At 37.7% G+C, this 288,358-nt stretch overlaps 5 protein-coding genes across 8 annotated transcripts; 2 read left to right on the top strand and 3 right to left on the bottom strand.

Moving 5' to 3' along the window:
* Positions 1–72,986: 72,986 nt before the first annotated feature.
* Positions 72,987–89,675, bottom strand: KLF5 (KLF transcription factor 5). The gene is made up of 4 exons (XM_066571478.1): positions 89,457–89,675; positions 86,722–87,598; positions 85,533–85,592; positions 72,987–73,165 (listed from the first exon to the last, which is right to left on the bottom strand). The coding sequence occupies exons 1-4, from the start codon at positions 89,673–89,675 to the stop codon at positions 72,987–72,989; spliced, it is 1,335 nt and encodes a 444-aa protein (XP_066427575.1).
* A 19,573-nt stretch (positions 89,676–109,248) lies between these two features.
* PIBF1 (progesterone immunomodulatory binding factor 1) lies at positions 109,249–216,205 on the bottom strand. 4 transcript variants are annotated; one of them, XM_066545069.1, is made up of 18 exons: positions 216,105–216,205; positions 214,327–214,642; positions 213,401–213,501; positions 211,460–211,658; positions 206,200–206,319; positions 197,977–198,110; positions 195,859–195,967; positions 192,421–192,602; positions 190,492–190,617; positions 186,475–186,573; positions 152,793–152,958; positions 149,368–149,518; positions 145,237–145,327; positions 141,870–141,972; positions 139,971–140,101; positions 130,882–130,966; positions 112,141–112,317; positions 109,249–109,875 (listed from the first exon to the last, which is right to left on the bottom strand). In XM_066545069.1, exons 2-18 carry the CDS (start codon positions 214,576–214,578, stop codon positions 109,819–109,821), a joined length of 2,283 nt encoding a protein of 760 aa, XP_066401166.1. In that variant the 5' UTR covers positions 214,579–214,642; positions 216,105–216,205; the 3' UTR covers positions 109,249–109,818. The 4 variants fall into 4 exon arrangements, with proteins under 4 accessions (XP_066401166.1, XP_066401165.1, XP_066401167.1 ...); XM_066545068.1 differs by lacking the exon at positions 216,105–216,205 and adding an exon at positions 215,454–215,712; XM_066545070.1 differs by lacking the exons at positions 186,475–186,573; positions 216,105–216,205 and adding an exon at positions 215,454–215,712.
* DIS3 (DIS3 homolog, exosome endoribonuclease and 3'-5' exoribonuclease) lies at positions 215,874–235,466 on the top strand. Its single transcript, XM_066545067.1, has 21 exons — positions 215,874–216,119; positions 218,227–218,384; positions 219,107–219,300; positions 219,414–219,487; positions 220,530–220,697; positions 221,586–221,750; positions 222,686–222,799; positions 222,889–223,026; positions 224,072–224,218; positions 224,972–225,088; positions 225,938–226,039; positions 226,619–226,683; positions 226,784–226,868; positions 227,555–227,682; positions 228,163–228,249; positions 228,904–229,060; positions 230,639–230,853; positions 231,903–232,071; positions 232,471–232,629; positions 233,049–233,171; positions 235,146–235,466. The coding sequence occupies exons 1-21, from the start codon at positions 215,874–215,876 to the stop codon at positions 235,233–235,235; spliced, it is 2,901 nt and encodes a 966-aa protein (XP_066401164.1). The 3' UTR covers positions 235,236–235,466.
* A 126-nt stretch (positions 235,467–235,592) lies between these two features.
* On the bottom strand, positions 235,593–252,743 carry BORA (BORA aurora kinase A activator). The gene is made up of 12 exons (XM_066571468.1): positions 252,577–252,743; positions 251,374–251,480; positions 249,012–249,057; positions 247,506–247,587; positions 246,219–246,284; positions 245,409–245,465; positions 243,639–243,856; positions 242,207–242,360; positions 240,522–241,120; positions 240,015–240,146; positions 238,385–238,562; positions 235,593–237,043 (listed from the first exon to the last, which is right to left on the bottom strand). The coding sequence occupies exons 1-12, from the start codon at positions 252,730–252,732 to the stop codon at positions 236,967–236,969; spliced, it is 1,872 nt and encodes a 623-aa protein (XP_066427565.1). The 5' UTR covers positions 252,733–252,743; the 3' UTR covers positions 235,593–236,966.
* Positions 252,744–253,642: 899 nt separating this feature from the next.
* MZT1 (mitotic spindle organizing protein 1) lies at positions 253,643–257,705 on the top strand. The gene is made up of 3 exons (XM_066571465.1): positions 253,643–253,764; positions 255,611–255,756; positions 257,159–257,705. The coding sequence occupies exons 1-3, from the start codon at positions 253,716–253,718 to the stop codon at positions 257,180–257,182; spliced, it is 219 nt and encodes a 72-aa protein (XP_066427562.1). The 5' UTR covers positions 253,643–253,715; the 3' UTR covers positions 257,183–257,705.
* The last annotated feature ends 30,653 nt before the right edge of the window (positions 257,706–288,358 follow it).

Below are 288,358 nucleotides of genomic sequence, written 5' to 3'. Positions count from 1 at the left end.
TTAAATAACCAAAAGCATGGCAAAGTTAAAATACACCCCTTACCGTAAAATCAAGTACAACAGAGGGCTAGATTTGATCTAGCAACACTAATTATCATACAGCTATAGGAAAGATTAAAAAAAAAGGTTAGTCACATTTTCAGATGACTTCAATTCAGAAAGCAGTGACACTAAAAAGAACTCAGAGGTCAATGTCCAGAACCACCTGAACATGATTCCCAATGCATGTTGTTGCAAAAGCAAACTAAGACATTTTTCACTCACACAAGTAGTTTTTTTTTTTTTAAGCTAGAGTTGGGCAGTGGTGTTTTTGGTGTTTGTGACATTGAAAAGCCATGTTTCATGTATCCATTTCTGCTGTCCTAACTGAAGTGGATGTTGTAAACCTGGTGAGGACACACACAACAGGGATCTGTGATTTAGAAAATATGCCTTGTGAAATCAGATGGAAGTCATGCCCGTACTGCTCAGTCTTTGCTGCACGGCCTTTGGGGCTGCTCTATCAAGCAGCAATATCCATCTGCCTATCACAGGCTTCCATTAGGTCACTAATTTAAAAGCCAGAGCTCATTATGAGATATTGTAGAAGCAGCTGATTTTAAAATTTAAGTTCCTTGCAGCAGCAATCAATGGTTGCTTGGGCCTTGTGGTGGGTAGCTCCCAGCTCCTCTCCCACTCTCCAAGATCGTGCCTCAGGAATGACTGGAGGCTTCAGTTCTCTTCCAGCAGGGAAGAGACATCAACTTCACTCTCCCACAAGCTAGGTACATCCCATATTTGGGGGATACTTTGTGAGAAAGCTCTGCATCTCATTAAACCTGTTAATTTGGCCAAGGGGCCCTGCTGCTGCCTCACTCTGGAGCATTGACATGCCACTGGTCAGGGGAACACTGTGGTGCTGAACCTGAGTAAATCCTAAAAATATCTCATAGGGTGAAATTCCTCTCTGTTTCAGAGGGTTTTAATGAGGATTAAGACCTCAAAAGTTGCCAGACATAAATAGAGGACCATATAGTGCCTTGCAGAAGCAGGTGGGTAATAACAGTCACAAGAAAGAGAAATTAAGAGAAGGTAGATTTTGAAGCTGAAAGAGGCCATGGCTGATAGTGTGACCGTCTTAAATTCATAGGCCCTAAGGCACAGTGACAATTTTTTATAACATTACTAAAGTGGAGATATCCTTTGGAAAGATTTCCCACCTTGCTTTATACTTGGGGGTCTGGATAACTTGTCGTGTGTATAGTCTAACAAGGGTTAATTAGCCTTGTGAAAAACTTCATCTTATTTTATGCTTAAGCTGTGTTGACTTAACTTAGAGCTATTAGTTCATGTAACAGCTTTGATAGATTACAGAATCATTGCAACACTGACTGGAGCAATGCCTAAATACCTTTGAAAAACAGGCTTAAGCTGTGTGCCCAAGGAAGCCTGCTGAAAGAGTAATATCTTGACTTCTCAGCTCTTGGATTGGCACTGAAATAATGTGTGCATTTTTTCACAGAGCACTTAACTACCAATTGGTATGTAAAAAAAAGTATTCAAAATAATATAGAATAATAAAAAAGTAGCATATCTATGAACAAACAAGAGCTACTAAAATTGTTTTTTATCAACTCTCAGTAATCAAAAAGCCCTTTGAACTCAGAATTTTCCTTCACTTGTGATAAGTGATGAAGAAGAGGAAGTCTTTTCTAAGAGAAGATGACTTACTTTCTTAGAAACTCACAAAATTCAATATAACTGGCCATGAATTAAAAAGCCATTTTTAGAATTATTTTATTTTAGATCTTCCTTGTTCCAATAGTCACAAAGCACATCACACTAGTCAGTTATTTTCACAGCATCCTTTAGCACATTAAATTATTATTTCCATCAGGCTATTCTGATTAGCAAATTCGTATTTGTAATGCTAGGTATCAAAAGGCTAATTTCATAGGATAAACTAAATTCCACTGAATTCCATTTTACCTTAGTTACAAATGTCTGGCATTTGAGATAGCTTAGAAATACATTGCAATGTAGAGGCATCAGATAGGATTGATCTGAGTGAACTTGTGACATTTCTGTTTAAGTCAATCATTGTCATCTCTTAATATAAGATAAGAAACATAAGGCAATATAAGTAAAAGGTTAATTTCATACTTCTGTAGATACAGAAGAAGGAATATGAAGTAAGTTCCTGCTTGTCACCACTCTTCCTGTTTGTCACCACAAACTGGTGACTGGCTTGGATGTTGCTGTAATCTTCAGTACCTAAAGGGCAAAGGTGAGGCAAAGTTTGTAGGTAGAGGTAAAATCTTCCATTTGAACAACCATTACTGTTGGTAAAAGTAGCAAAAACTTCTGGGCTTTTCAGTCTTCTGATTTGGAAAAGGGCATGTAGGTTTGAAGCCTGGTTTCCCTTTCCAAGTTATAACAATTGATCTAATAAAATTTCAACCTCTACCAGTAAGTCTGTCCTTAACTCAGGTGGAAACCTCTAACTCAAAAATGTCTCTCTTTGGTCAAATCCACCTTGACACTGATGAATGTGTCAGTCAAGATCAATCTTCTTCAGTATCCAGATGAGCAATAATTACTGTTTCAGTTGCAAATTAGAATTCTGAATTAAATACAGCCCACTGGAAACAGTCTTTTTCAAAGTTCTTGTTTACACTTCTCTTACAGTCCTGTACCTTGCTCACCTAGTTTAACTACCTAATAAATATCTTACTCTCATAAAAGTTAGATATTCAGCACTGACATAGCACTTTATGGATAGGGAAGCATTATCGAAACAAAACAAAACAGAAAAAAAAAAAGAAAAAGGAATAAAAAGGAAAAATAAAAGGACAACTGTGCTGGAAAGGCAGATTGACTCATGGCTTCTGAAAGTATTGATTTCAGAGTGAAATTATTCAATCCAGAGAGACATGGCATTGTCCAGTGTGTATTCTGGGAAAGCTATCAAAATGCAACCTTTACTCATATAGGAAATTATTCCTAAATCAGTAAGCATAACAATATCTCCGGGCATAGTTTTCAGCTGCATTTTTCACTCTTAGTACATAATGTTCTCAAATTTGTATCTTCCCTAACTTGAACTTGGAAGTTGTTAACTTCTATGCTTTTATCAAATATCAGGCCTTTCACTTTATCCAGGATTATGGAAATATTAGTGAAATAGTTTTACTCTGAAAAACTTGAAATGCTGTCAGTCATCGCTATGGCCCTGATTAATTAATGGACTTCTTACTGCAAGATGTACATTCCTCACTGGTATCTCCTGCTGTACTTTCACTAGCCATGTTAAGGAAAATCGTGCAGGGGACACAGGAGTTGTTGTCTCTGATGGGAAGAAAAATAGAGATAAATAACAAAGCATGGTCTTCCTGTTTTAATTTTTCACAGTTTCCAGAATGAAAAGATGTGACATTTTTTAATTTAGGATCTAAGCGAAGAAGCCATTAATCTCTGTGATATCACCTCAGTCTCCTGTCAAAACAGGGCCAGACGAGCTCTTTCTGCAAAGCATGCATTTGTGTGATACCGACACGGAGGCTGACAGCAGATACTGACAATATTCTGCCAAGTGGTGCAGAATGATTGCATCTGCCCTGCTCAGGTGGAGCCTCTTTCAGGGAAAGCTCGACACTTGTGATCTGATGTAGCATAGAGCATCTCATGGCACTGCCACAGCTTTCAAATACAGATTGCATTTTATATCTATCCATCTACCCATCTGTAGTCAATATTACAATACAATTTGAGATCTCTTAGAATAATAGTTTAGCAGCGATTGAATATTTACGCAACATGTATTGTGAGGGAACAGAGACCCAGGAATCAACTGGGAACCTAAGTTGTTTGATAGTGTAAATGTAGCCAGAGAGATATCAAACATGGTTGATGCAGGTTTGATAAATAAGAGTATATACCTTACACAGAAAACAACTTCTTTTTCTACCTACCACCTTGAAAATTCTTCAGCTAAAATAATGTGCAATGATGCGCCGTGTAGGACTCCAAACCTAGATTTAAAATATTGCTTCAATCTCATTCTTCATCTGAGTCAAAGTGAGTTTTTGCAATGGACAATGCTATTTAGTCTATCATTTATGCATGTGGAGAAATGGATTTGAATGGAACTATGAATGCAATATTTTCAAGATATAAATTTCATGCACTCCTTTCAAATGTTGTGAGTCTCAAGTACTGCACATACTCTATTATGCTGAGCTAATGCAAAGATTGGAGTTGGCACCTACATAATTTTACAGCCTCGTTGTCCTAGCTGAGAAAAAAATCAGGCATCATTTTCCTCATTTCAAAATTCCCTTCAACATTACATCTGGTCAAAAGGTTAAAGCACTTCTCTTTGCGTTTTTACATTCCAAAATAGGGGACTAGATTCAAAAAACTTGCTGAATATAACAGAGATGTCTTTTTAAAAGACAGTAGTTCTGAATTCCCCTGGATTTCTCAGGGTTTTTATCACACAGGGAGAAGTTTGCAAGCCTGATTTTAAAGCTTGTAAGCTGACTTCTACGTAGATATCTGTTAAACAGTAGGTTTTGAAAATTCTCTGGAAAATGTCAAATGCCTATTTCTAGACATGATATCAAGTGCAATTGCATGAAGTTAGCCCACATTATAAAAGTGTTGGCAAAATAACTCCTCCACGTTGTTGTAACAAACAAAAAGCTGTGTGGCTGATCTCATGTCCTACAGATAATTGTGCTGTCTCCATAACACTGGAATTGATTTTCAGTGGACATACAAATTGAATATTGTACTAAATCCAAATCTTTGTATGATTGTATTGTGCAGCAAGTAATTGCACACTGGGATAGGTTAGAGAACTGCCGAATAATGTAACTCAACTTCATCTCCTCTTTATGCAGACCAGACTGCAAATTATGCTAATTGCAATAAGTCAAGTGGCTATATGTAGAGAGGGAGTGAGGTCCACTCAGTGAACAAGAAATTGATCATGTATCTGAACATTACATACTCTACAGAGTTTGAATTTAAAATTCAGCTCAGCGCACAACACAAATGCCTATGTCTATGCCCATCCACCATACAGTCAATGCTTATCAGTGTATATGATCATTCTTAACTCACAGGTTTGGTTCTATGAGTCAAACCAACATGGAAGTTATTTTTTATTATTGCCATTCATTTTCAATTCCATAGGACTTTGTTTCTCCTTTTCTCTTTTTATTTTATCTTTTTTTGTTTGCTTGTTTTTTTGTGTTGTTTCCTAATTTCACAGTTGATCACAATCTTCATCCAAATTCAGGCTTGTTGGCAAAAAATTTCCTGCATTTTGGAACAGTTAGCAGTTATCATTCCTTTAGTAGTTTTTGATTGAACTTCTATCACTTAAGACAGTACCTCATTTCAGTTTAATGAGATACACCCTCAATCTGCTTATAAACGCATTTCCATAAAGACTAGGAATTCTACAAGAACAGAACATTTCTCAGTAATCACTTTACCAGTTATTCTGCTGGGGCATTTCAGCCCATGTTTAGTCACAATAGGGAGAACTTTATTCTGTAATGCAATGAGAAGACTGGAAGGTCTGTCCATCACAATTTCACTTAGCGGCTGAATGTTGAGACTCATTAGCAACCTGGAAGGCAAGAGCTGACAGATTCAAGTTATCAACGCTCCTCTCCTCTGGTGACAGCAAATATTCTGTTGGGGGTGGCTTGCAGGGTTGGGAAGGGACAAATAGTTTGGTTTCATTTTTTTTCCCCCAAATTTCTTTTTTTAAAGCTCAATGAGCTCTGTCTCATTTTAGTGTGCCTAACTCAGCATAAAGGAAATCACAGCTGGCATTATCATGAAACATGAATTTACCTGTTATTCTGCTCCTAAAGGCCTGGGCCAAAGGGGAGTCCTTCATAAACTTTGTCCATTGAAATTTTCTTCACATTTATTCACACTTACAAAAAAAAAATCTCACTAGGGATGAGGAGAAAGATCTCAAATTTCATCATATTTTTGAAAGAAAACAAAAGAACACTGAGCTCATATACTTTGATGTTTTCAGTTTGATAATAAGGAAATATTTGCTTTAAAATCCCATGTGAACCACATAATTGTTATGGTGGTCAATATTTCTAAATAACAAATGAAGAGAAGAGGAAAAACAGCTTTTTTTTTTTTTACATTTCAATCCAAATGATTTTCAAGACTCTGAATATACCAAAAAATAGCTATTACTTATGAAAATGAGAAATTTTGGCTTTGAAGAACTCTTCCTTTTTTTTTTTTTTCTAATTAAAACCATTTCATAATAATTTAATTCTACTTCAAAATCCATTGAAGTCATTACAAACTTCCTTTGATTTCAGAAAATTTTGGATAAGGTCCATAGGTGGGATTTATGTGGGCAGGGTAGAAGAAAAAACCCAACCATTCCACTCTTTCAGACCTACAGACATAGTTTCCCTTGACTCCAGAGACAAATACAGGTAAGGGCAGCATTTGGCCCTAAGATGTATTTCCAGTAGTAAATTAAATAGAATGCAAGAGCTACAGCTGGGAAAAGAGCTAATTTAGTTTTCAAATTAGTGATATTTATGACTTGCACATTAAGAATTACCTACATTATTACATGAAAAGAAGTTAAGTGATTACAGTGCACAGATCTCTGTAACTCATTGATTTCTTGTTCTTGACATCAGCTCATTAGTCACAACAGAGTGTCTGCATAAAATAAACATTATAGCAAGGAATGTTTTAAATCTACAAAATTTAGGCACATATTCCAAATAAACTATTTTATGGCTAGCACACTCTTACTTTACTTCTCTTTTTCTTTTGCTTCTCATTGATGAGGCCTATCCCCAGCTGTGCTTAGTGTGTTTGAAGTGGCATTGAAGTGACTGTTCCAGTCCTGGGATGGGATGGTCACACTGCTGAGCACCTGGGCTGGTTTTAAGCTCACATCTCTGTGGGGATGGGGGCTTGTTCTCTGGCAATGTAATAGAGCAGCTTCACCACCTCTCCTGCCCTCTTGTAAACACCATCAACAAAGTAAACAGAAGGGGGTTTAGAGCTCCTTATAGTGCCTTTCACCATCTTAGGCCAAGTGAAATTTTGAAGGCTGTTTTCCAGTTGCAAAGTATCCTGATGGAGTGCTGAAGTGTGGAGCAAGCCCAACAGGTTTGACATACCAGTGCTGAAATTGCAGGTAGGTGTGTGGACAATCAGCCACAGCCACACACAGGTGTACATCTCCCTGTTTATCTCTGCTATGTCAGGCAGCTAATATGCCAAATTAAACTTGACTCAGAACTACTATTACAGATACCAGAGTAGATGCAAGTACATCTATTCAATTGTTTTTTTCAAAAACAGGGAAATTTTGAAGGGATTGCATGTAATGTTATGGCATGTCATTAAAGAACATAAAGTTTGTACTTGGACTTTAGATGTTTTTATGTATATATATATATAAACGTACAAAAAACTAGAAGTTTTTGTGTGCCCGGAATTTTTTCACATTTATTCAGCTAAAACAGGTAGTTTCACAACACACCTTAATTTTTTGTGTGCATGAACATATGCAACAGGTGCACATAAAAACCTTCTGTTCACTTTTTGCTAGCAGGATATATTGCACACATATGAGAACAAAACTCAACAGAAAAGCCATTTTAGTGTGTAACTGGAATTTATTTCTTCTAGTAACACTTGTTCCACTTTGTGATCTGTAATCAAATAGCTCACAAGTGAGCACCTAGGTATGGATTAATCTCTTTTAACATTATACCTCTAAAAGTTCAGAAGTTAGCTGATCAGGCACTGTCTTCAGTGAATGGAAGGAGACAGGCAAATCACCCCAGTGTAGGACAGGAATTTAGAAAAGGCAGTTGAATCACCTGCTGAACATGCTTGTTTCTCTGCACTGAAGCACGAAACAAGTAGATTGCCTTTAGACAAACAAATACTGGACACCTAAAGCCAGCAGCTCTGAGTCACATACCATGAGGCCACCAGGAAGTATGCATGGAGAAGCAGAGCAGCTCAGTGCCTGAGCCTGAATGGCACTAACATGTTGGTCTCCTTGTAGGCACCTGCAGCTGGGCACAGGCTGTTCTTCCACTCATGGAGTGGTGGGGGCAGTGATATCCACTGGGTTTAGAGTGTGGCAAATGTATTTGGTCAGGCAACTTAAACATTCATTAACTCTGCCCTTTCAAAACAATGGGCTACGTGCAGACCATCATGCTACAGGCAGCAGCCAAGGGCTGCTCCAAGGGCTCAGTTGTGGTTTGCCACGGGCTCCCTGCATGGAGCAGCCTCAGGCACATGCCACAGAGCTGCTTGGTGGTGGGATGATCCACAAGACCAAAACATGCATCTTTTCACTACCCTTATTGTGGATGATGATGATGATGATGATGATGATGAACCTTGCTGTGACCCTGCACCCAGTGTAATGCATGCTTCCTGGTTAGAGGCTCTCTCTCATTTTCTTTCCTACTCACTTCTTACCCAGAGGAAGTCAGAGAGGGAGCAGTGTTTCTATGTGTTTTTCTATCACACTTTAAATACTACCTGATTCCTCCTTTGAAAATCACATGGAATGACAACATTTGCAGGCAAGGCAGATTTTCTTCTTTCTGAAAAGAGTTCCAGATAATATAGAGGTGAACAAAGTGCATATGAACTGACTGGACTGTGGCACAAGGAATATGAAGCCATTCACTTCATGTGTACTATGTACTATATAATGATATTGCTGCCTGGGAACCCTGTTTCATTCTTTCCTGTTATGCAAACTAATTTCTCTGAAATGTGTGAAGCCCAGTTACAAAGTATTGCTTTAGTTCCTGAAATTGTACTTGGAATACAAGAATACAAAAGCTTCTCACTTATATGATTTGCACCATCTTTCTTTTTACAAGAGAAAGCTGTAATTCACTCTTTAAGATTGAGGAATGCCATACACCTCCAGAGCTAACGTAATTAATCACCAGAACCACAATATTAATTTCTTTTTATTATCATGATCTTTGTCCATTGTTTTATCATACACATTTAAAATATTTTTACCTTGAGATGCTCTCTAAGACATGTTATCTTAATGATAACTGAGTTTATTTAATGTCAGTCATAGATTACACTTTCTCTCAAAACTAAACAGCCATTACAGGGCTGGAGTAAAAATTTTTGTGACCATGTAAACTATGGGTGAAATGGTGCACCTAAATATTTAGGAGCCAAGCACCTGACACCACATTTCCAGGCTACCACATCAGATACCCTTCTCTGTTTCTACTCCTACCTGTCTAGAGTAATGTAGCTCAGCTTCAAAGGTAAGTGCAGGTGCAGTAGAACATTGTTTCCTAACTGGTAAACAACATTCCATACAAAATTACATGTGTCTTGATCTCATCTAATTTTAGTAAATAAAACATGCAAGGTAATAATGTTTTCTCCTCCACAACTCAATGGAAAGAGAGAAAATATTTTTCTTTGGGATAATTATTCCATGTAATTGCTTTTAACGAAAGACTCTCATTTCTGATATCCAATCCCTTGCAAATCAAGACCCTCAACTAAACATTCCAACAGTTCTGCCACTCTTTCAGGTAGAGATTGTATCATTCACACATTTTGGCAAAAGGTTGGGGAAAAACCAGCTTAGGTGAGCAGGTGGGAGGTTGATGCTGTGCCCCTTGGTCTCCAAAAGGATCCGTTGCCTGATTTTTCTCTGTGTAGGGAGTAGGGCATTTTGGCTTGCTCCATTTATCCAAAATACTGTGTTTGCTAGTTCCCAGCTGTAGGCAAATGGGGTAGCTGTGCTGGCAGCGAGCCGCCTCTATTCCAGGCTGTGCCGAGAGGCAAAGGAGAGCAGGCTGCCTTTGCCCTCAGCCCCCACTTCCCTCATGTAGGTTTAGGCATCATCTGGCCAGGGTGAAGACTTCATAGTGGACTTCTCTTTGGAGAGAGAACTTGACTCACACAGTGTGTGGAAGCCTCATTTTTCATCATTATGAGAATGCTTCCAAGTGCCAGGGTATCCCAGTGTTTATTCACTCTTCTGGCATAGCCATGTAGGGGGTGGATGCCAACACAAAGCAGTCTGTGAGAGGCAGACAAACACTGTGGGTGAGACTGGTTGGGAGATACAGACTAGACACCTCCCTCAGGAAGGCCAGTCTGCTGCCAGTATGACTGGGAGCCCTTGGAGGCTTCAGAAATGTGCCCTTCGGTGTCTTGGCTCGTGAGTCAGTTGCATGGGGAAAACAATACATGGTTTTATTGTGCCCAGCAACACATCTCCTGCCTTGAGCAGAACTATCTGGGCTTGCTTTTTGAAAATAATGGGGGAAAGCTCTTTGAACTGAGAGATTGATTCATGCATTTGCAGCTATAGAAAATGTATGATTTTGCTGGAGCATCTCATTATGCAGCCACCATTTTGGCGTGCCAGTGTGATGAGCATGTCAGCTACCCACATAATTATGAAGGAGATGCAAACAGGACTGTCTCTTGTACCTTGGCCTTTCCTTGGAGGAGCAAGTAATATCCCACCTCCATGTTAGTAAATGTAACTTTTGGAATTAAATCAGGATTTCATGCATAACTTCTTGCAGCTACTGTCAAGTTACATCTGTTAATAAACTATGTCCCTGGCTGGCAATAAATCATTGTATATGTCAGTTATTACTAATTGTCTGCCTGAAATTAGGATTTCAGTAACTTTTTAATGCAAATACCTCCATCAAGCTATTATATTGTCAAAATCTTACACTGAAATAAATTCTTACTTTCTCTCTCTGTGTCAGAACTACACAAGGCTGTTGAAACATTGAATGACATATTTTAATGGTGGTGAAAATTCCCTTTTACTAGATCAGCCACATTTGAGTTACATAGTGTTCACATTTTCAAGCATCTCTGCAATCTTACTTTATTTGAAACAAAAGCTGAGACTGCTTTGTAAGTACAATACTTCAAGGACCAGAAGTTTGAAGAAAGATACTGATTATCAGAAGGGTTCATAATAAAATCTTGAGATATAGCAACAAATAGCCATTTTCAGAACAGAGGCGAGCAAATATTCTTTAATTTAAGAGAATACTGACCTCAATTTCTGCTTAGTTGCACTATTTTTAGATGATAAAATGCCCAAGTTACTGCAAATTTTAATTTATGACTGATACTAAAAGTTTAGCTACATGATGTAAGGGAGTATTATACAAAGAGTCCCTCATCCTCTCCAAGATAACTTTAGAGCTGGGAAATATCCATGATTATAATAATGGAAAGCCACTTTGCACATATGCTAATAATATCTGTTTAGGGGTAAACTGAATAAGTATGACTGCCTGTTCCTATTCTGACTGCTAGTTCACTGGGGTGGCTATTAGGTCTGAAGAGTACCTGTTCACAGGATTTAAAGGCATGACATTTACTGGCAACTGCATCTCAGAAATGCAGTCATTGAGCTTTAGAGATACACCTGAAAAGTAACTAGAATAGATTCTTGAACAATATACATTTTCTTAATGTATATTGCTCAAGAATAGAAATAAATAGAAAGAAATAGAAAGAAATAAATATGTAAACACATAATGATTTGAGGGCTAGAAACATATAAATTGTGTTATTTTAAAAATAAGATTTAGAAAATACTATCATTAAGGACTATGTTGTGTTCTGTTGTGTTTTGTGTTGCTACAGAAATAATCATAGCTATATTAATATAGCAAAATTTCCACAGTGATGATCTTTCTTAAAGCTTTTGAACTGAGAAAATGCCAAAAATAAGAATTAAATGCAGTAGACATTAATATCGTCAGGTTTGAAAGTATAAGTAAATTTTATACTTTTTTTTGGAAAAAAACAGATTTACTTGAAGCAATGTTTTTGTCTTGTGGAGGTTCAAAAGCAGTTCAGGTACAGGCTCCATTGGTGTCCTGTGAGCATCCTTATTGTTCTCTGCTTTAAGATACACCCTGGGTTGGTTTTGGTGCGGGCTGGTCGCCTGTCAGAAGGTGCATGGACACAGTTTAGAGGATAACATGGGCCAAGGAATGTTCCCTTAAGGAAATTATGGATGCAATTACTTTGTTTTGAGGATGGAGGACCTTTGAGGTGCTTGTGAGCCACATGTTGACATAAGCCCTCAGGTGCAGAGTACAGTCCTGTCTCACCTACCTGTACACAGGCAGAGTCACTAGGCCTCTAACAATACCAGATGCCCTGGGGAGTTCAAGATATCTGCACGTGATGCCCCACCTGTGAGCAGCCAGACTGAGCTACCTTGGCTTAACCACCAGGCTTCCATGTAAATACCTGTGAGAAGACACCTGCCTTCAGTGACCTGAGCCTGTGAGGGAAATCCTGACCCCGGAACTCACGTTAGCTGCCTAAACATTGCTATTTAGCACCATTTGAACACAGTATGCCATCCTGCCTGGTCAGCAGGGTACTGCAGGGGTATCTGCTAGTGCCATGCAGGTGCTTGGATATCCTTGGATGCATTACACATCTGAGTCTGCCTCAGGGAGCATAAGGCAGCTATGTTTGGGCAACTGAATCCTTTGCACAGTAATAAAATTCTGAGTCAATTTCTGTAAGGAATTAACTTTATATGATTGCTGGCTCAAAGTGCCAGAGTAAAACAATTTAGCTGCAGATCCACAGAGAGTTTGTTCATGATGCAAAGAATATGCAAACTTCTGAGATAGCAGAGTTTTTTACCATAAATGACACTGCTATCTCCCCCCCAGAATGATGGTTGCACTGGGGTTAAAGAAAGACCTTTCATTGTTTCTCTTTAGTGATAAAACCCATATTGACTGTGGTTTAAAAGAACTAAAAGGCCCAGTCAAAGCTTACCATCTGTGTGGCTCAAACTGTTTAAATATGATGGCAATATTGATATTGTTCTAACCTCTGTTATGCCTCTCTCTGCCATCTGCAGAGCTGGGAGAACAGGTTTTCTTTATACTCACCATGAGGAACTGTGTGATAGATTGAAGGAAATCATGTTTATATAAATACATAGTGTGTATACAATACATATAAAATAATTTGAACAACTTGTCTGAACACCTAGTATCCAGGAAAGGACAGTAAGTCACCTCTGCTATCAAAATGCAAACAGAATTTTGTCCAGCCATAACCTTTCTGAAACAGGTGGCATGCAATTGTATGTTTGAAGGTAATGTGCTTTGTTAAGCTTACCAAATAACTGGTAAGAATGGAAAAGTCAATGTAATCTATGCTACCCAGAAGTCCAAGTAACAATGTTGAATTTCATTTTGATGCAGTAAGAAATTGTCAAGAAAAGGAGAGGTAACAATTTTATGACTGATGCTGAAACTGAGAAGTAATATTGTCTGTGTTGCCATAAAATGTGCCTTTATGAGTGGAATGGTAATGAAGAAGTTCATACATTCACTTCAGTGACTGTCAAGCATATAAACACGTAGGCAGATATAAATAAATGAGAGAATCTCACTGGCTTTGGAAAGTGTGTCACAGTGAGAGATGCTGAGAGAAGCTAATCAGTGTCTGAACACAAACCTTTGTCAGCAGGGCTGCATGGAGCATGAGGGGCAGCCTTTTGCCTAGGTAGCACGATTTTGGAGTTAAAGTGTTATTTTAAGGTACTTGCTGCTGGTCATTCTTTTCAAAGATGGCACTGTAGGGTGAAGAAGGAATCAGAACTAAAGTGTTTTCTTTTGTCATTTGGCAAATTTTTTCAGACCCATGTCACAAGCTGCTGAGGTCATTACAGACTTTTGATTGACTCCAGAAGTCTCTGAATCATAGATGCCATGTAAGAACAGTGAGAAAGAGGGCAATTAGTGCTAGGCACGGAATGGCATGACATGATAAAAGAGGAAAGGAATTGAGGAGATGTTGACAATGTTCACTTCAAACAGCAGGAGAATTTTAAGGAGGAAAAGCTAAATGTACTCCTCAGACTGGGAGTTCACAGAAAACACTAGGACATGGGCTATTCACCCAAAATGTGGCAACTCAACAGCAAATGCACCATGATGAGCTTGCCAAGCACCAGCCTGGTTCTGACTCAGAACAAAAAGTACAATCCAGTGATTAATCAGCATCACTTCCTTCTGCACAATTCATTTCCTGAAGAGTTTCCCATCCACTCCTGCTTTCCCTTAAGACCTAGCAATGGCATGGCTGAAGATCTACATATGAAATTTCACACTGACAGAATAGAAAGAGGAAGAATAGCTCGTCTCAGAAGATGTAACACACATTCTATTTACCTGTATTTTATGGGAGTGGCAGCAGAAAAGCCAAGTCAATTTATAAATTAGGCCTGGTTTCACGGTGTTGCTTTCCAAGTGAATCATCACACTGAGTTGATCACATTTTCTAATTAAAAAAGTTTAAACATGCAGAAAAATGTACTTTTTCACTCTTTATCTTATCAGGTACATCATCAGCACACTACCACCCTCTTCCACTAAAAATATTATCCACTATGCCAACTATGAACATGCCTCAGGCTTATTTATTAAGAAACATTAAGCATTACCTCATCCAGTGCATGAAAATATGTCCAATAACAACACAACATCTAAGAAAAATGCAGAAACCATTATTTGCTGTCAGTAGGGTTAGCAACTAATTTTCATCTTAGTCTGGGAAAGAAAAAAGGGGACCATTTTCACTTTACCATTTGATTTCCTGATGCTGATTGCATAATTTAAACTTCATGTTCCTTTCAGCAGGCTTACAAGTGAGACCAGACTGGTCAAGTCAGTTGATTTTATTGTATGTCATTGTCAACACCTAGGTTTCAAATTCCTATGGCAAACAACAGATAATAAAATCAAGGGTTCACCATGCAATTGTTATTCCTTAGAGCAGCTGGCACAGCTCTCACCAAGTCATGAAATTATGAAGACTATGGAAAATTGCAGTGAGTAGGATTTCCCTTTGGCAAGTAGGACTCATTACTTACCCTGTACCAGCCATGGCTGTTTCAAATGCATAGTCCATCTGCACTTCTCTCTTGGCATGTCTGAATTTCTCACATCTGTGCCTGCCCAGCTCATGCACCAAGCCTGTACCTGCACACTAAAGCTCCCTCACCTACTTCACCAAGACTGAATTTTCTTATGCCACTACAGAATTCAGGCATTATAAAACTCCCCAGCAGTAAGGAGAGCTGGTTGGGCAACATCTCAGAGAATCTTCATGGTTAATGCAAACATTCTATTATGCCAAAGGGAAACCCTAATAATGGAAATTTCCATAGCTGACATCCTTCCTTGACATCCTTATGCTTTCTGCTGCCATGACTCACAAGCAATGACCTGATGTGTAGGAGGTGGGACTACTGGAGACTACCTTAAATAATGGCTATGGGACAGCTCAGTGAACACAAACTTCAGATTTTAATTTTTTGACTAAAGAAAAATGATGTGTAAATCTATGGCCTGATCCTCAATCTTCTCGATTTCAGAGATAGGCACACTTCTCAGGGAAACCACAAAGGCTGCCAGTACTCTGGTGGTGGCATGATCTTTAGCCTGAATTGGTAGATCTAATCTGGTTAGCTCACAACAAACTTAATGCAATTAGACACCCACTTAAAATAGCCTCTGGCTAATTGTCTGACTTTCTGTCCTATCTGTGAAACTGGAAAACAACATTGGGGTAGCTGAAAACATTGGTCTATCCTGATTTTAAAAACACTTCTGTGTATATCCAGAGTATACAATCTGGCTTCACTGTGTTAGAGTCAGGTTTTGAAAAAGAATAATCAAATAACTAATCTGGTACAAAGGTAAGGATGAGACCATGGTATGTAGAAGCTCTAACATGAGACATAAACATGACTCTGTCTTTATGGAATTTAGTGTTACCGTGGTGTTACCATGCCAGCATTTCCTTGTTTCATGGACAAAGGAAAAGATAAAAACTCAAGAGTTTCATAATGGTTTCTTAACAGTATCTGGTTTAGAGATTATTATTACATTTGTCAGCATCCAATACACATTTCTCACCAGCTTCCTTTGCTAACCAATGAGCTATCTGTAGTATGGGAAAATATCCAAGAGTATGTGAGATGTGGTTCTCTCTGCGTTGTCTCTAGGAATTTCTTAGTATGTCTGTCTGAAGAAAGGAGTCCTGAGATATTTGCTACTTGTCTTGTCAAAATGAGAGGTTTAGGAATTTACTACTTTTGAAGCTAACAAAAGGATATTAGGGGTTCATGGAACACATCTGCCAAAGCCTTTCTCTCAAAAGAGAGATCTGTGGCCCACCAGTCCAAGTACTGCAGGGTGACTTATGGCCATGTTGGATCTCTTTTGCATGAAGTGGGAGCCCCACAGCTCCCTTGAAGCTCTAAGGCATAATGTCATGATTTAACCTCCAGATGTCAACTCAGCCCCACACAGTTCTTCACTCACTTTTCCCCACTGGGATGAAGGAAAGTATTGGAAGAGTAAAAGTGATAAAACTCGTGGGTTGAGATAAAAACAGTTCAGTAGGTAAAGGAGAAACCACGCATGAAAGCAAGTCTAACCAAGGAATTAGTTCACCTCTTCCTAGAGGCAGGCAGGTGTTCAGCCATCTCAAGGAAAGCAGGGGTCCATCATGCCTAATGGTGACTTGGGATGACAAATGACATCACTCAGAATGTCCTCCCCTTCCTTCTTCTTCCCCCAGCTATACATGCTGAGAATGATGCCATATTGTGTGGGTTATCCCATTAGTCACTTGGGGTCAACTGTCCCAGCTGTGTCCTCTCCCAGCTTCTTGTGCAGCCCCAGCCTCCCCTCTGCTGGGGTGGGATAAGGAACAGAAAAGGCCTTGGCTGTGTAAGCAGCGCTCAGCAGTAACTAAAATACCCCTGTGTTATCAACACTGCTTACAGCACATAGCCCTAGTTTTCAACGTGGCCCCTACTACCTACTTTGAAGTAAACTGTGTCCCAGCCAAAACCAGTGCACATAGTGATTATTTTTGTGTGTATTTTTTAAGTTCAATGTGTCTGATAGGAAGATTGCCCTACAGCCAGTGGAACAGTGCTTTCTGAGGGTACATGCTATGTGTCTTGCAAGGTGACACATATTCACTTGGGGAAGATTGGAGCATATTTTTGGAGAGCTGAGGAAGGAACTAAATTTGATGGGGATGTGTCTATATTGACATCAATGAACTACCCCCTGAGGTGAATATCATCTGAGAATAAGTTAGTTCAGTCCAGAAGATTTCAGCAGGATGAATGAGGTGCTTCTTTCAGCACTTAGAAAAGGTTTATTATTTTAGTTGGATCTCAGAGGCTGCAGGCGATAGAAGAGGCAAGTTGGGCTCTGCCAGGGCAGCTTTATGAACCAGCACTGCAGGGGATACAAGTGTGAAAGTCCACTCAGGGTCAAACTCCTCTGTTAGCTGTCCAAAGTGATGTGTTATCAATGGTCCTCTACCAAAAACCTGTTCCAGGGAAAAGCTGCTACTGCTGCTGCCACTATTTTTGCCTCCAGCTGTTCTTCCAAGTGTGAGCCATGAGCTACTTTTTGAGAATTACATGAAGCCCTTCCCTTCCACAGGCCAAGGAATGCAATCCACCCTTTCAATACCTTGAGGAAAAATGTTTTTTCCAACCACAGTCAGGACATTGTGTGAAGGAGGACTTGGCTGCTTTTCTGGTGCCCTGAAACCTTCTTAGTAGAAGATACACAGGAGCCTTGTCTGAGCCACATCTCACATCAGGACTCCTAAAAAGGGCTGAGTCTCTAACAAACTTTTGAGTGGAACAAGGATTCCAGCACTCCTAAACTGAAAGGAAATGTTTGCAGCAATAGTCTTCAGCTTCCTGTGATCTTTGGGGGAAGGAATGGGAAACAACATCCTTCTGGAATATGCCTCTTCTGAAGGCCAGAAAGAGCTTCTGTGGACCATTGTTTTAGCAACACTAAAGGTGAAAGAGGTAGTTCTAGAAATGAAATACTCTGTTCAGTTATAGAACAGTCATCAATACTGGAAAAAACATTTCCCTGACCTAACATTAAAAAACTGCTTTTGCTGTTCTTGAAGTGATTAACAGAATGCTACACACTATCTCTAGCTAAAGAAACACATAACTAAGTATTTACTGGAAGAAAAAAAAAATTCCTGCTATAAAGTGGAGGATGCTATTTTATCTGGCAAGCACAGAGGGGATTTTATCTGGCAAGCACAGAGTCACAGGCAAGACTCTAGGGAAATTTGCTCCTGCTCCATCTCTTGTAAGTGTCAGTGAGGTATAAGGATAGCCACAGTGCAGATGTAATTTCAAAGGCCAATACTGAAAATGGGGGCCAAGCTCCCTCTTTTTCGGGACAGTCCCACCACAATTAGAACAAATAAATCAGTGGAGATCTTCCCCATCAACACTGAGGCTGCTAGCATGTTTGTGAGGCAATATATTTAAATGTTTACTTTTTTTAAGAAAGTATATAATGTAGTTTTGTCATTGGTGAAGAAATAGCTTGCCATGACTGCAAATACAGTTAAATAAGCAAATTTAGCTTTACAATGGATTGAGTCCTGATGGATCTATTGGCACAGGCTTCGTACAGAGTACTAATGCTTTCTTGGAAATAAAATTACATGGAAACAAAATGAAAAAATACTTGATATTTAAGTGATCTAAATAATTCATTGTTTCTGGTTCTTGGAGCAGAAGTTATACATTTCTATGTGTCTTACATGATGTGTGCAGAAGTTAGACACTAATAATTGCACATGCAGTGGCCACTAATACGACAAACAATACCTTAAACATTAAAAAAAGTATGAAGACATGACTAACCTAACCTAAGTTGGACATTCCTTTGAAATTCTGTTCCACAGCCACTGACTCCATTGGCATCTGACAGTATAAGAAACTGAAGTCCTTACTTTGGATTAAGGTCCAGGGTTCAGGTTTAGCTGGACAAGACCACAAGAAAGAAACCTTGTAGAATCCTCTCTGAATCTGGTTCTCATCTGAAAAAATAGGACCAAGGCATCAAATTTATCTGTTTGGGACTTAAGAGTTGGCTGGTTTTAATTTTAATGAATGACTAATAGTAGCAATGTGCACAACACTTGGAGCATGCATCATACTTCCAGTTCCTACATCTGCATTTATTATATATTCTTCTTTGTGTTCCTTACCCCTTACTGCAACTACAGAACAAAGGATTCTTCCCTTTAAAAAACAGTTAGTGAAGAACAGAATTTATACAGATCTCCATAACTGTTAGAGAAGCACAATTCTCACAAAATCCATAACATGGAGATTGCTTAATGAAGGGACTAGTAGAGGGGTCAGAGAATTTTTTCATACAATCACTACATAATCCCTGTATATAATGCAAAGGGACAAAAGTATGAATGGATTCAAAGTGGAAATCAGTCAAACATGGCAGAAGAGTTTATCAGTGGCTGTTATGTACAATGACTTGGATACAGCTCCAAACTCTTTTGATCATGAAAGTCCAGAAAATTATTTTAAAAATAGATACCCTACTCATTTCTAGAAATGCATTCTAAGCAACTGTTCCTGAGTGGTATCAAAGACAGAGCTGTGGGGATATTTGTCATATTTGGCCCTGCATTTCTTATGCTCTTATTCCCCTGAAACTACTGACAAAGGTGGATGTGGAAGGATGTTTACATCATAAGTATATTATATTACCACATAAAAAAATTATTTAAGAAGGTTCACTGTGTTACATCTTCCCTGTGCTCTTTTTGCACCCTACATTTCTCCCTGATGACCTACAGAACTTCAAACTGTTGAATACTTTTGATTAGGATTCAGTGGTTTTTTTGCAGTTGTCTCTCATTCTGTCACTTTGCCAGAGCTGTGGAGATGAATTTGCCTTGTCACTACCTATACCTGGGCCACTATTGTGCCAGGGGTGTGTGTGTGCTACTACAAAGCCCTTCCCATAGAGTTGCTCCCTGATGTCCCCATTCTGGTTGTTTCTACAGCTGTGTTTCTGCCAGCTGGAGCTTCTGGTTGTTGTTTCTGTTCTTCTCCAGCAAGTTTTCTATCAAGGATCCCACTGCTAACTGAAATAATTATGCTAGCATCTTAGGAAATGGAAAAGTCTTCAAAGGGCAGAGGCATAAACAAGACACTTAGCAGACCTCAGGGTTCTAGCTCTATGCTCTTTCTATTGGAATAATCAATGGTGCTTTTTTTTCCACAGAAAGAGTGATAAAGTACTGGACTGGTCTGCCCAGGGAGGTGGTGGAGGCACCATCCCTGGATGTGTTTATAAAAAGACTGGATGTGGCACTCCATGGTTTAGTTGAGGTGTTAAGGCATGGGTGGGACTTGATGATCTTGAAGGTCTCTTCCAACCCAGTCATTCTGTGATTCTGTGGTTGCATGGGGCTCCCCCAGACACAGGCAAGCACAAACTTTTCACTCACTACTCATCTGCTTGCTGGGTTCTGGAAGAGATGTGAAAAGGTGAACTTCACATTTTGTCTTTCAGCGGTATAGGAAATACCAAGCTCTGAGAAATTGTGAGAGCTGTTTGGGAAGGATTACTTTGTAATGAAAGTGTGAAACCTTACCTACTGCCAAATGTGCTACAAACATGGAAGAGAAAATGAAAGTTTTGAAAAAAATACAGTATGAAATCTCTAACATGGAGAATTAAAATGATCAGAAAATCCTGTGGGAATTTCCTGAGGGAATGTGGAGACATTACTTCTGTGGAAGAAGCGTTTCTCACAGTGAGTGATGAAAGAAACAGTTGATTATAGTACTATATTGGGGGTACAGTAATATTTACTGTTTGGCTAACTACAGACAATAGGCTCTACCTATTCATACACTTTCTTGTCTTCAGTTTTCTCTCTTGTATTGACTGAGTGCAGCTGACAAAAAATATTGTTTGGCAGAAATACTGTAATTAATTATTTTCTGTAGCTCTTAGTTCTTATACATTTTCTTTTTAACATTATTTGAATATAAATATTTGAAATGTGTTTTATTTTGTTATAAAAACTGTTGAGAGGAAACACATTTTTCCTGGCCTCATGTGAAGTGAAAACAATAGAGAGAAAAGGGTCTATATATTATAAATATATCTTATCTTGAACATATACAATATATATATTATATTGAATATGTATATAAGCTCTGCAAAGCTTAAAACTTTCATTTGTAGTGAACACCACCAGCCATGTGTTTTGAAGTGAGCTCATGTTTATGGAATTATACAACCAATAATAATAACCAATAGTAAAATAAGTTAAAATATTTATGTGGAGGCATAGGCACAAAAGCATCAGAGCAGGGCGTGTTGTATTTTGGTTATGGAGACAAGGATGGAGTTCAAGAGTTTCTTCTTCAGTGTCCCCTGCCCCTACACAATTATTTGTTAGTGGTAGCATGGAGATATCATGCAGAATTAATTTCCCTGATGCTAATAAAAATCTCAGTGATACTTTAAATGATGAGGTAAATGATATCGTATCTGTGTTGCTAATTGAGGGCCAAATTGAGACCTGAGAGAAAATGAATGTATTGGGAAATAAGGGACTGTTTGATGACAGCAAGAGTGGCAGAATTTGCACCTTGGAGCAGGCTTCCTCAAGTGAAGACCTGGAGGCCAAATGCAGATCATAATGCCCAGCCAAAGCTCCTGACAAATTTTCCTGCCTGGGGAGTGGCCTCAAATCCAGATGGGGTGAGTGATAAGAGCCCTGTGATTTTACTCACACGTATGCATGAGGCAGGGAGATGTAGCTGCAAGCAGCATCCGCAAGGCAAAAGCACATCCCACTCTCCCACTCCTCCCATTCACATGTGCTTCTGAGCATACTCCCACTTGGGTGTAGATTTGTCTACTCTTCATGATGTTTTGATCCTTTCAAAAAGGAGTATACTTCTTTGTTTGTTGTTCCAAACTACTCTTTTCTTTGTGAAAACTTAAAACCAAATTCCTTGAAGTTTCAATAGTACTTCACCTAATTTTTTTTAAAAGACGTCAAAATTGGATGTCCCATGAAGATTATGCTCCATGCATCTGGTATTTCTGCTTCCTTATTTCTTTAGCTGGTCCATCCAAAGAAGAGCTTTGGCTTTAATTCAAAAAATGCCATAACATTTTTTATATAAATGCTTCAAGCATAGTTTCATATTTGTCAGTTGGTGAACATGTTTAAATGATTGTTATATAAGGATAAGCACAAGACTACAACAGTCAATGGAGCATATGCATATGATACATTTACATAATTTTAATATCTAGAATAGGATTACCTGCAATGACTGTTTCCCTGAGATAAACCATAATGGGTACATTTATAGAGACAATCTGCTGGAGATCTTATTCACCAGACACTTGATGGTCACACTGCTGGAGTCTTAGCTCACTTCTTGGCCTTGTCCCAAAGGTTGTCCCTCCATGCAGTCCCTGGGATGAGTCATGTGTGGAAAGGACTGATGCAAGGCAGCCAGTGTCACTTGGCCTCCAGGTCAGGGCAGGGTCCCTGCCCTTCAGCCAGCACCATTTCATACATACGCGGTGATGGCATGGGATTAGCACACTCTTATTTTTACCTGGCATTACACATGTCTTTATTTCAACCTGGTAATTATGGCATTAGCTTGATAGGAAGACAGATGGAGTGTCAGCATAGCAATCAAATTTTGCATGCCTTTCCTTGAAGTCGTCCTGTAAGTGTTGAGACACCAGAGGGATAAAGGCTAAAGAAACCTGCCTGCTTGCCATCCTCTGCTGCACTAACCTGTGGGGTATTATTTTGGCATTTATCATTAATATAGAAGATACTGAAATAAATGAAGTTATATCCCACTATATGCCCCTTAATATTGGAACTTATAGGGCACAGGATATCCTGTGACTCTTGAGTTTCCATAGAGAATGTCTTGGATGATGGGACTTCTCAGTTCAGATCTCAAAGTTGTGAATGAAGACCAAAACCCTACTGCTCTCCTTACAATCAAAGTCTGTCCTGCATAACATGCTCTCCAATATTATTTCAGCAACATGTTTACGTTGCATATACTTGTAAGGCCCACAGTTTTATTATTCTAGCTGTCATCTTGTTTTTTCTTTAAAAAAAATAGATCTAGTATGTTTTTTATGCTACAGTTTCATGATTCATTCCAGCTTGGCTTCAGCACAACATTTTTCCACCCACATAGAAAAGCATGCCAAGCCTCCAAGGTTTTGCAATATTCTTCTGTAGTATTACTTTTATCAGGCAATCAAGTAAATATTAATATAACTCCTTTTTTTAAGGAAAAGCAAGTTTTGCTGCCAACCGCACAACTTTCCATGTGATAATTTGAAGTATCAACATGTATCTACTTTGAAAAATTCAACTCATATATTCCTAAATATATGTAGTGTTAAACTGCTCATGGGTATCAACTTAATATCACAGATATTTTAACTTTTTTTTTTAAATATAGGTTGTTTTTGTTGATCAGGATTCAAAGTCTGTTCATTTTATTCACCTGAGAATTCCCAGTTGAGTAGGTAAAATCTAGCAGCTTTACAAACACAGGTATATGCTGTCTTGCAAACAGTCATGTTGGGATGTACGTTTTAATGCCGTTATAATTTATTTTAGATTCTGAGTGAGCATAACCTGCAGCAGTTTCAGTAATTCCAAAACTGTAATAGCATCATTTAAACTGACACATTTTACCAGTTTAACAATATAATTAAACCAGAAAAACTTTCAGGTCTAAATCTGATGTCAGAGCACAAGAATCTGGCTCATATATCCCCCAAATGATGGGTTTTGCATGATTATTTTAGAGACGGGTGAAAACATAGGATAATACATAAGATATACTGCCTGGTTTCACAATCTTTTTGTGAGATGAGTCACTTTTGCTCACTTATATAGGTGAATAAGTATTGTGGCACTTCCAATGAACACAATCCAAAGCAAAAGTTGCTGAGTAGAACCCATAAAATACGTAATATGGCAGATAAGCTTTCCAGTCATGCTGCGAAAAAAGATTATTTATTCTTTCATGTCATATCACTGGGTGGCAATTTTTAGTTAATGAGCCAGTAGTTCCTACCTAGAATCCTTTCTAATCCACTGCCACAGGCTACCATGCCTAACCCAGGGCTGCAGCTACATAGAAGCTTAGTTCCTTGTCATTAACAAAGCAAATGAGACACGTTTCTTATATGAGTTAAAAACACACACAGAGAGGCAAAAAAAAATTATTTCAGGTTAACTAAAAGGAATTTACTGTATAACTTTCAGTCCAACCACCAAACCCAAAAATCCATTATTTGCACAGTTCTATTTCCAGCACACATAAATATGCCACTTGTGTTCATTAATAGTACCACAACATACCTCTGCCTTTTCTTCCCTGTGAACAGGGCCATTCTTCCCACTCCCAGCACTTTTTTACCACTTCCATTGCATTCATTATGAAATACTGAGAAGAATTTATCTCGCCTGAATTTAAGCTATATATCACAGGTGTCTATATCTGGGCTTGAACAAGTTCCCTTCAGAGTTAAGGGAAAGTTCATATCCAAGCCAGTTTCCTAGACACAGAAGTCTTATTGAAGTGTTAGATGCTATGTGTTGTCACCCTTAGGCTGCTCCAAAAGAGAATGGGTCACCCCTAGGTCTTGGGTGCTATCTTTAGGCTTTATGCAGATATCTTTTATTCTTGATGGCATCTCAAATGACACTAGAAGGCTATGCTTGGGCAACCTTCAAACTCTCCATTAATTTTAATAGGAGCTTAACACCTAATTGAGGTGCAGATATCTACACTGCAGACACCATAAATTAGGCTGAGCTGAATCCTGCACACTCAGACCTGAGGAAAACACTCATCCATTTAGGGGCTTGAGAGGATTTCTCTGACCTATCTTGTCTAATCTGGAACGTTTCTGAATTCAGACATCCTTCTCATTAGGTGCTTTTTCCTTTGCAATTATACCTAAAATTCTTACACATAGAGTGAAAAACTCCCTACTACCTGTAGACAGAAAGTGGAAGTAATTTATATCTTTAATGCAGCCATTTACATCAATGTAATCCATGACTACGTCAATGTAATCCATTGCTATCTGGCATAATAAAACAACCAACAAAGTCAAGAGGATTATCTGCACACAGAGTGTGAACTCTGCCCCAGGAAAATCAACCAATACTCAACTATCCATAAGAACTTCCTCTAAAAAGAAACACACTTTTTCAGACCATAATCAGCCCCATCTGTAGCCTAGTTACATTCAACAGCACACAGGAGAATACTCAGAAGTGACCAAAAAAAGTTGGTCATTCCTAAAGGCTCTCAGGACACTGAGAATAAAGGATCTATGAGAGCAGACAAAATTTTAAATGGCACTCATATTCCAGACAAATGGAATACCTGCAAATTGCAGTGAGGTGTTCTGGATCATTTATTGACTGGCCTCAGAGCTCAAAACCTGAGCTATCTAAGCCTCCAGCTGCCCTAGCAAATCCAGACTAGTGGGAAGAGGCAATGAGGAATGCTGGATACTCTGCACACATTTCTGGGCTTTGACATCAGACTAGTTCAAGGTTGGTCCTGTTGACTGAATTCCCATTAGCAATGGAAGGGTGTTAGGTAGTTTTTTGGAGCACATTATTTAGTTAGTGTCATCCAAAAGGAATCTATCTTCCATGTTTTAAGAGGTTCCATGATGCAAACCAAAGCTTCATTGACGAGGGAGGTGATTCTGCCCCTTCACTTTGTCCTGGTGAGACTCCACCTGGAGTGCTGCATCCAGCACTGGGGTCCTCAGTACGGGAAGAGCATGGACTCTGTTGGAATAGAGCCAGAGGAGGGCCATAAAAATGATCAGAGGTCTGGAACAGCTCTCCTGTGAAGAAAAGCTAAGAGGATTGGGATCGCCCAGTCTAGAGAAGAGAAGGCTCCATGGAGACCATATTGTGATCTTTCACTACTTAAAGGGGGATTATAAGAAAGACAAAGACACTCTTTTTTGTAGGACCTTTTGTGATAAGACAATGGATAGTGGTTTTAAACTAAAAGGGCAGATATGAGGAAGAAATATTTTATGAAAAGAGGGGTGAAACACTGGAACAAGTTGCCCAGGGGGTGGTGGACACTCCAACCCTGGAAAAAATCAAGGCCATGTTGGATGAGTCCTAAGCAACCTGATCTAGTTGACGATGTCCCTGTTTGCTGCAGGGGTTTGGACTAGATGACTTTCAAAAGTCCCCTCCAACCCAAACCAGTCTATGATTCTATGATTCTACACTAGCTAGGGATGGTCAGGAGATTCCCCTCAAAGCAGCACTCCCAACCTAAACTAAAACACTAATAGAGGCTTGTCCTTAAACATCTCCTTCTCCTATGTTCTGATTTTGGTAGTATGTTCTGCTTGTGATTCACTGTATATATTCATTAATCTCCAGAGAGATTTCTGTCCTCTGACAGGAGTATTCATTGGGATAGAAAAAAATTAGAGGTCTGAGCAGATGTGGATATCAGTGTACTTTGTAAGATACGTTTGTGGTTGCCCAAGTCCATTACCCAAATTAGAGATTTACATCAAAGAAGTTGTAAGCAACAGTCTTCAGGCGAAGTTCAGCCCAATCTCCAGAAAATGAGTTGTCAGCACTCGTATGACTCTTCGAATGGCTCCTCTTGCCACATTGAGTGCCTGCCACCTTTTGCCATTTCTCTGCATCAAGGAGTGCGTATGCGCTTTACCGATTTCACAAGTCACTGTGTTCCCAACACGCTTCGTTCGCAGCGTCTTTGTTTTACGTGTGGTGGTGATAAAGGGAGGATGAAGGGTTAAGCAGTTTCCAAAGGCTGCTGTTTAACAATGGTTGTCCTTCTGAATCATGGATTAGCAAATAATCATTTGTTCTGATGATGTAATATTCATAACTTACAGTAATGTAACTGAAGGGAGGAGTTCTGTGGAAATTCGTTTGAACTGGTCTCTCTGGTTTATGATCCTTCCTGTTCCCCTGCTCATGCACTGGCTTAATCTTACTCAGTAAACACATTTGTTTCCTAATTCTCCTTCAGACTTCAATTTGCAAGCATCTTGGAGAAATCCTGCTTTCAAACCCAAAATCATAAAAATAAGGAAAAAAAGAGCTGCTTTAGCACTAAAAGCAAAAAAAATCACCGATTTACTTTGTCATTCTGTTCTAACTCAGCATAAAATTAACTCCCTGGAGATTGCTGATAAATACATTCATCTGTCTAAGCTTTTGTTTGGCTAGGAATCTCTGGTATACCAAGGGTTTCTTTTTAAGGCAGTTCCTGAAAGGCTGTACGAAATGCTACAAATTGTTACTAGAGGTAAAAAAAAGCCAAAAAATAGATTATATTAATATACTTTACTGAGAACTTATAATATTTAAAACAGTTCTAGACAGCAGGTAAAATTTTTCTGATGCAAGTTACGAATGAAAGTTACTATTTCATTAGGGCTGTAGACTTTCTCAGGAATAACGTGAATACTTACTGAGAAATTCATAAATGGAATTCTACATTTTTTCCTGATTTTTCAGGCCTTGCCTACCACAGAGAAGTGAGTAGGAGTAAGGATTATCTCATCACCTTGTACTTATTCACCCTATTGGTGACTATTGTTGAAAAATCAACCATTGTTGTCTGTTGTCATACCATAACACGTAAAACAGATGGTTACTTTCAAGTATCATATACCAATTCAGAGAGCATTTCTGCTAATGAAGATTAATAAATATTTACTTTCTAAGGATAACATAGTGTGCCTCTGATTGTGTGCAATAAAATAAAGCATATGTGAAAGACTGGTTGCATTCAAGATGAATAATCATACTTAGACCGTGGAGTGGACAGGAAGGAGGAAACCATTATTCTGCATGATGGATTGTGTTTGTGGATTTGACAGTTGCAGGATGGATATTCCTGGCAAATGCCAAGCCACCTCCTCTGCATCCGGCTGGAACATGTCTCAACTTACAAACCACCTTGATTACATAGTCCTGACCACAGTCCACTGCTGACTCGAATATGTTATCTGTAATAGCACCATGACATCTTTTCCTACCATCACATAAGAGATTTCTTGCTAGGCAGATAAAGTGGACTTTAAAAGAAATTTGGTGAAATCAGTACCAGCCCCATGCCACCAACAAGAAGCATCAGAGCTGCTTTTTTTACTATCACAGTTTATAAATTGTTTTCCTAGCTGAACCTTGAGGATTATGTGTACTATTCAAAAGAAGGGTGAGTTAATTCCAAAAACAAGTGCAGTGAGCATATATGTAGGATTATGTGAGAGTGTTTCCAAACTGTGAAACAACTCAAATAGATTGGCATGCAATGATGCATAGGTCAATCAAGTCACAGCATGCTTCTGTTTAGTTTAATGGTAGATGCTCTAACATTTTTAGTTGCACAGTGCATAGTCAAACAGTATCGCAAATGGATTTTGTGTGTGCGTGTTCTTCAGCTCACATTCTATTCAAAGAAATCTAAGGAGGGGTTTTGTTTTTATTTTTGCTAAGGTTTTTTTGGTTTTTTGTTTTTTGGTGGTTTTTTTTTTGGTTAGTTGGGTATTTTTTAAGGTTGAATAAGTCTCTGGTTATTTTCTTACTATTGTTAGAAAACGCTTTGGTAAGGAGCTATACTTAATATCCATTCAGATTTTGTGGACGTTGAACTTTTTTGAAAAGTATTCATTATATCCTTAAACACTTAGCTTATTTTTGCATCTTAAAGCCAAGTTATTTGAGTAGTATCCAGTAGTTAGTGATAATGCACAACCCCACTGACCCACTACCAACAAAGATCACTGGAATTTCTCATTGCTTTCCAACTCTTCCCTCAGTCTTTAAGATGAGAACTAGTACCCCAATGCCCTCTTGTTGCTGAAACAGAAAAGCTGGTTAAAGTTAGGAACATGGTTCATGTTAAATATAATTTCAGAATTTGTTTCAGTGCTGATTCACAACTGAACCAAATATTAAAAAAAAACTGCCACAGAGTAAAAAGTATTATATTTTTTTTAAAAAGTTGACTTGGAGGACAATTTGCATTTCAACCCAAAATTTCTCATTTTTAGTAACAGTTAGAGATATTTGTTTATTTTTATGGCTTCACTGTGGAAGTCCATAATAAACCACATGTCATAACATATTATTTGAACCAGAATTGCAGGATAATGGAAAGATACAGTAAACAGCTGGCTTCTCTAATTTGTATGTTGAATGTTTACATGGTCCTCTTGTTAACTACCAAACTGTTTCATCAGAACAAAAACACGAAATACTTTGATCTGGAAAATAAGGTAAGATGTTTCAATGATACACTGCAGTCACAATTCATCCTACCTAACGTTAATCACCCATGTAAGGCACGTAAATTAGGGGCTTAGTCATCTCAGACTCCCTCTAATGTCGCAGGAGGATGATGGGCACTTTCTCAGGGTGGCAGGGAGACTTGGTGGCTCCATAAGAGTGGAGAGAGTCAGGGTGGCTGGGATGTAACTCTGGTACCTCAGCAGTGGATCCAAGTTCAGGTTCAGGCACTGCCTCACACCTCCTGCTTTCCAAAACACATCAATGAAATAGTATAATGATGCCTACTTCATAATTTATTCTGGGGAGAGGTTTTCTTTAGTAGGAAAAATAAGTAAAATCTTTCTGGTTCCACAAAAACTTCTCCATCATTAGAAAGCAAAGTGAATTTGCTTCAATTCCTCCCATCAGCTTTAGCTGTGAGCTACAAAAAAGAGCTGTATTACCAATTCATGGAAGAAAAGTAGTGCTTTCATTCTTCAGCAAACTATTTATGACTTCAGAAATAGACTTTAAGAGAATCTGGAAAGATCCAAGTCAACTTGCTCTTTGGCCCACAGGCAGGTCAAGCAGAAGTTGTGATTTTGAGGGCTAAAATGGGGAGATTAGAAAGACACCTGAACTGCAAGATGAATTTAGCAAGAGGCACATAAATCCCTCAGATGGTCTTCTTTATTTTCTCTGAATTAAGTTGTTTTTTGTTACAGAAATGAGAACTCAGAATATAGTATTGCAAGCCTATTAGCACACCAACATGATGAGATACTGCAGATACACATATCTGTCATCTTGAGCAAAAATTAAGGGCAATGGAACAAGGATATAACATAAGGTGCCAAAGATAAGGAAGTCTCTATGCCTAAAAGTTTTCTAGATTCTTAGAACCATGGGCCAGGGGAAAACCTGTAGGAAAAGAACTCTGGAGGTCATCTACAGCAACTCCCAGGTCAAAATGGAACTATTGCAAATATGGAAGTATTTCAGCTGGGCCTTCTCCAACTGAGAGATTGTTGAAGTCCTCCAGGGATGGAGAACTCACAGCTGCTGTAGTTTTTCTAGAGTAAATCACCCAGAGGCATTAAAGGTTATCATATCAAACATATCTGTAATTTCAAAATCAAAGATTGATGCAGGATGGAGAAAGAGGTTGTTGTTGCATCACTGCTTCCATGCAAGAATTTTGAGGACCCTGGAGGTAGAAGCAGGAAGGTGGGAAAGATGAAAGATTGCCCCCATTCCCTTAGTTTCTCTCACTTTGATCTCAGAATCTATTTTCCTCCAGACCTTTCGGATGTACGTAGTTGTATTTCCTCAGAGGACTCCACCAAATCCCAGTTAATCTGATGTGTCTTTTTCCTGAGGGAATGTTTCCTCCCCTGGTAAAATTCCCAGATCTTACACTTGTCTCTTCTAAATGTTGCTTATGTCTGGACTTCTCCTAACTCCTGCATTCTAAAATGGGCTGGTGGTGGAAATGTTTCTGTCTATTTAGTTTATTTAGCTTATTTAGTAGAAGTAAAATCATGGAGGACAAAGTGGGAGACTAGAATTTAATTTCCTTTGGTCTTTCAGGTATCAAATGTCCTACTTGTCAGAGTTGAATTGAAAGGATTTTTGACCATAAAGTGTATAATCGGGTTTCTCCCCAAAACTTTGTGCAGTCTGCAGAATGAGGTACCTCTGTGGAGGTGCCTGTCTATTGACTTTTGAGGTTTTTTGCTATACATTAATATAACTTGAAGAGAAAAAGTAGGCTGTGAATGAAACAATGCAGTCCCTGAGAAGAGGACATTTTCCTTGGAAAAATGTTGGTTTCAACCCCTTCAGACAGACCAAAGTGTTGAATCTGCGCCTAACTTCCTAAGCAAATGACTTAACCAAAGAATTTTGTATGAAAGGTGGGTGGCAGATCCTCCTCCACTGTCTGTTCTAAAAATCACCCACAAATCATTTTCCAAGGAGATTTCTGGGTGTGTGTTGGGTGTTTTTTTGAGAATGTCTGCAGGTTTGAGCTCCCCAGGAGACTTCAGCAGAGGAATGCCTTGATTCATAGGTGGGAGATATCTATCAAGCTCCTTAAACTGTTCTGGGCATGTGCCAAAGCCATGCTCTGGACACCCAGAAGAGCTGAAGCTCAGACAGGCAGGTGCCTTCAGCAAGATTCAAATAAAACACCTAAGCACTTATGGTGCAAACAAGGAGAATTTCATCAAAGAAAGAGAAAAGTGGTTTTCCCTATAATGTTTGCCCCACTAAAGTATTCAAAACTTCCATTATAAAATTTACTTTCATGCTTAAAATTACACCACTGACACCTTGCTGAACTAAATACATAGACTGCCATTTCCCGGAGTGCATTTGGGATTTGCAGAGTAGGTATTTCACTGTCTGAGGCCCCCAAGGATGCTCCATTTCTGAGCATGCTTAGACCATGTCTAATGCGTATCAGCAGCACTAGGTTCAACACAGGGCAGAGCTGCCACTGTCACTTTAATTCAAAATTTCTGGTGTAGGAGAAGCAGTGCTGGTGGTGGTGGTGGAATCCAATTTTTACATACTAGCCTACAGGACTGAGTGCCTACACAACCACGGATGACCCAGGTTCATTGAATTCTGGCATCAGACTGCAAGCACAAAAGCAGATAAATCCTTCCTTGTGAGGCCGTGGCATTATCTGGCAAAACTTTTATAATAAGGTAATTACTGAGTTTTTTCATGGTTTTCCTAATGAAGTATATTTTGAATAAGTTATGGACATTTTTCCTGCCCCAGTTTGGCCTGCAGTTAGTTTAACTAACCTTTTCTGTTCAATAAGCTTTCCTGCTCTGTGAAAGAATAACTCAATCCAGAGTGTCATATTCCAAATGGATGGCGACTGCACCACAGCCACCTACCCCCGTCTGTGACTAGGATGAATTTAGCCCACTGCCACTGAAAAGGGCAAACAGTGACAGCAGCTGTCTGTGGGACAGGATGATAACAAAGTGTGAATAACAAGCCTCCTTTTCACGTAGATATTATGCAGATTATTCTTATTTGGTAACACTTGGAGTATACTGAGAAACTTAAACACATGCTGTTTGGTTAAGTAAACTATGAAAGAATATGGGAACCCAAAAGAACTGCAAAAAAGAAAAAAAAAAGCTCAACCTCATTGCCAGATTGGATTCAAAATTCTGCAAAGCTGGTGAAGGTAGGCTGGAGAAAACAAAAGGCAGCAATGCTATCTATGACACAAGAAGAAAAATAGGAAACTCAGCACAGGGTTTAAAGATGTCTGTGGAGGTGGGTGAGTCATTGTTGCTCACACTTTGAAGTGAAGGAGACAAGCCTGTGCGTCATATATTATTTCCTCTTAATCTGCAGAGAACAGGCCATCCCAAGCCATTGATGGAAGCCAAACACTTGGAGCACAAACGAAACGTGACTGGACATGGGTTTCTCTTAGTCAGGCATCCTGGGAGCCCAGAACCACAAGTCAGACTCTGTCAGCAGTTGAAATACCTTTGGTTCACCGGTTAACAACCTGGCGATAAAATGAACTGTGGCTGAAACTAAGTCTACGTGGGCCTGGTGTAATTAGGAGCCAAGTTTCATACCGCTATAGGGCTGATACTACACCCACTGAAGTCAATGATAATCTTTCCATGAATAACAGAGGCAGATCTTCTCATCTCTTGATGCCTGTACTTATAAAACAGGAATAACGGTACTTTCTTTCTCCTTTATTTCCAGCCTCACAAACATTTTACAATGAGGACTGTCTCTTTCCAGGCACTCCATGTGGCATTTAACGCCTCCAGATTTTTTTGCTTATTTGGAATTTGAAGCTAGAAAAACACATTACAACTGGCAGGACGTATCCAACCGATAGGATGTTTGCTGTATGCAGACTACCACAGAGTTGTGGAGATCTGAATATCTAAGTCTATTGCTACCAATAGAAACACTGGCTACTGGCAGGTTTTGAAATCCCTATTTAAAAACTCTAGGTCTTTTATTTCTTCTTCTTTGAACTACTGCAGTAGTACAAAGCTTGTGAAGGCAGCATAGAACTTTGTAGGACTCTACAAGTGCAAGGCTGGCTCCACCAGGAAAGATAACTACTAAGTTGAGTAAGTTGGATATGTATCTTTTATTCATACAGTGCTGTTTAAATGTGCAACTCAATGTGTTACACTAAGATCAATCTCTAGCATGGACAGGACAGACAGCAGTAGAAAACCTTGCAAGATCTGTATCATATTGATTCATGTTGACAATTGAGCTGGATTCTTTGTTTCATCTTTAGGTCACTTGCATGAATTTATGCTTGGTTTGGGTTTTTTCCCTTCATGGGAAGCAACTCAGACTATTACTCACTGCTTTGGAAGAGATTCTGGCAGACCGCTTAGTTTACATCCTCTGTAGGGCTTGGGTCTTCTTTTCTTTTTTCTTTTTTCTTTTTTCTTTTTTTTTTTCTTTTTTCTTTTTTCTTTTTTCTTTTTTCTTTTTTCTTTTTTCTTTTTTCTTTTTTCTTTTTTCTTCTCTTCTCTTTTCTTTTCTTGCACATATATGTATACTTGGATATGATATGCTGACAAAGCATTTTGTTACCCTTTTGTAGCAAAGCCCCACACCATCAAATTCCACACAAATATAAACACTACGCAAAAGGATTTAAGTCTTACTAAGTCTTGAATTGACAGTCATGCTCTTTCTAGATTCTAAGCACCTTATTAATTAATATGATCCAATAAAATCATGTTAACACTGCAGATGAATATTTCCTCAGAGTCCTGAAATGTCCTCACTTAGACCTCTAGACCCCGAGAAACTGTTGTTATGTCACAGTATACTTGAAAGGTCACAATTTTAGTAGAAAAGCCGGAGGGATCAGCCCTCCAGCCTTTGTAATTTGCTGAGCCATTCCATCTTGAAAACCTGATGTCTTTCCTAGCAGAACTGCACATTTTAAGGCTAGAAAATTCTCTCAAAATTATAGACTCTTTCAAAACTTTTGTAAGCTAAATACTTTGTTGTTGCTCTTGGAAGAAAACAAATCCTTGGGCAACCGAGCATAGAAAATAGGGCTGAACAACCTGTTCAAAAATCCCAACCTGCCTAAACACAGCAAGTTTCAGCTTGAAGAGGACTGATTGTGCTGAGGATGGCCTGAAGCCCACATAATGCAGCTAACTTCCGTGTCAGTTAGTTAGGAGTTTCAATGAGCTGGGTACACTCTTTCCTCTAAAGAGAAGGCTCCACTCATCTCATTGAGTCTGCTTTAGTTTTGTTCACAAAATATAAACAAGAAAAAAAAAAAAGTACTGAAATAACCTGGATGGCATTTTTTTCAGTATTGTAGACATCATAATCTCTTGAGATGTGTATGAGGATTTTGTGGATGCCAATATCTTCTGCTCCTTATTCAGAAAGGTCCCAGATGTGGAAAGTTTCCTTGAATCCCTCATGGTGGCAGTGGAAAAATGTGGAAAGGAGCAAAGGGTACTGATGCACTAGAGTGTTTTATTCCAAAATGACACATGGATGTAATATTGCTGGGATAGATTAAGTCACATAAACATAAAATTGGGTCAAAGAGGTAGGATGGATTTGGCTCAAAAAAGATCTATTAATGTTTTGAGGAAGGGGACGCTGCCTCCTACTACTTCAAAATAACATGCAATGTTTTTTTACATTAAATAACAGTGGTTGCAATAAGACAGCAGCCTGGTTGAAAACACTTTCACATGACTGCAGGTAACCATGTGTTATAAACTAGCTGAGACCTGGGAAAACACTCTAGGCAGTGGTAGGCAGACAGGTAAACTTAGCCCCATGCTTTGCTTTTAGAAGTTCCAGTATGTACCGCCGCAACCAGTTTTTGTTTTGTTTTTTTTCCCAGAGAGCCAGTCTGTAACCACAGACAAATGTTTTTCTCTGTTGAAACTCATCCTTATGGCACGACAGCCTGGCTAATTCTTGGTTATACTACGTACATAATAAGAATGCTTAAACATAAAAGGGATGAAAGACCAAAGCAGGAGAAATTTCTCTCAATTTTACATTCCAGAAAAGCAAAATCTGCCATACCCAGGTCTTTTTGCTGCTTCTAGATGCTGAAAAAGGGAATGTGAATGGCAGCCATTGCTGCCACTTAGGTTTCCGTATTTATTAAAGAAAGCTTCCTCTTAGGCTTCCCTTTTGTCTGGTTTCTTTTACATACTCTCTCATACTGTGGATTGAACTCTGTGCAATAGCCCACAATATGCAGACTTTGTCTTCTAGTTTCTGTTGTCTACAATCTGTCATCTAGTTTCTGTCTTGTTCACCTTTTGTGACTAACCTTCTAAATCCTCCTTTATCTCACTTGTGTAATTGTGCCAATAAAAATTTCAGCAAAATAACATTGTGTTCATGTCTTATGACTGTCTCAAAATACTCAAGTTAACAGTTTAAGGTGTAAAAAAATTTTTTGTTCTTTGATGCTTGCCCTAAAAATCCATCCTTGACATCTGAAAGTCAAAGTGCTCTTTCTCCATACATTTAAACAGCTATGAAAATTCAGCTTTGGAAATCTCAGGCCCAGTTCAGTAAAGTACAACTATTTGCTTAATAATGGATGAGACAAGGCTGATCCAGCTCACTTTTCCATGTATAGGCTATGCAAGGCCAGCCAGAGCTAGGGAAGTAAGAAAATTTATTTCATAAGCAGCACAGGTGAGCACAACTGTAGGAAAACTTAGTCATTTCATTCTTGTGCGTGTTTGTGTTCCCACTTTCCATTTGGTCAAGGATCCTCTGGCTTACGCAGGTGCTTACCGCATTCCAGAGGGGGTTTGGAGCTGCCATTGTGGACTGAGCTGGGTATCGCTGGCAGGATCATGCTTACACAGAGATGTTGTTCAGCTACACAGCTGTGCCAGAGGAGCCAGTGCTCTGTTGTTTTGTCGTATTCCAAGTATCTTTACTCATAGTGAGTAATTCTTTTGAAGTCAGTGTGTCTACGCATGTGAGTAATGGCCTCAGGATCCGGCCCTTCAACACTGTATGACGTGTTGTGTTTCAAATGCTCCTGCACTGTTGTTTTTAAAACTTCATTGCGATTCACCTACTGGAATTATCTTCTGAATAGCTTCTTTCCATGGATTCCATTATGTATATTCTTTTATTTATTACATTTTCGCTTTGATCTGCATGCCAATCTAGATAAACTCAATAAAGATAGAATTTTGATGAACACAAGGAACTATGTGTAGCTGCAACAGCCAGTTTTACTAGTTTTATGGGTGTGTGCATTTATTTTTACTTGTGTAATATCCAGCTTGCAAGGTTACAGTGTGTGAAACACTTCATATTCATTTGATTGTTGTAAAGAATGAGATATCTCTATAATTTTCATGACTGTCGTTGGTACTTCATTTTATCTGTTTGAATATTTTTCTTCAATTGTACAGAATTAAAGAAGACTCTTAAGAAAAACAAATACTAATCAGAATCATGACAAAGATCAATATTTCTCAGAGACAATACCTAGGAGTCTTTCAGAACGGGGACTTTTAACAGTGAAATGTCTACCATCTGGCTCCAGGTAGGTTGTAGATGGATGTTTCCAAGATCACGATCAAAGAAACTTAAAACTTGTTAAAAGGCAGCCTGAAGTAGAAAGGGTTGGAAACAAGCTGCAGTTTCTGGGTATCTGTGTCTTCTAGTAGAAGAGAAGGGTGACAAGACTAAGGCTTGTGGAAAAAAACTTGTGTGGAAAGCACACAAGGACTAAGGCTTAGATGTAGATGGACAACACTTTTGGCATCTTTTTTTACTGTTACTTATCTTTTCATAAGTAGTGCATGGGTTACTCAAATAAAGCAGTCAACACAACCTCTTGGAGAGATGTTTCTGTACATGTGTCATAGCCAGGCAAGTACTGATCAGGAGACAGAGGCAGCCATCCCCAGTCTAACATCCAGCCATAGAGCTGTTAGAGCTCTTTCACAATAGACAGGGGACAAGAAGAGAAGCAGGTTCCAAATGTGAGAGATGTTTAAAAGAACAAAGAAAAGGAAAAAGAGAAAGAAGGGAAGTCTAGGGTAGAAGAGGTCTTGCAAGAGGATCTAAAACAAAGCATCTCTGGCAACAACAGAATGTGCTTTAACAGATAACAACAACCAGAACTGTGTAGGTACATGAAATTATTCATAAGAATTAGACTTCGTTGTCTGTAGTGTAGTAACATTAATAAATGGGATCACTGCTTCATAATAAAAATGGCTGTTACTAAAGGGATGATGTCTTAACTACAGTCAAACAGGCAGTTTGTGTTCCTTTTCATTTTTCTGGAAACACTGGATTACCCAACCATTGAAGCCACTTGTGGAAGTTTGGACTGCGGCACATGGACAGCAACCACGTTGGACCAAAAATAATTTCTCAGGAGCAATTAACTATACTACTAGCATCCATAGTGACTACCACAGAGGCCCTCCCAAATAAAGGAACAACCAGGGCTCGACTTGGTTCAGTTCATTATAGTGAAGTCATAATATGGTGCAATTCTCTATAGTAGAGCTATAATGTGGATCTACTTCACAGCACATTGATTCTGGAAATGAAGTTGATGCCAGCTGTCTATCCAGGGTGAACATACCCACTTACTTGTCCGGGGGAAAGCTGGCATGAACCAAACTCATTCCCCTTCCAGATTCCAGTGGTAAACACCACTATTGGAAGATATTTATGCTTTTCTTTACCAGAGACTTGCTACAGTTTAGCAGTTGACAGCAAAGAGGAATCAGCATAAGGTGTCTAACCAGCCCTCAGTGAAACACCAGTGGAGTATAGAGAATCGCCTCAGACTCACCGTCATAATTTTTTGCTGTATACTAAAAGTGTTATGATGAACAAAGTAGATGCAGCTGGCATTCAAATCAGGAGGTTCATATTTTGTCAGTGTGTTGTCCTAGAAATTGTTTATGCTTGATTCTGAATGCATATGTGAGAGTTTTTGGTCCTTATTTTAATATTTTGCTCAACCCTCCCATTCCTCATGTTAAGCTCATTCTCCTTTTTTCAGAGCTGATCTTTTCCTCAACATGTCTCTTTCCTCAACACAATTCAACACTGGAGTTGTGTGGACAACAAGCAATTGGTCTGTGTTCTGCATTTCTTCTGGGACAGCGCTGTCACTACATACAGGATTTCCAGGTTTTCAAAAATAGGGACACGCCAGTAGGAAGCCTGTCTATACTGGCCATCGGCCTGGAAGTGGACCACTTTTACACCAGTGAGGTATTCCAGAAGGATTTTAGTGTGGTTTGTGCTGGAAGGGATCTTAAAGATCACCTAGTTTCAACCCTCCAGCCTGGACTTGAGCACCTCCAGGAATGGGCATCCACAACCTCTCTGTGCAACCTGCTCCAGTGCTTCACCATCCTTATAGCAAAGAATTTCTATGTCCTAGAATAGGTTTCTATACTCTGTGCTTGAAGCTGTGTAGACAGCTGCAAGCACAGATTTACATATCTCTGTATTTTTTTCAGATCTGATCATAGTTTTCTGACTTGTTTCAGGAAACTATTAGTCTGATTTGAAAGTAGTGGAGAATCTCTGCTAATTTTCAAGCAGAAATGATCAAGTAAGAATCATTTATTTCCCTTTACTCAGCTCCATGGTATGGCAAGGCTTGACTTCAAATCATTAACAGAAATATGTTGCTAAAATTTGGGATTAACAACTAGATAAAAATCCATGCAATAAAAAAAAAATCTTGCTGCTTTTAGAATTGAGAGAAGTGAGTTAATGTCTATGTTGGTCCTGATGCAACCTTTGACATAACCTGGACGGTTATGGCACAGCACAGTGTAAATATGGGTTGTATCCCAGCCTCTGCACTTCCAAAAGCCAGTCCTGCTTCATTGGCTTCAAGGAAACCTGAAGAATGAAACTAGAATATGGTGCCCTACAGGCTGGGTAAATACATAGCAAAGATGTTTAGCTTTGCAGGTTCAATCAAGGGAAGCCAAAAGCAAGAAAAAAGTGTTTGCCCATTACCACAAAGAAATATATACCGGGCAAATAATTTCACCTCCCTCAGCCTCGCCTCAAAGGGAAAATAACCACAGAAGGTGCATCCTTGGTGTACACACCTGCCCAGGTGAACGGGCTGGAATAGCGAGCAGGTCTCCTGAGATCCCTGCAGCTGTGTGGCACTGACCGTGAACACTGACCAAGAAAGAGTCAGCTTTAGGTGCTGGGGAGGAAATTTCCATGGAATACATGGTGGTCTTGCTGGGCATCCTATGGGGGCCTGCTAGTGACATGAGGCAGCAGAGAATCCATCAGCGGCTGGGACAGCTGTGGTGGGGGCTTCAGTGACTTCATGCCTCAGACACTTGACAGCTTTCCTGCCAGGCACCTGCCTCACTCATGCCCCAGGGCTGCAAAACTATCTCCACTGCCACATCCCCACAGGAAAACATTTTCCTTTTCAGTTGGGCTGGGCATCCATGGCCTATGGGCTGGGCTGGGGCTGGAGCTCTGTTCCAGACAACCTGCAGCCACCCCTGTGGGAGGAAGGAGGACACAGACATCTCACTACTGCACAGAAGGTGAGCACTAATTGCATTGTAGTTATCCTAGGAGAAGCCATTTGTGCGCATTAATGTGCAGCCCACAAAGAATGTGCTAAACCCCCAAGTAAATCCTAGGTTGAAAAAAATTCCCATCCTGTGACTACAGAATCTGTGCTGTTCATGAATCTGTGACAGATGATACATCCCTTGCATTGGCTGCAGCAATGTCTGATTCTTAAGGTGCCTAGAAAATGATGGTCTGTCACCTCACTCTCCACACAGCACAGCCTCTTTTATTGCTACAGTGAGCACAACCTTGTGCTCTGTCAGCCATTGGTTTATGTGTGTCTCTGCTAACAAATGGATCTCGTGATGAATGCTATTGACAGGACACAAGTACTTTCATTGAAAGAAATGTGGATTTAAGACAAAATATTCTTAAAATTGCTGTCACATTCACAACTTTTCTTCTAAAGGAAAACTGCCTCTCCATTTTCTCTGATGTGGAAATAAATGAAGCATTTTGGCTTTCTTTTAAGCAGAATGCTAAATTCAACTCTAAATCTGTGCTGCACATTTTCTTCTCCATCAATTCAAGATATTCACGGTAACAAAATTTTACCAAGATAAAAAAAAAGGCAATTCTTCTCACAAACTTTTCTCATTGAATATACTGAGGGCAACATCCAGAGGTCACTACTTCTTGGTAGGTATATTTCTAAAGGACAAGTGCTCTGAAACAAAAAACAATGCAAAGTGATGCAAATGAAACAAATGTGATGCAAATGCACATCACATCACCCTAGTGCCAGTGAAAACTACTGAGATATACTGAGATAGGGCTTGGAAACAAGAATCTAGACAAATAAAAAGCAAGTGGAAACATGTATTTTACAACTAAATGCCAGTATGTACATTAAATATAAATGTTACAATTGTTCTGAGGGAGAGATTAAAATTTTACTCCTTGGGATTAACTCTTTGGGAAGAAACAGATTAAAGGAGTATATTTGCCATCTAACAAATTTCCACAACACTACAGCAAAACCCTTTGAAACATAATTCCGATTTAGAAAATTAGAGCTTCAATTTGAATGCTCATGATTATACATGAAAGTCATCAAGTAATAGGAAAACACTGACATCAGAATTACAAGATTTTCTTTCTGCAGACAAAAAGTAGTAGGGTGTCATGGTAAAAATATACTAAACCAAGAAGTCTCCTAACAATCAATTTTAAAATAGATGTTTGATTTCAGAAACAGTTTTATGTGGTGGGTCAATGAGTCAAAGGAATAAGACTGGAAATTAACTTAAGAGGTTGCTGTGTTCCCAAATCACCCCTACAGACATTTTTCTAGTGCATCTAAAAAAGGAGATTTTCAATTCCCTCAAGTGAATCTATCTTTTTGTGGTAATCTCCTTACTGTAGCAGACTTTTGCATCCCCTCTTCAGTCCTTTTAGACCAAGTAATTCTCTTTCTATGGCTCTTCTTTAGTGTCCTGTTTTCTAAACCACTTCCTCTGCCTGTTACCCCCTCCTGGACTTTGCCTATATCCTTGCTCAAGTGCAGCACCCAAAAGCAGGCAGAGTCTTCCAGCTGAGGTTTCATCAATGCTGGAGAGAGCTAAGCAGTCAGTTCCTGTCTCTTACCGATGATGTTTTTGATCACATCATGATGAATTTTTCTTGTTTGCAACAGCCTCGGATTGCTGACTTGACATGTGCTTCAGAGTAATCCTTTCCTGTTGTGCTGCTGTAACTATCATTATTCTTTACTTCACTTATGTGCTTGACTTCTCCTTCTAAACTGCAGTTCTCTGCATTTCCCCCTGCTTAGTTTCTCTTTGTGAATTGCAGGCCATTCCCCTCCTTTGCCCTTTTGATCTGTGAAGATCTCCAAAGAGCTTGGAATACCATCCTCTCTGTGCCAGCTGCAAATTAACTCTGTGTGTGTGTGTGCGTGTGTGTGTGTGTGTGTGTGTGTGTGTGTGTGTGTGTGTGTGTGTACTCTAGCCTGCTGTCTTGACCCTTCATGAAAAACCAGATTAAGGCTGGGATAGAGATGAAAGTCTGCAAGAACCCTACTCAAGGATTTCATAATTTTTCAGTGAATGCTTACTCTTTAAGAAAGGTGTTTCAGGCTGTCCTTCTGCCCAATTATTTCCTCTAGGCTGTTTTGCCTTGCTTTTCTCACAATATCATGAAATACAGTGTCAGAAAATTCCCACTAAATATTTATCCACTGTTCACTCACCCTTTAGTAGGTTAGTTATCCACTCCAAGAAGGAAAAGGGCAAATTACTGTAATATTTTCATGCTGAAACATGAAGTTATCCCTATTCTAAACAAAATTCTAAAGTAAAACAGTTTTTAAAATAAATACCTGCACTTTTCTATCAGTGATTTAACAAATTTTGCATGCTAAAAAAGAAAAGTACACTAAACACACTCATACTACAGGCATTTAAAGATACTTCTGATCAGACAGCAAATGAGTAAAAATCAAGCTTCACTTAGAAACTGTTTGCTTTGGCATCTGCCCTATAATGTGTCTGTACAAAGAAAAGGTTAGTCATGCAACAGAATTATTTTCCCACCTATTCTTGTCACAAAGTTTTCTGAAAGTGCAGTTTCTTTCTTCACTCCCTCTATGTAACCTCAGAATAGAATCTCATGGCCACAAAACTCTTATGTTGTGTAAATATCTGTTAGGGCATTTGATCTTTTCTCTCTTCTTTCCTCCTCTTCCATTAGCAGTTTTTATTGCAGTAGCTTGAATACAAGATAATGAAAGCTCATGTTTCTGTTTACATTAGGTCCATATTGGTACACAGAACAAGGAGGAAACAAAAACCTTGGGCATCATTATAGAGGTTGTCATCTAACAGCCACTATTTTGTAGTTTTTACTTTAATCAGTGTCAGGAATGACATTTCAGGGCCTGGCAATTCATGCATTAAAAGGATTTTTTTCAGGGATTCTTTGAAAATACTCTTTTATTTCTGTTTGCAGTGAAAGGCAGTACATTTTAACCTGATAAATAATTTAAATTTGATAAAAACTGATGCTTGTGTATGGTGCATGACCAGTTAGTGATTTGTGATTACATCATGATTTCTATTCTTCAGACAGGGTGTGCAGCTCCACTCAGTGTTACATGGGGACAGGAGGTGAATCAGTGTTACTTATGTACCCTGGGAGTCCTGTGGGCTTTTGCAGGAGAGCAGCGGAAAGTCTCCAACAGTGGCAATGGTGCTGTTGTATCACACAAGGGACAAGGACGATACAAAAACCAGGTGGAGTGCATTCTTCTGGCGGCTGAGAAGAGCTGCATCTTTCTCCATTGGTATAGTAGGGCACATGACAAGGAAGAAAATGACCAGAAAAAAAAAAATCTCCCTCAAGCCTTCAATTTCCTGCTGAATTTTCTCTGCACAGTGACACGGGAGGTACTAAAACTCCAGTGGCTCTTTCATCCTCTGGCCCTGTAAGGTCTGCAGGCAGCTTTACAGCAGAGAAAAGGAGACATAGTGAATTACAGTTTCAGCTGTCACAAACCTGAAGGATCAAATGGACTATCAATGATATTGATATTGATATATATACAGATCAATGACAGAATGTGTACAACAAAAATTTTATTTGAGACAATTCTCATAATATGCATTAATAATTGGATATGGCAGGTTTAACATGAATAGATAGATACATAGATGGATAGATACAGATAGATAGAGGGACAGTTCTGGAATGAGGAACTGTCTACCCTGTACAATGATAAGTGGTTGGGGAAATGTTCTCTTTGTATTCAATCAGTACATAAATATTACAGTTTCCATGGTGTTGGTATTTGTTAAACTACTTTCTAAGGAGAAGCTCAAATACTGAATAGTTGAACAACTAAGAATGTCTTTTGAATGTTAGTTACTTCAAAAACTTAGTATGTAACAATATCCACCCAAAGCATTTACAAATTCCAAGCTACCACAATTATTTTTGAAATTATAACCCCTCCCATGAAATATGTATAAGCAGAACTCTCCCTAGTGAGTACTTGAAAATCTGTCCCTTTGGCCCCAGTCTTTCGTTCCTTGGTTAGTTAATTAATAGACTTTTCCCAGAAAATAAATTTCATACAAATCCAAACAATGGACAAATTCATGGAAAACGTGAACAGCTCATAGGCAAATCATGAAGAGAAGAAACAGTTGGAGTTCTTCAAACAATATGATAGATCATAAGAGTTCTTATTTTGCTTAGTACCAGAAAGAGTGGGAGCCTACTACATCTGAGAGGTGGTGTGGTAATAAACCTGTAGATGGTTAATATAACTCCAGAGAGGAAATTACATTCATGTATTGCAACCATTTTCTCTCTCTTTATTTCTTGCATTCCTGTTAAATTTAACCTGTTTTTCCTAATTCTCCATTATACAGAAACTGCAAATTGTTGAAATACATTACTGTACAAGTGAGTTCTGCAATTGTTATTCTCTAATCACTACATGGAGTACTAAAGAAATCATTACAGAGCAAGTGATGAACATGTTTAAGCACCCTTAAAAACCCCATTGCCCTGTATCTATATTTTTAGTCACTATTTTCAAGCCCACTGATAGTTAATTGCCTTTGGAGGTGTGCGCCATTCACACACTTTAAGTTATAAATGTTCCCGAGTGCTTTGCAAAATAAGGGTCTACTTTATCTACCAAGTGGAACTACAGACAGCTGGAAACTCTTTATTAAGCAGCCGGAAGGGAGTGAAATAAAATGAGAATTTAATAAAACATAAAAATGTTCCTATGACTGGCTTTGCACGAAAAATTCAAGCAAACTCCAAACACTTTAGAATGGAAGTCTCAAAGGCACATCAATGTATTTTGAGCAACAAAAACCCACCCTTGTGCTCACATATTTCATTATCCATTTGCTGGCTTCATCAGGCACTTTTGAATAAGACAAACTCTCATTAAAACTAATGGTAGTTTTGCCTAAACATGCACCTGCAGGATCAGGCTTCACTTGCTGAAACTCACATTTACTCCCTGAAACCAGCATCAGATCAGCATGTTGATAAGCACTGAATACATTACCACAGGAGAACATACAAAGCTGCATTTGAACAGGTGACATTTCCTTTTCAAGGCAGACCTGTTCAAAAGTTTAGCATTAATCATTTCCAAACAGGCATAACAGAATTATCTACTATATCTGTCAACTTTCTGCTTCTTATAAAGGTACAGTTTTTCAACCTGTAGAAAGTGATGTCAAAAACAATAAAGTAGGGCCACTGATTAATGACTCAGCACAATTTAACTGAAGCATCAGAACTTGCTCTATCAACAATTGCTACAAGTCAGCAATATCTCTGTATATATGTATATACTGCTTGAAGTAAGAGACAATATTTGGTTTGGTTACCTCAGGCTCAGTTTTGCAGAATGCTATGGTCACAACTGACTTTTCACAGAGGAGTGAGCACACTGAACACACCAGACTGGGCTAGCAGTCAATATCCATGTAAACTACAAGAGGGTGCCACAGATGCACCTGTGTCCTTTTTTGAAGGACCTCCGTGGGTGTTGTTTCAAGTACCTCTATAATCCATTGTTTGCAACAAACAAAAAAAGAAAAGTGCTTGCATGCAACTAGCAGCAGCTGTAGCACTCCAGAACCACCTACTATAACCCACAGGGATGCCCATGTGTCTGGGGAAGGGGGTTGCCCTTGATGCCCCAGGTTCCTGTTTGTACTGGTGTGCCTGGCAGAGCTGTCTTTGGGATGGGGGCCTGTGGGGTGCACCACAGGATTGTGAACTGAGCATGAGTCTCTGGGACTTTGCAAAGATTGATTTCAGCCACAGTTGGGACTGTGCTTGCAGATTTTGCTTTTTGTGCAGTCCAGCTGCACTTACAGTAATGAATGACACTTGCATGGGACCATTCTCCAGCATCAAAATTGGCCAACTCACAGTGTACCATGTCATTAGTATTAAATTCTCTTACTTCCCAAACCAGGGTGGCCAGACTAGTGTGACCACCAGGGAACAGTCTCTGGCCTCTGCTGAGTCCCCAGTCATGCCAGGGAATTGTTTCGGGAAGTTCTCAGTGGCCCAGGCCAAAATCATGTCAGCAACTGCTCTGTTGACTTAAGTTCCAGTGCCCTGGCACCAATTAATTTACTGGTGGAGAGTAAGACTCAGTGCATGTGGTCTTGGGAGCAGCCTCAGGGAGCATCTCAGAATGAATGTAGAAATTTTCCCTGGGGCTACTGATGGAACAAGCAACTCCTTGAGCTGAGCAAGATTATCAACATCTGGCCTATAATTAACAGCACTGTCCAAGCTGACAATAGTCTGATAGAGCAATACTTAGCACTGTTGGAGCTTGCTCTGCTTTGATTAATAAGTGTACATTTAACTAAAGAGTATACGTTAACTATTATTAACAGCACATTCGTTGTTAGCAACACATTACCTAAATGCTTTATTAGATTATTGCCTTTCCATTAATACATTAATCAATATGCCTGTAGATGAAATGGTTTGAAAAAAATCGCTCATCTTTATCTCAGAAATAAATGTACTAATTTATTATTCCATGAGGATACTGATTAAAGAATTGTGAGCATTTAAATTCCTTCCCTACTGGGATATTATAACTAATCTGGTTGTGGAAATATCACTCTACTTATAGGATCACCAAAGAGCCTAGCACATTCCTATAACCTCAGATCTTATCATCACCTCTACAACCTTTGCAAAACCAATTATCAAAGTTTACTCATCCAGAAGCTCCCATCCCACAATAAAAAAATTGCTGGTGCCAGAGTAATACCTGAATAAGTCCTCCTGATAACCCTCAATCTAAGAGCTTTTATTTGGAGGTTTCCATCTGTATTTGTCTTCAACAGAAGGATAAGCAAAAGTATGTACCCAGATGTGACTGCCAAAGGCACTAACTTGAAAGACCTAGATAGACAAAAGAGTGTCTCATACCACATTTTGTAAAACCTAGACAATGGAAAAGCTGACAACAACTGCTTTGTATACAACAACTTAGCAGTTAGGGCATTCCTGAAGAACATGAGAGATATGGAGCCTATGGTTCTTTCCTATCTGGAGAGGTTCAGCTTCCAAGTCCCCAGGGAGTGCTCCAGCCACCACCATGTTGAAGTTGCCAGACTGCAGCAAAAACAAACACTGAGATCCAGAGAGAAAGAAAGCAAGAAAGGATTTGACTCTGCATCCATCACAAAGGAGAAGAGTCCTAGGTGCTGGTCCTTGTTCCAAGAGTTGTTTGTATATCTTAGCTAATGATTATTTCATGTAAACAGTCATCATATGAGGCATGAGAAACTCTGGGACTTTTCCAAAGTCCACTGAAGTCAATGGAAATCTAAGTTAACTGAAGTCAATAGAAAGTTTTCCACAGATTTCAGTAGGCTTTGGATCACTTTGGGAATACTTCTTGGGTGGTAAGGGCTCCATGCCAATGCACTGGAGGCATGCACCGATTTCATACTAACACACACGTTGTTGTGGCTTATTGCTATATTGGAACCAGCCTTTGAAAAGTATCATAATATCCTGAGGCAAACTAGAGAGTCAATTATTCAAAATGTTGGTCTTGAATGTTTAAAGGCCCAGTCATGGGCTCCTTGGGCTAAGTTCCCACTGCCTGCAATAAGAACTTGCTCTGAGGAAGATGGGAGAGCCAAGCTCAGAGACTCACATTTGCAGGGATTTTGATGTGCTTGGCACTGCCAAGCTGCAGTTGAATGTACAGATAGACAACCTGACCTGAAATCTTGTAATGTGGGTAACGAACACAATTTAGCTGTATTAGCATAGCACTTCATATGGGCTAACCAGCCCTGCCAAGAGGCAGAGTTCACTAGCCTGAGGAGAAAACTGCACGAAGATAGACTATTTCCGACTCATTTAGAGGCAGCTTTGCAGAGCAGTGCTTTGTGCCACGTAGACGTTCTAGCTGTCCTCCTATCCCAAACAATGCACGCCCTCCGACTCTGCAACAGCTGTGGCAATTGTGCACTTACAGTGCATCTCTCTGCCCTCCCCATGGAAGGGTCTGTCATGCAGTTTGATATTTCCATTATCTGAGGGCACGTACTGCGTCTCCCCTCTGACCACACAAATCAGTCCCAGGTTGAAGTTTGGCATACAAAATTTTAGCAGAGATTTTAATAGCCTTATTTTTTTTTTTCAGGGGAAAAAACCATCTAAACAAACCAAAAGCTGAGATCAGTTGTCTTAGTGATTTCAGCATTACAAAGCTTAGATTCCTAGACACAATTGCCAGCACAGCCAGTGCAGTCTCACCATCAAGCCTTAACCATGGGCCTCACTCCTGCTTGCAGTTTGATGAGCTGTTGTTTCACATCCAAGGATTCCAGTTCAGATTCCTTTTTCTAGGGACACACCTTCCGTTAAAACTCTTTTCCTGGCAACTAAACAAGTCTAATTTGCTCACTGCAATTTAAACTTTAATAATTTGCACAGTGTTTCAGTTAACATACAAGCCACTACAGTATCCTGATTGTAATAGCACCTAACATTCTAGTCCAGGAATAAATTCAGATACACTACATGATTCTGTAATCCACTTTATGCATTATTTATACTTTGGTGTTTTGGTGAATATGGTGCTGGATCTGCCCATGTTTTTGACTTGGGATCTCCTCCTGGCAAGTGTCAACGTCTCAGTCCAGTAAAATGTGTAATTTGTGAGATAATGAGAACTGAAGTTGCTCAACTGAGAACCCCACAGTATTTTCTCCATAGAGGGAGATAAGATCTTTGCCCCACAGAGTTAAAGAGATAAATTAAACAGTGGCAGACAGGTAGACCAGCCACATGCTGTATTTCTCAAGTGAATTACCACAGTGTGGGCATTCATATTGCCAGCTGGTGAGGTGCAAGAAAAAGGAGGAGCAGTGTTTGATTTGATGTGAACCACCTTGGTTCTACGAGCATCTGTACCCAGTAGGCAATGCAATGCAAAGTATCTTTCTGCACAGCCCCTGCAGACTGTCTGGAGGCTGCTGGAATAATCCTGCTGCAGGACACAGGGAAGATATGCTTTCCCCCTTTTGCAGGTACCCTGCACCCACACTGCCAGCAGCTAAAGTAAACAGACCCACGCAGTACAACGAGCACCTCCTTTTGCAGGCTGTCATGGGCTACCAAGGAGGCAACTGCAAGGACACAAAGCCCCTTGCAGGTTCTGTCTGTACATTTGATTTTGTGTCTGGTAAGGAAAAAATCATCCATTGCTATGGCAAGATACCAATGCAAAGGCAGTTCTTAACTACTTTGGCTGAAAGTTATGTTTCAAAATCCTCTCAGCCAGCTGTATTTAGAAAAATAGCTTCTCAAAACAACAAAGAGCTGAAGTCTGAACTCAGAGAGGGGATAAAGAATGGAGCTGTCACCATAACACAGATGCAGCTCTGTACTCAGGAGGGAACTGTGCACTAGTTTTTTGTGAAAAATCTGAATGTTTAGAACCATGAAAGCAAACAAGGGTTTCAACCATCATTTACAGCACTTGGAATTTTCATAATTTAAAACTTTCCAAGAGTCCTCAATGGGCAAACATCCCGCGTGCTTGTTGCACTTTCATATGCCCAATAGGCTGTAAAACTTCAAAGAAATTAATTTTGCTGCTTGCTAAAAAACCTTTTTAACATTATACACCTTCAAAAATGTTATGGTACCTGGTGCCAAGAGTCTGTATTTTTAAAATTCCCTACTTCAGTCTGAGTTCTAAACCCATTAAACTCAGTAAGAGTTTTGACATTGACTTAAAAGAGTGGAAGATCAAACAACTATCTGACAGACTATAACAAGACTAAGGAATAATTAGAGAGTTTTGAAGCCTATCCATACAGGGGCTTTTTCTTTACTTTAAATAAGAAATATATTCAGAAATGTATTTTGGAAATATTAATTTAAATTTAGAAGTGGGGAGGTTTAGCATAAAGGCAGATTTTTGACTCTAACTTCATGCATTTTGCACATTTTTCACATCTCTCTTTATCTAAATAAGACTGAGGGAAGCCAGGATAACAGTTATGTTGGTTATAATGCAGCTCTTTTCACTGAACTGTGTGGGCTGCTGTAAGATTTTTGGTACATCTGCAATTAAAGCCTGAGAGAAAATTGTTTCCAAAATTGATCTTATCAAAAGAAAGATGTGTGGATTCATACACAGATCCCAAGTAATTGATTTCTGCTGGGACATTTTGTCAAAACACAGTGTTCATTAATAGAGAACCTGCAGCTGTAGACCACAAAGCAACAGAAAAAATTGAGAATAACAGCCATAACCTGTCCTAAGCCATTACTCCAGAAAAGCCAATCTGTCATTAGATGCTACTGCTGATGTGCCACCCATACTCATCAGTCTCCTAGAGCAGAGGAGTAGCTGGCCCCAGTGGTGGATATGCCACAGCCTCCTGAGCAATCAGCTGCCTAAACAAGGTCTTCTGCAGCTCATGCAGATGTGGGGGTGTTTCTGTTCCTTGGGACCAATATGACCAGAATGTATGGAAACTATTGTGTTATTGAGAGAATTTAGTGTCTTTGCAGGGATACACACACGCACACTTTATTCTTAAAGCAGAGGATGTCAGCACTTCTTTAAAAAATCAGGAAACCCTTGGGTACTCCTTGAGCATATCCATATTCTTTATGTAGGATAAAATTATTAGTACCTTCTTCTAACAACACAGAGTGCCTGGGTTTTACTAGAATATGCTGGTATTCCTGTCAAATCTACATATAAAATTTTACATATAATCTTTTTTACATTGAATTTGCTTAGGATCTACATAACAGCACAAGCCCTTTTTCTACCTCTGTGTGCAACCACAAACCTAGAAAAAGTAAAAAGATAGTAGGAAAATGTTAGTTTGTGTTTCATGGTTTGTAAAAGACAAACTGTCATCTCCTTATTGTAATCGGACAAGCAGTTTCCTATTTTATAAATATTTTAAGGAGCCTGTCACCACAGTAACACAATGCTGTATAAGACTATAAACTTCTAGTCCTTAAAGTGAAACTAAAATATGAAATTGGTCAAGGTGTTGCATTTATTGTGCTCATTCCTGAAAAGGGTTCAGACACATCTTCATCAAGCACAGAGATGTAAAAAACTAGACATCAGTTTTCTGGTATTTGAAATCATAGGAAAACTTGGCTTTGCACATGCCGTTGATATCTGTGCCCTGCAGATTCACTGTTTATTAATTAAGTAATAATATGGTTTGAAAGCTTTCCTTTTTTCTTTCTTTTCCAAGGATAAAGACAATTTTTGTTACCAAAATAAAAATTCTACTAACTGCATGGCCTCCTGCATAGGAAGACTGGCTTTCAACAAGGGGGAAAGTATCAATAAGGCCCAAGATTCTGAAGACAGAAGTTAAAGGCTTTTTGTTTTTCCATTTGATTTCAACTGTCAGACCAATCCATTACCTGGCAAACCGAACTATTTCCTTTCATATAAGGAAAGGGACCAGCAAAAAGATGTGTTTTTCTGTTCCACAGAGATTTTGGGCAACCAGCAGAGAAACAGAAGACCAGGACTTGGACATTTCTTTCCCTCCCCAATAAATCAGTGCTACTGTCCAGCAGTGAGAACTTGGGCTGGATGCACACCATGGTGAGTCCTGTGGAGGAAAACAAGGGGATAGGACTCCCAGCTGCTATGCAGGACTTGCATGCTGAATGGGTCCTTACTATGAGATTTTAGTTAAAAAGAAAAAAAAGGAGATACTTTCTTCAGGTGCCATCTACATTTCACAAAAACATGAAATTAATAGTTTAGTTTCAGCTCATTAAAAAACAGAGATTGCCTCAGATTTGCTCAGTTCCCTGCACAGATAATTGTAGGTAAGTCTTGGCTCTTTACATTTTTTTTCCTTATATTCAGTGTCATCCCAGGCAGTTCATTCAAAACTGTATAACCACTCATCTATAAAAACTGGAGTGTACAGTCTGTTGGCTGGGGTTTAGAAAGCTATTCAGCTCAAAGCAAGAATGACCTATCTGTCACATTGGAAAACCTACCACAAAGCTCTGGACCCCACTTACTGTGTTGGCTAGAACTCCACTGACCCTGCTGGGTTCTCAGGCACTTGGTTGCCATATTGTGCCTGCAATGAGACCTAAGCTTTGGTGTCTACAACGTGGAGATGAATCCCACCCCTGTAGACTGTAGGCCTCAGTTCAGTTGCCTGGATTCTGGTCTTTGCACTTCACACAAGATACTTCCAGAGTATCTCACATGGTCTCCAAAATATCTGCCCTACCCCTGTCCCAGCAGCCAGCCCTGTCTGTCCCAAGAGATCTTATGTCACCAAATATGAAATGCTCATCAAACACCTAAGCTCACACACCTGACTTGAGCTCTCAGTTTCCATTGACACAGCCTACAACAGTGAAGCACTCTCTTAGCTGGAGGAGATGTTTGAAAGGGGAAATAACCAGTCAGACTGCATAATCTTCTTCATTAGCTGATACTGTCTCAGTTTTGTGGTCTTTGCTCAGAAGATGACTTCAAAACCACCCACTTTTTCACCTTCAAAATATTTTTTAAAATTAGTTTAACTGTAGTTTGATTTCTTGAATTGTCCCCCCATGTTTTCAGCCAGTGGTGCAGAAGGTCTCCATGCCCCAGCCGTGTGCCTCCCCAGCAGCACAGCACCACTCCCCAGGCAGCCACACTCTGTTCTCTGGTGGGGAACTCACTCCCGAGGGTGAAAATGATAGGAAGGGGATTTCTCCCTCCTTCTTATTCCATGCTTTCTTTGATTGAATCACAGACTTGTAAAGGCAATGGGATGAGAGAGTGAGGAATGAACAAAAGCAGCAGAAACCCATCACAGAGTGCAGGCACTGAAGGATCTTGTTTTAAGTCACAGGGGTTGTTTTCAAGAGAGTTGTCAGTGGCCCTTTAAGTAACCCAATCTTGTTCTAGCTGATGTTGAGATGGCTGCTTTAAAACAAAAGGCTTTCTCGGGTATAATCCTTACCGTTTAAAATAGATACAAGTTCAACGAGTTCTATTTTTTTTTTCTTTAATCCATTTCCTTATGGCCAGGATTTATGAGAAAGCTTTTAACTTTTAAACTTGCAATTGATACTATTGCAAACATCACAGATGCTTGTCACACTAAAATAAGAACTGTTGCTCTACAGCCATTGCTGGCACCACAAATAAGCCCTTACTGCAGTCTCAGTAACAAATAAAAAAGAATTTTTATCAAGTCAGAATAATGCAGGATTTCTCATTAGGCCATTTACTTGTGGGAAGACATTTTTTAGAATTCTGTTACTGGGGACCTGAGTGACTTACATAAGTTTGCTCAGCACAGTTTCCAAAGGTATCATTATTTAAAGCCAATGACTCACAGATATAGATGTCCTCAGTAGATTATTCATTATTTCCCACTCAATTTACTTATAGGTCTAATTAAGTTTATGAAATAAACCCAAAGTGTACAGTGCTAGACTTGGGCTTAAATCAAACACACATCCATAGACTCCCCCAAAAACTTCAAAAATTCATCTAAATATCTGGTTTGGACCCTTTGAAGGAACACATTTGCACTAACCCCTGTATTCAGAGAATAGACACACCAGTGGAACAATCTACAAAGGGGTCAAAAGAATTCTCCACCTGAGACCCCTAAATAAAAATTAGATCTTTCTTTGAAAAGACACATGGGAGCTAAACTCTCTGCAATGCTGGAGATTTGCTCATCTCTTTGTTATAGTCTGTTTTCTTTAATCAAGTCCTGAAGAGGCTGCTATTACTGTATTCTTATGTTGTGTTCAAATTAAAAGAGATGACTCAAAAGAGATCAAAGTAGCTGAAGGATAAGCAGTCACAGCATCTCATTTAGAACATCTTTTTTCCTCAAATAAAACCGATTCAGATCTCATATGCTACATTGAGTTCCACACCATCAGGTGTTCCAGAAAGGTGTTTTTTTTCAGAATAACTCCATGGTATTTGAAGCTTCTTCCTCCTAGACATCAGTGAATCTCATCCTTTCTGTGGTCTTTAAACAAATTTTCCTTTAGAATGCTCCTTTGTAGTTTCTTCCCTCCTGACTGGTTTTTCCTTTTGAATACCAAAATAACCAAATTGCCAACACTCTTGCTGTATTTTACAGAGTACTGACTGCTGGGAGGTGTTAGACATACAGAAGTTTTGAGTGCTCATTGCCTTTCAAAATAAGGGCAAACTTTGTGTTCTAGAAAAGGCTGACATGACTTTACTGTGTAAGATCCCAGAGAGCGTGCTGTCTGTCACTCCTTTCATGATTGAATGAATAAGTTTAGAAGTAACACACTGATAGAACAGCTATGCTGTGGTTTCTTGACAACACAGGTATTTTCATCCGTAATTTAATTCCACTTGAAGCCCTCGTATGGTGAGGAGGGGGGTGGGCTGTTCAGCCTGGAGAAGAGGCAGCTGCTCAGGCACCCAACAGCAGCCCCCAGAACCCACAGGGAGGCCAGCAAGGAGATGGAGCCAGGTCCTTCACAGTGCAACGTGGCAGGAAAACAAGAGGTAGTGATCTTAAATTGAAAAGGGGGGAGGTTCAGAGTGGCTATAAATTTAAAAAAAAAAAATCACTATGAAGATAACAGCTCCTTGGATGTTTTCAAGACATAACCAGATTAAAGCCCTAACAACTTGGTTTGAGTTTTTGTCATACCCTGCCTTGAGCAGGAGGTAGGATGAGAGGCCTCCCGAGGTCTCTTCCTGTCTGAGTGATTCTGTGATTTGTATCTTTTCAGAGGACACATTTCCACCCTGTCTGCACATACCAGTACAGTCTATGAGCTGCAGAGTTATCTACCTTTGTCTGAACTCACTGCAATGATTACCCCAGGGTAGAGACGAAGGTTGTATTTTTGTACAGGCAATGTGAGGACAGAAGAAAGCTATATCCACGTCTTCTACATTTACATTTTAGGTATGCACCACAGGTGCAATTTGAAATAAAGAGAGGGGTTTGTGATCTTTGAATAATCTTGACAAAGATAGGTGCCTCCAGAAGGTGATCAGAACATCTATTTTGGATTCATATAACTGTGATCAATGTCCCATCAGTCTCCAGGTTGTAAATGGCATTGATTTGGATGCGCATACAGATACAGACACAGCTCTTTGACTCCTTTCACACAACTAGTAGCTATATATGGACACTGTTATTTTGATCAGCAACTGGTACTGAGATGTAATATGTTCCTGTTGGCTGCTATATTTTCAGCTGTGTTGAAGAGATGTGAGTAATATGTTTATTTTGTATGTCAGTAATTTATAGTTTGCATTCCACGGTACTTTTTGTGTGCTACTAGGTTTGCGTTTTTTATCCAAGATGCTTTGTACAGTGGCCAGTTGAGAATTTAACTTTAGGACAAAGATACTTTTTAAAATTAAAAAGAAAAAAAAAAAAACTTCACATGAACAAATAGCTTTAGAAAACAACTGGTATGTGCATACATTTGTTTAACCCCCTAATGTAAATACATACATTCTGAAATGTATTTTAGTCCTCTAAAGAGCTAAGAGCAGCTCTCAAGATCACATGACAAGCAAAACATTTGTTAATCAGAAAAATTACAGCCTATTCATACTTACTGTTTGATTATTTCCACTCTGACCTCAAAGATCCCATTGTTGATTGAACTAGTTATAGTAACTTCTGTTTATTTTTACAACTAGCTATTATGAGTGCAAACTATCCTTATCTCCAAATGATTGATAGGCACATTAAGAAGCTGTTCAACAGGTTGCTAGTTTTGAAGAAATGCTTAAATCATGATTAGTTATTCCTTATCAGCCAAGAATGGGAACTAAGCTCTGATAAATACATGGTGACGAAAATTAGATTTTCAACATCAAATGCTCTCTCACTGTTTTCTGTTTGCTATTGTTAAGCAGGGGTGCCACAGCTTCCTTTCAGTTTTATTTAAGGAGCATTTGGGCTTTCTTAGCAAATGCAGTTGTCATGTTAGTGTGCTTAGGAGAGCAAAAAATCTTGTTCATTGATAACTTGCATCAGTGTAGATTTAGAAAGTGGAGAACTGTGAGTTATACTCAAGCATATTCTTACTTTCATCTATCAAAAAACTCGAAATTACTCTAAATGGGTGAATATTTTTAAGTGTGTAAATGTCAGGCTCAAATTCTCATGTGGGGATTTGGGGATTTGTAGATTTATTTGTGCTATTGAGAAGAGGGTTTCTATCAGCGAAGGCCAGCTGTGCAACCTGAGGACCTTAAAAAAAAAATAAAGGAAAGGCAGGTGTTGGAGATATAGCTTCCTATAGTTTTACCAACATCATGAGGTCTCCTGTATCAATAGTCTGAAGAAAACTCACATGCTTTGAGTAGCTTAGAAATGTAACAATGTTATTCTCCACCCCTTATTACTCCAGGTGATGGGCAGTGTGATCTGGTATGATTTGTGAAGTCAGTATATGGGAAGAAGTACAACTTACCCAGAAAATAAAAAAGAACTGAGCTCATAAGTTCTTGGTTTTGGAAAAGGGCTCTGGAAAATTCCAAATCAGCTCTCTCAAAGGGGGGTTGGTTAACGTATTTGTCAAACTGTGCACTACTCAGTTTCTACTCCTTGAGCTGTATTTGCAAATAAAGTCACAAAACATAATCTGACAACCAAGTTGCAGGAGACTTTCTGCTGCAAGGTTTGCCAAAGCAGACTATTTCCTTCTCCAGTATTAAACCACAACTACTCCAAACAAACCTTTGTCACAACCAAAGGGCAGATGAGAGCAGGGACAGAGAACTTAAGTGAAAATACCAATCTGAAAGTTAAAATTTTTCTGCTTTTTCTATCAACATCCTACAAAGAGTGAAAGGGCTGAGCTTCCACTCCAGTTCACACTGAGAGTACCTGAAAGGGAGAAGGAAAAGATAGTTTTCAGGTGGTTTTGGAGGTATGAGATGCTCATGAGACAGAACCTGTAAGTGATGTGTTTGCACCCCAGGTGGTGATGGCCTCAGGCAGGACTGTGTGAAGCAACTTGGCAGTAAAGCCCTTGCAGGAAGTACACACGCTATCCATGGTTTACCTGCAGTGCTCTGGGCACACAAAGGAGGTAAGACCAAGAACACCTGACTTGCTGAGAAAGGACACAGTAGCAAATCCTTCCATACCCAGCACCTCACATTTAAAGCCCTTGCTCAAGATCAAAGAGGCTGCTTCCATCCCTTTGTGAGACAGAGGAAGAGGAGGGAGGATATAGATCTTACACCTTCTCCCTGGCATCCCTGCCATCAGCCAGGGATACCCATGGTATGCAGATGGGCTCTCTGATCCTTCCCTCAGAAATGGCCCCATGTTGAACAGAATAAATAAATATTCCCTAACCCAGGGACAGAAAGACAAACAGAAACAAAACACAGAGCTATGGCAACCAAGGGCTGCCAAGCAGGAGAGAGAAATGGGTGCCCCAAAATTTCATGTATCAGCGAATCTGTCATAAAAGAGCAGTGACAAACTTATCAGAGGCTATGATCACCTCCAGTTATCACAGAACCATAGTTTCCAGATTTTCCTATGGAGACATAGAGTAACAGTATGCTGGAAGTTCTTCTGTGTGTCAGGCACCGTTCACTACATCACGACAGAGATGCTGCAGCACACTTACAGTGATATTAGAGATGTCTCTGTGTGTGGCTGGCCTGTGAGGTTTATACAATTCAGCTATTTTGGTAGTCAGCCTCAATCTCGGAGTTTCCAGCCCAAATGGCTGGGTCTCCATACACAGCAAGATGCCTCAACCACTCTGCCATTTAACTGTAAAGAAAAACCAAATTATGTTAACAAATTTCCAAATTATAATCTCCTTACTGTTTTGTTTTTATCTTATGTTTCTCCTTGTTTACAAATGCCAAGCATATGTGGGACTGCAAGATCAAGGCAATGCTGGATTCTCCACTGTGTCCTTAGTTTGCAATTGCTTACCACATTAGCACAAATTAAAGCTGTCTCTCACACAGTCTCTGCACTTTTTATCCCTTGATGTAACAGAAGAAACATATTTGACCCCTGGACTGTAAAAGTCTATTCTACACTGTCGGTCTGCCCACCTTAGAGATGTGCTACCTTAAAGAAAGGAAACTTCATATAGAAATCACAGATGCAAAATCTGCCTTAAGGAAATAAGTGGGTGGCAGCATATAATTAATAGAAGAAACCCTCCAGAAAATACTTGCTACAAACAGAATCAGTCTTGCAGGAGACAGCTGTGACAAAATCCAAACCGTAATCTAATTTTTGTGGTATGCACATTTGAAAATAAATAAACAAAAGCAGTTTTTAGAATACCTCTCCCATTCAAGTCAGACTAGAACCTGACACAGCTGTGGAACAAAGAGGCTGCAAATTGCTTGAGTTTGGTATGACAGGTCTACCCGAAAGTCACAGCTCTTCTTGGCTGTAGTAGATAAAGGAGTATGAAGGATTGTGGATTGTTAGGGTTAGGCTGACTTGGATGTGGTATGTGACCTGGGCTCTTTCATGGTGTTTTGTGTCAGTCAGCTGGGAGACTTCAACGCCTCCTTCAACTCCCATGCATGCCTCAAAGGAGGCGAGGAACCGTCAAGGGAATATGAAGTGTAAGAAGACTGAATGAAGGACCTAGTGAAGCGGTGGGTTGGGGGAAAGGAAAACACTGCACAGGGAACAGTAACACTGCACCAAGGGAATGAGACAGCAGCTGACCCTCAGAAAACATCAGCCATTTGGCAGGTCCCTGAGAGGTGTGGATGTGAGGAGGCCCTCTAAGCTCCTAGGTCTGGGTATACGTCATGATTCCAGAAAGGGGTAAAATAGGGATGCACACTGGTTTCTTTCTGGCTGCTTGGGCAGCCCCAGCAGTGCCCCAGCAGAGCTCAGTGTGAGACATCACAGCCCAAGACTGCCCAAGCAGGCAGAGTTAAATGTTGAGACTCCAGTGACCTTACTAATGCTCCATCCCTGGAAGTGTTCAAGGCCAGGCCGGAAAGTGCCCTGGGCACCCTGCACTTGGGGAAGGTGCCCTTGCCCATGGCAGGGGGGGTGGTTGGAACTAGATGACTTTTCATACCCTTTCCAACTCCAACCATTCAATGATTTTATGAACTGGCCTCCAGTTGGAGTGCAGGACAGTACAAGTCCCACAGAGCACTGCCCTTTTGGGATCTCTGGACTTCACACACCCTGTTCTTTGCCTCTGGTCTTCTTCTCCCACCCATCTAGAGCCCTTTAGAGTACAAATGTAGGCACTTCCCAGCTGAGGTAAGATTGCATGTCATCTGTCAAATTGTAACAATATAGCCCAAAATTTTGCAGGTATCTGTCTATCTCCTGAAGGGTTTTCTTTTTGTTTCCGTGCTATTTCTGAAATAATTTTTGGCATTTTGGCCTGCAAAGTAATTCTTGGGCTTTTCTGTTAAACAGCCCTGGGTTCCCATGTTTTCTGGTCAGATCTCAGAAGTCCAACAATAGTGGCAGATCTAGTTCTGTGTCTTTTCCCACCCCTATGAAAATCTACACAAACTCAGGAAGTTGAAAAATTTTAAAATTTGAGGTCTGCACCTGCTCAGCCTTCATCTGGACAGGTGTTTTAACCAGCTCAGGTTAAATTGCTTCAGCATCACTGAACTCTACATTTCTCACAAGTTCCTACATGTGACCTCACTGCACAAACATGGTCCCAGGCAGGGCACGCAAGTCTGGGCAGGTATCTCTCTCTAAATCTCCCATGCAGGACTCTGGTCTCACTGTGCATGAAGAACCAAGGTCTTTGCTCACACTGTGGTCAGCACTATGTCCAAGGCAATAGGCATCAAACCTTTAATGACTACAGGATCCCTTACAGGCCAGAGGGGGAAGCATTGACCCCTGTGGAACCATGCCCTGAGTGCCCCCACCAAGCAGCTGGGCTGAAGCAAAGCAGCCTTTCCTCATGGCTTAGTGGCTGTTGACAATGGTTGGGAGTGGGAAGGGATCATGCTCAAGAACCAAGAGCAAGAAACAAGGCAGTGGGAGGAGGAAGCAGAGATGTGGTTTGAAGGGTGAGACATCAAAGTCAGACATGGGGATCAGAGTTGGATCCACTGGGAGGATAAGTTTTGAGAGTTTGTCCCAAAGCAGGGAACAGAAATCTATGCTGGCTGGGTGTGGAGATGGGAGTGATGACTGAGTATGGAAAATTGGACTGAGACCTGGGACTGAAGAGCCAGATAGCTGAGAAACAGTGGCTGCATCTGTACTTACTTGCTCTGCAGCATGTCTTGGGGCCCTCATTTCCTGGTCATCCGAATGGCTCGGCCTGTTGAGACACGCTGCAGCTCCCATCCAGCACACATGTCCAGGTTTCCATCTCAACACAGAGCTGGGGCATGACTAACCACACATCCAGACATGGGAACTGGGAAGCACTCTTGGGTCCAATGGTGTAAACACAGACAGCAAGTCCAGATAAGAATCTTGAGAAAGAGGAAGACAACAACTACGTGACCATGGTTTACTAATGGAAACGAGCATTTTGGCCATGAGGAAAGACTGGTCAGGATATGAAAAGACAATTGTGTTGGAACAGAGGACTGTTCAGACAAAACCCTGGCAATGAGAAGCAGGGCTGGGGAAGCACAGGAATGGAGTGCACATGGTGTAGTGGCACGAAAAAAACAAGTGGACTTGGCCTGACAAAGCTAAGACGCTACCATAGTGTGACCAGGCTGACTTGTAGCAAGTCCTCACAGTGGGCTGGTACCAGCTCTGCAGGGAATCAGACACCAGGAGAGAGGCTGGATGCAACTGGTGCCTACTTCAGACACTATCTGCTGCCCATTTCATCCTGTTACTTAGCTCTTGCCTGACTTGTGACACACAATCGGACTATGATGCACCCTGTCCAGCAAAAAGATACTTGACATGCTCTGTCTGATTGTGGACTTGCAAGTAGAACTTTTTTGCTAAATAAAAATGAATTCTTTGTCACCTATCAAAAACACAGGTCAAGCCTTTACAGATTTCTCTGTTTGCCTAAAGCCAGTCTCTGGTCTTAGATTGCTTTTGTGCTACTCACATTATTCTTTAAAACACTCATCTTTATTATAACACTTAGAGGCTCTTTCTCCTGACCACTTAAATGAAAATCCTACTAGTCTTAAGAGCTTCTTTTAACACTGATGATAGAAACTGAAAATAGGCCTTCCCAGAAACATGCTGAAAGTTTCATCTCCTTTTTTGGGGATTACATCCTTATAGATGACAGCCACACTGCGTATTTTGTCTCAGACAGGATTTTTAATAAAACTCCAACATAAATAACCCACCTCTGGACATAATTCTGTGGCATTTTTTTTCTAAGGTGCTCAAAAGAGTCTATTTGATTCACAAATCTTGCTCAGGATTGCATTCAGTTTGCAACCCATATTTGTAACCGAAAAAAAAATTGTTTCCCAGCAACATGCTTGCCAGGCCTCTTTTAGCAATGGCAATAAGTAGTTTATGATCAGTTTCAACTGGCAAAAATTCCATCAAAGCTTTTTTACACCTCATGGCCTGGGACCAAGTCTTCCTTCCCTCTGTGAGTGCTGTGACATTTCATTTCTATAAGTACCCATGACATATGATCCACTGTATTGCTATTTGGCTGGTCTCCAACCAGTTAGGCCAGTTTTTCTGTGGCTTATAGCTGTGGTGGAACAATTTAATCCCAGGTTTTCCTTATGTGAGGGGATTGGGGTACTGGTGTGGCAGGGGAAAGCAGGGGGAATGCAATGAGCCTGCTGTGGTAAGGAATAAGATAAGTCACTCTCTTGCAATCTTGGAAGAGGAATGATCTTCCTGGTAGCAACATGGTGAGATGATCTCAGCTGGGGTGGACATCCAGCCATGCCACCAGCCAGAGTGACCACAGCTCCAACGGGGAGGAGAAAGGAAGGAAGAAAAGACAGGCCATGAATGGTCATGATAACCTGGTGCTAGGAGTGGGAGATAACAAGGGAAGATGAAGGAAAGAGGATGATTCAGAGCAAGGGACATGAGGTGATGTTTTTTGGGTCACTAAAGAGGAGGTGATGAGACTGAATAAAGACATCTTGAGAGGTTGAAGACTCAGGAAAGCTGCAGTTCTCAGTCACTTCAGTGCTAATGTGTGGATGGTTTGGAATCTAGTCTTCATGTAGGGAAACAGGCTTTCATCTCCAGATTGCTGATTTTTCTTTTGGATTGGGTTGGGTTTGTTTTGTTGTCATTTTCCTTTGTTGTTGTAGTTTGTTTTTATTTTATTTCAAAGATTGCAACCTTATCTGCAAGTTTAATCACGCTGTTGGAAGAGGTCTGAGCCAGTCCTGTCATAGGGCTGTCTGTAGACAATTTTGCATTTAAAATAATAACTTCTAGATTGTATATATCTACTTTACTTCTACGTACCATAGCAATCCCTGGCTTAGAAATTGACACAAATGCAGTCTTCCTTTTCAAGGAGTTCCTCACCTTTCCTTGTCTGCCACAACTAGGCTACCAGAGATGCCATGCTAGTGACACCACAACAGGAGGATAATGTAAAATATTTGCAGACCTCTCAGTCCTTGGAAAAGTAGTCCTGTAATAAGTCTTTGATGCAAAAGCTGGCTATCACCATCATTACTCCTAGTAAGCAAAAGGACCACAGTTCTTAAGCTGATCATAGAGATACCTTTAGAAGTATTATCAAGCTTGCCATCTTGACAGTTGTCCAGGATTAGGCACCTAGAGACCACTGGAATCTCAATTTAAAATCAGTATCTAGGAAACTATTTGGAAATGGTTACAAGGGCCAATATTTGTTTCAGAACGCACACCCACAGGTTCTTCTCTCAACTGGCCTCAGCCAAGGTAGCTCATAATGCTTCTGTTTCCTCAGACAGGACATTGCAGAAGTTACTTCACTAACTTTGAAATGTACAGATTAACAGTTTTACAGAGGATCGACGTGTGTACTGTTAAAATGCTGTTACTGTGTTCTCTTAAAACAATAGACATCTCAGTCTAATGCAAATATTAGTAAAACTATTCTGGTCATTTACAAGCACAGCTGCAGGCAAGAACATTCCCACAAGTGCGTGCTAGGGTGCAATGCAAGCAGAGTGGGATGCCAAAGGTCTGTGTGGCAATTGCTCATTTAAAAGGGACATTAAAAGCACCTATTGGGGGTGAACAGAAGAATAACAGAAAATACTGGAAGGGAAGGTGGGAAGCGCCAGGCAGGCCTGTCTCTAGGGGAAGAGTTTCAAAGCATGGAAAAGAGAAGGTTGAAAATGAGAAAGAACCAAGGCAGTAGAAGAGGTGACCAACTTGGCAGCACCACCAAGAATGAAAGGAAGGAGTCACCTGTGCCTCTAAGATGACAAGATGTTGAAATGCTCTGGCTCAAGTAAAGCCAGCCAGCAGTAGATTTAGGAGGAAGAACCAAGGTTTGAAAAACACATGGGTGTTCCTGGACAAGAGTGGCTTTATCACAGCGTCTTTCACTACCATTTTGATTGCTGAATCTGCCCCTCCTTTAAGGTATTCTAATTTCAAGTTTTTTCAGTAAAGGGGCACTGCTTGGCAAGGCTCACTGCTTGGCAAGGCTCCTAAAGCAAGCACTACATTCCCTAACATCCTCCAAGGTACGTGTACTGTCAAAGCCAGGCAGGTTGGGAGCTGGTCAATGGATAGCTACCACTACAACCACACTCAGGCATTAGAAATATGCTCTCATTCCTAAAGGAGCCAGGTTGAGTTTTCTTCACCTCTCACCTGTCCAATAGTTCATGGATTCCCAAGGTCAGGAGCAATAAAGTATTAACATCTAATCTGTCATCCCACCAATGAAAACTATAATCTGGCTCATGACCTCACGTGAGTATCAGGTTGTTAACTAAAGAAAGGAATCAAATCTTCCTCTAATAAATACTCCAGACTGTGACAGGTAAAATTCAGGTCATACCTCTCCTTTGAAGTTTTAATGGCCACTCCAATTTTATGATAAAGCCACTTACCTTATGTTTGTAGTAATTTTGCAAAGCCTGAAGCGGCTCTAGTCATCTTTGGTGCACAGTTCCCAAGGACATAGCTCTCATAAAACTGCAAGCTTCAAAGGGATTAGACCTCTTCTTTTCTCTCCTCTCTGTCTCTGTCTCCCTTTTTAAAAGGCACATTTCTGAATATTTCCTCCCCGTTTTTCTACATAGCGCTCTGCACAGCCTCTCCATTGAACCCTGAAACTAGGCTTCTTGCTCAAGCTCTGTCACCCACCAAACGAAACCAAACTAACATAAAATAAAATAAAATAAAATAAAATAAAATAAAATCATAAACTTCTTTTCTCCCTTTCCATTTTATTGAGGCAATTTTCTGGGTAATTTCTGCTTTTTGTCTTTATTCTATTGTCAATGCAGAGCAATTTGAAGCAAATCAATAAAGCCTGTGTATTTGCATATTTCTCAGGCTCTAAGAAGGACCACATGCAGCAGAACTGCTCCCCTGAATGCCGTGAGGTTTTGTTTGTTTGCTTCCCTCCTTTTAAAGTCGGGGGAAGCCAAGCTGGATCTGCCAAAGCTTGAATCCAAAGCTAATGCCCATAGTGGTAAATGAAGCAGCTCTGGGGAGTGTTTCCAGGCACTGGAAGGCAATTGTCTGTGCTGCTTAATTGTTAGCGCAGTGCCTGGCACTGCAGAGCCAGGGCCAACTTTCCCAAACAATTCCCAAGCGCATGCCAACAGCTGGCATGGGCTGGGGCCACTCTCAACAGGCAGCTTGTGTGCAGAGCAAGGAGGAGAGAGGAGGTCAGGAATGTGGATGCACTGCTTCCATCTCCCCTGGCCTCAGCACCAGGGAACGGTCCCAGCCATGTTTGATTTAGGAGTACAGACACAGCTCTGGTTGCTCAAACAAGGCTTGTACAATTGTGCTGTTGCAAGGAGAAGGCTGCTTACCCATCTTGCGGGCACAAACATACACATTTGCTTGTAGACCGACTGTATGCATTGCCTTGGCTGTAAGACTGATTTGTTTCCATTAATTGCTAAGTGTGGGGTTTTTCAGATGTTCAGGCTTAAATGCAAGGATGAGACACTCAGGGAAAATAAATCCCAAAAATATCTGCTCATTTTGCCAAATCTCCGATGGCATTAAGGATTAGAAGTCTGAGATGGAGCAGATAGAAACTTTCTGCACTTACATGGAGTGCTGGAAAACAATTCAAATCAGGTGTCTGTCAGGCACAGGCCAAACCATCCCCAACCACAGTTGTGCAAATAGCGTACAGTTCAAAGTAATTTGGTTTTATCTCCAAATGTGGCAGTCCCAGATGTTTCTCCAGGCATGGTAAGGTGCACCAACCACACACCTTATGGCAGCAGTGGCTGGTGGTATTTGCATGGGAAGAATACTTGCTTGGAAACAAGTTGAAAATGGATCAGGTGATCATCTTCTTTTGAGTCACCAGACCCCAGATAAAAAACCCTGTTCCCCACTTTGGGGCGACAAAGGGAACAACAGGCAGAAGAAACAGCAGAAGTTTTCTCTAAGGGACCATCACAAAACAGCAATCCCAGACACAAGCAAATGAAGGATCATCTACCAGCCTACTATATGCAAGCTACACAATATAAATACACAAAATAATCTCCTGAAGATGATTAAACAGGAATATGTGGGTTCCCTGAGACTAATTTGTCTGCAGATGGTACATGTCAGAAATAGCTGGCATTCAGGGCTGTCTTTTCAGGGCACGCTTCTTTAAGGTTACTGAAAAGTTCCTTTATTCAAGAAATTATCTTAAATGTCCTAAGGCACAGAATGTACTCTGAAAATACTCACATTTCATTTGATTGCTGTTGTTAATGTTTCAGAAATGAAGTAAGTTTTCCCCCGGGGACATTGAGCCTGGCTTACCCACTTGTCTGAGCTTCTTCAAAGGAGGAATGACTCTTAGTTCTGGCCTGATAACAGCGCAGGAGAAAAACCAAACACAGTATTAGGAAAACAGCGATTTATTAATTTTTTGGGATGGAGGGGAAACCACAGGTAAATTTTGTAATAGCATATAAATATTTGTATAAGAAAACTACTGGTATTTCATTACTTACATGAGAACACAGAGAACAAAAAAACAAGCCAAACCAATTTCGACTTCAAGTGTATCTGAACATGTTTCTATTGCTTTTTCATACCCACACTTTATGAATTTGAGTGTTCATTCAAGGGATTCATCACAGATGGGCTAAGGGGAAAGGTTTGGATCATGTAAGGCTCTTACTGACTGATAATCGGCAGCAGAGGAAATGGTGTTGATCAGGCAAGAATTCTTGCCATCTTCCACAGCAGAAATCTCGCTGTATTCAAATGAAACTGGAAGACAAATATCTTTTAAAGGATCAAATCTGTATCCGGCCCCAGGAGACACAGCAGATTAAAAGACTGGCATCCAGAAATTTGTTGTGAAAACTCCCCAAGAGCAATACACTAAGACTTTAGGTCTTCTTTTCTGTCATACTTAAATACAGCCGATTTTTCAAATGGAACCTATTTCAGCATATTATTTCAATCAGTGATGGTGGTTGCCCAGCCAGGCCCAAAGTGTGCAAGGTGCCCAGAGTACAAGGTGGTGGCAGTGGTGCCAGCTCTGCACCAACACACCAAGGAAAAAGGCTGCTCCCACAGACCCAGACCTCAGAGCCGTCTCTGGTGCCAACGCAGCCTGCAGAAACAGATTTCTCAAGCCTGCTCCAGTCATGTGAGTTACTGAAGCTGCACATTTCTTCTCACAGAAGCAAAACATCTGATCCACCTAAAAGGGATTTAGCACCTATGGTGGGGTGTAATGTAAGCACACAATCCAGAAAATGTTCATACTGCTAATGTCTGGCCCTACAGCTTAAATACTGATAAAATTATTAGTTTGAAGTTCCTTATGGGGTCCTAGAGCTGTGCTTTTGTAGATTTGTAGCAGAGCCTCAGGCTTCACACTGTTAAGGACTAAATGTTCATCCCCATTCAGGATCCAGAACACCTTTCAGCAAGGTGTTACCCTGCCAAAATCCTCCTGAGATCTTAATGTCAAAGGCACACTTCTGACTCACTTTCTACATGTCCACAGCATGAAGTTTCTCACAAGCTGCTGCTGTTTTTCTTTGCTAAGCCACTGGCTTGAAGGAATTTGGTGATGGTTCCCTTCTCTGATGGAGTAAGCTATGAAGCAGGATAGTGCTCCAGTGGCTGGAGACGCAGTACTGGCTCCTCCTGGCCCTGAGAAAGCCAAAAGCACATGTCCACAACTTCCCAGGATGTCCAGCAGGCCATGGACTACTCAGGGGCACAGTGAGAGCTCACTGCATTTGCATTCACCCTCCTCAAGCAGCCAGGAGGATTCATGGGACTGAAAAGAGAATGATGAGTCTGCATCCTCTCAGCGTGGGTACTGACCTGGGAGACTGGGACTCTGGTCCCTCTGAGGGGTCTATGTCCTTTTTTTGGTCTAGTGATCCACCCCAATGGGTTGGAAATAATGACAAACCACAATAACAATAGCCAGCTAAACAAAACAAGTATAAACAGAAACAACAACTGAGGCTGGGAAGAGAAATGGCCTTTGGGGATATTATTTTGAAGAGACTTGAGTCTTTGATTTCCCAGGCAGAGGAGATGGCAAATCAGCCAGTGTGACTCCTTGTTTCTTGAGAAAGAGACAAACCACATTTTTCAAAATCTTCCTGTAGCCAAAGCTGTTGAACTGACTCTGCTACAGTAAAAAAGAGTGAAATGGGAAAATGGGGAGGTCAGTACAAAAACAAAGGTTGGATATCCCATGACTCCACTCTGAAGCCTTTCTAAGGTGCTGCCTCAAAAGCAGAGAATCTCCTTTGGCACCACATATCTTTGCTTGATCCCATGGGAAGGAGAAGGGTCTAATCAGGTTCCTGAGCCCTGTGTGGGATAAAGATCACACTAAGTGTAAAAGTCCTGTGTATTGGCACAAGCACCGCACATACAGGAGAAAGTTTTCCCCTGTTTTACAGCACAGGGAGACTGGCAGAACACAAACAAGGCATATTATTATTGTTTATGCCATGAATTCAAACCTGAGGCAGGTGAGAAGGGTGCCCCAGCCAGCACCAGTGCAGCACTGGGCCACAGGCAGGCAGAGCAGGGGTGGGGCAGCACTGGCCCAAGACCCTCACCACAGCTCCCCAGTTGGGTGGGAACGAACAACAACAGGAGCGGGAGCTATAGGAGCAATTGGAAATACAAATTAAGCCCAAGACTGATGGGCAGCAGAAACAGAATAGGGCAGAGACTGAAAAGGAAAAGTGGAGAAAGGAAGCCTATTTTAACAAGACATCCTTGAGACCTCATTTCAGAATGCTGTCTACTGCCACAGTAGACCTGTCTCCTCGTGCAGAAATAACTCACATTTCTAACCTGCCTATCTGAAGTTACTTTCTTTTTCAGTGTGAATTCACTTTGTGTCTGTAATATAACCACCCTTCCCTCTCCCTATATCTCCCTCCCTTCCCCCCCTTCCCCCCCTCATTTAGGAGACTCCAAAATAAAGAAATTATCTACTCCTTGGAAACAGAAATTCATAATTACATTTCTTTCTCAATGCAGTACACATAACAGGGAACACAGAGTTTTAAATTTCCCCAGCTGCTTGGATATTTGGAGTGGACACGGAGAACCCATTTTGTCCTCAGCTAACCTGTGGAGCTTGCTGCTGTGACAAGTCACCAAAAGCAAGTACTTTCCAGGATTCAGAACTGAAATGAATGTGCAAATGAACATGCACACACACACCCCAATATATATTTATATTCATATTTATATGTAAACAGCAAGTACTTTTAGCAAGGACAGTAACAACATCAAAGGAATCTGGTGAACAAAGGTGCTCTCCATTTGCCACGGACTGGCCTTTGTTGTAGACAGACTGGGCTCTGCCTGGTCTCCATGGGTTTTCCAGCGGCCTGAGTCTGCTCAAATCCCAAATCCCAAACAAGCAGCATTGGTGAGGGTGCTGGATACATTTAGATGACAACAACAACCTTACAGTTAGCAGTGCAGGAGAAGAGGAGTAAGTAAACACAAGCAAAGTATGCCAGTCGCTTTATTAAAAGCATATCCATTGGGCTGCTTCTGCTACTTACAGTGGCCAATAAATTCCCTCTGTCCTAACCCACTCAAAGTGCCAGGATACATTATTCAATACATGAGTAATCAACCACATTCTTTTGGCTAATAGTAAGTTGTTGAGCTGGACTCTTCATGAAGGTCAATAGCAACACCACTATGGTAGCTGCAGAGCGTGACAGAGCCTCATTACCCACCAGATTAAAACAAGGATCCGTGGAAGGATCCTGGGTGATGAAGGTAACGAGGTTCCTGAGTGGGCAGAGGCACTTCTGATCAGGCTGTCAAGTCACATGGAAAACCATGGGAAGGGACTCAGCACCCAGTCAGGTGGAGGACGAGTTTGTTCATGTGGCCACCAGAAAAACCAGTAGGCCCACTGAATTTTCTCTCTTCGCATGGAATGATAATTTGGGTTCTGAAGGGCAACTGGAGATTGAACTTGAGGGTGCCCTCTGTACCTTGGGGGACTCTGTGCCAACTGCTGCAAAGGAACCGAGCAGGCGCTATGGTAACAGTGCTTTTCCTTGCAGGTTTTCAGACCAGGCAGCTGTTGAACTCTTGTATTAATACTGTGCTCTGCAGCTGTAGTGCTTGCCAGAAAAGAAAGCCCCTCTACTTTAGGTTTTGTAACATTCTTGTTCATGGGTCTGTTCTCTCTCTCTGTTTGCATTAGGTTAAATGCTGCTGAAGTAGACAGGCCTAATTATGGCCTTTCATTCAAGATTAATATGAAGCCATTAGGCTGGTTTATGCAACCAGGTAGCTGAGCAATAGAAACATCTAAAAGAAGTATGAGGCAATGTTGGAGGCTGAAACCATGCAATCAGCGGGCTTTCATTGTGAAAAGGCTTGGGAAACAGAGGAGTGAGTGCTGCCTTCATCCACTGACTTGAGACAAAACTCAGCAAAGAGGAGACAGGGGCTACCAAACCCACCAGCAGTCCAGCTCAGACCAGGGGCTGAGCCAAACAGGAGAGCTTGCCAATCCCAATGCCCCCATCTCCGCTGGCACTCAGCAAAACAAGCTCTAGAAGCTCTTTCCCAGTGACGTGGACAATTGCCCAATTCATTCCCAGCTTCTTCTCCAAGCAGAAATGCCTCAAAGAAACTTGGGTGTTTTTTTAATGGCTGGACCAGGAAAGGGTAATGGCACAGCAACACTTTTGGGAGCTCTCTCTCCCTATGCTCCAAAACATTGTTCTGCTTACTGTTGTAGTTGTGCAGTTAGGTGAGATGCAAGGAGAATTTCTTAGCAGTTAACTGGGTCTTCACTAACTTGGTTAATGCCATCCTAACTATTTTGTAAAAGGAGGGATTAGATGACATGTGAAAGACAATAATTAAGAGAGAAAAATCAATTGAAGAAAAATCAAAGTTTGATTGTAAGGAAAGAGCATAGAATTTCAAGAAAGGTTTTAGGAATCAGAGCTTATGAGATAATAATGGTATTTTGAATAAAGGATTGGTTTGAATATTGACATTTGCTAAAAACCTATATTTAAACTTACTCTTTCTTTGGTTTTAAGATAAATTTATTTTAAAAAGCCCAGCATGCCTTCTCCCTTGAGGCCTGGAGGAAACAAGAGAGATGTACCCCCAGAGATGAACAAACACAATCACTTGAATTTTTCATGTGAACTGTACTTCCACTTCCAAGGGAGAAATACCGAAAAGAAGACACTGATATGGCAGGCATAGTGCTGATATTGCATAGTGCTGCTGTGGGATCTTCCTGCCTTTCTAGGGCATGAAAGGACCTTTTGGAGAGAAATTTCTTTTGGGCAACACTGTCAATGAGTATGAATAGATTTTAACCATTTTGAAAATGTGAAGGAATTTGTATACTTCTATACACCCAACAGGCACCTTTCATTTCCAATCACGCTTCTGTGGATGCACAACTACAACCGTTTTCAGGCAACCAGTCACTTCCTTTTAAGCTCAGATAGCAGAAAAGCACCAACCCTTATCCCTTCACATGTATAATTTTCATCAGGGCAGGGTGTAGAAGTGCCAGGTACTTTCCAAAGAGGCAGTCTCTATGTAGAATAGACATTCTTTGCTTAATACTGTCATGATTTCCAGCTTCTACTGCAAAACACAGAACTTTCCTTGTCAGGAGCTAGAGAAAGCACATGCACGCACACACACATTAGGCACTTTGTTTTATTTTGCAAAAAAAAAAAAAAAAGTCTTTATATATAAACGATTTCATTCTCTCTCAAAACATTCTACAACTATACAGCTGTTTGCTCCATCATTTGCATATGAAATACCACAATACAAAAATAAGGTAGGGGGGAGGCAAAAGAAGCAAAACAGCAACCAATTTCTGCATGTGTTTCCACGTATAAACATTTGAAGCCTTACAAAATTATTTACATCGTTTGTCAACTATTTACATTGAGAGCAACATTTCTAACTATAACAAACAAAACTATAATTTATCAAGTATAGGTAAAATTGTCTTGAAAAAAGAAGAGTCTATCATATACCACAAATAAATAAAGACAAACAACAGTTTTAACAAAGCTAGGTTTTCCTGCAAGACCCTTTTTTTTTTTGGTATTTTGATTGTCTATTTTAGCCTTTGGTTGACAGCTTAATATTACGGCTTGTGAAGTTCAGACACTTCTTAGGTTTGTTTGGTTTTCTCCTGTTGTCTGGCCAAATCCTACCTGGTCTAACCTCATCTTTGGCCCTCCATCTATGATTTCAAGGCTGAGCACGGTGGATCAAAGTCATTGTTAGCATAAAAGGGCAGCATTTCATTGACTTCCGTGGAGTTTCAGCTACTTCGGTAAGCAGTAAATTTTTCCCTGCGTGTGTCAGTCTGAACAGTGGATTAACTAAACTGCACTGTAATTTAAAAAAAATTACTGTATCCTTTACCTTCTAGTAAATTACATCCAATATCCACATGAAACTAGATCATACTGGTGCTGAACCAGCTTAATATGTCTATGTATGAAAACTGCATCCTAAATCCTTCTTTTTAAAGTGATACTAAGTTTAGCTTATGGTAAGAGGTTTAACATTCTGTGTTCATTTTAACTATCCCCGCTATTTCAGCTTCCAACATTGACTTTATAGTTCATTCTCCATGTTTTGCCCTTTTACGCAATTTGAAAACAAACTCCTGCTTTGAATATTCAGTGCACACCATTGAGTTAACAGGTACAGAACATCTGACTAAATTGGTACTATTTTGAGAGGTATTTAAGTATTTTTTTTAATAAATGTGCCAAGTTATCAAATGTAAAACAACTGCTTATTTCAGATGTTTCTTAGAAAACTTTTGTATTAAACCTAAAAAGCTGATTTGCATATTTACAAAATCTTTGTCATAGCAAACATGCAACACACAGAACAAAATGCTTTGTTCTATGGCTGTTTATGAATTTTCCTATGTATTTTATATCCACAGAACGGCTTAACATTAAAAAAAACCCCCACATGTACTTAAGTATGTCCAGTAAAAACCTGACAGATTACAGTTCATGGCTTTTCCACTGTGTGCATTCATCTGCATCCTCTCGTTAATTTGTTTACTAAACATTGTCACAATAATGACAGTGCTTTGGTCAAAACACTGCAAGAGGAAAAAAAAAGTATAAAGCTGCAATGTGTTGAGATATAATACTTGTAAAGAGATGAAACCTGCTGACTAAAGCCATATACATCATGAAAGCAAACAAATGACTGAACACTCCGATCATTGTGATACAGTGTCTTCCTTTTTTCAGCATAAATATACAAAATATACATTTCCAGTTCCTTTTGAGATCTCTTTTGAAGTGGATACACTCAAAAATTCAACTAATTTCAGTTGTACATCGAGAGTCAATAGGAAATTGCATAGATACAGAAGAGCCTCCGTGACCAGTCCAGCTCCTAGTTCTGATGCCTCTTCATGTGGAGCGCCAGGTGGTCGGAGCGGGAGAAGCTGCGGTTGCAGACGGCGCACTGGAAGGGCTTTGCCCCCGTGTGCTTCCTGTAGTGGCGCGTCAGCTCGTCGGAGCGCGCGAACCTCCAGTCGCAGCCTTCCCATGTGCACTTGTAGGGCTTCTCACCTGGAACAGAGCAGGCAAAAATGGAACCGTCAGCTGCCACTCCTCAGCAGACAACTGACATAAGTCTGCACTGAATGGCACTGCTCTTCCATTACATATCCTCATTATTCACAGCTCTATGCATCAGGCCCCAAACTAACAGCCTCTTTGCTTTTTCAGCTCTTGAAAATGGGATTTAATTCCTCACAAAAACGTACAAAACTTTCAAACATGCAAATTGGAGAGAGCTATGGTACAGGAATGCAGAGTTAAAAAGCCTGCATGAGACCAAAACCTGCTCCTTTACACTCACCACAGTATGGGAGGGAGTAGGGGGAAAAAAAAGCAGTCTCGTGTGACAATCAAGACTGGTTTGTAACTTAACTTGCACCTTTCAAAAATGGGCAAGTTACACAGTGCCTTTTTAAGAGGTCTGAAATGGCAAAAAAGATTTCTATAAGGATTCTTTGCAGTGTGCAGATCTGTTCAAGAGCTTCTGATGTGTGAAGAAAGGGGCACAGTGTGCTACAAACACAACGGGGATAGTATTTCCTAAAATGTCACAAGCAATAAAAACTTGTGGTATCCTGCCTGGGGCTAGCTATAAATAGGAGAAAGCACCTCCAAGTTCAAAGCACCCATTTTCAGAATAAAATGTCTTTAATCAGGTGCTTAAATAGCCATATTTTAAGATGGCAAGTTCTTGCTGTCTTCAGCAGTCTATACTGACACAGGAGGAACATGGCACCTCAAAACTTGCTGTGTTACAGCAGCAACCGGCCCAGGCACCTGAAATGTTCATGTTCACCCATTTTAGAACTGGAAAAACAGTGTTTTAAGCATTCCTACAATTTACAGGTGTTTGTTGAAATGGGGGAAATATGGAGTCACAAAGCCATGATGACTTCTGTGTGAAATCAGAATTTTACACGGGTATGTACACCTGCCTAGGAGCTTGTGTGGGCATGATGTCACCGCACAAGCAAGCTTCATATAAATAAAGAGGTTAATGTTCTTCATATAAATAAAGAGGTTAATGTTTGATGTTGTTTGACAAAAACACCTTGGAGTTGGGAGAGTGAATTGCTATCTATATTATTTTGTATTAATTTGACTTGTTTGTCATGAAGATAAAGAAAACCGAGCATATCAAAGCACTTGGCAGTAGCTTCATTTGGAACAGAAACTGACCAAAGCTGAGCTTTTCAAACATTTCTTTCTAATCCCTCTTACAGATCTTCTACACCCCCACTGGTCCCAAACCTTTGCACTGACAGCTCAATCCTACTGCAGAGTGAAGTGCCTCCTACTTTTCCCTGTTTCACTATCACACACGCACATGGAAGAAAGAGAGGGGTCAGTATCCTGCAATCAGAGTGCTTATTCTGCATCAGTTATGTAGGTAACACCACCTGAGAAGCTCCAAACCATTACTTCAAAGGCACTTATTTATCATGCAGATGAAATTATGAAACTGCTTTTGTCTGGGAGTTTCTACTGCTTTGTCTGATCAGCTAAAAAGTTTTCATCTACTACTGAGTGCAAAACTAGCCCTTTGCTCATAATGGGGATGTAACTTTGTACTGCCAGGTGTTGTCACAACCAGAACTAGACCTTTTCAGGAAAAACTAACCACTCACCCACCCAACAATCTCTTTGCATCAACAGCAACTGGGATTTATTGAAGTCATGGTGGAAACCTAACATTCCTTAGGAAAGACGAGGGCCCGGCCTCACCTCTCACAGAATTTGTAATTATCTGGTGGGTCACAAATCAGAACAGAAATCAACACAGATTTCTGTCACAGCTGAATTAACTGTGAGTAAACTCTGAATTTACTCAGAGTAAATTCTGACGCTGATTGAAGATAGGAATGATCTATCATATAGGGTTCCTTTTTGCTCCATGAAACACATACTGTAGGCTAAAATACAAATTTCATTCAAACATGGTGTGTAAGCTTTTCTAACACCAATGAATCCTGCTGAGAACACATTTGATCTTCACAGTAGAATGACAGGAAAGGTCCCTATTCAGTGAGGGATCTTTTGCACTATACAGATGATCCTCAATGTATTTTAATTGGGTTAACAATAGAGGCTGTAAAAGCCTGTGTTGCTGATCCAAAGGCACAGCACCAGGGAGATAATCACTGAACACTTTGTGTTAAGGCACATGTGCACACACAGAAGTTACACAAAATAATTATTCCTGTATTTGAAATGTCTTAATTTAGGGACAGTGTATTTATTTATTTTCCTCCTTTCTTTCTCCTTTTCTCCCTGTTTCCCTTAAATTTTTCCTTAAAAGTTTTCACTCAAAGCTGCCACATTATACTTGACGCTCACAGTGCTGTGAGCCTGACACCCCCTCGCTGGCCAGGAAGAGCATATACAGTCAGGCCTCCATCTACTCCAAATGCTTTTTGTGTTTTGCAGGATTATACAAGGAATGACAGAGAAGGTAAAGAGGGCAGGAAAACAGCACTAGTTAACAAAAGCCTAGGAGTATCCAGACCAGACTGGAATGGGGACCCGGAGATTAAGATCTGTTTCCAAGTCTGGCACTGAGGAGGTATGAAATACACAACTTTCACTGAGTGTGAGGCTATGCTGCACTGTAAAAGCAGCCTCAAAGCTGTCCTGTGTAGGTGACACCTGACCCTGTCAGAGTCCAAACAGCAACAAAAAAAGCTGTCCCCTGTTAAAACCTTTCCTAACACGCGAGCAGTGTCAGCAGGTGTCGTGAGGGCTCCTGGCAGAGGAAGTGCCGGCGTGCCGGCAGTCTGGGCAGCAGTGATCCCTGTGCCCTGCTGGGTGCCACAGCCTCCCAGGCAGTGCTGAGTCCCACGGCCAGGACCCCCATCAAAGCCCAGGGCACTCAACTTTGCAGAGACACTGTTTAGCAGCTCACCACACTGTCATGGTCACACCACTGCCTGCCACAGCCACAAATCATCCTGGACAACAGCGTTGCTCCAGGAAAAGCTCAGGCAGTGCCATGCAGAACAGCACCACTCCTCCTTGCTGGCAGACTGCTGCAGACCTGAGCTAAACCAAGCACTGCTAAGGGGATGAGCACAGGAACAAGCTGGTGCCTTACTCAGATTGTTTTAATAGTGTTACTTTTATGTACTGGAAATTAAAGCCAGAACGCTGCTTTTAACCCCTGCTTTGGCCAACAGTGAGAACTGGAAAATATATTTTTAGTGCCAGTGTAGAGGCCCGGATTATTTTGAATAAATCCTAGGGGTAAAATACTGAATATCTATGTTTGTATTGCTAGTTTCCGTTGGAAAGTTTTATTTAAGAACTGAATCAATTTCAAATGTTTTCCTTTTGGGCAAGGAGGAAGGGGGGGTAAAAAAAAAGTAGGTGGAGATTAATTTTCACTCATTTAGAGCAAGCAGAGAACAACTAGCTGGTACTGTTTTCTCTCTCTCAACCTATACACATGCTTTTTGTCATTTAGCAGAAATAAGAATTTGGTTTTAAGTTCCTGCAAGCAAGGGGAAAAGAGTCTCACATATTTTTCTGAAGTGATCCTACTTCTTTACTGTGCTGACTTTGAAGGTCAGAGAAATCTCGGTTGAAGACTTATTTTTAAAAAACGCAGGTATACACAACAAGGGACACTGAACTCTTTATCCACTGTTTTCGTTGGCTACATAGTAATGTAAGATTTGTTTACTTTAATGATTGTGCAAAATACAGGAGCTGTAAAGTTTCAGAAGTATTTGGTTTTCCTCCAGCAATTTAGGGCTTCTATAGGGTGTTAAACCAAGAATGCCACTGGTCATCAAACATGAGAGCAGTACAGCTCAGTAACTGGAACACAACCATGGTATCAAACAGGTATTTCACTGTAAAAGCAAGAAAACAGCTAACTCCTCCACTTCAGGGGAGCTTCCACGGGATTTGTTAGAATGTCAACACTGTTCAACTAAAACACCATGGAGGAAGCTGGTACCGATTTCCAGCCAAATAGCACACTCCAACCCTTTCTTCCCAAGCCAGAAATATTATACACAGCACTTCTGGGAAACAGAACTGCTTTCCTTTAAATTATACTTCAACAGGATAGGGATTTCATAAGTTTAATTGGATTTCTGCACAACCTCCTTCCAGTATCAATGGTTTAAAATATTTTGCTAGGCTTATACATCACAAAATATATTTTTAAGTTCTTGAGCTCTTAATATGCATCCATTCTCCTGTTTTAAAGAAATACATTTGTGGAGCATGAGAATGAGACTTGTATTTGAGCACAGAAATTCTAAGCCCTAATGTTTAGATTGGAAGGTCTTTTAAAGAAAGCACGCACCAAGAGATAAGGGAGTTTAATCTGAAAGGAGACTATTTTGCTTCCAAAGTGTCTATTTGTTATAAAAAAATTATTCATAATGCTGTGAGATTACCAGGACGTCAAAAAGACGTTTAGATGTCCACATATAACGTGCTACACTAGCCAGCCACCTCAACAGATAAAATCTCCCCCAGCAGATCCCATGGTTCGGGTTTCTTATCAATACCACAGGAGAGCGGTCTGGATCAGTAAAGTACACACACTGTGTTGCCTCTTCTCCCTTTAATTTATCTTCTGATTCAGTTGTGTCAAAACGCACCAATGGCTTTCCTAACATTTAATTCTAGTCACTGGCAGTGACCCTTGTGGCCATGCTCACTTGGGTAAGGCACAGTGCCACCCGTGTCGGGGGAGACGGTCATTTTGAAGACACCCTCTATCTTCAACACACAGCCTCTGCTCAAGAACATGTTTCTGTTTAAAACTGTTTGGAAAAAACAAGTCACTGACAGACTCCGTTTTTGATGAATCTCCCCATTAATAAGAAAATAAGCTTCCTTATTTCATCAAAGAGTCGTATGACTTTACTTCTTTTATTTCTGCAATTCACTGCCAGGACGGCTTTCTTTAAAAAAAAAAGTTGTAAACAGCAAGGGCTGGATTTTCAAACCTAAAGTTAGGTAACTCTATTGGTATGCAGAAATCCAAATACAGATATTACACCAGCCAATGCCTGCAACTTCACTTGTTTCCTATCAGAGATTTCTGTCAGAACAGCGAGTTTGGAGCTCCCTTAAGGAATAACAAATAGTACACTTTTCAGAGACTCCAAAATCACAACACCTGATTACAGCTCATAAGGGTATAAAGTATAAAGACAGCCACGCCGCACCCCCCCTCCTGCCTCCAGTCTTGCAATCATTTTAATATTACTTGTGCTTATTACGGAACTATTTCTAGCAGCAAGTAGTTGGCCTTAAAAAATATTTGGGCAGGTGTGATAAAATTGTGGCAAAGCAGAAGTTTCTGTACCAAAACTGCACCAGTTATGTGCATAACCTTTATCATGTTCAGCTTTAAAATAGATTATTAGAAAGATTTATATTGTCTCAAAGATTTCTGGCACATTTGTTTTCAAATTTTTCACGTTAACATCAGTTCTCATAATTTCCTGAGATGCTATAGCCTCAAATTTTAAAAATATTAAGAACAAATGAAATGTTTTTTCTGTTTTGGTTTGCTTGAAATAGTGTTTCCCTAGCTAACAGCACCATAGTTTTAAATTCTGACTGGGTTACTGGGGTGTATGTCTGCGAGCAGTCAGAAGTTTTTTGCTCTACACACTTTCCTAAAATCAGATCTTCTTTCTTTTATTGACTAAGTGCTAAGTGCTGTAGTCATCATTAAAAGCAGCTTCTAGGTTTGGTTTTGGGTTTTTTTTTTTGAAAAAGAACAAAAAGCTGGATTTTCAAAATAAGTAATCCCTCAGATGTTTAAAAGATCTTTAGTGCACTAAAATTCTTAGTTGTCCAAGATGGAGATGGATGAGAGGACTGATAGCAAGCGAAGTACATCCAGCTTATTCTGTGTGTGACAAAACAAACATAGTCCTTGAAACAACCATCCACAAATGGTATGAATGAGCAGCATATGCAGCACACTTCTAAATGCAATAAGGTCTGTGCCTACTATAGCAGTGGCTAAAGGGGTACTATTAAATACTCCTTCACCATGAAACAGCATTTTATGGAATTTTGTAACAGAGAGCTTTGAGCTCAGCACAAAGTCCGGTCACTGATAAATGAAGCATGAACAGGAATAAAAGATAACTCACTGGTGATCAAAGAGGACAGCCAAAGGAATTCACTGTCTGACTGCAGAGGTGCAGAAGGCATTACCTTCTCAGCACTCCCACCAGTGCTAGAAGCACACTTATTTTGTTAAGTGTTGTCTTATGCTGTTCAAGGATTAGTGGGGAATCTTGACTGCTCTGTGCAATGGTTTATTTTCTTTCTGGTTTAACATTCTGTCTTAACAGAGGTGGTCTCTCTTCAAGGAGATATGCAAACAGAGAAAAGGAATTTTTTTAAGTAGGTTTATAAGAAATCCATGCCATTTAGGGTGCATGGCTGTGTCTACACATCCTGTGCTGAAGAACACATTTCCACACCTATGCCTGTGGTACAAGAACTGCTCTTTCACCAATAACACTGGCTTTTGTACAGTCAGATAAGACGCGCTCTTAAAATGGAATTTATTAAATGCATACTCTAAACTTCCAGATCTCCATCTACTATATGCACACATACAGCAAAAGAAAAAAAAGGCAACACATTAAAGGTATTTTAACTCAAAGCAAAGCACTGTACACTCACCAAAATCAAAGGTTTTAATATGTCCCTAATCAGAGTTGTTAAGAGATCTCTGAATATAAATAATGCACCCTGACAGGACAGGAATGCTGCTACCAAGATACTCAGACTAAACTAGGACATTACTTAAATGTTTCTAATCTTTCACCAATGGGAGGTGCAGGTCATCTAACAAACAACAAGCAACACACCACCCTGCCTGGAACTGGGAGTCAGTCGTCCCAGTAAGCCTCAGAAATTAATTACAATAAGGAATGTCTGATCAAATAATGGAAAGTTTTAATCACTGGCAATTGCTGTGAATCTTGGGACTATTAGCCTATGTAGGGCGGTCTCAAACTGAACTATATTTAAAGCTGGTCTCTTAGGTCAACAGTTTCCTTATCAAGAATCAAATATCCTGGAACTGAAGTTTAATCCTCTCAGGGAGCAATTGACAGAAACAACAGTTTTTTTAAGCTGTCATGCTTAGAGGGACTTTCTAGGCTTTTAATCAAAAAGAAAATATTAGGCTTTTCTTTCCAGTATCTAAAATCTAATTGGAATACCCTCACCTGACACCTCAGAATTTAATTCCTACTTCATAGAAGTTTTATGGTGGATACTGGTGAGAATGATCAGTAATGTTTAAATAAAATTCAGGTTTATGCTGCTAACATTTCAACCTCTTTTGAGCAACACATTCAAACACTTCCCATTCTGCTTATGACTGCAGATAAAGAACCAGATCAATTATTCCCAAGGCCTGCGATCATTCATGAAGTGTTTGAAAAAAATGCATTATTTTCCCTTAAACTGTGGTTTGCACAGGAAAATAATGTACTTCCATTTCTCACACAGGCAACTAATGGATTTAGCAGAATTCATAAATAAAAGATACTAACATAGCCTTCAGCAGTGTCTAGCAACACTGCACTTTACTGCACTTTGTCAACAGTTTTCTTTAACTCTCTTCCACTTATCCTTATGGTCTCTATCAATGATGGCATTTACTGACAGCTCCTTAAAACGTAATCTATGCAACTCACCCATTTAACAGGTCAAAGAAGCTGGATCTGCACAGAAGTATTACTTAATTGCTGTTTTCACGATTTCAGGGTAAGAATTGCTATGGCTGCAACCATGCACAAGGCAGAGTCTTTTGGGGCCTCCATTCCTCATTTGCACACCATGAGCAAAATCCCGCACCCAAGTCTCAGTATTATTTAAATTCATTTGTGCTTTTCTTCCAGCAGGAGCCCAACTACTACTTGTCTTCCCTTCCAAACCAGGCTTCCTTCCTGAATTCCTGGGCTAATGACAGCACCCGGAACAAGTGTCCCTCTACAGGTATGGTGAGCTGAGAGCATCAAGTCCCAGGGACTGCTGAAGTCTACTGCTTACAACTGGTTCTAATCCTGATGCACCATCGGTCTAATTCTGGATCTATTGAGGCAGAGATCTAAAATAAAATAAAATGTTTAACACCTTGACAAACCGCACAAGTCAGCAGCTGTTCTGTGCCTATATAAACATTTGAAATAACCAGGGACAGTGGAAGTATTTTGAGTGCATCTCATTAGGGAAATGCCATTTCTCTTGAGTTATCTCGGCTTCCACTTCCCATCACCAAATACAAGCTAGATCTATAGATAGAGATGAAATAGTTCTGCAGTTAATGCTAGAAACTATTAATGGCAAGCCCACCATGTGACCAGAGAACATGCCTGTACAAAGACTCTGTATACGGAAAACCAGTATGCAGCTGGAAAATGTCCTCAATGCGCGTGCCTTGATGTGTTCAAAACAATCACAGATTTTCCTCTTAAAAACATACACAATTCTGAAGTGTGCAGCTGCTCACAGAAATAATTAACCTCCCCACTAACTCCCCGTAGCCAGCTGTTCTGCAGCACTACAGGTAGTGTACAGGCATGGTACTCCAGGTGCCTGCACAGCCAACAGTCAACACATCCACAATCCAAACGTTTGGCATATAAAGAAATCTAAAAGGATACGTTATAGGACCACTGTTTCCAAATGATTATGTGATATGGATATGTGTATATACTTGGATGGCAGAAGAACTGAATGAAGTTTATCTGCAATACGCAAATAACTACTTTTCCCAGAGATTTGCACGCGTTTCAGTTTGGACATAGAGCTGTTATGCCAGAGCTTTCAGGTGCCTTTGCTGCTGAACAGCCTGTGATAAATGCACAACCCCCTCACACATTAGATACCGCAGTTGCACAACGCCGGGTACGAAACAAAACTTGTTGCATGACGAACAGGTAACATTATTTTAAAAGAAACCATCTGCCTCAAAAGGTCAAAAAATTCCACCTGTTTTGAAAGCTGTTCTAATAAGTACTTTAAAATACCAAGTACCATTTAACCTGTTTCAGAAGTAACAAACATCAAATTTAGGTATCATATTGAAGTTTTTTAAAGTATTAAAATGTACCACACACCTGCTCCATTCATGGAAATGGACGAACAATGTTCTGTATCTTTTCAACACTCAAACTTTTGTTCATATTCTGTTTTGGGGTTGCCAGTTTACCAACTAAAATTTATTTCATCGTGAACAAATGGTAAAGCATTACATTGGGAAAGAAAAATGTGTGTCTGCTTCAGCAACCAGTACAAATACATAACCCTATCTCAGCTCTCAGCAGGAATATTGGATTCCTGATCAACAGCAAGAGTCCAGTGTAACTACACTAAATCAGCATAACTATATCACTTTATACCACCTGACTTGGTCTAAGGTAAACAGCTTGGGAACACCTAAGAAGAAAAAGATATGGGATTTTCCTCTTGCCCATTCCCTATAGTTTTTTTAGCTGTAATTTATAAAATCTGACAGTATGCTCATTTCTGAACTAAGAAAAAATATACTACAGCCTACATTCCATCTATCAAAAGTAACATTTCCCTTAGGTTTGCTCTCAAAGATCATCTACTAAACCCAGGGAAAGCCTTTCAGAAGAGAAATGCTGCTAAATAAATACTGTGAAAAGGCTGAGATTTTCCAATACAAAAGGAAAACCATGAGGTCTGTCTTGACTTTTAATGGCAGACAAACTTTGCTGCAGGCTCTTTTATTTTAAGATGACAGATTGCTGAGAAGGGCGGGGACTGGTTGGGATGAGAGAGAGACTGCAGCCAATTTTAAAAGGTATTGTTAAGAAACTAAGAATAAGGAGAGAACAACTTCAGTGGTCCATGATTACTAAAGAACGGGTTTAGCCAGATAAACAGGTCTGCTATCCCTGAAGGGATTTGAAAGAATATCACACACAACTTTATTAAAACGGCTTACGTGACATTTGCTTTAGACTTTGAAGGTAAAAGCTTCACACAAAGTCCTTTAAAAATGTTTTAAAACTGAAAACTCAAAACTTATTAGTACTGTATGAATTCACAGTTCCAGGGGGATGGGATACACATCCCCTAATTTAGCCCTCGGCATCGATCCCTGCGGAGATCAATAGCAAGATTCCCCTGCAGTCTTGGGGAAGGCTGAGCAACTCCACAGATTTCCCTGAGTTTGCACCCCTTTACTTTAACATTCCTTAATCGATCAAACATTAAGTCAGAGATCTGGCTCTTGAAACACACTTCAATCGTATGTTAAGGCAGAGATCAGAATCGCTGCTGGAAATCTTCAAGTATGAAGTGAATATTCAGGAGAGTTAAACTAATCCAAACTCTGAAATACTGCAGGTAACAGGATACGGACTCACATTCTTGCATGTAATGCACGCTTTAGACAGTTTATCCCTTCATTCACCTCCCCAGAAGACCCTTTGTATTACAGACCTGCTTAAGTTCACTAGATTTTTATCTAAAACAACATTCTTGTTTCCATGAATACATCAGCTCCTCTGACCTTTGCACGTTTTATCCACATTTCTAGGTAAAAAAGTGAAGGCAACAATAAACATTAGTGACCCTAGGCAATATATGCTAGCCATGAGGTATGTATTTCTATGCATACAAGAACTAACTTTGTAAACCCTGAAGTCATTACCACTCAAGGCACAGAAAAAGATAGAAATGGATTAAAAAAGGAAAAGCATTCATTTCAAATGCTGACTATGTATTGTTAATGTTTAGACTAAAGCTTTGCTTTTATCTCTCTTCCTAGTTATTTTATAATAGCAATCAAGATATTTTAAACTGGTATTTAGTTCCTGGCTGAAGTGCGCAAGTGGAAATCATACACTTAAATTTACAGATTATTTATTAAACTGGGATTCTATGATACTACTCAGATTTACAGCCTCATGAAAATATTCCTTTCCTACTAAACTTACTACTAGCAAGTGATTATATATTAAGAATACTTTTAACAGCGTTGGTGCTTAGCCTGTCACTAATGCAAAACAATAATTTTCTACACTCGCTTTTAATCTTTCACTGTACAACACAGGTAACTTTCATTTCTGAAAACAAGATTTCCTTAGTAACACTTAGCATGGACATACTCAACTTCTTTACAACAATCTAACAATCCATTTATAATACCTGCTGAACAGAAGGCCTTGTTTCCATAGAGATAGTGAAACATTTTGTTAGACGATAGCTCTGGACAAGTTTTGATTTAAGCTTAGGTGAAAACTCACTCCTTGAATGGCACAGTCCGCTTCAATAACAAAGTTGCTTGAACTGTGACTTGTGTTTTGCTCTGATTCTAAACCCATGCATAAAAGAACCAAGGTTCACACTCACTTCTAAAAACAGGAGTCACAGTCCTTTCATTTAATTTTTTTACAAAATCAGTCATGTGCTTTTCACCAATTTAGCATGAGTGGTTCTGTATCAAGATCCCAGCAAAGAACTGTCCTTAACAGTGTCAAGCCTGCTGGTGGTGAGCTATGTGTTTTTCCTTCCCTCCCTCTCTCCTTCTCCCCCCTGCCTCAGCAGGTGAACACTTGGGAAGAGCATCTGGGACAGTTCCACCTCCCAGCCACTGTCCTCAGCATTCTCAGCTCCTGTGCCCACACAACCAACACCATCCCCAGCTCCGCTCCTCGCGGGTCCAGGAACAGGGGCGGCCTCTGTAGCTGCAAGCAGAGTTTGATCAGGGTACAAAAAAACAACTGTGACACACTGACACTCTTAATTTTCTTCATTTTGATGTCTTTTCCTGACAAAATAAAAAATTTAAAAAATCGAAGTTATGTCCTTTTTAAAAAAAATAAACATGGAGAACCACTTGTCTTTCATAAAAATAATAAAGCCCACTTAATGCCAAGTAGAAAGTAAATAGACATATCTTGGGAGTTTTCATGACATTTGTGAAAAATTCTAAGATTAAATAATCCTAAAAGTTCAGAAAGAAAGCCGAAGCCAGAAAATTCTATCTACTCAGATACATCTTCAAAAGTAGAACGTCTTTACTATGTTTAATTCACTAGTCGGGGAGGAAAAAAAGATTTTTTTTTTTAACACTTCAATGGCATTTTAGACTGAAAAGGAAAGTTTCCATCTACCTCGTTGTCAGCTATTTTGAATTCCACTGAGGTTTAACAAAAGGGCATTAATAAAACAAATTTTACTTCTCACTGACCAATCCTCAAGTATTTTGTAGCTGACCTGCCAGTCTGTCCACACCACCCTAGAGAAAACAGGGAGAAGCTGGCAGACCCAGCGTTCCTGCTTTGTCAGATACCGCGTCAGCCACGGACGAGAGACAGCGAGAGAGCGAGTGCATACATACCTGTGTGAGTTCTCAGGTGCGCTTTTAAGTGAGAAGACTTTGTATAAACTTTTGTGCAGCCTAAACAAAAAAAAACAAAACCAAAAAAAGCAAAGAGGCTTCAGTAGGGAGAATAGAAAACACTCCACACTATGTTTAAACTTCCTCATTCAGTGCTGGACTACTATCTGGACACATTTAAGTTTACTACTTTTTGGCATAATTTTTGCCATTTAGAAGCAAAATTCTCTATAGAATGCTCCTAGAGATATGTTGCTTGACAAAGAAAAAACATGTATGTTTCTGGTCGACTTACTGCTTTGTAATGTAGTATATAGGCCAATGGCTGCTACAATCTATGTACAGTAACACCTGCTACATAAGTCAACAACTTGGGGGGGGTGGAGGGGGTTATGTGATTGGTTTTTTTAAATTTCCAAGAGGACCTAATCAATCCAGACTCGGGTCATTGTCACCCAGGGCTCAACACAACTCTTTCACTGGGCATTTACTGTAAGGCACACCGAATGGGTGACATGGCACCCAGAGCTGGCAAAGGGGGAGCTGCAATTTCCCTCTGCGCTTACAGCGGGTGTGCACGCCCTGTGTCTGGGATCACGTACATGGCAGCACACTTTCCAGTCAGATCCCTCTTCCCCTCCAGCGCAGAAGGCAATCCATCTGCAGACAATTTTCAGAGATAGTTTTAATGGATTTATGAGGGCAGTTGAATCTCCTGTTCATAACAGGGAAGAATGGCTGTGGCCTTGGCTACTGGGAGCTGAAATTACTCTTGCAGTGCCAGAAAATTCAAACAGAGCTGTACTACACTGGACAAACTGAGCCTCTGCTCTATCATGAATACTGGACAGTCACAATGATTGACACTAGCAAAGCCCAAATTTTTTATTTTTTTATTTTCTACAGAGTCTCTAATTTTGTAACATAGTAAAATGAGCTCAAGAGAATGACAAATGACATGAAGAATACCAATTATTTAATGAATGTGAGAGTCTTCCACTCAAAACAATGACAAAGACAAATTCTACTTGGACAAAGAACTATTTGGTTCTCCTTAGGTGTAGACCACAGCTAAAGAAAACCACTTATACTTCATCCATTATTATTCACACTTGTTTTTGGTTTTTGTTTTTGTTTTTTTTTTTTTTTTTATTGCAAGAGCTGGGATTTTCTGGCACAGATTGCTTACCTGGGTAGTCACAGTAGTGGATACGTCTTTTCTCCAAATCTGGGTTACTTCTCCTGTTGTATCTGACGGGTTGGATGTTCTGGGGGGTTATGGGCAGAGTTGCTGGTAGATTCGGGTTGTGAATCGCCAGTTTGGAAGCTATAGTTGCAGCGTATGATGGAGGAGGGGTTAAATTCTGCAGCATCTCTGCTTGTCTGTCTGGACTTCCAGGCTCTGAGCTTGGGGGTGAAGGAGGGAAGTAAGTGGCCTGCTGCTGCAGAAACTGGCTTGGCATGGTGTAGGTGCAGGGGGGGATGCCCTGGAACTGTTTCATTGCAGTCTGTGGAACAGCCGAGGAGAGCGTGTTAAGGCCCGCCATGGCTGAGGGCATGGAGACATTGCTGAGGGAGTCCATCACGGCCGCCTGGGGAGTGGTGCTGGGCATGTCTAAATCCGGCGAGCTCAAGAGCTGATACAACTGGCCTTGCTGGGGTGTGATGGAAAGATGGACATCTGGAGTAGGAAGCTCCTGCTTGATGAAAATGTTGTTCACGTCAGGGGTTTGGTGGGAGCTGAAGATGCTGGTAAATTCTGGGAGGGCCTGAGTGGGAGCAGGGGCAGGGGCAGTAGTTTCGTTCTGGTGACTGAAGATGGTGACTGAAGATGGTTCTGTCTTGATGTGGGTTACACAGGGTCGCTGAGATTTGTACAAGCCAGTTCTCAGGTGGCTGATGTCAGGCAGGAAGACGTTCATGTTGATGCTATAAGGCAACCCTTCGCTGTCGGTGAAAAACTGGTCTACAACCGAGGCACTGTCTCTTCTGTATTTCTTATGTTCAGGAATGACGGGAACGGGCGGGAGCTGAGGTGCCAGGTATTTCTCCATTTCACATCTCGTCTACAAAGACAAAACAGACCATAATCCACATGATTTGTTACCAGCTAAGAAAGATGGTGGCATCCAAGTCATGTGAGGCTTTACAAATAAAAGGCAATACTGTTCATCCAGCTGCAAGACACCTACAGAGGAAGTTATGAATGCTCACACTAATGAAAACCTGCTTGATTTTACAATCAGCACGCTGATCAACATCATCAAGGACAAGGAGATAAAGTCACAGTACAAAGCGTTCACACATTAAGACAGATCTGAAATTTCAGCATACACAAACTTTTCATCTTTTATGCCTAAAAGACAGTGCAAGGCACAGAAGTGACAGGCGCTGTGCCTAATCTGCAGATCTCCTGCTCTGGAATTCACTGCTGGAGCAGGGTGACTGCCTATCTCTTTCACCCGCTTCTCTTTGAAATGCTAACTGTAAAAGCCACATCCTCAGCTGACTATCTGAATACTAATACTTCAAATAATGTTTATATATATATATAACATACTTCCATGATTTTTCATCCCTAGAAGAACGGGATTTAATTAGAAATAGAACACCGAAGTGTAAAGTTACTAATAATATCGAATAAAAAGGAGACGGGTTGACTACATCAGAGTATTCTTTGTGTAAAGTGTCTCCAGGACTACACTTGAGCCAATAATAATCTATGCAGTGTGTAATTGTCTAATAGCGTGATAACCATGTCCCTATCCATGCCTCGGTTCCCGGAGAGCTCTTTAATTACTGGAAAATCACCCTCTTAGCACGGTAGTGCGAGGGAATCCGTGGGTGGCTGGAGCCCTATACATTACTGCTGTACAGTCATCGGCAAAACATTTACCATGCAGTCTTCAGTGGGCAAATGCTACATTCCCCCCTGCCCTGTCAAGAGAGTGCTCATACCAGACCCGTTTAGCACCCCGCAAGCGAAAGCAGCTGACAAACAGCAACTCCGCCCGAAAGTGGATTTTAGGACCTTTCTTCAAAGACCCCCGGTAAACACCACAAACAAACACAGCCGCCTTCCCGTCTCCCTTTGATCTGGATCTGCCCCGACATGCCAGGCTACTTTTTCCAGCTCTTGTTTACGAGTCGAGGGCAGCTCGCTTTGAAGACAGGGACTTATTTACTCCTTAGGGAAGACACCACCGAAAGGCAGCGCCCGACAGAGCGCTGCCCGGCACCGGGGTTCCCTCTCCGCCGACCCGGGCAACGCCGGTGCCTCGTAGGGCGCGGGGAACCGCCCCTGGAGCGGGCACCGTCCGCGGGCTGGAGCCCGGCTGCGGTCAGCACCTTCCCGCTTTTAGCTCCTCCAGCTGTTTGCCTGCGGATCCGCTCCCAAACAGCCTCTTGGGACAGGCACAAAGTCCTGGGAAGTCCCCCGTTACCAGCGAGTCGTGTGCTCTCCCCCCCCGCCCCCCGAACATGACTCCTTGCGTGGGCGAGGAGGACAGGCGGCCGCTCTAATTCTGCCGCCGGGCAAGTGCGAAGGCAGCAGCTGTAGCTTTCAACACACTAGCGGGGGCAGCCCGGCTCCCCCCGCCTCGCCGGGACGGCCCCGGCTGCCTCTCCGCGCTCCGCCGGCGGGAACACGGGAGCGCTCCCGCTCCGCACGGGCAGGATGGGCGGCGTGGCCGCTCCCCCGCACATACACACGAACCCATACACATACATACATACACACACGCACCCTGCCGCTGCTGCCACAGCCCCGCAGTTCGGTGTCCGCCGCCCTCGCCCCGCAGCCCGGCCCCACCCAGTCCCGCCCGCCCCGCAGCGGCCGCTCCGGCCGGGGCGAGGCGCGGCTCCGGCGCTGCGCGGGCAGCACCGAGTGCCCACCGGCGGCTGTGAGCGCTGCTCGCTGCCTACCTGCACCATCTCCTCCGCCGGCAGGTTCGCGCCGCCGCCCCCCGGGTGCTGCTGCTGCTGCGGCGGCGGCGGCGGCTGCTGCTGCTGCTTCAGGTCCTCTCCAGGGAAGATCGCTGCCTCCCGGGCCCCCAGCACGGGCTTCAGCTGCGCGAACACCGGCTCCTCGGGCTGCTGCACGGGCCCCAGGCGGGCGGTCATGGTCAGCACCCTGGTGGCCATGGGGCTGGCGGCGGGCGCGGCGCGGACGGGCTGCCCGCCCCGGCGCAGGGCGAGTGACCCGCGGGCGGCTCCGGGCGGGCGGGCGGGCGGTGGCTGCTCGTGCGCTCACTGCCCAGGAGCACCAGCCCAGAGCGCATCCACTCCGCTATCGTCAGTGCCTCCGCCTGTACCTGGCCGCGGGTATCTACCCGGTAACACACGCCCGCCTCTATTTCACCCTACTCCACCCCCGGCCCCCCCTATACCCCACCCAGCCCGGAGAGGGGGCCGGCCCTGCCGCCCGCCCTGCCTACGGGGAGCGCGGGCAGCTCCTCCCCGCCGCCCGGTCCGGCTCGGCTCGGCTCGGCCTGGCCCGGCCCGGCCCGGCCCGGCCCGGCCCGCCTCGCCTCGCCTCGGCCCTGCCCTGCCCTGCTGCGGCGGTGATGGCGGAGCGGTGCCGATCCCGGTGCCGGAGCCGATCCCGGTGCCGGCTCCGGCAGGGCGGTACCGCCCGGGCAGCAGCCGGGGAGCGGTGCCCGGCGCAGTCCCTGGAAAGGAGCGGCCGGCGCGGCGCTCGTCCCGGAGTGGAAGCGGATTTTCAGCAAGTGCGGCGCTCCGCCGGGGCTTTTCTCGTGCTTGTACTATTATTTATAGTCTTGTAAAGAAGCACTGCTAATGTGGGCACTTTAAAACAACTGTCTTGTCCTACCTTTCATCTTCAAAAGGGTTTTAAAGGCAGTCGTTCAGATTTATTATTTTTTGTCCTGAAGGCAACTCGTACTCGAAACCTGCTGCTAATAATTATCAGCCCGGCAGTACACATCCACCCGCCCCCTCCCCACCCCGTACACTGTGAAAATGAAGCTTTCCAGCATTTTAGAGAAATAGCGCAGAGGACAAGGAAGGCGGGTAGAGGAAAAGAGGTAGAGGCGATTGAACCTTCTCTTTCCCCCCTCCTCCCCCCCACCGAAATGAGGCAAGTTTCTATTTACTTGTTTTGAGGTGTGGTTTCGGCGCAAAGCATATTTCCCCGTAGACACAGGACGGTGAGCTAAGCTGCCGTATGTTTCGCTGAAGCAGAAAAAGGAGGGACGCTGTCCTTTCGTGCGACACCGACCGGCTCACGTCGTATGGGAAAAGTACAGCATGTAGTGGAGCTTTGGAAAAAAGCACAAACTTTCCACCTTTCTCCCAGCCCTGTCAGCTCTGCGCCTTCGGTTTGCAGGGAGAGAGTCTGAGAATCCACAGAAATGTTGGCAACCTCCCCCTCCCCGTATTTATCCCCCATCATTTACCGACAAAGTTCTTTTTTAAAACGTAAAAAAAGCATTTTCTTTCTGGTCAGCCTGGCACTCCTCCCCTTTGCCGCCCAGTCCACAGCGAGTAGGATGTCTCAGAGCCTGCATGCAGAGAGCTAATTACAGAACCAGGGAAGAGCTCAGCATAACATTTCTTTTCACGAACTGTCTGTTTAGCAATATGTAGCCTCTTGATGCTTGTTATTACTAACGTAGATCCGGCTACTCCCGTCAGCGCCGCATTTAAAGCCGTGCAGGCTCATTTCCATCCGACACCAACACGTATTCCCGTTTAGGCAATATGCAACTTCAGTGTCCTTTACTGAAGACTCATGGCTGGCATTTCGTTCCCCACTCAAGCCTGGGAACACGTGTTTCAACCATCAGATTTTAAAATCATGTCTTGTTTTTTGTGAATGCCCTTCACATAACCCTAGTTTAAGGTTAAACTTCAAACTATGCTTTTTGAATACCTGACATGTCCCTTATGCCAACCCTGTTAGGCTTCAAACTATGTTTTTGTCTGAAAGGACAAGTTTAATATAAACTGCTCTCTAACAGCTTTAAGAGTGCAAAACTAGCAATACTACACTTTGCTGTCTGGAAACAAATTCTTACAGATCAGGCACAGTGTAGGACTAGGCAGCGTCTGACGTTGTGCATGTCCTGGTAACTTTCAGACATTTATATTAATCCTGTGGTTGTAGTAAATGAAGTGTTTCTAAGACTTGCATACCTAATTTGCATGTTTTCTCTCGGTCTGATTAAGTGAATGATAAACAGGTAATTTCAAAAGTTTTGTTTGTTTGTATTATTTTTGTTTGTTTTGCTTTGTTTTATATGTATGCATTTATAAAGGCCCTGCCCTGGCAGAAGATGTGGCAGGTTAATTAGAATGGTATCACAGAGTAAAGCTCTGTGTATAAACATTTTCAGAAGCATCTCTGAATGTGTTTTAAATTTTTTAGAAAGGATGTAATTAGGTCTGAACTGCAGATGAATAAATCCAATCTCATCACCATGTTTTTTGTGCTACTGATGGTCTATGTCCTACAGTCTTTTGTCAAGCAACAATCAGTGGAAGATGACTAAAGACTATATAATTTTAAAGAGCAATTTTTTATTTTGACTTTTCTACTAAAACTAACAATTAAACAGGAAAGTCTGATAGGCTCTTGTTCCTGCTCAGATTCACTGCTCATCTGACCTACATATTGCTGCACTACTTATTTTACAGATTGTATAAATGCACTTTTAGATCCAGACAGAAAAATTATTTGATAGGTCATTTCAAGAATTCCCGTTGTTATTAGATTTTAAACTTCTTTATACAAATAATTTTTATTTAGAAATTTAAAGTCAATAATAAGCTGCCAACTAATGTGATCTCCTAAATGAAATTGAAATAAGAATTTGTTTTTAATTTAATCATAATGAAAAAATTCATAATGAAATAATTCATAATCATAATAAAAAGGAGTTTACAGCTGTAATAATTTTGGAACGTTTCTAATTCTTCACTGATTTTTCAGACTGAGTTAGAAGTCAGCTTACACCTTAACAGATGAATTTGCAGCAGAAAACCGAGTAAGCTGTTTTCAACCCAGCACAGCCCTGTTTGTGTAAGTAAGACTTCAGGCAGATATGTTTAGTAGTTTTGCTAAATGATCATTCCTCTGCAACACAAGTTGCATCTTCTAAAAATGACAGTTCAAGGTCTGTAGTTATTGTCCCGCAGAGCAAAGAAAAGGAAGAATAAAGCATTGATTGGTAAACTCCTAGAGCTAGGTATGTGAAAGACACTTTTCAGTGTCCACAGTCAGGGGCAAGAGAAGAGCAACACTCTGCACTCGAGAGAGCGTTGCCGGGTTCAGGGGAAAAGGGTTAAACCTTCTGAAACTATGTCGATGCTGCAGGTTCTGAGCGGGCAAGGATCCAGGCTTTCTGAATGAATGTAGACTCAATTACTTTGAACTCTCTTGTTCTGTACATTCCTATTCGCTTAGTAGTGCTATGCCCATTAGGGGAGACAGGAGAAAACAAGAACAAATGTCAAGTCCCAGGCAGTTGGGAGCTTGGCAGTGGAGGAGCAGAGCACTGCCTTCTGGGAGTGGGGCTGGGAGCAAGGGAGTTCAGCAGGGGGGCCAGGATGGAAACAGACTCTCTGGTTTCCTAACTCATTGCTCCATAAAACATACCTCTTAGGAAGGGTACTTGTGTCCCACTGTCCCACTGGGAGGAGTAGGGCCAGAGTTACAGGGACCTGCACGTGTTGTTTGGAGGCATAGGGAAGGACTGGAAAGACGTGGACAAGTTGTTTCATAATGGTGAGGTGAGGGAAAACCAAGGACCTCAGCTGAACTAAGATAGGCTTGAAAGCCACAGGAAGATGTCTGATTATAATTTCAGGAGCTTTAAACACATCGAGAGGCCTGTTCTGATTCAGCAAATACCCACCTCATTTTTTCACGTAAATTTACTAGAGAAGTGGGCATGAATTTTGCTACTTACAAAACAGTAGCTGTCTGTACTTTTGGCCACTCATTAGACTCCATCTCCCCAAGGGAAGAAATGGTTTCTCTTTTTACTTCTAAGTTTCCAAAGAGCCTGCACAATCCTTTTACTTTAAGAAAGTCATTATTTTTCTTGTGCTAACTTTCCTCTGAAGACAGGATTGCACCAGCTATGAGGTGCCATCTTAACTCATGACAGGCTTTGCGAATGCCACTCGCGCTATATAATCCAGCAGCACCACACCAAGGAATGCAGCAGGGTGACTTTCTGTTGAAGCCAATGTGGGAAATCATGAAATGACAGTCTATTCCTGTGCACCTTTATCTCCTGCTGGTTCAGGATTCACTTACGGAGGTGTTCCCTTGGCTTATGAAAGGCAAGCCCTGTTCCCGTTTTTCATTTCACTGTACCAGAAATACTGTGATGGAGCATATGGAGAGAGGGATATTCCTGCTGAAATAACAAATGGCACTCCTCAATTATTTCAGCCTGGCACTTGAGTAAAACCACATTTCATCTTGACTTCTTTCCCCTCTTGACATTTCAGTAGTCATCTCATTCCACCCCTGCTCTAGTGTGCAAAGACTTACAATCAGGAAAATACCTCTAGTTCCCTTTGGAGAAGGCTTTGTTTTTAAGGATGTTCAGCAAGTGAGATTTTGTTTTTCCAACCTCCCTGTATACTCCAGAGGACAGTTGTGTCAAACCTTCCCATTTCCAGTGGAGTTCTTCAGGCTTTCTTTGCTGTTCTGCTGGGAGTGAAGTGTGTACCTTCCTGAACTAGCTTGGCATTTTGTTAATGGAATTGAATTGGCGCACCACATCAGGTAGAAACCTGCTCAACAGAGTGACTCCAGAACTGGATTTGACAGTTTTTTAGGATATAAAGACTATAACAAACCTGCAAAAAGAAAATATTCCCTTATTCTGCAAGCTCACGGAGAGTCACCATTGCAAATCTTGGTACAGACTTCATGAAATGAGAGGTGTATGCAAGGTTTTATTTTGCACAGTTAAAAATTAAGCAAACTTTTATAGTTGTTTAAAGTTTGCTGAGATTACTAAAAGCACGCAGATGCAGTTGTACTCATGGTTTGTTTTCATCCTTTAGCTAAACATATTTTTCTTCCACTGCAAGATGAGTAAATTAAAATAGCAGTGAAGGTTTGTGACAACTAAATAAAGGTATGTAAACTTACCCACAAACAACCTTTGAAAAAACTTTTTGCAGCAACAGGTAAAGATCCTAACATGTCTGCATTTTCTGTGTTTTGACCTGAGTCAGTCTGCATTGTACAAAGCCTAATTACTGATTAATTATATAAATCTGTCTATGCAGAGGTTTGTTCAAGTATTTTCCCTCAAGTTTAACTTGAGCATGTGTGTATACACTTGCATGCATCAGTCTGATTTGCTATTTATCAAGGCCAGTGCTGACTTGGCGGAACAGATGTTTCAAGATGGAAACTTCAACTGCTCATTACTTGAATTCTTGGATTAAGAATCATCAACCTGTCTGGAGGGAACAAGACATCTTACTCAGTAGCTGAACCCAATCTTTAGTCGGATTTTAAGAAGCCTTAACTTCAGGTAAACTACCTCATATTACTTAGGTTTCAGGTACAGTTCAAATATTTTCAGCCCATCTGATGAGAAAAAATACAGAAAAATAATTTACTGTTACGAGTTTTGGTGGTTTTTTTACCTCTGTATGTTCAGTGTATGTCTGAACTGGAATCTGTTTATTACAACAGGTCTTTTTGAGAACAACAGGTCACTGACTCAGCTTTAGGAGATGAGTCTTTCCTGTATTTTCATCCATTGTCATACAGCTGCTTGGCTCTGACTTGTTGCACAGAAGGGCTCGAAATGACAACGACACGCTCCTTCAGCATGTCATTTAATTATTTATGCACTATTAGAGCAGATGGAAATCTGTACATGCCGGGTAATGAGACAAGATTAATTGAAATGCTAATGTACTTCAAAAATAACATTCACAGTTTTTGGCAAGGTGGTTTGTCCATTACTTGGAAGTTTAGTGGGAGCCGTCACCATTCTTTACTTCCACCTCCCCTGTCCAATGCAGAGGCTGCCTGCTTTGAAAGAGCAAATGGTGTTGGCAATGCTTGTTAGCAATAGGTGGTCTTATGTGGTGTTTTAACTGCTTGAATATGCGAGACAAACCCACATTTTTTACTGCTAAAAAAAGCACTTTTTGGCTTCAGAATGTTTATGCTGAGGATCTGTTAACAAACGCTAACTGTAAAGCTGCTGTAATTGCGTATTTTGGCTGAAATCTCCTGATTAGAGAAATAACATAGTAGAGAGTGGTTTGGGTCTTGTGAAATCCTGGTCTGCCAGGTGGGAGATGGAGACTATACAGGCTTGGACATGGCAGAGGGGATGGGCTGGCTGGACAAGCTAGGAGGGCATTAAAGCAATGAGCTGCTAGGCTAACAATCCCTAGGAGCATAATGAGTCGGGCAATGAATGCTCATTTGGAACTAAATCATGATGTTGAGAGAAAAAAATAATTAAGGGATATGGTCAGAAAAAAATTCCTTCACTTCTTATGCATTGTCCTTTCAAGTAAGGGAAGAAAGGATAAGCTCCTTAATCAACTGCCTGTGAGGTGCTCAAAGAAGATTCTGGAGCCCTTAGAGACCAGTATCTGCAGGGTGCTGCTGACTGTGGTCCTGGAGAAGCACAGAGGCCCTCAGAGAGAGCTTTGGCTATCCAGAGCCTGTGTGGTTATGTTCCCTGTGGGAACCTGAACTGCCCCATTCAGAGAAGAGTAGAAACCTAAATTTCAGTGTGCCATGGAGCTCTACCCTTAGGCGTGTGGCAGGAGAGTTCATGCTATTAGTGCCAATGTCTGCATAATTCCTGAAACTAAACCATATCTGTACTCAAACAGTCCTGCATCTAGGGTGGGCAAATTTTTCATTAGACAAAGCTGAAATAAACAGTAGACTGAGTGAGTTGAGTGCAGTCCTGAAAGTCTACAATCCCATGGCAGTCAAAACACCTCTTCCTCAAAAGAACAACCCCTTGCCTTCTGCCTCTTTAGAGGGCATTTTGTAAAGCAGTTATAATTATAGACACAACAGCTGGGAGAAGAACTAGTAACAGCAAATATAACTTTGATGGCAGTTATTATGGAAAAATAACATGGAGAAAGAAAGATGCCTAAGAAGTCAATGACCTGCATTGAAAAAAAAAAAACAAACAACATTTAAAAAAGGTCCATGAAATGTATTAAGAAGTCTAACAATTGTCTGTTTTTAGATAAATGATACAGAATTGTTGATAAGCAAAGAGAAAAAAAACATGCTAGATATTTCTGTGCTGCATTTGGAGAAAGAGAAGGAAAGATATTTGTATCATATAATGACAAAATACTTTACATTTCAACAGTAATTCAAGAGCATATTAAACCAGCTACTCTTAATGGTCTTAGATGAGCATGTCTGGAAAACTTCACACCAGGAATTTTAAAAGAGATGGTCAGCAAGCTTTCAGGATTGATATTCAGTAATTGTTTGATTAGACATGTTCCAGAATTCTGTTAAGAAAGCTAGAGTTAGAACCAATACCTAGAAAATGTAAATTAAATGATAGAGCTAATTATGAACTTGCACCGCTGTGAAATTAATTTGAGCAGCTTAATGTGAACAGTCAGTATGTGAATCTATTAAAATAAATAGTATTATTTATGCCACTCAGAATACACTAATGAAAAAGAAGATTTTTCCGAATTGCCTTTGGATAAAGTTGGTCACAAAATATAACAGAGTTTATGAAGAACACATTTTGCAAAACATATTACCAGATTCATCTCAACACTTTTTGACTAAAATTCCTAACTGACAAGTCTCAACTTTTTTTCAAATGAAATATGGCCAGGTTGGTGTATAAGGTCTCATGTGGGCGCACTGATTGGTTTTTAACAACAAGCTGTTTGCCTTTCTAAAAGAAAACATAATAGTTGATCAATTTTATTAAGTGTGAGGGAGAAATAAATAATGAAGGTGGGAAATCTGTCTACTGAAACAACAATTCTCTAGATTCCTTGGTATGTGGGATGCTTCTGAACTATACATCTTTCAGTAGAGATCCAAATGAAGAAGTTCATGAAAAGGTTCATGGCTTAATTATGTCCAGTTAGCTAGATTCCTCTGATGGCCAAGAAAGATGTGAATCTTAGGTGTCCAAACATCTAAGGTGAACCTTGCAGAGCTGTTATACTCACAGGGTTCTTTCACTGAAGTGCTCTGTCTTTTTCAGCATCCACAGCTCAAGTTGGGGTGCAGTCAGACCCTCACAGTTCAGCTGTGAGCCTGCATGCACTTGCAGTGTCTATTGGAATATTGATTGTGTAGCCAGAGGAGAGAGCTGCACCTCAAGATGGAGGCAGACACTGCCTCCTTTGGAACACCTGAATTCTGCATAGACCATTCAGCAAACTGAGGTGCTCATTTTAAGAATGCAGTTTTCAGTCTTTCCAACTTATGACCCTCTTCCTTATGCCTCCTTTTATTTTTGTTAAAAAAAATCCCAAAAAACAAAACAGACAAAAGCTTGTATAATTAATTTAAACTTGGCACCAGCGAATTTGGTTTTTTTGGTTACATTTTGAGGAGTCCTAGTAGTTCAAGAGCACAAGCTCACAGACTGACAGCTGTTTAAAAGGACTTTTACAGCACACACTTCTGTGCAGTATGGATGCCTACACAGAGCAGAAACTGAAAATGGATTCTTTGAGCTATCATATAAAGATCTGCTGAGGCTGGAGGTTGAGTGACTGGAGTTAAATCTAGACAATTTCAATTTTGATCAGACTCCCATGGTGAAGTTGCTTCACTATCATTGTTTGTGGTCTGATGGATCTTTCTTGTTAGTATTTGTGAATCATTCAGATGCAGCTTACAGAGCACTGATGGCATGTGCAGCACAGCTCAGGAATTCCCAATTAAAGTAACCAGGTAATGCAGTTTTGTTGCTTCATTTCCATGATCTGTGCAAAGAAGCCACCCAAGCTCAAAGGAGCAGAAAGAATTAGGTGGTATCTCCTGTCTATCCAAACAGTCTGCCCTTGGGGAGGAAAACCTCCAACAATTGGAAGGAACCAGCCTTTCTGCAATCAGAAACAGCTGCTTCAGCAGCAAAAGCTGGATTTTCAGCCAGTCAGAGGATATTAATATTACCACAGGATTCTCACCTGCTCAATAATAAGGGTAATAACTCAGGTGACCATTACCGTTTTTCAAAATACCCTGGTAACTCAATTGACATGTTTTGAATAGAAGTTTAGGAACAAACAAGTAATTTCAAAAACTGTCAATAGCAAGTACTGATTGATTTTCTATGCATCTGCCTCAGTAAGTGAGTTTGACCTGACTTAATGTGTGAAGACACATGAAACATCTTTCCATAACTGAGCTGGCTAACTGGATGTCACTTTTCAGGAGGGATAATAGCAAAATAGAGATTACAAAAATATACCTCAGGCTGCAGTACAAGGGTGAGTCAGGAGTTGGAAAGGTGCTTCCCAAGAAAACTTACAAAGGTGTGCTTGATTTTTCATCCCACTCACTCCATAGAAGAGGATTTACAGTACACACTTAACATTTTGTGATGAAAATGTTTAAAATTGTGATCATCAAAACTCTGGAAATCAGAGAATGTATCTGAACTTACTACTGAATCTAAAAACTCATCAGAATATATGTTTTGTTTAGTGGCCATCACAAGCTGACCAATAAGAAATATTAATGAATCAAAGGCTGCCAACCTGAGACACTTCCGTCCTCCCGTATGAGGAAGCTGATCAGCCTTGATAAAATGTGGCTGCGCATGAGTTCTGTCTCCTGTTCACTTGGGAGTTTACAGAATTAGTGACAACGCTCATCCTGCTGGATGAGGAAATGTCTGTATTTCTAACTGCACAGTGTAATGAAAGGCACAGCTGTGTCCTCTTTCAAGGTTTCCATTTGCCTCATGAGGAACTCACTCCATCAAGGAAGCAACTGCCTCCACACAGTTTTGTTTAGTTTCATTTACTCTAGGTAAGGCATAGCCAGAAAATGACAGATTTGCCAACACTGCAACAATCTAGAAATAAGATGATAGGTGAAAAATGACAGTGGCTATCGGTGATAGCTTAAATGTCTGCTCACAATAGGGACTTAGAAGTGACATACATCTATCAGAATGCTGGCATACAGAAATATCTGTCTTCTCAAATAAGTCACATAAGATGTCCATTAAAAAAGTCAAATCAAATGTTACAGAAGAGGAAATACCAAAGACACAGGAGAGTATTACCTATCTTACTCTAGTTTTGCTACCTATACTATTCCCAGGAGCTGCAGATGCATTCAAAGTCCTTTAGAATGTTTTTAATTTCTCAGACATATATTAAGTAATAGATTATGGTAAATACTATTCAACATACTTAAACAGTTAGTTAATACAATGTTACTTTCCCCCCCTCATTATTTCTTGTCTTTTTGAAAATATTTAGAACCTGATTAACAGAAATAAATAATTTTTTAGGGTGAAAAACATGAAACAGTTTGTTAACGTATTGGTACTCATAGCTTCAGCTTCAAGTGTCAGATTATTTTCTACATGCTGGAAAAGCATGCAAACAAAATATACAATATTCAATACAGATTTATTCTGCACCTAGAATAAGGATATGAATTTATTTAGGTGATAAAGGATGTTTTTCAAAATGAGTCATTTAATTAACTTTATTTAATCATATGTTAAAACCACCTTAGCTAATTTCCACTAATATCTCTCTAAAAGTTTTTTTCATAATTTGTTTTTGAAAATGCTTTTTGAATTATTAGAAAATAAATAAAAAAGAAATGTTTTCAGAACAAGAGACCAATATAAAAACCTTTCTCAATTTTAATGATGCTTTGTTAATTTTTCTTTTTTTAACTAGAACAGCTCTAGATTTAAAAAAAAAAAAAAGTTTTCGGATGTTCACATTTGACCCGTAAGTAGTACTCTCACTGGGTGACTTAATGGAAGTTTGGTGTATGCCTGTTGTGTTGTGGTGTGGAAAGCTGCTGTTCATGGAGGTACAGCTCATCTCGGACGCGTTTACCTGACCGGTTCCCAACATGCTTAGTTAGGCTACAGAGCCTGCTTACGCACGAGCTCGGGCTAATGGGGCAAGTGGGATGAGGCAAGACTTTAACAAGATGTCCTAATCCCTGTGCTGCCTGCAAGATATAAATACGGTAAAGGAGAGGAAAAGTTGATTCAATCTTTTGACAAAACAAGGCTTCTTTCTCTCTAGATTGCATATTGATAACTCCGTAGAGTAACAAAGCTTCTTCTAGTGATTAGAAAAACTTTGTTTCTGTGCCCTTCAAGGTAGAGCTTAATGATTCATAAATCTGGCACATGGTATTGGGTACAAATCACCGTAAGATATGACATAACTACATCTAATGTGGAAAAAATATCTGTATTTTAGTGGATAGGAGAAACAAACTAGTATTAAAACAAGCATTTTGTCAGGATCAGGATAAACATCTTGTTCTGTGTGTTTTAAAGTGTTTTCCCATGCAGTATTACAGTTTTTCAAATTCTAAGTTATCCATTCAGACTTCACTGACAAATGAAAGAAGTAAAAGTGGAAGGGACAAAGTAATTACCTCTTTTCCTTTTGCTTCATGTTCATGGTTTCCTTTTGCTTCACAAGCCAGACCATGTGAATAGAGCAGGTTGCAAATGCACAAACTTTCTTTCATCAATACCATCTGCATCCATCACAGCTGTTTTAAATCTTAGGTTAAAACAACTATTTGAAGATAGTGAAATTCACCTATGAGATAATTAATCATAGTAGTTAGACCAGCTTGGTCCACTATGTTCTATCAACAGAAGCATTTAGCAATGATCCATTGCAGCACTTCCAATCCAGGTGATGTTATTTATAGTATGTAGCAGTGGCAATAAACTTTCCTGGTTTCTAATTTAGGAATATCAAAACCAGCTCTATGTTCTTTATCCCAAGGACATTGTGGTACTATTAAACCAGTCTCATGTTAGTGTTTTCTCAAAAATATCACACTGAGACACAAGGTGATGCAATGCCCACTTCCCTCTGCTCTGAATACAGGAGTGAAAACAGTGCTCACAGTACTAAAGCTAAGTAATATCCAAACAGCCAAAGAAGCCACACTGAATTATACAACTTAAGGAATTCCCCTTTACAATTAGTTGAACATTAAAACATTGTCTTTTTTAAATATCCACCCTCCATCAAATGCTATGGCCCTTATTTGTGTTATTGGACTAAATGCACCTAACTGGCAGCATACAGCTGAAAAGTTCTATGCTTGGCAAAGTCAAGTGTTCAAGTAGTCACAGTATTCATACTCTATTTGCCAAAAGTTTCTTACTATTTCACAGAGTCAGGTGCTAAAGAACGGGATAAATAAAAACTAGAAAACTTGTATTTTTAAAGTAGACATCAGAAAATGAAGAAGGAAGAGGTGTATATTAAGTTCAGTATTGTAACTGTACTGAGGAGCTTTATGCAGTCTGTAGAAGGTGTCTCAAGCCAAGAGACTGGAAACTCTGAATGTTGTCTCAGCAGTTTCTTTCCAAAGCTGAAGGTCACTCCTTTCTTCAGAAATGCCCCTATTATCATCTTACCCAAAAGGAACTTCTGTGAACACTCAGCAGGGATGAACACATTAAATCCTATCCATCACCTGAGGAAAATGGTACATACTCAGTTTCCTATGGAAGCAGTATATCAGTTATAAAGCTATAAAGCTGTTAAGCCAATAACCTTCCCAGGTTTATTCAGATGCAGTTCCAATTTTTGCTCCAATAAATCCATGTTCAGGATCACACTTGCTCCTATTCCAAACCCAACAACTGGTATTTCTTAAGAGTGAAGCAATGTTAGAGCTGTCATCCTTTTGTGTAGAGCAGGTCTTTGTGGTGTCATGACTAGGACAAGACAAGGTGATTCCTGAGAATCCCAGCACATCCCTGCTTTTGGTACCTCCATGGCTCAAGGGTACCCAAGCAGGAAAAACTTATAGTTACAGCTTTATATTTTCAGAAATTACATAGAACTGATAAGAACACAGAAAACTTCTTACATGAAAGAATAACAGCAAACAAAGCTGAGAAGGTGGATCAGGTAACCCTGTTTCCAGAAACATCCAGTGCTTATCAGAGATACTGTATATTTTTATGAAAATCAGGACTGTCGTTTAAATAAGTAAATGTGGTGCCTGTCATGAATCTGACAATTCTTGGAGCCGGTACAGTAGATTAGACAAGTCCATGAAGATGATGTAATAAAGTATATATATTTAAAATATAAAGAAATATAATAAAATTTAAGTAAAACATATTATATTATTATAATTATATTAGATTACATTACATTATATTATATAAATTATAAAGAAATATATTTTAAAATAAAATTAATTTCAATATACTTTATTGGAATGTAACTCATTACCAGAAGCACCTTAAAACATGGATGTTCACAGAAAAATATTTTGCTTTGTATTAAAAATAATCAAACCCAAAACATTTAATGTTAAAAATGTATATGTATTTATATACAATATTTCAGTTTACAGTTACAAAATAATAATAGTGTATTATGTAAATTTCTTGATATTGCTGCAGCTGGAAACATAACTTTATATAGTTTGTTTCTTTGTAATTTCACATAGTTTAATGGATTGAAAATACTCTTTACTTGTTTTTAAATCACTCAGCTATCTCAGAGTTACTATCATGGTGTAAATCTATTTGACAAAGGTTTCAGCCTGCCCAGATGTGGAATGGTGCGTCAGAATGAAAACCACTATATTTCATAGGATTGGGTATTTGGCTTTCTTGGACAAGAGATCTAATCAGCTCGCTCAGGTTTCCCTAAGGGAGGTTTCAGTCTCCATTGTGTAGGAGGGCACCCTGGCTGTGCACTGAGATTAGCCTGCAGAGATTTCATGGGGTTGAGAAAGAAAGGTAAGCTCCCTCCTGCTGCTGGTAAACACTGTTATTGTTCTCCATTCCTTGCTGAATGGCACAAATGCAATTCTGCAACCTTAATTACTGCAATAATGAAAGAAATGACACAAAATGACAAGGAATGTGCTAATTCAGTAAGACTCAAGTCATTGACATATTAGTCCTTTTATTGCTTGTTGTTACTTTCTGGCACGTACTCTTTTACTCATAAATACTGAGTGGATTCTGGGGACTTAGTATTTAAATAATAAATTAGTAAAACAAAGATTAATGTGAAAAAAGTGGTGCCCAATAGTCTTTTAGAAGCTCTCTGGTCAGTACCTGAGCACAGAACATGTCTGATGAAGTTAGCCATCCTTGCAGTTAGCCATCCTGGCATCATTTCCAATGTTCAAAAATGGAGACTTGCTAAATGTTATTTATATGCTAACCAGGAAGGAAAAGGTGGCAAGTGAATAGGCTCCACCAAAATATTGTATTTTTCCTCTGCTGAGACTTCCCACAGTACCATGAAGGAGATGAGTGATATTGATTTCTTTGTGAACATCTTACATGTAGCTGCGGATGACAACGTGTGAATCTGTGTTTACACTGCTTGGAAACCAGAGTCCTGTGAAACAGAGTGACAGGTCTCCTCTATCTGCAGCCCTGTACCGGCAGTGGGGAGCGCGAGAAAGCTTGAGCACAGAATCAACCCTCTCTCAAGGTCTCAGAGAGAACTCAGTGGCAATATTTTCAACTCTTTTTTCTAAAAAGGACCACTGCACTTAGGTAACAACCTCATTTAAAACCCACATATACAGTGCATATGTAAATTCCCTTGTAGAAGTCAAGCATTACCTAACAATAATGCACAAAGAAACAAATTCTTCCAAAGAACTGAATAAGAAAGCAAGACTTGCATGCCACAATATGAATCTCTAAAATCACAAAAAACAGGACCACTGGGAATTGCTAACAGTTCCAGCTGCAACACTGAATAATCTAAGTAATCCTTTTTCTATTGAACCAAAAGGAAAAATGAAAAGACTTTCATTGAAATACAGTCATAAATTCCATCCATAAGACTTTTCCTGCAATTAAGTTACATTTACTGATCCACTACTCCCTTAAAAGGAGCATTAACACAAAGACTTCAATTATTCATGGTCAAACAAAGTTGATTCTATTGCTACAGTCAAAGCGGCATTCTCTTTTACTGTGGTTATTTCTGTAGTATCTTCAAAAAGGGCACATAGTCTGTGAAAACATGTAAGTTTTTGAGTAAAAGCTATTTTCATGATCAATCCTAACTTCTTGCATTTAATACTTCTGCCTTTTGCTCCTTTCATGAGGATGAAATTTGCTGGGAGTTTTTGTCCTCTTCATCCTTTAAAGGGTAAGCTGATTGAAATATTAATTTTTTTTAAACCTAGGTCAAACATCCTGAGAAAAAAAAGTCTTTCTCTCTTTTAAAAGAAAAACCAAGAAACAAAAACCACAGGTATTTTCTGTTATGGAAAACTTATCAGTGAGGAAAGAAACCCAGGGAACTCCACAAAATGACCTCTGTGGAAGAAAGTTTGTGGTTCTTGTGTTGTCAGCAGAGGGCTTAAAAGAGCTGCAGAGGGTCTAACACCTATGAAGAGCCATACCTACTTCTTCTGCTGCTAAAAGCTTCTCACTCACTGTTCCACAATTCCCAAGTGTGTCCATTTCCGCTCATGATGCCATCCCCCGGGAGCTGGCACCCTCTGCTGCTGCTGCTTGCTGCCCAGCCCCAGTCTGAAATACCCAAAGCATAACTGCCTTAATGAAGCTGCGGAAGTATGTGCTTTAAAGGTCAAGAGTTCCCAATCAATCCTAGGAATTTAAGAAGGGGATAATATTGCCCAAAGACACTAAGCAAAACTTGATCTTCTAGAGATACTTGTTTCATTTTCAAAGGTCGAGAATGAATACAGATTCTCGATATTCTTTGGTATAAGAAAATACCAGGGATACATTTCTTTGACTCAGTAAGAAGTCTGCCATATGATCTATTAAATGTAATGTTAACAGGGAGAGAAATGCTTTCCTCAGTAGACCTCCCTAATAAGCATAACCCTGAAAGATGACAGGATGTTACAGACACAAACTGTTGTGTATAAATCTGTTTTCATGTAAATGTGCTACAGACTGACAATTGATTGAGACACATATACATAATAACATAAATACTTCTTCAAAAGGTAGTAATTTGTTTCTACAATGTCATGCTCTCTGAGTCACGTCTTTCAAAGACATGGAAGTTAATGAATGCCTACCAGGAGTAAAAGAATTCTGCCTGACCATCTTGCAGATGTCAGAGGTTTAATAGATTTAAGTGTTCCTCTTTTTTTTGCTGGAACTAGATATCATAAAAAAGTGTAACTGAAGAAAAAAAAAATAACAGGTAATGTGTAAGAGATAGGAAATTGTGTAGTAGTGATACTGGCAAATTCTCAATTGATTTCTGAATTCATAGATGTTCCTCTTTTAAAAGGTTTCATTGCTGTTTTGTGCAGAAAATCTTGAAGGGAATGAAGACTATTAATGCAGAAGGTATATTATCTCTTTGTACAGGAAATATTTAGAAATTACAATGCCAGTGAATTAATACCACAGGACTCAGCAGTAAGCCTTAAAAGTTTAGGCCTTATTTTAAAAAGCAATTATGTTTTAAATTTTTTCCCCAAACAAATTTATTTTGATTGATTACCTTGATTACCTTGATTGCCTTGATGCACTTCAGCTTCTTGGCTTCAGACAAGGACAGAAAGGTGAAAAAGCAATTACAGTGTTAAAGAACCCTGAAAATCCTAACCTGTTCTAAAGCATTGTCTTTCTTTCCTGTTCAACCCAGGTATTTACGAAACTTATCACTTAAGTAACACCTACTTAATGTACCAAGAAATGTAATAGCAGATAGAGATTTTTTTGGCTTTGCTCCCTTTGGTTTGAAAAAGAAGAACTGAAGATGATTATGTGGGTTGGGCACTTCAGTCACAAGTTGCTTACATGCATGACTACCCTTCAAAATTTCTCTTTACTTCATTCTTTTTGACTCACACATCATTGACACAAGGCCTGTGACAATAGGAGACTGCAAAGACCATGAAGAAGAATTATGGAATAATTCATTTGACAACTATGTTTGTGGGAAAGAACATCAGTAAAAGTGCTGTACAGGTACTGCAACTGAGCCTTTTCATTACATGGCGAGCAAAAAGCTTTATTAATTTTTGCTGTGGGGCATCTCACGTTTGAATAGTTATATTTAAGCGACATTCTAGCTTTCTCATGAGAAGCTTAGGTCTCCTCCTAGATAATTAATTACAGCCTTGCAGTCTAGTGAAGAATCACAGGAAAAATACAGTCTTCAACTAAAAAACCCCAACGTATTGAGGAGATTTACACAAGGACCACATGTATTACAAGAACCTACCAACAGCATTGTGTGTTATCAGTATATTCTAATGAACTACTTTTATTTTTGCACATTTAAAGATGGACCTTGTTAATAATTACATAAAAACCCTAAAAATTGCAACCCTTTGACAGAGTAAGTCACTTTGTCATCAGAAGAACTGGTTAAATATCAATAAAATTTAACCACAAAATCAGCCTAATTTTCTGTCAGCCTTCTTAGAAAATCAGGCTGCCTGGAGGACACAGAAATTTACAATGCGCAGTTACTCTCTAAGAGTAAAAATGTTCCTGGGTATTGCACTTCCATGGAAGAATGAAACAGAATTTTGCCTTTTGGATGGTATTAAGTAAATTAATGTCACTATCTGATATCAGATAATTGAGGAATAATAGCACAGAGTAATTTAATTGGAATTCTCATAATCAGTCATCTAGTCCATCTCAAAGTCAAGTCCAATTATACCAGTTTGCTCAGGAGTTTACTGGGTTCTGAACATCTCCAAGGATGAAGATTCCACCACCTCTCTAGGCAACTGTTTCAGTATTTGACCATTCTCACAGTAAAAGCATTTTTCATAATAGCTAATTGAGTTTTCTAGTGCTCCATCTGGTGTCCATTGTCTCTCGCTCTATTGCTGTGCATCTCTGAGCTCAGAGTCAGGCTCTCTGTGCCATCCCATTTGGTAGCTGGAGACTACAAGTTCCTCCTGTAAGCCCTCTAATATTAACGCCGTACAAGTCCAGTTCTTTCCACCTCTTCTTCTACATCAGGTGCTTCAGCCCCTGGCCATCCTGGTGCACCTCTGCTGGACTCACTGCAATATGTCAATGCCTTTCTTGAACAAGCCCAAAACTGGATGCAAGACTCCAGATGTGACCTCCCATGTGCCAAACTGAAGGGAAGGATCACTTCCCTGCCTCTGCTGACTATCCTGTTGGTAATAACCACCTGGGATGTGGCTGGCTGGCACATTACTGACTCACATTCCATTTGTTGTCCACTGGGACCTGCAGGTCTGTTTCTGTCAAGCTGCTTTGCAGCAGTGTTGGCATATGGGGTTATTACATCCTGGATGTGGGGCTGCAACTGCTTTTGTTGAACTTCATACATTTCTTGTTGACCCAAATTCCAGCCTCTTGAGATGCTCTGAGAGCTTTCCTTCTACTACTCCCTCAAATCTGGTATTGCCTGTGAACTTGCCAAGGGATGACACTATTCCAGCAGGACATGGCATTGTTGATCATGTTTTCTTTAGGTAGGTGTGTCACCCATCTTACAATCTGTATCTCACCAATTTGTCTATAAACACACCATAGGAAAACAAATTGGAAATACTTAAGATTCCAACTAGTATCTTGCCTAAAATAGCTCACAGTCCTTCTAGATAATACAATTTATTAATTATTCATTGATGACAGACAAACAGAATAGTATGGGAAGTTCATTTAGGGACTGAATCATATAAAGTATCTATTACAATCTACAAAGTTAGTATCTGCATATGGGAACTGTTTTATAGGAAATAAAAGTTAAGGATTCTAGTCACATAAAAATATATGTTAGATAAAACCTAGACTTCGGGAAACTTTATTCAGAAATGACTGTACTGAATGTTTGTGAGCCCAAAAGTTTTTGTGATTTTTCCCCAGGGAGCAGCAGTTAGTCTAATAAAAGATTATCTCCTCTCTCTACACACTTGGCCTACCCTCACTCACAGAATGATAATTTTAAACCTGTGATGTGCAATTGCCAGCATTTTTACCTTGGTCTCTCAGAACAAGAAAATGAAAAAAAAAGGAAACTGAAGCTTTCCTGGAGCAGAGGAAGTATTACTGTGCTTCAACTGTTTGGAAAATGAAGGAAAGTGTATCTGGGAATCATAACTTGATATAGCTCAGTATTATATAGTAAATAATTATTGTTCATGTCCAGGTTAGAAAACATTAACAATTTAAGAGATATTGTCAAGGAAAAAGGCACTAAGAAGAAGGAGCTTTCTCTTAAATTAAATCTGAGCAATATTTTCAGTATGCAGTACTTAAAAGATCTGTATTTATGTTATGCATAGAAATGTACCATATGCAGTTAAGAATGCTTTGAAAAATTAGAGAACTTTTGTATAATTAGAATAGATGGTGGAGTGGAATAAACAAGTAGAATGTGTTCTTGGACCTTAGAGCTTATTTTCATACAATTAAATATGGTAAGTTATCTATTTCCCTACTGTACACTACAGTCCTCACACATCATGGTTCTATTTTTATTATTACATTGATGTAACTGCAGTACTGTCTAGCCCATTAAGTATCAGTGCTGATAATTAGGATGTATTTTATTGCTTCTTTAAAGTATTTTTAATGCCTGTTTAGTTATACAAATGACGTCAAGTGATGAACTACAAATTAAGGCCAGTAAGAAATTTTGTTTCCAGCTGACATGAATTTCCTTTATAGAAAATACAATACTAATGAATGTATATTTTGAAAATTTCCATTAGTCAGAATAGTCAGAATGTGGCATGAAACACAGGGTCCAGGAAAAACAATATAAAAAGGCTGAAACATGCATTAATTTGAACACCCTGAATAACACATCCTTTAACTGCCCAGATTATAACTTGTAGAACACACTAGTGTTTATTTATCTTTTAAAATTCAAATAAATGTTAGCAAAATTATTGCATGTATCATTTTCACACATTTTATTCACATGAGAGATCTAGAAATTATTTTATGAAGCATAAGAGTATTTGACAGTCAAAAAAGAAACAGTTAAAACCAAACCAGTTGTTTGCTTTTACAGTAAAATGAGCATTCACTATGGTGAAAATAACTTTCTTTAAAGAAAAGCTCCCCAAAGGATTATTTTGAATAATTTTTGAAAAATGCTATGCTGATGTTTTCTTCTTCAGTTTCTTGTACCACACAGGTACCTCTTTATTCGTCTGTAAAGAAAGAACATTTATTTGTGAGACAGTGAACAGAAGAAAAACATGCAATCTACACAATTTAAACAATCTACACAAGTCTCTGTCCTTCCTATGTAGTTCAAAGTTGAGTTCTTTGCTTAAATGCAAATATCAAAACCAAAACTACATATTTAAAGTTACTCTTACAACATACCAGTATTAAAACCTCCCCATTTCCAGGTTATAAAAAGCAGATTTTATGGTGAAAACAAACTAATTTTTAAAAAAATACCTGTCACAAATTGTGACAGCATCAACTGTGCCATAAATAGGTTTCATTTGAAATAACATCATCTGTGTTTTCCAGCTAAGAAAGGAATAGATCTTAGAAAAGAGATCTTAGGTGTGCTAAAACTGACCAACATTTTATGCAGAAATATAGTTCTTAAAAATATTTAATTGAAAATAAAAGAATACAGAAGTTTTCCAACTCTGTACAAGGTATTTTAGTTGCAGAGAATTATCTGTGAGCAACTTTTCCTTGCCTTCATAATCCTATGGGTTACTGTTACACAGTCAGGATTGCTTGTGGCAAATTCAGTGGTGGTTTGTATAAAATAAAATAGTTTAAGTTTTAATAGAAATAGAACAAATCAATCGGAGGTGGAACAAGGTAAGGACTATTCTGCTTCCAGGGTTGGGTATAATTTCTTTAGTTAGTGAGCACTGTCTCAGTCTGTTGTCCCTAAACTTATTCCTTTCTAGTTCCCTTTTCTGACTGCTCTCTATTCATTCTTTCTTCCTTCCAAAACATAAACATAATTTAATTTAAAAGTCTGCTTTATTATTTTTGAAGACTCCAGTTACAAAAACAAATCTGGTCTATTTGTGCAAGCTTTTAGAATTCTGGAAATTGACCTAAACTGGCAGGATTTTCACAGGACTATTGATTTCTTTTCCTCTCTAAGAAGAAAACCTGTGACATCTGCCCATTTTCAGTTCTCTACTCCTAAGTCTGCAAAGGCTAGAGTTTTTCACAGAGAAATTGGTTACAATTTCTTAATGTAATGTTTTCCTGTATTCCTACACAATTTCTATATCCCTAAGTAAGACAGGACAGATTATGCAAGGAAGCCCCAGATCATTTTCACAAACTGTTTGCTTATGTTTCAGATCACTGAATAACTCCATCAAAAACAAAGTTTGGGCAGTATGATTTAGCACTACCAAAAGGACTATGGATGAAACAGCACTGGATAAGCCTGTGTTTAGTCTAATAATGCTATTCAAGCAAAATTTGAACTCCTAAATGTCCTCATGTCATGTCTCAGAGATGCTACTGTTTCCTACTTTTTGTATTATACACCCAATACATGGGTGTGCTACACTACAAATCTCATATTATTTAAGACACTGTATGTTAAAGTCTCTACCAGGAAAAAAAGAAACAACAACAAAAAACTAACAAAATAAGAAAAAAAAAAAAAGAAAAACGAAAAAAGAAAAAAAGAGTTCTCTTTGGACCAAATCAGCACATATGTTATGCAGTGTGGATACACCCAGTTCACCCCAGAGAAAGGTAGCATTATGAAGTTTGTAAATAAGAGTAATGACTTGCTTTGTGATTCAGCATTTCAACTTGGCTGTCTTGAATCTATTAGTTCAGACACAGTCATAGGCAGAAACTTCTAAACTATTTTCAGGACACTTTCCAATACCAGAGGCACTAAATCTGAAGTGGGCCAATTCAAATATTAAAAGCCAAGTTTTTAGTTTGTGAAGGAATAAAACAGGGTTTTATACTGATTTTATAACATCAGGCTTCCATAGCAACAGAAGTGATATCAATACTGGTGTTCTGCTTTTTATATATATTTAGATACATAAGCACATACATATTAATATATATCAATTTAAGCATGCAGAAATACACCTATTTCCTCACACCTGCTTCTTAATATAGATATGTACAAACTCCACTTACACACAATCATAGTAGATTTAAATTAGTATACATGGTCTGTGAATCCCTACAACTATTAAAATCTTGCTAGCCCCTCAGTGTTGTAATATAACAATGGTACTTTTTTTAAAAAAGACCTGGTTTGCTGTGAACTTAAGATATAAAAGTAACCAAATCATTAAAAAACATCAAAAACTCTAATTTTCTCCTTGACACTGACTGTTTCCATAAAGAGCTGAATTAATTACACATCTCCCTGAAGGATGAATCCACTTTTTTTTTTTAAAGTGAGGAGAACCATCAGAAGTTTTGGCACTTACTCTTATCACAGTACTTACAAATAATGTTGGCTTAGGTGTAAATATATTTTCTTCTTCATGTTCTGGCAGCAGTTTTACCAAAGGGATTGATTGTTTTCCAGTTGCACTTTTTACACCAATATGAGACTGAGGTAGATTTTGTTCACAGCCTTTACCATGTAGAGTAAAAATAATCTGCTTCATTGTGGCTAATTCCTATAAAACCACAAAAGAACAATGTTAAGTTATTAAGTTAAATTCCATTTGAACCTCAAAATATTTATTTGTTAAGAATAAATTTATATTCACCAAACATAGATTCGTAAATGTAAAAAAGAATATATACTTGCTATAATTAATAAGATTACTACTTAAACCCTAGCGAAGTAAGAAAATAAAATAGGCACAGAGGATTTATACAACTCAAATTTTGTCTTGCTTAAAGGCTGTAAAAGAGAACATTTACTGTGTAGTAAGAAGCACATTATCTCTTTTAACTTCGACTTCCATTCCACTTAAAATAATTCTTTTGCATTTATTTTTTCAGGCTGAGGGACTGTACAAATCTAATTTGAATGACTGTGGCAACTTGTACTTTTGAGCACTAGGTCTTGCACAGAAAATTATAAATACATCACTATTTCTTTATAATCTGGATATATTTCTTTATATCGAGATTAGAAAAGAAAAATCAATGAAGAACCTTTAGAGGATGTACAGTAAAAATAGGATCGGAATGGAAAATAAGTTTTGTGAAAAAATTAAAGTTCCAGTGTGGAAAAAGGAATGAGGATATATAGAAATGCAGCCTTTTTTTTGGATATCCTATAAAAACAATTTGAATTAAAAATGTAATTTTTCCTTAATATTTAATCTGAACAAACTAGATTATTCAAAATGTACAGTAGAGTGATAAAGGAAAAAACATAGCATTTTCTGACTTTAACTGCACATCTTCTTTTGTCATGTTTCACCACATCTACATCCTAATGTTCCCTCTCCCCCCCATCTAATGGTTATGATTACTATAAAATAAGCTACAGAATGTAAAGAGAAGGAGAAATAATTAATGTGAATTAATTATTATTATTATTACTATTAGTAGTATTATTTAGAGCATTCATTAGTGTAGAATTAGAACAGCAAGATCAGTAGAAAAGCCTTTCAATGTAAATTTTAAGACAATTGTACATGTTTTAAAACATTAATGTTTTTGTCTGGTTGCTTTTTACAAATGGTGTTGTTTTCAATACGCAACACTGTTACTGTATTAGCTTTATATATAATTAACATTCTGTCTCATCTCTCAATCAGAAAAGGGTAATTTGTGTTTATAGCTGAATGACAAATATTTGTTAAATCTTACCTATTTAATACCTGCTAGAAAATGACATTGATGTACATTCTATTTTCATTGAATTATTTGTAATGAGTTAAAAAAAAAAATCAGCCTTTTAAAATACTCCTGCCATATACCTTCTCCCTGTCCACTGCTGCCTTTAATACAAGAAACAAAGTCAAAAGAAACATGCTGAAGCCTTTAAATTGTCGAATACTAACTGAGTTACATGAATGAAAGTTACACTCCACAGACCAGCTTTATTGAGTGTACAAATTGTTCTTGTATCTCAGTCATTTAATATTAACTATTTGCATAATTCAGCCATGTGTGGTGGCATGTTGAAACAGCATGACTGCAGAGCAGCTGTTTAAAAGGACTGCATAGCTGATGCCAACATGTTTTTCAAAGTTGTAAACTCTGCAAAGATGTTGCCAAAGCAACACATAGACAGAATTTCTCGATGAAAATAACTCAAGCAAGTACACAGCAAATAAATACACCATCACAGGAGATTAAATTGTTCATAAACAATGTTTTGACATTAGCAAATGGTGTTCCTATACTTAAACTGTGTTATTCTGTGGACCAAATAGTTGCACGTTTGAACAAGGCAAAACACAAAAACTGTCACACAGATTTATTTCAGAAACAGAGTTGCAACTTGAATGTGTAGGGTCAAATTCTCTTGTGTCAAGATCCACTTGGCAGTTTAAAGTCTTCTCTACTTAATAGAATCTGTCCTGCACTTGACAGCACTGTCTGTTTTCAGACTTGGAAAAGGCTCTGGAGAGTCAGCTCTCACACAAGCTTCCCTTGTGCCAGGAGGATTCTCTAATGTGAAGCTATAGGAAAGAATGACAGGGAGTGGGGATGAAAAATTAGTCTAGAACGAAGAAGCTATTTTGGCATCACAGCCAAATTTATCATAAGCATTTAGCTAAGGTTGTCTTAATATTTGTTCTAAACCCCCTCCTCATTTAGTAAGAAAGACCTTAAGACACTTGGCAAAATAAATAGCACAAGAAACACTGAATCCAACAGAATTACTGGTATGTGTACTGCTAAAGAAGAAAAGAAAATTGCCACAACATATTTGCAAGAGATTTGCTGTAGTCAACAAAGGAAAAACTGAAAACAAAACTCTGTCTTGAACTGCAGTAATTTTAACCATCTCTTCAGATTTCTGTGCTCCTGAACACAATCTTAATTCTTACCTTCACTTTTAAGTTTCAAACAGTCATGAGTACCTGCTACTGCTGGCATGCTATCTTGATTCTATAAGTATTATTTTCCAATCCTAAAATCTAGCAAGTTGATCTAGAAAGCTAGCAAGGAAAAAGCAGCTCTGGAGATTGTACTTAGCAGAAATGTGTGAACTTGTTCCAGTGGGAACAAGACCTTCTGAAAGAAGGGAAAAACAGGTAGAGGGTTCAAAGGAGAAGGTAAGAATCTTTTGTGGAGAAGGACATGTACTAGCTTCAGGATAAGCTAAGTAAAAGAAGATGTGAAGAGAAATGGATGATTAAAATTCTTTTACTTTTAATGTGTGAAGTCCATGTTTCTATGCCCAGGCAGAGCTGTGCAAATTTACTTACAATATCCCCTTCAGTTACTCAGTGCACTGTAGAAAACAGTGTTGCTAAAGCTCTGCATTTCCCAATTTCTCTGGGGAAGTATCTGGTCTTTGCCACGCTGGCTCCTGGACATATAAGCCATGCTACGCAAGATACGTGTCACTGTTTTGAGGCTTCCAGGGTTGAGGGCTTTGGCTTTGGACAGCCAGACAGAAATCCTTCTTGGGAGGATTATGAGTACCAACACCTCTGAGTGGATTCACCCAGCTCCTCCCTGGGTTAGCTTTACACCTCTGGCCTCACTGTCACAAACCACGGGAACACAAGCACCCACTCAGCGCTTACGCAACATTCTGTGGGGACGTGGCAGTGCAGACACATGGAAAACAATGCAGTTGGCAAAAACCAGTGGGTTAAGATGACACAAGGAAAAAAGTAACCTGTGCAGCTGGCACAAAAACAGTGCTTACATACAATTAGTGTCACCCATATAAACAAGTATCAGGACTATATTATTAAATATTTTGAAAGTCTGCCCACAGCTACCTGGTGAATTTTTGTTAAGGATGTTGTTCTGTGTACCAGCACAAGTCCAAAAAATCAAAGTAATGAGCCATGTGACACATTAATTGGGATTTCACTTGAACTCGGAACACCTAAACTGCTGTATCTAAACATAAGTATCTAACCACGAGATAAGAATCTAATTTTCTATTACAGACAATGCAGATTGGAAAGTGACTCCATTCAGAAGTGGGACATTATTGGTGTTGTAACATTAGTCTTGCTGATTAGGCTGCTGTTAACTATAAAGCACAGAAAGATACCTCACCACAGACACCTTCATTTTGATACCTAAATTTAGTTGTGATAAGCTGGATCCATTTCTCACCTCACTCTCCTTATCATTTACTTTTCTCAGGCTTCTACTTTGCCTAAAACAACTTTCATCCTGAATAGCCAGTGTGCAATCATATTTCCCCTTGCACACAGATTTGAAGTATCAAATTATTTTCTTAAAAGGAACTAACTGTGTTTTTAGAACAAGTTTTCACACCACAGATTATCTACTTGGTAGGTTTTCTAAAACATACATAGATTTATACTTTAGGACAATCTAACATCCTGTATTCTACTTATTGATATTAATTCATATTTAGTAAAGATTACTTGAACTATAAAAGAATACTTGAAAATTCTGCATACATAACCAGAAAAGGAGTTGGAATTCAAAGTAACTGATTAGAATGAATGGACTGAGAATACTGGGAGTGATGTAGCAGGAGGTGAAGTAAGGTAACATGTATTGCATTGTAAATAGTATCAGAAGAAACTACTTGCTCATTTCCATTTATTTTTGGTAAGTTATGTCCAACAACCTTAGTTAAAAATAGTAAAAGCAATTTTGTGTGCCAATATACAAGCGGAGAAGGAGATATAAAGGTTGGACTCGATCTTAGAGGTCTTGTCCAACTTAAGTGTTTCTATGACTCTTTATTAAGGTACAGAAAAGGGATAGACAGCAGTCTTTTCCACAGTGTCCATTAATTAAAATGTCTTCTAGTTTGGAATATTTCCCAAATTCTACCTTGCTAATTTATTAGGCTAAATAGTGGTGTTGAGGAACTAACTGGAAATCATCAGCCTTTAAAACAGTGTTAAAAGAACCAAACTGAAGAAGTGTAAGTAATTTTTAAAAGGTAAAGTAAAAAAGGGTATTACCTACTCATACTTCAGAAAATTCAGGGACTTTCTAATGATGTTTGAGCTTAAATTAAAAGTAAAAATAAGCTGTAGTTTATTTAAAATAGATTTTACCTGTCTATTGTGGATAATTAAAATAGGACCTAGAAAAATGGATCAGTTTTGGAATACAAAGGATAAAATTTGATTCCTTCAACTAGCAATGCAACTATAAGATAAGGAAGTGCAAAAATAAGGCATGGAGCCATATAAAATATAAGTGTATTTTGAGTTACAGATACTATAAAGGGAATTCTATTAACATTGGTTTTGATGTCCTTGATACAGGCTCAAACATACATGTACCAAAAGAGCAGCTTATGTCTTCCTAATTCAAAATTAACAGAATATTAGGTATTGTAACAAAATCACGACTTACATCATCAAAGCAAAATGAAAAAGAACTGTTTTGTGGGAAATGACTGAGGCATAAAAAGGTGCTCATTTATCATGTAACTGATGAAGTATGTGAAAGAAATACCTACATTAAACATTGTAATCAAGTATAGTATCAAGATAGTAATTTAATTTTTTTCAGTGAATGTCAACAGCATAATTTTTTTTCTTCCTGTATCTGTCATGTAACTATAATCAAAGGAAGAAAGAATCCTCTGTGTGCACTCAAAAGGTTGCAATAGCACTTAACATTATATATGTGTATATATAGTTATAATAACTATGTAAATTTATATAAGCAGTTAATGAGACATATCTATCTGTCTATCTATCTATCTATTTATCTATCTATGATACTCTGGAAGCAGATACAAAATAACAGTCTCAAGAAAAAATAACTGGCTAACAGGAATCAATGTCATATATGTCAATTCTTAGGTTCTTACGGCAGGGAAGTCTTGCACCTCAAATAATCTCCATACAATGATCCTGAAAAGAAGTGTTACGTAGATCAAACCAAACAGTTGGAACTCCTCAGTAGGAAGAGATATATACGGTGTGGTCTCAAGGTAGCTCATTCTAATGGTAAATTGAATGGCTTTTTCATATGCCTAAAATCATAGCAGCAACCAGTGGGTGTAAGATCCATCTGACTCTTTCCTCATGCAGTAAAGCTCATGGTTACTGCACTCAGGTAAACGTCCTCTAAAGCAAAAGTGGCCCTGATAATAGAATGTCCAGTTAACTGAACATTTATCATGGCAAGTGGCATTCTACTTTTAGCTCTGCATATTTAAGCTCCTGAATTTAGGAATTCTATATGCAATTTACAATTGCATATATTTAAGAATTTACAATTGCAAACTTCACCTTAGATTATAACTTCATTTTGAAGCAGAGAACTTGTACTGTGGAAGCTGAACAAGAGATTTCTGCCCTACAAAATGTATCAGGTTCTGGCAGAACCACTGAATTTTGATGACTGACAAGTGTTCCCAGAGAAGAACACAGCATAAAAGAATAGCACAGAAAACCAATTTCACTGTCAAAATCAGAAAAATCAGATGAAAAAGGGATAAAACTTGAGGTCTCCTCCCTCAGGGATGCTGATCAAAAGTAAAGGTCTTTCAAAATTTGTGAGCCAAGCACTAACGTGACAATTTTAGATGTGTATTCTCACTCCCAATCCTTAAGTCTCCTGTACTGTGAGAGCAATGTATGTATGGTCAGGACCTCCTTTGGAAAGCCGATATTTTTCAGTTTAACTGCCATATGGTCCCCATGTGGTTAAACTATAACTCAAAATAAAATATGTATCGTCTGGAGTTTGACTGTACACCCCCCATGCATGGAAGGGATTGAACAAAAAACTGCTTCACAAAAAGACTTTTAGTGCACTACAACTTGAGACCAGAGACTGGACTCTTCTCAATGTGGAAGCCAAATAGTAGCTTAGAATGTAGCAGCCTGGTGACTATTATGGCTTCATTAACTTCTAAAATAATATTAACAATAAAAACAATAAATATATTAGAACATACAAGTGAGGGAAGATAGCCATACTGGCATGAAAAACATGTTCATGGCAAGTCAGCACAATCTGTCTTCACCTGCATGTTTCCTCTTAGTTACTCAGCTATTGTAGTCTTCAAACAAGTCTGCACAGGGAAAAACAGAGTTCAGAAATTGAAGCTACAGGTTTGTTAAAGAACCTTGATTTGAGAAACTTAAACCAGCATTTAAGAATGTTATAGTCATTTGGTAGTGTTCTGTAAAGAGCATATTCTGGATGATTACTCAATCTCTGAAGAATGAAAAGTTCATGTTCAGTATACAAATGTTCAAGAGAGGATTCAGAGAAAAAATGAAAGTTTTATACTTCCTCTATCTTCTTCTTGAGGGAAAATTATCCTAATCTGGAAAAAGTCAGGGCAGGGTGGTTCAGAAGGAACCATCTTCACAGTTGACTGTCTCAAGGTGTTCACTAGGATCAAGATTAATGGGCACATCAGGTGATGGTAGAGAAAATACTAAGGATATTTCCCTTACTAAGGATATTTCCCTCTATGAAGTCCTGTGCAGTTCCTCACTTGGATCCCTCTTAGACTTCTACTGAAACTTTTGTGAAAGTAAAGGTACATTGAAATAAAGTTGTATCATTTAATTGCTAATACTAAGGTGGACAGGGATCTTGTGAGAACTCTGATTGCAATGTGGCTTTGGAACATGTGAAAACTCTGACTAAAGTTTGGCTTTGGAACATGTGATTGGATACATGGTTGGATTTCACACAGAATTCACACAGAAATTCTAGGTTGGAAGAGACCTTTAAGATCATCGAGTCCAACCCATGTTCTAATACCTCAACTAGATCATGGCACCAAGTGCCACATCCAGTCTTTTTTTAAACTCTTCGAGGGATGGTGACTCCACGACCTCCCTGGGTAGATGATTCCAGTATTTGACTACTCTTTCTGTAAAATACTTCCTCCTTATTTCTAGCTTGCATCTCCCTTGGCGCAGCTTGAGACTGTGTCCTCTTGTTCTGTCGGTTGTTGCCCGGAGAAAGAGACCGACCCCCAGCTCACCACAGTCACCCTTCAGGAAGCTGAAGAGAGTGATAAGGTCACCCCTGAGTCTCCTTTTCTCCAGGCTGAACAACCCCAGCTCCCTCAGTCGCTCTTCATATGGCTTGTGTTCCAAGCCCCTCACCAGCCTCATTGCTCTCCTTTGGACACGCTCAAGCATCTCAACGTCCCTCCTAAAGTGAGGGGCCCAGAATTGGACGCAATACTCAAGGTGTGGCCTCACCAGTGCTGAGTACAGGGGAAGAATGACCTCCCTGCTCACATGCATCTTTAGATATCTTCAGTAATAATGTTTAAACCTAGGCAAACTAGCTTGTCTGATCCCTTTATATTGCTGTTGGTGAGAAATTCAAAAATAATATTAATTTTGCATATTTTAAGTGAGATTATGGTAAATAACGCCACAAGAGTATCTGTTTCTTTTTCCTAACTGCAAATCCCTAGATTTTCAGGTGTAGATACCTACATGATATATTTTTTATATTAGGCAAGATCCATTTCTGTCACTGTCACTTGACCAATAACTTCTCAAGTCATCTTTACAGTGGCAGTACCTTTGACAGCACTGGAATTCACCAGTTAAAATGGAGGTAAACAAACAAAGCTCATTGTATGGATTCTTGGCATAAACATATTTCTGCACAACAACAAAACCTGAAACAAAACTCGCTTAAACCTTTCAACATATGCAATGACTTGCATATCGCACTTTGAAGTTTGAGTACGGTACTCAAACTTTGGAGTGCACTAGAGAAAGGAGACGTGTGTGTCATTATCAAGGAATGAGACTCTCAAACACAAGTAGTACCTACAACATCTCCTCTTCAGAAGTGCTGACAATTCACACAAAGAACTATTTTTTAACTGTCCTTCAGGGGTTTTATTTCTGCTAGAGACATACTACAGAAGACAGGCTATAGCCTGGAATGAATTATCAGTTTCCTTTTTTGGCTGGAAGTGGGAAAAAAACCAACACCATTAGCACAAATTCACAACACTGGACAGTAACATTAATAATGACAAGTTGTATAACAGGAGAAAGACATTGCAGAAGTGCCATTTTGACATGACAGTAAAATGAAGCAAATGGTCAGCCAGTCCATTCCCTTACTTAAGACTGCAGATGGATAGGAAGCAGTGGCACAACTGGTGCAAACTCAGCTTCAACAGTGAAGCTTGTGCCTATCAGGAGTAGAACCTACATCCATAAAACAGCTCAAAGAAAATTTTAACAAACCACCTATGAAATCAAGAAAACATCACAAGTCATTGTTCAATCCTTCAAGTAAGGCAGAGTGTATTTGACATAGTTGCATCCTAATTGCAGCTGTACTGGAAATACAAGAAGTCAGCAAGAATTTCAGTGTGAGAATTGCACATATGGTCATCTAAGGCATATGGATACACACTGTAAAGCTGGAAACTGGAAGACAGTATGAAATGTCCTGATCAAACAAATGAAGCTGATAACTGGGTGGTGGAAAGATGCCAGACCATATGCAGGATGTTGATAACTTCTCTGCAATACACTTAATTCACTAGTTCTCTATATCCCAGTGCATATAAAAACCTTAAAATGAACTGACAGATCTGTGACTATATGGTTCTACAAACTACTTCCAGTTTTATAAGGTGAACGCATTAGAGCTGTGGCAACAGTAAAATGTCCCAGTCACTGCAGAGAACAGCTTCTGTCTTTTTAGGTACATAAAAATCTTTGCCTATTTCAGCTGTATCTTAAATTTGTTCTAAACAGTTTAATATTTCTAACTTATTAACAAAAATAGGAAATAATTTGTCTCATAATTCAGAACTAACGTCAAATTGTAAAGTTTTTTTCACTTTTGCATTGTGGATCAGAAATATATTTGTAATTGTAACTAGAACTAGTTCTCCAAGTACTTTTTTTTTTAGCTGATCCATTGTGACATTCATTTACTCAATATTTAATAAAAAGCATGCTTTCTTAAGTTCACCTAACAGGAAAGGGATGCGAACATGCTAATGTGCTAAAACAGCCTTATTTTCATACATTATTATGTAGAAGCTACTGTATTTTCTGAAATGGTAATATTCTAGCTTAATTCTCCCTGTCTTTGCTATTTCTTACAGTATTTAAATTCACTTTCCACTTGGTAATAGTCAAATGCTACCATGAAATGTACAAAAGTAAAATTTTTACACAACTGGACATGCAGTAGAATGAGACAGAAATATACATTGTCAATCCAGGGAAAAAAAAAATATAACATGGGATACATGTTGAGAAAATCTGACCAATTTCAGATTAATCAACAATCAAACAATTTCTTGTTTAAAAGTTTATCCCTTTAATTGATTCTAGCTCTCTCAAAACCATATAATTAAAAATACACATGCCGATTCCGTCCCATAATCCTTATATATGTTGCATTTTTCCTATGAAACCTCCTATTTAGTACACAACTGCTAACTGTATACCACTGTGAATAGAAAGACAATTCTTGCAAGAATATATATTAAAGATAGTAACACATTCTGAATAATACAGCTCAAAGAAAAGAATCGGTGCTGTTAAGTCCTTCCTCTTCCTAAATTCACTGCTATTTGGAATTCACTGTTTAATAAAGCTTGACAGCAACAAAATAGATAACAAAAAGATGAGAACTACTGCTTAGGAGCATATTTTTCTTTGTAAAAAATGAGCCAGAAGCTTCTCTACACTCGTTTAGCTATGTAAATGTCACTTTGTTTCTCCAAGCTTAAAGCTGAGAATAGCTCCGGGGCTTACTTGTGATGCAGAAATGTTCCTGTAATCTACTTAGAAAACATGCAGAACATTAATAGAAACTAGAATCTTGGAACATAAACGTAGCATAAGAAAAATGATAATTACTCTGTGGCTTAACATTTAAAAAGAGAGCTAAGCATTGTACATCAGCATTTTTTTTAATATAAAACAAGTTGCAGCACATAGATGAGCAGGAAGTCGCTCACTTTAGAAACACAAATAATTTTGACATTATCGTGTACAATCTTTTTACACAGAAAAAAGGGGGAAGAGGCAGAGATTGAGATTGTTTGAAGGCACCTGTTACCAATCACATCTTTTCATTCGTGTCTTCCCAACCCCTGCAGATACCCCTTCCTTCCCCTCTCCCCAACAAAGCAGTTTTCTCCTTTTATCCACTAAGCTTCCATCCCTGATTAAACACGTACTGCCCTCCCCCTTATGACTCCAAAGCTTTTTATGAGCGTCTGAACTTCTCTCTACCTCTGTTTTTTTTGCAGATGGCAGCTGTTGCTACTCTCCAGGTTCCTAAATCCAACATATTGGCTTCCTATCCTAGGTTATTCCTAGTCAATCTTCTTCAGCATAACTTAATTACAGCTAAGGATAGTATTAGCCAGACTTTAAAGTATGACTAATAATGAAATGCTGAAAACTCATCTGGAATTCTCAAGGTCACTGCTGAGATGGAATTAAAATCTGGGCACAGAGAATTTAGCAGTGAGGGGTAGTCTGCAAAGGCAACACAAAAGTAAGAAGGACAAACTGGTAATATAGAGTGGAATGGTCAAAGTGAGGTAAAGCAGAGATACTTCAGGACCCCTCGCATTTCCACAAAAGAGGAAAAAAAAAAATCTGACTTTTCTTTTACTCTTGTGGGCAAAAACCCAGGATAACTATTGAGAAGTACCAGGATTTTGTGCAGGATACTGAGATAAGATGAATGCAAGAACAGGGGCTACTGGATTCTCAAACACTGTCAACATTAACATTTTGGAACAATGTAATGGAATTCTGAATTCATCTGGCCATGTTTCAAATCTAACATTCGTAAGCATTTATGTAAATCCTTGGAAACCTTAGCCTGATCATTTATAGATGCTCTTAAAAAACACTTGGAGCCCTTCACAAACTATGCATATCCTAATAGAACTAATTAGTAACTGTTTCTCCTCTTGGTCACATGGACTCTCTCCAACCTTAAACAAACTTGGAAAATGCATTTGGCAACCATTTATCAAAAACTAAAAAAAAAATCAGATTTTAACATTTTAAAGATAATGAAATAACTATTTTCTGTTCTTAACTTATGCTACATAATATTGCCTTATGCTTATCTCCTTTTCTTGCATCCCACCACATCCTCTGTTTCCTAGAACAAAATAAGCTAGACCTTTAATCTCACTCACATAAGATCTCTGGCCTGTTGTGAAATTTATCTTTTTTTTTCCTCCCAGAAAATATTATATAAAAAATACAAAATATCCATCCTACAGATTAAATAAAAACTTTTTTAATTCACATTTTTAGTTTTCAAGATTTAATCTTTAAGAGACTGGCAGGACATTGGAAAGTGGCCTTTTTCAGGAGACATTGATTAAAAAATGAATGTAAATTCTCAGAATGATATGAAGAGAAAATGTAATTGTTTGTGAAACTGCTTCCAAAATGCAATCAGTTCCTATATAAGAAGATGACTTAGTGAAAAGAGTTAATTTGTGTCTAGTTAGGAAAAATAAACGCTAAGGAGATTTTCTTTTCAGGCTTTTGAACTGAGACATGTAAGAAACAAAAGCTGGCTGTGAGTAAGATACTACATTAGGACACATGAACTCTTAACCTCTTCCACAAATGGGGGAGTTTTGGACAAAACACCATTTCTTTTATTTCAATTATTGCTTCTGCAAAACAGGGATAGTAATAGTTTTCTGCTTAACTTGGGGGTATAATATTTGTGAGACAGGTTTTCAGCTACAGTGGTGAAGGCCACAGAAATATTCAGTTAATAAATGGGATTATTCTGACATATTGATAAGAAACCGTGAAAGCCTGGGAAGGAGAAAGAGTAACATGTTTTTAAAGGAAAAGCATTAGGTTTACTCATAAATGGCGAGTTACACATCACACATGGAATGCTCCTCACCTGCCAATTGGAAAGTAAGTTCAACATAACAGGCGCTCAGGCAATTAGCATTTTAATATTAACCTGGTAGACTATTTTCAGCAAGAACAGCTCACTAAGATTTTTTTTTATTTTTTAATATGTTTTAAATAGAATAAGAACTTGCAATGGTTAGCCAATACAAATTTTAACCCAGTCTAGCTGAAGATTCCTACCAATTCAGGTACACATATTTAGACAGATTTAACACTCAATTTGAGTGACACAACAATTTCCTGACATAAGCTAAATGGATTTAAGTAAACAAATAGCAATCAAACTCCATGTGTCTGTAGCCATTTAACTGATTGATATCAACCAGGTTTATTTAAACTACTATATGTTTCCTACTTTGTCCCCTAGCAGCCAGCCAGAGCCTGGTTTTTGGTTGCTAACTTCACTTGAAGAGCTCTGACACAGTAACACATGAATGTGTCAATAAGGCAGGTGACTAGTTCAGCAAGTTTACATTCTATCACTTGTATGCACAGCTGCTAATGTAGGGTGAGTGCACAGATGTGTAAAGCAGACAAAATATCTGCAGGTTGTCATATGTTCTTACCTGGTGTATAATATTCATGGGCTGATAATGAATCATGTCTGCATAAACAATTGCATTGCAGGAAATAAATGGTTATTGTGAATAGCCTGAATTTGCAGCATTTATGTAATAAATGTTACCCTTCTATTTCTTTTGACAATGATTTCATAGTATTAGTTTTACTTTTTTAGGTTAAAAATTACTGCATTGCCAGACTGAGTCATATACTGGTGATTTCAAACAGCTAAAAAAATAGTGTAAATGAAGTCCTTTATATTCATACAAACAAAAACTGATCTTAGGACTTGAAGGAACACCTATTAAAGTCTTCTATTGGTGTATCTTATACCACTGTCTCTTTTTTTGTTTTAAGATCTCCTACAGTATTTCTATTTGAAACCTAAAAAGAACTCCATTCATTCTACTTGCTCTGCTTTTTTCCCCCCACCAAACCCCAGTGGATTATGAACTTCACATTAAAAATATAAACCCCAGCTAGTTAATTTTCAAGATTTTAGAACTCAGTTTCTACACTGTTTGAATTGGAAAAGCTAAAATAGATTTAATTGTGCACATTATTAGTTTTCTTTATTATGACACATCTGCATCTTAAATTTCTGAAGAAATAGTACAATGCTATACATCAAAGCACAGCAAATTTATAACCTCTTAAATGTAACCTCAGGAAATTATTACTAAAACTTCTTGCCAAACATCTGAGTGCTGACAGACTGCCCTTCCAAGTTTTCATCTGAAGTTTGAAAGCCAATGGATAAAGTCTAGAATTGCACTTCTGATGTTACAAAATGCTAACAACTGCATCAAGCATGGAATTGCCAGGATCACAGAGATCATGGTAAATATTTCTTTTAGTCAAAGGCCGACTGTTGGAAAGAAAAAAAAACCAAACCAACAAACTAGATAAAAGGAATCATGCATCAAGAGCTTCACTGAAAAGATTTAGGGGATTCATCCCACTTTAGCACCTAACAGAGAACTGCATTTTCAGTGCCTTTAAGTTATGGATGCCCATTATATGCACAAAGGAATAATGTTTGGATGCAGATAAAGGATGGCACAGAAGCTGGCATTCTACACAATTTTGGACACAAAATGCGCTCTTTATCATAGGTAAGTAATACTAACATATAAATATTTTTACTTGTTTTTTTTCTTTGCTGGACTCTTTCCAAAGATCATTCAAACTGCTAACTTAACAGACAGCAATAGACCTTTGTAGGTTTTTTTTTTTCTTTAAATCTGCAAATCTCTTTAGTGATTTGCAGTAGTGTCCTACTGCAGCATTAGAAGTGTGTCAGCTGGTGGAACAGGAGGAGGGAGGAGGAGAATCAGGAGCAAAGGGGTAAGGTAATGTTATAGCTATTGGGTCAACTCAGGCATGATGTATAATTTTACCTGGATTTATTCTTTGAAGGAACACCTTTCTTACTCATTCTTCCCTGACTATACAAAGACACATGGGCAATAAGTTCCAAAGATGGGGCCAGGTCACGCAGTTCATTAGTTAGTGGGAAGAATTAAAACTACAAGTTGGTGTTGGTGTGGTTCGGTTATTCGAGTTAAGAGTGTCAACGGTGTGAAGTTCAGCTGATTAAAATGAGAACAGACTCTACAAATAATAATGCCAAAAAAAATTAAACTGGAGATCTGAAATATCCCTTTTAAAAAAAAATCCCACACTATTTACTGGAAGATTATTAATGGGAGACCACATTGTTCCTCCAATGTTTTATGTTTTCTGATGGATCTAGAAAAACAATTAAATAATAATACATTGACAAAACATAGAACATATCTTATTTAAAAACAACTGAAAATTCTGGCTGCATTAATTTGCTGTCTTGCACTAAGGGGTGTACAAATGGCATCAGAATACATGCACCCCAGACCCTTCTGAAAGCTCAGAGAAGACAAGGGGCACTGGGAAGGCTTTATTATGAATCTCTAACATGATCTAAACATCATCCTAGATATTGCTCATTCATGATAATGCCATTGAACTCCCTCTAATAGGGAAGTTTGCATTTAACAACATGAAGAATGCAAAAAATTTTATCTTACCAGCTGATTCTCAGTGATCTAAATGAAAAACTAGATTAAACTGTTTTCCACATTAATTTACTAATTAATTCAGACAGAAAAGGAAGAAGCGGACCAAGAAACAATTCAGAATTTAGGCCAAGAACAGAGTCTGAATAAAACCCCAACCTTCCTTTTGTCTCCTTCATTGCTGTACAGAAGCTTTTAAGGCTTTACATAATCAAATAACTATTTTTCACTTTGATGTCCCACAGCAAAATATAAGATTCATCATCAAATTAGATGTCTATATAATTTGAAATAATGAACTATTTTATGACATTAACATTTAGTGTAATTTTTCCTGTAATAAAAGAGCTCATGTAAGAATCCTACAGAAATTCTTCCAAGATTCAAAGTATAACTTTCAACTTTCTTCTTCTAAAATTAAAATCTGTGAAAAGAGAAGATTATTCATGAATGGAAGTTCTTTATTTAAAAAGTGTATAAAATGCTATAATAGTCTCCAAAGCAGCATTATGAATGTAGCTGATATCACAAAGAGATAAAAATTAAACAACCTTCCAACCCTTGAAAGTATAACATTCCATTAAAAAGAGTTAATACAGTCTGAGACCACACAGGCTGGAATACCTGAAGTCAAAGCTGTGCACCTATTGAAACACGTTGCTGGAAGACAGCATGAACATTGTTTTGGCATTTTGCTTGTACTTTTAGCAGTTACTTTTAATATACCTAAACTTCATTTTATCTTAACTATGAATATCTTAGGTTTATCTATTCAAGAATTCTAATGTTTCTACTTGCAAACATGAGAGCAACAAGGTAATTCCTAACAAGACATGACAGTTTAGTATGTGCAATGACTGAACAAGGCTGATAGTAACCCTGTTACATGATAGCACGTACCAAACACATAAACCCATAATTCATCTTTTTTTTTTTCAAAGTGTATGGATCTGTATTTACAGGTTGCCTGTCAGTTTTATTTAAAATTGCAATCTGTTTAAATGCAGTTAACCCTTTACTAACCTGATGAGAGAAAATTTGTATTCTTTATTTCTGTCAGCAAGGATAATTACTGGAAAATTGTGATGTTACTGCAAATTTAAATCTTTTATTAAGATGGCAAAGAAGTATAGTCAAAGACTAACTCACTATCCCGTACAAAGATTTCAATACATGAGATAACTGCCTTTTAGAGAAATTCATGAAGTGTAAAACTACTGGAAGAAGTTTGCATTAGAAGTAAAAAACAAAAGGCTGCATTAGGAATAAACAGAATTGACAAAAGTTTAAGTTACATATAAACACAAAAGCTACCTGTTCTTTTCAAACATTTTCATGAAACAATTTTAGCTAATATTTTGTTTCTCAGAAGACTTTTTTTGTGCATTGTACTGGCATTTCATAGTTTTCTTCCCTCAAACATGCAACTTCTAATGTTTCTTTTTCATATTTTTTATTCATATCCTTTTCTGCAGAGGTATCTTTAAAAAACATTATCACTGTTTGACTAATATGTCCTATTTTTAACAGATGTAAAAAGAAATTTCAGAAAACAGTACTAATTTTGGAAATATTTGATCAATTTCTTAACATTCAGGGTATGAGAAACATCAAACAAGTCTGTTTTAGACTCAAGTATTTGCCTTTCTTTTCCAATCAAGCCTTCCTCTGCCAGCCTCCCTTGATTGTTTGACAGAGTTTAAAATTTGGAATGGTGAAATGACACAAAGAAGCAAACTGCTGCATATCAGGAATAGTTTATGAGGGTACTTACAGGGGCTAATGTAGTTTGGATGTAAAAATGTTGCATAGCTTTAAGTTAGAAATGTTATAGTTTTCTTAGAAAACATGGCAAAATTTTTGTTTTATCACTTTCTACTGCTTTTAATCAGCTGCAATGCATGCTCATTGATATGACACTACTAAAACTAGGCACTCAAGTGTGATTGCTTTGTGAGCATAACTAGTTGGCAGCACCCTTGGTTGGGAAAGAAAGAGTAGGAACAGGAAATTTTGAAAGAAATTAATTTGAAATTAGGCCAAGGGCCTATAATATTGGAAAAAACACTACATGTTTATACAATTACATCATGTTTCCTCAGAGTATTTTTCATATCATTAATGTAAGGATATGATAAAGCATGAATATGTTTGGTAAGGTTTATAAACTATCTAGAAATGCTTAAATCATAGATTAGTTTGGTTTGGAACTCAGCAAACAGAATTAGTAGTTTTAATTTAAGTTGAGGTTCACTTGGACTCAGCTGCCAGTGAAACTCTTTTGTTTTGGTTCTAACAAAAAGGAGTTTTTAAAGTGCTTGGGAGAGACAAACTAGTTTGGACCAATTAATGACATGGATTTTGGTTTAGTGATCTAAGAAGGGAATGTGATGAATAGTACGAAAAGGAGATGAAGGAAAACAATTTTGGAGGTGGAATGAAACTTCAGGAGTTGGATAGTCAGCTTTCCATGAAAATAATATTTTAAAATGAGTGATAATCCAAACTCTGACAGGATAACTTAGGGGAGTTGTAGCTTTGAAAGGAATCTCTTCATCTTTTCTCTTACCAGTAAGAGAAAAGAAAGATGTTGTCAGAGAACTATTGATATGCCTCTACAACAAGTTTCTGAACAGGTAAGTGGGTAATGAGGTCGCATCACTCTGTATCTATAATTTACACTGTTTTTCCTCATTCCTGATTTGTTAATGTTGTATTTTTTTCTGCAAATCCTTGCCAAATTATTCAGCACCTCTGGGAGAAGATTTAATAGTTGCTTAGGTCAGCTTTTGGTTTTATATCTTTAGTACTCTTTAGCTTCAGAAAATTCTGTGGTATTATTCACATTCTCAGATCCCTGCAGTAAACTTCATTTATTTTCCTCCTTTGTTTCAGACATTTAATCTGCAGATTTTCTCTCCTATGCCATATATTAATCTCTTAAGATTGTTCAGATAAAAATCTTGACAAGAGCCTTTAGGGTTCCCTAAAGGGCACAATTTTGCAGACTTTTAGATCTGAGAGTATAATCCAGTCCAGTAGCACCCTGATTCTTGCTCAGATCAAACTCAGGTAAGTATACAAAAAAGTACCTCGACTCTTCTTGGAAACCTGTGTAACTATGGTTTTGTTTTCTCTCCCTAACCCCTATTTTGGAGTTGAAAAGGGATTCAAGAGAGTGTATGGGAAATGAATTGAACAGTGCTCTGGTCCAATGCTTGGCTGCAAGGACTGGGGAGCACAGAGGGATCCCTGAGGTATACTGTGGCAAAAGCAGACCTTGCAGAATACGTGTGTATCAATTTCACTGTGTTTATCTAGATTCTTGTTAAATGCTTGCAATCACCATACACTGTTCAAGGCAAAAAAAAATGAAAGAACAGACACAATAAATCATCAGAGAGAATTTAACAACTGAGAGTACAACTGAGACCCTCCCCAGTAGCCAACAGACACGGTCACCTGTGCTGCTGATAACAACAGACAAGAAAACCCCAACAAATCAAATCCAAGGAAACCATTTTTTTCTCCACGGTTTAAGACCCAGTAGCAAAAAAGTGCACTTACAGTAGTAATGCTAAAAAAGGAAGATTACCTCACGGTCATTTAGAAGTCTCTCCAAATCTGCTGCCATTTGATTCTTGACACGCAGCAAAGCTGTCTTTTCTTTATTTAAAAGACTGGTAAAAAGAGGATAGGAAATGCAGTAATAGCAACAGATAATCTCTTTTAATCTTGTGTTCTGGCTGAAACATGCATTTTCTAAAGCTAAATACTGGCAACAATAAAAATCTGCTCAAGTAATTGTATCAAATGATCCTTCTCTATATTCAAGCACTGAAATTTTTATAAATATGCCCAAATGTATGCACAACTTCTTATTTTAGTCAAATGGAAACACTATTCAGAGCCTTCATAAAATGCCTTTTTTTTTCCCTCTGAAGGGTAATTTAAATGATTAGAATCTTCTATTATCATTTCTTGGTTTCTTCTAGGCAAAAGTAGATTATTTTATAAGCAAAGTAAGTCTCCTCATACCTACACTTCTGTATCAAAATGTGGATTTCTTTGTTGTATTAGTCACTAGTAGTAGCACACCGTATGAACTCTTTATACTACTGAATTTAGAATTCTGAAAATAGCAAATACAAGGAAGAAAAACATACAGCTCTTCTCCCTTTAGCTGTGTAGTTTCTGCAAAAATTGTAAAGGTATTTTTGTTATGTTTAATATTTTTATTCCAGGATAATGTATGAGATCAAGTTTGTCCTATGAAGCAAGTATGAAAACTGATTTAGCATGAAGGCATACCTTTATAGCAGAATGTAATGTTTAACTTTAATCATTCTTTGTCTTCATAGTTATAGCACATGAACATTTGAAATGTTTAGCATACACATTGTGATTCCAGGCAGCAGTTCTATAATAAGTAAATGTATTTCCTATTTAGCCCCAGAATCAGTTTCTAACATTAAATTTTAGACTAATGCATGCATAATACCAGTATATAATCTATTTTGTTAAAACAGCCACAGAGATTTTCTTGGAAGACATGTTATATATGCCATTAACATGACTTAACAAAATACGCTGTACAATATAAACTGTAACATAAATCAAGAACTATGAAAAATGCAATTCTGCATATGGAATGCAAATATGTAATACTGCAAACAGGTCAGGAGTTCAAAAGCAAATATATTAAAATTTTATAAATGGAGCAATTACATATGTTGCAAACACCAATTATTTAATATCTCCAATATTTGATCCAGAAATGATCAACAAAATAAATCAATCTTTAATTGGCTGTGTATCATCCGCTCATTTCAAATAAGCAACATCATCCTTTGCCCCAGAGATTTTCTGGCAGTTCCTTACAAGCTCTGTATTGTAAATTATGACTGTCAATTCCTTCTAGACATTCATTAATTCTCAGAAAAAAAAAAGTATCCTTTTGCCAAATTGCTCAGTTGTTTCAACTGTTTAAAAGAAAAGTAATAACATTTTAAAAAATTATAAAAATATTTTAATATTTTCAAAAGTTTTATTTTCTGTCACATTTTTAATCACGATGAAATTGCTATACCTTCTTTTTCTTGGGTTCATGTGTTGTTACTTTCATATCACTTTTTCTTGGATTTCTGTATTTCCTAAGAACATAAACTAATCCTTCTAGAAGCTCAAAAACTTATTAGAGAAGCAATAATACAAGTTTCTCTAAGACTTTAGTGTACTGAATAAGCATAATCATTGGTGTTCAGACTGAACCAGAAGTTCATGTTTGAGGTTCAGTTTCATTTACAGAATAGAACCTATTCTACTTATACTGCTTATACCTTCTGAAATAATATGACATAAGTGATCAATGTAGAGCAGTTCTAATTTTCTTTGTTTATAGTAAAATATAGGACATAAACTACTATATCATTCAGTAGCACTTCATGTGTTTTCTGTCATACACATTGATATAGAACTACCAAAGCATATGCAGACTTTGAATTTTGTAGTTTTGCAATACTTGTGCTTTTTCATCATTGCAGATAGAAGGGAGTAATTCATGTGCTCATGAAAGAATACTGCAAGAGGCATATACACATTAAACAGAGTGGGAAAATAGTTAACAGACAGAATGATAACATATGACAAGGTTAAACAGAAATACCTTCAAAAAAGGCATCTTGGGAAGAAGACTGACCATTTCAGTTTCTGGTTTAAAAAGCTCTGAACCAACATCTTGGATAGCAGCAAAGAGATTCTAGGTTTAACATACCTTACACTCCCAGTGAAGAGTAGTTTAACCTAGTCCACGTTTAACTGGCAGTATTACAAATCAGAGAGCAGCTTTATAATTTGTTTTAGCTGACCTAAGTGAGAACTGTTGAAGGATCATCCTTCCCTTGCCACATCCTGGTAACCTACTCTTTCTGTTGGTACTAGACACTTTGTCATCACATAAGAAGGTCCTTCATTGATCTGGATGGACACTGGTGTCTTTTTAAAGGTTATCTTTCACATGGATCACCAAAATAACTTGATTTGCCATGTACAGTGGAGACCTACAGCTGAAGGCAAGGATGAGCTGCTCCATTTGGTGATGGAGTGCCTCAAGTGTCTTGCTATGATTCTGAAGCCACCATCTATGAGTCTAGGCAAACCAGCTTCCAACACTAGAGCTCAAGGGTTGCAACTTCCATCTAAAAAGATGGGACCATGATGTGCTCCACAGTGCTCTTCACTGATGGCCTCATCCTCAATGTGGAGAAGGTGCCTGTTGTGAGATATGATAGAACTATGGCCTGAAAAGTCCAGGTTAGAGAACTAACTGAAAAGCATTGCAAATCCTGCTTTTTCTGTGTACTTTCCAGAAGAAACCAAATTGTCTGGGAGGACATCTAGTTTCATTCCATCATGCTTTTAAAGCCTAGCCAGGTATGAATCCAGGTACCAGGGATGCAGGCTCACCATAAAATACACTTGTCATATGCATACACATTGCTCATAGCAACCACTGGCTTGTTTTGTCTTGCTTCACTCAGAATCTAAAGCCATGGTAGCCTGGATATCGTATGTAAGACATTTTTAGGCAACGTGATTTTTCTGGAGAATAGATACTAACATTTCCCAGTTTCAGCCTTATAAACTCTTTTCAATTTGGGCAACTAAACCATTTTTAATGCTGAAGTATAAATATATTATTTACTATCCTGTTCAGAGGGTTCTATAATTAGATATTCTGAATAATATGTTTATGCTGGACACACAAAATAAACATAGGTTTTATATAGTAGTGGATTTTTTATTACTTCTACTCATATTGGAAAAAAAAAATTATGTTTCTTTTTCAGTGAACTGTGTACTCCAGATGCTGTAAGAAATAGATTGTGCCTTTCTGTTAATTTCCCCTTACAGCATGAAGTTGAATAGTCCAATATTGATTTTTTTTTCATTTTATATTCAGATATAGTATTGCCATTGAAAAAAATGAAATGCAAATAGTATATGTAAAGGTTTTGTACATATAACTGAATATATAATATAGCCATGTAGTGAAGCTATCCCTTGTCTGCAAATTACAGATGAATAGCTCAAAGTAAGCAGCTAATTATTAGTTAAGGTCAAATGCTGTTCTTAAGTCACATAGTTAGAAAGGGAGGTATAAGACGTTTTCCAAACAAAAGTTCCTTACAAGAGAGAATGCATGACAATTCAGTGATCTCTCATTGTGCAGCTAAATAATCACAGCTCAGATTTTTAAACAGATTTAGGAGAGTATTGCTTAATGATTTTAATTGAAATGTTTCAGGAGGCTTAAAAACCTATCCATGAAGTGTCCAAATTAAAATTAATTTTTCAAACTGTAAAAAAAACAACCAACCCAAACAACTTGTTAAAAGTTGTATTACAGCTCAGAAAATGTATAAAAAAAGGACATATTTCTACAAATTTTGCTTGGAGCATTTCTCTGGTAAGCTGCAGTACTATTGGAATAGATGATGCATATTTCACGGAATGGTAATGTTCTCATAAAAAGCTCATTGCCCATTCTTTGATGGGAAAAACTCATCTAACACTCTATGTTGAGCTTTATGTTTGGATGGCAATTAGAGAACCCAAAATGTTTAGGTAAGGAACATTTCAGTACAAAGCTTCTTAGTGAGCAAAATCCTTATACGGCTTCTGGATTTTCCACACAGTTAAGGCTTTTGAGTATTGCTTTTGCGTAAGTGAACCTCTTTTAAAACCAGCCATTGGTACTGAGAAATTTGAGTAACTGCATTTAAAATAAATACCCTCTCTTTATGAATGAAGTCCTTTTAACATCTCCAGTTATTTATAAACCTAGATGTTTTTAGCAGAAAATTATGTACTAAAACTACAATTACTTCACTACATACATAAGAATGAAACTCAGAGATTTGTTTTCCCACAGCATGACATAGTTACAAGCATTTCTTTTCAAAAGGAGTGCTAAATGTGATGTTTTAATTTCTGGCTAAAGAACTGTATGCTAGAGACATTTCTTTATAGCAGCAAGGAGTCATCCTCACACACAGCACTGCTCTTATTAAGCATCACTATTTACTTTTATTAACGAGAGTGCTATGTGGTCTAATATAAATAAGAAGTTACTTAACAGAGTATTTTGAGATATGCAGACCACCTATAAATGCATCCTGCAGATGCCCTGTCACTCAAGCCCAAGGTTTTGTATCTGGAATATATCTGCAGGTGCATGGCTCAGTTCAGAAGGACATGAAGTGCTCTCTGCTCCCAGAGCCAAGTTCTGTTTGAGGCCAAGTGCCAGCACAGCCCATGGCCTGCCTGGAAGAATCCTAAATGGACGGGAATGAGAGTGAGAGTGAACACCGTATGTGGGCAACACCTGACAGAGCCTCATTATCCTAAACAACCTCTCCTTCTCCTTGAGTGGTAATATGCTTGTGCCTTCACTCCTGAACCTCAGCAGTGGTATCACACACCTTTAATAACCTGGCAGTGGGTCCCTAAGTTGTTCATGCAAATCCCAGCAATGGCAGCAGCCCAGCTGAGCATTTACCCCAACCACAACAGCTCTTGCAGCTCTTAGGAAGGTACGGCTTAAGATCTACATGTCCAGAACAGACACACTTCTCAGCGAACCATCAAAGTATCCCAGGTCTGCTGGATATACTACTTTAATTCTGTCTGATAAGTATTCTGGTTATTTCTCTCCTTCCAGTGAGAAGTTGAATGGTGCTTTGAGCAACCTGATCTAGTGGAAGACATCCTTACCCATGGCAAGAAGGTAGAACTAGATGATCTTTAAAGGTTCCTTCCAATCCAAACCACTTTGTGATTCAGTCTGACAGCTACTGACACAGGGAACCTTGAGCACCACTTGAACAGTCCTTCCAAGTGAGGAAGATATTTTGATATGTAGGATCTGAAAGACAGCCTTGGCTCTACAGGTGTGACAATTAGGGATGAAGGCAGGTTAGCTGCTCTAGTTGAAGTGAGCTTTGAAGACCATGCTGAAAAGAGACTTAGATGGGTCTGCAGAACTTGTCAAAAATACTATATCGAAATGATCTGCCTTTTCCCATCTTTCCCATTCCTCTTGCAGAAATAACTGCTGTAAAAAATGACACTTTAATAGAATTATGAGTGTGGAGAATACTGAACACATCTGTTGCCTGTTAAGGGACCATTATATAAGTGAATTTAGGTTATTTTGTGAAAAATTGATAAAGATATGGCCCAAGAACATCCAAAATGAGATTTCTGTCATAGATAGCCTTCCTTGTGCTTGTCTTCCTCTTGTGCTGATTCAACAACATCTGCTGTTGAACAACATTCTGTTTCATCACAGAATCAAACCCACATCCAGTACAACCAACAAACTTCTCAATAGACATGGAAGTACAAAGTGCTGCAGGTTGCAAAACATTTATAGGTTGCAATAAAGTACTGACTCATCATCCTGGGAAATCTGCTGGAACCTAATCACCCCAGGAGTATGTTCTAAAAGGACTATTGGCCATGATCACTGCGTATAGGAGGCAATTATGGATTAAGACTAAAAAAGTAAATTCACTTGCAAATAAGTCCTTCTTATTTCCAAAGCTGATCCCTCCACACTCAAGTTAAGTGGGAAGTGATAGAGAACACTGGCACTGATAACACAGATGTGTCTGTTCTGCTTGGGGAATCCATGATTTACAGAATGTTTTCTTTTGATAAGCAGATGAGATAAAAACACAACATGAAAGAACACCCCTCCACCATTGAATCTGCACACTAAATAAGAAGGAAGGAAAGTTATGATCAAGCATGGAGCAACTGTAAGGATAAATTAGGTCTTGATTCTCAGGGTGCAGGCATTATCAACACAACATTAATTTGTCTCCAACCTGGTACTCAAATATGAGATTAAATATTATGCACCCAGAAAGTCACTAGTATTTTTGAAGGTCCGTCTGAAAACAAGAATTCAAGCACTATTTTTCCTTTAGCTGGTTCTTGTGAAATTGCTGTTTAGAAAAAAAAAGAATGCATTATTGTACTTAAAATTTTAAAAAATAATGTACCTGTGTACCTGTAGCACAAATTAAACCTCAGATTAGAGGTTGCTGCAGAATTGCAGTATTATTAACTATTAATCATAGGTAATGGTTGAAAGAATAATTTCATTTTGAAATGGTTTTACAAATATTAAAATTTTCCTTCAGCTCTGAGATACAGAGAGACCAGGCTTCATAAACCATGTTTAGTGTTTGCACTAATACTTTTCTAATAGCACCAATATTATCTGCAGAATTTAGGGCTCTCCTTGAGGAGCATTAATTCTCTGAACTCATCCTCTCAAAAATATTCCATGCACAAACCAACAAAATGCTGTTTAACAAACTAAGAGGGATAGGAATAGTGGGCTAAATCTTTTGATCCAGCAGAGCTTCACTTGGTATATATTTGGTAGGATTATCATTAATTTACTTAAATCCCATTCTGATTCACTTCTGGAATAGCTGAGAGTAATCTGAAATCACCTAAGGGATATTTTAATTTAAAACTGTCATCAGCAGATTCCAAAAGGTTATCCTCATGACAAGAAATTTCTTGAATGTAATGGTTCTCTAGAAATCCCTACCTCTAACATTCCTCTCACTTATCGGAAAGCAAAGGACCAACATTATCAATTTCATCCCAGATGATGATTTCTCATGTATGCCAGGGAATACCAGGTAACAATGTAGGATCTTTGTTTTAAATACAGAGTTATGAATAGCCAAATTAAGGACTACACCACTAATATGCACCAAAAGCCCTAAAACATTAGGCTGTTCCCAAGAATTTCTCTGGCCTATGAAATTGGGCAAACTTGTGATAGTGGAGTAAAAGCTATTTTCAGTTTACAAGGAATACTGGAAACTACCAGAAAAAAAAATTACCAAAATAACTGATGGGCAAAATATGTGTTACTTTTTTTTGCTATGATATTTTTTTTGTCAGGTCACACTTTCATTTGCAGAAGCATAGACTAATGCTGAACACACCCCAGCTCCCCACAGTGGAGTACTGCTGGTATGTTTACCATGAATGCTCACACTCTAGGGCAGATCCATTTTCTTTCTTAACCTGAGTCCCTTTAAAATGAAAAAAATTTCCTTTACAGTTAAAGGAGAGTAATAGGCAGCTCTAAGAAATAACTCACTCCACCCAAAATCTGAATTACTTTTTGGAGATGTCACTTCCTCCATGAACTATTAAGGAAAGTTGACCTAAGTCTTTAATTTAAGTACCTTAGTTTGTAGGGTAAATTTAAGAAGAACATCTAAGCATACAGATTATTGGCAATGAGCCATTTAACTCAAGAAAATCAATGTTAACAACACATTTAAGTTCTTTTAGATTTTAAAGCATGAAACATATACTTTCAGAAATGACCTCACCTATGTATTCCCCTTCTATCTTCCTTTTGAGAGACTTTTAAACTACTTTGTGAATAACAAAACCATTCCATTATTATTTCCATAATCTAAAAATTTGTGACCAATTCTTTGATAATTTTCACAAATGGAAAGTAATACACTGTATATAGAGAACACTGGAAGTTTTCATTTTCTGGAAAAATATAATTTATCTTTGAGGTGTTTCTTATAATGTAACAAGTCTAGGAAAATATTAAAAATACTTGATTCTGGAATTAAAAAAAGGTCTATTCTTATTGAATCAAAATTAAGCTCAGTGAAAAATATGTTGTCAGGAACTATGAATTAATATTTCAGTTTATTTATAAACTTATTGATTCATATATAGATTTGCTTGGATAATAAGCATTTTTAGGCATTTTTTAGCATTTTTTAGCATTTTTTGTTATCCTAAAGGGATAACAAATACCATCCTAAACCATCAAAACACTCTGAATAGATACATATGTATGACAGTATGTAAGATTAAGTATTAGCTAGGGTGAATCCTGTTTTATTTTAATTGCTTCAGTAGATTAGTGGAAAATCCTGTATTTTTCATGTAATTGCTTCATAACAGAATCACATTAATGTCTCTTAATAGTTACTGTTTGCTTTTCCTAAACCAAGACACCACATAAACACCTAATATTTAAAATTCTAATTCTTCTGTAGAGCAGTGGGACTCAGCTATCAATTTCCTTGAAAGGAATACTATTTTGTAACAGCTTACCTGGGAATCAGATGTTAGGGAAGTCGCTCAGTGGTTAGAGAGCTCTGACAGATCAATACAGCAGCAAATCAGAGTCTCCATGAGAGCATATGCTCTAATTTTGGCTGAAATACCCTTTACTGGTGGACCACTCTATTATAATTTTTCTCCAACTTTTTTCCTGATTTTTACTGTTGTACAACGGGTGTGTCATTCTTTCTTTTTAGTTTTCTGAACTCTTCTCTACTTCATGTGAGCTCTTCTCAACTCCAAACTCACTTTAAAACTGTCACAGCTACTTTTCCAAAACTAAAGTACCCTTTTCTGACAGGGTGAGGCAAATATTGTGAGGCAAATAAGAAGTGCTACAATTCCAGCATGAGGACTAGAGCTGGTCAGTCATGGAGTGTTAACATCTCAACTTTGTGGACAATAGCACAATTTTTTTCTAATGATAAAAATATAAGTGCTTTTACCTTCAGTTTAAGAGAAAGTAAAACAAGAATCAGTCATTTTAATTACCTGAAATCTTTTTCAAGTTGTGTAATATGTTCTTTCTGTAGACTTATTTGAGAATCTCTCTGTTGCACAGTTTCAATGAGGTATTTGTATGGCTGTTGTGCTTGGTTCAACAAAGAATTTGCTCTGTCAAGCTGCAAAAAAAAGGTATAACTACCATAAATTTTTTTAACTTATAAAGCACAATTACTTGATTATTACTGAATTATTATTGGATATTATTGTTTTTTACCAATTGCATATTAATATAAACTCCTAACCTTTTATTACATATACAAATAAGGAAATATACCTCCTTCAAATTGATTACTAGTACACTATCTTCACACTCTTCTGTTCTAATTGTGTGCTATTTTCAATGCAATAATGATACCACTCTCTACCCTCCCCTAATCTGCATTTTCAAGGGTTTTAATGTAACAGCTTCCATTGATTAAAAAAAAAGTAGAGTCAATACCTCTGTTTATGGTCTTATTGACTTACTGTGGTCTTTTCTTCCCTACTTTAAAAAGCTGAAGAGGTTGTACAATAAATACTGCACTTAAGTAGCAGTATTTGAGGCAAGCTCAAACCAAAAGCTGAAAAAATCACTTTTGCATCAGCTTTTTATCCATGTTCTAGACTTCATCTAGGTGACTGAACAAACTGTCAGTGGAAAGAAAAATAATGGGCTACTTAAGCATGCTGTAGTCTACAGGATCCCTGGTTTGTTCTAAAAAAAAATCAAGAAAAACAATAGCTGGGAGTAAAAATCATGTAAAGACAGCAAAGAGATGTTTTAGAACTTTACACAAAAAAAACAATGTTTAACTTTGTACTGGATTGTATTATGATTTAATCTATACAATTATATGGTAAAAGATCAAAAACATAATGACAGGATAAAAATGAGCTGAAGATGCTCCTGTGGAAAGCTGCAGGAATTTGAACTAAGGTCAGTGATAGTGAATCTTTCATCAGTGAAGCAAGTAAAAAACTACTGTGGGTAAAGAAATGTATTGAAGTGAAACACAGAACAATTTAAGACAAAGAACAGTGATATGGAGGAATACCAAGGATAACAATGGATTCACCAATTTCCTTTCTTCCAAGTAAGAACCTGAAAGAATATGTTTTAGTCAAATAGAAATTACCATGATATACCTAAGAATACATAACAAATTAAAGTATTGGTTAAAAAATCCCCAAACTTCACTGTTCATGTATCTTTCACTGAAATAATCTATATAAACATATATATACACATACAATTTATAAAATTCAAGTAATTTAAAAATATGCAGAAATTTCAGTATTTTCACTCTGTGAAGTACTTGGGTGTAGTAATTCTAATTTGTAAATACTGTAGTTTTAAAAATCAAACTGTTAAGCTGTTACTACTCCTGAAATAGTAAGCCTACAAATTACATATGGTGGCATCATCTAATAGAAAACCTAGTTGTCCTTTCGTTCCTATGAGAAACATTAAAAGATGATTTAAAGATTTTTTAAAAAAATTACTTTGCCCTAATTCTGGGACCTTTCAAGCTGAGGTTTGGTACATATCTTCAAAAGTGATTTAACAGAAGAGCTGCGTAAGAAGTAGTGATGCATTCATTGAACAATTAAGTATCAAACAGAACAAACTAGCTTGGCTGGCTGTTCTTCTGTTCAGAAATCAAAACATTGTCTGTCTGGCTTACATTCTTGTTTAGCCTGTAAAGTAATTCTCCTTTCAATATTAGTTGCAAAACACAATATAAACTTCTTTGAAAACTTCTATCATGGAGTTTTGGTTAATTATGAGGCCATTTTTTTTAACATCAAATAGATAAAAAACACTATTTAGAAAAGATTTCATTTTATGAACTGCTGTTCTGCAATGTTTCTACATATTTGAATTTTTGTGTAATAATGATTTACCTCTTGTGAAATCTGTATTACTTGTTCCTTCTGATGTTCCAGATCTTTCACAAGCAACGAGTTTTGCTTTTCTAGCTGCAGCAATCTTCTTGCCAAGTGAACACTGTGCCAGTAAAAAGCAAGCTCAACTTGAATTTTTTCCAAGATAGGCAAAAGAAATTCTAACATTTATACTTCAGGATTTGATTGCCTTAATTTTTCACCAATGCTTAAATATTAACATATATAAACTATATAGTTAAACATGCTGCATAGTCAAAGTTAGAAGAACAGTGAAAATATTACAAAATGTAACAGCACTAAAATAACATTCCCAAAGTTATGCTATTGTAATATTTTATGCATAGTAATTACAATTTGTCCAATACTACACAACTGTAGAAATACTGTCAAAATCCTTCATCTAATTATGATTATTTACTTTTTAGCAATTTTACAAACTCATTTTAATTCTAACTTAAATAATGGTTTAAAGATGCTCATTAATATATGTTTTGCAGCAAAACACTTAAAATGTAGTATTTTATCACTTTCAAAGGAGAGGCAAAATTGTTTTGTCTGACATTTAATATGCTAAATAATTTAATATTATTGCCAATTTTGTTTTAAATAAACTCTTATGTGGAGTCCCAGATTAACTTTGAAGACAAAGGATTATTGACCTACTTAAACAACCTAGTTAAAAAATTAAATCCTCAACCTCTTGCAAGCTTTATGTCCAGAATCAAAGAGTTTTGAATCTATTCAAGAGCACAGGTCCATGGTCAGGAAAGGGAAGATTCAATATGCACTGCAGAGCCTACTAGCAGACATCTAACCTAGTCCTCCAAACTCTTATGAATCACAGAATGGGCAAATTTGGAAGGGACCACAGTGGTCATCCGGTCCAACCTCCAAAGCCCGTTGTGCAGGACTGCATCCAGGTGGTTCTTGAGTAACACCACAACCATTTCCTGACTATGATACAGAATCTATGAGAGGGTAGAGTGGTCTAAAGCAGATTGACTGACTTGAAGCTCAGGCTTAAGTGTGCATAAATCTAGATGAGTGTACGAAGTTTATCTGAAAATTTGACCAGTCATAACATCCATCTCTTCCTCAGTAAAATGGAATAGACTTCTGGATTTGGCAGAAGTCTTAATAATCTTTATCTGTGTTATAAACATACTCTTTCATGCACTAATCTCATCTAGTACAAAAGAGAAAGGAACCACTTCTTTGACTAGTAGCTATTAGAGTGTAAGTGAAAACTTGGATACCTTCCCATGGCAAATTTAGGAATGCAGCCCATTGTAATTTTCCAGGCTTCAACTACTCAGTGAACTTCACCTGAATTTGCAAATATTTAAGGATAACACAAGTACACCTTTCAGGCATACTTTTCAGTATGTTTTTTAACTAGTTTGAATTGAAAGCAAAGAGACAAAGGGACTGATGTGCAAGGGCATCTTATGCTGGAAAGATTTGATTCCAACTATACAAGAAAATTATGCAGTGCTCAAAAATGTGGTAATTCCTTGTTAGCAAACCACCAAAGTCATCCTGGTAGTGATTTGTATTCTTTCATTAACACTTCCCAAGCAGTTCCTAGACATAGCTGAGAAGTCAGCATGGGCAAGCAAATTACTGCCAATATGTTGTTCACATGTAGTTTATCCTACACTGAGAACTGTTTTATGGCAACAGGTTTCTACAGGCCATTTGGTCTTGATGCTTCAGAGCGCTCCCAGGCAGGCTCAATTTAGTACTAAGGATGTACAATGCCTATGTTTGAAGTAATGAAGGAGCTGTTTCTGGCAAGTGGCCAAAGAAGTATAGATCCCACACTACCTGAAAAGGTCCATTTTGTACAAACTTTGAGAGACTGAAGTGCATGATGTGAACTTGAAGGAGCTTTTCATTTAGGATCCCATATGTCTGGGATTAAAGAGCAGGTAGTGGACTCCAGAAAGAAGATTATTCCCATTTGTAATAGATTGTCTTTCCTTAAGCAATCCTAGAGAGCAGAAAATTTATCTGTGTTTCTTTAATGGTGCTAAATAGAGAATGGTGTCAGAGTCTTTGCTTTTAAAAACTTTGGCAGCTAAAGGCATCACACACATTATCGGCCTGGCAGTTTTCCTTGAATCAAAACAACAGGTAAACCATACACAGTCTTTTATGACTTTTTAAATCTTTTTAATTCTAAAAGATAAAGAAATTCTATGAAGTCTCCAACACTATTATGAAGGATTAAGTCAGTTTATTAGTCAATGCCTTTTGGAACAAAAGTGGAGTATATGAGTCATTCCAATAGAGCTGCTTCTAAGCTCAGAAAGTGTCTTCCAAGCATATCTGAAATCCTGGCCTGATCATCAGATTCAGCATTCAAAGGAAATTCAACAGAGTCATCATATGTGTAAATAATCTAAACTCAATCTAATAAAGTGAGGAAAAAGAAGGATCAAAGTGGAAACTCAGAGAAGTGCCCAAACTATTGACAAAAGAGGAATAAACTGAAGCTTTAGGAAATGGTGCTATAGAGCTCTCAACAGTTTTCTAAACCAGATGTGCAACAGGGTCATGGAAGTTTTTTGCACACTCTTCACCTTCCAGGGATGGTGACTCCACCACCTTCCTGGGTAGCCTATTCCAATGCTTGACAACCACTTCTGTGAAGAACTTGTCCAACCTGAACCTCCCCTGGCAAGCCTGAGGTCATTTCCTTTTACCCCGTTGATAGTTGTGTGGGAGAAGTGAGTCACAGCCACTACACACAAGCTCACAATGAGCCATTCAAATGTCACTATTATTTCTTAAAGACAATGCATAATATAAATTTATTAGTTCAAAATGACTATGATCAAGAGGCATGTTTTTCACCTATGCATCATTTTAGTCTATTGATCAAATTTTCAAATTGACCAAATCAGAGTAAACTAAAAAAAAATGCAAGTGGAATACGATCTTGTATCAGTGAAGATAAAATAGTTATGCTCTGAACCACTGTCCTTCTTAATATCCTGACAGATATGTTTTTCTTACTATTAAATACAATGATTTTAGGGTATTAATAATGCATATGCTATTATATAAATGTAAACAATGGAACTAATCTGTTTTTACAGCTGCTTAATTTTATACAATTACAATAATCTTTCTAAAAGTCAATGAGAAGAGATTTTAAAATGACCTACAAAATATGCTCATTCATATGTATCAACTACATTAACAGGTCCTAGTCCTCAATCTATTCCTGTAAATTTAAGCCATTAAAAAACCTCTTCATGTTAATCAAACTGGCTGGATTCTAATAAAAAACATAATGCACATAATCTTCATTTAGTTTATCTCGAACAAGTGAATTCATGAGGTACTCTTTTTTTACCTTTGCTTTAGTCGTCTTTTGGCTGTTGTAGGAACATTAGCACCATATCCATATGAGAAGAGAACCCTTTCAGCTTCAACTTCATCTTCCACTGCAAAAAAATGCAGAAAGGTGCTGTTGAAGAACAGTGCCAGAACTTATAAACTTCTAAGCAATTCTGTTTACAACTCAACATGCAAAAACATTTTTCTAGAAGCTAAATTTTCAGTGGGTGTAACCTTCTGGGCTTGAGTGGAACCGTTTTTTTCACCATTAACATCAAATTCAGTGCCACACTTTAATTACTTACAACACTTCTCATTTTTATGATTAACGTAAGACTTTTGGAATACAAAAGTAAAGGAAAATAGTTCAGTTATCTTGAATATTCATACTGCTGGTATGGTCACAAAATACATACTACTTGCATAAGTTTACTTCAGCAGTAGAAAGTTAGGTTGCTTAAGTTTTTAACCTAAATAATTAATTTTCAGTGCATACATGAGAAGGTAGAGGAAGACAAAATTTGAAGTGTTAAAGGTGACAGGACATAACAAAGTCCATGGGACCAGAAGGGACACATCTGATGTTGCAAAGGGAGCTGATGTCACAGCGAAGCTGCTCACTATGGTTTTTGAAAGGCTGTGGTGATCAGAAATTTCAGCACACTTGATGAAAACAAATGCCATCCATTTCTTCAGAGAAGGGCAAAAGAGAGATTCTTAAGTACATGCAAAATAAAAAAATTTAAAAAAATCTCTGCTTCCATAGGTGATTGATTTCTGAAAACACATTTCTAAGGGTTTTAAACAGATTATAATTGCTTTGAAATGAAATCCCAATAGCAGCAAGATTAAAATGTCTATGTTCATATTTCAAGTTCTGGAATTCAGGTTTCCACTCTCCTGTAAGATGAAGTGGGCCAGGGAAAGAAAAAAAGAAAAAGAGTAAGTGTATGTGTGAAATAGAAAGAAGCAGAGAGAGTGGGACAGAGAGGAGGTGTAAAGGGGGACAATGAGAAAAATGGGAGCGGCAGGGGTGTGAGAGAAGGAGGGAGAACAATAAACACCAGCCCAGGCACCACACAAAAGCTCTGATGAATCAAATAGTTGGGCACAGGAGAAACAAATGTAGGAAATTATGTGAGTCCTATCTGACTCATCTTTCTTAATGCTCAAGTGCCTCAAAATCAGAAATACCTCAATTTCTCAACAACTTGCAAAATGCTGTAACTTCTTTTCTCGCTTGTCTAATACCCTTGTAATGCTATTTTAAACAAGGATTCTTAAAACATTTAGGAAGAGAAAAGCCTCTAGAAGAGCACCTGTGGTAAGTCACATATCTAGTACATTAAAAACAATATAGAAATTTCAGTAAGTATGACAGACAATGTTTACTAATTTGGCACTACAAAGACACCAGCACTTCAGAGCTGTCTTAAATATGACAGAGATTTCTTAGGTGCTGTAAACACCTCTGGTTCAGAAAAACATAAAGAATAATTTATCCTGCCTTTGTTAATACCCTTCTTTTTGGTTACATACTCAGTGTCAAATGTCTCAGGAAAACGTCAGTAAGATCCTGTCCTGTAAATTCAGATCTGTCTCTAGTGCCCGGTGAATGTCACATCAGGAAGACAAACACAAAAGAAATTGGAAATGTAGTAGGTATCAAAATAATATTCTGTATCAGTGTGTGCTTCTCTTCTCTTACAACATTCCAGACTCTTCACCTGACTTTGTGGTGTAAATTTACATTTTATAAGCTAGGGGACACTTCTTAATGACAGTTTCTTATGCTACTCAGCAAGGATGTGCCACTGTGAGGATATAGATGGGTTCAGTCTTTTTCTTAGAAAGATACTAAGCAATGGAAACAAGAAAAAGCAAACAACTAGTCTGCAACAAAAATACCCTAGCATGAAGATTGTACCCTGGAAAGGAAGAATAGACAAATGCCAAGGAAATTTACTACTGCTATTCATCTGGAAACCTCTTAGGCACTGTAAGAAGTGGCTATATAAATTGTTGATAGCTTCCTGATTAAGCTGTTTCATGTAATTTCAATATTAATAAAGTGAGGCATAATGATCAGGGAGTAACAGTAAAAATTCAGTGATCTCTTCCACATGCATATTTTCCAAAGGGAAAAAAAAGGTCATATATATATATATATATATATATATATATATATATATATATATATATATATATATATATATATATATATATATATATATATATATATATATATATATATATGACAAAAGCCATCTCACATGTGTAAATAAATACACAGTTCATTAAAAAGTCCAGAGAACCCAACCCTCACTGACATCCCCAAATAGTGTAAAACAGCAGAGGCTTCATGACTCAGGATGAAGTAAAAAGCATTATATGCTATTTAAATATAAAGAGGTGACCACAGGAATGAAGAATAATCCTTATTATCACTAAAGTCTGTAGAAAACTCTAATTGTCTTCCACACAATACTTCAGTCTAAATTATGTTCCAAGAAAGATGGACTGAAGTATTTCCATAAAACACTTGATTTGAAAAATAGTTATACTTCCTTTCAGTTATTTTTCTACCTTTACCTATTGATGACTATCAGGGCATAATTTGAGACACAGGAGGAAGTATATCTATCTTCTCCTTCAAAGTGTTTATTTAAAAAAATTACTTTTTTTTCTTCTGTTTTCCCTAATATACTAGACATAACTAGTATTAGTCTTAACTTCCTATATCAAATACACCAAAATAGCAAGTTGAGTATTAAAGAGAAAGTATATTGAAATAATATTAAGCTATGACTCCTTTTTTTTCTCCAAGGAAATCAGAAAATAAAGTCACTATGTTTTAAAATAACAGTTCATTTGGAAACTTTCCTTTCTTTAGCATTCTGCAGCATAGAATGTAAATTGTAATTTAAATAGATATTTAAGAAGAAGTTAAGAATGATCTGGCAAAAAACTTAACTGCTGTCCCAAGATGCGTAAGAAAACGTAAACCAATGTAAACAAAAACCAGTGTTCTGAACTCTACTTTCTCCTTGAAGAAAATGAAGGTAAGGTCCAAAAATTCTGTGTTAATACATAAATACTCCTTAGGCAGGTATATATATATATATGAACACACACACTTCAAAAAATGTATTACTGACTAAAACAGAAGCGTGTATACAGCAAACATGCTTATGGTCAGACTGGAACTTTTGGGTACTCAGGCCATTCTAAGTACAGGCTGCAGTGCACAAAATGAATAAAGCATGGGCAGTCTGGTCACTAACATTACTACATCTTGATAATGCACACTTTACCAGACACTACTGTTTATATATAAAGCTTATGCAATAATCTTCTATACTTTATAAATTGTGACTATTTTTTGAAGGAGGAAGAAGGAGAAAAGGAGAAGATGACAGCTGAATTAGTCTGAAATTTTAGAATATCCTACTCTGTCTACACACTGGCTAAAAGATTTCAAGATTAGAGTCAGAGTTTCAAATTAGAAATTAATTGCTTTGTGGATTGATTTAGGCTAAGAACCAAAAAGAGATTTTACACAAATTTTGCTGTGTTTGGGAAAATTTTAATTTTTGCAAAGGAGAGCCAAAATATTCAAGAGTAATCAGGTAAGAATTTAATCCATGGTTTAGTACTTGGAACAGACTGAGCTGCCACAAGCAACTACTTAATGTCTAATTGTTATTAATTCAACAGAAGGAAGAGGTTTTTTCCTCCTTCCAATTAGTTAAAAAATTCACATTAATCACTGTAATGCAATATAAAACCTGTATTTGCCTGTCAACAAAGAGGGCTCTCTGACATTTAAAATATACTAAAATAATGGACAAATGCTAAAGAATGTATCTAACTATAATGGATAATTAGAATAAAGAAAAGAGAAATGACTGAATATTGAGCTGATATTCAATAAGCACAAACTTAAACATATGGATGTTTGATACATATTTACAGGTACACTTAGAAACCTGCCATTAATATTTTCTATCAAAATAATTACTGCATTTTACTTGTCAGGCATAACAAAGAAGAATGACAGGCACTGCAATTCTTTCCAAGTCATGAGAAAAATGATATTGTAATGCCAGAAACACCTACAGATAAAACAACTTGTAACAGAACTTACTTTCTGCTGTCTGCAGTATTATCTCATCAAGCTCTTTTTCAAGTTTTTCGTAAGTATCTAGTCTCGCTTGAAACTCAGAATTCTGTGTTTGAAGTTCAATAATGCGGGTTTCACTAGAAGACTGAAGACTGTAAAACTCCTTTGTAAGCACCTGTGAGAATGAATAATGGAAAGATCAGGGATTCAGCATTACAGTGATTTTTGAAATAGGCAAAATACATGTAAAATGTGTACTGGTATGATAGTAAATATTTGATGCAAGTTTTGCACAGCAAAGATTTAAGTAATTTAAAAAGCAGTTATTCTTTCAATAATATTATCCTGCAAAGATTAAACTCTCAGATCTCAGGCCTATCTGCTGAGGCTTTATTAATTCTAAGAAGCTGTCTGAAAAAGCTACAAGAATTTTAAAGGAAACTTAGGAAAAGCCAGGTAACATCTAAAAAAATTTACACACAGCAGTCAAAATAGCATAAATGCAATAATTTTTGTTGCTTTAATTGGATTCTGATTTCAGTCATCAATTTATGAAGATTCCTTTGCATAATACAAATTCAAAACTTTGCCATTAAAGCCATACCAGTCTTATCACTTACTTATTAATAAAAGGTAATATGCTATCAACATTCAAGACTTATGTAAATACTTAATCCAGTAAGCTTAAACAAAAGACTCTCATATTCAAAATTAAAAGCTATGAAGGCCAGTATAATAATTTAAGTTTAATAAAGTGCTTGAAAATAGGAAAAAACATGGACCAAATAAACACACCAAACTGGAATAAGAAAGTCCTTGATATGTAAAGTAGCAATCTACATACTTTGCAGAAAAAATCCCACCAAAACAGGCAAAGTAATAACCAAGTGGTACTGCTGTGAAATTTCATACTAACTTCCAAGTAAAAATCACAAACATTCAGAATGACAAATGAATATAGGTTTGCAGGTACAGAAATATATGCACAGTGTGCAGAGCAGTAATACCAGAGTCACTGTCGAAACCACGAAAGAATTCACAGTGCTTAGAGACACAAGCCACTTGAATATGAAAAGTTCAGTCCAGTGTCACAGAAGAAATAAATGTGTATGTTAAAACTGGACAACATAAAAACCATCTGTTTCCTAGGTTAGCAAGAGAAACTACTCTATGCCCTAAATAAAAGCAAAAGTTAGTCCAGAAAGCTGTAGTTGAGCCACAAGATACCAGTGCCTACGCTATTAATAAAGACTAATGTCCTGTAATGGTAAGGAAAAAACCTTAGTACATTAATGCTGTATATAAGAGAGAAAATTTAAAAAACCCAAGAATTCAGTCAAAAGGAACAAAAAATAAAAGCTTCAGACATCAAATATTTAAATTCTGCAAGAATATTTCTTAATGAAAGAGCCCTTAAGTGCATATTTCTAAATGAAAGAATTTAAAAGTGTCTCTCTAAAAAGAAAAACAAGTGCCAAAAGCGTCAGTAGAATTGAATACCAAATATTTGAGTTATTGTCAGATCAAAAAATTTCCACAAAGAAAATGAAAATATAACTCAAATTGAACTACATTCTCCAAGTTTAGACATGTCTGTGCAATTAAGAATTTATTTAGCAACCTCTAAGTTTAGCAAAACTGGCACTCCCAGTGCTTGTGACCACAACTAACCCCATCAGCCAGGATCTGAATGTCCCAATATGGACAAAACAAGAAATTACCGTCTATCTGAAGCTCTCTAATTCTGTTGCCACTCTATAGTTCCTTTTCATAAACAACTTAGCCAGGTTTAGCACTAGAAATGTGGGGATCTGAAGATTGGCATCCTTTCCCCAAAAAACAAAGGCTGCCATACAAATAATTTTCTTCTGTCCTTTCCAGTTTGTATCCTGACATTTGTTTGAAACATACACTACCAATCTCATTTAATCTCATAAATAGGACTCTGTGATATTTTTTGGGACTAAATTTGGACAGGTGAAGAAATGTGGTTTTAAAGTAATTGTTCTCTGTGGAATACTCACATTTCCAAGATTAAAATAAGTGAACAGTATGTTTTAAAGATGATAAATTCTAAGCTTGTAGAGATGAAGAGGCCCAAGTGGTTAAAGCCCACATAAACAGGTGCATTGGCTGCAGGTGCCCAGGCTGTGTCCCTCAGCCAAAGGTGCTGCACCTCAAGGAAACTGTATTTAATAAAGCACAAAAATGGTGCATGGCAGTGAGGAGTGAGGGGAAAAAAGTGAGAGAGCGCCATGTTGCTGACACTGAGGTGACATGAGGAGGGGAGGAGGTGCTCCAGCTGCCACAGCATGGAGCTCTGCAGCCCATGGTGGAGCAGGTTGCTTGCCTGCAGACCATGAAAGACCATACCAAAGCAGATGGCCACACTGCAGCCCATAGAAGACCCCATACTGGAGCAGGTGGACATCCCCAGAAGGCACTGCAACCTGCGGAGAGCCCAGATAGGAGGGAGAGTTTCTCCTGAAGGAAGCTGCAGGACATAGAGGATCCACAGGAGCAGGATAAAAAAGTGTAAGGAAGAAACTCCTCCTGAGAGGAGCTGTTATGGACTGACTTGAGCCCCTATTTCCCATCCCTCCCTGCACTGCACTGGAAGGGGGAGGTACAAGAGTCAGAAATGAGGGAGGGAAATAAAAATAAAAGAGAACAGGGTGGGCAAAGATGTTTTACTTTTTGTCTTTGTTTCTCACCATCCAACCTGTGTCAATGGGTAATAAGTGAAATTAGTTTTCCCCAGGTCAAGTGTGTTTTGCCCATGATGATAATTGGCAAGTGATGTCCCAATCTTTATATCAACCCATGCTCTTTATAAGCTTATTCACCCCACCTCCATCCTCTTCAGGAGGAGGAAAGAGTGACTGGGTGGGTGTCTGGCATCCCACCAAGGTAACCCATCATGCTAGGACTAGCAAGGTTAGGTCTTTTTAATGTTGTATACACCATGCTCACCTTGACTTTTTTAGCTGTGAAAAATTTATTCCAGAAATTGTAGATCAATAAAAAAATATTATTTTATTACATAACAATTCTATTACAGATCCTAGTTGCAAATAATGACACTGAATTCACCATACTTTTTTTTGGTGAAACAGTCTTCTCTCCCTACAATTCTTACACAGACTGACATAAGCAGCTCTGTGATACAAGCAGATAAATAAACCCCACATGAATGAGGTTCTGTCTTTAATATCTTTCCATGAGAGATTGTTTTGCTTCCTCTCCCTGTGATCTTGTGTTCCATTAAACTGATCAAACATAGTAAGCTTTGTCATTTGACTCTGCTTCTGTGTCATTTGACCACTATTTGGTGGAGATACTAATTCAGCCATGCCATGTTGTTACTTTTTCTCCAAGTTTTTCCACTTTACATTCAAATTGAAAACAACTATGTAATAACCTGTAAAGTGTCTCTTTATATAACATACCTCCAACTTTCTCTGGTATTTCTCACATTCCATTTGGCACTGTGAAAGATTCTTAGCTGTTTCTTGTTGCATGAGTTGAACATGTTCAGTTTCAAAGGACTTTAACTTACTTTGGTGAAGAAGTTCAGCAACTTTGCTTTCTGTGCCAAGCTGCATTTGTCTATACCTAAAAGAAAAATTAAAAAAAAAAGCTTTGAAAATTCAAAAATAAGCAAAGTTGGAATATGTCCTAGTTCTGTTCACCACAAATATAAATTTCAAAAACTAATACAGTATTTTGTAGACCTTAATAAGTATTAGTATGTAACTACTGTAACCTGTATTTGACACAGCATTAGGAAAATTCATTATTATAATGGCAATACAACACAGTAGGTGGAAAACTCTGTCAATGGCTTTTCTAAATACGTTGTTAATGCAGAATCAAATGACAATGACTTTACAGCATATCTTATTTTCCTTATTCTTAAGGAGTTAGATCAATGTGAATCTACTTGGTAGACAAATGCATGCACTGAAGTGTTTTCATTGGAGAGACACTAATGAAATTTTGTCCTCCCTCTTTACCACTATGTGTTACATGTGATAGGGAGAAGTGGCATTAGACATCAGTGATATCAGTGGTGCACCCTTTGAGACATATGGGTATCAGCTACACTGCTTTTTCCATACCCAAAGATATAAAGAAAAGTCAGAACACAATGGTGTAATTATTTCCACAGTCACTCAGAATCAGAGATCCTTCTCAAAAAACAGAAATGAAGTATAATTTTTAGAAAATCACTATAAGGTATTTAAAAGGAAAAATAGTATTCCACTTAGAAGCACACTTCATCTATTTTTCTTCATTCATTCTACTTAACAGGCAATCTCAAAAATAAGATTTCTCAAAAGTTTGCTGATAGAATACTATAACATTAGATAGATGAAAATATAGGTGATGTGAACAACAGGAGAAAATCTAATGAATCTTTGCATTAAATAACATATGAAATTCAAAAGAGATATATGCAAAGTAAATCACAGGTTTTAAAAAAGCTCCTTACCATATACATAAAATGATGAACACCTAGCTGACTGTTTTCATTCATAAGTGAGATCTTGGGATTTATTGTACTTGAAAAAACCATTAAAACTTTGGTTCAGTTTTAAATAATGGTAAAAACAAACATTTTGGAAACTGCTGTGGAAGAAATAAATAATACAGAACTCACTGTGTAGCTTGGCAATTCCATGTTGTTGCCTGCATTACTGAATGCTGACAACCATTCTAGCACTTCACCTCACAAGGAACAGAAGGGTCAAAGCATCAGAGAAGGGTAGGAAGGGTTACCTCTGACATGCAGCAACATCACACACCACACAATTGCACTGTGTGGAATAAAGCACCTAAGCAAGCTAGGACCCTACAGCTTGGAAAAGAGATGGTATAAGGAAAAGGAAGGAATAAGGGGCTTGTCACATCAGGAGAATGGAGATAGGAATCAACTGTACTTTCCAACAGATGAATGAGAAGTCATCTAATGATGCAGAATGAGAACAAATATAAATTGCTTGTCATGCATGAAAGCTGTGGAATTCCTTACCATAAGATGCTGTGGATGCTCAAAAATAACACTTATTTGAGAGAATACTGAACAACTTGCAGCAGAGAAGTCCTTTGAGAACCATTAAATGCAAGATGGTACTTCTCACCCTGAAGCCACTTCCCAACAAACTGCAGGATTGCCAGATAAACCTTTACTCTAACCCAGCATGGCTGTTGTGTTAGCTGTCATCTGTCAAATAACAGTTGCAACACAATTCCACCCTATTTAGCACCTAACCTTTAGGTGGGATGGAGAGCGTTTAACAAAACCAAGGGGATTACTTCAAATATTTTCCCTGAGGATTTCAGATGTAGGAATGTTTCTAAGGCACAAAGAGGGAACAATTTTCACTGGAAATAATTTGAACAGAACAAACAGGTGCCACTATGATGTCCCTGATAATCGCTCTGTAGACAGCCATCTATGTATAAATAGTCCAATGCATGAATAAGATTGTTTCCTCACTGCATGAGCAGAGCTTGGAAGTTCTGCATACTGAGCTCATCTAAAGTTTTTCTTTTAAAAACAATTTTTTTTTTTAATAGCATGACATTTGTTCTCAAACAGAGTTACGGCACTCTAGCTGCTAAATGCCAGTTACCTATCGACTACTTCAGTCATTTTTGCTTAGGGATGCTTTTCCAGTGCTGATACTTTCATCACTGTTTTCTAACTACATTTTCCTGTTTCCATTTTACCACACAAAAAAATTTCAGCACTCTAGAATTCTCCACACTTTGCACACAAGTGGCTGCAGACATGACACTAAATCTGTCCCAGTGTACACATTGTTTATAATCCTGGGAAGAACGCTTTGGTCCAAAATAGTTAAGTCTTAATGAAGATACATGTAATTCAGCCAACAATGCAATGAAACACACAAATTTAATTTAATTATTAGTTAAATTTATTGACTTCCAACAACAAATTCACACCTTCAACACAAAACAAACAGCAATGCCTTCCTGTACACAGCCTCAGACCTTCAACCACTGAGCTTCAATGACCTGTACTGTACTGAGCTGGCACACTGGAAATACGCATGAACAGAGGCAATCCATGCTGCTCTGGATTAGTACTTGCTGGAGAAGTCTGTAGTTCTCTGATGATTCAATCAACTGAGTGCTTTCAGAGCATGCTTCTCTACCCAATTATGAGCAGTAACTTCAGAAAGAAGTTTTATCCTTTGTTTTGGAAATTTGAAGTAGCTTACATGAGCATGATCTTACCAGTTTTGCACTGACAAGGTTATGATGGGTCAGTTTTCCTTTAACCTTACTACACTGTTGATCTCACCAGTAACTCCTTCACCACAGCACCATTCAGAGTTTCTTTGTCATATCTGCTTTTACTTGGCCAGATAATATCTCTGCTTTCTTGGCTACTATTTCAGCCCAAGTGTGTGTGCATGTGTGTACAGAGTCATGTAACACAATGTGCTGAAATACATTCCTTTATCTGCCTAGATGGTCTCTGAGGGAAAACAGAAAAAAAAAAAAAAAACAAACCAAAACCACCCTATGCTTTAATACTACTATTATGGAAAAAAACAAACAGTGGAATGCGGGTCTGCAGGATTTTTCTCCACCAAGAAATTTTAGCAAACTTGATATAATGAAAGAGTAGAGTTTTTAGTCTCACAGAAGAATGAGGGCTGGGAATCAAAGAGAAATAACAGATTGAGCCAATGAAAAAAATTTCACATGTAAGAATCATCTAGAATGAGTTCTCCATTCCTTTATGTCTCTCTGACATTAGGTTGACCAGTCGATGCCTGAAGCTTGCTAATGCAGTGATATAATGTTTATAAAAAAAATTATTACTAGAGTAAAGGAGAAGAGGGAATACTCAGAGAGGGACTTGAAGTCTCTTTTGTTAGGTTTGAAAGATTTTTTAATCAGATAAGCTTGTTTTTCAAGTAGTGGATAATGATATAATAATATGTCAAAATATGCATACCAGAGAGCAAACAGAAAGATTTAATGGTAAAATCATGTAGTTCAGATACTGAAGAAAATATGGCAACCAAGTCTTTTTGAATGGAGGAACTATAAACTGCCCACCTACAGAACCTGAGATGTACAGCGGTACTCCTTAAAAAGGTAATTGAACAATTGTACATTAGAAGACAATAAATTTGTAAAATTACTCTTTTAAGAAATGACAAATCCTAGTACTAAACTTGTTGATAAGAAAGAATGCCAAGCAAGTAAATAAAAATAATGCATCTTACAAAGAAAGTCCTACCAAAATGATATAACATGAAAATCTAATTTTACAATTTTATAATTTTGTAAACCAGATTATACCAACCTAAAGCTTTGTGGGATATATTTCAGAATTATTTTCAAGTTTAAAAATGGAAAAAAACTCCTGTATGTTGTGAAATCACCCTGAGTCCACAGCTGGGTCAGTTCCAGATCTAAGATCTTTAAGGCAATTAGAATATACTCTCATATTTGTACAAATGTCTGTGCTTTGGTTCAGTGCCAAATTTGCAAAGAAACTTAAAGACATTTCCTCCCTAACCTGTCCTCTTGCAAACCTCCTACTTCCAGCCCCAACATGCCCCCTCATGCTCCTCACCTTCTCCTTCTCTGTCCCAGCACCAGCCCAGATATCTCTTGAATTCCAACTCTATTTTCATTCTTTATTCCCAGGACATCTGTTTTTTTTCTTTTCTATGTTCATAGCCTCTTCAGCCTCCATTCCTATCTTATAGCCCTACTCTCTGCATTCTGGATTTCTCTCTACTCCTCTATCACTCTTGTAGTTTGGCATCCTTTCACAAATCCTACCCATTAATGCATTAATTGGCATCCTTCCTCAAATCCTACCCATCCATACCTCTTGCAATTTGAGGTTCAAATCCCAGTTTAACTTTCTCACCTTCTGCAACTGAGTCTGCCTGTTCAGGCCTCCTCACTTCCAAAGTGCCCCAACCTAAGTATAAAAGTACACAAATTAATTTTCCTTACTCTCCTTTGTGCTAACTGGAGTCACAGAAGGAATAACAGTGGTCTAGAAAGACCTCAATTAAATTCAGTGTGTCACAGACTGCACAAATCCTGTCCATACATGCAGCAAACTGCCAGACCCCAGTTCAAACAAGGCTACACAAAGGATCTTGATTCCACTGGCTCTCTTTTTGATCCTTGGTACTAAAAACTGGTTGCGTTATTTCTGAACAATCAAAAATTTCCCGTGATTTCTGTTCACATGCTACTCACTAAATAATTAAAAATCTAAGAACTCAGATCTTTAGTTTTCAAATGCTTTCATTGTTCAGCTTTTGCAGCACTCAGATTAAGTCTGATTAGTCATGTATCTGGCTGATTTCACAAAATGAAAGTCTGTTTCAATATTTACTGGAAAATGGGTAAGAAATCTGTCATTCATTTAAAAATACATATTTTATGAAGTTTTTATACCAACTTTATAGGCATTTTCAGTTTTTTGTAGTATTTATTACTTCATTCATGTCTATGAAATACATTAAACTATTTCTAAGCTGGTCTAAAATAACAATGCACTTTGTAACAACAAATTTAAATACTTCTAATAACACCAAAAGCTCTGAGTATAATGATTAAACACAAGATGAAACATGTCATTTACAAACTGTTTAAGCAATGAAAAATTTGTTTGTTGAAATAATTTTCACTTAAAATTTGTTTTTCCCAAACAACATGCTGAGATTTTTTTTCAGTACAATATTCCTGGTTCAGGTAGTAATTAAAAAAAAAATAAATCCAGAAACATATAGCTTAGACACTAAAGGGTAAACTTGATTTAACATTCAAGTTCTTACCAGATGTTACATTTGCTTCGTATCAAGTAATTAAGCATACAGTACTTTTGCATGTGGTTCAGTAAAATCTGAGAGAGAAAGCTTAGAAGCTTTGTTTAAAGCTGCTTGCTTCAAAGCAGATTTTTGTGTTTTGCAGCATTCTAAGCATTTATTTTGTATTGGCCTCTGATCCTCATTCTGTCAAAAAAAACTTCCCCATTCTACTTTGCAGTTTATAGGAAATGCTAGTTTCAAACATCCACACTCAGCAAGATACACAGTTGGTTTCCACTCCTTGTAGCTTTGGGACACCTAAACCCAAAATCACTTATGCAATAAATAGGAGTTCTTCAAAATGTAGGACCCTTTGTACCCTAAGTAGACTAATGCCCAGTGTACACTACACTACAAGAATGAAAGCCTTAAATGAATCTGCTGAATGATGCTGACTGACAGGGACAGAAATCCATCTTTGTTTCTCTGTCTCTGGACTATGCAACTGTGCTTTCTTTTATTTGACTCTCACTCTGTGAAATGTAAGATTCTCCCCTGCACAAAGACACAGCTTCAAGACTACTGGGCAGAGACCACTTCTGTCAAGCCTGTGCTTGGGAGTCATGCCCCAGTCATGAGAATTTCCTAATAATATTAAACTTCACTAGGGAGTTTCCTCTCAATCCTGGAGCTCTGATGGGCATCAAATATAGCCTTTCACTTACTAAAAGTGCATTCTTTATTTTGGGCAACTGTAAAAAACTGAAGAGCAGCTCCTGTCATGCCTTTCTTACAAAAAATGAAGCAGGGTGCAATTGCTACTCTGCAATAACACAGTGCTGCCTCTGTATACTTAGTCTGCTCACTTAGACTGTAGGTTTTTTGGTTTAAATAAGCAGCATATTTATTGACTCTTCTGTTATTTGAGATGAAATAAATTGAATAAAATGCAAAAGATGCAATGAAATAAATGCAAAAGATATTCAAATAACCTAACTGAACTTTACCAGTATACATTCATTTATTAAGGATGACAGCATTCTTAACAAAAAGAAAGGGCTTGAAGAAAAGAGTGAGCATATAATAAAGGATGTGATATAATTTCACTGTTTCCTCCTCAAAACTTGTTTTGTTAGATACATAAATAGGAGAACAGTCACCTCAGGAATTTTTAGGAGTCTAATGGTAGTTGCTTTTCTCTTTGCCTATACAAATTAGTCAAGATTCATAACCTTGTGTTCTCATTTATGTTTTTAGTGCTTAAAAATATAGAAGCATGAAACACATGGCTGGTCTGAGAATACCTACCAGATCAGGTATTTCAGGAGATGTAGGCACAGCAATACCTAATTTGGGAATCCAAAAATGGAAATTACCACCTCACAAAATCCCTTGAATGAAGCTTCAAAATAGCCCAAAGAAAGATTAAAGATCCATCTTTTTCAAACAGGAAGGCTATGAAATGAGTTCTCTGAAGCCTAGTGAAGAGATACCAGAGGAAAGAGTTTCATAAATGTATCCTAAGTTCAGGACAACAATCCAAAAGGGAAACATAGCCAAGCTAAAGGGTGCAGGCATCAGCACCTCAAGCCAAAGTAAGTCAGAAGAAGCTGAAGAGTTCTATTGTTTCTGGCACAGCCTCAATACACTGCACAAAATTATCTTTTGCATCTGTGTGCACTAGCACATAAAATGGCAGAAGTTGTGGATCTTGGAAGAATGAGAAACACGCTGAACTGAGGTGGACCATACATCTGGATGAGCAGCAGAACAAGCATGATTAAATTTCCCATTGCCTAATCAACATCTTTGCTCAAACAAATAAAAACTTCATTTAAAAAAACCATCACTTTGAAGTGACAGATTGAAAAGGATCCCTGCAATGCAATATGACTTTGTCTATGGTACATATTTTAATCCAAGAGAAAGAACCCAAAGTACATTTATTAAAATCTCATTAAATCTTTAGTCATATTTTCTATGTATACTTTTCTCTATTTGATTTATCATGGCATCCCAAACCATTTAATTTATTAAACCATTATTTTCATTTTCATTTCTTGGTTTACTTCATTCCTTGCAAAAAAAATTGCCATGCTAATAAAAGCTGAATTTTGTACTAAATCAACAAAAAGTCAAGGAATAGTACAGAGACTTATCCCCCAGTAATGTATATTGATTAATGGGAAAATAATTACTTGAAATTGTAACTGTGAGAGGTTTTGATATGAGAAATATAAAACAGATCTGAATGAAGAAAAGGCCAGCAAGTTTCTTGATATTTAACATTAAGAAATGAAAGCATCAACCTTTAATATTTCTCTACACTAAGTTCCAAGTTTGTAGCATACATTTGGAATTGCCTGACTTGATAATTTTTTTCTGCTATTCATAATAATTTTTTCAAGATACTGTACAATTTTGATAATGATTCCACAATTTACCTCCTTAAACCAAGTATTAGCTTTTCCAAAGATTCTACTATTTTACTATTATAGTACTTGTGATTCTGGAAAATAATTGCAATTAATTGCTATTGTAGCAGATAAAACAGACTTGAACAGATCTGATATTGGAAGCTACAGAAATTTTTCATTACATTATCATTACTGCACTACAAACATTACAAACATTGTTTTTTGGTGCTCAAGAAAATTAAGAGATTGGAGTCAACAGTTACAGAAAGACTCTGAATCTGTTGTCTGAATTGTTTTTTCCTCTTGGATAAAACGTACAAAAATTTGTCTCTTTAAACTCTTCCCTCCCACTAGCCAGAGAGGTTATATTTAATCAAATATACAGTTAAATCAATATAAATGCTTTCTCGTATTTCTTGTGATTCCACATGGAGTGATTATTACTTGCTAGCCTAAATAGAATTAATTATTTCTGGAGGTATATGCTCCTGTTCCTCTGATTAAATAGAAAATTCATTAAGATACTTTATATGTATATATGTACTTAACAAAAGATAATTACTGTATGATTTTTAATTCAAATAATGCAAAGAGGGAAAAAGTCAATGTCAAATGATTGACAGAACAGCAGTAACATAAATGACAAGAGCAGCAACTAAATGTCCCTCTCCTTTTAAGAAATAAAATCTAAAGGGCATTGCAACTACCAACTACAAGAAGAAAAAATGTTTGGAATGCCATATACCTCCTTAAAACAGTCAGAAATAAACATACAAATATTTAAGTTCTTAATTCTGTAAATGTAACTTTTATGAAGTCAATAATATAAAAACTAAAATTCTGTTTTACTCAGTGATAAAAAAATGGATGATCAGCAAGGAAAAAATTAGAAAAGGAAGCATTATCACTGCAGCTTCCTGGAAAAGGATAGGGTGAGAAATGAGAAGGTAGGGACAAATCTTTTGAGGTGGGGCTAACTGGAGACCACCAGACAGAGCTGGTAACTGCTGTGCCACCAGAGAGACTGCTTCCTCCCCCTCCGTTTTCCCTACTGAGAGCTGAGCAGAATAGGTGAGAAGGTTAGGGTACAAACTGCCATAATTTAGCAAAGGATTGGTATGTCCTTTATATCACACACAACAGGTTTGATTTCCTGATAAGCGGAGTTCAAGGTACAGGCATACCTTGTTATCTTTCAAGGACATGTTCCTAAAAGTGCTACAGTTAGCAATGAGGGACAGCAAACTACCTTTTCCCCTGATAATTTACGTAATGGATGGTCTTGGTGCTTGCAATCATTTATAAGAGGTCAGCATATTGCTGTGCAATATTCCATTAATTCTTCAGTGAAATTACTCCTTAAAAATAAGATCTCAATAATACAAATACAAACCAATTATTAAATAATTGAGGTTGGATGGGATTTCAGGGGGTATCTAGTCCAACATCCTGTTCAGAACCAGGTCATCCATGAAATCAGACCAGGTTTTTCAAAGCTTTAGCTTCTGGGGTCTTGAAAACTCAAGGATGGAGACTGCTCACAGTAATGCTGTGAGTGAAAAAGATTTTCTTTAGACCAAGTCAGAATCTTCTGTTTTAACTGACAGTCTCTCATACCTCTTCCATGCCCTGCTGTGAAGGGCCTGGCTCCATCTTCCCAGTGACCTGTCCAGAGGCACTGGGGATACTGCTGTCAGGAACCTCAGAGATCAGGCTGAACACACCCCCCAGCCCCTCTCCTGGGGCAAGTGCTCCAGCCCTGACCATTCTGGTGGCTCTCCTCTACAGTCACTCCAGTTTATCACTACTTTGCTTGCATTGGATATCCTGAAACTGGACTTTTCTTGATGTCTTGACTATTGTCCTGATAATGCAGCCCAGGATTTTGTAAGAGTATACTGTTGGCTAATACTGAGCTTGCTGTTTACAAAAAAACATTTGTTCCCTTCAAAGACAAGAAGGATGAACCCACACAAGATAATCTGCATTTTCTTACAGGCAAATAAATGCTACATAAAAACTATTAATATATTAAAATTCACATACCAAAGACTGCTATAAATGTATTTCCAGCAGTTGTTTTAAACTAAGTATGATACTAGAAAAATACATGGCTTTCCATCTGTTTTACAGAACTTAAAGGAGCTTCCATTAAGCTGCCTGCAGGCCATCAGGCATGCTTCAGTGCAACTGGGCAGCTCAGGGGAGCTTTTGTTAGAAAAGCAAAGGATGGAAAGACACAGTAATGGCAACAGCAGAGATGGGCATCAAAGGACACTAAAATGACTGACAGACAAGCAGTGAGTAGGGGAGCACAACTGGATCTGTCTTCTTTCAAATCTGAGATATGTAAAATGTCCTTTCCCAAGCAGTCACAGTAATTGGAACCACATTACCATTAACAGGAAAACAAAGAAGACAGTGTGAAGACCTCTCTTCATAAGCATGACTTAAAAACAAAAAAAGTTCATCAACTGCATTTCAGCTCTAGAGACAACTATCAAATAATAAAGTGTTACTGGCTGGTTTATTACAAGTCCTAAAGTGTAGATATTTTTGTGCGTCATTATCCAGAAATGAAACATATATTGATTCTAAAAATTATTTTCCTGAACTGTACAAATCTTTCAAATCAAACAGTCTTTGTAGGAACAGTAAACAGACAGACAATGGTATCAATAGCACAAGAGAATATGGAAGACATTTTTACAGCCCAAAACAAAAGGAACGAGCTACACTCACCATATCCATGCTTATAAGAGCATGAATCCTGAACAGATACATCACCAAACTGCTTATGACACTAATAAAACAATCTCATTTCTCTTCATCTGTAAACATGAAAAAGGTCAAGTGAATCTAAGCTTTCTATAAAGCAGGCTATCCTAATAAATTCTTCAGTTATCAAATTATCCTATATTACCTGCTGAGGCATGTGAGAAATGAAAATACTTAAAAAATGCAGTAACTATTGTGAAAAATAATCAGTTAACTCCAAGCTGTCTCCATTCTTGAGCATATTTGCTTTCACAACATACTTTTCTGTATTTTATCTGTCATCTGACAATTTTAACAAAATTTTTATAGAAAGTCCTAACTTTGCCTTTACAACTTAAGTTATTAATTTGAGAAGAGCAGTACTGTGAAAAGCAGTAGAAAATAAAGAAAACAAAATCTAGGACTGAACAGAAGAAGAGGAAGTCAGGATTCATGAACTATTGGGACACTACAGGCTTTGCAATACAAGTTTCATGCATACATTCTAAGAAGAGTCTTAGATGTGCTAGAACCACTTTTCTCCTAAGGCACAAAAGCAAAAAGCACTGAAATTAATTTATTTTAGTGTATATCATTCTCATTCATAATAAAATTTTCTGTTTCTCTGCTTCCTCTGATTATGCCCAGTTCTCCTCCTTCTTCCTACATGTCTTTGTCCTATTTTTTCTATTTTCCTCCCATTTGCTCTGTTCTCTCTCACCATTTCAACAATTCCTTCTTTAGCTGAACTATCACAATCCCTGCAATAACCACAGCTAAGAAGTATAATTTTCCTTTTTCTTGTAGAGGACTTGAAAACAAATGTTTGTTCTTTTGGTTCTTTTCCCCTAATGGGACTTGTGGACAAAGACACTCCTGATTTCCAAGTATACCCTGTCCCAGCTGAGTAGCATATCAAAGTCAGCATCTTTTTATTGCGGAAGAAAGAGAAAACTCCTACTACTCTGTGTGTCCAGTGCTTTTAACATTTCATCCCTGTCATTATCCATTCTTTCTAGGAGCTCTAGAATGTGGCTCATCTATCATCCAACTAAGAAAGCAACTGCAGATGCAATTCTTGTACTCACTGAAGAGCAAATGGTAAGTTTCTTCTGACATCTCATATTGTTAACAATTCCTTCGATAAAGGAACCCATTCACTGAACAGTATGTTAAAATATGGCTTTAACCCTTTGTATTCTTAGGGTTTACAAGACTTCCACTGAATGGGGACCTAAATACTATAGAAAAAGTTAATTTCCTTTTAAAATTGGAAGAATGAACTGTTGAACTTCAGTCTGGCCATGCTATTTACCAGTTCTGTGTGAATATTTAGGTCATGACTGAAAAACAGTCTAGTTACCACTGCACTTCAGCTAACCTTATTTTGTGTGATCTGCAATACTTTGTTTATTACAAGAGTGTTTCAGTAGGCGAAGGTGTTTAATATTTTTCCGAAGTAATTTAAACTGTATTCCACTCTGAGCTCCATTCTTAGCATTCCATTCTTCTGCTGTTAAAGTCTGAACCAGGCTAGAACCAGACTTAAGGCTTAATCTGAAACTCCTTAATAGGGTAATACCTCAATTTGCCTTAATTCAAAATGGAGTCATCTGTCAGAAAACAAGAAAATCTGCACACTGTCAGCTGTTCTTGGAGATGCAGTGTTTTTATGTACATGACACTAAAGCATGCTTGTCTTAGCAATACTAATGGGATACACAGTCTAATACTTTCACTACTGTTATCTAAGTGGGCTTGAGTTTGGCCCATATTTTCTCTTCTTTCTAATCTCAGAATTCCTGGTAATCATAAACAGACATTCAAAGGCAAGCAATAAACAGCGTACACTGCAAATGTGCCCATAGAAATCATACTTTAAAGAACAGTTACAGGTAAATTGCTTCAGGACATCCAGACTGTTAGTTACTCCATATGTATTCCCCACAAAAACACCATGAATATGGGTTAGGAATCTTCAATAAAACCTGCAGAATTACCATCCTGAAAGCAACATAAAGCATAAGGGTTTCAGGAGTTAAAGCTTGTGATTTGAAGGGCAAATCTCAGGGGTGAACTTGTGCTGGGAACCATCACAGTGACACAGGCTCTACTACATTATGATTACAAGTATTAGAGCTTTTTCATCCAGTGAAGAAGCTCTTGAGGCATTGAGGCTCCCTAGGATCACTCTGGCACATGCTAAAAAGTATTTAAACATTTGAAGTCTATTAATATCAAATGAAAGCACGTGCAGAACTTCCCTGCTGAAGGATACATGGAAAAAAATTCTTCTTGCTGCCTGATAGAATTAAAGGGCCAAACACTTCAAAGTGCAATATGTAATGAAGCAGTAGCCATATTACCTCAAAAAATGTCAGGGACCTAATGTGTCAGACACATTGAAAAAGACGTCCTCATATCAGATATCCAGTGACTATGCTGAGTAGGTAAACTGATAATTCAGCAGTACTCCTGAGAGGGAGAACACTACTAAGAAAATTATTAGCTATATTTCCATTTGCTGAATCTCCATTGTTACAGGATGTTGGGGATTTACTGTACAGATGATTCTGGTTGGCAAAAGCAACATAGGAAAAACATTCTGCAGCTTTCCCAGCTAGAAATTTAAAAAACCTTCTCAAATTCATCTCTGATTTGCTAGAATTTGAAGAGAAAGAACTACATTTACTTCCTGTTGATGTATAATCTTGTGTTATCTCCAAGTTACTTGAAAATAGGTCTTAAATCATGACTTTTCACTTCAGTTATTTTTCAGCTGGGAACAAACCATCCTACTGATGGTAGGTACTGATTTACTCAACACTCCTATCACATGATGCATTTGATCAGTTTTTCCTAAGTGAGGAGAACTCATTTTGCCTATTTTTAGCAAATGATATGAAAATCGTGTCAGCCCATCATTATTCATATAATGATTCTGAACTTTCAGGCAAGAGGACAGAATACATTTTCTTCTTCTTAAGTTCCAGGGATATGGAAGTGTAAACTATCCTCCAGAGTGAAGCTTAAGCCTTACATCAGCAGATTACTGGAATTAAGTCCTTAGATGAGGTAAAAGGTCTCTGTCATGGGAATGAAGTTTTTAGGAAGTTAAGATCAAAAACACTTTTACTCAAAATAGGACCTCCACCCAAGCTTCCTGTTTTTGTCAAGGAGTTCACAGACTCTTTCAGATGAGAGTTTTTCTGGAATTTTTAATACTAGCTTTTCTTGTCAATGTTTTGGTCCTTTTTAAAGCAGAGTAAACAAAAAACATTATGGTCAAATTTGAGAATTACCATCAGGGAGAAAGTGGAGGCGACACCTTGGAGAAGTGAAGATAAAGCAGAAATCACAGTATAGTTCTGGACCTTGTGCTCTATTCTCTGCTTCATGTTGAAAAAGACTAAGTATGATAATGTAGGACTGTGGATTGTAGGTGACATGCATGAATATTGATAAAGATGGGAAATTGTCATTAGAGTGTATGAATGTGTATCAATTGTCATTGAGTGCATGAATGTTCAGATGAGGAGACAAATACCTAAGGGATACTAAAAAGATGTTACTTCTAGATGAATAGTGCTAAGATTTGAAATGCAATTGGCCACAGCAGGTTTTCTAACAGATGTCTGGGCTTTCAACAATGAAGGGCATTTTCCAAGGCTCCACTCAATACGTAAGGTAAGGAGAACAGTAAGTTAGTCTTCACTTAGTTTTGTGATCAAGTCAATAAAGGTGTATGTGCAGACTAGTACAAAGCTAGATCAGATTAATGCAAAAATATAATAAACTGGATACACAGACTTAGGTATAGCCAAAAGGAACCAGAGAGATTAGCTTGTTTGACCAACACAATGTAAATTACTTTTTTGAATTCTTGTTTGAATTCAAATATATTGGTAGGAGTAAAGAGTATCTGCTTTGAGAGACAGTATTTTAGATACATGTCAAATTCTAACCAGGGATTATTCTGATGTGACCTGTGGCTTCAACTGTTTAAACAATTTTCTTTGAACTTTCAAGGGATATTCTCCCTTTCACAATAATAAAAAAGTATCAAGCTAATTCAATTCTGCCTGTAACACCAACACTGGGAAGACCCAAAATATTTAGCATTTTATCTCATTTTAAAATTGCTTCTTCGAAATGGAAGAAAATGTTCTTTATGAATCTCTGTTCCCTAGCCACAGAATGTAACACAGGTCAACAGAACTTGCCTGTTTATATAAAATATAATCTCTTTCTGAAAGCAAATGAAGTATTGGTTATTTGCCACTTACCATGACATACATCATTATAAATTAATGAAAGAATAAAACTTTTACAACTGCAGCTATCCTTTTTTTTTTTTGTCAGTGACAGGAAGCACCTCTTCTGAATTTCCTTGCTGGACTGTAAAGAATTACTTGTAGGTTTGTGAAGTTAATGACTTTGACAGAATTCAGAAGTTATTACTTCTATGCCACCTTACGGGTTTTAAAAAATTCAGAACAATTATTTTTCTTATTTAGGCAAAGTCATATGCATTTTTAGCATTGTAGGAAGCAAAAGTGTTACCACACAAGTGCAATAATGTGTGTCAGGACTTTTAGTCCATTAAATGCTACACCGTTGTAGCTGTGTCATTACCACTCCGTGTTTCTAGAATTGTGGCATCATTATATAGAATGCTATATAATTTGGTACTTCTGTTTTATTGATACTTTCCTGTTACTTTCCACATTTCCATTTACTCTGTTATCTTATATTCTTTCTAAACATGACAATCAATCTCTCATGTGAATTATTCTCTGTAGCACATGGAATGAATTTAAAGACTCTGGCTGATCATGTGAACATTAAAATAGGACAAATATGTTGCTTTGGCACAGTGAAGTCAGATACAGGCCACAAAAGTTTAGATTATGCACAGGCAACTCCCCTCTTCACCATTCCTTGGTATGCTATCGTTTACACACACTCTACAGCATAAAATACAAATAATAATAAAAAATCCTGCAAATAGATTTACTCAAAATGAGAAACACAATAATTAGGCACATGTGAAATTATTAAAGGCAGAAAAGAAAACTATTTTGTTCATTCAGATATTGCAGATTTACTGAATTAGAACATAATCCTTGACAGTTTGTACAACCAACATCTACACTGCAAGTACCTTTAACTCCAGTTTAGTTTAAGGCACCTTAAATTGATTTTTTTTAAACTTTGGCCTAAGATAACTACTGTGTGAGTGTTTTCCTAAAACACTACATTTCTCAGCTGTAACAGCATCTGTCATTCTTGGCATGGAAGCAAGCTCTTGTATGAATGTGAGCAATCTTTTTTTTGCTTCTTTAGAAATGCAGGGTATGTTCAACAACTGTACTATGGATCTATAGGAATCTAAAGCATGTGTTTTAAGTAATTCAATGCATCTCTCAGATCATGATCAAATACAGCATGCAATACAATTAATAAAATAAACAGCAGACTGAAGTACTTGTACTCTTACAAAGACATAAAATAGGACCATAAAATTTGTGGATAGGAAAGTAATCAAAAAATATACTAGAAGGAGAATTATAACTTGCATATTCACTTATTTTTTTGTATTTAAGAAAGCATAGTCTATTGCTACTGCAAGTACTTTGGTCAGATTTTATACTTTAAATTGCAATAACAAAAGCAACAATAGTTTTTTGGTATTATTCTGCTATGAATTTCCATTTCTCCAGCTCTAGTGGCATTTACAGTTCTTATTTTGCATTTCTCACTGACTTCAAATTAGTTTATGCAGCTTCAAAAAAAAAAAAAGAAATGCACAGCTTGGGACTGTTCAAAAGAATACTAAACAGCAAAATAAAGTTAAAAAAAGAAAAAAAGGAAGAAGACAGACCATTTGACATTGAAGGGTCTCAAGAAGAGAAAAGAAACCTTTATATTAAAATATGTTTCTTTCACGCTTTGTGTTCGAGAGTTTTGCTACGGAGTTTCAAGAGCAAAACTTTCTATGTTTGCCAAATATACTGTGTTTAAAAGTATCTTTTTTACAAATATTGTTATTTCTGTAAGTATTATTATTTCTCAAGATATTATCATTATTAGTATGCAATTTCTGAAATTGTAATTTGAACAAAAATTGAAAAAGAAGAGGTCTTGAGCACAATTCATTTGGTAGGGAGAGAACTTACATTTTTCTGAAGACCTAGAAAACTATTAATATCCATCAATGTTGTACTGGAAAAGCTATTTTTCTTTCATTGGAAACAATAACATTTCAGTAATCTTTTTATTTCCTTATTTTAGGAGATTCTCCTTCACTATATTCCCTCCACAAACTGATACACAAACTTATTTTTAATTTTGGAAAATACGTTTCTATTTTTCTAACAAAACCAGTTTAGAATTTTTTTTCTGTTTTTAAATGGTTCATTTAATATTTTAGCATTAAAATGGGAGTAACAGAAAATTGCTACTTTCTAACCATCTTTAAGATCACTGAATTGATATGAAATATGCACACATGCAAGATCAACAAAGAATCTCTTTTCAGTGATCACACATTTACATATATAAAGTTATCTGTCTGTCATTTTGTAGGAATATACTTGTACATGAGTAAATGCTCTGAGAGTTTGCATTATGAATCATGCATTACAGTTTGTACTGCTGGCATCTTGGCATCAATTTGAATATACAAGGATTTATTTTGCAGGCTGGTAACTGGAGTAGGAAGGCCAATACAAGTAAGTATAAAAGCTGCTTGAATTGCAAACATGATAGAATGATAACAAGTACTAATATGATGAGAGAATTTCAGTATTTAAGTGATGCTTAAGCATGTCTATTCACTTCACACATGAGCTACAACACATAAATAAAATCCTAAAGCACAGCAGGCAAGTGAAAGCTAAGGACATTACTTGAACTGCAACATAATTTATACTATTCTCTTCCTTAAATCCAGAGTGGAGTAAAAAGGCATTCTTACAGATCAAACATTTTCTGTTTAAGAAGACAAAAAAAGATAGTCCATATGACTAGTAATTAGCAAAACAAGTGTGCCTAAAATCTATGTATTTCTAAAAGACAAAAAAAAGAATATCACTTAACATTCCATAACACTTTAATCTGGTATCTGCTAAATAAAGTGTACAGATAAGTTAAAACAAGAAAAGAAAAGTAAAAAAATTACAGAGAAATCAGTGTAATTTGTTATATGATTTTTCATAACTAATACAGGGAAAAAAATTGCCGTGACAGATTTGTATGGTTAAACTGTTAAATGATAAGAACAAAGAAACAACTTGCAACTATTTTCACTTTTCACAAATGTTATTGTCCCCTCACAACTCAGCCATGCAAGTTCAAATGGATTAGCATGATACACCAGAGCTAAAATTACAACTTTTGAAACCTACTTCCTTTCCTTTTTCAGCAATTCCATTTTTTTATCCTATTGACACAACATGGAACAGCTAAAGATCTGAAATGTAGATTAAAAACATATTTGAAGAATGATAATAATTCAGACATTTGCAGCAATGTAGATTAAAAACATATTTGAAGAATGATAATAATTCAGACATTTGCAGCTTCTTTGTAAGTGTACTCAGCACAGGTTCATTTAGGTGAGTTGTATCGCATGTTAAGTATTTACAGCAAAAATGACCGCACATCTTCTAGTGATGTGCTTGCTTCTCTGAAATGACAGAGTGTGTTTCTCACAGAAAAATAATGTAGCATAATCACAAAACTAGAAGCAATGTATATATGGATGGAAGACCTAGAGCAGGGCTAGGAAACTTAACTGTTCATCCAGGCTCCTACAAGACAGAGCAGACTGAGGAGAAGGATCTAGATTTGTTACATGGGACTAGGATAACTAAACTGCTAACATGACCCAGCTATGCAAAAGCCACAAAGTTCCAGGAATCACTCAGGTACATCTAGTGGAAATTATGGTATCATATGAGATAGAGCAGGAAATTATCTGACACTTTATTCAGAATTCCAGTTATCTGTGTTAAAGTGAGGTCAGGATTAAGAGAAATGGTACTCAGATGTCCAAGAGAACAAGGAATCTATCCCATGAGAAATCAAATAAGCTACAATCTAGAAAAACAAAGTCTGACTAAGATGTTAAGAGGAGAAAACAATAGATAAATTTGACTAATGCTATCATCGGAACGCTGTGATATAAACCAGGAGAAAATAATCTTGAAATGGAAATTAAAACCCCATCTGAACATAACAACTAGAATGTCTTCCACTAGGAATAGTACAGTTCAGAGTTTAATTTCTGAAAAGACGGTTACATGAAATAACAAAATAATCAATGATCCAAAAGGTTTGTTCTAAAAATGATGTTTATAAACCTTAAAGGTAGCTACTTTATTGCCAATATCCACATTTGTAGAGTTTTCGGGGTTTTTCATTTAATAATGGAAAAAGAAGTACAAGAAAGACAATGAAATAGCCAGAAGATTCTGAAAGTTGTATTTTAATTGCATTTATATAATATTTTGAGAATTTGTTTGCTTGACTTTCACCAAAAACCACCCCAAATTTGTTCATTTTTCCTCTTGCCGCATTTTGCTAAACTCATGCATCACATATATCAAGACACGTTGCCAATAGTTCTGGACAAACTTCCAGGTAACACCAAAACCTGTTTAAATAATTAGGGAGACTGAGAGGGAAAGGACAAGGGTCTTAAACTTTCTGGGGGAGTGCTTGAATCATGTTATAAAAGGGGCAAAGCTTAGCCATTACCTCTTCTAACAGTGCTCTGGAGTGAACTCAATGATGTTGAATGAGTTAGCTGTGTTCTAATAAAAACAGGCCCTTCAGGGACTTGAACAGAGTTCAAGCACCTCCTATCCATATCAAAATAAGCACTAAGCTTTCCAAACCAGGAGACTTCCGAGCATGCACAAGGGCCTCTACCTAAATGTGCTCCAACTTGGAATGATTTTAAGTGCCTCTGAGGTTAGGTGGTGCTTGAGAACAGGAGGTATTGGTAAGACTTCACTAGAATCTAGTCAGGGAAAATCTACCCCCAGATATCACTATCACAACCTGTTGGAAAGTCATTAATGTATGCAAAAACCTATACTTATCAACCAACATTTTGAGTAAAGTTTGGTGGATTGGCCCAGCTGGATCCCAGGTGCCCACCAAAGCCACTCTATCTCTCTGCATCTGGACAGGGCAGAAGAAATATAATGAAAGACTCATGGGTCAAGATAAGGACAGGCAGAGATGAGTCCCCAGTTACCATCACGGGCGAAACAGACTCGACTTGGGGAAAATTAATTTATTACCAACCAAATCAGAAAAGGGTAATGAAAAACAAAACTACATCCTAAAATGAACCACATTCCCCTATCCCTCCCTTCTTCTTGAATTTAACTTTACTCCAAATTTTCTCTACACCCATCCTCCCTGTAGTGCAGAAATACAGGAAATGGGGGCTGTGGTCAGTTCATTCCACATTCCTGCCAATCCTTCCTCCTCAGCGGAGGACTCTTCATACTTCCTCTCCTCCAGCATGGGGGTCCCTCCTATGGCAGACAACCCTCCACAAACTTCTCAAGTGTGGGTCCTTCCTATGGGTTCACTCCTTCAGGAACAGACTGCTCCAGCATGAGTCCCTGTGAGGCCACAAGTCCTGACAGCAAACCTGCTCCACCATGGGCTTCCCACAGGGTCACAGCTTCCTTAGGGCAATCACCACCTTTCCCATGGGCAACAAGTGGATCTCTGCTCCATCACAGATCTTTTCTGTCCTTTCTACCCTTTTCTCTAAAAAAAAAAACAAATGCAAATTTCCTCTTCATTTGGGTTTGGCAACTCTTTTTGAGTTACTGCAAGGTAGCTAAGACTGAAGATTTTGAAGGAGTATGATATCTTTCTACCTTTGGTAGCTTCATTAATCAGGTCCAATCTTTTGTATAATCACATATCTAGACCTACATTGATTTAATTTCTGCCAATCAAAATACTTCCAATCATGGAAGACAGCAGAGTTCATTAAAAAAAGGCCCAAAAAAGCAGCATGTAAGGCATATACCATTTCATAATGAAAACATTCCATTTTTTGACCGGCCTTTGAGAAATGCTTAAAGGCTTCACAATTCTGCATTGGAGGAGGACTGAGTAAGATTGATGGTAAAATATAAAAGCTCCAAAGCCCATTAATTTCTGCGAAGAGTCTATTCTGAAGTCCTTTTACTCAGAAAAGCCATGTGGAACTTGAGTTGTGTAGCTTCTGCTGTTTATGATGTGCTTACCTACACCTGGGCCTGTTGTGCAGACTCCCTTTATGAGTCAATGGAAAGAAACAGGTACCTTACAGACATGATTCCATCCCAGCACAGGCATTTAAAACTAGACAAAACTGATGACAGCCACAGTAAACACTGTACTAAAACCCATGCTACATTTTATTTACTTTGCTCAGAAACTAAGGTTTGAACTCATCCAAAGTCCAACAGTATATTATATTATAAAAATGCTTCAAAAATCATAAAATTCTGAAACAGTGAACAAAACTGAGATCTCTGAATATGATGTTCAAAGGTTTTCAGTGTTAGAATGGCAAAGACATGTTCACCTTGTTCTGAACAAAATTCATATTGAAGTTACCATGAATTAGATTCACAGTTTCCATCTCTACAAATAGCTGTACAAAGGTGACTGGAGGGCAGAAACAAAGAAGTGGAGTCTGCCATGAATCCCAACACACTGACTTCCACTTACCCAATCCCTTCATGCAACTGTTTTGTCTTTGCCTTAGACTACTCTTCCAAAGAGAAAGACTGGGAAGCTGCACCATTTATTTTACAATCAGATGAATCACACTCAATGAAGCTTTCATGGCTACTATTTTTTTGTTTTATCTCTTCTTTTATTTACACTATTCCCTTCCCCACCTCTCATCCTTACTCTTTTGCCTATCATCTGCCTATCATCAATCCTCTGCAAGGTTCCCAATGTAGATATAATGTAAGGAGAAAAATGCTTTTGTCTGACAAAACAATTAAGATTCTCAATCCTCTAAACTAGCTTCTTCTCCTCCTTTTTCTGATTTTGTCCTTGATGAAAATTTAACATATTTAGGACCATTCTGGGTGGGTGGTGGGGGGGGGAGCAGATGGAGATGGGTTTTGAAACAGGTTTCCTTTATATTTTAGATCACATAACTAAGCAAAAATGGATTCCAAGAAATCTTTTCAGGAAGAACTTACTGATCCAAGTTTTATATGTTTTCTGCATATCCTTCTGAGTCTAATAAAAAGCTACAGAAATTTTTAAGGGTGATAATTACAGTAAGACCTTACTGATAACATGGTGTTGCATCATGGACAATATACAGACGTTAAAGTTGGAACAGAATAATCAGGAGGTTGCAAAGTTATCTGTACCATAACTCATAACTGACAATACAGATGTTGCCAACAATTGGAAAATATTTAGGGTGGTATTCAAATCCAGACTGCAGAAATTTGCGTCTATCTCAGCATAGGTCTCACATGTGAGCAAAGTATCTAAGGTCTCCTTATATTAAATGTTCCAGATGCCAGGAAACCAGGACAACAAAGTTAAAATATAAAATATTCTTTAAACAATAGGCATGACTTTCTCAGACACGGAACACTGGCCATTTTGCATTGGGGATTTTTTTTGTTTGGGGTGGTTGTTCTGGTTGTTTTTTTTTCCTTATGAATCTAAACAGGGTTGGTCTCCCCCATTTTCCTCCAACTCGCACTCCAGTCCCGTAACTCCTCAGTCCCTTTTAATCATACAAACTATCTAGTCTTGAGTTTTTTTTCCAACAGTTAAGCTGTCAAGGTAGCATCAGGAAATACATTTAAGTAGGGCATGGCACATATAATTTTAAACATAGTAAAAATCACATTAAAGCAGAGGTGGCACTACATTCATTCTGAAAAAGTTATAAAATTGAAAGATTTTAAAATAAAATAGTATGAAAATTTGCAAAATTTAGTTAACATACTGAAGAAAGGTATTACTTGCCTGGCTAAAATATCCAATTAACAACATATTATGTGTAAAATTTAAGGCTTTTCCACAAAAGTATTCTCCCTATTTTACAGGATGGTTAAAACAAAACCTGCTAAAGGTGAGGAAAAAATCCCCAATCATGAACAAGCCAAACCAGAAGACCTCTGCAAATGACTTCAGATTTATCACAAAAGACACTTTTGCATTCTGAAAGGTCTATTCACAGTCTTCATTTTAGCAAAATACTCTTTGGAAGCAGTTTCTAAAACTAGATGTAACATTCATTTATATGTATCTGCCAAGTTTTTAAATGTTTTAGAAGCTAAACTAAAACATCTTGAAAATGACTCATTGTGGTACCAGAATACATACTGTAGGAAATAAGAACTCATTTACAAGTGGGAGAAATACACTCACACTTCATCTGTGGGAATTCACTAGACTTCCCTTCCAGTAAACATTATATTTTAAAATAATCATGGAAAATATGTTCTTTTAACTGAAGTTTATGAAAAGATTTAGACAGCTGGCATAACAAAAGAGACTTACAAAGATAAATGTAAAACTGTCTTCAAAAACAATTAGTAATTCTGCCAAAAGATATCAATTTAGCAAAAAAAAAAGATTCTATTTTTTTTCTAACTCTAATGGTTAAACTAAAACTGTTTAATACAGTTGTACAGTCTAAATAGATAACCATTTGAGACAAAGGAAGATTTGATTATTTTACGAGGTAAGAAAATGCAGGGAGGGGGGACAGCCCTGGCAAGCAAATAAATTACCATAAGGTAGCTCTTGTAACTTAGAACATGTCAACTACTTTTGTAGATGTGCACATTTTAGTAATACAACTATCTTCACCAAATGCACTACTTTAAAAAGTTTCTTTACTTTTAAAAGAAGAAGGCATCTGGCATGGAGAAAATAAACCTGAAATGTACTCCATTTATCTACGCATATAGAATACTTTGAAAACAGAAAGAAAGAACTCTGACACAGAAAATTAGACCCAGATTTTATAACTTGTGACTGGAAACAGTGTCATAAAGGACAAACCTAAAATCAAAAAACCCAGCCTCACTAGCTTCTGTAAAGTAACAGTCTGTGAAAACAACAATGTTCTAGAGGATCATGCAACAGACAATAAAAACACAGTATTTCCTCACCTGGCTTTAGGTAAAAAAATCTTCAAAATTAGTTATTAATAAAGCCTCCATTCCACCTAATACTGGGCATTTCACAGGGTCACAGGATAATCATTAATCACACTTTGGTTGCCCTTTACTGTTCAGAGAAACCCTCTATCATGAGTGTACTCAAGAGATTCAAGAGTCAGTTCATTACCTGAAGCAAGCAGCTTATAAAGACAAGGGAAGGACTATGGTTTCTAGTTATTTTCATCTACTTACAGTACCATTTTGCACAAATAAAACCTTTTCTCCTCCCCATAGTGTTTTGAGTGGGACAAATTCTTTCACTCTCTATAACCCACAACCAGTTCTAGTGACCTCAGCAATGTATCCAAGGCAAAATGGGAAGATTTAGCTTTTTGAAGCATTTTGAAACTTATGATCTTGATCATATTTCTGGAATGGAAACACTAAAGATCTTAGAAAAATCAGAGCAAACATTAAGCTAAATTTCAGAAGGGATGAATCAGTGCACTTCCATATCAATTTATCCATGGCAACACTTTCCATGGAACAATTAAAATATCTCTGAAAACAATTCCAGATGACAAGTTCCACATCAAAGCTTACACTAGATTATATACATACACACGCAGTAGTATTTATATTAAAATGTTAGCCAAGAGCTGCAGCATTTTGACAACATATCCAATGTTTAAATTTTACAAGAGATGTACAAATAGGCTTGTAAGTACAAGTATGTACACTTTACATGTCTATTATGAAATCCAACATTTCATATAAAGACTAAGCGCCTGACAGGTATAAGCGTTTTATGTTGTGCCCAAGCTTCATCTCAAAGGAACCCATTTCTTTGTAGGAATAGTAACAGCTATTCCTACAACTATACTGCCACTTGATGGAAAAATTTGACTTCTTCTTAAGAGAAAATTTCTCAATTTTGTTTATTTCATGGGTATGAAGTTGCATAAACCATGGCAATTTTTTTGCTGCTGGAGTACCTCAAAGAGACACACACACAGACTCTGTACCTTCTCCACACTTGATGAGTCAGCAGGGTGGTCTGTGCAGCCATGTCTTGACGTGGCAACATTTGTTTCTTTGCTAATACAAAAACCTAGTATTAAAGAGGGCTCACAAGAAAGGTTTGGCAGTATAGACACATGAACAGGAGCTGTATGGATTGTGACCAGTGGTAAGAACTAAAAGAGCCCTTTACTGTGCGTTGCAAAGCCCCTTGATTTAGTGTTTCATATGCACCCCTCCATTCCATCTTCATTTGGTTTATTCAGTGCTCAGGTTCTGTACAAGTGTACTTACTGCCTCTGACCACACTCCTCCCACAGAATTACAAATCCTCCCCCTAATCATCAGCAGCCACCCTATGGAGGAGACCAGCACTTCTGTTTTCACACTGTGCTCCCCTTGGAGGCCCATCCAGAACAAATGTTCCCTCCACCTCCTACTGAAGAGCCTATTGGTCTTGCTAAGGTTCCAAGTTACTTTTATTTTTTTTTTTAATCTAAACCAGGTTCCCCTCACTGATATCATAAACAGCTCGAAGTAGTACCACCCTCTTGGTACCCCATGATTCAAATGTCATGTCACAGCAAAGTGTTACTATGGCTAAATGATGTTTGGTAAAAATGTTCTGATTTCTGATCTTTCACACCACCACCCTACAGTTACCCAGATCAAGTTATTCCTTAGGAAGCTCATGAACTCTGGCTTACAATGCTTTGAACATTAATTGCACATGCATTTTGCTGGTTTCACAGAATACACTCACAGTTACCCATACAGTCATATAAGTAAACACAACTGTGCCTTTAGATCATTCAGCCAGAAACATAAATAGCTGTAAAAATTATCTAAGTAGCTTTGCACTGAGTAAACTGAAGAACGAGGCCTTCCCACTATCCAATATGGGATGCAATACTTCAACACTGAACACATACAATTAAAAAAAAAAAATTTACTGGTGTCCCTGAATGTAAACAACTCTGAGTCAACCGTGACAAAGTCCGGGATACATTCTTGAGGCAATCTTATCAGGAAACAAGAACATACAAAAGGGAAATCAGCCCTCCAATCCCGGACTTTCCATTTTTTCCTCATCAAGGCACTGGTCACCAGACATGCCAATCTCATGAAGAGAGAAAGCAACAAAACAGCTGCCAAGGACTTGCATGGTTGTTCCATCAGCTGTGAACACTGGACGCACCAGCTGTGAGCATTACACATATATATCATACACCACTCTCTTTTGGGAAGTCCTTGATGTGATTAATTAGGCATATTCAATGCTGGACGAACTAATGTCCAAGGCAAACAGCTTCTTGTGGTTTATGGCAGGAAAGTACCTTGGCTTACTGATGTACACTATTCTGGGTGCCTGTGAATGAACATACTAGGATGGTCCTTCATTTACTCACAGTTTTTAATTTGTTCGTTTACAAATTATTTACCTACTCTCTATTCCAGAAACACATACCACCATTTTTCCTATTTGTAAGAATTACTCACATGAAATGTGTGTCACCACCATGGAAATGAGGACCAGCCTAATGTTTTCTTCAGTTATATCTAACATTTTCTCAACAATTCCAATGTGATTCTGCAGAAGACAAAGTCTAGCCAACACTTAGCTCAAAGCTCTCACTCATCAATGCTAAGTCTTCCTGTCCAACATTTCTGAATTTATGATGAGGTTTTAACATCACAAAGCTATAACTTCCTTCTCACACCACACAAGCATCTATTGGACACTGTTCTTCCAAAGTTTGCTATCTGGAAATGAGTATAGCATAACATCCTTTTCCACAAGGTAATTGGAATCCTTTTCCAGGGAGTAACCACAGACAGAGAAAGTAACTATAGAAGAAAATTACTAGTAAAATGCTGTTGGTATTATTAAATACAATATTACACAAATAGCCATAATTTGAAGATCAAAATTTTTGTACAGACACACAGAAAATACAGTATTCCTTCTTTGAAGAATTTAGCCTTTGAATTGGCATTATAACACACTGTTTTAGTAAACATATACAATTAACATTCCCTGGTTGTATTTATGGTCATGGTGTTATTTGTGACCTGCTTTTCTTCTGTATTCTAAGAAACACATATTTGGGGGTTTCCTATAAACAGGTCCTTTTCTCATGTGCCATTGAAGTGTTAATGCTTTGGGCTACTTAGTGCTGGTAGGGACTTCACACATGCATTTAGTCCTTCAAGCCCAGATGGTTAGAAACACTCCAGAAACACATTATTTGCATAGATAACCTGATATATATAACAATCTTTGAAAAAATTCAAAATAACCCAGATTAACAATTTCTTCAGGTAAAAGCCTTCATCTGTATCTTTTGTCATTACATCCAGTGTAATGTCCCCTTTCCAAAGGGACCCAAAGCACATGTATTAAAAAGGCTGGGAAGTTCCCCTGTGTTTCATAGCTCCTGTTCTACATAGAGTGGCTGTAGTGTATCACACAAAAGGCATATGTAGCCTGATAAAGCTGGCTCCAACTGCAGCCAAAAGTGTGTTTTGAGAAAAGCAAGAAAAACTTCTGCATATTCTGTATTTCTCCCTAATCCTCTGCCACTAGTGTTCAACTGCTTCTCACTCGAGCATTTCCTGAATGGCGATGTGCTTTCTACCTGTAAAGGGATTCTCAAATTTATCTTGGGCTTTTCCAGTCTCATTTTGAACCCACGTAAAATTTACTACCTGAAACATGATTGGGTAAGGAGTTACAAAGGACCCCTACTTGTTCTTCCTGGCAGTGCTCACCATTAATGAGAAGCTGGGTGCAGTGAGTCACAAAAATGGGTGTGTACCTGAGGAATACGAACAACCATAGAAAAATCATGGACTGCAGTGGATCTTTCAACCCAGTAATTGAAGAAATATATATAAACAGCAGCAGCATCCTTATAATGCAGAATCCCTCTTTGAAGGAATTTGCAAGTGCTTTTGAATTTGTTTTCAAAGGACATTATATATTTCAACCTTTCCAGGCTAGCAAAAATACCCTAAGGACTTTAAAGAGTGAGTAAATAAATAGTTTCTTAGGTACTCAGAATAGCCATTGTACCATTTTAACAATTTGCCTCTACTAATCGTAATATTTTAAGATTAAAACATTTTGGCTAGCAGGAAATAAAAAATAAAATGAGAACAACAAGGCTTATAGAAAATCTTTATGATATGACAATATTGTTGGTATTACACCTTTTCCAAAGCACCCCTCAGAGGCTGAAAATATTTTGTGAGAACTGTTTCTTATGAGCTGGGGCAAGAGCAACTGAAATAAAAGATTTTTAGAGCTATAAATATAATCATTAATCATTCCTTGCACAGTAAGAGAACAAACTTCAAAGCCTGTGTTCCAGATGTAATGAAGCTCAGAAAGGTCAGACATCAGACTAATTTAGCATTCCTATGAGTCTTGATGCAGATAATTCTTCAACATCAAGACAGTTACAGTTATGAAGTGACTGGTTACAGGGCTCAAAACATTCATTCTGCAAGAACACTATCTTAGCTAAGAATGTAAAATTTTAAGATCCCGATTAGGAATCTAAGAACAAAAAACAATTAGGCATGCTTTAGCAAGTGTGCAGTTTTCCCAACACTATTATTCATCTATTTCATCAAATAAGTTAAGTAGGTTTTCTCCTTCTGTTTATTAAAATGCATGCTATTTGAACTTTACATGCATTAAGATGCAAAGTTCAAATAAACATATCCTCAGAAGAAAAGGAAGAAAGTAGGAGCCTCACTAGCCATTTCAGTAGAAATACAGGATACATACTTTTTCTGTTATGGATTTCAGTGCTGCTTCTACAGCTTGGAAACAAGCTAGACTTAGTCACCTGGGAAATTGACTTTTTCTTTGCTTCTCCGTCATGTTATTGCTCTTGGCTCTTTCACAGACTTCTCTGCATTGATTCACAATTTCTGAGAGGGTGTCTTTCAGCCATTTTCATTACATTCATGAATGTTACCCTTTTAGTTGTACCTCGTATTTAATTTTCTCATCATCAGGAGAACAAGCTGAAGGTCATTTTTTGGGAAATGTGGAATAGCTACTTTGGCTAGGGCTGAACTCTAAACAAGGTCTAATAATGCCATTGGAGGGCTTGGCTTATTCTGACAGAAATTCTAAGTGTTAAAAAATTATGTGTACACATCATACGATAGAAGTCATAAATGAATACAGCAGCAGCAAATTATTATTACCAAAAAAGCATTTTGGAAAGCATAAACAAAATTAATTGAAACTGTAGATTTAAAGTGGTAGTGATTTTCAAGACCTACATAGCTCTTTAATTCAAGGGATTGCAAAACACGTCATATAGAAACCCAGCAGCCATGTGTAGGAAGATCTGATAGCAGTTTTTATCACAGAGTGATGGCAGCTTTGCCCAAGAACTATTCTGGCCAGCAGTCTTCAGTATGGATTTTTTAAAATTCATTATTGAAATCTTCATTTGATATAAATATTCTTGAAGAGATAACATGCCCCTATTTAAATATTAGCAGTAACTCCAGCACATATAGACATTGAGTTAGTAATTTTAATATTAGAATCCTGTCACTGCAGTCAGCAACATCCAGATTATAAAAAATATGTTATCAGATGGGGAAAGTATTTAGTTTTAATGTTTCTGTTAACAATGAAAGTATTATGTAATAAATGAAAGAATGAGATTCCTGCATGCTCCACAGAGATTCTAAATGTATTCTAACATCTATTTATTCAAGAAATTTATCCAATTATCTTCTCACCTAAGATAGTCCTCTAGGCTTGTGTGCAATTAATAAGCAGATATAGGGATCTTAATTTCATCTTAATTAAAAACCCATTTGATGAACAGAATTGATCCCCTCTCTCCATCAACTAAAAAGTTTAAGACAGATGACTAGCATCAGATAGCATCTGATAAATTCTAAAATATACCACAATTATGAAGAACAAAAAAAAAATAGGGATAAAAGAGATTCAAGTGAAAAAGACCATGGAGAGACTAAAATAAGTCTCTAAGTTGCATAGTCAGCTTGCAGCTGACTGGAAAGAAAAGCAATAAATCTGTAAACACAAATATGCAGACAACTTTTTGCATACTTTTCTGAACCTATGTGGCAGAGACAAATGCTGTCAAGAAATGTCAATAATCTTTATTCTATTTTGGGTTTCATTTGAGAAAAGCATTTCCAAACAGAAACAACAGAAATACTCCATGTAGCAGATCATCAGTTATAAATTCAGTAATTTTTACAAACTGAGCTATGTACATCAACCCAGAAATGTTTAAATAATAAAAATACTACAAAATACTTTTAAATCTTTATAGAACAAACCGAAGGCTCTAAACAATTTCTGTAGTCATCACCCTGACTTAACACAACTACAGAAATATGGTTTAAAATTCATCATCTGTGTATCTGTGTATATGCAAATAAGAAAGAAAAAACATAATTAAAGATATCCTATTACCTAATGCACAGAGGCAGGAAGTTAAACTAGCTTTTACAAAACCAAGGGTTTTTATGAATAGTGTCCACTGCAAAGTTGAAGGAACAGCACTGCTGTAACACAATTTCCTTGAATACTCATATTCTGTTTATTGCATACCTATTTTGTTCACTATTCTACACTTCTCACTTTATCATTACAAAAATAGGAAAAGTACGATTAGATGATGTGAGCAGCATTTTTTTATTCTCGCTAAGAAAAAAAAGGTTTTGTATGAATTTCCCTTGTGCTCCCAATAATTCTAGAATTTTTAAACCAGTTTCCACTGATATAGCTGAGTTCTGGAAAAAGATATTATACTCCTTTTAGAAGAAATTTAAGGAATTTGACTTTAAAAGAAGTCAACTATCAAAGGCAAGAGATGGTACTTGTAGATGAAGTGCTCAAGTGTGAGTTCACACCATATTAGACCTCTGAGTCCACTTTAAGAAAAGAAACCATATAAGTTTTATGTTGCACCTTAGAGGAGACTAGGCACCTTATCAGGAAAAAGCCCAACAGCAAACCACAGTGCACTTCTACTTTTTTGGTGTTGGTTTTTTTTTTGCTTTTGGTGTTTTGGAGGGTTGGATGTTTTTTCTTTTGGCAAGGAGAAGTAACAGATTAACAGTCAACAGTTTGAAAATAACACTAACAGTGTTTTAAAGAAGGAAAAGCTGGAACATATTTAGCACCTGCACTTAACCATGTAGATGACAGAGCTGTTACAGAATTGCTCTGCTTATTCTACCCCTAGACAATTTCAACTGAGGTAATACAGCTTTGAAATTAGAAAAAAGTCTTAAGTCACATTACCAACAACAAGTGAAAATGTTTCCCTTTGGTCATATTTTTTTCAGAACATGCGTGACATCAACAAGACTCAAATCCAAAAATACCAAATAATTTAAGGTTGTTGTTGTTGTCATAGGTAAATGAAACACGGATTCTAACACAGAAATTACAGATGTATAATGGCAAAGAGAGCAACAAAGCTTACATCCTGACATCACAGTGGTCTACTTAAAGGTTGAAACAGCAGATCCTTTCTCAATATAACTCTTTCATGAATATTATCACTTTGGTATTTTCTTAGCATTTGTAAATAGCTGTTCACAGAAAACTATCACAAACATGAGTGAAAAAAAATGAAAATAACTGCACTTGACTAGAAAATTGGGTATTAGTTACACTTCTGATCACAAGATTTGCCAGGGGCTTTATTTAACCATCATTCAGGCCAGTCAACATTCCACATACTTCTGAAGCTTTCAAACATGTTTGTTTATACAGATTATGATACCAGTGGTAACTATGATGAGTCACCTTGTCTTTACTAAAGTAGAACAAGCTGTTATAATCACTTAAATACAGAACTGGACAACACAGGTATTCCTTTTTTGTCTTAGGGGTTTCTGGTGATATTAGAAAATTTCTTTGTTCCACAGAACTGTCACATGTGAGTCCACAGTAAATTCAGAATTTGGGGGTCTTTCAAGTCTACTATCTCAATATGCCAGTTATTTATTTTGCAGTTCACTTAGGTAGATGATTTGGAATGTGGAGAAAGTCATGGTCTTGACACCTGTTATGTGGTTAGAAGTGAAGTACTTTTAAAGAGAGACACCAACATTTCAAAAAAGGCTAGTATGGGTTTTCCATGTTCCCAAGCAGAAAAAAATCTTCTGAGGAGTTATCTACTTCTTAGAACTCCAAAACCCAGCATTAATTAACTTATTAATTTATTTAACACAAGGAAATGAGAGTTTTACTTAACTGGAGGGCTTATCACTAGAAAAAGGTATAAGAACAAAGAAGCATAAGTGTAACAAGTAAGATTCCTGTTTCTAATTGCAGTGGGACATACTTCCTCAAAATGAAGCAACATAAATTTAAAAAGCAACAAAAATAAAGTATGAAAAAAGGACACATTAGATGCATGGGAATACAGCTAGACAGAAAAGCATTTTCTCCACAGTTCTTAAGTTTAAAAATAAATATAGAAGAATTGCAAAGTTAGTATTTTTATTAAGTAAAAGTGCAAACTCAAATTATGATATGCCAGACTGACTTTCAAGAGGAGTTTCCAGTTATATATGAAATTGTCATGTCTTAGTAAATCTTACCACAGTGGAAGGTAGGAGTCTCATTAGAAAGAAACCTGTGTTCACTCACATTAGAATTTTATTTTAACTCAGGGGATCAGTTTTGAACCAAGTTTCCTGGCCCTCCCTGTTCAAATGGCTTTGATTTCCACATTGTGGAGCCATTACCTCAGAGTTTGCAGACTGAATTACTTTTGAGAACCCAACAACCCCTCCAATGTGCTCTAACCACTAAAAGGCATTCTGCACCCTTGGGCCCATTCAGCTAAACTAGAATTAATCAGAAGTCAAGCCCTTAAACTCACTGTGGATATCAAATCCTCTGACCCATCTCATTGCTCTGGACCTACCCCTATTGTTTGACATCATCAGATAGAAATCACATTTTTTCAATCTTTAGGCAATGCTATTTCTTCAATAGTATCACCACTGCAATTTAGAAGTTATACATAAAAATTAAAAGCTTTAATAAATTTGTTCCTATGCTTAAGTTAACAACATTTTCACTGTAATTAAAAATTATTCAGAGCAAAGAAGGCTCATCTAGTACTTCCTTTGAGTAGATGACTAGGAACACAATCACTTAATGAACTGATCACTTCATTATAGAAAAAAAAAAATTATATTAAACAATGAATTAAATCCAAAACTAAAGACACATGACAAACTTAACGTGAACAACTTCGATTACTGTCCATAGTTTTACATTAGAGCTCATAGTTTAACCACAGCGTACATTCTAAATTTACAAAAAGTAAGGAAAAGGAGTTACAGAGCATAGAGTGCTTGTAGACAGGCAAAAAAATCAACTATAGTTTCTTTCTCTATGGAATGGAACTGTACATTGGTATAGACAATATATTCTACACATGGAGTATGAGAGACTGAGAAGAGACTAGTAAGAAGAGAAACATGTAGCAAACATAATTGTTTATGACTACTGCCCTCTATCCAAACTTTATAAAAACTATTAATTGAAGTCATCTTACAAAATTATTTTCTAATCTCAACTAAAGAAAAAACCCCACAAACAGGTTCAGGGTTTGACCACTGCTACTCTACAGTATAAAATTGACATTCTTGCAATGAAATGAATAATTATGTTTGCTTGTCTCTACAGTATTGTAGGAGAAATACCAAATTTTGATCTTATTACTGCAGTGATAATGGAAAGAATTTACTGCAAGAATTAAGTCTGCAGCTTCATTTAAATGAAGAGTTTGTAATTCAGTTTGTTCTTTGTAAGTAGAAAGTAAGTCATTCCTTCTACTCAGATCTCCTAGATATAAACACTGCTATACCTTTAGATTTTTATATGTATTTTAAAACACTCACTGTTCTAAGAGTTGATCGTATTTTCTTAAAGATTCCTTTTCAGCAGTAACTGCTCTCTCTTTTTCTGCAACAGCATTATCTCGTGCTTCTCTCAAATTTCTGAAGGAAACAAAAATTATTCTGTTAAGAATCTGTTAGAAACAAGACTACTTTGCTTCATTAATTACTGCTTTCTGATACAAATTTCAATGCTACCTTCTTCAACTCTCATAGAATGACAGAAGGGTCTATCTATTCACCTATTTATTACAGAGGCTTTACTTCAGGTTGTTTTCATGTATACCAGCAGAGCTTCCAGTTGTAATTGTAAAAAAATTGTAAAAAACAATTATCAAATCACCTATTTACATGTGGAAACACGTAACTCTAATTATTCTAGAATACTAGAACTAAAATTTTTTTTTTCAGGAATTAAATAAATTCCAATGATTTTCCTTGGTGCTTTGAGAGTAACTGCAGGAATGTTGTCTGCCTAGATGAGATGATTCACAACTTTTGACAGAGCAAGAAAAGTTCAGGTAAGCATAGAAATCCTACTACCAATTGTCTAGGTACTGTGATGTATATGTTATTGTATATCATCGGACTCTCCTGGGTTTTATGGCAGGCAACATTTTTGATCTGCAAAGAACCATAAAATAACATTTTATTACAATCAATTGATACCCTTTTTTTATAACCAGGGATCAGTCAAGATGTTCAAACGACCTCTATTATTTGACCAACACAAATGAGAACAGCATGATACTAAGAATAAAATATATAGTATTTGTGTTTAAAAATTGGAATTAGTTATTCATAGTCTGTTATGCTGCAAGCAGGCTATAAATTAACACCGCACTAGACTGTAAGGAGGGGAAGCACTGCTTAGATACTGTATATAAACTCAAGGTCCAATATTCAGTGTAACAGAGCACCAGCCAATTTGCCAGAGCTAACAGTGGTTGTTGAGGATCAGACATCTCTGTCATGACTGTTTTTAAGGATGTTACTCTACTGCTTGTTTGCTTCTATGATGAACATTCACCAGCACTTGAAACATATTAGATGATCTTAAAGATTCCTTTCGATTTTGTTTTATCTAAAAGGAATCTTATTTATATGTTACAAATACAAGCAAATCCAAGGACAGCTGCAAGGCAACCTACAACCATGGCTAGCAGCTATGACTAGGGGATTTCACTTCAACACCACATTCTTCATCTGAACTGAACTGCTAATGTGGATGCAACCAAGATCTTCCTACTGAAGTTTTGTTTTTTCCCTCTCCTTACAGCTTTCTGACTTAAGGCAAAGAGAAATTAAAGCCTCAGGCAAGTTTTGGAGAAAAGTCAGGATACAAAGGAAAATGGAAAATTATTACGCTCATGTAAATGTTAACCTACGTCATTGAATCACACTAAAGGTATATAATTTCTGGTTTAAAGACTATTTTCTAGAATAAATGTTATCAGTGGCACTCTTCTGAATTCAAAGTAATTCATACGAACAGCAGTTACTTAGAAAAAATTAACATCTGAATTATGTAGCAGCTAACTGGCTACTAGAGAAAGGTAACAATTTTCTTTAAAAATTGAGTTACTAGGCTATAGAATTTAGTGCAGATGTTCAGGGACTGACCTTAAGATTGATTCTTTAAAAGTGACTCATACCAAAATATGGCAATATGGCAATATATTTTGTTAACAGCATTAAGATCAAGCATATTATGTTTCAGAGTAGGAGTCCAGAGCTGTATTCTTAAGACTGGAGTAGTGGAGGTGGGATAAAAATGAAACAGTAGGAGAGATACAGAGCCTCATTTAGAGAATAAACTCTTTTGCTTAGTTGAACAACTAATCAATTGAAAATGCAATAGGAGGGAAAAGGACACAAGTGAGGGACTATTCAACCAACAAGACCACAATCACAGATGTGATGTAACTTCTGTTGAAATACTCTCTAGAGAGCCGGGAGACACACCAGTGATGCTGCCAGTTGTCAGCTGTGTGACTGCCACTTCACAGGAGGTAAAGCACCTACCCAAATGGCTGCACTGGGGCCTTACAAGGCATTTAGCCAGCCTATAACACAATGAAAGTAAATGGGACATAAATACTATCTAGAGGATCAAGAATGGGCATGGGGGGAAAAAAAGGTGAGATGAAGACATGGGAGGCAGCAGCTCATGGGCATCTTTATTAGGTTTTCACACAAACCTCTTCACAACCATCATTTATTGCATATAAATGCAATAAATATCGCATCCCTAAACTGGTCTAGAATGCACAAACTGTATTATAGTCATATTTGACCACATCAGAAAATGTGCTTAGGGAAAGCATCTCACATGTTCAACTACTAAATTGTGTTTGAGCTATGGAAATAGACTACAGGTAATCCAGTGTCAAACCTCTTGCAGACATTCACATGCCCTGCAAATTCACTCATGCTTGCTAATGCAAACACAGCCCATGCTTACAACAACCATACAAGTGAAACTGATGCCAAAAAAATTAGGCATGAATGCATCACCTCTTTATTAGTGGCCCCCTCCCATTTTAGTTTCTTGAACTGATCCATCCTAGTGTAAAATACGTGCCAACAAATTCAAAGGAACTATCAGGCACATCAGGCTTGGCAAACAATATGAGCAACTGAATATTGGATTAGCTTAGCTGTAATACCATTCCATGCTTTGAGCAGGAGGATGAAACCAGCATCTTAACTTCATTTTCAGCCACAAACAGCATCTCATCACATTACACAAATTCACTGCAAATTGTTTTGCTCACAATTTGAGGTTCCCTTTGTCTTACCATTGAGGCAGACTGCCTTACGGTGGATTTTTTAGTATTTTCTAGAAAGAACATATGCTAGAAAGCTTTCTTTTAATTTTTTTTTTATTTTGCTAAACATGTAGGCAAATCTAAGGGATTTGCATTTCAGAAGTAATTATTTCAAAATGAGGAAAAAAACTTCTGTAAAGCAGTTCCAGATACAAATGAAATATCTTTCAGTAGCTTTCTCAATGATATACAGACACTTGTCAAATCTCCAAAGTAATGCATGCTTAAATTCATACTTTGTAATTCAAAATAGATTTGCATACAGGAAGTGGTGTGGATGTATATGTGTATTTTACTCACACTAGCAAAACTACACAATGATGTAATTGTTTTTTAATTAGAACTTTCTGTTGACTGAAATGCAGCAGAAGCCATGTTCTTTTTCCACTCTTCCCAGCAGTAACAAAAGTACCTATTAGAGGAACAGATGTTAATGCTACAAATATCTTTTTACTATTGTCATTTCCTTCTCCACACGACACTTTCAGGACATCTACAGTAAAGTTATTAAGCACTCCTCCTATTTTAAAGCAATCAAATGGACAAAAAACAAGCTGAAAAAGAAATTTCGTGCCAAAGGTCCAAATCTTTAAGTCCCTAAAAGGCTTAGGCATGTGCACATAATTCCATGGTATTCAACTAGATGGTACACATACAAACTCATCATGCAGGTCTTTGTAGGACTAGAATCTTCCTCAAAAGAGAATTTTACAATAATTTACAGGAAATCAATGTTTTTTTTTTTGAATCATGATGCTCTTAACAAACTCAATTAGATTTACTTCATACAGGCTTAAGTCTTATCTCTTTTGGGTTTTTCCTGCCTTATTTTCCGCATCAACATTTTCTCTTCTGGATTCCGAGCCGAGTTTCAAGATTGCCCCTAGAGCATGACACGTAAACTGTCATCCCATGTCAATTAACTAATACTATACCTCTGAACAAACCACAAACCACCAGATTTAATGTAGAACACGAATTCTAATATTCCTTTTCAAGTGATAATGTTGGCTGTCCATCATTTAATAATAAATATAACAATATAGACTTACTGTACAAGTATAATTTCATTTTAGTTTTTACATTTTTAGTACCTCTCAAAGACTTAGTCAGCTAGGGCTATATCTAAGCACAAAACAGTGCTTGGTCATTTCTTTCTCAATTAGGTTATTGCCTACACCTTACCTACCTGTTTTCACGTTCATACATCTCTTTTGAGGTGCTTCTAAGTTGATCAATTTCTTGATTTGTTTTCAACCTTATTTGTTCCAACTCTTCATGTAGTCTCTTTTCATATTCTGCTTTATAGTGGTCTCTGTAAATAAACAAACATATTGCAGTAGTCAAAATATCAAAACTTGAGGTGCAGCTTTACAAGAGCAGAGTTCTTCTTGATTTTACATTTTATTTCAATCTTTATTCATTTACCTCTCAATGACTTGAAATACTTATCAGCCTATGTTGCTATATAAATTAAATGAAAATCAACCAGGAATAAATAATATTTAACTGTGAATAAACAGAAGTCTTTTGCACACAGATTTAAATTTTTAAAGTTATTTAATATTGATTAATCACATAACATTAACATTCTTCCAGAACTTCTTTGTCAGCCTCTAAACAAGTGCTTATATTAAGTAACCATTTAACTCCTTACTTTCTTCTTCATTCCTGGGTAAGGATTGATTAACTTATTGACTTGCAATGCTGCCATGCCACTACAAGACTTCTTTGTGTACTATCTGCACCTCATATTAGGGGAGAAAAAACATCACAGGTTCAATTCAAAATTAAACGGAGTGGACATTTGTGAAGGCAAAAGCCCCCAATATCTGGGAATTTATCCTGTCAATGTAACATATGAATTATTTAAAAAACAAAGTTTTTAAGCAACAAGTATCAGAAGATATCAGGATAAAAGAATTTCATTTCAGAGAAACATTGACTTTTTTTCTAACTTTGGAAGCTCATGACAGATTGTAAGGAATCTCATAAAGAATCTCTCTGACAAAAACAGGGTTATGTTGTAAGCACTTAACAGTTAAGGAATGTCAGAATTTTATAGCATCTAGTTACTGTTCAAGAATAATTAATCAATAATTAAGCAACTGACAAAAATCACAGGTTTGGAAACAAAAGCATATTATGAAGATATGTGCATTTGCAAGTGTAAAAGGTTTTAGACTTAATTTAATTTCAAAACATGTGTTAGCCCATAATTCCTAGAAATGAGTACTTGAGCTGGTCAAAAACTCCCTCACATTAACTAGACGCCCCAAATTATTAAAATGGAGAATGCTTGCTGCCAGGTTTTCCTTTTATTTTATTTCCTTTTCCTTTTGTAAAAGTAAACTTCCCAGGTTTTCTTTTTGTTGAAACATTGCGTTTCAGTTGACCCTTCAAGACAACAGTAAACTTATTTCTTCTCCTTCTTCAACTGTGCCACACTATAGCAAATACTCTATGAAGACCTTTTACACCAAAAGAGGTTTATCATAAACAACCTAAAAAGAGTGATTTCTTAAATTTTCAAAAGTAAGACTTAATTTTTTATTTAAAATACAAAAGTTCTGGGTGAATATAAATGAAATACATAATTCTGACATATAAACAAGCAAAACAAATTTAAAAAACTTTGAGTGACTGCATTGAAAGGAAAAATAATATTTAAAACTCTTCTGATATGGGCTGGAGCTCCATAACTCATCATTTCAAGAATGCCCTTCTATTTTCATTTAAGTAACAATTTTTGTTTTAGTTGTCTATCAGGAGAATCATATTAGCACACTTCCTCTTGGTTATATAGGACACAAGATTTATGAATATACATTAAAAACACGAAGTTAGTTTTATAATTAACTGAGCAAACCTACAAGAATAATTGTCATTAACGCCCAAGTTTATGCTGAAAGTTTACTTCCACTGCTATGGTCTTATAAAGGTTTAAAAAATGTTTGTGATACATACTTTGACCCAAGAAAAGTGTCCTGCTTCTAGTTAAAAAAATATGAGTTAGCTTTCTGAAAAATATAATTAATTAAATGGGATTTGTGCAAGAAACAAGAGAAAACAGTTAAAGAATCTGTCTACTGATAGAAGTGAGCAGACAATAACTTGCCTGGATGCAACATATTTTTCATACATTTCTTCCCTAGCTTTTTTGGCATCCTCTAGCTGAATCTGTAGTCTTTCAAGACGATCTTCTTCATGTGCACAGCGAACACTAAGCTCCATGTTCTGGCGATTCAGATAATCTTTATCTTTTTGCAACAAGCTGAGGGATTGTTGTATGGTTGCCAGCTATAAAAGGTATTAAAAAGAACACTTTAACACAAATTTCAAGATAAGTATTTAACCTATGTACACATATTTGCAATTTAATTTTAACTCTCTTCTGTGAAATCATCTGAACCAAAAGACTCTATTTACACTTGATTTTAACAAGTTGATGAAGCTTTAAGTTGAAAAAAAGACTTTAATAACAATACCATTTTATGGTATTGTTATTTTTACATTATTTATTTCCAGTAGTTAGCGCCTGAAAAAAGAGGTCCTTTCATCTACATCAGTATCTAAACAGTGCTGAAGTACTGAATAGAAGAATAGCAGCAGTACTGCATAGTGCTGTGTCAGAAACACTGATGGAGAATCTTGGTGCCAACCTGTCATGCTGACTATGACATTCTCAGGAACAGCAGTGAAATGTTTAAGGGCACCAGGGTGATTACTGCTCCATAAAGAAATGGTAAAACTGATAGTTCTGGGGCAGATGTAAGGCACAATTGTTGTGGACAAGGGCAAAGAGCTGGTGTTGCTACAGAAGGCTAAACTGATGCCAAAGTAGGAACAAGAATATGTTGAGAACAGCCACCTTTGTCATCAGATCAACCATGTTTCCTACACCAAGAAGCAGTGTGAGGGAGAGCAGTCTCCATCCATTCAAGGTGAACACAGTTAGAGAACAGGCAAAGAGCATAAAGGACACTATTGCAAGGTAGCCCAACTTCATAATCATGATAACAAAACAGTTTCATCCTCTTAAAGAATTTTGCCATTTAAGCACCTGAGGATTTCACATACCAAGTTCAAAGAATGATAAATTAATAACTTATCAGAAACATGTCTCCTACAGCTATAAAGACATAATGTACATGGTTTAGACAGAATTCACCTTTTCTAAGTCATAGAAGGACTAAAGGTTACTTAGGAAAGATACTGGAGTCAAAGACATGGAGCAAGAAGTTAAAGAGATGACAATTTATACACAAACAGTGCTCTTAGAGGCATGCTCTTCTCTATCAGCCCACTTGCTGAGCACCACACTCAGGGTGAGGTATAAATGCCTGTTCTACACCTGATTTAAGAAAAGTAAACATGGTCTCTCTCCAAGTAATATGTTATATATATATCCACAGTGAACAGACATCACAGACTACTACACAAAGAAAAGCAAGCAGTTACTCCTCCTCTGGAACAAGTACTGTGTAAAAACTTCCAATTGGATGTTCTTCCAATCCAGGACTTGATACTGTATCAGCAGACACAAAAATCAGCACAAACCTTTCAGAAGATTTAAGTAATACACAGTTTGAAGTGATATTTTAGTTTAAAGTAGTGCTACTTTTGTTCACTCTGATTAATTCAGTACAAAGTTAATGAAAAAAAGCCATTGTTGCTGCTATTCTGCAGTACTCCATATGTATGTACAAACTTGATGTACAGGACAGTACTTTTTTGGCCATTCTTGTACGCTGAGAACAAACCTGACTTTTGGTGTCTTCTTACAATGCTAGACTGAGGAATAAATAGACTAACAAAGCCTGACACCAAAGGGGTACTTTCTAATAGAAACTCAGTTTTTTTCCTTAATGTTTCTGACAATCTCTACAGCTACCTGTAAAATTAGGCAGAGCAGTGCTATCTTTAAAGTGGCAGTTTTAGCCTCTGTTCTATCTGTAATACTGTTATTTACACAGAGACACTAAGGAACACATGTCCCCTGAATACTCTCAGGAGTAGTCTGTCTCATTTATTCAGCTGCTAAAGTGTTAACACACAAAGATCTTCCACACTATTCCTGCAGGGCTCTGCTTCCCTGCCTGAACCCTTGCCTGCCCACTGGAAGTGGGGAATGAATTCCTTGACTTGCTTTGCTTGTGTGTGTAGCTTTTGCTTTGCCTATTAAATGGTCTTTATCTCAACCCATGAGTTTTATTGACTTTTACTCTTCTGATTCTCTCCCCCATCCCACTGGGATGGGCAAACAGCTGTGTGGGGCTTAGTTGCCAGCTGGAGTTAAACCATATCAAGCATACTCACAGCATTCATCTTCCAATGGTAAATTTTCCCCTGGGGCCTCCCAGGTTCCTGAGCTTACTGGCAGAGTTCAGCCTGTCTTTGCTTCAGCCTTCTAAGTCACAAACCTAGGAAAATGGCATGCATATAATGCCTAGGAAAAAATGGGAAGCACTCGACCAGTGTTGAGGGAGATAGCCTATGTTGCTGTGAGGCTGACCAGCCATTTGAAGGATCATAGCAAGTAATCAAGGCTTCTGATTACCACAATCTTCCTTCAAGTAGGAGCACTTAGTTGGGCTGGCAAATGTAATTTCAGTCCCTGCAAGGATTATGAAGTAAATTCCCCTGGAAGCTATATCCATGAATATGAATGAGAAGGTGACAGAAAAACTAGCAGGAATTTACCAAGGCCAAACCTATCAAACCTGACAAAAATGTTAGCTCTGTGAATGGGGGGATCACTGTCCATGTCATTTACTTTTGCATGGCTTTCAGCCACCTCCTGTAACAGCTCTATGGAAAAGCTAGCAAAATATGGATTGGATAGGCAAACATCCATTGAACTAACTGAACATGGGACAGAAATGTGCCCTGACAGCAAAGAAGGCCAAGTGGCTACAAGGCTATACAATGCAGACAGTGGGTTAAAGAAAATTATTATCCAGTGTTCCACACTTGTGAGACTATATTTGGAGTGCTATATCCCATGACATGCATGTCCTAAAGACATACATTAACATACTGAAACAGGACCAGAAGAGCTCTACCAGGATGGTCATGAACTACAGCATATGATGTACAAGGGGTTAAGACAAATACTTGGAACTTTATTCAGCCTTCAGAAGAGAAATCTGGTTGGGGAAAATATTATTGCTCACTTCAGCTATCCAAGTGGAACACATAAAAATAGCCAGAGTCTTGGCCGTAGATACTTACAGGACAAGATGCAACAGAAAAAAAGCTGTACCAACTGATTAGTTTTTACAAATGCATTTTCACAAGAGAGCAAACAAACACTGGAACAGATTGTCCAAAAGGCTGTGGAATCTCCATCATTGGAGACTTTAAAAACTTGACAAAGCCCTAAGCAACTTGACCTAATCTTGCTCTGTACTGCATGGGCGGGTTGGAGCAGCTAAGTCTCTTGAGACCATTAGAATTAAATTATTCCACGATCCTAACAACTTTGATTAGACAAATAATCAAATTCCTGAGATGATGAAATACACGATTACTAAGGTAAGAAATTTATGTTTACCTCTTTTGCTAAGTCATTTCTCTCTTTAGTCTGTGTTTTGTATGACACCTCCAGTATTTCATAGTTTCTTCTGAGTTCTGATAGTTCATGCTCAAATACATCACGTTCACTGTGAAAGCAAAGTTAAACTATTAGATGCATAAAGTGCAATGAACAAAATTCCTGTGCCTTTTTAATTTCTCAGCCTTCTTCCAGTTCAAGACACTGACTTCTTCCAATCAGTCACTCACAGAACAACTGGTGATAATCTTAACCTTTAATAGTTACTAACACCGGGAACAGTATCATTTTACATGAAACAACTGAGTATTATTTAAATACTAAGAAACAAAGAAAATTCTACAGTACTCAAACTCAAATTCTACAGTACTCATTCTCCTCTGATTATTCTTCTTTAGTGTAACTTTGGGCTATGCATTTCTTCTCTTAGCAATGATTGGTAAGTACCCATTGTTTTAGCTTTATCAAGCTTCTGATGCTATTTCCCATGACATTCTCTTCAATCTTTTGCAGATATGGAAGTCGAATGAAAAAGTGAAACAACTTCATTACCATTTTCTTAACAGAGCAGAAAGCAATGTATACTTGTTCTCAGTAGGTACTCTCCCCTGTATACAGCCTTGATACCAGAGTGGGTTGTCATGTTTAAAATATACATGACACAGCTGCAAAAATTGTGCTGGTGTCCTGAGCAAAAGAGCTTTCTCCATGCACAAAGAAGCATCACTATGTCTCCACTCTCACCCTGTTAGAACAGTGAAATGAATGAGCCAGTATGAGCTTGCAGTTTAGGAAAAAGCTAACCAATATTATATTAAGCATAGCATTGCTTTAAAACTGAGATAACTTGCAGTACAGCAGAACTAGATTTGACATAGTGTTTTTTAAAAGCAGAAACAAGTCTGGAAGTGATTTACTCCTGCAGCGCTCCCAAATATCCTCATGCAGTTATGCCAACAGAGCTCTCCCCTCCTCTTCATGTGTGCCTACCCAGCTGAATACAACCTACTCTCTCAAATACAGTTTTGGCACGTTCATTCATGCTTTTCTCAACTCAAGGCTATTCTAAATGCACACTGTTAAACACTGGAGCCATTCACATGAAAGTTATTACAATCCACTTATTAAGATGCAGTTGCATATAGGAAGCAAATCACAGCATCAATCCATCCTATTTCCAACAAGATGCCAGAAAGATTCCAGGGTTGTTTTTGTACATACTGCTGTGAACCAAAAATGCTGTGAATCCAGAAGACAGATTCCCCTTCAAATGACTTAGTGGGCAAAGTCATTTGTGTCAACAACTATGCCTGAGTTCATTCCATATGAGCAACTAAGGAGCTGACAGGGTCTTTTCTATTCATAATCCCTATTTTTGAATACACTTCTCCACAAATGTGCCAAAGACCAGATTTCTTGTACTTGCAAGCACACTGAAAAAGCTGTCTGGAAGCTGTACTATGAGGTATACATCTATGAGTATATTTACAAGAAATCTATTTTCACTATTTTGCAATTGCTTTTTGCAAGATGGATATTCAAAACATTGGCTATAACAGTACAATCTGTATTTTAAAAAAGCTAGACACTGGAACTTCCTGCAGTTAAACAAATTCACTAAGGTAATCCTAAGATTATCCGCCAGAGTTCTCAAAACAGCCCTTTCAAATTTTATCGTTTCAAAGATATCTCAAGTTGTAAATATTAATTCCCAAGGTCCTGCCCTCCTAACTCACTCAGTAAGCAGCACAGAGTAGAGCATAGGGCCTTTTGTTAGATCATTGCTTTTAAACTAAGAATAAAAAAAGAGTACTTGTTCCAAGATGCTTGCTATCAACAGCTCCCACTTCCTTAGCTGCAATGAGACTGCTAGGCTCTCTTGAAAACACAATAAATCTGAAAATATAACCTTTAGGAAGATAATTTGATGCACTGGTTTTCAGAATGTTGTTCATTTTAGGTCTGCAATATACTAAAAGTGGTAATTGAACCATTAGTGTATGAAGTAAGAAAAAATGTGTGTAAGTCAAAAGCAAAACTAAGAAGTCTGGTCAATCAAGGCTGATCTTTATTAACATTTGTATGTTAGTTAAACACTCGAATTATAGAGATACTTACGATTTTACTTTATCATAGTTCTGTTGTCTGTAATCACCTTGCTGAATCAACTGCTTGGTATCAGCCAGTTCCAGTGTTAAACGCTGGCATCTGACCTCAAGCTCTGACCGACTCCTCCTCTCGTCTTCATAGCTCTAGGAAGTGAGACATTTTGAAATTATCACAAATGCACTGATATTTACTTGAAGTAATCACCAACTAAGTTTCATTAAAACCTCTTATGAATATTCAGTGGTAATGCCTTCATTTGTCTGAGTATTTGGAAATTTAGCACATCACAAAGTAACCAGCTATATCAATACTCAACTTATTTTTATCTTATTACAAATACTTGATTAAATGCACCTATTTTTTCCAATGCATTTGTCCATTAGCACAACTTCCAAGACCAGTAACCATCTTATACCACCAGGTATATGATGTTGTAAAGGTGGTGTGACTTTTGTGCTCCTAGCTTAGATTTGCAGACCACCATAACCAGCTGGTGGTCTGCAAACCCATACTAGGAGCATGAAAGTAAACTGAAAAGTAAACTACCTTTACAACAGTTTCAAACAAGTCAAGAGTCTTGTGAAGATACTTGCTAGTTAATTTGAAAAAAAAGAGATAGGATGGTTTGTTCAGCAAGTTTAGCAACATCTGTCATTATCTGAAAGATTTCAGCCAGTTACTCCCAAATTGTAGCTATTGTATCTGGTAACCAATGTTTGCTGAAGAATATCATTGAAAGCTTTCGTGGAAGAAAAAATAAAATAAAATAAAATTGTTTACTTAATGGTCCATCAGCATTAATTTCCATTTCCCCCTCTTTTTCGTCCTCACATACTTTTACGGATTATTCTGAAAACCAAAACAACAAAAGCAAAGGAAGAGAGTATGCATCCTTTAAAATACCAGGTATTCCTTTTGAAGATCAACAGATTTCCTAATCACACTCATTCCCTCCAACTCTCCACAGGAATTTTATACCTTACTGCCCAATCTAGATTCCATTTTTCAGTTTTCTACTACATAGGTACTTTTTTCACAAACTTATCTTTCTTACTTGTCCTAAATACTGTACTACTTAGCAATATATTCACAAGAACAAACAAAATAATAATGCTCATTCACTTATACAAGATAAAGCTGATGGACTACAAAAAGATTTGCTTGTTAAAAATTTGAGAATACTCCTGGGCATTTATATTTTTTCCATGTCCAGAAAACTGTTGAGTTCAGTTTTTTACTACTGTGATTGATAGCAAGGTCAATAATGGATGCTTGATTAACAATCATGCTATCTGGTTATTATGAATAGATATCACAATATTATTAACTGAAGGTGAGCACACCCTTAAGATGTCATTACTAAACCAAGCATTTAGCAATTACATAATATTACATTTATTTTGCAGTAAAAGACGCTGTATGAGTACATAATTTTTCAACATTGCTGAAAGCTATGCTTTACACAGTTATAGGAGGATAACTGTATAGCTAATTTTCAATAGACAAGGGAAGTTTAGGGCAACAGCATATAAGGAGTATTGACAGAAGGACACTGATAAACTTCACAGACATCATTAGCTGAAACACTGACAGAATGCCTTCTTGAAAAAAACACACCTAAATATTTCTAAGACACTACAGAAAAGCTCCCTAATCTACTAGCCATATTTTACCCATTCTGTTGATAAAAAAAAAGAATATTTTGTTTTATATTTCACATACCTACTTATCTTCACTATTACTAAAATCACTTCAGGCCACAAATCACAAAAATCACAACATCCAGAAAGTTTTTATGAGGATTCTGCATGGTCTACCATTAAAAATACATCATGTAAAGACTTGATTGTTATTCATCCTAACACATACGGATATATATATAATTTATGTTTACCCTAATCAATGAATATACATTAAGCCAACTAAAACTATGAAACACTCTCTTTAATCAGTTTACATGTCATTATTTATAAAGATGGCATTATTATAATGGTAGTCTCTGTCAGATATTTTTAAAAGGTGTGCACAAGTTAGCTAAAGTTTCAAATATGTACCATAATGGTGCAAGTACCCTGTTATCCAGTGCAAACATAATTCATCTTGCAACAGGAAATGTTGGTAATGCCACTTAACTTTTAAGTGCAAATTGAAAGATTAAATTCTTCAATTCTTCTGTGGATATTCCATGCCATTCCGCCATGCTGCAATTCACACACCCTTCACTGAGTGGGCTACTGAGGCTCCTACAGTATTATCTAGCTGAGAGCTAGAAGACAACTACCAAAAGTATAAAATTAAGTTGGTTAACCTCTGGAAAAAGTTGTCATAGACAGCTTTAAAGCCACAATTAACAGAATATCTAAATATCTGCAAAAATAGCTCCTTCTAATACTTGACACCTAAATTTACTTTTGAATTGTATTTAATAAATCAGTTATTAATGTCATGTAACAGTTATGTTAATGTCGTGTAACAGTATGGTAATTCCAGGGAAGGAGAGTTAAATTCTGCTTTGCAAAAGTGATTCTAAGACCTACCTAAATTAGACGGGTTTATCCTGGTTTTTTTTTTTTTAAGATTTAATATAACTCCTGAAGAAACACTAATTATTGCACAGGACACTGCTTTTTATCTACCTAATCTTAAGGTGTCAAAGTACTATTTCAAACACATGAAGAAACATGACAAAGCAAGCTGATACCCAGTCTAGGCTGTAATAAGCTAACACACAAGACCCTCTATGTGGTATGTGCATCTCCAGGTAGCACATACCCAAGCTTCTGCACTCCATAGCAATCCATCTTAAAGACATACAACCAAGCTGCCTGTGCTTAAGCAGAAGAAGCCTTGCTTTGTATGTGATGAAATTAAATTAGTTTCTAACGCTGTCCATATACACTGATTTTAAGATCTCTGCAATGGAACAGCTTTATCTTTCCATTTATCTTCAAAAGATAGGTTGAACATCTTGATGAACAGCTTTGTCCTGCTGCAGCAAAAAAGGGGCTTTTAGAAGAATCAAGATACAGAGCTCTTTCAAGGATAGAAAGGAGGTACTGAAAATAATACCAATAAATAATATTAAGTAAGCCCACAAATCTTAAAATAATTAAAGGACAAGCAGAACTTCCTTACACTGAATGTGATGGCCATAATACTCCAAACACCTCATGGCTTTTCTTCAGCCTCTTAATAATTTTTGCTTCTGCAGAGAGCAGAAACTCAGACTGATGAGATGGTTAAAACAAATGAAATACCAAACTTTTCCTGTGTGAGACAGATGGGCAACCACTGCCTAAAGAAATTCTTGACAGAGCTGCCTAAGAAACCCAGTGGTGGTGGTTTCTACAAGGCATAAGTCTGCTAAGAAGTGCTTTCATTTGGTTTACAAACACTGTCCACTGATGATGTTTCAAGCAAGAAGATTCTCAGCTTGCCTGATCTGCACCACTTAAAACCCCAAACTCATAGAGAAACTAAAGATCTAATGGCTAACCTCAGTTTAATGATATTAATCTTCACTGCTATCTTCAGTATGCAATGAGCAGCAGTTTACAGCAGTCACTGAAATAAACACCTATCTGAATTTTAAGTGTGAAATCCAGGTGACATACTTTTTGAACTAAGTTAGTGACACATAATACATGATAGGGATTAACTGATGTTTCAGAAAGCCTTTGGAGATAACAAGATAAATAGAAATGCAGGGAATAGATTAATCAGCCAATCAAGCAAAAGCAGCACAGACTTCCTTACACCATCTACAGAGAAGCCTGTAAAAGAAAGTGATCCTGCTTTTAAAAACCTTTTTTTTCAAACATCTGCATCTTTGAAGAATCATTTAAAAAAGCCAGCACTTTGTTCGTATCCTAAAGGCCCTAGACAAATGTAAAGCTACTGTACTATTGTGATGTGAAAACAATTCCCTCCAGTTATTTGGATGAGGTGCTGCTTCTTTGTAAAGATGACATTTTGCTTCAATTGTTTACATACTCTGCATTCAAAAATTACTGGTCAATACATTATTTATGGAATTGGAATGCAACTGCCCAAATGTCATGAAGAAGCTATACATAATTAATTAAACATCTCTTTAGTAACTTGCTATGATATTGGTACTCTGCTTGTAGATGGAAAATTGGTAATCTGATTGTAGACAGGTCACTATTTACCACTAAAAATTATAAACAAAAATGTTGAGCTACTCCAAAGTAGAGATACTCTGCAAGGAGCATATGAAAAGAATAGCTTTGGAATAAGTTCTTCTATAGCAAAAGAAATTGGAGGAATAAAAAGTTTATTTCTCTGGATTGGAGCTTACTAGAATTTTCAGTGAAATATTCTCAGGTGAAAAGGATCCTTGAGATCATTACAGAGCAGTATAACTAAACCATCTCGTACCTCTGAGCCACAGCTAGCAGTCAAAGCAAGCCATAGCTATGTATGGAAAGAGTAGAAAGGTATTGGGTAGAAAAGGAAACTTTCACAGATATGAAACTTCCTTAAGTGTTGGAAATATTAAACTGCTGCCTCAAGCTCACAGTTACTGGTAGAGAATCGTCCTTGCAGCTGTTCTCCTGAACAATATTAACAATAGCAAAAAAAAAAAAAAAATAGGCACGCATTTCACCGAAGACCAAGACCTCATCTGCCTCAAGAGAGTTGTGGAGACCAAATGATCTATGCACTGCTTGAAAGAAGTGGTGTCAGGGGGCTGGGGAAGAGTTCTAGAGTGCAGATTTACAGATTTGCAAACTTTAGGAGAAACCTTAGGGATCCCAGTCCTTTTGGAGTAGCAACAACAGCTCAGTTTTCTAATATTCAGACACATCTAGTGCCAAGTGATCCTTTGAGTACAAAAGCTTAGTTTATTCTTTGAAGACTATAGATATGTTTTCCCTCCAGCTGGAAAACATTATCACAGAGAAAACTGTTAGTTATGTCTAGCAAAACCTGACAGCTACTAATCCTGATTCAGAGATGAAGTCTTAGAAAAGATCTTTGTCCTACACATAACCAGCTTTGTCTTTAGGATAACCACAGCTTTCAGATACTCTCATGCTATAAATTTTATTGCAAATCCTGAAGGCAACTTTATATAAAAAATAACTGAAGAAAAGGGAGCCCTGATAAAACTGTATCAATACCAAATTCCAGGAAAACATTGCCAAGAAACTCCCAGCCAGAAGAAGAAAGCAGTACTTAATCTTCTGGAGGTACAAAGGAAAGCAAGATTTCCTTCCCAGACACTCTCCCAGCCTTAAGAGATACCCACTAGTAGTAAATTACATCTGTTTGAGGGAAAGTTCTAACCACTTTGGAAACAAACAGCTCTGAAAATAGTAAACTGATGTTCAGCATGGGAATGCACACATCAGAAGCTGGTTTTATTTCTGGGAAGCTCCTGCTAATACACCACTATAGTTGGACTTCCTCCTCTATCTTTACCTCCAACGCTGGTGGTGCCAACATTATTTATACGTGAAGTACTGAGCAGGACTGTGAAAGGAGGACTAAAACAAGCCTGTACCCTACATTTAGTAACAAGTCAGTCAGCAGTAGAAGAACATGGCTTTCACCAGTTCCACTGCCTCCCCCTAGGCTGTGGCTGCTGTACCTGGAAGCAGAGGAAATGCACTGATCTAAATCACAGATGCACCAATTGTGTGCAGAGAGCCACTAATTTAGCTGTACAGCACAATCACTTACACTGATCGCTTTACAAACAGAAAGCAGAATAACAAACATCCTTTATCACACCACGTTCCAGTGCTAGGAATCAGTCTTCACAGGCCATTTTCTGCTACCTGTTGTCAGAAACAGCTCCCTGCCCTACTGGGCCTGTGTTACAGATTCAACAGCCCTTAAGGGCTAAGAGCAGCAGCACACCAAGCAAAGTTTATGAAGTTATAGGGTCAGCATGGTTGTCTTATATGATGAATTCATTTCACACTTAAATTCTCCTAAAGTTGACTTCACCTCTTAAGTTCAAATTTTCCTTAAAACTTTTTCAGTTCTTGGTTGGCTAGATAATCTTTCCTATGAATCTAGAACAAACCATCTCACATTTCTTATTACTTCATTTCAGGGTGAATGTATAAAACCTGCTCTAACCTGGTCTGTCAGCCACAAACAACCAGAAAAGCCAACATAATCCTCCTCCCCCAAGTTCTGGCCTAAGCATATTTTTTGCTCCTTTCTATGTCCCAATAAAGGGAAGAAACCTGTGTTGAAACTCATGAAGAAGAGTCTTAATTTATCTTGAAAGAGTAGAAAAAAAGAAGGAATTCTTACTGTAGGAAGTAGGTTATTCTCACTCAAGAAAAAACCCAAAAAACAATTGTCTTATCTTCAGTGATGACTGTATTTCAAACTTCTGTACTACTGGTTTCCTAAAGAAGTTTTAAACTCAGAACAGACTTTGTTGATAAATTACACAAAAAATAAAAATATTCCAATGATTAGAGAAAACTTAAAATTTACAGAATACTGTATGGAAACCCAGAAGAAGGATTTGCACAGTATAAATTATTAAATAACAGGCAAGAAACTTCAGCAACTATATTTCATGTACCTGGGAAAACAAGAACTACTGGAAAACAAAACAAAACAAAATAATTCAGTAAAAGAGTGTAAGAGCTTACGGAAGGCTCTGAACAAAACTTTATTTCCTAGTGATAAAATTCCTTGCAAAAAAGCTTGACCTTAGTTAAGACCTCAAAAAAGTTACCCCAGCAGTACACCTTCAAATCACTTTTTCATAAACTGCAAGAGACGTATAGGTACGTTAGCTCCTGTGCAGCAAGCACATCAGAAATTCTAAAATACCCTTACACCCTGATGATGCTCCTCTTACCTTATATTCTGAGGTACCTTGTTGCAGTGACTCTCGGGTAAAACTTGAACCTGCCAGAATCAGAAGAGAGACTCTCAAGCCTCTCCATAAAAGAAAAGCACAGCGCACTTCGAACTTAGAGAAATGCATCAGTGGGAAAGGTGGATACTGCCACCATGTGGTGCAAAAAGAGCAAAATTACAAGCCTATATCAAAGAAAGATCAATGTCCCAAGAAAATTGTTTCTAGCACAACTTTAATTATTGTTATCGACTGTCTTGTTAATTTGCTTCAGCAGAAGTAATAGATGTCCGTCAAATCTCAAAGGCTGCAATCCTCCTATACAATTTTATTAAATCAAAGCACATTAAATGTACAGTGAAGGAAAAAGCTTATGCAAGACAAAAATTAACAGGATTAGTTTAATCTCAATTATGACCAGAGATGGTGACACAGAATAATGCTGAAGCACATAAATGCATAAATTTTATTGACTACTTTCTCTAAGTCAATCAGAATGAGAAATGAAAGTAAATGAATTTCACAAGATAAACTTATATAAAGAATTTCCCCTTACACCTGATTATTCCATAAGCAAATTTCACAGGGAAAAAGGTAGTAACTAAAACATATTCTGAGAAGTAGTAAAATGACAGTGTCATTTAAGTCTCTGCTAGCCATGACCTGGATAAATATACTCTGAGTCCCTGAAACTGTTGTCCCAACTCCAGACTCATGCAGAACTAAGTTATAATACAAATCACCCTAGCTATATGCATACCAAGCATAATATAAATATTGATAAACACATTAGAAAAACCATACTTCTTATACTATTTCAATTCCTTAGCTCTTTAAAAATAAAAATTTAAAATATTTATATAATTTATTTCTCTACTTCTGGTGTTTGTATCTTACATGAAATCGAATTATCTTTTTCTTTAGTATAGAAACAAATACAAAAATTAAAATACAAAGAATTGGAAAGCATAACAGAGAAGATGCAACTCCAAAGAACTTTAAAAAATACAAAGTACTACCAAGACATCCCCATCTCAAAGACCATACAGTGAACCACCACAGTGTCTTCAGCTGCTGCTGGGCAGATCCCCTGTCCAGCATCCCCACCCTGAAATCTTGCCCTCAGAAAGCACAACACAGCTGGTAAGAGACTGCCCTGAACAGTCTCATGAGCAAATCCTGCAGGGTAGCCATAGCATCAGCTTAGCTGTTATACAAGGATGCATATAGGTTATTTCCTTTTTCCCTTGCAGTAATTTTTACACAGCATAAAAGCTTTTTATCTTATACACAAATAATGATTTGGAGAATGAGATTTTCACAATGTACGTATTCACATTTTCTGAACTGAGATAACATAACTAAGGAGCACAGACCTCTGTCAGACACTTCAGTTGGGATCTGTACCCACTTAGTTCTTCTGTCAGACTCTCCTTTTTCATCTGTAGATCACTTAGCTCTCTTCTTAAGGAATGGACTACTTCATAGAACCGGACCTAGAAGAACAAGACAGATATTCAAAGTTGAAACTAGCAAATTGCAACTGCAAAACTACAAACCTAAAAACACATCAGCTCAACATCTTATGACAATAATGACTAAATAATATTTCTAGGGCATGCCATAAAGTAAAGGTTATATTGCTGTACAATTAAGGCAGCTTACACTCAGGCAGATCAACCAAAAAAATACAGTTTCTAATGCACACATGGCCTCATGCACCTCCTTGTGCCAAACCTAGAGCCTATTTGATTAACAGTCAAAAAAAAACCCCAAAAAAACACAAACCCAACCAAAACCCCAAACAAACCCAAAATCTATTCAGTAGTAACCAACTTTACTTGCTAATTTCCCTCAAGACAATATAATTTTTTATGGGGTGGGTAGAAATTGAGAGATTTGATTTGTTTTGTTTTCTGCCAGCTCAGCGTGCTGAGTTTGCACCAAGAAAAATGCAAGAGCAAGCAAGCATGGAGCAGGAACAGCACATAACCAGGAAGAACCATGACACCCCCTCCACACACACCTCCAGCAATAAGTTGATGGTATAGGGATTCAATTGCATCAGGAAACTAAGGCTCTGAAAGACTTGACTCTGCTAAATTAACACCAAAAACATCCAACCTTCTAACAGAACTAAAAAAATTTTAAAGTCTGTAACGCATACTCCTCTCTCTCTTCCCCCACACTAGTCATAGGCCTGTCTCAGGCAAGCAAGTCTCACATCCATAAAACCTTTTCAGAACTTCTCTTCTGATCAAGAAAAAAGACTAGAAAATAGAGTAGTAAAACCACAAAGCCAGTATTAAAAAACAAAAAGAGACAAAACAAAGAAGAAGGAGCTTTTTTGATATACGCCCACACGCACGTACACAGAGGTTATTATTCCCAGATTAACTTGATACCTTAAAATGTTGCATTTGGGGGTGTGTGTGAAAAGAATTAAAAAGTAGGCACCGCTTTCATGCAAAAGCTATTGCATGCCCTCCATCCCTAATGCTTTCTTTGATATATGATTAAAGAAGAAATACAGACAAGAAAGCACAGTTTAAGTAAGCATTCAAAAGCAAGCTGTATTGCACTTCCATGCAAAAGGAAGACAGATCTCTGTTTTGCTACCTGTAAACAGCAGAAGACAAAGACAAGTTCCAGGTATATTTCATATAATTGACAGCATACAATTCTAAAAACCCAGAAGCCATAGAAATTTGCAATGTAAACACAGGTGTAGTATGCTTTATATAATAAGGCAAGTGTGCAACATGACTGAAAGATTAGTATTTTTAACTGTAACATCTGATGATTCAATTGGTTATTTCTTAAGAAAAAAGTAACCTTGATTATCACTAATTTATAATCATTTAAAGCATCGTGGTTTTTTTTAAAAAACACACCTTCTTTTCCAGTAAGTTCTTTTATTTTTTACTGCAATATCCCTAGAAACCTAGGAGACTTGGGCTATCACACCACAACTATTTCCCAAAACACAATAACCCTAAAACAGATTTCCCAGTAGAAACCAAGATTACATGGGATACATGGGATACAGGTATCAAGGATAAATGTATTTACACAGCCTTCCCAAGAAAAGATCATTGCACGGTAATAAGTGGAAATGAATGCAGCAGATGAGGCTGAGGTTTTAGCAGTTCAACTGTTGCTGCTATTTAGCTGGTTTGATAGCCAATAAACATTCATGTAACCCAGCAGTCAAAGCACACACTGCCTGTTGCCAATTCAATACAGCAGAAACTAAACTTACTCTAAAAGGGATTTTAGAAACAACTGTGCATCTTAAAAATCAGAAATTTATATTGGTGTGCTGTCAACAATTACCACTTTCTAGGCAATTTTTAAAAAACTCTCAGCCTGTGCCCACCACTTTTTATGGACAATCAGAATAAAGTAAAAATGGGTGGGTACGGAGGTTGAAAAAGTTGGCTCCTGTTAATTGAAGTTCTGTGAAAACAGTTGCATCAGTTAACTGCCTTCTTAAACAAACAACAACTGAGCTGCAGTTAGCAAAATTATATACCTGAAAGACATGGCAATTAAAATCAGTTAAACAGAACTTGCAGAAACCTTTTTTAAAAAATTTGCTGAAAATTTTTTACAGTGGAATACACAAGAGGTTCACTTTACTGAACAAACTGAACTGGTCCTTGGCAGCTAAACTATTTAACAGCCTAAAGTACTTTCAATTTCACACATACCATTTCTAAAAACATCCCAGGAATGACAAAACAAAAATCTGAATTTTTACACTAAGTTCAAAACAAAAAACTATGATTTTAAAAGATGTGCAAAGTACAGTTTTTCAGTTGTCATCATTAGCATTAAACATTACTTAGGTTTTGTTCTACCATGTCACTATTGCACCCCTTTGTGGAAGAACAGTGAAAAACATCTCACATTTGCTTTAACAGTATCTCTATATACAAAGTCTGCATTTAAGTTCTTCCTCCTGTTTGTCCAGTAGACCTGGTGTCAAATAAAGTCTAAGCATTATATACATGTTTACTTTAGAACTGATAAATAGAAAAAACAAGTCTGAAAATTTCCTGCTCAAGTTGTCTAAGCAGGACCCTTTCTCAATAAGGAAAATTCTACCCTTATATCACTGGGCTATATTATTAGTCTGCACACAGATCTGGAGTCTATAGTAGAGGAAATGCATTGTATTTGAATATCTGTATAGAGGCTTTGCCCCAGAGGTCCCGGTTGTCCGTGATGGGCTGCAGCTGTGACCAATGAAGATAACTGGGATAAAAGGGGGCGGGTTAGCCAGTCAGGGAGAGCCTTGGGGGAGCCCTGACCTGAGAGAGAGAACAGCATGCAGCAGAAGGAGTCAGTGAAGATCTGCAGCCATGAAAATACACCAAAGAGGTATGGACTTTAGAAGTCTGAGATTATCATTGTGAGACTCTAGAGAAATAATAGAAGAACAACAGGAGTCAGAAATTTTAACTGCCTATAAATGCCCAACTTCTCCTTAGGCAAGCAAAGCAGGAAACAGTATTCCCTTCCAACTCCTTTCCCCAGCCTTTGGGAGCCAAATGGATGCACAGACAGGATGTGCAAAACAGTTCTGTAGCCTCCCAGCATCAACATAACTTGAAGTAAAGATAAACAACCACCAAGCTTAACTGATACTTTTAGGTTCACACTAATCCTCTGCTAAAAGTAGTTGAAAAAAGCAGAAAATAGCAATTTACTACAATACATCTTTAGAATGCCTTATCCAGAAAAAGAAAAGATTTAAAAATTACTTCTTCAAAAGAAAAAGTAATGTGTTAAGAAGAGAGGAGCTTCACGTAGCATTTAAGTAAAGGAATTTTTGTCACAGATAAAAATAACATTAACTGGTTGAACACAAGAGTTAAAGAACAGAAGGTTAAAGGTAGAAGGTGGCTGCTATTCATCTCTCTTACTTCACATCTTTCTGACAGCCATTTTCTACCCACAAATTAAATCTAAATTGTGCTGTGACAGCTTCACTTAAAGCAGTTGACAAGGTTACTAACTCCTGGTAGCTATCCTGCCTGGCTACAGAGTCTTTTGTACTGACTGTCAATCAATTCCTGAAGTCCTGAACCTCCTGCACACCAATTTCAATAGCTCCACTGACATGGATTTCAGTTTCTGTTAAAAGTCTGGTTTATTCAACCATGGTGATACAGGAATCAGCAACACCCTGTCAAATACTTTTGCAGAGGGCAGTGGGTACAGCAGACAGCTAGGTGCTGATAATCTAACAGTAACCAAGCTATATGTTCTTGTTTATCCCACAAAGCCTTATGATTTTCCTAGCACTTTCAAAAGCCCAGCTTTTTAAAAAGCTGGTGAGAATTTTTACTTCTCTGTACATATCTAGAGCACAGTAAAGTATGACTTTGATCTGGAGAATTCATTCATGTAGCATTTATACCTCAACAAATGTACTAAGGTTTTTAACATTTACAGCTTCCTTAATAACAAGCTCTACAGATAAGTATCATGCTAATATTTTGATGAATTAAGGCTTATATGTCTAAATCTTCTTCATTCTCATAAGTCAGCTGGGATGCTCTGGATATATCCCACAGGCTTTGTATTGCAAACAAGAGTACACTGTGGCCTCTTCACCTACCCACAAGCCATAATTAACAAACATATTAAATCAAGAAAATGAATCCTAAAGCGTATTAAGGTACACTTTGTCTCCTGCATTTAGTCAAATAGGAAAGGGACATATGGAAAGCATAAGAGAAAAGTAAGGTATATTTGCAAGTGCAATCCCAGCTTGTGGTTCTGGCAAACCAAGTTTCAAATTCCTTTTTTCAGCCTGCTGTATTTCATATCATTAATGTGTGCTCACATTTTAAGTGTAACATGCCATCTATTTAACCTCCTTAAAATACGTCAGCACTTCTACTCTCTTTCAAGACAACAGACTCAGGGATTAAAAGGTTCCTCTCTTTACTGGAACCCAGTCCTAACAGACTGATCCAGAAACACATCTCCCTCTGAAGGTCCTTTATTTCTAGTTGGAGATTAAAAAACCACAACCCACCATAATTTACAGCTTGGGATGGGTTGAGCCTGCCCAGCAGCCTATATATAGAGAGGAGAAAGTGAGAAGAATGAAACAAAAGCAAGAAAACTCAGGTGTCAAGTTTTCTAAACAATTACTGAAGGAGAGAGAGATGAGCTTAAAAAGTAAAAAATAAAGAAAAAAGAAAAGAACTCATCACCTCCCAGAAACTGGGGAAACTGATCAAAACTGATAACCAGCCAGTCCCTGAGTAATAACCACCCCACTCCCCCCACATTCTCTTTGTTCCTATACCTCCTATTTATGCTGCTATGACATTTTATGGTATGGAATATTACCTTGGCCAATTTGAGTCAGCTGTCCAGCTGTGTCCCCTATCAATCTCCTGACCATTCATAGCTTGCTGGGGCAGGGGGGGACAGAATGGGGAAAAAGGAAAACCTTGATGTGGTGCAAGCACATCCAGCAATAGCCAAAACACTGTTTCAGCCCCCAGTGCAAAGCACAGCAAGATTCAGACTGCTAAGAAGAAAGTCAACTCTGTCCCAGCCAGATCCAAGATACAGGTTATATTTTAAAGCAGTGCAAAACCCAATACTTACTGAAACATATTCAGGGATAGAAAGCTGATCTTCAGGAAGAGACTTTAGCTTCTCATAGCATTCATCTGTTAATTCCAAGTCTCGCAAGCTACGACGGATATCTCCTGCCCTCTCTCTCAACTGATAATTTGTTTCCTCCAGTTGCTTCTGTCTCAATAGAATAGTTTCCATTTCTTGCTTCATTAGAGCCTGATGTTTCCTTCAAGAAAACAGAAGATACCAAGTAATGAGTAACACAAGTGACAAAGCTTCACAAGACCCTGGCAAAGAAGGGAGTTCTGCTCATTTTGTAGAGGGAAAAATTTACAAAGATTGAGTAATTAGTGCCAGGATGTATATCACCATGGTTAAACAGTCATATCAGATACAGTATACATAAAAATCCAGGAAATTTATAGTCATTGAAAACACAAAGCTGAGTCTGAGGATAGACAATCTCCACATATGCTGACTTGAATTTACAAACTAAACTTAATTTACGAATTAAAAGGTTAAAACCATGAAAAAGTAGAATCTTTTTCCACACAAACCCCAAGGAGTTGGGAAATCACTTGAACTCGGGTCTTACCAAGTTTCAGCACAGGCACAGTCATACCATCCCTTAATTTTCTAACCACTGTAATATACAAAGTTGGAGTCCTTTATTAAAAAAAAACCAACCAAACAGCAACAAAACAACCACTACTAAAATAGAACAAGCAACCTTACAACACTGTACTTCTATTATCATCAGTGATAAGGTTTTATACAGCAAGAGAAACTGCTTATCAGTTCATGATGTTTAGACGTGTTTATTTTCTTTAAATCAAAGGCAACTATTTTTTTTTTTTATTTTTAGCTACAACTCTTGAAAACATGGTCATTTCTGAATTATTTAAAAAGGAATAGAAAAATACCAGCTAGTACTACAAGGCAACATCTATCCCACTGGCAGGGTACAGGTAACAGAAAGTCTGAGGTCATCAAAGGAATCACGCAAGGACACACTCCATGGTGAGTACAATTCTATTACGTGAGGATGAAAAGTTAAGTAAAAGACTGACAAGAAAACTAATGAAAAGATTGGGAAAAGTAGTTTAACTTTTTTATGCCTATTAATAACAGTTTGCACATCAGTACCTTTTTACTGAGCACTCCTTAGATAACTCAGGTATGGCCAGCATAAAAATATTCCCCTCTGGTGCATCTAAGCATACAGAGTGACAAATGTTTTTCTGACCATAAGCTGCTCTCAGTTGAAAGACTTTGCTGGAACTAATCTCAGGTCTGGCTCCACATCTCTATATCTGTTCTAGCCTCACTACAGAATAGGATTTGGAAGTAGTCACATCCTGTAAGCTCTGCTTTAACATGAGACCATGTAAGTAATGCTCTTCTTTCACAGGTGTGGAAATTCACACTTCACACGTAACTGACAAAGTGGTTTGAGAAGCCTGATAGCCAGTCTATTTTTCAGGTTAACTCCAAACATTTCAGAACAACATGGAAAGTGAGTTTCTACATCATCAGCTGAAAGCATTTCTGACAAATAGGAAGTACTAATGGGAAAAGCTAAACATTACACACTTACCTTTCCCAAGTCTTCTATGCTACATTTATTAAAAATTCTGTTTAAACTGATGGAAAGTCTGTCACCTCTGCCTAGTCGTTTTGCTCTTTATTGGTTTTAAGAACACTTTTACTACCTCTTCCTACTAAATTTTGAATTTAGGTAAAATAAAACCAAGCCTACAAACTTCAGCTAGTGAGAATTGATTTCTAATTTACTTATATCTAAATTAAATATGTAAATTCAATTTTAGAATTAAAACACTAATGTAATCTGCAAAAGAAATCCTATTCCTGCAACTAGTAATTATCTGTTTCTAACTTATTTACACAGACTCAAATTAATTCACAAATTTGTTAAAGATGAAGTTCTTAATTGTACTTCCCCCATACCTGGCATCTTCTTGCTGTAATGCCAACTGACTATCCAGTCGTAAAGACAACAGCTGCTTTTGATGGATTGCATCATTAAGCTTCTCCTCTAGCTCTTCAATCTAAATATAAAGAATGTGAGTGAGTATAAAACAAAATAAGTTACCATAATAATTTTTTAAAAATTATTTTGCAAAAAGAACAAGTTGAAATAAAAATATGAAGATCCCAATGCTGTGGGCAGTGCAATAATGGCAGTCTAACAAGACCTCTAAATACACTAGGGCTTCAGGATATGATATGGACTTTGTCCCAGTGATCTAAAAATAAAAAAAGGGCTTAGTTCCTAAATGGCTATTTGTTCAACTAATTTCAAGTTAGGCTTAAACTCTGAGTAGAAAGCCAATAAAAAGCAGTTGGCATATAGTATGATGTAAAATGAACTGCACACAAATGTGGCAATGTTTTTACACCTTTCTGAATTTCATGCATCTTCGTGCAAGCTGTACACAACAGAATCTACTGTTAGCATGTTGGTATACTCCATCCCTATCTTCATTAACAAAGCCCTGAAGAGTATTCAGATCACCTTTTCTAGTACTCCACAAGTTCAGGTTCAAAGCCCTGCTATGCTACTAACAGGAGTGACAAAATTCATCATTTCTGAAAGAAAACAGGTGTTTTTCCTTTGTGTTTAGGAAAGGTAAAACTAATTAAATCCTCCCTTACTTATAAGTAAAATGACTTAGTCAGTGAAGCTTTCTATATCTTTGTTTCCCCTTCTTCTCATGAAAGAACCCAGAACACACCAAGAAAATCCCCAAACCAACTAAGTAGATCTCCATCATTTCATTCAAATAAATTCTTTTCAGAAGTTTCTATCATACTCTAAAAGCACCAAAATAAAAAAAAAAAGATTATATAATGAAAGGAGAAAGACTACTTACTTTGGTCAGATATTCAACTTTCAAGTTGTCAATCATCAAGTTTTTTTGTGACAATTCTATTTTAAGCAGCTGAAGATTATGGAGCAACTCCTTCCGTTCAATCAGCTGCTTAGTGATTTTTACAGTACCTTCTCTCTCCTCAGAGGAAGAAACATCATCGGTTGGTACTGTGGTTTCCAAGCTGATATCCTCAGATTCCAAGGAGCTAGAAACGTTTACTTTCTTGATTACCTTAGAGCTTTTATGTGACATTTTCTCCCACTATTTACAAAGCTTTTTTAAGCTATACTTTGAGATGAGCCTCCTGAAGAATCAACTGCAGGAAACAAAACAATTAAATGAAGTGTCATTATGAAAAACTAACCACCACATTAGACCACTAAGCAAGCAATGCTTCTCAGTAGCACATGAACTTCTTTTTTTCACCCAAGAAAAACACTTTGAGAAGCTCTGGAGGGCTGCTGCCTGAGGACCCTCTTCATGAACAATCATTATCAAGCGTTTTGACTGCAATAACCCGAATATCAGTGTAAATACCAGTGTGAATCTAGCTTACTAGCATGCTGCTATAGTTAAAGATAGATATGCACGTTGTCAAAACCACATGCACTGAAACTCCCGGAGCCTATTAGGCATATACAGTGCCCTATAAGAGGCATCACACGACTTACTGGAGAAAATGATAAAGGAATACCTTGATCACAGAATCCTATAGGTTGGAAACGACCTCCGAGATCATCGTGTCCAACCTATGACTTGTAGGTACAATCCCCTCAACTCCACCATGGTACTCAGTGCCACGTTCAGTCTTTCCTTAAGCACTTCCAGCGATGGTGACTCCACCACCTCCCTTGGCAGCGCATTCCAATGCCTAATCACCCTGTCTAGAAAATCCACCAAATGTCCAGCCTTACACTCCCCTGGAGCAGCTTGAGGCTTTGTCCTCTTATCCTACGGCTGGGTGCCTGGGAGGAGAGCCCGGGCCCGACCTAGCTACGAGCTCCTTCCAAACCTCGCCGGCCTTCGCCTTCTCAGCAGCAGCAGCAGCACTGCGCTTCCCAGGCTCCTTGAGCCAGCAGCCACCCGGGCTTTTACAACCACCTGGCACAGACCACGGCGCTACTTACAGACGGCGCTGCTCAGAGCCCAGCAGGGAGAGGAGACGCCGCGCTCGGAGCCCGGGCCAGCGACAGCTGGGCTGCCCTCCCCGGGGCGCCACCGCCGCCTTCCTTCCCCACGGCAGCCGGGGGCAGCTCGGGAAGAGGGAATAGTGTTGGTCCCGCAGGATGCCCGGAGCTGTGGAAGGCAGCGGGCAGGTGCCCCAGCGATAACTCGGCAGCGGCGGGGTTGGGGAGCAGCAGCCCGGGCTGGGCCGCTCCTGGGGTCGGTCCCACACACCCCGGGCAGCGGCGGCACGGCAGGCGCGCGCGCGCTTCCGCCTCCCCTCAGCGCGGCGGGGGCGGGGCCGCGCGCCACGCCATCACCGCGGCGACCGGGGCGCCGCTTCCGCCGCCGTTCCCGCGCCATTCCCGCCGGCCGCGCGCGCCATGCTGACCTCGCGGACGTTCGTGAAGCGCACGCGGGCGGGCGCGGTGGTGAAGGTGGTGCGCGAGCATTACCTGCGCGACGACATCGCGTGCGGCGCCGCCGCGTGCCGCCTCTGCCCCCCCGCCGCGCCCGCGCCCGGCACCGGGAGCGCGCCCGGGCTGGAGGCGCGGCCCAGCGGCCCCGCCAGCAGCCTCTGCCCCGGGCCGCACTTCCTCCTGCCCGACACCAACCTGCTCCTGCACCAGGTGAGCGCCTCCGGAGGGAGGGACGGACGGACGGATGGATGGTGTGGCCGCCTCAGCGCTGGGGAGGGCTCGCCGCTGCCTTCCTCTGGGCCCGGCCGGGCTCCATGTGGAAGCTCCAGCCTTCCTGCACCGGCCTTGTTAAATCCCTGTGGGTGTAAGCTCCCGTGTGCGTTCCGGCGTCGCGCTGCAGACCTGCCTCCTCCCGTGTTTCCTGTGGCTGCTTGATCCCTGACTGCGCAGTCTTGTCTTTCCCTGCCAGCTCCTGAGGAGAAGGCTGCAGCATCAGCGAACCTGGTCTGGTCTGTCTTAGACTCTGTTCCAGTTTTATAGGGGGAATAGTGTATGTGTGATTTTTTGTTTGTCTTGTGTTTTTGTTGTTGTTGTTTTGTTTGCTTTTTGTGTTTGTTTTTTTTTTCTGCCCGAATTGTAGGAATAAAGAACAGTACTTATTTATTTATTTAGTTCGTTGTGGTCTGATATGGGTATGAAAATTCAAACAGAGAAAGTTGGTGGAGTCTCAAGTAGCAATTGGGACCTTCATGTCGTCACTGAATTTTTGGATCTTCTGTGGTCGCTGAATTTTTCTAAATTCCTCTTCTGCTTTTCAGAGTGTAGGTTTAGGTTCTTCATACTGTCATGTTGATTTTATGTAATGAATAGAGAGTGCGAAATCATCCCGTGTACAACTCTGGAAGCACGGGAGCAACTTCACTCTGCAGCCCGTCCATAGCTGTGCAGAGAATTGGGCCTGAGCAGGGCAGACAGTACACTTTGAGGCTGGGAGGAATTCCTAACTCTTTCCTTTCATTGTTTTTGAATACCTGTGTACAAGGTAGAACAGCCCTGTGCACACATGGGAGACTGTAACTAATCCATAAATTCTAACATGGAGTACTCTGGAGAGGGGAACAACACTTGTGTATTTTAGCAGAGATCCCAAAAGTTGTAAGGATTTTCATCACAAAACAGCAGGTCAAGGGATGTTTTCAGCTTCTCACAAGAGGATTTCTTGGTGTCTTGTTGGTGAAATTTGTATGTGAGTCCTATAGAATGCTCTGAGAATGTACCAGGGTGTGCTGAGGTGAACTGTAGAGGTGGGGATTAGGAAGCCTTAGTAAGGATAGGGAAAGGTTTCGCCTAGAAACTGAAACACTTTTGTCACAGTAAGACTTGGCCTGGTGCTTCAGCTTATGCATATAGTAATGCTGGATTTCTTCCCCTATGAATATGGCTCTAAATCTTTCAGGTTGTGTAAACATCAGGTTTATAGGAGCTTGGTCTGGTATTGCTTTTTATTCTTTTAGCTGTGCCCTCTAGAGCCTTATGGCTGTCTCGTTTTGCAAGTGGCTTTGCACAGTTTCTCGCTATGAGGTTAGGAAGTTAGCTCCCATCTTTTTCCCCCAACAGATTACATGGATTTTTAGTGTATATTTATTTCTCTGTCTTGATGTCAGGAGTTGGCAAAGAAAAGTACTGAAAATTTTAACAAAACTCTTAAAAAAGAAAAAGGTCTTTCAGAAAAAGAGAGCAGCTTGCAGAATGCCCAATTGATTTGACTCCATGGAAGTTAAAATTTCAGTTTAACAGTGGGATTGTTTCTGGAGAACTCAAACCTACACATGCATAGGCACATCAGCTGTGTAAGAGTAGTTGGGTACCATTTTATGGCTTGCATTCCTCACAGAGGCAGGCAGCCTGTAAATTCCATCAGATTTCCCTCAGATTGTGCATAGTTGCATTTTGTTTACTAAGGGTAAATTTTATAGGACCCCATTTTATGTAAGCAAAATTTGTAGTGTACACTCGGCCTTACATTTGTCTGGAATCCTGCACACACTGGGGGCGAATTTGTTGGAAGTCAGAATCCTTATCTTCACTTCAGGTCACAGAGAGGCTGGAAAATCCTATTTGACTTTTTTTTCCCACAAGGAGGAGAAAGCAACTTCATACACTGTCCAGTTTCCCAGTGGTGAGGGAATAAGGCAGAGAAGGAGAGTCACTCATTACTCGTGTTAGCTTTTCATGTACTAGCCAAGGAAATATTTCGAGTCCTGTTATTGAATAGAATTAAACAACAATTTAAATTCATTTCCATTTTGTTCCTCAGATTGATATCCTTGAAGATCCTGTTATTAAGAATGTCATTGTGCTGCAGACAGTCCTACAAGAAGTCAGGAATCGGAGTGCGCCAGTGTACAAGCGAATTAGGGACGTGATTCAAAACAAAGAAAAACATTTCTATTCTTTCACCAATGAGCATCACAGGTAAGGGCTGCAGTATGGTATAACAAAATTGTGCTGATATGCAGTAAAAGAAAATGGGAAACAAAACTGGAACATGAGTACTGGAAGAAAAATTATGCTGGTGTCATAGAACTATATATTTCTAAGGAATCCTTTTGGGAAGTAGTTGGTGTTCCAGGAGCTTTTCTGTCTATAGTTGGTATAAATCCATATATATTATGTAAAGGGGGTTAGAATATTGAATAGTTAGTACTATTATCTTGGGTAATAAGGTACTGATTTTCCATTTTAGTGTCCCTTTTAAACACATTCCAATGCTTTACCAATATCGTTAGCTTAGTCTGTAGCAGAATTAAAAAATCCACTAAGTTAAGTGACAGAAAGCTCTAAGATATGGAGATGCAATTAATTTGCCTTTATTTGTGCTCACAGTTAGTTTTCAATACGAGTGCAGTATCATAGCTCAAGGAATCTTGAATCCATAGTTCTAACAGCTTGAATGCAAACCTCTTCAATTGTCTGTGAGAAAGTTGTGTTAGAAATTAACCCTTCCTTCCTATTTTCCTTTACCCATGTCTCCTGACCCTTCAGTGGCCTAATGAGTGTTACACATAACAATGACTACAATAATGACACTTTTGGTGTAACAGCCTTGATCTTGTTTGTCTGAAAATTTTAAGGATGGATGCTGGGATTTGTTTTGGTTTGTCAAACACCCCCCTTTGTTTTTGAAATTTATTTAGAGAAACGTACATAGAGCAGAATCGGGGAGAAACTGCTAATGACCGCAATGACAGAGCCATTCGGGTAGCAGTGAAATGGTACAATGAACACTTGAAGAAAATAGAGGATGAGGAAAAGATTCAAGTTATCTTGTTAACAAATGACAGAATTAATAAAGAGAAAGCTCTGGAGGAAGGAATAACTGCTTATACATGTAAGTGAACTAGTACGTATGTTTTAATTTATTGCTCAAATAAACTGAGCAGTCACTTGATACCTAAATCCCATGCATCTCTTGCATAAATATTTACATATGTGCTTTTGTAGGTGAGGAGTATATAAAAAGCTTGACAGCTAATCCTGAGCTCGTAGATCGTCTTGCTTGTGTATCTGATGAAGGGGTATGTTTTTATTTTCTTTTTATAAAATAAATTGATCACAAATGGCTTGCTGTATAATATTGCATACTGTATGTCAGGATACTGGCATCTGTTTAGAATACAAGGAGTTTGGACTTTATTACTATTTTGGCAATTTAACTTTTTGACAACTGAAAAGTAAAAAGGAAATACTGTAGCCATTTTCAGTTCTGATTATATGCCTGTTAGTATGTTTCTTGTTATCTGAAAATCCAGTTGCTTTAGATAACTATTGTGAAGATGAGAACATTAACAGAAAGAACAAAATGAAAATAATATATATTGCAAAGCATTTAGATCTTTGTTTTGTGTCTGCTGGAAAATCTATGTTAAGTTACTGATCAAAAGCATTTTCATTTGGTTATTAGTTAAGTTGACATAAAAGCAGGCTGCAGCTCAGATATGAGCTACATCCTCTTCTACTCCCTTGTGCTTTGTGTTTATCAGAACCAAGACTCATATGTTCACATACAACTGATAGAGCTGAACACTCACCACAAAAATAGGAAAGTTGATTTCCTCAGAGTTAGTTTTAACAGAACAGAGCTCTATGCAAGAGTGGGAAGAAAGAGGGCTCAGGTATTCTCAGCAGTTAACTGTAGATCATTCAGGTGTAAGCAATTGTCTAACTGCTCCAAACTTTGGTCACAGTCATGTATTTTCATAATGTTTCCTATAGATTACAGTACATACACTATGTGCCATACTCTTTATTATGCTGATATTTTCTTTGTTAAGTATCTTTTTAGTCCCTATATCCAAATCAACATAAAATTGTGCAGTATGTTTTTAGGTAACTGCAGGAAAACAAGAAATGTTCCTAGAATTGCCACATTTTTATGCTTTTGATGCTTCATTAGAAAAAGTACTGCTTAATAATAGTTTTTTATTGTTGTGCATATTCATAGTTACAATTAGGGAGTTTGTTAGCTTGAGTGTGTTGTGTTCCAGAGCTTGGTATTGAAATTAACATGAATATAAAATACTGAAAATATCCTCTCCTCTTTTTATTTTTTTCCTAAAGAAGGAAATAGAAGGTGGAAAAATAATATTCCCAGAACATATTCCTCTTAGCAAACTGCAGCAAGGAATAAAATCTGGTATTTACCTCCAAGGAACTTACAGGGCAAACAGAGAGAATTATCTTGAAGCTACTGTTTGGGTTCATGGAGATGCTGAAGAAAACAAAGAGGTGAGTTTTAATTTTACTTCCATGCAGTAAACTTTAACTAGCCTTAGTAATGACTTAAAATTTAATTATTTCATGGTGGCATGTGTTAAAATGGAGCATATTAGTAATTTTTTACCCTTTTTTATTTGTATGGATATAGACTGCTGAAATGCTGACTGTGCTCTTTTTGGAAGAAAGTATAATGTATTTAAAATTACAGTTTGATAAAGTAATTGGTAAAATAAAGATGAATCTTGGTTGTTAATAGTTTTTCAATTGACCTCTTAACAGTTTTTACAATCAGTTTGAAATATATGCTGAAAGACAAAGGAACAAGTGTATAGGAGGATTTTCAGTGAAATAAACAGTCATGAGCCCTTGTGGGGTTCTCCTGCTGTATTTCCCCCTGCTGTTTTCGTGCCTGGTGAGGGAAGATGGGCTGTTTCCCACCCAGCAGTTAATCCATCTGTCTGCCCGCTGGATTCCCAGTTAGTGCAGTTGCACAGACACTGTTTCCAAGCAGTGGCAGTTGTCTCGTCCCTCCCTATCTGTGGCAGCTGGAGGTACTTTTATCTCTTTTATTCCTCTTTCTCAGTAGTATGTGGAATCCCCTATCCTGCAAAAATAGGATTGTCTGACTTAATAAAAAGATTTAAAAAGAAAAAAACAAAACTGGGGGAAAACGTATTTCTTATAGAAGCAATTGGAATCTTGAAATAAGATCATCTGTACTGTAAGAAACCTTGGCAGAGGAAAAAAGTGGAAGACAACCATACTTTTAAAATGTTCTTTGGAATGTAAAGCCTGTCATACACGTTTACTCTTCTGTTACACTGCTCTAGATTTGGATCTTCTGTTTTCATCATCATGAATATTTGCATTTCCATTTTGTTTTCTAAAAAAATCCAGATAATTGTACAGGGCCTGAAACATTTAAACCGAGCAATTCATGAAGATGTTGTAGCTGTGGAGGTGTTGGCAAAAGATGAATGGGTGGCACCATCCTCAGTGGTTCTGCAGGACGACGACCAGAATGAAGAGAACATTGAAAATGAAGAGGAGAAAGAAAACATTGTATGAAAGAAATAGTTTTTCTAAAGTGTGGTGTTATGGAAGAGTTGAAATCTGTGGTACCCTGACAGTGTTAGGCTTTAAATTTATATATCCTCTTTATAAAATGTGAATACAGAAATCATAAAACTTAATTGGAGTTGTACAGTTGTGTTAAATACATGATGGTGGATAAAATGGATCATTTTCAATTAGTCTTTGCTAGAAATTCCCACATTACTTTATTAAGCATAATGAATCCAAAAGTACTGAGTGGTAGTAATGTAATAATGTAAATCTGTATTTACTGATATGCAGATTAGGATTTGTTAGAGTAGGTGTTGTATCATGCTGACTGTCACCTTTTATAGGCAATACATACATTTGGAACCTGTTGTAAAATATTTTTGGGTCTTGCAGTAATTCCACATAATGTGCATGCCTGCACATGCATGTATGCTATGTACAAGAAGATAACTTCTTTTAAAATCCACTTACGATCTTTCCACTGAATTTCATGGGAATGTTTTTTAATAATTATGTGGAGAATTACTGGAGAATTTTCAGGTAGTGTAAAAGGACTCCAAAAATTAAAATAACAGATTGTAAAATAACATGGAAAATGTTATTTGTTTGGTTTTCTTAATGGACCTTTCAGAAAATCCTTAATCCTTTCAGAAAAATGGAGAACAGCAGAAAAAGGCTGCAGAATGCTGTCTTCTCCCACTGTCTCTGCTAAGTCACATCACATACTGATGTGATTTTCAGTCATGTCATATACTGAAAATATTAAAAGTCATGCAAAGCACAGGGAGGCACAGGAGGTTCTATTTATAAAGTTATAATAGAATTTATGTCCTTATAATGGATTACAAAATGTTGCTATTAAGTTTTAAGTTACCTACTGTAGTTGAACATGAGTTCAGACAGTTTTGTATTTTTAACCTGTGTTCTCTCAGCTGAGGACATCCGTTAACAAGGACATGCTGAGGCCTACGGGAAGAGTAGTGGGCATTATAAAACGAAACTGGCGGCCGTATTGTGGGATGCTTTCCAAGTCACAGATCAAAGAGGTGAGGAAATAATCCACTCACTCTAAGTGCAGGGTTGGTTTTTCTTCTTTGTTTGGAAATTAATTGTTCCTTTTTCTGGTTGTTCATAGGCAAGGCGCCATTTGTTTACACCGGCTGATCGCAGAATTCCTCGCATTCGAATAGAAACCAGACAGGCAGATACGTTGGAAGGGCAAAGAATAATTGTTGCTATTGATGGTTGGCCCAGGAATTCCAGGTATCCAAATGTAAGTTTAGGCATTTTCTTCTGAACTTTTAACTACCTGATTTTTTGTGTTTCTTAGATAAAACATTTATCTGCAACACTGAGTAAGTAACTGCAAACAGTGTTGAGGTTTAAATTCTTTGAGTGCCATTTGATGGTGTAATTAAGGAAGTCCTTAAATTATTTACTTTGCACTTACAACCAGGTATGGGGTTATCATACTTAAGAAGTTTACTCATCTAGTTCTGCAGTGAACATATATGTGCAACTTAAGGTCCTTTATATATAGATTAACCAGGGACTTTGGTCTGGGTTCCTAGAAGTGCAAATATTTCACTCTAATTTTGCTCATTCACACATACCAATCACTGCTCTAGCAGAAATTTGACAAATGCACCCAATGCAATCAAATTGCCAGTAGGGTAAAAGTAGTTAAAAGTTCAGCATAAGTAATGGAGCCTGTATGAGAAACTGAGGACATTGCCTTCCATTTGTATTGAACACTAGCCAGGTTTTGAAGAGTCTTCCAGTGGCTCCTGTGGGACTGCACAGCTTTTATTGAAGCAGCACACAGGTGTCTCCCACTAGTTCAGAGAAATGAAGGGAACATGGAATATATAGAAGTAGCATTAAGACAAAGATGGCATACTGCAGAGAAGTGAGGAAGAAGGCAGAGCTGATGTGGTATTAGGGTGTGAGATGTGTGGCACAAGGCAGACCCATAGAGAAATGAGAGTGTATTAGTTCTGCTGCTTTTGCAGCAGTGGTTTTCCTTCCTGCAAAAATGATTTCACATTTATAAGTTTTGGAATCTTAATTGTGGAGAATTTAGACCCATTCTGAGAAAAGAGTCTGGATGGACTCGGTTCAGATTGACTACATTAAATAAATGTTTAAAATTGGATTTCTCTTAAAGATGAGAAAGTTAACCAAATTAAAAAATATTGCTTCTCCTGTGTAGTTTAATACAAGAATAACCTAAGGGTTAATGTTCTTAAATACTTACATTTGGACAAATGGTATTGCTTGATTTGTGTGTGTATATATGTACCTGTATTATTCCTCAGGGTCATTTTGTAAAGAATTTGGGAAGCGCTGGAGATAAAGAGACAGAGACAGAAGTTCTTCTGCTTGAACATGATGTCCCTCACCAGGCTTTTTCCCAGGCTGTCCTTAGTTTCCTACCAAAAATGCCATGGAGCATTACAGAAGAGGTAATAATTTGTAAATTATTGTAGTAATTACTGTGCCTTCCCCTTCAGTGCAAACTGTGACAGTTCCTGAATAGCCCTGTGCACCAGAAATAGATGAGAACTGTTGTCCAGGGCTGTTCTATCTTAGTGGGAACTTTCAGCTGGATTTCCTATGGAAACATGACCTCTTCAAGTTTTTGCATTTTGGCTAAAACTGCATTTGTTGGGGATAAATATTTTAAGATAAAGATGACACTACATGTTTTTTTTAAAGAATATAAAGATAAAAGAAGTTTTTTTTGCAAAGAAGAGAGATAGCTATTTTGCAAGGATAGATACTTCCAATGTGTGCAGTTCCTTTCAATTATCTAGACATCTGAGCCTTAGAAAGCTAGACTTAGGAGCAGTCATATCCAAGACAAGTCATCCATCTGGACATCAGTCAAAATTTCACTTCAAAAAATCTCAATTCCTCATCCTGCTGATTCTGAGATTGTGATGAAACTATGGTTGTGTTCTGATTCTCTTATTCATTTCTGTAAAACAAAAAAAAAAGGTACTTCTGTGTTGTTTTTTCTATCATTGTAGTTTCTGCATACCTGTTTTGATCTTTTCATAAAACAAACAAACAAACTGCCCAAAACAAAATAAACATTTTGAAAATACTTGGTTGCTGGGGAAAATCTGATATAATGTGCCTTTCTCAAATGATCATTTTTACTTGGAAAATGAAGATGTTCTTGAAAACAGCCTTTTGTTTCTTTTAAATTTCAGGATATGAAACACAGGGAGGACTTAAGGCATCTGAATGTTTGTAGTGTTGATCCTCCTGGTTGTACAGATATTGATGATGCATTACATTGTAGAGAAATAGGAAATGGAAATCTAGAGGTATTGTATCCATCTAGTCATTTATTTACTTACTTCTTCCTTTATTTTACAAACAGCACAATAGTGGTAAATGACACATGCAAAGATCTAGATCTGTTATAAATAAATTAATGGTGTTTGCACAGCTGCAGGGTGGTAATAATAAAGGGAGTTGATTTGCATCAGATCAGTGTCAAAAGTGGGAATTTAGTGTCTTCTAAATTCACCCTGCTTTATCCTCATTTGGCATGAGAATTTAACATAAAATTTATTTACTGCTTTAGCTAAGTATTATAAACAAGGGTTTTATTACAGGGTTTTATTACAACTGTTTTATTTGCAGCTTGGATAAGGAACTATGAAAAAAGAAAAAGTTCAGCTACTGCTGTAACACCTGTGGAGTTACTGTTTTATTTTAAAAAAGGCAGTACAAAGCTACAGGCTTAACACCAGCTCTCTACTCCCTTATATGTGGTTCAGTCAAATTGTCTTCTTTAGAAGTTCATTTGAATTTGTAATAGTAGGATGTGCCAGACTAGAAAGTCCAGCAAACAGAAAAGCAAAAACAAATTTGCAGTGAGTCTTGAAGAACATGAAAGAGGTTATTTGGGCCCTCAAAGAAAAGCTGCATTGGTCATGAATATAACTTTCTCCTAAATGTACAAATGCCCTTTTTTTGAATAATTGCTGCAACAGTTCACTTTTTTAATATGAGTATGATAGGTTTAAACTATTCTTATTACGAAATACAGGAGCTGCTGAAAGGAACTGGGGATGGATATACTGGTTTGTAAAAATGTGGGAAAGTTTCTTTCACTCTGAAAACTGTTTCTCTTTCATGAGGTGCATAATGTGATGCTTGTTTTTTAGGTCGGTGTACATATTGCAGATGTCAGTCATTTTATTCGGCCAGGAAATGCTTTGGATGAGGAGTCAGTAAAAAGAGGAACAACAGTGTATCTGTGTGAAAAAGTAATTCTTTTCTACAGCTTCTTGCATGATGAAGTGGTTGGATTTTCATTGCTTTCCTCTTTTAATTCTTGGGAGTGGAGACATTCTCTCCAAACTAAGGAGAAAAAAAAAATAGACAATTTGTCTAAGACAATTTTATTTTCTGTTTTATCTTTTAAAAACCACTATCTGGATAATATCCCATTCAATTCTGGTTTGAAGCATTTATTAGCGTGTGGTTCTGAAACTGGAATACTATTTTAAGTCCAGTCTGAAACTGAAGAAGTGGCTTGGTTTTGCCTTTTCCATTGGTTTTTGTTTTTTGTGATTGCTAAATCTCTGAAGGTTCCTATGATTTGCATTCACTAACACTGTAGATTTAGTCCTGGTTATTTCTTCCAGACCATGATTTCTTTTCAGAAATCACTGGTACTAAAAAGATGATAACTAAAATAAATCTTGGAATGAATTTTCTTAAAGTAGCTTACTTTTCTTTCAGTAATCTGAGCTTTTTTGGCCAAAGAAAAATATCTTTAAGCTTTTTTTACATTAAAAATCAGGAAGTTAAAATACTAACTTATTTTATTCTGTACTTTGCAGAGAATTGATATGGTTCCAGAGCTACTTAGTTCCAACTTGTGCTCTCTGAGATCTAATGTGGACAGGTATATGTACATGACCCATACTTTGATCCTGGCAAGAAACTGCTGTTGTTTATGTAGGGATTTTAACAGATTTTCCCCTCCTTCTCTCTTTCTCTCATAGGCTTGCATTTTCATGCATATGGGAAATGAACCATAAGGCTGAAATTCTAAAAACCAGATTTACAAAGAGTGTTATTAATTCCAAGGTAAGTCATGTAAATATTACTATAATTCTGAAATAAAAAGCTGTACACTGTATTATGAAAACAATGATCAGAAGACTTCATAATAAAGTTTTCTTTCTGATTAATGATTTATATTTTTTTAGAATTAGAAAATGGTGTTGAAATACTAAAAGTAAAGAGAATGTTTGATTCTTCAGTGTTCTTCTCAGCCTCTAAGGCTGAAGTGTTTATATGTGCAGTTACTGTGTGTATGATGTGTATAGGACATGGTTGATAAGTACCAACTAATCAGTTAAATTCAGTGGATTCTGTGGATGTTCAAGATGTTCCATACATGTCTGAAATAATTTGTAAATTATTGTAGTAATTACTGTGCCTTCCCCTTCAGTGCAAAGTGTGACAGTTCCTGAATATCCCTGTGCATTAGACTTCCAATGTATAAAACACATATGATCAGCAAAAAAAACCCAAAAACAAACCCACGGCAAATGCCTGGTGTATCTTAATATCTTGCATAGCTCTGTCCTCATTTGTCCGTTATTCTTTGTGAATAACCAGCATTTAGGTATTGACTCTAAAGCTTTGTATTATTGTGAGCCAAGTTATGACAGCAAGCTGCACGTTCTGCAAGACAGAAAGAACTATAGGGTTTTTTTTAGTGTGTTCAATTATGTATCATGATGTCTTGTTTTTTAAACCTCTTCAAGGCTTCTCTTACATATGCTGAAGCACAGATGAGAATCGATTCAGCAACTATGAATGATGATATTACTACCAGCTTACGTGGACTAAACAAATTAGCAAAAATCCTGAAGAAGAAAAGAATTGATAAAGGGTAAGCTAGGCAGTGTACCTATTACCTTTTCCCCCACCTTTTTTTCTGACTGTTCTTGCTGTCAAAATATATTATGTTTTTTTGTCCATTTTTCTGGTGAAAATCTTATGAAAAAGAAGTATTTTTCCATTTTGATTTCCATAAGAATGCTTATCTATATTTCCCAAAATACATAAATTTGGGGTATTAACTTTTTCTTCACAAAATCAATCAATATGGATCTCACAGAGTCATAGAAGCACAACTAGAGGGTAGCATTTGAAATTTTAGAAGCTTCTATGGTGTGTATTCGATGACATTTCCTGTAAATTTGAACATTAATGCCACAATTTAATTTTATTTAAAATATTATTTTTATTTTTAATTTCTGCCAATTTTAAATTACAGTATCATGGTAACCCCAGATGATGTTACAGGTTTGCAGCTCAGCTGCTGTGTCTGCTTGACTGTAATTTTTTAATACCACTTACTGTGTTGCAGAGCCTTGACACTTGCATCACCAGAAGTTCGTTTCCACATGGACAGTGAAACTCATGATCCTATTGATCTGCAGACTAAGGAGCTTAAGTATGCATTTTATTTGTTAGTTAATTCGGGGTAGGGATGGAATTAAAGACATGGTTAAGTAGCAACATTTAGTTAATAGTGTACAAAGTTCCTGTAATAGTGCAGGACAGTCATAGAATTAGAGGATGGTTTGAGGTGGAAGGGACCTTGGAAGCCTACCTAGATCTAACCCCCCTGCCATGGGCCCAGAGAGTTCCCACTAGATGAGGTTGCTTAAAGCCCCACCCAACCTGTGCTTGAATGCTTCCAATGATAGAGCATCCACAACCTCTTTAGTCAAGATGATCCTCAGTAAGAGAATTCTTCTATTTTACTGCAGTATTTATTTAGCTAGTCTTGAACTGTATGCTTCATATGTGAAATTAGTAGGAAGAAGTCAAGAGGTTTATGTGTTGTTTTCTCGAGGCATTTTAATGAGCATTTTTCTTGATTTTAATGTTTTAGAATATTTCAGGATTTTTTTTCTTCTGACTTAGTATTTGGAGCTTATAAGCATTGTTTTTAATCTTAAAATTGCTTGCCTACTTGTATAAATGTTCAAAACCACTAGTTAATATTATATAACATCATTAGGATGGTGGAATGTTTCTTCATTAGGCACTCAAAGTAAATGTCTAATGCTTTTCTAACAATATAATGTATTTATCTTGATAGAGAGACAAATTCCATGGTTGAAGAGTTCATGTTGCTTGCCAATATTTCTGTAGCACAAAAAATTTATGATGAGTTCCCAGAGTTTGCCCTGCTCCGGAAACATCCTGCTCCTCCCCCATCAAATTACGACATCCTTGTAAAGGCTGCGAAGTCCAAGGCAAGTTTTTATCATGCTAATTAAGTGAATTAATTATGAAAAGCTGTATTTTATCTCTGGTTGGCCTCTTACCTAGCAATAAGGGCTGGAAAGCAGTATTTTAAAAGTGTATCAGCTACACCTTGAAATCCCTGGTATTTGTAGCAGGATAATTGTACCTCTAGGCTGAAAGGTCTTAAAAAGCACAAGATTCTTCCTTTCTTAGGTAAAGGAAACGTACCACTCTCTTAAGTCTTACATTGTAGCACTTGTGAGCAGTGAATGTTTCTCCTCGCCAAGTCACATGTGATTTTTGAGAGTTTTTGGCTTTGGATCACATACATTATTGATGTACTCAAAAATTGATCAGTCACATCAAATAACATGTTTCTCTTGGAGTCAGGAAGTAAGAAAATGTGTTTAGAGTTTCCGTCTTCTCCATAGATCAGCTAGAGGTTTATTTAGCCTGAAACAAGTCTAATTTAATTAAGGTGTCTGAACAGAGAAAATTAGTTTTCCAGTTTCAGGATCTTTTATTTTAGTTAACTTGTAATTTTGTTGTTACTGTGATGTACATTCACATTTTCTTTCCCTTCAGCTTTTTCCCACCTCCCCCTTTTTTTTTTTTAAGGTCTGGAGAGAAACTTCCAGATTCTCTCAGTGTGACAATAGACAAGCCTAAACCTAGCCCATTTAATTTTCCACTGCTGTAAAACTGGAATAATGATAATGATTTAATTTGAAATTATTTAATTCTGAAAATTATTTTTTAAGTACTGTTTTATTTGGAAAGCTAAATTTCTCTGCATAGGTAAACATTCTTTTAAATAAACCAAAGTGGCTTTTTTACTGCTTTTGACACAACCATCACAATTAGGTATTAATATGCTTTATTTGTACTGTTTTAATGAAAATGCAATTATCTTACCATAATACAGGCATCATTTGATGTCTTCATCATACTTTATTGTCAGTGCTGTATGTGACAGAAAGAGCATTCAACTTGATCGTGTCATGAAATTTACCTTGTGTTTCTGGAAGTTAAAAATGCATTATGTTCACACTACCTGAATTTTTATCAGAGAGCACTTGCAAACAGGGAAAATAATGTCATACACAGTACTAGTTTTACATTTCACTTTTCCAAGTATACATTATAATAATTTCACACAGGAAATACCATAAAGTCAATTACTTACCTTGTGCTTGGATGAGAACTCTGTGTGGCATAAATACGTGCGGGTTTTTTTTTACATTCTTTCTGATTTAATAAAGAGATAGAAAAATCAAACCAAAGGTACATTGTTAATATTGGCATAAAGTATTTCTTAGTTTAGAATGAGTGTCTTTTCTGAATTCTAGGCTACTGACTCAGCATTTCATTTTTTACATAATACACTAGTAATAATGAGGGTGGGACCTGTGCATGGATGGATTTTTTTGTTTGCTTTTGTAGTAGTGGCATTCCATCCTGTTATTAGATGCTATACCTGTGCCAGTTGCTAAGATTATCATAGATGTGGCTGTTACCTTTCTGCTTATATTCATAATATTTGCTAGTAATGCTTGACCTTTTTTGTGTCTTTTTTTCTCTTTCAGAATTTGGAAATTAAGACAGATTCAGCAAAAGCTTTAGCTGAATCATTAGACAAAGCTGAATCTCCTACATTCCCCTACCTAAATACACTGCTGCGAATTTTGACCACTCGCTGCATGATGCAAGCTGTTTATTTCTGCTCAGGAATGGATAATGATTTTCATCACTATGGTTTAGCCTCACCTATTTATACTCACTTTACCTCACCTATTAGAAGGTACTTGTGTTTTACAAAAGTTTCAGAGAAAAGAAATAAGTGATTTATTTGTGAAGAAATGGCAGTGTTGTGCATTTAAAAAAAAAAGTTTTTATTCATCATTAGATTTCAGTTGAAACAGCAGTGGCTTAGTGGCAGTCCATCTTCCTGTACACTCCCAGGTTTACTGTCCACAACTCCTAGGGTTTAGTAACATTAAAAAAAATATACAATAGGAATATATCTCTAATGCACGTCTGGTGTCAGTCAGCAGTAGTCTTAGCCAGAGACTGAGGCAGAGTTTGCTCAGTCATTTTTGAGATAGAAACTGTGTTTAAATTTTTAGGAGACTGAATTTTCTATATGAAAACACTGGGAACTTGCTATTGGCAGCAGTTGCATGCAATGAAATAATACTTCTTGGAAAAGTTTGTTAGTTTTTTCATCTGACCAAGAAGTCACTGAGTTTTGAAGAAAATAACTGTTATTGTGCTCCTTAGAAACATTTAAAGTGAAATCTCTTGGACATGGATTAAAATTCATATGCATTTTTATGGATAATTTGTAGAATTTCTAGAAGTGCAAATGGTAAATTTTAGTTCTTACCAGATATATTAAAAAGTTCCTCACTGAACTACCAGATGTATGAAAATGTTCCCTGCTGAAATTCTAATAAGTTACATAACAAGAAGTTCAAATGTGATTATGCTTTGCAGATCTATGGCACTTCACTACTATTCTACACTAAATTTGTCTAATTTCATGTGAAAGGGAAGGATTGGCTTAAAAGGCCATGGTGAAAGATCATTCTTTAGTCTAAAAATACAACTTATTTTTCTGGCACAATGAAAATTTATCTTAGCAAACATTATAACAGTATTCTGGCTTTGCAGTGCATCTGTGGTCAGGAGAGAGATGGATGCTGAATTAATAGAGGGCCTGCAGATGGTCATTATTACAAAAACTTGAATCTAAGATTCACAGAAAGAAACATATGTTCAGAAACTTTTTTATTAATTTGGAAAAACTATCTTACTACATCACTGATGATTTTAACCTCATCTTTGCAGGTATGCTGATATCATAGTGCATCGGCTTTTGGCAGTGGCCATAGGAGCAGACAGTACTTACCCAGAACTCACAGATAAACACAAACTGGCAGATATGTGTAAAAATCTCAATTACCGACATAAAATGGCACAATATGCACAAAGAGCCTCTGTGGCATTCCATACACAGGTAAGTAGTTCTGAGATGTTGTGTTGAACTATGGACACTGCAAAGGCAAAACCAAGCAAGAGTACAGAAATGATAAAGGCTGAGGGATGCTTCTGACAAAAAGCTTAAAACATTATTTTGCTCATTCTGAAAAACTCAAAATGGCATCTTGATGCCAACTAAATTCTACTAAAATCAACTAAATTCTTTTAGTTTTGTGCTTTTATAAATATGAATACTTAATCCTACAGTAATGTTATGAGGTTTATGAGATTTTTTAAAATCTGCTTTCAGGATATGCTGAGTAAGTAATCAAGTATAGATGTGTATTTGAATGTTTTATTTTTCTGAGATATTTGTAATTCAGAAGGAATGTTCTAGTGCTTTTTTTCTTATTTGTGTGTTCTGTTTTTGTTACAGCTGTTCTTCAAAACCAAGGGAGTAGTAAATGAAGATGCATATATATTATTTGTAAGAAAAAATGCAGTTGTGGTTCTGATTCCCAAGTATGGGTTAGAAGGAACAGTCTTCTTTGAAGAAAAAGATAAACCAACACCAAAACTGGAGTACAACAGTGAGGTATGTTCTTGCTATTATTCTTAAGATTTGTTCTTAAACACCTTTATTTTTTGATCTGGTAAGCAAGCAGAATGACTAAACTCTATTCTAGTTGGATATAGAAGGGTAAGAGAGGCTTTTCTAAATGCAAGTTCATTAATCTCTAGTAGTAATGAATGCCACTTTAGTCTTTGTAAGTCTAAATAAGTCGGTTTGACAGGAATTTGTTTCTGTAATAGATAGTACTGATACCTAATTATCTGATTAGTTACTGCAGAAAATGCATGTATCACATATTACAAGACTGAATATTCACTATAGTAATTTTTGGTTTATTTTATTTACATCTAACAGTGCTATTTTCATACAAAGGTATTTATTTATATAAAAACATAAGCTGTTGCAAATAGTGAGTATTTATACAAAATTTGAACTTTCAGGTGCCATCACTTACCGTGGAAGACACAACATTACATGTATTTGATAAAGTTAAAGTGAACATCATGTTAGATGATTCCAACATCCAACATCAGAAAATGCGGATGGTCTTGGTAGAACCCAAGGTAAGACACAAAATTCTTAGAACCATATTATCCTTCAGTAATGTTAAAAAATCATCATGGTAAAATTGAAATTTAACCCAGAAGAAAAAACATAATTTAGCAGCAGCTTGTAATGATTGCTTCATATCCACTCTCAGTAAAACACAGGATTGCCTTCACTGGCTGTTGAAAATAATAGCGCCCTCTAAATTAAACTTCTGTTCTGGGCCTTTCAGGGTATTTCCACTGTTGGGAATTATGATGATTTGCTGCAGTAATGTATTGCATTTCACAGTTCTGTAATCAAATGTCCCTCTGAAAATCTGCCAAAATTCAATAGGATGTTCTCTTTATTCCAGTGAACTATGATGGGTGGCTCAGCTCTGTATAATTCCTGAGTGTCAATGGCAGTTGTGTCTTACAACTCCCACAATATAAACGTTCTCTCTTGATAATGTTGTAAGAACTGTAATGTCCTAATAACTGTCTCTGGTCTCAAAACTTTTCAGTTCCAGCTTCTTTCTGCATTTGGGACACAGGGAGTTTCACCTGCTCTCCCACATTAGGCCTAAAAAGTATTTTGCATGACATTACAAAATTATGCTCCTAGGGTAAGGTACATGTAACTTTCTTGGTAAACAGATGGTTGCAGCAATTGAATAGCCCTAATCACAGAGGAAAAAGAGAACCCAAAATAAGCAAGAGCTTCTTTCTGTTTATACAGTCAAACATGATTACTTTATTCCCTTGAGAAATCATGTAAATATATCATGTTCCAAACACATGTAAATATATTCTGGTCTTCAAGCTGTTGTATGAGCTTGAATCATAGAATGGTTTGGGTTGCAAGGACCTTTAACAATCATCTAGTTCCAATTCCCCTGCCAGAGGCAGGGACACCTTTCATGACATCAGGTTACTCAAAACCCCATCCAGCCTGGCCTTGGAGACTTCCAGGGATGGAGCATCCACATCTTCTCTGTGAAACCTGTTCCAGTGCCTCATCATTCAGAATAAACCATTTTTTCCTAAATCGTAAACTAAACCAACCCACTCTTTCAAGTGGGGGGAGGGGGAAGCCATTCCCCCCTTTCCTGTCACTGGATGATGCCCTTGTGAAAAGTGCCCTTTCTGCCTTCTTGTAGGCTCCTCTTTTGGGTCCTGGAAGACTGCTCAAAGGTCTCCCTAGAATCTCTTCTCCAGGCTGAACAACCCCAACTCTATCAGCTTTTCCTCACAGGAGAGCTGCTGCTTTCAGCCCTCTTGATCATTTTTGTGGCCCTCCTGTGGACTTGCTCCAACAGGTCCATGTCCTTCCTCTGCTGGAACCCCAGAGCTGCTTGCAGCACTGCAGGTGGGGTCAGAATCCCCTCCCTGTCCCTGCTGCTCACGCAGCTTTGGATGCCACCCAGGACATATTTGGCTCTCTGGGCTGTGAGTGCCCATGGCTGGGCATCCACCAGCACCCCCAAGTGCTTCCCAGCAGGTCTGCTCTGATCTGTCCATCCCTCAGCCTGGGTTGAGGTGAATCCCTGTGATCTCAAAAATGGGGACTAGACAATAAAAATAGTGGCGGAGAGGAGTCCGTGTGTTCTGTTGTGCATTCACACACTGAGCTGCCCTCGCTTGTGCTCACCAACTCTGGCTTGTCAAGAGCTTCTGTTGAGGCCATGACTCCAGTCTGAGGGATACTTTAAAAACAGACACAAAGTAAGGCTAATGCAAGCTGATGGTTGGGGTGCTAACAACCTGTTGGCTTTGTCAGGAGGGGTCTTGTTGCTTCTCTTTGCCTTCTCCAGCTTTTATTTCAGGTGAGTATTCTACCTCTGATTGTTCTAAGGTGGTAGACCCTCTTCTAGATGATTATCTAAATCAGAAGTTTCTGATGTTGATACAGTGTTTGTAAAAGGTCTGTACAAGTAAGGTCAAGTTAGGATACTAGGATAGCAAAAATTGAATTGAAATGTTCTGACTTCTGTCTTTTTCTTACTGTAGATATTAGGAAATGATACATGTGCAAGTCTCTCTGCAGAGGCAAGCAGCAAGGACGAACCAGAGAAAAAGAAAAAGAAACTACAAAAATAGCTGGATGTAAAAGTTAAGAAGAAATCACAAATGCTTGCATTTACATATTTTTCCCTATGGGCAAAAAATGCTAGAAGCAGGTTTTGTTTACTTTTTAAATACACATTTTAATAATCTGTAAAGAATTTTTTTAAAGCTACTTTTTTATGACTATGAATGCAGAACAAATTTTAAAATCATGTATATCTACACCTTTGTCCTGTGGGTGAAAATAAATATTTCTGCACAGTGAAGAAATGATTGTAGACTTTCTTGTTAATAGCCTTTAAGGGAGGTTTGAGAGTTTGATAGAAGTCAGCACTTCTGTGCATTCTCTTTAGCACCTCAGAACTGAAAGAAGTAATTGAACAACATAGGTATTAAAGAAATGTCTTTATTCTGTTTCACTACTCAATTTACAATTAGACATGTTAAAGGACTCTCGTTAAAACTACTTATATTAATTTAATGTAAACAATGACCGTTTGTGCAATGTGTGCCAACCAATGCATTAAGAACAATTACAGAAACAGAATGGTCAAGTGATTTCCATGGTAATTTGCACAGGAGGTTTCTTCTACAAATCAGTTGTACAAACATCATAAAAAAATAGGCATGTTTCCATAAAATAAATATTTCCCATCTAACTGAAGACTACAAAACAGGACAAAAAATACAGACAATAGAGGTGGGAGCATCTTTAATCACTTCTCACATTCATCCATTTCTACTCTTACTCTTTTCTTAGCTTGAAGAAAATACTAATACAGGTTAAAATTAAATACTTTAGGGATTGCTTTTTTACTTGTGAATAGTTCAGAAGCCTCCAATCATTTAACATATTGAGAAAATAATTAAAAAACTTTGTTAAAAAGTAAAACCCAATTTTAAATTATACATGTAACTCAGAAAAATTCATAAACACATAATTTAGGCTACCCTGCTTAACGTTCACTAAGTTTACATTACTGTTTTAGTAATCACAATTGCAAAAATAAATCCTTTCTATAGTCCTTTTAATTGATTGTTGTTAAAATTATCATGAGAAACAGAAATGACACAAGGTCATACAAAACCTTTAAATCTCAGATAAGTTGTATCTGCTTCTGAGTGACAAAACTCAGAAGCTAAAGCTAAGAACATTTTGAAGGCCCTATTCTATAAAATTTGTTTTCCAGAAGTCTGAGTTCATCTCCTACTTTTAACAAAATTCATTCCTTAACAGTTACCAATTCAGTGTATTTCCAGCTTCTAGTAGACCACTGTGTGAAGACAATGAAACAGCTAATATAGGACACTAGATTCCATTACTGCCAATCCCACATGCATTACAGAAAGTGATTAAATACTTCTGTGTTTTTACAGAAGTAAAAATAGTACACATCATGTTTGCTCATTAGATTTCTAAAGTAAACTTTTTTATATTTATTTTTGCAATGTGAGATCTACAATCAAGTGATGTGGACAGACGTTTTCCTTTTTCTTAAATGCACTTTTCCGAAAGCCTTCACTAGGAAATTATTAATGGAAGTATTTCAAGAACTGTTCTAGTCAAACAACACACAACTCTCAGGTCTAACACATTGATTTTAATGCCAAGAGACTTGATTTTAATGCCAAGACATTCTGTTCACACCTCCCCTTTTGAGATTTTTTTTAAAATGCTGTCTTGCCTTCCAATTTAGATCTGACCAATATGACCAGTAGGTTTCAGGCCTAGTGTGCCAATAGCTGCTCATCAGCCACTGTCTGTCACTTTGGTACAAGCTTTTCTGTGAGTTGTGGAATAGAACAGAAAGCAGAACTTCCATCCAGTATCCTGGGACATCCTTGCCATGAAAAGAGATGATGACTGCTTCACCTGGAACACTTGTTAGAATGGACTTCTCTTTTACATTAATGAAGTTTACCAGAGCTCTACATACCAGAGCCCAAAAATACCAGTGTATCCCATAGTTCTTCTTTCCCTCTTGGTCACTAGGGCCACAAGATTGCCATATGGATTTTTTCCCCCAATTCACATTTATAAATTCCAGAAGGTTCTTTTAAACAAATACAAGCAAATTCAACTAAATCTGATTTGATTACACAAAGGGAGTTCTGGGCTTCTGACGCCCCCCTTCAATCCATCATTTTAATTAACTGATGGTTTTCTTGAAAGGATCAAAGGTTTGCTTGTATTAATACTTTTGGTAATAAATGGCACGCAAAAGTTAATTATTTTTTTTAAGGATTTACTAAGTATCTTGGTAATTTCTGTAAGCAACATAATAACACTAGGAATTAAGAAAGGCTGCACCATTTTCTTAGTGATAGTACTGAGACCAATGAATCTTATGGCACCTTCTTAGGTTCCTTCCAAAGATTACCAGAACATCAACTTGGACACAGTTGTTCTTCAGAGACACTGGTAGTGTCAGGTGATCAACTCCAAGTTTCGTACTAAAACAATTACCAAAGCCACAACACTAGCTTTTAATTTTAAGGTAACCAATAATACGTTTTACTTAAACCTAACTAACATCACAGATCTCTGTCAAGCCAAGGAAAAAGCTGTTTAGAGAATTACTAAACAACTTCTTTTGACATAAAGCTCATTTTATATTTCTAAGAGAACTAAACTTGGCATTTGCTCTCATCACACCCAAACAGTTCACTTCTGTCCAGTGACTTACTCTTGGTACTAGTGGTAGTATTTATGAAGCCACACAATATATCTGGCTGGAGAAAAGCAATCCAAAACCAGACTAATACCCCTTCCACTTTTCTTTCCCACAAAGAAGAATGTCTCTCATGCCTTTAGGAGGGACAAATCTTAAAATGTAAGTGATTTTGCAGTTATGCTGGTTCCTATGCAAGTTATCCTAGGCTGCTCATGGAATCCACCCTAGTCATAGAAGGAATACAATTCTGAAAAAAACCCTGTTGTTTCTCTGCACCAAATCTAGACACTTTAATTTTCAAAAAGGATCACTTAATGACACTTAGAAATTCTCAATAAGACCTGAAAAATCCCACATTATTTAAAAACTCCCTTAATATATATCAAACAGTTGATTACATTTGCATTAGAAAAGCAAAATAGTATATATAATCCAGGTAATTGAGGTCATATGTATAAAAATTTATTAGAAACCACAGATTAACTTCTCCATCAGAAAACTACATACCACTTTTGTGAAATCCCCGAACCTGATTTTCATTTTTATGTTTCCAAGCAGAAATGTTGCAAGTTGCATTTTGACCAAATACTGTGTTATGTGTTTTGGCTTTCTGAAAACAGGATTGCTTCTCAGGAGATTTTGTTCCCAGCAACTGATTGTCCTTATGGCTTAAAACAGAACACTCCTAGGTGAATAAGAAAAAGTTAGTTTTAAAACCATTTTAACAGAAATTCTCCCAAAGAAACAAGATCCAAGATTACTAACTGCAAATTTCAAGTATAGTAAGTACTTAAGTACCAACTCAACCCTTCTGAAATGAGAAAGAAATGAAGTAAAACGTTTTCCCTACACAGATATTTGAAACATGCTGTCTGCAAAAACTACCGCATTTCAAGGGCTCACATGAATGTCTGAATGAGCCTGACTTGAATATTTCAGCCAGCAATGTCTGTGCTTTTTTCTTTTTATTCCCTGGGGTTCTCAGTTGTAAGATCTGAATGAAGCACTTAATGCCTTCACACTTTACTCCTAATCTAAAAAGCAAAATTTGGCTTAGTCGGGACCCAGTAATTCAAGGACTAACAGTGGGAACTGAGTGACATTGGCAAGTCCGTCTAGGATGGGTTTGATACCAGACAAATGATTCTGGCAAGTACATGCACACATAAAATCCATGTCCAACAGAGTGACTGGGGCAGGAACTTAGATGAGAATTTTTAGAAGTTAATGACAAAATATCTATTGTTCTTGTAAGAGCATATTTGTCCTGGTCTTAAATGAACTTAAAATATGGTATCAGTGGTCTGTAAGACACCATCAGTCAGCACTTCCCCTGGCAGTGAAGTGGCTTTTAGCATGTCACATCCAGCAGTGAAGTCAGGGCTGAATGGGTTTACTTGAGGTTTTTTTAATAATCTGGTACTAATGGTCAGTACTGTCTCCCCTTGAAGGGCTTTCAAGACATAGCAGACCATAAACGACCAAGTTTGTAGCATCATGTGACCATAATTACTGAGAGGAGATGGTCTTTGCTCTCTTCTCCAAAGAAACTAGCCTTGCTTCCAATTCTCTGGAAGAAGTAGAACTCTTTCCTATCAGTCACAAGATTAAGGGGTTGGGAGCTTTGCTAGATATGTATTATCATTTGTAATGTGTTTTTCAGATAGGTCCTCAAAGGGCTTGTAAAAAGACTGTAACTATGCAGAAAGTTCCCCACCAAGTCAGCATGCCAGGTATGGTCTAGGACTCAACACTAAGTTTATAAAAATTAGCAGCAGACAATTTTTCTCCAGAAATGTCCTTCTCCATAGGCACATGCTTAAAACTTAGCAATAAATGAAGCAGCAAGAAGAAACAAAAATTATAGACTGACTACAATAGTCATGAACAGCCTCACTACTACTATTCATGCATATACCTCAGTATCCTCCAAAACAGCCTTTGCTTTATCATTAAACATTAATTTTTTTGCCAGTTTAAGATATTTGTCCTGCATTTATTCAATATAGTCTCTGAACTGACACTACATCAACATCTTTATCATCATCTGACACACTCTCCTCTCAGGGTCCCTGAAACCAAATAAAATGGGATGCTTTAGATGGGAAGCCTATCACTTTTTAAACAGAAATCCTACCTTTGTTCTAAGCAGCTGAGATTTATTCTGAAACACGATAGTGTTCACATCATTTTCTCTGCAACTGTTCTCAGCCCCTGCAGTATCCATAATGCTGTTTCCACAAGTCTGTGTATTGTAACCACTGTCCACCTGAAATCAAAAAGCTGGGCTTGAAAAATGTAGTCATTTAACACAAATAAATCCCTCATATACCTGGTATGATTTGCATTTGATTAACTGAACTTAATCCAACAAACCATCTATGACCAGTTAATAACAAAAGCAAATTGTTAACAGCATGAGTTTGGATCAAGTTAAATATACTAATGTACATAGCAACACAAAAATAATTGCTAGGCTAACTCCACCCAAAGAGGGGATGAAGGGAAGGGATGGATAAAAGCCACAATACTGCCTGGATGCCATATCCAGTAAGAGAAAATAACAATTACTTCCAGATTAGTATACGTATTCCAAGTTATGTTGAGCTCAGTTTTACAGAGAAACCAAAAATTGTATTTTTACCTGAATACTACTGTTGTCACAAGGAATTGCGCTGCTTTCTGCAAGAGGTGACATGCACATGCGAGAGCTTTCAATACTGAAAGTAATGCCTGTCATAAAGCTGGTCATTGGTGTATTGCTACTGCCAATTGTTTCTTTCATCCAAGTGTTTTCCTCCGACACTTCAGCTGCATCAGCCATGTCTACAGTATTATTTTCCTTTAAGCCTTCTATGTCCTGAAATGATGACAACCTTTGATGACAACCTTCTGAGCGATCTGGTGCAATAGACACAGTTGCCACCACGAGATGTGTACCATGTCCAAAAGTATCACTGTCTTCCTGATGTACCTTTATTCCATTATCCATTTCTGGGAAGCGAGCTTCTGCTGGAGAAGCGTTTTCCTTGTCCTCCTCATCCTCATGATTCTCAACTGCAATTGGTATTCTAATGACAGAAGTCTGATATTGGGCAGTTCCTCTACGGGCTCCAAGTCTCATAGGAGAGCAATTTTTAATTGGAGAACAACCATCTATGTAAGGACTTCTGGTACTTGGGGGTGTCATCCTACTTGAGGAAGAAGGAATATCTGGAGAACGAAATGTAAATTTTCTTTGGTCTGAAAAAAATGAGCAAAGTTTAACTTCACCTGATATCTTCACCTGATACCGTGATAGAAAAAACTCATCATTCTCAAGGCCCTGCAGTCCACTGAATAATTTATAGCAAACTACAGCGTATTTCACTGACTGTTGCCTCCCAACCCAACCAAACAAGCAAACCCAAAACCAAACCCATCACCCATACATACATTTTACCATGGAATATGGTAAAGGCAAGTTTTTATCCCACCAAATTTCTTTTCTATGACATCATTTGCTGTATTGGAGACCTTGTATTTTTAAATGTCATTACTATACAGTATTCAAAGGGAAATGGGTGAAGGCTGGTTTAGTATAGTCCATTAGTCCCCCATTCATTTTTTCCTAAACAAATGTCAATACACAATCTATAGGCATTTAAATTTTTTGGCAGCAATGAATTTTAAAGATCAAACAAGTGAGAAAACACCTGTGCAACATCATCCATATATAATGGTGTAAAATACCATTAATCAAAATGTGTAAAAGTCATGTATAAATATGTGTAATCATGCCAAAGCTGTACAAATCATGTATAAACAAGGCATTAAGCCTTACCAGGTACAGACACAGCATGAAACAGTGACATTTCCTAGAGCAATGAGGACATAAAGTGTTTGTGATTTCTTCATTAGTCATTTCATTTCAAATAATCTTCATGATGGCATGATTTGAAAGCTCAAGTTAAACAGTCTTTGCCCACTGATATTAAAATGCTTCAGGCTGGGCCAAATCAGAATTGTAACCTGACTAAATTCAGGCATGTGGTTTTAAAACCCCTCCTACAATAGATTAAATTAACCCTTTTATCTTTTCTTCATTCTTATTGGGTCTCAGTGCCTTCTTCTGAAATATTTTCCCTAGTTGATGAGTTGCAAGCATATACACTTCATTGTTTCACATATTTCACTGCTGAACAGCAGATGTGTTATACAGGAAACTGCTGGTCTGCCAAGCACAGAAATGCCTCTCCAAAAGAAAAACGTTCCAGTAAGAATTTTGAAGTTTTTATAGTAAAAATCTATTACTCAACATAGAGTAATACATATACAACTAAACCATACCTGAGAGTGGTGTTTTTCTTATGTGAAAAGCAATTGGTGAAAAAGCAGGAGAACCATTAGGTGCAGGAGACCCCTCTGAAAATGGGGGACTGGTTATACTTCCTAGACTATAAGCTCTTGTTCCTCCCTGAATAGGACTTGATGAAAACTGACCCTTCAGAAAGGAGAAAGGGGAAAAAATAAATTTAAAAAAATCAAACCCACAGAGCATTATTTTTATAATGTAAACTATGGCTAACATGTATATATAAAATTGTTTTAACTCAAATGCTTAATATGGCAGCACTGGGAAGGACTAATCCTTTACAATGACAATCTCTAGTTTAGCTTAAATATTCCAATTGCAGCTCTTCACCTGGACCTTATGCCTCCACATAGGGGAAAAGAGCAATGGACAGAAACTGTCACCTAATACCAGCTAGGACTATTTTATCCACTATACTTAAGAACTATGAGAAATGTAAATAGGGAATAAATGCTATGTATCTAGTCAAGTGTTTAATCTAAATTTCTTACTTATATCACTGCAGATAAAAATCAGCCACTATTTATATTTTAATGTAATCCAATGTACTTAATTCAGCAGTAGATACAAAAGTGGTTCTCCTTAAGAAAAGAGAATGACCTTACTTAAGACTATCATGCAACTAAACAAAAAAAAAACAAAACAAAAAAACCCCCTCCAAATAAACAACAACAAAAACCCGAGACCCACTCCCTCACCCACCCATCACTTCTGGCCCTATAAATATATTGTAGGAATTCTTTACTAGGTTACCTTTTTTTTTTTAAGCTACACTATCCTAGTGTAGGTAGGTTTTTCCCATGCACTTCAAACCACCCCACAGATGAAAATACATCACCTAAACCACTTTAGCTATGTCCACATGGGGATAAGGTTCATCTTGTTTAATTTAAAAAATGGACATTTTGTTTTGTGTTCTAATAAATGTCTATTCATCTGAAAACTCTGGCCAATGGGAAAGAAAAAGGCATATTTAGCACTGCACTTCAAAGATCCACAAATCATTTCTTCCACTATAAATGAGCTTATGATATTTAAAGGAAATATAATTATATCACATGTTCATATCAACTGTTATTGTAGGCAGCAATTCATGAATTTAAACAGGACATTTTGTAGACACATTTTATGGGCAAAAAAAGGTTTTAACATGCTTTCAGCATGTCTTTTGTATGTTTTAATTCCTACTCCCTTTTCATAACAAAATTAAAACATGATTCCCAATACAAAAGAAGAGCAGCACAACGAAATAATTTGAATAATAAGAAGTCAGAAATATATTCTTTCAGGACTTTTGTTCACTTTTTTTTTCAGAATTTGGAAAAAAAAAAAACAAAGCCAAGTTTTAGTCTAACTCCTACTCCCCCATAAAGTACATCTGACCCAGCCTACAAACGGGCTACTTACTGAACTAGATGTGTCCAGAGGGCTTCTGCACCGAACTGGAGATAATTCTATGGAACAAAGCACTCCAAGTGGCTGACTACCACATGGACTATGCAAAGAAGGGGACAAACATGCAGATACATTCCCATTCTCTTCTAAAAACAGCTTTCTTCTGAGTGATGAAGAGCTCAGATTTTCCTGAGACTGATCTGCAAATTCATCAGTTCTAAAATATTCACCTGGAAATGTGGGGGGAAAATTGTTTCCAATACGAATGTAGAAAAAAAAATACATTCCATTACAGGAATTAAAACATTTAACCTAATTAAATTAAAACATTTAATCTAATTTACCAATACAGCAACTAATTAATCTATTTAGGCACCTATCCCAAAGGACTGCTTGTCATCCCGACAAATGTCACCTCTGTCTACTAAGGGTAGTTCCACTTCTGCCTCTCATCCCTTAGTACTGAAGTCTGAACTTAAAAAAATAAAAACATTGGCTTCTATATACTTATTGATCTTTCTCCAGAACTGTATTATTGCTCACATCTGAGCTGTCAAACAGGGATTATTTTACTACCCAAGAAAACCTAGACTCTTTTTCAGGTCTCCCATATGCTTTGATGGTCTTCATGATACATCCAGAGGCAAACCAGATTAGACTTAAAAAAGTACAAGTAGTTAGCTGTTTACAGTAGGAAAGCATAAACTAAGACCCATTAAAATATGCTCAGGTTTACCAGATTATTTTAGGTTTTTTATCTCTTGTTCTATTCTAGTTGGATATTCCCTGTAGGAAAAAATTTTCATCAACTCCCAAACTATGTATTGATGGAAGCATTTGTTAAGACAAAAAACAAAGGCAATAAATATGTTTTGCTGGCCCACAGTCATGGTTCTGAATTTCAGCACTGGGATAGGAGCATGCAGCCAAAATGCTCTGAGCTGGCTGTACCCACTGTTTCTACCTATGAGCTGTAAGATCAGCCCCTTCCTGCCCCCTTGCCTGAGAAGGTGGCAGCAATTGCTTGATGCAGCATCTATAATCAGACAGTTAATTTGGACTCCTGCCTCCTCACTCTGCAGTCATGGCTTTTTTGCCACCACACAACTTCTAGTACCCACCATGGTTTCAGGTACAGTAAAGCCAGAGTTACAGCTCAGCTTTACTCAAGGCAAGGTTGAGCTTTGAGACTCCTGGCTGGCATCTGTACAAACAGCTCTGGTAAGACAAATTACTGCTCTGTTTGTGTGTTTGGGAGAGGAACAGGCTATCTAGAATTACAGAGCATCCTGAGCTGGAAGGGACACAAAGGGATCATTGAAGTCCAACTCCTGGCCCTGCACAGGACTTCCCAAGAGCCACACCATGTCCCTGGGAGCATTGGCCAAATGCTTCTTTAACTCTGTCAGGCTGGTGCTGTGACCACTTCCCTGGGGAGCCTGTTCCAGTGCCCAACCACCCTCTGATATCCAACCTAAACAGCCCCTGACAAAACTTCAGGCCATTCCCACAGGTCCTGTCAGTGGTCACCAGAGAAAAGAGACAAATGCCTGCCCCTTCTCTTCCCCTCATGATGAAACTGTAGAAGGCAATGAGGTCTCCCCTCAACCACCTGCAGGCAGAACAATTTCCAGTCATGCAGTAACTGCCTATTTAGAATACATAAAACTTTCATTCGTACATTTAGTTTTCAGTATTTCATAAGACAAACCCAGCCAACATTACAAAACCAAGTTTTCTATTTAGACATTCATAATTAAATTTAGGTATTACATTACATACCTAGTATTTTCTCTAAATTAAAATCCACTGGCAAGGACAGTACTGTCTGACAAGCAGCTGCAACGAATAAAACCAACAAAATTAGCTTACAGTGAGACCTTTTGCTAAAGCTGTAGAAACAAAAATTCACTTACAAATTGCACTGCAATTGAGGTATTTAAATTACAGTTGCAATAAGGAAAAGTGTTTGAAGTACGATTCTGATTTAACAACACCGCATGCAGCACACTAGGCTCAGAGATAAAAACCCAAGAGGTTTAGGAATGCCTCTCTAGAGGCTTTTATGTTAACTGAGAAGAGAGGTCTCTGAAGAAAGTAAGGATTCAAAATGAAGTTGCAGAAAAATCAAAATACCTTGGGCAAAAACAGTTACTATTTATCTAAAACAATACAGTTTAAAATATGTATTAGGATTTCTGATATTTATTTGGCATAGAAAATAATCATGATTTTCTAACACAAAACAATCCAGCATATTAAAGGTTTTTCAAAACTTATAATTTACTTATAAATCTGAAGCTCACATTCACTTTTTAATCCAGAAAAAGTAGACACTGAGTTGGAAAAAATGCACTCCACAGTCTACAGAGGACTTATTTTTTTACTTGAAAAAATACAAGGGAGTAAAATAGAATTAAATTCCTATGAGAAATGGATATTAAAATTAACAGTACCATACAGTTCAAGAAAAACTATTTCTACAGTAACACTAACAAGCAAATAATTTCCTTTTGAAATTAAATATCCATCAAAAATGCATTATTTTTGTTCACAGAAAGCCTGTAATTTTAGGCATTGCCTTTTACTCACCATTGCTTTTCCCAGGCTGCAAGCTCAGCTGTCTTCCAATCGGGGAGATGTTATTTATATCTATGGCTGGAAAACATAGAACTTAAATTTAAACATGCACTGTACATAGTTTTGAAATGTAGCAACATTAAGTTAAAATACATAATACAACCAAACAAAACTTTTGCATCAATGTTTGGAAGAGATTAGAAAGGAGTACTGAGAAAAAAATTACCATTATAGCTATCAAGAGAATTTCAGCATGTTTCTATCCAAAAAAAGCTTAGCGAAGTAGCATCAACATTGCCCAAAACTTTGTCTCCTCCTGTCTCTAGATGACACAGATTTAAAACAAATTAGTTCATGCTTAGCTAAACAGGCTGTGTTCAAGTAAAGCACATTTCCAGAAAATCATTCAGTCTGGACTGGAGAAAAGTGAAGATACACTTCAACTTTTTTTTTATGCAGCTGAAGAACACATGAGACTATTTTCTTCCTCCATTCACTTTACCAGCTTTCAGATTATGCCTTATGTTTTCTGCCCTTAAAGTGACCATATTACAACTGACAATTGAAGAACTATCCACAAGCTGCATTTCCTTGATAAAAAATTTAACAGCTTAGCCTTTTCCAAATCTTCCAAGAGTCTCCACTTACTTCAGACTTTCATATCAAACAACAGGGCATGCAAACAGTACTTTATAGCTCACATTTTCCATCTTGTAATCAATTTGTTTTGTATTCTGCTGGTTATATATAAACTTCAATAAAAGCATTAAGAACAAAATCCAACAGTGGCATAAATGAAACAAATTTAGAAAACCCACCACCACTAGTGACAGTGAGCTAGCAGGATGACAACAGGAATTTATGCTGCTAGTAAAAGAATACAGAATTCTATTTCCAATATGCTTTATGGTGAGGAAAGCAGCTGGAATAAGAGGACATGCAACTAGCTGAAGAAAAAAAGTGAAGTAGAAGACTTGGCTATTACTGGTATCAACACAGTTGATAGTTACAGATACAAAGTTATGTGTGTAAATTAAAATGCTTGCAGACAGATAATTAATGGAGAAAAATTTAAGAACAAAGACCAAGAATAAGTAAAAGGAAAATTATACAAGACTTTCAATTAAGAAATAATTTTTAAACAAAGAAAGCACTTGGCAACAACAGCTGAAAATCAATCAGTTGTACCATATTTTATCCCTGGTTCTTAACATTTAAATTGAGGTTGAAAAAAAAAATATGCTTGATAAACTCTCCAAAAGCTATATTATTTTGGGTGGACACAAAAAAGCAACTTACATTTAGTTGAATTAAACTGAGAAACTTGTTTGCCTTCATGTTCAGTCCAAGGAGAAGGAACGATGAGTTTTTTTGTGAAAAACTGGAGTAGAATAAAAACAAATCATCTCAGCACTTTTTAAAATTTTCAACTTTAAATTTAGACTAGTACCCTGAACAAGAAAAGAAAATGTAGAACATTCCATTATTGGAGGCCCAAAGAGGTTAAAGAAAAAACAATTTGATTTGAAGACCCCTATGCTCTTTATGACCCACAGCACCTCAGATCTTTCAAGTTTGCAGAGTGAAAACTACACACAAGTTTCACTTAGCAGTAATTAATCATTTTAAAAATTGAATTGTCACTACCATGCTTCTAGCATAGTAGTTTAAAAATAATTAGTTTTAAAATTTCAGTTTGTTATGTTTTGTTTTGACAATTAAGAATTTCATAGAAGTGACAGACACCGCAGTAACAGTAAAAGTGATAAACCAAAGCTTTTTGGCAACATTATTAGTGCCAGTGTATTTAGCTAAACTGGTTAGTGGTAAAACACTTTTGAATACTGGCAGTTCAGTCTTTTTCTGTGAACCAGAAACTGTCTACCATCACAGTTGCACTGAGAAACACCCTGATGCTAAGGAGACAACCAAAATTACAAAGCTTCAAGAAACACATGGCAAATCCTGTTCTCAAAAAAATGCACGACTCAAAGTAAACGAAAAAAACTTAGCTTGAAGCATGCAGCTATTAAAGGTATAACTTTTATCAGAGACAGGGTTTCAAGCTGTTCAGCTGCATAATCCATTAGGTTATACCTCACAAAGAGGAAACACCCCTTTTAATGCAAATTTAGAACAGAGCATCTTAGCTGCAGGTCAACTACCCAGCTCTTTTATGGAACCATAAAACATTTCTTGTTTGTAGAGACAGAAACTGATAGACCTGCCTATCAGAGACTTATCTTATTTTTTTTATTGAAAACAACATTGGAGATTTCTGCAGTGAATATTTTTAACATTTCATTTTTCCTTCTCTGCTAGCCAAATGAATAGTGAAAAACAAAATGAAAAACGGATGGGAAAATACAAGCTACCAGAATCAAGTCTTCCATCCAACAAAGCAGACTTTGGAAGAATGAAAAAACAAAACAAAACAAAAAAACAACAAACCCACACAAATTCTCCAATATTTCAAAAAATGCAGTATCACTCTAGCTGTTACTGTAAACTCCCAAATTCTCAATCATTGTTTCTAACCTGAAGTTAGTAAGAGTTCTATTACAGCCACATTACCACTAGTCAAGAAAAACAAAAGAAAAAAATCTCTTGTTTTGACCTACATGTGTTCTGAAAGAAGAGGGGAAGAAAAGGAGCGTGTGGATTCCCAGCTACAACTGCAAGGGATGAGGGCACAAAATTACTTTCTTACTGAAATACAATAGGCTTCTGGGTTTTGAAATCCTGTAAAAGACGTGAATCTTTTCTGTAGACAAATCAATATTTGATAGCATGAAGTTTTATTACCTCCTCAATAGCTTTTTGCCTTCTGTCTTCTGTCTCCTTATCAATTCTAAGTAACAAATGAAAAACAACTCAATTATCAAAACCATCACATAAGTTGGAAAAGATGTAAAGTCCAGCCATATAATAATTTATAGATGCTCAAGAGGAACTTAATAAATTAAATTGCACTAAACCCTAAATCTGATGATGTTTTTACTCTTACATGCAATGATCTCATACATAAATTTAGAAACATAAATGCACTTCTCAATTCAGTTGATTTGAAAAATATTTGTACCATTTAAAAGTACATAATAGCAAACATTCTGCTTACTCAGCATGTCTGGACAAAAACTCAATCATAACTGATCTTCCAGAATAATTTTATATGAACATATTTTACTATTAAAATTCACATGAGATTAGACTTGCACTATAAAACCAAGCAGACTAAAAAACTGAGCTGTAAGGAATTAAAAGGCAACTGAAAACACTCCTGGAATTTGCACACTCAAATTCCTGACACAGCCCACTTTCCCAGCACAGAGTTCTCTCTAGTGAAATACCCAGTCTGCCACAGCTTCTTCAGTTTCAGTTTCTACCATATTTCAGTTTCTAACAATGACAATATTTCCTTATGCAGCTTTTAACTTGTTTTTAAAAAAATATTGTAGTTACTTCATGATGTGTGAGATTCTGTATTTATATTTCCTCTAACGGTCACCTTCAATCCTGACTTTCAGTTACTACAGTGTAATTTACTGTAAAATTTTTTGAAGCTTATAAACGTTCATCATTTTCTTAGCTGAACCACCTAATACTTTCATTCACAGTTCATATACCTGAATTACCCTTGAATAATTTTAGAAATCAGTCAGATAACAAGATATTATTAGATACACAAGCACACACAGATGTGACAAATACATAAACTCTCACAGCTCTCTCTTTTATACCTATCAGACTTCAAATATATCTGCAATGTTTGGACATGCCACCTTCAACTACATCTGCCTAGATGATGCTGAAGTGACAGATCTATGAAGGCTCTTGCAGATTATTATACCAAAAAACAAGCATACAATCCCTGTGGATTCATGTATGTGTATGCAAGCATGGACACAGCAAATCTACACACAGTCAAACTAGCCTCTTTCTAGTCACAGCAGATAGTTTAAAAAAAAATGAACCACAGTGATTATGAAACAGTGGGACAGACTGAAAGGACCCACTGAGACAATGCATGTTTATATCTATAGGCCATGTCACTCATCATCACTGGAACTGTCACCCAAGTCTTCTCCATTAAAGCTAGTTTATCTGAGTAAGGTTCCAGAAACAATGTAATTAACTCCCTAAAAACATTAGGCTTAAGGCTTTAAAACATATAAAAAGCATTAGTCTGAAACCTACTGACTGCTAGAGAAATGACAGGAAACATTAAGACCTGGTGATTCAGATACAGCTGGGGACAGTAATAGTCCTACAGTTTTTATTATTCAAAAAGAGAGCTGTAGGTTCAGTCAGACACTAAAACCAGTAAGTTTTTGTGATGAGGGTGTTGAAACACTGGAAAAGGTTGCTTGGAATCCCTGGAAACATTCAAAATCAAGGCGGATGCGACTGAGCAATCTGATCTAGACAGGACAGGTTCATTCCTCTATTCCTGCAGTGCTTCATGCCTTGAGGAGCAGTTCCTTCTGCAGGTTTGTATCTGAGAAATGTACAGGACAGTCTACAGGGTTCACCATTAAGGTTCTCCCTGGCTACTTTCACTTGGCACCCTCTACCACTTGCATGTCAAGTTATCCCTCAAGATAAGTTCCAAATACCAAGACATTTTACCCACCCATTTTTCTCATGCAAGTTATTTCAGAGAAGGAAAAAAAGTTGAGGTAAGGTTCCCAAACTACTTCAAGTAACTAGCACTGGAGCCCCCTCCTTCACATTAATCTATACCTTTGAAAGAGACTGCTGGGGCTTCCCCAGCAAGTTTCCCCAGCACGTCTACCCTTCTGCAGGAGCCCCAGGACCAAAGAAACCTCACTATGGAGCACTCTGAGAAGATAAACTGTGTTGTAACAAGGAGCAGAAGAGGTAGCCTGGTAATGATCACTGGCAAGACATTTTCTTGCTTCCACTAGCTGCTTTTATCTGGCTGTCTTCCAAACTGCAATCAGAGTGAATCAGCAGCTCTTAACACTAAAAGGAAGCAACACAGAGGTAGCCTCATCTAAATATTATATCATCATCATGTAAAAAATTGTGTAAAAAGATTTTATTAAAAAGTCTTTAATGCTATGCTGAAATGTTAATAAAGCATAAGAACAAGTATACTAGTATTAAAGGTAAGTTAGCTGCATAAAAATAAATTGTAAGTTACCTAGCACGGCTCAAATACATTCCTTGGCGTCGAATGTCTTCCGAGTCTATTTCCACAGGATTTATTAGAGCAAGCTGATCAATAGACCATCTGAATTTTCCTGGTGTCTAAAGAAAGAAACAGGCATCTTAATGCTTGCTATTCTAAAGAGAAAAATAAAACCACAGGACAAATCTCAATGGAACAATACAATCACAGCTTCCATGTAGTTTCTGTCAAAACCAATCAAAATGTTAAATGTTTAAATGTTTTAATCATTTAAATCCTATTTAAATGATCTACTCTAAAAAAAGTAAGTCAGTCAGGCTTCTTATCCTGCTGGTAGTAATATTGAAGTGGAAGATTACAGCTGGTACTCACAAACCAAGGTGTCAGTTTCTTCTCAATTCCTATGGACAGGTCTACTAAAGATATATAATTTGGGATGAACTTAAATTGCTTCTTCAATCCAAACTGTGGCTCCACAGAAACTCAGTATCCTAACCCAAGTTATCCAAGTAATAGAGCAGTCTTCCTTTCAGTTCCCATTTCTAAGACCAGAGCTGCAAATGCCTGCACATTCTGCAACGCTTCCCTCATAAATGCCACACACAGGGCACAGCAAAATCCAATTCAGAAATAAGAAGCTTCATGCCTTTATTTAACAAAGTACCGTTCAAATATATTTGGAGAAGTAACTACCAAGTGAGTCTTTTTAGTTTCATTAGTAGATTCACCTCAACTGCTTATCAGAAAATAATTTCAACTGCAAACTAGTATGTGATTTGCAATGAAAAAACCAGTCACAGATACACAAAATCATTGACTTGAGTACACAAACAGCTCACAACATAAGTGCAATTTGCATAAGTTTTTTTTTTTGCAACCGGCCTACTCAGCATCTAAGTAGAAACTGGTTTTCTGCACTGTAAGTAGTACCAGAGTACCACATCCAACAACTAGTCTTATCTACTTTCTACTGGTTTTAGCACTCAATCACTAATATCTAAAGACAAAATAAATTTAGGCAGGGAGGAAGACTAAGTGGCAATATTAGTATTTAAAAGCAGCACAGTTCTGTGAAGAGAAGGAACTCCAAATGCCACCAAAGCTCTTTAATTTAGTACGTATGTTGAAGTACACTAAACAAAATACCCCTTTTAATACATTTGAAAATATTAGCACAACATCTGTATAGTTACACAACTAACGACTAGATCTTACAGATGAGGATTTCGTTGACTTAAAGACTGAAGGACTGGAAACAATCTGCTCCTGAAGAGTGTAATAATCACTGGGACTTTCAAAAGGGTTCAGAATTGTGACTCGTCCTGGAGTTTCTGGCGTTATCTGCATTTTAGCTTCTTCTGTATCACCCATAACACTAAGCTATACCTGAAAAACAGGGAGAGCAAAATTAGGGATAACAACGAAATCACACTTTTGACATTTTAGGGCCACCCTGAAGGCCTTGGGCAGAGAGAATTAATCATTTTAAGGAACAAGCAACATTTCAAAAACGAAGTTAGCTATGGATTGGACCTAATGGCATAAAGTTAATAAATAAGGCTGGTACGAACAACTGCAAGCAAAGAGAAACTACGAAAACGAGTTAAGAAAGAACACGAAAAGAGGGATTAAGAAAGGCCAAGCAAACACCCAAACAAGGGCAAAACAACAAGCAAACAAGACAAAAATCCAAAAACAAACAAACAAACAAAAAAAAACCCCAGCTAACACCAGAAGTGACCGAACAGCCCCAGCGGCCAGGGCAGCAATAACGCCCCGGGCGGGTCCCGGGCGCTAAAACCGCCCGCCTTCCGCCTCAACGGGCCGGGGCAGCCCCGGGCCTCGCGGGGCCCCGGCAGAAGGCACCTCCCGGGCCCCGGCCGCGAAGGGAACGGGAACCCCGGGGGAAGCGGCCCCGCTGAGCCCCTCCTCACGCTTCTCCCCGGGACGGTGCCACCGCGCCGAGCCTCTCGCCGCTCTCCCAAACCCCGCCGCCGAGGAGGCGATGCCGGGTGAGCTGGGAGAGCCGAGAATGCCGAATATGCGGGCACAGCCACCTGCCGCCGTTATCCGGCCGCCGCCGCTGCCGCCGCTCCCGCCCCGCCGCGCCGGGCGGCCCTTTAACTAGCCCCGCCCTGTTTTTCGGGCTCTGACCAATCACGGAGCGCGGTGTGCACCGTCGGGCCAATGGCAGGACTCCCCCTCTCTCGAACGGGCCAATCGGCAGCGCAGCCGCCGCACGAATTCAAAGAAAGCCCGCCTCCGCCGCGCTCGCGCTGTGCCGGGCTGTCACGTGCGGCTGGCGGGCCCGGGCGTGCGCGCGGCGTTCCGGTTCCGGGCGCGGCGGGGTCGCCATGGCGAGCAACGCCGCGAGCCTGAACGCCGTGAGGGAGACCATGGACGGTGCGTGACAGTCCCGGATAGCGACGGGCGGGACCCGAGGAAGAGGCAGCGCCTGGCCCCGCCGCGGGCCGCGCGCACGGGCGCCTCTCTTGGGGGAAGGGGCGCGGACTGCGGCTGCCCAAAGATGCAGCGCGCGGCAGGTTTTGTTTTACTTCGTGAGACAGCTCAGCCCCCGCCGAGCGAGTGTCTTTGGACCTGACGTGGCTTTTCCTTTTCATGGTTTTGTTTCTTTTTTAAATTTAGCTAGGTAGCTAGCATGGAATACTAGGGGTTTTTTGGTGTCTGTATATATTTATATATGTGTGTGTGTGTACGTATATATTTGCTGTTGTTTCTCGTTATGTGTAACGGTTGATGTAAATGACGTGACCTGAGAGAGAGAGGAGGGAGGGGCCCTGGGCCGGTGTCAGCGGCAGCGCCTGAACTGACCTGAACCCCCACGTTTGGTTCTTGTTCCAGGCTCATGTCGTAAAACCAAAGTACAGTGCAAAAAAAAGCCCTCAGAACAACCCGAACTACAATATAGTGTGAAAGCTTTGAGGAAAAGTGGTCAGTGGTGCAGAACTAAAATAGATTCTGATATGGAAAAAAAAACAAATCCTGAACTCAGGTACTGTTGTGGGATGGGGAATGTGAGAGAAGGGGTACTGGGAAATACTTTAGAGATTGATAAGCCGTGAGAAATGTGAGCAGGTGGGTGAAGCTGGGGTGCTCACTTTCAGCCTGACTGTGAGGAATCAAAGCTGGCATCTTTTGTTTCTCAGTGTAGTGTGAGACTCTGGAATTCCATTAAATGCCTATACCAAAAGCTTATATGCAGGGTGGAAAGCAGCCAGGCAGTCTGTTGAGGGTTGTTAAATGTGGAGCCTTTCTCTGAAAATGCCCTAATGAGGGAGTAGAGGTACGGTAGAATGTTCAAGGGATAGTGCTATGAATTTGTTATTTTCTCAGCATCTTCCCTTCTCTTGAAGTTATAGCTGCTGTTACAAAAGGGTTTTTTAGTACAGAACTTCTTGAGTTGAGCTGGTGTAAAAATTAGCATTTCAGCCAGTGATCTTCATGTTCTGACCTGCTGCTGGAGGCAAGGTAGGACTAGCCAGGATCAGTATGGCTCCTCTGATGCTGCAAGAGGGTAAAACCATTTTGTGCAGATAGAGAGTGACTTCTTTGGGAAGGACAAAGAATAAAAGTTCTAGTAACTGTACTTGACAACTTCCCTCCTTTCACTTCTGCAGGAATGCTTTAGACAGGAGGGACAACAGGCAGATTTAAAGACAAAGTAAGGCTTTTGAGGACAGATAAGGACAGTTCACTAATCTTCAGATTTAGGAGCCCAGACTTTCTGTGTAACTATGTATATATTTTATTTAAGATAGATAGAGACATTTAGCAGTTGTTGTCTGCAAAGTTGTTAAGAGCTTAGAATTGTTGTGGAGAAACTGCTACATCTCTCTGCCAAAGACTACCTCAACACATAAAGACTAGAAAAGACTTCATCAGTGTCTGGAGTCCAAAAGCACAGAGTGTTCTTATAGCCTATCTTTTACCTAATTGACAGGCATATTAATTGTTGAATTTTTCAGTTTCTTTTTTTTTTTTAATTTTTTAAAACCTGTTATCCAGTATTAAATTTCCGGAACCAGGGAAGCATGGTGTTTATGTTAGAAGCTGTAGCTTTTAGCTTAAGAAGGTTGAGCATAATTATTGTTGCAAACAGCAATGGACATCTGCCATGTTCACACTGTAGAAGTGCTGTAGTATCTAAATGTTGATGAAGAACAATCTTGATCATTGAAATTTCATAGTCTGTAGGAACTAAAGTCCTTTCGTTTTTTTTCTGTTGCAGTTCTGTTTGAGATTTCAAGAATATTAAACACTGGCTTGGATATGGAGACGTTGTCTATTTGTGTGCGACTTTGCGAACAAGGGATAAATCCAGAAGCCTTATCTTCTGTTATTAAAGAGCTGCGCAAGGCTACAGAAGCTTTAAAGGTAATGCTTTAGTTCAAAAAGCTTATAAATTTGTTTTTAAGAGTCAGATGCACGTGCAACTTGCTATACTTCAGTTTGTAGATTGTACTTTGTTATAACTAATTTTTAAGTCAAGGAAATTAGCTGTTCAATAGAGGAGACAATGAATACAACTGGACTTGAAACAAGAAATGTTAGAAATAACCTGTTTTGTAGAAATAAAATAATTAAACTAACACTTCTGAAGAAAAAGACCACAACCAAAACTCACAAATTTTTATTATAGTCACCAATTGTCCCCTTACCTGCATAATATCAAAAATAGATTTCTCCTTTAACGAGTATCACCTCATTACTAAAACCTCAGATTTAAGAGTATGCAACAGTACTTGTAAACAGGTACATGCAGCTTGTTAACATCATCTTAACATATTGCTTTTACCTCCTTAGCCTGTGTTTTGAACCTTTCCAAAGACCAGAAAGCGGGGATTTCGTGATGTGTGTATATATAGGGCTTTTTGTATATGTGTATTTACCTGTTTAACTAGTAGATGGTTAAAAAAAAACCTCGCTTGCATTTTAAAGGATTTTCATTCTTTACTGTCTACCTAAACATCACAGACAGGATTTTTTACTACTGCATCTTATATTTGGCTATTTTTGACAGGTGAAAGGGGAAACCTATATCTTGCTTCTATTCTGGAAGATTTCAGACTTTATTTTTAACTTAACATTTTTCTATGCTCGTGCATATTTTGTATTTGTGTCTGTACTTAAATGTGTCTTACATATGCATTTAACTGTGTATACAAACAATTGAGGGCTGTTTTATTTCTTCCATTGCTTTCACTGGTTTCCCATTCCTGTTGCTCTCTTTTGCCTTTTTGTCCCATAACTGGTATAAAATCTACCACCGTCATTCTTCAATAACTGTGCTTTGTTGACTGTAGTTATTCAGTGATAAAAACACTAATATTGTTAATCAAATAATTGGTAGTGTGATTTATGCAGTTATGATTAGTGTCGTTCTTCTGAGTTTTGTGTCAATAACTAATCTACATGGATGAGGTAATAATTACCATAAATTATATGAAGTAAACTCCAGAGGTAACTATATTTGTGCATTTGAGCCTTTCTTGGAAGTATTAGGAGGAAATGTACAAGATAAAAGGATGTAAGATAGGCTCAGATACAGGATGTAAGACAAGCAAACAGCAGTGGCTCTTCTAGTAAGGGGTGATGGCACCTGAGAGCATTATTTTTTAGGAAAAAGTAGTGTTCATTAGAAAAAAATTTCCTAAGTAGCTTTTTTTTTAGACCCCTAAGTTCTCTAGGTAATTTTAAAAAGTTACAAGAAAAGATTAAATTTAATCTACATGATGTCTCTTTTGGTGACTTGGGTTAATTTTTTTTCTGCTTCTAGGCTGCTGAAAATATGACAGGCTGACATGGGAGAAAATCCCTGCATGAGAAGAATGCCAAGTTAAACTTACCAGGAGCTCTGAAGATTGCCAGTATTAAGAAAAAAAATTGAATAAGTGTATGTGAAGGTTTCAGAGTATTTCTGTAATAGTTTTCAAAAGAATGGTGTATATAATAGCTTTGAAAAGTTTTTAAAAAGTTCACCAGTAATATTATTGGTATTTTTGTGAACTGTTTGTGAATGTAGTGCAATTGTTTTCTTTGGCATCCTGTACATTTAAAATCACGCCAGATATTGTACATTTGTTGAATTTATTAGTGTGTACCAACAAACCTTGTTAGAATGAGTGCAGTTTTGTTAATGCATCCTTTGGAAGTGGTAGTGTGTCACGGGTTTTATCTATTGCTGTGATGAAAAGCTACATGTGCAATTTTAGTCTCGCTTTATGGTCCAGATAGGAATGAAGCCCATAATGACTTTATTTTAGAGCAAGGGCAGTAACTTAAGTCTCAAGCTGAAAGTAATAAATAAAGCATTTTTTAAATAATGTAGGTCATGAATTGTGCTTTTGATTTCAATTCAAATTGCTGGGAAAAGTGTTTAACTTAGATAACAGAAGTTCTTCAGCTATCCATGTAGATATGTCACACAAAAATTGTCAAAAATTGTCAAAAATTTAAATTTTGTATGACATGGAATGTTTCACATGCCACATTTGTTACATCTGTTCTGACTGTAGGATCTAAAAATATTAAGGCTGTATTGTTGCTGCAATACAATAGTCAGTGCACACATGAGAAGCATCTGATTTGGTTGATGAGTATCAGTAAGTCTTAAACAGCTGCTTGGTATAGGAATGTCTTCTCATTTAGCACTGGAAACCTTCACTGATGCCAAAACAACCATTAATGTCCAGTAAGTATCTCTGCACCCAGGAATTCTACTTTGTAAGAAGATGGTTTCTTGTGTGTTCTTCATCTGCTGCTGTGTAAGTTTTTGGAGGTTTTTTTAAAGGCTTTTGTTTTTTTTTGGTTTTGTTTTTGGGGGTTTTTTTTGTTTTGTTTTTTTTTGTTTGTTTGTTTGTTTGGGGTTTTTTTGGGTTTTTTTTTGTTATGCTGTTTTCAAAGCATAGCACTAACGGGACCTAAAGCAATCTGCAGGGTTAACAGGGCAAAGCACATTTGGAATGAACCTGGAATCTTAGTTGAGCCAAAAGTTATATTTGTGCAGAGATAAAAACTTCTTTTTACTTGAAGAGTTTATACATCATACACACTCTGGATCATAGTGCTAGAAAAAGCAATCAAGACAGCTAAATACTTCATATTGCTGACAAAGAGAATAGGAAAATATTTATATTGCACTGAATCACTTGCCTTTATTTCCAGTTAGCCTGGCCAAAACATCATTCCAGGAAGATGCTGTAAATAACCAAACTGGGGAATTTTTAAGTGGTTTCATTTTGCACATTCATAGCAGCAATTTACAAAGGGCTTTAAATGTTCATAACCTGAATATTGACGTATGAAAAGGTATCAACAATGAAATTTATCTTTAGAAATCTGAAAATTCAGTAAAATATCCTGAAAAGTCTGGTCAGATCAGCACAAATGAGCAATAAACTCAGTTACTTAATTTTCCCTAGACTCGGTACTACATGTCAAAAATGAGACAAGACTTGGGGAGCATTCTCGCTGGTCTCAGGAGTCACATCTCAGTCTGAGATTTCCCTTGCGTAACTTAAACTCTGAAAATTTTCTGTAAACTATTGTAAATGTACCCAAAATAATAATGAAACTTTATTAGAATATATGCTTCTGCTGTTGCATTTCCTTTTCTCAACAGCCAAATCTTTGGGTAATACAGGAAGTCTGATGACTTCCCTTGAATGTCACTCTACTGATTAGTTTTATGTATTTCCAGGGTTTTTTTTAACTTGATTTTGGTTTGGGTTCAATGTCCTTGAAATGCTTAAAACCAGCTTACAACTGCAATGACAATTTATACATAATTTATAAAATTATACATAATTCTTGAACTGTCCAGTAAATTGCATCTACCATTTACAGCTTTTATGCATTTGGACATGTTCTGGTAGACCATTTGTCTTGCAGAATTCCAGAAGAAGGGCATGTCTTTGACATTCAAAACCCCAATTTGATGTCTATAAAACTAAAAGTGCATTATTTTCATTATTACATGGAACTAAATGGTAACATTGGTTACTTAATGTACTAAAGGGTACTAATTTAGTACTTTAGGTACTTAATGTACTAAATGTACTAAACATGTTGTTTCTTAAGGTGGTGTAAGAGAACTCCTGACTGCTTTTTGTTTGGGATACTGTCCATAACAAATACAAAAAGTATTTTTTTTTCTTCTTCCTGGTGAGAAATAAAAAAGAAAATCTCTCTAGTAGGAAGCTTCATACTGGAAATATTGGGAGTGTAAAGTAAGTCTATCACTTTAATAGCATCCTTACTATGTGAACATGAGTGCTGAGGCTTGGCAGTGATGGCTGAGAAGTCTTGGCTGCATTTGTAACACACATCACCTTCCACTACATTGAACCACGAAGCTGAGCGAACTGCACGTGCTTTTCCTCTGTGCTCCTTACTTACGTGCTCTTGGAACTCTGAAGAAGGTAAACATAGGAATATCTATACGTGTCCTGACAGAAGATGTTTTTTCTAACACAATAGCTTCTTTTGTAGTCAAAGGCAGCTGCCTCAGGAAGGATAAGAACAATGCAAGCATGTTTGGTTGCTTTTCTTCTGTGTTCTCCTGGCTTCTAAATGTCTTCTATTCCAGGCTTTCCTGAACATCATATGGTTTGTCTATTTAGTAATTTTTAATGCTATTTTTTCCAGTTCTCTAGTTTCCTTTGGACTATATGTGTTTCCTGAATAACAGCAGCTTTTATCAATTCATGTCTGTTGCATAAAGAATTGCCACTTCTTGTTCATTTTGAACCTGATATTCACTAGTTTAATGTCCTTTGCACTGTAAACTTTTGTCTACCATGCCATGTTTCTGCAGATGTGTAAGACACCTTTAAATTTCGTCTTCTAAACTGAAATGCTTTAGCATTTGAGTGACCAAAAGCATAGAATAGCTTCTGTATTTACTGTTCTTTGTAACTTTTCTGGGTGTCATATATTATTTTCTGAGAAGGGAACCAAAACTGCACACAACTTTAGCCATGCACCTAACTACTAGTCTGTTTGATTACTTTCTTGTTTATTCCTTTTCTAGTGCTTCCTAATATTTCACTTGCTTTTTTAAGTTGATCTGAATGTTGAGCTGTTTTCATTGCATCATCTATGGTAACTGCAGGATCTCGCTCTTTAGCAGACTGATAAGCTTAGAGATTATTTTTTCATATGTGGAAACTATGATTATTTATATCCATGTGTCTAATTTATTTGTTTGTGCTGAATTGCATCTGCCACTTTTTTCCTAATCAATCTTCTATGTGTTGCTCCAGTTCATCACAGTTTGCCATCATCACAGTTTGCTACCATCACTAATTTTATCATTGGGAAACTTTGTTGCTTTATTCCTTTTCTGAGGTTAATTATAAGCAAGTCAAGTAGCACACAATGTATCAAAGACTGCAAAGGACAACTGGTGACCTGGGGCAGGAGCTGACCATTTATTTTCATTCCTTTTCAGTGATTGTGAATTAAAATGCATCATTCTTACACCACATGTCTTCAGTGTCACATTCAGCAGCTCTCACTGTGGGAGTTTAGGCACAGTTGTGAATCTAGCCCTGCAGAGAGCATGGCATGCTTGATAACTATCAGGATTCCCAATGTTCTTCCCCACCTGCTGTTCTCTAGGTGAGCAAATAACTGGTTCAATCCTAGATTTGCTTTTTGATTCAATCAATTAGTTCCTTCTGAGTTTAACTTGTGCCCTGTTGCAGGCACACTTTATTCCAGGGACGGCTCCCACCAGGCTGCTTACCAGAGCCTTTTCTTCTCCCCCAACACTTTCCACTTCAAAATCACATTTGCTTTTGCATGCTCATAGTTCCATGCTACAGAAACACTGCAGTCCTTATTATTTTAATATACTGTAAATTAAAAGGCACAAAAAATGGCAATGACCTAAGACTCAGCAGTGATCCATGACAAAATATGGCTGTAGACAACCTGCTTTAAAGAGATCTAATGCTGAACAGAGGGGCTTTACATTAATATGTGTGATGGGACTTTGGCAGCTTACTTTACTTTGAAGATTCAACTCCGAGACACAAATATTGCTGTTTAATAAAGTTTGAAAACAAGAATTTCAAAGAATGAGGGGTATGTCAAAGTAATTTCAACTTTTAAAAGGAGTGAGGGCAAGGACAGAGAGTTGCAGACCAGTCATCTCACATAGCAGCAAACATCCAAACTGGTAAATTTGGGATTGTATCAGCATAGAATAAAAGATAAAGTCAAGTAACAAAAGGCAGAATGAGAGGAAGTGGCAATTACAGAATGGCTTTACAGAAAATAGCTTCATCAAGTAGAAATAGCGAAGTAAAACCATAGTGCTGTCTATTTACTGCTTCCAGACCCACTGTTTATACTCCAAGAAAGCATGAGGATAATTTAAATGAAGCCATAAAACTCTAGGGATGGGAAAGCAAGCCTGAGGAGGTCTCAAAGCATTTAGGAGTGTGCAGGTTCTCAAAGAGAAGTTGAGAAGAGACATAATGACTCTAGTTATGCCCTTGAACATAAAGGGAGTCTTGTGGGTGCATCTTTTTAACCTTACAGAGAAAACCAGATTCAGTAGGTGTTATTGGAGAAGTCAAACCTTAAAAGTAAGGCACAGCTTCCTAGGAGTGAAAGTAAGTAAACTTTGACATGGCATACTAGGGAAATGACAACTGGCTACTGCTTGATGTTGTTAAAATGAAATAAAAATAATTCCAAAGGACATGCTTTAATCCAGTTTCTGGGGTGAAGTCTACAGTACCTCTCTGCAGGGTGTCAGAGAGTCTGACTTGAGCAGTTCCTTTTGACTGCAGAGTGTGTGAAGGGCAGTGTAAAGCAGCTCTAAGTAATGTGAAGAAAATTAGGAATATTTAGGATGACTATCAGTGATGTTTCTGTCAGTAAGATAAATGGAAGCCTGGTTTCCAAGATATTTAAATGTTCCCTGATCAAAAAAACCCAAACACCACAACTATTAATTATCTACACTGGAAATCTGGAATATATTGAGTCTAGGTACTTTTATTATCACTTTATAAATATTCTTATTTTTTCACCTCAAATTTTCACATGTACAAAGAGACTGGCTCATGAAAATGGATCTCTGAAAGAGCTCAGTGGTGTCATTATGTAGGTGAGTGGGAGTTTAATGCTCAAATTTAACTTTCAGTGAAGGAGATGGAAAATGAAGGAGTGAAGAAGATGATGCCAGGCTGTATTGTGGTTACCCAAGTAAGCAGTCAGGAGGAACAGGAACACTTAGGAGGGAAGGAGGCCTCAGGAGGGTAAAGAAGCTGATGGACATCCCAGCCTGAATTTAATTTTAATTATTTTATTTGTACACCAGATCCAAAATTAGTATATTTGAAGATACCAACAGTTATTTTCCTATTTAATGGACAGGAGATAGAGAAAAGAGAGACTTGGATGGCCACATTGCCTTGGCATTTGGCCTTGAAGCTGGTAAGACAGTAAGGCTGCCAACCCCTCCTGCATTGCTGCCTGCTGTAGCTGGTGAGGATGTGAGTGGAAGGAGCTGAGTTATCAGCTCTCACTCCATCCCACTTTCCTGGGCTACTAGAAAAGCTCCTCCTGACATTTCATCTTGCATTCCTAGGAAAGCTGCTCGGTACACACCCTGGTTTTCCTCCCAAGCCAGTTTATAGGGGCATAGGGTTGTGAATAGGATTAATTGTAATTTTTCGAGGGGGCAGCTAATCAAGGACAGAGAAATAGTCTCATTCCTATGACCAGCAAACTTGTCTTGAATTCAAAGCCTATAGTAAGCAGCAGGTAGTTATTTACTGTTTGTAATTCACATCTGTGAAAACCCCAGGATGATAAAATAATATGTGCATAAATACTGAGACTTTATGGTACATAAGTGCTGCAAAATCAGTGTTAAGGAAAAATATTAAAAATTTGCAAATACAATGCTCTGGCACATATAAGATTCAATGAGGGATTTAAAGAAGAATTGTACACTGGTCTTGCACATTGTGGAGTAAAGATACAAAAACATCTGCGCAATCATTTCCTAGGACATGTAAAGAGGAGCCTTGCTATTCTCTTACGCAGAATTCAGGATACACTGAATTGTGTAAGATACTGGATATACAGAGATACAGACTGAAGAAAAACTCAGGCTCTTTTCAGAGCAAGTGCTTTTTTAATTCAAAGAGGAATGTTTTGTTTAGCTTCACTTCAGGTAAAACCTGTTACAGGCACAGGAACAACACAAGGTACATGCACAGCTATTTATTCTTATGTGCCATGATGATTGCACTCATTAAAGACAGAAAAATAACTCTGGTGCATACACAGGCTGATAATCTGGCCTGCATTTTTAGCATGGTATTTCAGGCTATGCCTTTCATGGTAAGCATGATATCAGTGATAAAACCACCAGTCTTTGTTCATCAGTGGCTGTCTGCTCTCATTAGATGACTTGACAGCAGCTGTTCCTTTTTTAGACACGTTGGGCCAGATTTGGCACTGACTCTGTGAAGTTTTACGAAAGTTAGTGAAAATAGCAATAGAGCACATGAATCAACAGGAAATGTGGACTTTGTTCATCTTAACTGTGGCTGGATGGGGGAGATAAAGACATGATTTTGTTTAGGAAAATCCTTTCGTTTTCACTTGGGAGGACACTCTAGTTAAAATAGGTTGTTTTCCTTCGTCTAAATATTAAAAAAAATAATAATTAAAATAATAAGGAAAATTATTTTACTAAAACTCCAAAGATTTCCTTCAGTGTAGTGTTATAATTTGTCGTTCTATGTCTTGTGCTTCCATTTATCTTCTGTGAGTTGGGTTTTCTGATAACTACTGCCACAATTCATTATTTTCCTCTCTCCTCTCCCCTCAATTTTAATTCTCTCATTAGAGAGGGTCAGGCTTCAATGTTTTCCAATTTCTCAGCAGTCATTTCTACAATATTTCCTTAAGATAATCAGGCACTATTCAATAATAGTTTTCTTGGAGACTGACTTTTCTGCTGGAAATGGTTTTGATAAAACTGTTTTGATTGGTCATCAAATGTGCACAACTATCAGAAAAAGTGGAGTTGTGCAATACCCTGCATGGTCAAATCTGCTCAGTGTCCTGGTACACTAACATCTTTATTTAGGTACACAGTGTCCTGGTACACTAACATCTTTATAACATTCTAGATGTATCCCTAAGATACATCTAGAATGTTATATTGTGCAGTGTAGGTATCCAATGCATTGGTATATGTATGCCAGTGTTGTTTGTAGAGAGATCACATAAATATCAGAGACATCCTTCATTCTTCTAAAATACACCTTTTGTTTGTGTTTTCTTATTACTGTCCTGTGATGTGTCCAAATAACATTTGGCATCTGTTTTTAGTTTAAGCAAAACATCTCTAGGGAAAAAACATAGGCATTGCTTTGCCCTAATTTCAACTTATTTGGCTTTATCTTTGTCTGTCCCAACATCTGAGATGATCCGCAGGCAGAACCTGATTTGCGTTGCATACCTTGATATCCACAAAAATTACTATTTTGTCTGTGTGACAATTAAAGTTTGCTGCTTAATAATTTTATTGAGAGGGTGCAGTTATCATGTGTGTTCTTTGTGTTTATGTCAGTAATTTTTTAAGCCCTTCCAATATTTGTAAAACAAAAAGTAGGAGAATAAATAGAAATATTACCAGAAACTGTTGCATATTCCACTAGATGGCAGGCAATCATTTGCAACCACTGCTGCAGCATTGTAAAATGTCCCTCTATTAGTTTTATATGGATTTTAATAAATAGTATTTTAGAATCAATTTCCAGTTTAATGAAGGACTGGTGCAATTTAACCTTTTGATTTATTTTAAAAACATTTTAAATAGTAGAAAGAAGAATAAAAAAGTGTGGTATTGATTGCATGACTTTGGCTCACAAAAGAGAAAACAGGTTTAAGAATGTAACATTTTGTATTTTTTGTATTTAAATTTTTACTAAGGGATATAGCAGTAGTAGAATGGCCACAGAAGAGAGAGTTTTCAGCATGGCAAATGGGTAGTGGCATCTTTTCCCTTTCATTCAGAGTAATAGAATTTATACAAACTGTCTTAGAAGCTGCAGTGGGTGACAGTACTTCCTTCAGTGCAGTACTTCACCCACTGCAGTTCGCAGCCACTTTGGCTTTTCTCTTTTTTGTGTGTTTAAATACCTTCTGGTGGTTACTCAGCAATCCGCAGTGTTTAAGACAAGAAGGCACACTCAAGGTAAGGGTGCCACACATCCTGACAAATGTAGGAAGATATACCTCTCCTGCTGAAAATATACCAATGGATGTACCCATACCATAACAGCATCACAGTTTAAAATAAACACCAAATAAACAGTCAAGTTTATTAGATGTGGTAGCTTACATAAGAATTAAGACAACTCCTACCATTTCCAGCAGTGAAAATAGAAAGTAGAAGCAGGATGAATACTCCCATCTGCCGTCTGGTGAGGAGGTCATTTCTGTCCACCAAATGTTTCTGAATCTCTTTCTTCTCTTTGTTCTCCAAAAGGAGAGGGGAATGGTGGTAGGATGGAGATTTCCTAAAGTAGGATATTTAAGAGGGTAGGATAGAAGTACCATATTAATCTTCAGCCTCTCTCCATAGATGATAATCTTTCAGGAACAAGGTATAATCAGATTAGTTTATCAAGGGTTAATGAGTGAAAAGAGAGCTGTCCCCATCTCAGTCCCTGTACTCCCCACACCCACTAAGCCCTTTCCCAAATATTTAATGAAATTGCAATTTTATACTTTATGATGGTGGTGTTTTTGTAGAAAAGAAAAACAAACCCCAGATTATTTAAACTATCCTTTAACTTCTGTTTTTCTCTGCAGTCAGTGGAGAGAGGGAAGCTCTCAGTGGAGAGGGGCAGAGAGAGCACTAAAGTTATTCTGAATTGCTCTCTAAAGGAAACTCTCTATTGACTGAAAAGGTAACCCAAGGAGACTAGTATCCTGAGGCTAAGATTAGTCTTTGCAAATATTCCCATTAGATCACCTACTCTGACTTCCTGTATTTCACAAGCCTTTGAATTTCACCCAACAACCTCTCTATTGAGTTCAATAACTTGTGTTTAGATAAAGCATATCCAACAAGACATTTATTCTTTAGTTGAAGACATTAATAGAGATAGTGTATCCACTGATTCCTTTGTTGGTTTGTTCCACAGTTAATCATCTCCTCTGTTAAACTTTGTGTGCCTTATTTCTTGTTTTAATTTATCTGGCTCGAGCTCAGTACACAGCTGCTTGTTATGCTTTTTTCCTTCTTCATTCTAAAGAACCCTCTAGTGTGTGGGATTTTCTCCTGAGGGAGCTATTATAATCAAGTCACCATTCTATCTTCCTTCTGATAAATTGAACGGATTTTTTCTTTCTGTAAAACATTTTTCTTTTTCTTTCTAGTACTCGCTCTGGTCTTTTTTGCAACCTGTGGGGTTTTCCCTTCCCTTCAGTCTGATAGCAATCTCAACTATGGTGTGTGGAGATAAGATTTGCTCTGATTTGCTGCAAGATCACACTCACAATTCCTTTTTCTTAATGCTTCCTCAGCAGCCCCCTAAGTCCTTTCTGGAGTTCATTGTTTCACAGAAGCTGGTGGCCCAACTTGTTACCAGTTCCTTAGCTTTTCATATATCTGCATTAAAATGCCTTTTGTTCAAATCGGTCCACCTTACTGAACAGTTCAAAACCCTCTTTCTGTTTGCCTTCTCTTTACATTTACCACTCTGCCAGCTTTTTTTGTAAACTACAAATCATATAAGCCAAAATTTTGTCATTTAGTTCCAGTTTATCCATGACAAAGCATCAGCTCAGCTACAGAACTTTGTAGCACCCTGCAAAAATCACTTTGGTTGCCCCTGCTTGTGTGTGATCTTGAATTATATAATATGGCCACAACGTGTGCTTGTTTATATGCCCTTTCTTTATTAAAATCAAGTCTCAACATTGTCTTTGCTTTTGAATACTGATTTTTGGAAGATTTACCCATTTCTGAAGCCCATGAAAGGGGTTTTTATTGAGACTGTGAAAGCCATTAAAAAATTAAAAGGCTGTCATGTTTTCTAAAGTCAGAACTCCCATGAAAGTCCAAAAGCATGCAATTACAGATAGAGTAGTGACTTGATTATAAACCAAATTAATAATCCCATCAAAGAATGAAGTAAGTTTTATTTAACAAGACCTATTTTCTACAAAACCATGTTGACCATCATTAATTACATTCATTCCTTCAATTTTGTATTAATTGAATCCCATATCAGCTTATTAGCTTTTCCATTAATTTTCCCTGGCTTTTTCATGATGCTTACTGGTTTTAAGTTACCTGGGTCATCACAGTTTCCCTTTCAAAAGAACGGTAGAATGTAAGTGCGAATTCAAGCATTATCTAATTTCTCCAGAGTTTTAAATACAGAACACTAGACTCAAGATCTTTGCTTTTTTTCTTAATCCCACTATTTTCTTTAACTGTGCATAACTAGCTCCTTTGTAGCTCCAAACATGAGTACATTAATATATGTTGCATTATTTTAATATTTCTGTTTTCTACAATTTTGTATCTCTTACTCTTTTAGCTGCTGTTTGTAAATGTAGAAATTAGATAGCACACTTCTCTCACCAAAGAAAGTGTCCAGCTATGGAAATTCATTTCGTTTTTACTGGTTGAAATGAAAATGAAGGCATTCCTGATTACTGTGGGTACCTTTTTGCTGCAAACTTGTAGCTGTTGCAAATGAATCCTGTTTTAGGGCTTACTGTATAGGAGTCAGCAGATGGCACTGTTGCAAGCGTCTTGTTGATTCTTTTGTCTTAGCGGAGACTCCGTACAAATAGGCCTTGAAAGATATACTTACTTGTTATTTGTTTATTTTTCCCTTACAGTAGCCCAGACAAAATCTAGAACAGGCTAAAGATTTTTCCACAGGCTTTGTGATAGTCCAAAGGTTTTGCCTATGAACAAGCTAAACATAATACAGACTACAAACCTCACACGTGGCTTAAGTGGTGGCCAAGACTATGACGTTCTTCAATTGTCCAAAATGTTTTTTGTTCTTTGGAGAGGGAGAAGCTTAAGCAGCTCCTGCACAGCCTAGCAAGATTAAAAGTGTCCCAAGCCACAAAAATGTGAGGGAAAACATTCTGTTTTTTGCTTCTCTGGGTCAGACAGAATGGTAGGGGCAGTTATAATGTTTCATTATCAAAATCAAGAAGAAACAGGGGAATGAAAAGCTCATTTAAATGTAATGCAGCTTCCGATGAAGTTCTGAAAAACTTCATAAGCCAGTTTCAAATCTGACATCCAGAGAAGAGTAGCAAGACAGAGGACTGACAATGACAGTAACAAAAAAAATATGAGGGTGTGTAATGAAGCTCATACATCTCTTATGCTTATGCTTATCAACATATTAATTGTAGTAAATTCATAAAAAACAAAACTTGTAGGAATATATTGAATACCATTGCAGATATACATGCTGCTTTGATGGGTTTGGATTGCATATTTCCTATAAAATTATTTTGATCTGTTAGTAAAGCTCTGAATCCAGCTCACTTTTTTAGGTCCTTCTTAAGCCTGATATGTTTACTTGCTTCTCAGTACAAAGATTATGCCTGGCTATGTACATGTGAATGTACATGTACATGTTTAATCTTTAGTTTGCAATGTACGTATTCAAAGTGTGAAGTCTCATATTTGACACTTATTTAGCATCTGGTTAAACACCACTAAACTACTTGACACTGAATGTGCAATAATTTTTTCAATTAAAATACCTGATTGCATTCAATAGAATAAGGATAACCAGTTTCATGGGGAATGTCCCCATAAAAAACACTTGTCCAAATGCAACCTATCCCAGCTAAGCAAAAAGAAATTATATCCATATTTATCAAAATGCAAAATCTTTGTTTTATATATATATATGTGTGTGTTTGGGTGTGTGTGTGTGTCTATATGTTTTAAAGTAGACTCACACCATGTCCAGCGTGGACAGTAATTCCCTGGGGAAATATAATTTGATTAATTGACACTCAGCAAATCCTTGTTCATACAAAGTGAAGCAGAGGAACATCAGTATATAAATTTAACATAAGCTTTGTGTTTTAAAGCCATGCCCAAAATAAATGCCCTTTAAGCAGCATAGAGTACCATTTTTGTCACTGGAAGGTGGGAGGCCTAACCAGAGCTGCCAGTCTTGTACAAGTGTTTCCTTGAGGACAAACATTTAAGGTGGAATGTTAAACAAATATTTTAATCACTTCTATAAGGTTATTCATAGTCTCTTCAATCCAAGTTCACTGGCTTACCACACTCTCACTGTGACTTTCCATTTCTAAGTAGCAGCCATCTTGCACACCAGTGATTTTGCTGATTCTCCTTTAGTTGATGGTAATCTTTCTGCAAAGAAGTAAGAACTGTTATTAGAACACTGTATTAAACCATAAATGAAAAAGATAACTCCTCTCAGGAGTATTTCAGGAGCTAACACCTTTTGCAGCTCTGTGCTGCATGTAGTAGGGGTTGCCCTCTCTCTTGCTAAGCACTGGCTGGAGTTTTCCAGCTCTCCTGGATGTATCTCAAATTAGCAGTTTAAGTACATTGATGATGCATTTATCTGAGCCTTCAGATAAAGGTACAAAAGTGTTTCACATACTATGGGGATAAAAAGACACATCTAAATACTTCAATGGATTCCTTGAGTTGCCTCTAGATACATTTTTTACATTTTTTCCCTGTATACCTTGCCAAAGACAATCATAGTCACTTTACTCTTTGTGTTCTTCCGTGACCATCTACATGCCATCCTCACAACACCTTCTACTCACTTATGTGCTTGCTATGTTAATCCATGCAGGACTTCTGTCACCTCCACGTGGATTATTGTAATTCCTCCCTGGTGTCTACCTGATTACAAAACTTCACAAGTTCTGTTTTACATAAAGTGCTGTGGCTGACATGCTTATTTGTCTTAGAGCAAATTAGCATATCACTCTGGTCTTTTGATCCATGCTATGGCTGCCACTCAGAGCAGTGCTCCCTTCCTACATGACCTGGAATGCATTGATGTGTGATGATGGGTTCTGACCACAAGTATTAATGCAACCATACAGTTTAGGCAGTAAAATATTGTCTTACTCCTTTTTCACACTATAAACCACCTTTTTCTTTGCTTTATGTTGATGTGCTAATGCTTCTAATAGCCAGGCTTAAGAGTAATTAATATATTCCTAGGTATTAGGAATGGGAATGGACTCCTCAGGCATTCTAGTTGAAATAATGTGTTCTCCAGCTGCAGAAAGTCGTGCTGTAAAGTTCTTTTCTAAATGAGGTTTTTACTGGACAAACAGGACTTCACTCTTTCCTGGTTTTATTTTCAATATGGAATATGGAACTGTTCAAGCCTGTGTCTGCATGACTTTGTAGGGAATAGCATGGTAAGGAAAGGAATTCACAAGCAGCTTTCCCCAGACTCTATCCAGGGTTTGCAAGTCTTTAGCAATACAGGAAATGAAGATTAGATGCCATTTTTCCCGACACATTTCCATGGGGAATAATACCACCAAAGCACAACACTGTTCTATTTTAGATCTAAGAACACAGTATGAATTTTGCTGCTGAGAACATAATTAAAAAAACTACAGTTATTTGAAGTGCACCTATTTAAGAAAAGATGAGGACAAAGAACAAATATCTCAGAGTGTTACTGTACTCTTTCATACCTATATAGCCCATGAAAGCACTCATCTTGTTTCTGCTTTGGGTTGCAATTCTGTATAGAATATATTTATTTTTCCTTTACAATCGACAATAGAATTCCTATGCACTTGAACAGTTTGTGATGGAGACCTGCTTCCCACATGCTGTAGGAATGACTTTGCAGATATTTAGCATGAAGATTCACCTTGTCTAACTTCACATATGCCATAATGAGGTCTACTGCTGAGCTGCTTGCCTTAGGCACGTTGTTTGTTGATGGAGAGATGCAATTTTGGGGCACAGTCTGACTTGTTTTGTGGATAAATCAAATTATATTAATTTGCTAATTATCTAGATTAAATTAGACACAGCTTTTTATTATTGATCAGATGAATTTCATTCTTGGAGACACAACTACCATTAGTCATATAGTATTTTAGCTGAGTGCAGTGCAACTGGTTGTATGAATAAATGTCTACATGCTGAGGGCCTTATACTACAACTATCTGGAAATTGTCCTAGTTGAAGTCTCAGTAAATCACATAATAACTAAAAGACATCAAAGGAAATAGTTATTCGAGAAACTATTGTTATAATCTGATGGCTATTCAGTGTTTTCCCCCTCCTTATTAGTGATTTACACCTGTATCAGGCAAGCAAAAGAATAAAACCTCAAAGCACTATATATATATGTACAGGTGCTTAGACACAGTGAAAGACATATTGTTACCTGTGTACATACTACTATGCATTTTTTATTCCAGTCTATAGATTGAAAAAACCTGCAGCATACAGGGATGCAGTAACTTGGTGTACAACCTGGGTCACACTCTCCTTGTCTTACATGAATATGCACATGAATAATGAGACCCATTTTTTTGGCCTTCTCTGGTAGCAGTACTGAAATTAAACAAAAGAGCTTCCTTGATTCCTTCTACTATAATGCTGCTCATCTCAGCAAAGTTAGGAACTTGCATGATACTAAAGCCAGCATTTTAATAGGCATTTTAAATATACAGGCACTTCAAGTATAATTATTTGTAAAAAAACCCCCAAAATATTGGGAAAATAGTAAAATAAACTTGCTATTTAGTAAAATAATTTCAATTATTTTAGTTTGTCCATGCCTCAAAAGTTGCTAATATGTAATATTTACTTTTAAGTGTCTTTGTACTATTGCGTAAACACTGTAGTGCACTGAAACATCTAATATTTAGCTAGTTTGCCATAAATATTAAATCTTGATTTATTCATAGAGCTGCAATGAAATACAAACATGTACGCACACATATGTACCACCAGTTATAAAAACTGATATACACAGTGGAATATTCTAATGGGTTGGTCCTCTGTTTATTCTCAAAATTTTTTCCCTTAGGCTCCATTTCTGTTACTGTACCATCTCAAATGTATTTGAATTTGAAAGTGTTCTCTAGTTTTGATTGTTAATGGATGTCATTGCACTATGGCTCTATAAGAAGGAAGAATATTACCATCAAATAAAGACATTGGAAGTTTTGAAGAAGATGTTTTTTAATCCACAGCTCTGACAAAAATAAGGATTCTTTCATTTTTGCCCATGAAAACAAATTAATCTTGCTGTATAAATAAAAGAAATTTATTTATTTATGCAGAAAACATACTAAAGCTTCTTTAAGTGTGCAAAGTAAAGTAATCAGATGAAATTAATATTGATAAGAAATGATAATCCTATTATGTTAGCACTGTGCACAAGGTCAAGACCTATTCTGGGTTCTCAGATAATTGAAAGAAAATCGTTCTGATGTTTCTTAAAATTTGACTTATGGTAGCAATGAATATTTAAAAAAATGAATACCTGACCAATAATCCATCCTCGGTGAAGATTCAGCTAAACCTTGCAACAGAAATTGCCTTTTGGTTCAGCCTATTTATTTTAAATCTAGGACTCTCTTATTTGGGATTTCAGAAGAAAGCCATTTTTTATGGAGATTGCAGTGTAATAGATGAAATGGTAGCCGGATATTTTTTACATAAGATTTGGCAGAAGGAAGATATCTGAGCTTATACCAAAAATATCTGCAATCTTTATGCTAAACTGTAAATCATGCTGCACACATTAAAAGCTCTCACATATAGAAATGAAATTTGTCTAAAGTCATTACTTTCAGAAATTAGTCTGGGACAATAGTAGGTCCTTAATTTGTTTTTACTTCTCTTTCAACCAGTCTTCCCATATTAGCACTTTTTGTTTGTTTGTTTGTTTTCTTTTTCTTCTAAATGATATTAAAAGAGAACAAAAGTTATTTACCACGTTGTATTTGTTGCATTTCAAGATCCTGGGGTCTGGGTATTTTAGCCCTTACTTTAATGAACAGTTTTATTCCCACAAACAGTCCTACTTGTGTCCATGAAATGATGCATATTGGTATTGCACATTTAGAGACGATGTAAGAATTTTGCCTTTAGACTTCACAAATATGAAATGTAAACCATAATGGAAACTAGTGGAAATGATATTTTCTGGAAATTTTTTGGAGGTATGGCAGGGAAAAACCAGTAAGATTCAATGTGGTGCTCACAGAGATGAGAGAAAAACACAAAGACTTTGTGTGCACCTTGGCATTCACATGTAGTGTATTGATGCTTGGATGCATAAAATATTTTGCTCTGGTTATTGTTTAGTAAAAGCTCAGGCAGCCAATGGTTCAGTTAATCAGTATATTAAATAAGTTACGTAAGTATGATTTTTCAGCTCTCTCTCTCCTTGATCTTTGAAGTGTGTCACTCTTTCATTTTGCCATTCAACAGTCTGACATGCAAAAGCTTTGTTCAGACAGTTTAATTTAATCACTGCCACTGGTTCAACAAGATGATAAAATCCCCTGTGCTGTACAACATCCAACATCCAGCTCACTGTTATCTGATACTGTTTGAAGCTCCTCTCATGAATGTGTGCTGATAACACAAGAACTCCAAACATGTCATAAACAATATATTAATACCCTTGATTGAATTCCATTAGAATAAGAACGAGATGAAGTTTAGGCTGTCCAAGAAGGCCAATGTAATAAAATGTAATTTGGACTAATCTTTCCAAAGAATGCCTCGCGTTTGAAGATGACAGTCTCCCATCAGAAGCAGAAGTAATTGCTTGTTGAATACACTGGGAACTCCTTTGAATTCTGGCCTTTGTACTTTGTGCACTTTCCAGGTGTCTCCTGTAGCAGACAATCTACCCTTTTGTTTCAGCAGGGAGATGGCAGGACTGCAAATAATAAAATAGGCAGTGTTTGTTTTAAGGAACAGTGGGGGGCCGGATGGAATTTCTAGGAGCTTAGGACTAGAAGTGAGGCTGTTTAAGACAAAAACAAAGCAAAGGACTTAATAGGTAACGTAATTCAATTAATCTGTTTCCTTAAATTGAATCAGGAAGAGGTAGAAAGGTATTTCAGCCAGTGCATACCTACAGATAGCAGAAAGCATAAAGGTTAACCTGTCTCTGGAGCAGATCTTTACACAACAGAGTAGCAACACTGAAAAACTTCTTTAGCCAGAGAATTCAACTGGTTTAAACTGGAATTTTTAGGATATGTATTTTTTTTAATAGATATGGTTTACATATAAAAACTTTTTCTTTGGTTTTGTTGACAAGGAATAATTTCTTAGATTACTTCATAAGCAATAAACTAAAACAAATGACAGTACTCTGATTTTGTAATAAATGTATTGTTTATTTGCAGCAATTCCTGCTTTTTATTAAAAAGTTGCCAGGCATTGGCAATATCCTTTCTGGTCCAGAAAACCTATGAGGCAGAGATTTTTCTTAGAATTAAAGAAAAAAAAAAAGAAAAAGAGAAGAAAAAATTCCAGCAGGCTCTGTGGCTCTGTGTAAGAGAGGAATCAGTTTGGCTTTGTTTAGCTCATTCTCATTTCAGTACTGTTGAGTCACACCTGAATCTGTGTAAATGGGGAGTAAGGACAGCCCAAATACCCAGTCATAGGAAAGTAAAGATCTGGAGTGGTCAGTGCAAAAGGGCAGCAAGTTAATCCATAGATTGGATCTGTGAATGTTTCTACTGGACCCAACAGCACTTTGCATTCTGGTCCAGTGAACACACTCTTCCAAATCCACCTCCGCTCTGAAAAGATAGGTTGGTGGCATTTCGCCATTCAGGCTTTATTTTTCTGCCATTTAGTGAGCTCTTAGCTCTGTTATGTGAACATCAAAATATCAGCTGAGACTACTAAGATTACTCCTGTGAAAATATTTGCTCATACCTACAAAATTTAAAAGCATCGCAGCAGCGAAGCCCTGCTTCCTTTTAGCAGTTTGTACAGGTGGAGTAAATGAGCTAATTTTTGTTTCTTTCTCTCCTGTAACCGAGGAGATGGAATATTGTTTTTGGCAGAAGAATAGTTTCATGTTTGCTCATTTTGTCTCAGTGAATACATGTAGTTCTTAGCAGTACTGTGACAGCACTTTCACCATTTCCTATTCTCTTTCCCAGAAGCTGCAAAGTACAGCTTCTTGAGGAATGGTAATAGCTGCAATTTTAATTTGGGTAATTTGAAATAAATACAGCTGGCATTGCAGACAGATAAACTCTGATTATGACAGAATTGTTTTCTGTGACATTTCAGCTTCTTTTATGCTAGAATCTGCAAACACATATGCTTAGCTTGAAATCTGTGAAATCAGCTGTGCCTCACTGGAGCTGCTTGTGTGTTTGGAGAAATCAAATGTTTGGAGGAGGCAAGTGTGAAGTGTTTGCTGGATTAAGACCTTCAGTGCAGCATTTTTGGTGTTTGTGATATGCACAACATACATCAACAGCCATTAAAATATGTTTCAGGAAATAATTCTTGAGATTGATTGTTTCTTCAAAAATGACTCAAAAAATCAATCAGAACTATTTTAGAAATATGCCTACTATGCACCAAGATCTAGTTTGTTTGTTTTTTTAACAACATTTATCAATCCATTAAAGAGGAGACAAGTAAACAAAAGTGAATTGTCATTTGTGCTATTTTATTAGTGTCACATGAGATTACAGCATATTATTGACTTCAAGAATATTTTACCCAAGGAGACTTGTTTTAACATGCACAAATCAGGATCAATACTAGATATGCGTTAATTTTCATAAAAAGTTACAAGGCAATATTTTTTGTTTACAAATCCCCTGATTATACTTATAGTGTATGAAAAAAATCATCATTGTGACCTTGCTAAGATTTAATTACTAAAAAATGGATTATTATTTGCATTGTTTCTTACTTTCCCAGGTGCATTATTTAGTGACCAAATGTAATTTCTGTGCTCACCCGGTTATAGAGTGAAGTTAGATCGCCTGCACAATTTTTGCTGACTTTGCTGCCTTAGCTTGCTTTATCAATTCCTTTTTTTCCCCTTTTTTCATTAGAGATCACATATAGTTTAAGAGCTGTAATCTGAAACCTTACAGCTCTAGTGGATACTTAAAAGACTCATTGATGCACTTTGAAACCTAGTCAATTGAACAGCATTAGAAACAGCAGCATCTAGCCATTAGGCTATTAGGATCATTTGCTGAGGCACTAAAATTAAATATAGGGACACTAGCAATTCCCCAATTATATTGTGTTAGTATAATGGCAGTGAAAAGGATATTATTTTAGTCAGCTCAGTGCCACTATTGCAAGAATCAAGATGCTTTCCATTTTGTGGATGTAGATATGTATTGGCCAGGAGACTTTGACATTAATTTAATTCCCTCTGCAGGCAGAATAGATCAACACCATGGACAAGATTCAGGCTTGAAAAGCTGCCCTACCAGCCAAGGGCAGCTTTTCACAGGCTCCATATTTAATAATATATTTGCAGGGTTCTTTAAAGCATTTAAAATTATAGGTGTAAGTTAAAATACCATCTAGAAAAATATCCATATTGAGGAGGCAGAGTGAATGTTACACAGTCTAGGCAAAGAAATTATTGGTCTCTGTTAGCTGCTCCCACAGCTGTGACCCTCCTGGTCCAGCTTCTCACATGAACCATATGTCTTTGCAGATCCCAGGAGAGACTGCTTCCAGGGAAAAGAAAGAATCTGTCCCAGAATCATAAAAAAGCAAAGATAAAAGATGTCCTGGTCTAGTGCTAGGAGTCAGCTATAAATGTTTTTCTTCTGTTTTAAGTTGTGTGCAATCCTCTATTGCAGTAAGAGAGAAGAAAACTCTTAGAAGTGCAGTCAGTATGAGTCAGTCTTTTTCTCATTGTAGAGGAAAGCCAGGCTCTACTGGATTAAGTGGTGCTAATAGCAATATAAGAATGACTTTATCACACTCAAACAGAATTCCCATTAGCCCAGTCCCAACAGAGACAACAGCAAGTGCCTAGAAATGTACATGCAATGATACATGCCCAACACACCTTTCCCCAGCTCCTCCTGAACAAAGGAGCTAGTTTGGACTTACTTTCAAAAAAAAAAAATAGAAGAGCTGGTCTTGGATCAAGCAATCACAACTTGCTTCAAACTGAATTTAATGGAAAGAAAAGCTGAAGTATATCTGTAGCTGGGTATCTTAATAATAATAAAAAATATGAATAAATAATTTCAAGTAAGGTACCTACATGTGGATTTATCTAGTCAAATCTACAGGAGACTTGACATTTCCTTCAGTTAAAAATACATAAACTAGAGTTTCTATGCAAAGAAAGTGAGGAGACATCTACAAAAACAACCCAATGTAACAGAAAAGATGTTATATATTGAAAAGAATTTTAGGGACAAGCAGAAAATGTAAATGAGAGGTAAAAGAAATTTTCAAGGAAAGAAACACAGAATGAAAGTGAATTCTGAAACCATGGCAGCCAGTAGCAAATACCTACGCCGGGTACAGCAGAAAACTGTACTCAACAACTCGTATTATTCCTGCTAGCTCTGCTTTCCTTTCTAGTGCTGTTATTCCTACTTTAATGTTGTTTCTCTCTTGCTCTGCTTTACATCCATGTGGCACTCTTTTGTGTTTATTTTCAGCATCCAGGTTAGGTACCTTTACTGAATTTTGACAAGGCGTTGATTCACTTTTTCCTAGAAGAAAAATTTATTTCCTATCTTGTAATTCTTCATCTTTTCACTCTTCCTCCTATCCCTTATCACTACCTTAATTCAATAGCTTAAGAAAATGTCTTCAACATTTTAAACTGTAGATAAAAATTGTTTTGATTCTGATATTTTGGATTTTTTGAGGAAAAAAATATGCCTTGTCACTTTAGTAAAAACATTTGTCCAAGAGATTATGCTTGTATAAGTGCTATTTCATTTCTAAGCTACCGTTCCTCAAAATACTTGAGAAAATATATTTTCTAACCTCAGAAGTCATGCATTAGACAACACTGAGAATAAGGAAAAGGGAAGCTTTGAGTATGGGTTTGTTCTGACTAAATGTATGGTTTGCAGAGAGAAGCTCCAAAAGGCTGTATGAGAAGTGGGGAAGCCCTGAAGAGAGAGCCAGGGGAAAAGGGAGACCTGAGACTGTAAGATGACTCACTGTAAGAAAATGACCCCCTTCCCCAGTACACCTCCACTTGAAATTGGGCACTGGAACTTCTACCCAAGCACTTGCTGAAAAAAAAAAAACCCAAAACCAAAAAAACCACCCCAAAACCCAAAAACAAACAAAAAACCCCATCACAAAACAAAACAAAAAAATCCAGATTTTGACCTTGGTTCTTTCAGCTCAATTTTGTCACTTTTTGTGATATATCATGAAAAAGGACTCTTCTAATTACTGGATTGCTTTTACAGATATTTGAGAGCAAGACCTTACTTCTAATTTGTATTTGCATTACATTGCAGCTTAACATAACTTAATACTTTATTCTGTCCTGAGATTGAATGGAAATGGTGGGTGGGGAAGCTGTAAGGAAAGTGAAAATGCCATCCTACTGCAGGGTGGATAAGTGGTATGCTTTCTCTTGTTCGAAAATTTACAATAGCTCTGAGTTTTTGTGAGGTATGTAATCAACCTGTGGAGCAAGGAAGCAATAGAAATGTCTGGATCAATGTTTCTGAGTTTAGTGAGGGGTTTTGGAAAAAGAAAATGGAGCTTTTCTGTCAGGAGAGAAATACTGCTCTTGTAGCAGACAGCTTTTCATGGCACTATACAGCTTTATTTTTCTTTTCTTCTCCTTCACACTGTAAAGGTAATGTGTCTTCCAAAAAATGCAACTCAAAGATGTTCTCTAGATGAAAACTAAATAAAAAACCTTAAAAATTAAAATGAAAAAAAAGTTTGGATGCTAAGGTTGATGTACAATATGCAAATTTTTTTCTGTCTGCTCTTAATATGCTTGTCAAATCTTCAAGAGCAGCCAAAGCAAACCCTGGAATTTTGAAATTAGTTCAGAATAGATCAATGTACTGTGGTAACAGCATTTAATTTTTCTTCATCAGCAGCTGAATCACACTGCTCATAACATTTGCTGGACAGAGTGCACATGAACTAGATTGTTGCTTCACAATCATGCACTATTAACTTTTGCTGTAAATGTTTTTGCCACTTGGTAATTGGATTTAAAAAGAAAAAAGAAAGCCAGAAAACTTTTATTGAGGTTTTTGAACCCTGTAGAGAATAGTGAGGTTCCCCTTCAATAATTTATGATATGGCATACTCTGAAATTCGTTAAGTGTGCATACTACAGCTATAATAATTTTGTAATGAAATATAAAGCAAGCATGAACAAGAATCTATAGCAAATATTTTGATTCCATCAAGCCCCAAAGTCAATTGGTACTTAGTCCCAGCCAATCATTTAATCTACTGATATTACATTTGCACCAGCTAGCAAGCAAAAGACCCTCTTCACCTGCAGCTTTTGACTGTACCTGTACAAGTTAACTAAACAGGTTTGTGGCCTGGCCTTAAGCACAGTCGAGAATCACCCATCTTGTCCAAATAAGTTATGGCAAATAAGGAGCCACAACAACTTGGGCTCTTATGTGTATCTTTAATGACAGCAGGGCAGAATTCTGCATGAGCTGAGGGCTCTTCTCAGTAAGAAGCAGAGACAGGGCTGTTGTGTTTGGAGATAAAGGAATTTTACTTGTATAGATGCAAACAGTAGGGAATAATTGCAAGACACCGCCCTTGCATGGCACAGTTGGCTGCTGCAGTGTTCTCTTGACTGGCTGCTGTCAGTGACTCAAAGGCCAAGATCCAATATATAAACCTACACCTGACTTAGTCATCCTGGCTGCTTTTGTGGAGAGAAATAGGCATTTCCAATGGTGTAAGATATTTATTTCAAGATGGGGTTAGTCACATCCTTTTCCTTTCTGTTGATTGTATAGAAAACATACCCAGATAACTTGCTCAGATAAACCTGTTGAAGAAGGCAGCTGCAAATGTCCAGGTCAAAGAAAACCCAGATTCAATCATTCTTAGGTCTCCCTAAATCTTTGGGGCAATGGAGCTGATCTGCTTTTCAAGAAAATGGCATTATCCAAGGTGCACAGCTGGGTTTCTAGGAGAGCAAGAAGACCGCAGTTCCTTCCCCCATGAGTGGTCCCTGATGTGGTGTATGTGCTGCAGGTCACTTGGGGGGCTGGGGAAGCCCTCCAGCTGCACCATGGCTATGTTTGGCTGAGAACATTTAATGTACAGTTGTCTTCTAGAGATAGATCCCCCCAGAGAAGGGCCCAGAGAATGTGTGACACTACTGCTTTGGGGAGCCCTTGAAATCTGCTGAGCTGGGAGAGTGGTCCACGTGTGAATATTTGGCTTCCTTTAGCTGTTGGAAGGTGTAAGAACCTGTTCCTCCACTGCTCCCAATAGCATGAGCTTCTTCACCCCTATGCAAATAATGCACTAACTAGCTTTGTCTCTCTTTATTTGAGTCTATATCAGTGCTGGTTCTGTATTCAGTCAATTAAATCATGCGCCCAATTGTTGTAGCACACTATTAAATATTAAGAGAAAGGGAAATTAAGTAACACTTCACCCTTCTTAACAATTTATAAGCCCACCTAACCTAAATGACAAATTTGAGTAGGATGTGTTGTGTTAGGCAGATTTAATGCAGTGCAGGATTTACACTTGGCTGCTGCTATAGCGAGTTAGTGCTAACCAGACGTGGGCAGGGTGGGGCAGATTATGTGAACCCTTCATGGCCAGGAGAAACTCATCTAGAGAGTAAGCTAAGGCAGTTCCAGCCTGATTCTTTTTAATGTCACAGTTCATTTGCAGAACCATAACTGGAATCAAGAATTAAAAAGCCTTGTATAAAAGTCAGTAACATTAAACCTTTAAGACTCATGTTTCATGTGTCATAAAAAGTCTATGAAAGGATTTTATATTCTGTACAGTGTTTTAGCACTTTCAATCATTTTTTTTCCAACATAACTTTTGTGAACACTTTTATAGCCTCTAAATGAAAAACTAAACTATGTGTCATTCAAAAAAAGGTTTTATGGATCACAGAATTTAATAAAAGTTCTGCACCATAACAAGGAACTGATAAACCTGTATTAGAATTAATTTAAAATGTAGGAAACAGTTTTAGAAGATTGTGCATCACACATTGTGGTAAACAACACTAGTAAGTAAAAATGCATTGTATAGACACACTCTTTGAGAGTGAACTGTGATGCCTTAACAGAAATGGTTTAAGTGGTTAAAAAATTATGTTTATGTCATGTATATCCAAATCTAAAATTTTCATGTAAATGAAAATATTTTACGTAATGGAATAAACTCTGAAAAAATCATCAAATGCACACAACAATAAAATTCTAGTTTAAACTCTGTCCAATAATATACAGTATGATATAAGGTCTAATCTTTCTCCAGGGAAAGGACTGTTACTCCCCAGTGTCATTAACATTTATGAATTAAGGCTTCTTTATGAAATGGCAAAATTAAAATTATATTCTTCAGGTGCTAATCCTATAATATACATCTGTTTTACACTAATGAGGAAATATCTTATTTCTTTAATACATGATGGTTATGTCCTGGTATCAAAGGAAGAATGTATCTTAGGAAATATGTATAAAAGTAACAATTTGCACATTTTATCCCCTGTAAAATGCTGCACAGGCTTAAGCAGTAATTTTCCAAAGACTTTTGCAAGGTAGGTAAGTATAATCTGATAAATATGCAGACTGAAATCTCATTGATTGTTCCCTGTTTCTCATGCTTTTTCTGTTCAGGTCTGTTCCTGCTGCAAGAGGGCCAAAAGGAACCTCCCCTCTACACTTGCTGTTCAGAGGGGCTTTCTCTTCTGGGACTATTTTTCTGCCATTGACCATGCCTATAACTCCATAGAACCAGAGAACTAACATGAACTATAACAATACATTATGAATGGCAACAAAGAAATGCATAAAAATAGCACCACATTCATTCCTCCTAGGTTTAGTTGTTAAAGAGCTTCTTGTCGGGGCTACATTTTATAGTTAATGAGAAAGCTGTTGTTCATTAGGGCTGAAATGAAACCTGTTCATTCACCACTCCTGCCTGGCCTTCAGAGTTCTAGATGATCCCAGCAACAGACAATCTCTCTTTAGGCCATTATTTATAGTTACAGCCATTATTTATATATACAGTTTGATTTTGGCTAAGCTGGTCTTATCAAAGAAAAACAGCAAGTGTGGGAGCACCTCAAAGCTCTCTTATCTAAATGTCTGGGCCTGCATTGCAGACATCTGTTCGAAGCTGGGTGGTTAAGCTCACAGGGCAGTCAGCTGCACCACCAGTCATGCTCTGTGCAGACATGGCCAGCTGCGTGTCAGCTGGGACCTTTGGGGGCAGCAGCGTGAGGTTCACTGGGACACTTCAGAGTGACTCAGGTGGGACCAGAAGCTGCCTCGCATACACTAAGGAATCAAGGCCCAGATCCTTCTATTGGCTGTAACTGGAACTTGGACGTCTAACTCTCAAGTAGCTACTGTGTGGGATGTGGCTAAATCTAGGTGAGTGAATGTGAAGCAGAATCTAAATCCTACCCTGTGTCTGTAGGAGAAAGAGCAGCCGTACAAGGAGGAGCATACTGGAAGATGAGGATTGAGTGCAATATTGTTAGACCTGCATGATGGGGAACATAGTACAATGGCAAACCATTTATTGACTTGGACAGAAGCTGCTTTTAATTAAGTGTCAAAATTTTATCAGTAGCATTACCTATGGTTGGAAGCATTTTTTGTGTGCTGATGTGATCCTGAGTTTCCTTTTGCTATCTTTGAGAAGGTCAGGAACACGTCATATTTTTTATTATTTCTGTAAGGACAGTTTGGTGATTTGGCCACTCATATAGGTTGTAACTGGTTCACTGTCCTCACATTTCAAAGACAGGAACGGTAGGCACAAACTGAGCCAGAGAAGGAAGCAGTGAGTATGTGTACTGCTTGTCCTTGGCTTTGCTGCCTACCTGTGCAGACTGTGAAGAAGCAGTAAATTGGCTCACATATTATCTTTGTCAAAGTTTATCAGAGAGCTACATACTTTCTTGTGTGCTTGCCCTATCCTTTTTACACTCTGGTGTGCCCAAGGAATCTTGGGTACAGTCATCACAGTATGCAAAATCTGTGTATATTTCACATTTTTGTCTATCTCTCCTCCCATTAGCATCAGTATTGCCAGTAGATATTCTGCTAAGGAAATGCCTATTGAACTTAACTGCTCACTACCTCTTATATTAAACATTCAAGAATGTGCTTAAATTGAAACATATGTCCATGATTTTCCTGTTCAATGAAGTATTTAAACATTTTAACTTTTGGGCCTAAAGAGTACTATAGGCTTTATCGAATTTGTGACAAAATAAACTGGTTTTTAAGTTAAAAACAAAACTGGTGTTTTGTTACCTCTACATCAACAGCATTAATTTCGATTTGCAATCTATCTGGCTTTTGCTAGCTAATTTTAATTCACAGGCATTTCATTAGATGTGAGTTCACTGTAAAAGAAATAGCCTTGTGGCTTTATGAATCTTCTAGGGAATTTAAGCAACAGGCTTGTTGACAATGTGCTACTTCCCTGAAAAGTCAACCTTGTAACTTGTATAACTATGCCTAACCTTAGCAATATTTTTAAAATTACTTGTACACACATCACCTTCCCTACATGTTTTGACAAATGACACATTTCCTTTGGTGCTTCTTTGTGGGTAACAGCGTGTGAGGATATGGTACTGGCAAAATTTATTACAGTTATTTTGTAGTTGATATTAAAGAACATGATGTATTATATCAGGTGTCTGACCTTTAAAGATGTTAGGACCCAATTCATTACAACATAAAATTTACATATTATTCAACATTCTACTGTCCTTTTATGAAGAAGTCATGATGCATACGTACATGAGATTTAGGGCAGACAACTATCCCTGCACATTGAAGAGTAGAGATTGAAGACAATGTGAAATAAAAAATATTGCAGTTTGGAAAAGATTCACTTTTTTAATCCATGAAATGGATGACTCTGGCTGCATCTTTTTGAACAATGTCTTAGAAAAAATAAATGGAGCACACAGAGACAATGCTGTATTGGATATTAGCTGTATTCCTGTGTCTTTTGTAAATCCTGACAAGACCTACCTGTCTCTGTTCCTGTGTTTGATGAAGTTTTGCACTGATATGATATATGAAGACTCAGGCTGGGGATTTCATCAATGAGAAATTGATGAGTTTTTCTGTGCATTGTGTTTGTACATACTCACTTGGAACCCACTCTGAACACTCTACCAGCAATCCTACCTTTTTTTTTTCTCTCTGCTTAATTATTCTTGTTTTGGGGGTATGAAAATGTATTCTTTGCCACAGCAGAGAGCAGCAGCTGCAGTCTACCACTTTCTATGACTGATACACCTCAGGTGTACAGCTGATACTGTGCACCTGGCTGTTGTGCAGTCACTTGTGGATATCTGGAGAAGCACCAGGTGTTCATACCAGCAGCTGTTCTGCCGCATTTGTGCCACTGCTCCAAGACCTTGCTGCTGGAGAGCACCCTATCATTTTGTACCAGTAAAAGTACAAAGGCAATACATGGGGTTGGCTAAGACACTTGATACAACAAAATCGTCTGTAAATTGTCCAAGCTTCAAAGTCTGTGTAGAGGTGTGGTAATGACAAATAAGCAGTATACATTGACTTTTGTTGGAAGCTGGATAGCTCCTTCATTCCAAACATTAGCTGTAACCTCTTACAAAGGCTGTGCTACCTTCTCTGCTGATTCGCTTGACTTTGTTGGCATTCTATGGAATCTCAAAGCAGCCTTTTCCGAAACATCAGAATTTATTCACAGATTTCAGTGTTATGTCCAGATCATAGGCTTAACATTATTTTCACTTGGAGAAGAGTGGATCAAGACTGGATCACTTTGCTTTTTGTTGTTCCGGGAGTCAGATTCCAGGGGTAAGATCCAGATGCCTAGATTTAGGTAGGGAAAGTTACTTTCTTAGGGTCTTTAAAACCATCTATTTCTCTCCATTAGTTAGACAGAGAACAAAGTCACTTATGACAGAATTGATTTGCTAGAACCCCAAAAATTTGGTTTCAAGCTCAGTTACCCTGTTTTATCTAAGGGTTGCTGATCACATAGCCTTCAGCAAAGGCTTTGAATTTGAACTGATTCTCTATGGATTGAAAATTCCACCCTCTGTTAGGATACGGAACATGGGCTCTTTATTGTTATCACAAAATGTGATAATACAGGTAGTAATGTGCATAAGAGATGAAAAAGAGGACTGAGACAAGGACATGTCCTGCCTGAGTTAAGCAGGGTTTTACTTGCAAAGCCAATTTTGCAAGAATGTGACTAAGCTACCTTCAGAAGCTGCATAGACTGATGTAAGTTTGGGTAATTAGGGCTGGTAATAATTATGGTTTAATTTACCCAGACTAGACATATGCATTATAAGACTATTTTTATTTATATGCTCCACCTGCATAAATTTTGCTGTATTTATTTTAAAAAGTGAACCTGAACACTGGGTTTATCAGATTTTTGTGAAAAATTATGCTGTCTACTTATTTTCTTCTTATTTTTTTCTTACAGATAATAAAGTAATACTGGGAAGGATTTACTTTACCATAAGTTAGCCTTCTAGATGTTGGGTGCTAATTATTAAGTTAGTCTGGAATCTTTCTGTAGCCAGTGGGTAAGGATGGGCACCTACTCTCCTGTCCAATTCATGCTTACAGAGGTTTAGTGGTTCAGCCAATCTCCCTTTTGTCAAGAGAGAGGCATGATGGCCAGTTTGGGGCTAACTTCTAGGTAGCTCAGATTTGATGAAATAATCCCATGTGTAGTGGGCAACATAAGAGATTGCAAAAAAAGGAGAGAAGGTGTTATGGCTAAGGGAGCTGAATGCAACCATAGGGAATTTTACTCTATCTGTGCATCTGTCAGGGAATTCCTGTGGGATGCTTGGCAAGTCACTGAACAGGTGGTCAATAATTGTGTGTTTCCTGTGTTATGGGTGTCTGGAGTCTGATTTACAGAAGCAATAAGCATTCGAAACTGAAATTGAAGTAAATTGTAATTTTATTGTAGAATGCTACATGCTCATAAATACTTGGTTTTGTTGTTCTTAAACTGAACATTGCAAACTGGTGAATACTTTGGGACCCAAATTTTTGTTCCCTTATTCCCAACTGTAGAATGGGAATAATGACACTCATCTCCCAGAGGTGTTAGGAAAGTTTTGCAAAGAAACCCTTGGGGAAACAAATAATTCTGTGTTCAGAGCAGGATTTGAATTGTGTGCAGCAAGACCCTGGTTCATATGTTGAACAGTGAGGAGGCAACAATACTGAAAACCTGTTTGTTAACTAAGTATTTGCCTCAACATGAATTAAATGGAGCAAGGGAAAAAGATAGAATGTGATTATGTCAGTTTAAGAGTTCTTAAAATGCCAGTGCAGGAGCAAATTAAAGTTCTCTGAGGTCACCTTAATTTTGATGTTTCACAGTTTTTGACTGACAGAATCCCATGAAGCTCTTTTACCACATTTTGGTTTATGTCTAAGACAATAAATGGAAAAAAAATCCCACCCAGAACTGTCACTTTATGTCACATGAACAGCCATCGGTAGCGCTTTCTGGATGGTGGACATCAATCACAAAAACATTAGCCACTTGAGTTAATGGCTAGGAATACCAGATTACTGTGTTTGTCTTGTTAGCGCAGCAGGTTCATCCTTTTCACTGAATACATCGTGAGTTATGCAGGGCATACAAATAAAGAGAGTTTCACCGTGCAGATGCCGTGTGTGGACAATGTGGGGGTTTTCATAGACATTGGCTCTTATCAGACCTAGGAGTTTTGGGTTTCCTGCCATTCTCTGGGAGATCAGCACTTCTGGGCACAAACCATGCATGGCTTCACACTTTGGACTTAGGTCACCCATTTCCTCCAAGCTGTCCTTTTCTACAAAATTTTAACACCAGCTCTCCATTTTCTCCACAAATCATGCTCAGTCTCTTTCCCTCAGGGTTTTCAACAACAGATGCATAAACCCCATGTTTCCACCTTTCTGCTTCTTGTCCAAACTCTTTTCCCAAATGACTGCCCAGCATCCCTATCCTGAGATTTACTCAGTCCCCCTCCAAATACTTTTCCACATAGTCTATATCTCCACGTTTCCTTTTCCAACACACTTACTTATGCAGGCATAGCTGCAGTGTAGATACCTACATTTAGATAACCTGAATTTAAGTTCCAGTTGCAAGAAAAGCCATTTGCAGTTGTGATGGGGCATGCCTGACATGGATAGAATCTCTCAGGAATTAATCTGGTGTGTCTTAGTCACTTACTAGCACACTTTACATCATTTCAGAGATTTGGAATACACTCAAATTTGAGGTAGGCTTATTGAGGGTGAAAATCCACACTCCAATGGTAAATTGGACTTTAATTGCTCTGTAAATTCTCCCAGAAATGTCTGGTTCGGAGTGTGCATGAAAGTCCTCCCGTCACCCCACCTCAAGACTGCTGTACCATGTCCCAGGCTGTGTCTTACAGTCCCAAACAGCCTCAGTCTGCAAGAGATAAATTTCACATAGTTCCCCTATTCAGAGCAGAAAGGCATTTCTGACATCTTTGAGAACATCTATGTCATGTCCCAAAGACATGGGAGAGTTTCCTTATAGTCTCCAGAGCTGTGCTGCTGTAATGTGGAAGATGTGAGCTGAAAGGCGAGAGATGAAACACAGCAAGGGTAAGGAGAAGATGCTTGGCACCAAAATTTTCACTCTAAAAATTCTTGCAAGCAAAACAGTGTCTTGATTGGAGAAGTTCTG

Source organism: Molothrus aeneus, chromosome 2 (genome assembly GCF_037042795.1).
Source record: "Molothrus aeneus isolate 106 chromosome 2, BPBGC_Maene_1.0, whole genome shotgun sequence".
Taxonomy (NCBI): Eukaryota; Metazoa; Chordata; class Aves; order Passeriformes; family Icteridae; genus Molothrus; species Molothrus aeneus.
This window is presented reverse-complemented; position numbering and strand designations above follow the sequence as displayed.

Bases quoted from the DNA above. Each gene is read 5' to 3' on its own strand.
- BORA (XM_066571468.1), bottom strand. From the start codon at position 252,732: ATGGGTGATACAGAAGAAGCTAAAATGCAGATAACGCCAGAAACTCCA. The intron at 246,285-247,505 runs GTAAGTTGCTTT...TATGTTTTCCAG, and splicing joins TCAGTTTAATTCAACTAAAT to CCATAGATATAAATAACATC. The intron at 237,044-238,384 runs GTATGTAGTTTT...TTTCATGGCAAG, and splicing joins TCGGGGATTTCACAAAAGTG to GATGTCCCAGGATACTGGAT.
- KLF5 (XM_066571478.1), bottom strand. From the start codon at position 89,675: ATGGCCACCAGGGTGCTGACCATGACCGCCCGCCTGGGGCCCGTGCAG. The intron at 87,599-89,456 runs GTAGGCAGCGAG...TTGTCTTTGTAG, and splicing joins CGGCGGAGGAGATGGTGCAG to ACGAGATGTGAAATGGAGAA. The intron at 85,593-86,721 runs GTAAGCAATCTG...TTTTTTGTTTAG, and splicing joins CCACTACTGTGACTACCCAG to GCTGCACAAAAGTTTATACA.
- DIS3 (XM_066545067.1), top strand. From the start codon at position 215,874: ATGCTGACCTCGCGGACGTTCGTGAAGCGCACGCGGGCGGGCGCGGTG. The intron at 226,040-226,618 runs GTAATTCTTTTC...TGTACTTTGCAG, and splicing joins CAGTGTATCTGTGTGAAAAA to AGAATTGATATGGTTCCAGA. The intron at 229,061-230,638 runs GCAAGTTTTTAT...TTTCTCTTTCAG, and splicing joins TAAAGGCTGCGAAGTCCAAG to AATTTGGAAATTAAGACAGA.
- MZT1 (XM_066571465.1), top strand. From the start codon at position 253,716: ATGGCGAGCAACGCCGCGAGCCTGAACGCCGTGAGGGAGACCATGGAC. The intron at 253,765-255,610 runs GTGCGTGACAGT...TTTCTGTTGCAG, and splicing joins CGTGAGGGAGACCATGGACG to TTCTGTTTGAGATTTCAAGA. The intron at 255,757-257,158 runs GTAATGCTTTAG...TTCTGCTTCTAG, and splicing joins AGGCTACAGAAGCTTTAAAG to GCTGCTGAAAATATGACAGG.
- PIBF1 (XM_066545069.1), bottom strand. From the start codon at position 214,578: ATGTCACATAAAAGCTCTAAGGTAATCAAGAAAGTAAACGTTTCTAGC. The intron at 149,519-152,792 runs GTATGTTATATA...TCATTCTCACAG, and splicing joins AATACCAGAGAAAGTTGGAG to GTGCTTACAAAGGAGTTTTA. The intron at 141,973-145,236 runs GTAAAAAAAGAG...TTACTGGCACAG, and splicing joins AAAAGACGACTAAAGCAAAG to TGTTCACTTGGCAAGAAGAT.